At 38.8% G+C, this 213475-nt stretch overlaps 6 protein-coding genes across 13 annotated transcripts; 4 read left to right on the top strand and 2 right to left on the bottom strand.

Moving 5' to 3' along the window:
- Positions 1-480: 480 nt before the first annotated feature.
- LOC127430479 (three-finger toxin MALT0070C) lies at positions 481-1913 on the top strand. The gene is made up of 4 exons (XM_051680281.1): positions 481-586; positions 677-799; positions 984-1106; positions 1586-1913. Exons 1-4 carry the CDS (start codon positions 538-540, stop codon positions 1651-1653), a joined length of 363 nt encoding a protein of 120 aa, XP_051536241.1. The 5' UTR covers positions 481-537; the 3' UTR covers positions 1654-1913.
- Positions 1914-12491: 10578 nt separating this feature from the next.
- Positions 12492-19330, top strand: LOC127430474 (otolith matrix protein OMM-64-like). Its single transcript, XM_051680273.1, has 2 exons — positions 12492-12872; positions 17624-19330. The coding sequence occupies exons 1-2, from the start codon at positions 12629-12631 to the stop codon at positions 19105-19107; spliced, it is 1728 nt and encodes a 575-aa protein (XP_051536233.1). The 5' UTR covers positions 12492-12628; the 3' UTR covers positions 19108-19330.
- A 17375-nt stretch (positions 19331-36705) lies between these two features.
- LOC127430473 (protein Shroom3-like) lies at positions 36706-145520 on the top strand. Of its 3 annotated transcripts, XM_051680271.1 has the most exons (12): positions 36706-37001; positions 37095-37424; positions 52841-52995; positions 94042-94140; positions 115596-115730; positions 124257-127284; positions 129177-129238; positions 129946-130695; positions 134030-134407; positions 136026-136128; positions 136222-136503; positions 142502-145520. In XM_051680271.1, exons 2-12 carry the CDS (start codon positions 37278-37280, stop codon positions 142847-142849), a joined length of 5487 nt encoding a protein of 1828 aa, XP_051536231.1. In that variant the 5' UTR covers positions 36706-37001; positions 37095-37277; the 3' UTR covers positions 142850-145520. The 3 variants fall into 3 exon arrangements, with proteins under 3 accessions (XP_051536231.1, XP_051536230.1, XP_051536232.1); XM_051680270.1 differs by having other exon boundaries at positions 36706-37424; XM_051680272.1 differs by lacking the exons at positions 36706-37001; positions 37095-37424; positions 52841-52995 and adding an exon at positions 85092-85153.
- An 11335-nt stretch (positions 145521-156855) lies between these two features.
- On the bottom strand, positions 156856-171951 carry LOC127430543 (cyclin-I-like). 2 transcript variants are annotated; one of them, XM_051680359.1, is made up of 7 exons: positions 171693-171947; positions 169993-170149; positions 168445-168579; positions 165903-165977; positions 163899-164039; positions 161185-161394; positions 156856-158187 (listed from the first exon to the last, which is right to left on the bottom strand). In XM_051680359.1, exons 2-7 carry the CDS (start codon positions 170104-170106, stop codon positions 157729-157731), a joined length of 1134 nt encoding a protein of 377 aa, XP_051536319.1. In that variant the 5' UTR covers positions 170107-170149; positions 171693-171947; the 3' UTR covers positions 156856-157728. The 2 variants fall into 2 exon arrangements, with proteins under 2 accessions (XP_051536319.1, XP_051536320.1); XM_051680360.1 differs by lacking the exon at positions 169993-170149 and having other exon boundaries at positions 171693-171951.
- Positions 171952-174799: 2848 nt separating this feature from the next.
- LOC127430544 (cyclin-G2-like) lies at positions 174800-181282 on the top strand. Its single transcript, XM_051680361.1, has 8 exons — positions 174800-174953; positions 175691-175831; positions 176696-176833; positions 176918-177168; positions 177908-177986; positions 178086-178184; positions 178566-178768; positions 180228-181282. Exons 2-8 carry the CDS (start codon positions 175727-175729, stop codon positions 180343-180345), a joined length of 993 nt encoding a protein of 330 aa, XP_051536321.1. The 5' UTR covers positions 174800-174953; positions 175691-175726; the 3' UTR covers positions 180346-181282.
- On the bottom strand, positions 178645-210697 carry LOC127430542 (TATA box-binding protein-associated factor RNA polymerase I subunit C-like). 5 transcript variants are annotated; one of them, XM_051680356.1, is made up of 15 exons: positions 210304-210697; positions 207256-207367; positions 206836-206888; positions 203922-204017; positions 203757-203812; positions 202417-202664; positions 200018-200146; positions 197410-197527; positions 193414-193485; positions 192828-192963; positions 191664-191789; positions 186490-186667; positions 184068-184205; positions 182431-183829; positions 178645-178782 (listed from the first exon to the last, which is right to left on the bottom strand). In XM_051680356.1, exons 1-14 carry the CDS (start codon positions 210478-210480, stop codon positions 182463-182465), a joined length of 3006 nt encoding a protein of 1001 aa, XP_051536316.1. In that variant the 5' UTR covers positions 210481-210697; the 3' UTR covers positions 178645-178782; positions 182431-182462. The 5 variants fall into 5 exon arrangements, 3 of the variants coding, with proteins under 3 accessions (XP_051536316.1, XP_051536315.1, XP_051536318.1); XR_007895456.1 differs by having other exon boundaries at positions 178650-178782; positions 182337-183829; XM_051680355.1 differs by lacking the exon at positions 178645-178782 and adding an exon at positions 180407-180538 and having other exon boundaries at positions 182568-183829.
- Positions 210698-213475: the final 2778 nt, after the last annotated feature.

Genomic DNA, 213475 nt, shown 5'->3' with positions numbered 1-213475 from the left:
AAATTAACAGGGATCCACACAGAAGGGAGGAGATCCTATAAGAGAACGATGAAGAAAGTAAATAGTTTAAATGTTGCTTTGAAAAATGCAACAATTATATTTAAAAATTTCAATCATCTTTCATTCAGTTAAATAAAAATTATTCATAATTTCAAAATAAATCAAAAACACCATATGAAAATAAGTGTCTAAAAATGAAAATAAATCTCTCTCATGCTCTTTATTACCTAACTTTTTTTTTCCTTCATTTTTGTTGTCACACCATAGGACACATTTACAGTGCAGTTCAGTGAAAAGGTTTAAAAAACATTAAGTTAGTGACTCCTTATATTTTCTTAAATATCAGACTTTACACTACATAAATAGATGTATTTATTTATTTATTTATTTTTCAAAAATTGTGCTTTACAAAAAAAATAGTTTTTTACTTCATATTTGTCAACTACCCATCTGCATTTTCCTCATTTAACCCTCCCCTTTTGAGTGATCATAAAACGACTCTGAAACCATGTGATTTCATTTCACACTTGAGCAAAGATGAATCCACAAGTCTCTGTTGCGCTTCTTTTTATTTTTCTTACTGGAGGTACAAAAGCACTTCAGCATGTACAGTATCAATGTATTGATGTTAATGAATGTATGAGATGTTAATGAAAGTCTTTTTTTCTTGCTAAAGGACACTCTCTCAAATGTTATGTGTGCAAATTTGATTTAATGACGGGTTCTTGTGACGGAAAACCAATGACATGTCCCAGTGGAGCTTCCAAATGTGCGAGTATAACAGCGGACCAATCCATTGGTAAGTCTGGTCATAAACAACTGAAAGTTAAAGTACACTGGAGTGAAAATGATTATTTGTTGAGCTCTTCACAATAATTATTTTCCAAATTATATCCTGAGGAAATTTGTCTTATGTAAGCTTGGCGTTTCTGGGGAAAATTTCTTCTTCTATCTTAAATTGGGGGTTTCTGTCTTTGTCGTAGGTTCCACTAAGGTGTCTCTCACAACTAAGCTTTGTACTGACCATTGTGAACCTGGAACCCAACAGCTCCCAACTGGAACAATTTCTACCAAGTGCTGTGACACTGATCTCTGCAATGGCACAGGTATTGTCCTTCACTTAACCATGTGCTAATTTACATTCATTAAGCCGACACTTTTATCCAAATCAACTTACAAATGAGGAAATAACACAAACACACGTGATTGATCATAAAAAGCAGACAATATTAAAGTACAGAACAGTAGAGAAAAATAGAATGTTTTGATGAAGAAGAATAAAAAGTGCCTTCATACTGTGCAATGGAGTGAGTCTTATGCCATGGTTTGGAAATTTGTGATGAACTTAGCTGATCAGGTGGAAGTTTGAAGTTCATTTTACCTCAGACTGACAGTGACTGTAACGACTAGCTTTAGTAATTGTCAGAGTTCAGGAATATGATATTAGAATTAGGGTACCGGTTAAAGAATTAAGTATTTGATCACTTTATTGTTGCAATTCAAAAAGTCAAATTCTAATTAAGTGAATCTTTAAATATATTTACTATGTTTTTGTGTATGTAAAAACACCTCTTGTGTTGATTAGATGGAATCTATAAGGGCAGTTTCTTGCTTCTCTTGTTGCCGCTGTTCTTCTACATCCTGTTGCACTGAGTTCAGCAGCACTTCCGATTCTACAACTGCAGTGAAGACCACATACCACCACAACAACAGAATGTAAAGATTTGTATTTAATAACTTTGCATTACTAAATAGAGCTTGTTTGTTGCTTATCCTTGCAATTACAGTGGAAGGAACTCAACTCAAACTATTGTTGTAAAAAAAATCACATTTACTGATCTATGTAAAATGTACAAAATCTTTATTTCCAGAAAAAGTCAAACTAAACTGCTGAAATAAAAGATTTACACACATATATTTTGTGGTTATTTGTATTACCATTTTAGCGACCTCTTGAAATCTTTATCACACAGAATTTCTTGGAAATCGGTTATTTATAAATACAAGTTCTCCTTTCACTTCTGCTTTCACTGTGAATCTTGCAACTGCTTTTGTTTTACAAATGTACAAACGACCGGGAGCATGCAGCTACACACTTCAGTTCAGAGTAAATTAAACTTAGATTTCCTTAAGTTATATCCAATTTTACAACTTCGTGACAATGTGTAACACCGTAAATCCCAAAATGACCATAGTCTGCCTGGATGTTTACATACACTTAGTATAGAATGTGTCACGATTATACATGTATTACTTATAGCTGTCTCTGCATATTGAGGGATAGGACAAAGTATTTCAACATCGAAATAATTACACACATTAGCTTTAAACTTGTTTACTCTTTTCATCATGCAGGGCACTGATTCTTGAGATAAGGGACAAAACATGTTTAAAATCTTAGTTTTTATTTTTTTTAATGAATTCATTTGAAACTGATATATTTGAAGACAAAGGTCTCAGCAAACAAACCATGTAAGGGAAGAAGATTTGTTTTCCCTGAAAATTGACATTTATTTACTTCATAACTTACATCTTACTGTCATTTGTGTCAACTCCATCAGACACACTAAAAGCATGCTATTTTAATTTGATCCGTCCAACAAGAGTGTAAAGTCTTTAATTATCTAATAATGGTGTTCAGTAAAGGAGTTAAGTGAAAATACATTCTATAAAAAAATTTCCCTGTTTTTACACTATTCTTATGGAGTTGACAAAATGGAATATTTTTCCATCTTAACTGTGTGTTGTGCACTGGAGTCTTTTTTTTTTTTTTTTCTTCAGTTAAAGCTGCCTCTAACTAAACTAAAATGCCAAAATGTATCCCACAATTCTTACAGAAATTATCACAATGAGAATGACAGAGTTGACATGTTGAAGCTGTGAGCGCAGAGACTTAAATATTGTTTGTTTTAAATCTGAAAAAATATAAAACTTACTACTACTGTTGCATCCACCATGAGTGGGAGGTGTGAAAGGGGTCCTCAGGGTTATAGCTGACCATGATATCTGATTTATTCAGGATTATAAAAATATCTGACAGAGTTGATGCAAGGTGAGGACACAACTTTGATAAGTCAGTTTTATATGGAAAATATAATTTAATGTTTACTTTATGTATTGTTTGATATCTTACAGATCCTCACCTTTATTTGATATTTATACTTATGAATTTGTTGCATTTGTAAACACTTTGTTTGGCAGTTTAGCATTGTGCTGAGGACAGGTTAAGTTACATGTGCTTCCAAACATAAAGCATGCATTAAAACATTTTTTTTAAATAAAAATAAAAAACATTTAAGTAATAAATGCCCTGAGTATACACATTTCCTTTAGATTTATCTTTTCCAGTATTTATATAATTATGAATTTTTTTATTTTTAACATAAAGATTACTTTTTTATGTAAGACATGTTTTGTTCTTTATCACAAGAATCAGTGATGGACATTTGATGATGAGTCAGAGATTGTAAAAGAATGCGCCTCTAAATATATCTGTGATGGGGCAAAGTTTATTTAAAATGTTGTAAACGTGACATGCTGTCAGGTGAACCTGTGTAACAGTGCTGAGAGCTTCACCCAGAGCTTCTTGCTTCTCTTGGGGCTTCTGATCAACTACATCCTCTTTAAATGAGTTCAACAGCTTCAGATCTACAGCGGCAGAAAAGAGGATTTACAGATTCCTACTGTCACATCAAAATGGGCATATATATTTGTAATGAACTATTATGCTGTACTAAACAAAAATTGCTTTCTGAAATCATTTGCTTACCTTTAGAGTCATGGTGTACTTCAGAATATACAGTACTGTGCAAAAGTCTTCGGCACATAAGATGTTTAACAAAAGCATTTGTCTTAAGATGGTTATTTATATCTTCAGCTTTAGTCTGTCAATAAGAAATATAAATGTAAGACTCACAAACATTACTTTTGCAAATAGAAAAGATTAGAATAGAAGAACAGGGAGCCCTGCAACAGATGTCATGTCCCCCACAAAGCCCCCCTCTGAACATCGTGTCAGTCTGAGATTACATAAAGAGACAGAAGCAATTGAGAGAGCCGAAATATATAGAAGAACTGTGGGGAATTCTCCAAGAATCTTGGAACATCCTATCTGCCAACAGCCAAGAAAACTGTCCAGGTGTACCTAGAAGAATTGCTGCTGTTTTAAAGGCAAAGGTGGTCACACCGAATATTGATTTAGCTTTTTTATGTTTACTTGACTTTGTATGATATTAAGTGATAAATGAAAACTATTTATGTCATCCTCACTATGCGGGGACAAGAAAAAAATCTAGCCTGTTTAGTTTTTCATACATTTGTAACGCAATATTTGCATTAACAAATATTAAAGCTAGTTTTTTCTGTTCACAGTTATAAAACACAAGGGCAAAAGGAGCAATAAGCAGACATGAACATTTGACAAATATACTTTTGTCCCGATCATTTCAATCAATGTTTGTAATCTTTGTGTAACAAACATAAGAGACATATAGTGTAGAAATACATTGTATGTTGCTTAAAAATATGATAAAGGACTATCAAGCGACAAGTGACAGCCATCAGGCCGAAAAGTCTACTTAGGTAAATCAATAATTTAGTGCAATATTAATTCACTTAATACTTGCAACCCAGTTATTTACACTAGTGTCTAAAACTGTATTTGCTTCATTTATGAATTAATATTTTATTGCAATGCTGGATCTTAGTAGATGCAACCTACTGTGCCTAGTTTTGCTTTTTTGATTATTACTAATGTTTGTTTTCCAACCTTTATTCACAATAAAGTGTAAAACTGTATTTCGCATCATTTGTGAATGAATACTTTATTGCAACATTATTTCACTTGCAACATACTGTCCCTAATTCTGTTTAATTTTGTAAATTTTGTGCAAATGCAGGAAAATATTAAAGGAATATTCCGGGTTCAATAGAAGTTCAGCTCATTCGACAGCATTTGTGGCATAATGTTGATTACCACATCAATTTATTTCCACTCATCCCTCCTTTTCTTTAAAAAAGGAAAAATTTAGTTTACAGTGAGGCACTTACAGTGGAAGTGAATGGGGCCAATTTTTGGAGGGTTTAAACACAGAAATTTGAAGCTTATAATTTAAAAAAGCACTAACATTAATCTGTTAAAACTTCTGTATTATTTGAACTGTAAAGTTGTATAAATCGTAATTTTTATGGTCATTTTAGGGATTTAGGATGTACAGCATTACGTCATCATGGCAACAACATTGTAAAATTGGCTATAACTTTACACAGAAATGGTTAGTAAGTGATTTTAACACACTAAATTCATGTTAACATACATATTGTTTACGTCTTGTGGCTAAACTTTTGACACAGTGACCATTTTAATTTTAAAGGCGTCATGCATTGTAATTATTATTATTTTTATTTTTTTTAAATGTTCACTGAGGTCTACTTATAATGTTAGTAAGACTTTTTCATCAGAAATAGTCATAATTTGGAAATAATTTTCCATTTTCTATCCTGTTTTTGGCCCTCTGATTAAAAAGCTCAATTTTCGGGTCTTGACCCCTTTAAGACTTCAGTGTAAATGCCTACTGCTATGATTGGGTAACATCTTTGCATATGAAATAATTGTCAATGATAGTGTCAAATGTATGTTGTTTTAAAGGAGTTTTAGATATTTCTATTGGAAAAAAAGCCAAAACAAAAACAAATCAAAAATGTATTTTGTTGTATAATGGGGCGAAGACCCTCTCTCACCTTTCTGTTCACTTCAATCCGTCTTTAACTCACAAAACAACAAACTCTCTCTTATTAATAATGCACAGTGACACATATATTATGATTCAATAAATCGCGAGCCATCACGTTATAATCTAGCTGCATTAAGCATGTGCGCTCGAGGGACAAGCTTCTCCGTGACAGAGTGTTGCATCAGTCGGGTGCAGTTTCAGTCTCTCCCCCTTAGATCGGGACATTCACACAACTCATAGAAGAGGTGCTGACCGCACAGAGAAATGCCAGTTTCTGAGTTTGTACTTATTTACATGAACTGCTTCCATGTTATTTGAACTTTAATAAAGCTATAACTCATTAAATATAACTGCATTAAAGATGTAACGCTGGGGTGTTTAAAGACACTCGACACGCAAGTTTTGCTTCAGCGGAGCAGCAGTGTACATCTGTATTTACTTATTTTATATTTTTGCATTACAATTCCCTCATACTTTGCGATCTACATCACCTGAAGCTGTTTGGAAAGTTTAGAGTGCATCTGTGAGCGGTGTAATTCTTCCTCTCCTCAATCAGGCACGAGCTGCAGTGTTGCTCTCACGCTTCATCATTAGAGTTTAATGTAATCTCATGTTATGTTAAATGAGATCAAATGACTACTCGACAACGAACATTTTTGACATCTATGACGTTGTTGATAACGTTGACTAATTGTTTCAGCCCTAATATGAAGCAATACAATTAACATGGATACTCACACTTGTCTGTTGCGACATTATTGTCGGGTCCAATATAGTTAGCACTGCATCAACTTTTAATTTAAGTCTCTTTGCAAAGCCTGCATCGAACTGTGTCTTGTTTGAAAAAGAATACACAGTAAAATGAAGCGAACAAACAAACAAACACTGTCTTACTGACGCGATCCAGGACTTCATTAAAAATAAATGTCAGCCACTCATTCCTTTGTTTAGGAAATTTAGGAATATTGGTTTCAATAAACCTTTTTTTGGACTAACGAATACATTTTGAGTTCTGAAACATACAGTATGTTTTTATAGTACTATGACCTCTTATATGGCAAAAGATCAAGGAAAATTTGATTTCTCAATGCATGACACCTTTAAGGAATTGGCCCCCATTCACTTCCATAGTAAGTGCCACACTGTAACCCAGATTTTTGCTTTTTTTTAAAGAAAAGGAGGGACTTATTAGGTAAATTATTATTATTATTTTTTTTTTGGTTAATCAACATTATGCCACAAATGCTGTTGATTGATCTTAACTTGTATTGAACCCGGAATATTCCTTTAAAACTGTTATTTAAAGTGTATAAAGTGTAAAACTGTATTTACGTAATTGACCGGCAGGTGGCAGCAGATAGGCTTGTTTTTGTACGGCAGAAAATCAAGACATTTCAATTTGCTGACATCAAAAGCATTTTAATGCAGTGTAAGTTTTTTGAGCGCTGTAATTGCTTGTAAAACTCAATTACAAGGTTACATTTCAAAATACACCATATCTTAATTTAAGCGCTGTATCAGATAGGTCAGCAGACGGGTTTATCATTAAATAAAGATACCTGTTTATAATGACATGATAGAAAACTTCAGAACAATGACTTCCAAAAATCTGTTAGACTTTGGATCTACTGCTTTCCATTTACTGTATGGTTGAAATTATTTTGATTGATCAACATCACTGATTTCCCAATCAACTTTGTTCCCTAATGTAACAGTTTTCAATTTTGGGGGCAAAGGTCAAATGAGAACATGTTTGTCAGTATACCTTCCAGTCTAATCTTTGTATTTGGACAGTAACATTAACAATTACAATTTACTGTCAAAATGAATAAGGCTTATGAAAATGTCTCCAATAGCAGATCTCTGATTTTAATGCATCACCATTAGTGTCATTTTGTTTTTAAAGATTTCACAAAAGTATTTTTATTTTTTTTAATGAAAGTTCCTTATGACAAACTAACCTTTCTAAACTAAATTTATCTGAAATAGAACATTATAATAATTTTAATGTTTTGTACCTCTCTTATCCTTGGGATTTAATGTTAGAATCTTTCTTATAAAGACCCCACTATCGGGTAAACATACAGAATCTCTAGCACAATCAAAATCAAAACACCCAAAGCAAACAACTGCCAGGGTATCAGATATTTTTGTGCTAGTTTATTCAAGTGAGCATGCCATGTTTAGTCAATAACTGAACTTTGATTGCCTCATTCTGAGGAAAAGACTTGACCATATCAGCATCGCTGAGCGTGACAGAGAGCTGGAGTGTGTGTTTCTGACCTAGTTATACTTTTGGGGACAAAATCGCTGAAAATGGCCCCAGAAATTAGCTAAATCTAGAAAAACAAGATCTATTGGGAGTGTCCTCAAAGGAAAATGCATTTCATAAATAAACAGGCCTATATTTTGATTTTCTAAAAAGCCATTTTATTTCTTTTAAAAGTAGGGTTGTGGTTAAATAATTCACTTAATAGAATTAAATAAAAACACTCTCAATTTTTTATGTAGCTAAACATCTGTGTGTGTGTGTGTGTGTGTGTGTGTGTGTGTGTGTGTATGCATGCATGTGTGTATATACAGTACACAGTTGTGCTCAAAAGTTTGCATACCCTGGCAGAAATTGTGAAATGTTGCCATTGATTTTGAAAATATGACTGATCATGCAAAAACACTGTCTTTTATTTAAGGATAGTGATCATATGAAGCCATTTATTATCACATAGTTGTTTGGCTCCTTTTATATCATAATGAATCACCCAACAGAAATCACCCAAATGGCCCTGATCAAAAGTTTACATACCCTTGAATGTTTGGCCTTGTTATAGACACACAAGGTGACACACACAGGTTTAAATGGCAATTAAAGGTTAATTTCCCACACCTGTGGCTTTTTAAATTGCAATTAGTGTCTGTGTATAAATAGTCAATGAGTTTGTTAGCTCTGACGTGGATGCACTGAGCAGGCTAGATACTGAGCCATGGGGAGCAGAAAAGAACTGTCAAAAGACCTGCGTAACAAGGTAATGGAACTTTATAAAGATGGAAAAGGATATAAAAAGATATCCAAAGCCTTGAAAATGGCAGTCAGTACTGTTCAATCACTTATTAAGAAGTGGAAAATTCGGGGATCTCTTGATACCAAGCCAAGGTCAGGTAGACCAAGAAAGGTTTCAGCCACAACTGCCAGAAGAATTGTTTGGGATACAAAGAAAAACCCACAGGTAACCTCAGGAGAAATACAGGCTGCTCTGGAAAAAGACGGTGTGATTGTTTCAAGGAGCACAAAACGACGATACTTGAACAAAAATTAGCTGCATGGTCGAGTTGCCAGAAAGAAGCAAATGACACAAAAAAGCCCGGTTACAATATGCCCAACAACATTTGGAGTGATGAGAGTAAAATAGAGCTTTATGATCACAACTATAAGCGCTAGGTTTGGAGAGGGGTTAACAAGTATTGCACCTTTTTCCAGAGCAGCCTGTATTTCTCCTGAGGTTACCTGTGGGTTTTTCTTTGTATCCCAAACAATTCTTCTGGCAGTTGTGGCTGAAATCTTTCTTGCTCTACCTGACCTTGGCTTGGTATCAAGAGATCCCCGAATTTTCCACTTCTTAATAAGTGATTGAACAGTACTGACTGCCATTTTCAAGGCTTTGGATATCTTTTTATATCCTTTTCCATCTTTATAAAGTTCCATTACCTTGTTACGCAGGTCTTTTGACTGTTCTTTTCTGCTCCCCATGGCTCAGTATCTAGCCTGCTCAGTGCATCCACGTGAGAGCTAACAAACTCATTGACTATTTATATACAGACACTAATTGCAATTTAAAAAGCCACAAGTGTGGGAAATTAACCTTTAATCGCCATTTAAACCTGTGTGTGTCACCTTGTGTGTCTGTAACAAGGCCAAACATTCAAGGGTATGTAAACTTTTGATCAGGGCCATTTGGGTGATTTCTGTTGGGTGATTCATTATGATATAAAAGGAGCCAAACAACTATGTGATAATAAATGGCTTCATATGATCACTATCCTTAAATAAAAGACAGTTTTTTTGCATAATCTGTCATATTTTCAAAATCAATGCCAAAATTTCACAATTTCTGCCAGGGTATGCTAACTTTTGAGCACAACTGTATGTACATAACTAAGTAACTGAGTCAGATTTATAGGCCTCCTTGCTCGCACACGCTCTTTCAGTTCTGCCCACAAATTTTCTATCGGATTGAGGTACATCTATACATTTACTAATTCATGCGATTATCTAATCAGCCAATCGTGTGGCAGAAGTGTAATGAGCTTCAGTTAATGTTCACATCAACCATCAGAATGGGGAAAAAATGTGATCTCAGTGATTTGGACCGTGGCATGTTTGTTGGTGCCAGATGGGCTGGTTTGAGTATTTCTGTAACTGCTGATCTCCTGGGATTTTCACACACAACAGTCCCTAGAATCAGAGAATGGCCAGACTGGTTTGAGCTGACAGAAAGGCTACGGTAACTCGGATAATCCCTCTGTATAATTGTAGTGAGCAGAATAGCATTTCAGAATGTACATGTTGAACCTTGAGGCGGATGGGTAATAACAGCAGAAGACCACATTGGGTTCCACTTATGTCAGCCAAGAACAGAAAACTGAGGCTGCAGTGGGACTACCATGTGTGTACCTCAGTAGAAGGTACTTGGATTGTTTTTCCAATCGTCTACTGTCCAGTTTTGGTGAGCCTGTGCCCACTGCAGCCTCAGTTTCCTGTTCTTAGCTGACAGCAGTGGTACCCAGAGGTGTCTTCTTCTGCTATAGCCCATCCACCTCGATGTCTGAGATGTTGTACATTCAGAAATGCTTTTCTGCATAGCACTGTTGTAACGTGAGGTTATTTGGGTTTCTGTCACCTTCCTGTCAGCTTGGACCAGTCTGGCCATTCTCCTCTGACCTCTGCCATTAACAAGCCGTTTTCATCCACAGAACTGCCACTCGCTGGATGTTTTTTGTTTTTCGTACCATTCTCTTTACACTCTAGAGACTGTTGTGTGTGAAAATCCCAGGAGATCAGCAGTTACAGAAACACAAAGAGAGCCCGTCTGGCACCAACAATCATGCCACGGTCCAAATCACTGAGATCACATTTTTTCCCCATTCTGATGGTTGATGTGAACATTAACTGAAGCTCCTGACCTGTATCTGCATGATTTTATGCACTGCACTGCTGCCACACGATTGGCTGATAATCACACGGATGATTGTTGGTGCCAGATGGGCTGGTTTGAGCATTTCTGAAACTGCTGATCTTACGGTTGCCGCTGTTTTGGTGGCACGATAGGGACCTACACAATATTAAGCAGGTGGTTTTAATGTTGTGGCTGAACGGTGTATATATAAATATATCAGTAGTTTGAAATTGTAGGGAGACCGACACGACTGCCTCATTCACAGTGCGTCATGGAAGTGGGCGGTCGCTGCAGAGCTCTTTTGGCAAGCTTTGTTGCCCGCGATTCTGATTGGTGGATCGTTTCCTCTATTAAAATATAGGCTATAAAAACCTTAATTTGATAAATAAATAAATAAATAAATGCTTAATAAATACATAAAAACACAACGTCTTAGTGCCGGAATAATTTTTTCAATTCATTTTTACCAAAGAGATTTCGTAAAATCCTTCAACCAGCTCTGAGGTGAATCACAACATTATAAACTTTGATATGAAGCAAAAAAGTATTTGAAAATCAGACAAAAAGACAAAGCTTCGAGACTTTGAGTACTTACTGTATTTAATGAGGGAATGAACTACAATCCCTTTTAGCATTGTGAATGTTGTAATCGGAAAATATAAAACTATGGATTAAAAGTCGTTTATTAGAATAATAGAAACAATGTATTAAAATTTTATTACAAAATATTCATATATACACCGATCAGCCACAACATTAAAACCACCAGCCTGTATTGTGAAGGTCCCCCTCGTGCCACCAAAACAGTGCCAACCCGCATCTCAGAATAACATTTTCAGATGTTATTCTTCTCATCACAATTGTACAGAGCGGTTATCTGAGTTACCGTAGACTTTGTCAGTTCGAACCAGTCTGGCCATTTTCTGTTGACCTCTCTCATCAACAAGGTGTTTCCGTCCACAGGACTGCCGCTCAATGGATATTTTGTTTTTGGCACCATTCGGAGTAAATTCTAGAGACTGTTGTGTGTGAAAATCCCAGAAATACTCAAACCAGCCCGTCTGGCATCAACAATCATGCCACGATCCAAATCACTGAGATCAAATTTTTTCCCCATTCTGATGGTTGATGTGAACATTAACTGAAGCTCCTGACCTGTATCTGCATGATTTTATGCACTGCACTGCTGCCACACGATTAGATAATCGCATGAATAAGTAGATGCACAGGTGTCCCTAATACGTGTGTGTGTGTGTGTGTGAAATGTCTCCATTTACTAAATATTTTAGCCTATTTATATTATGCATTTCAATTTCATAACAAAGTTCCATTAAATTGAATTGTGTAATGAGTTTAAGTTTATTTATACAGGAAAAAGAAACTAATGTTAAAAATAATAATGTTTTCCTGGCCCAATTCAGAAGATACTACAGGCAAAAAGACGAGGGGAAAAAAGAAAAAAGAAAGAAAAGCAGAAAGAATAAGGATCGATAATAAAAAGTAGAGAGAGAGAGAGAGAGAGAGAGAGAGAGAGTGAGTGAGTGAGTGAGTGAGAGTGAGTTCAGCTGATTAGCAGAGTGCTCACCTGATTGCGGGCGCTGCTTTTCATCTGACGCATCAAAGGCTCATTTCGCTCGTGGCGCTGAGAATGGAGTGATCTCGCGCTCTTCTTCACCTGCACATCTGAAGCTGTTTTTTTCTACCCATATCAATCAAACCATTGCCATGAAAAAGAGCAAACCGATTACGCTGGACCGGCGTGATATTAATTCCCTGCTGGATGTTATCGGTCGCTACGGTGCTGTCGTCGCCGCGGGAATCATTGCCATGCTGTCGGTGTGCGCGGCGTTCTTCATTTACCGATCCGTTAGAGGTCAACGCGGGAAGTGTGAAGAGAATAACGGGAAGGAAACGGCCTCAACCACTGAAGAACGGAGCTCAAGGGAAGATCAACCAACCGAGTCAACAGGTAAAACCCGGATAATTGTTGAACCGTTTTCAGAGGGTGATTGAGTAGTAAAGTAAATGTCATTGCGCACGTGTGATGTTTCGGAGTGTCTCTGGATATTTAAAAGTGTACAACCTACAGGACATACTCATTCAGGCGGTGCGTTCCCTCACGAGAGCTAATGTAAGTTTTGTTGTCGTCACATGGTTACATGTGCTTTTACGTTTTGAACGAGTAATTGCATTTAATCAAAAGCACCAGTCATTCACGATAAGAATAAGTCTAATTATCCTTTTAATTAAAATGTACCTGTCTACATATATACTAAGTGACTATAGCACTTCAGAGTTTTTAAGCATAAGTGTTTCCCCACAAGTGACAACAAAGCATATCTATCATATTGAGAACTGCTGACAGGGTCGTTTCTTGCTATAACCTGTATAAAAGCGGACTTGTAGGACTCCCAAGCCACAAGGGGGCCCAAAGCAAAGTTGATTTTTTTAAATATTTGTTTATTTGTTTTTTAAATACCATAAGCTGCAAGTAAGACTCAGTCAGCTGTTATAGCTCATTTAAACAGTTATAGGGGGCCCCCTTGTGGCCGGAGAGGGAAGGGAGAATGTACTGATCGTGGGGATGGGGGGTCTTAAAATAGGATTTTGCTTAGGGCCCCCATATGCTCAGAAACGGCCCTGAATGCTGAGCGCAACTTTATCAAGCTATACAAAAAAGACGACAATACTAGCCTAAATAAATCATTGAGTTTCAGTAATGTCCGTATGCCATTGTAATGTGTGGTCATCACTCACTTTTTATTCAGATTTCATCCGGCCCCTTTTCTTATTGAACAGGATTGACGAACTGCACAAATAGCATGCCGCCGCCTCTCCTTCAGCCAGTCAGCAGATCCTCTAGAGTATATTAGTGCATTCACTTTGATCATGAATGAGACTTCTCATCTTGTTCAGACTCAAAAAACTGACTTGACTGGTACAGTAAAAGGTGTATTCATTCAGCTGGTAAAAACAACAATATGCTCCTTCACATCCTGCACTTGAATGCTATTGGCTCGTGCAAAAGTCAATCTGCACGAAAAGCCACCAAAGCAGTCTTGGGCTTCAAACTAGAGCTCATTGGCTTTGAAAGAGTGAGACATCAGTGAATGAGCATTATGAGTCAGTGTATGGAACGAGAACGATTCGTTCATAAAGACTGATTTGTTCACAAATTAAACATCTCTAGTCTTTGGAGGGGTCTTCATTAAAGTGAAATGACAAAGTGGCTAAAATTGCCCACGGTAGTTTAGCGACTCTTAGAACCAGGGATGGGTGATACCACTTATTTCCTTTTCGATCCGATTCCAAGTACTATCAAGGGCAAAGTCGCCAATACCGATCACAGTACCAATACCTCTATTAAATTGATGTTTTTTTTTTTTTTTTTTTTGTGAATTCTTGGGATAAAATAGGTTATTTTAAAGTATTTTTTTTCTTCTAAGCCAGATTGTTTTACACTTAAAGGCCTAAACGGAAAATTATTAGACTGATCTGTTTCCTTCTGTTTCATTTATTTAATTCCCCTTGCAGCATGTGACCGGGCATGATCCGATCTGGAATGCAAAAAAACAAAGTATACCCGGGCAAAAATGTTAGTATGCTATTCCGAACACTGTGTTATAGTTTTTTGGTTTACGAAATTAAGATTTAAGTTTGAACAATTTACATTGAGTTACTTTGTCAAAATGTTTAACCATTAAAACTCGAAGCATGGGCGAAGTGTGTTTCTGGCCGAAGGCAGTTCTGATTTGGAATTTAATTTGAAATTTTCATAGAACCAAAGACTAAATCCTAAACTCTGGTTAATCTGCAAAATGCAAACACTGGTATTGATTCTGGACATGCAAATCTAGTTGATTAGCTATTAAGTTAGGGAATTTGCAAGCACATGACCTCTGATCCAAGTTGTTTTCAGTCTCCTGTGTTGCTTTGACTTTACAAATGCTGTCATGCTGTTTGGTTACAGCTGATTTGTGGTTGATTTATTAATGGGTGAATAAACATTGGGTTCAGGTCCTTCGTCAAGTAACCTATTTTAGCTGCTGGACATATTTACATATATTATTTTTAGGGTTGGGAATTAAACGCGTTCATTTCAGCATTTAATAGTTGACTATTTAACGTGTTAAATTTACGCAATTAATACAGTATCTGTTTTCTTTTTTTCACATCCTGAAACTTCACTAATGTTTTCCCCCACTTTCTGTTGCTAAAATTGGCATTTGGAGGAACACGCTCGACTGCACATCCTAGACAGAAACTGATTGTGTGGAGCAGTGCATGCACGTTTATTACGTGCAAAGCATGTCTCGGGCATAATAAACACAGAAAATTATTAGGATTTACTGTACGGAGAATGGAGTGTTAAAAATGAAACTGCTTGAGAGAGACAAAAGAGACTGAATGGAGAGATTTTAAACTTCAACAAACTAAACTTTAGTTTTCAGTTTGTTTTATATCTGTATGTGTAGTGTACACGAGTTTATCTTGCCAATAAAACTTGATATAAACTGAATCAGCCCGTTTGATCCTATGAAAAAATGATAGAACTATAGAAAAACATGTCCACTGATTTTATGGCATGTAAAAATCTACTTTATCAAATCTTTATACCTGTAAAAATGTGTCTAACTATTTCCACAAAAAAAAAAAAAAAAAACCTGAACATTTTAAAATGTACATATTTAAATAATTAAAATAAATGACGAACCAATTTCTTGCGAGTTCTTTGAGGCAAAGTATATTTGATTATATTAATGTTTGTTTTAATGTATGATGCACCATGATTGATTCCGATTAATCACAGAAAACTTTGCGATTTTAATTAGTTTTTAAAAATTAATCGATTTAATCGTGTCACTCACTTGTCCCATGTACTGACCATTTTAATGACAGTTTAGATACATTCCTCTTACATAAAGTACTACAATAGTATCAAATGGCGATACCATGGTTTTTTACAGTGTTGGGCAAGCTAAGATACAAACTACTCAACAGAAAATGTTAAGCTAAGCTAAAAGCTACACTTCAGAGAAAGTAGCAAGTTCCACTACAAGCGACTTCATATTTTTTTCAACCGCAGATGCACGGAGCATACCGTCATAGACAGAGGACCTAAAAGATGTATTCACATGACTTTTATCAAAGCCATGGTACAGTATATTACAGTTTAGTGCAATGCGGGCCGGTTTGTGCACGTAAAAAAACAAACATGTAAATTCATATTTAGACATGCTACTTACACAAACCTATGTGTTCAACATTTAAAGTCACTATTTTTACATTTTATTTTTCAGATTTAGACTACTACCTCTACAAACCCATATCCATTTAAACATAATTTCATTTGCACATTCCTGTTTAAAAACTCTGCGTACATACAGTATACTATTCATCTATATATTCATCTATACAATACAGAAATACAGCAGCTAGACACAGACTTACAGGATATATAATAAGAGGCCAAATTTCGTGTGTGAGAGAGAGAGAGAGAGAGAGAGAGAGAGAGAGAGCACATCTGGGCAATAACAATGTGGTTTCTGATGGTATCAGATGGTAATACCATGGTACTTTGATATACAATTACCATATTTATGTACTGTCCTGTATTTGCATGGCGCTTCAAAGAATAACATGTTACTACCATGGTAAATTTATAATGATCACCATATTCATATACTCTTTGTATTTGCATGGTGCTTCAAGGTAATTAAAAAAAATACCATGGTTCTTCGTTATATGATTACCATATTCATATAGCCTACCATTGTATTAACATAGTGCGTCCAGGTAATGGTACATGTCTCAAAAACATGGTAATGTTATGGTTCTTTTTTGTGTTCATGTAGGCTAATACTTGTTTTGATACTCTTGGTTGGAAAATGTATTTACCTGCAGAAGTCATTTACAAGCTGCAAACATGTTGAACTTCATAAAGACAATGGCAAACGATAGGACGCATTTGCAGGTTTCGTTTCCATTGATTGTAGATCCACTGCAACCAGTGTTATCTTTATTTTCCGTATAATATCCCGTGAGCTTATTGGCAAATGAGAGCATGCACAAATGATTCAGCAGCGCAAGCGCAAGCTCTCTGAGTCATTCAAATCGAATCACGAACCGATTCAGACTGCTTTCCTATCACTTGTGACCAATTCATTTTTAAAGAACCTCGTTAGTTTTGATTCAAAACTGGTGATAGTAAACACCAGGTACAAGGCATGATGTAGCGTTTCTCAACGCTATGCCGCTACCTAGTAAAAAATATAGCTTCGCTACTGAAAAGCTCCTTGATTTAAAAACTAGCGAAGCTACCACCTTGCTACTCAGAAATGTAGTTAAGCTTATATCTTCGCTATTTGTCACAAAGCTACTGCCCATCACTGGTTATTTATATATACCATAGTACTGAATAATAGCATATTCTTGTCCTATGGTAGTTAAAAAGTACTGCAAGGTTCTTAAAGGACGCAATGGTATTACCATAGTACACGTCCAAAAAACATGGTAATAACATGGTACTTTTTGTGGCTGTCAGAACAGGGACAGTGAAACAATAAAAACATTATAGGGCAATTAACACTTTTCTTTGACAAAAAATAATATGGAAAGATGTTCTTTGCTAAAAGAATCCCCAACTCCTATCCAATATACTTTTTTATTTATCATTTAAAGTGCATGTGACTCTGCTAATACATTTTCGTTCTTTTGTAGGAGAACATCAGGAGGGAAAACAGAAGTGTTCCAATGAATCCAGAGGCAATATTGACCTCTCAGCCACCAACAGCATTCTCTTTCCTACTGAGGAAGACCTGAATGAAACCGCTCTCAAGGACCTGGAAGAAATTACAGATGAGCTCCTAACAGAATTGGAACCAAAATTGGGAGACAAAACCGATTCTGATCTGCATCAGTGCATGGAAATGGATTCTGACGATAATACTGAATGTGAGGATCATTTTCAACACAAGGATGACGATGACGGATGTGAGGAAGATGCCTATAAGCTTTTGGCTGATGTGAGTTTACGGTCCATCCAATGTGAGGCCAGTGACTCTGTTGAGTATCTTAGAGATCTTGGCGACTCTGAGACAGGGCTGAGTGGAGATGCAGATGAGCCATCTGAAACTGAAAGTGCTCAGGAGATCATTGATCAGAGACATCAAGATGTCCCTACTTGTAAACCAAAGGAAGATTTGCTAGATCAAGCCTTCACTAATCAAAACAATTCTCCTTCAGACCAAGCGGGGGATGCATCGAAGCATAGTAAGAGCCGATTTGAGGCAGACAACAAAACTGTGTCAACGGTGGGGGAGAACTCAATCAAGAAGCATGAAGATCATCATGATTGCCATTTTCCACAGACAAATGACTTTGATTGCTGTTGCTATGATAAGAAGACCAATATGGAGGACAAAATTAAAAACCAGTCATGGTTTCACAGTGGAAGCTACCCCGTAGATGCCATGGGAAATCACCAACAACACCACAGAAACGGGTTAGACTACCACAACGAGCCCTTACACCAGAACTTCCTGGGTTACCACACTGGTACCTTCATCGATGGATCTTCCGCACAGGTTGGCATCTCAAGCGAGTCCAGTGAAAAGAAAGCGGATGAGAAAGGTGCATCAATGGCAAAAAAACATAAGAATGAGATTAGTATCATGGATGCCATTATGGACAATAACGAGTGGCAAAATGTAGGTGGGCCAGAGTTGCGAGATCTTCCTTGGATAACGCCGGCTGCAACTTGTTCTTCATCATCCATTGACGAAAAACTCGCAGAAAAAGAAAATGAGTTGGAAACAACTGTCACACTGGGGCAAGCCGACACCAGTTTAGTCAAAGAAGAAGGCTTGGTAAACAGAAGAGTAGCGACTGTTCCGCACTTGCCACAACCGTTTAACGTCACCTTCAGGATTCACTTCATCACGTATTCTCCGAGCCAGCTGGTCGCTGTTACTGGGAACCTGCAGGAGTTGGGGGCCTGGGAGAGCTTTGTTCCACTCCACAGAGCCAAGGATGGGTTCTGGGCCAACACCATCACCCTCCCCATGGAGAGCCAGCTGGAGTGGAAGTTCGTCCTGGTGGAGGATGGAAAGATCTGCCGCTGGGAGGAGTGTGGAAACCGCCATCTTGTTTTAACAAGCCAAATTAATGAGGTCTATCTTGATAAGTGCTGGGGGTGTACTTGACCTCAGAGGTGACTGTCTCCTTCCACCCGTTATATAGCAATAATAATCCATAGTGCATTATTGAAATCTGGTATGTAAATTTATATTTTAATATTTTTGATTGTTTAAAGAATTATTCCAGAAAGCATGAGGCTGTGGAACTGTTACTATAGCAATAAGATTATACAATTACAAATATGCATTTTTTAACTTTAATAAAGGATGTGCTTATGTGTTGATTGAATCCAGTTGTACTGAAAGTGTCCATTATTGTTGAGACTATAACCCTGTAACAGCAATATGCCAAAATTTTGAAAATCAACAATAAAACGTCTTTGGATATTCCATGTGAAATCAACCAAATGACGAAATGTTCCCGGCTCAAAGTTAATTTTTTGTCAGGAGCATAACATTTTGTGGGAATCAGACCAACAGTGTTCAGAAAATCAAGTTTGGAGAAATGATTCCTTGCAAAAATGGAAATGTGAGAATTTCATTTGGGTGCACTGAATGATTCAGAGGGAAAAAACAATTTTGATTCTACCTCATGCAGTTCCAGAGTTATTAGTGAAAAGGGAAATTTGCTACTTATAGCGCCACTAAGTGACGGATATATGCATGTCTTTTGGGGGGGATGGGGAGAGTTTTGGGAATTTGTACCATCCCACCAACTTTGAGAACATACACTATATTGCCAAAAGTATTCGCTCATCTGCCTTTAGATGCATATGAACTTAAGTGACATCCCATTCTTAATCCATAGGGTTTAATATGATGTCGGCCCACCCTTTGCAGCTATAACAGCTTCAACTCTTCTGGGAAGGCTTTCCACAAGGTTTAGGAGTGTGTTTATGGGAATATTTGACCATTCTTCCAGAAGCACATTTGTGAGGTCAGACACTGATGTTGGACGAGAAGGCCTGGCTCGCAGTCTTCGCTCCAATTCATCCCAAAGGTGCTCTATCGGGTTGAGGTCAGGACTCTGTGCAGGCCAGTCAAGTTCTTCCACACCAAACTCGCTCATCCATGTCTTTATGGACCTTGCTTTGTGCACTGGTGCGCAGTCATGTTGGAACAGGAAGGGGCCATCCCCAAACTGTTCCCACAAAGTTGGGAGCATGGAATTGTCCAAGATCTCTTGGTATGCTGAAGCATTCAGATTTCCTTTCACTGGAACTAAGGGGCCAAGCCCAGTTCCTGAAAAACAACCCCACACCATAATCCCCCCTCCACCAAACTTCACACTTGGCACAATGCAGTCAGACAAGTACCGTTCTCCTGGCAACCGCCAAACCCAGACTCGTCCATCAGATTGCCAGATGGAGAAGCGTGATTAGTCACTCCAGAGAACATGTCTCCACTGCTCTAGAGTCCAGTGGCGGCATGCTTTACACCACTGCATCCGACGCTTTGCATTGCACTTGGTGATGTATGGCTTGGATGCAGCTGCTCGGCCATGGAAACCCATTCCATGAAGCTCTCTATGCACTGTTCTTGAGCTAATCTGAAGGCCACATGAACTTTGGAGGTCTGTAGCGATCGACTCTGCAGAAAGTTGGCGACCTCTGCGCACTATGCGCCTCAGCATCCGCTGACCCCGCTCTGTCATTTTACGTGGCCTACCACTTCGTGGCTGAGTTGCTGTCATTCCCAATCGCTTCCACTTTGTTATAATACCACTGACAGTTGACTGTGGAATATTTAGTAGCGAGGAAATTTCACGACTGGACTTGTTGCACAGGTGGCATCCTATCACAGTACCATGCTGGAATTCACTGAGCTCCTGAGAGCAGCCCATTCTTTCACAAATGTTTGTAGAAGCAGTCTGCATGCCTAGGTGCTTCATTTTATACACCTGTGGCCATGGAAGTGATTAGAACACTTGAATTCAATTATTTGGATGGGTGAGCGAATACTTTTGGCAATATAGTGTATGTACAAATACAGTAGAGTTTTTGCCGCTTTTGTGTTTTTGGACCTCTAATGATGCATTCCAGAGCTTTGCAGATGTACATTTCAGAAATCCAAATACTAGATACTGGTATTGCACTAGCTGATCTGGCCATGTGTGTCACTTATTCTTAATAATAGTGTATTTTTAGACTTAAAAGATTTTGACATTATTGTTTTTATGTAAATAAAAAAGGTACATTTCTAGTTTCAACATAATTTGTACTTCACACCTTTTGTTTGTGGCTCACATTTAGTTTTCGACCTTTTGAAAATGTGTAAATATAACAATTTTTGGATGGAACCACATTGAGAGCCCCATATTTCTGAGATCTAAATGTACAGGGTTTTAAAAATTAATAGACAAAAATAAAAGTTTTTTCTGAACCAGAATCTTAAAGGATATTAAGATATCTTTTATACTTGGAGTTATAGGCACTCCAACTTTGGAAAAATGATTTTTGGACTCACACAAATGGCATAATGCAACACTGGGTACTGAAGTTAACTGGTTTTAGTAATAGACCTACCTATCTCTGTAAAATAATTATGCTGCCACCTTTCTAAGCCACCTCTCTGTAGTTTTGATCAAAATTACAAGCAAAAATTTTAATTTTGACCCCCCTCTACAAAATTGAGTATATATTGATTCATGGTATGTAATATTTTGGCTTTCATCACCCTTTTATGGTTCGTTTTCCAGTAAAAAATTTAATGTAATTGCTCCTACTGACATTAAAAACAATGGGGGAAAGGGTCTTGAAAAGACGGCTCTAAATATATTTAATGAATTGTTTATATAGGAGCTGCTTGTCTCACACTGCACGAGCCAGGGCTTCATCCACAACCTCCTTTTTTTCTTCTTTAAAAACAACGACAGACCTAAAAGCCTTTTGGTGTTTGTTAGAGCAGTAAATGGCAGTTTGCTAGTAGCAGCAGCTAACTGCTTATTGTGAGAATGAGCTTTGACACGTTCAGCTCCCGCCTCTTGAAATAGTATAATTGATAATAGCACAATAGCCGCACTTGGCGGTTGAGAGCTGCTAGTGCACAGTTACAGTGGCAATCACGCCATTAAAAAGGCCATCCTGAACTGTTAACATCTGTAACTAGGGAACTATCATAAGGACTTGGGCTCTTTTGATTTGGGCCAGTAAGTATTAAAGTCTTTCTAGCAAGTCAGTCCACTGTCGGCTATCTTTGTAATGCTCTCAGGAGACTCTTTCCAGTCATGCCAGTGCAGCTACTATCTACTTGAATGGGAAAACACCAAAATCTCCTAAATGGTTGGTCAAGATTACGATCAAATAACATATTTCAAATCAGCAGTAAAATCTGACAACACCGGTATCATAAATTGTGCATCTTTACCTCAGATTACACTAAAAAAAAAAAAAAAAATTCTCGGCTTGTATAGCTAATGTGCATGCGTGTTGTTGAGCTGATTGACAGGCAATGTCTGAATCTAAAAGGTGATTGGCTTTTTACCAGTAAGGCGGGACTTCCTTTCTACATCCATTGACCGCTGGCTGCAGTTCGGCGTTCCAATTTCTCCCATAAGGGTGGGTATCTCAGCAAGTATTGATGCTGACTACCACCCCTGGAGTCGCAAGTTCAAATCCAGGGTGTGCTGAGTGACTCCAGCCAGGTCTCCTAAGCAACCAAATTGGCCCGGTTGCTACAGAGGGTAGAGTCACATGGGGTAACCTCCTTGTGGTCGCGATTAGTGGTTCTCGCTCTCAATGTGGCGTGTGGTAAGTTGTGCGTGGATCACGGAGAGTAGCATGAGCCTCCACATGCTGTGAGTCTCCGCGGTGTCATGCACAACGAGTCACGTGATAAGATGCGCGGATTGACGGTCTCAGAAGTAGAGCAACTGAGACTTGTCCTCCGCCACCCGGATTGAGGTGAGTAACCGCGCCACCACGAGGACCTACTAAGTAGTGGGAATTGGGTATTCCAAATTGGGAGAAAAGGGGATAAAATAAATAAATACATAAATAAAAGAAAATAAAACATAAATAAAGTGGCCCATCTCTACTAAATAATCTTTGGTATTAACCACACACAGAACACCCTAGCCACTGCATAAACACACAAAATCACTCATAACACCTTAGCAACTGCAAATAATCTTAACATCGTGGCAGCCACATCTATATGCACCACTTACAATCTCTTCAGATAATTTAAAAATGTAGTTTTTAATTATGTGTTGAATTTAAACTTTTTTGCAGCTTCTTTTTTATTTATTTTTTTTTACCTTGGATCCCTTACATATCTTTTACAAATGAGAGTAAACGGTGTGTGAAATTCGTAAAATTGTGCAATCAGTGCACACTAATCTTCTTGTTTGATAAAATTGTTTATCCTCCCAGCAAAGGTCAAAAAGATGATTGCACAAACTGTTTTTAACTGTACGAGTCTGAAAAGTATGTTCGTAATTGTCGATACAAACTACAGTCAATGTCACTTTTACACTTGAAAGCCTCTTGAAAGACATTTGGTGTGTGTCCTTGATTTGCAGACCGTATAATAAACTACATTAATCACAAACCCCCCCTGTGTTTCCCTAATAAAATCAAAGAAAGATTAATCATATCCTGTTCACTGGCAGTGTTATATTACAGTGCTTATTGAAGCTACACTTCACTGCAGCACTATTTGCCATTTTACTCCCCAAACAGAGAGTGACTTTGGCCTCTGAGAGGATCATGAAAAATTCAAGGGTTCAAAGGGGATTAGTCTGAAGTTGAATATGATAGATGGAACATTCTATATGTAATGCAAGTTTATACATTCTTGATTGTGACATCATTATATTCATTGTATTCCTTTTACTTTGAGAATTTGCAGTGCATTTGATTTTGTGCATGTGCGGTGTCATGAGTAAATGTGTGTAGGGGATGTTTTAACAGGAACACTGCGGTGCTCCACAGGCCTGTAAATGATTAATTTCACCACAACAACTGGAGCATTTTAAGGTTAGAAAAATAGCATAGAGAATGAGAAAAAGTGGGGTAAGAAAAGAGAGGGAACCCTTCAATGCCTAAAAAAGAAAACAGAGCAGGTTTGCACAATGAAATTCCAGCCACCCACCCATACGTCTGATATATGGTAATGTAAGAACATATTAAATAATTGTTCATATATTTGAACATATATGTACATATTTCCAATGTACTATTTCTACCCCCCAAACCACAAACCCTCTACTAGAAATGTCCAACAATGTGCAGTATGTAAATGCATCACAGTAGATTTATGTCATTTATAGTCATTTATTTCTGGAATTCATGGAAATTCCCACCACAGTGTCATTTCCAACACATCCCGAATTCTGTATTTTTAATAGAATTCTGTGGTGGAAATAATTTTTTATTTTTTAAATAAAATGTCAGACTCTTTTGTCTTGCTAATGCTAATTTCACTGCTAACAATTTATGTATCCTATATACACGCAATTTTGGCAAAATTAGCTTGATTAGAAATGATGGGCAGTAAAAAGATTCTGCTATCAAGTGAGATTTACCTTGATTTTTTGTCATTTTCTTCAAACATCACTTGTCTCACATTTCATCTCAAGCATGTTCTTTACTGACACTTTTGTCCACTTGGCTAACAAGTACACTAACTTTAAAAAAATTTTTTAAAAAAAAACTTTATTAGGGATAAGATTTTTGGTGTGGTGGAAATGATATCTTGAGGGTGAGTAAATGATGAGAGAATTTTCATTTTTGAGTGAACTATCCCTTTAACTCTTTTAGAAGTCTATAATGTTACAGTAACTATCTGCTAACTCAACAGTATCTTGATAAATGTTCCAGACAGACACAAAAGGTGGTTATCTCTGAATATCTCAGGCCTCCTCAGAGAGAACAGACTCATGACTCATGACAGGTTTAGCTCTTACTGGCCTAGTTTATTCCTGCTGAAGAAAACAGCTAAAGCAGCCTAGTCTCCAAAAGAGCACAATGAGATTGGCAACACTGAAGTCTTCAAAAATGTGGTGTTACCGTACCATGTTTTTTTGGTACAGTTGATGGTACAGTTTTATGGTAATACCATGGAATAGTTGATATAATATTATGTTAAAGAGAAAGAGCGCATTTCAGATTTACATCCTTCAGCCTTCACTATATTCTGCTTGAGGGGGTTAGAGGTCTGCACGGGCCTTAAAATGAAATCCAAACCCAACCCGTACCCGAGTCTGTGTGACCCAACCCTACCCGGCATGAACGATACCGTCAGATTTGAAGCCCAAACCCGAAATCACTTACTATCTAATTACATCTTGCAAGTACTGTTGCAATAGGCTATATTTTATGTAAGCATACATCCGTAACAGTACTGAAACAGTAAACATACACAGTTTTAACAAGGCACAGTAGCCCCTTAGTACACTAGAGCAGAAGGGGGGAAAAGTATTGACTTACTGTTTATTTGTTGAAACTTGGTGCAGAACAATCTGGAATAAAATGAAACAATGCAACAGTCCCCTCTATGCAGCCTGAACTTGTTCAGATTATTGAATCTTTGTGACAACTGTGCTAAAAACAATCTGGACGCAGTGCAAAGAATGCAACAGAGCGCAGGTGTCTCAGCAAGGGTTTTTGAAAATTTGAAGTTCTTTTTAAATTGACTAGGTGTTTAAAATGTGCTGGTCCTGCGTGAGACGCTGAAGAAAAAGCGAGACGCAGTGCAAATGTCAAAGACATTCGTCCAGCATGTGTTTATATAGGAAAATAAGGGGAAAACAGAACAGACGCGCGCAAAAACACGTCCCCTAACTCGTCTGTTCGCACATGTCTGTGAGAGCGCATGCGCGAAACAAGTTCGGTAAGCCTGTTTATTTTTTCATTCATACAAACCCGATCCCGACACGAACCAGAAGTCCTAATTGAAAAACTGACCCGAACCCAGCCTGAAACCTGTAGGGTTCTTAGGTCCTGTCGGGCCCGGGTCGGGTTGTAGACCTCTAGAGGGGGGACTTAGTGCTGGTGCTGGATACTCTGATATGTTACAGCCAGGGGCGTTTAATGTATCATATGACAAAGGCTGACATTTTAGATCCATGTGGCAATCCAGTTTGTATTGCAGGGCATGACCTTTGACCTCTCATCCATCTCTCTTGCATAGGGCTTTATCTTCACCTTGAGCCAGAGTTGATTCATGGACTGTGTTTGAGCATGTAAGACACATTTGGGTCTATCACATCATAGGGCTGGTGGTAGTGTAGGGGTTAAAAATCTGGAATTGTAACCCAAAAGTCCTCAGTTCCAACCCTGCAAAAAGATGATTCATGAACTGGAGTTTTCCTCAGTCACCCAATCACCATTGTTCCCTTGAGATCCAGGGGAACTGAATCTGCACTAAATGTACTGGGTGTAGTAGTGGATAAAAGTGTTAAAATGAACAATGCACCCAAAAATGAAAATTCGAACACCTTCATGTCATTCCAAAACCATGAAGTTTCTGACACGAAACACAACCTACAGTAAATCGTTATTTACTGAAAAACTTCCCCTCCATTAGAATGCTCAAATCTCATTTGCATTCACGTATATTCAAATATGGTGCATCAAGACACTTTGTGCCATGCTTGATGTCACTAGCTGGGTTTCCATCCACCTGTTTTTAAGCAAATTTTGCATGAAAAATGCAGGATGGGAAGACCAAAATCTCCAAAATGCACATAAACAAACCATATACACTCGCTTGAGGTGAAGACGTGGATAAACTATGATGGACACACTTATACTGAACATATTCCTGTAGAATTTATGTAGGGATATTGATGTGCATTAAAAAAAACGTCACGTGAATACAGAATTTGCTCAGAGAATATCATCAATTTCATCACTACTATTACCTCCCAAAGCATAACTGCCACATCTGCCGCTAAACGCTAGCAAATATGAAGTTCATTAGAGCTTCCCGCTCTAAACCACAATTACAGTAATTCATTACATTTACTATAAGAGCCACAGTGGCTTCAACTTACATTTTAATTTCTATTTAGCGCCAGTTTCCCCAGAAATGACGGAAACGCTGCTTTATTCGCAAATTGTTTTAGCGATATTCAGATTTTGTGTGCAAATTAAATCCGTAACTTGGATGGAAACTTGACTAATGATGCCAAGCGGCATTTGTTCTCACATGTGTTGCAACCAGTCAATATGGACCAAGTTTTAATATGCAGAAGCACAAATTAGATTTGAGAGCTTCAGCGGATTGGAAGATTTTCAGTGAATAATGACTTAAATTTCTGCGTTTTCCTCACACAAAACTATAATGCATCTTTAGAAGACTTGGAAAATAGTATATAAGTCATATGGACTACTTGTATGGAACTTCTGTTGTCATTTTCAGAGCTCAATAGCAACCATCCCCATTCACTTTCATTGTATGGAAAAGAGCTACGTAAACATTCTACCAAACATATCTAATTTTGCTCCACAGAAAAAAGCAAGTCATACAAGTTTGGAATGACACAATGGTTTTTCTATACTAAACAGTAACACTTTCAATGGAAAGGAGGAGGCGAGATCTGGCTTAACAACATAAATAATATTTAATGATTAACTAAAACAAAAAAAACACATACAGGTCAGCTGCCTGTAATTCTCTCTCTCTCGCACTGCCGTCTCCGTTCGGCCTTATCTCTCTTGGGCTTAATCAGCCTAATTAAGGGCCGGGTGTGCGGAATCACGACCCGGCCCGCCCTCCGCCCTGCCACATAAACCAATTTCATTTCAGAATCAGAATGAGCTTTATTGCCAAGTGTTCTCACGTACACAAGGAATTTTTTTGGGGTGATAGGAGAAACAAGTGCACACAGAACATTACAGTGAGACACAGTATATAAAACATGGTAAGAGTATAAATAGACATACATATTAATAGGACATATAACAGAATGGCGTATGTACATGTGCAAGTGGTAATATATGTGCAAGGTAGGGGAATGTACAGTTATTGAATTAAATATGTGAATTTACATGTGTACATGAGATATGTATTTACATTATTGCACTATAGGGGAGTCCTGAGGCAGTTTAATTGTTCAAGTGGAAAGTGGCCTGAGGATAAAAACTGTTCTTGTGCCTAGATGTCCTGGCACTCAGTGCTCTGTAGCGCCGGCCAGAGGGCAACAGTTCAAAGAGGGAGTGGGCAGGGTGTGTGGGGTCCAGAGTGATTCTACCTGCACGTTTCCTCACTCTGGAGACATACAGGTCTAGGAGGGTTGGCAGGGGGGCACCAATAATCCTCTCAGCAGTCCTGACTGTCCGTTGTAGTTTCCTTCTGTCTGATTTGGTGGCTGAATCAAACAACACAGTTATAGATGAACACAGGACAGACAGGAAAATTTTCATTCATAATTAGAAGACCATAATCACACACACACATACAGTGTTGGTGTGGCTATCCTTATGAGGACTCTCCATAGACATAATAATTTGTATACTGTATGAACTATAGATTCTATCCCCTAAACCTAACCCTCACAAAACACTTTCTGCATTTTTACATAAAAAAATAAGTAAAATAAACAGTTTAGTATGTTTTTTTAAGGTATTTGAATTATGGGTACACTAGAAATGTCCTCATAAACCACATTTATATCATAATACCCTTGTAATTATCAGTTTGTAACCTAAAAAAAACTCCTCGTAAACCACGCAAACCAACCCAAGGATTTGCTTGCATATAGACATTTACAAACTAAAGCATTACTGGCTTTAATGGAAAATTCACTGCTCTTGAGACTATTAATAAAACATACCTCTCTCTCTCTCTCTCATACTGCCATAGCCTCATATCTGCTGTTGCCCTTCAACTAGCTGCGCTATAAAATGATAGAGCGTGTATGAGAGTCCAGACCACAGAAATAGCCTCTCTGGATAACAAGTGCAAACTCACAGCACTGACGGCCTCACACCTGCTCCGTCATGACTTTTTAGTTAGCAGTTTTCACCTACTGTCACTGCTTTGATTTACAAATGCACAAAATATGCAATGTTTTACACTAATTAAGTTTTATTACTGTATTTAATTATTAATGATGGAAGCATCTCCTATCTTGTGTCGTTTAATGTAAACAGGCTAATTAACTATCTGTACCTGAACTGGACATGTATGAGAGTTTATTCAGGTCTACTGTATGTAGAGCAGGCCCGTCATTTTAAAGGAATATTCCAGGTCTAATACAAGTTAGGCTCAATCGACAGCACTTATGGTTTACTGTTGATTACCGTAAACATTTCGACGTGTCCCTCTGGTTAAAAAAAAGAAGCAAACATTAGAGTTACAGTGAGACACTTACAGTGGAAGTGAATGGGGCCAATCTGTAAAAAAATATGTATGTTAACATGATCTTAGTGAGATAAAATCTCTTAATAACCTTTTCTGTGTAAAGTTATAGCCAATTTTGCAACTTCGTTGCCATGACGATATAACATTGTAAACCCTGTAATCCCGCAAAAATGATGTGAACAACTTTACAGCTCAAATAATAAATACATTCTAACTGAAGTATTAATGCAAGTGCTTTTATAACATTAAAAGCTTCAAATTTCTGCCTTTAAACCCTCCAAAATTTGGCCCCATTCACTTCCATTGTAAGTGCCCTCACCTTCCCATAAATTTCTACTTTTTTTTAAAGAAAAGTATGGATGAGTCGAAACTAATTTTTCTGGTAATCAACATTATGAGCTAAACTTGTAATAAACCCAGAATATTCCTTTAATTGTTTTGTATTCACTTATTTAAACTCTGAGATGTATATTTTAAGTGTGTTTGTGTTTGTGTTTGTTATGACACTGAAAGAAGACACTCTCTCTGTGATAGTCCTTCACAAAGAAACATTGATGCTATTTTATTGGCAAACTCTCAGCACCTCTTAGCATGCAAACATTGCATGTGTGTGTTACGCAAATACAAGAATAACAAGTGTTCTGCAGTAGCGCCACTGCTTATTATTTCCGCTCATAAACAGTTCAGTCAAACTAAACATCGAAACCAAATTTAATTAAACACTTTAAACATTTAGAGTTATTGTTTCTATTAAAATGTGACACTAAAAGACCACCCAGACATTTATATGTCAGTTCAGATAAAAAAAATAAAAAATAAAACATTTGAAGTGTGTGTATGACTTTGCAAACATGCTTTTGACAACAGAACTTAAATTATGATGTGCTGACACATGTATAACAGTAAATTATGTAATTATCCTGCAAGTCTCCTGGACAATCTGTAGAGCTGGCAACTTGAATAAATTAGTGTGACACATTTTTGTGTTTTAGCGCCCCCTTATGATCAGAACATGTAACACTCATCGCAATGTTTACCTTATTTCCTACTCTCTTGAGCAAATGCACAGTCATGATGTCTGGGAGACTGTTTTGGTTTCTGATCTGAGATCAAATCTACTTCAACTTCGGCACTAATTAGTGCACACGTATCGGCCCTTGTTAGGACACTTATGGACAGTGCAATAAGAATGCTTTGTTTTTTAAATGTTTTAATCTTGCACAATGTATTTCTGAAAATCCTAATGAAAATTAACAGTCAGATTTGTTCTAAGAGGAACAATAATTCAGCATTTGTCTTTACACAAACTCTCACAAACTGGAATTATAGGAAAATATAACTCGCCTTTAGGCTGTTTACTCTCAAAACACTCTCACTACCATTGGACCTCCTCGTGTAATAACAAAAGAGACCACCATCCAGAGAGGTGATGGAGAGAAAAGATAGGGGGAGAGAAAGAGATGGACAAAGAGAGTAAACAGCCACCAAGTACACCCTAACAACCATTTAGCAACACCTTAGCAACCACCCAGAACACCTGTGAAATGCTGAAGCAAATAACCAGAACACCCTAGCAAACGCATAGCAACCCTACAGAACACCTATCAATTGCATAACAATGCACTAACAACCACTCGGGACACTTTTGCAATCAGAAATCTATGCTCTGGCAAATACTCATAATACCCCGTATGTTATAATTTTTATGAGTTTTGCATGGGTACAAAAAAAAAAAAAAAAAAAGAAAAACAATAATAATAATTTGTCCGAGAATATAAAAATGAGAAATCTTTTAAAAATCTAGTTTAAAACAAATGTATCAATTTCATAGAAATGTAATATTTGTGTTCATGTTGGTTTCAAACTTGGGCTGTCAATCAATACAAATTTGTAATCAAATTAATTACGTGATGTGGCAATTAATTATTCCAATTAATCACATATAAATAATTGCTGAGAAAGGCCCCCAAATAAAGATCAATTAAAATGTAGTTTACATTTAAATAATCATAACTATAATATATAATCATTAAAAAAATAAAAATAAAAAAAAAACATTTATAGCATTTTCTACAGAACAAAATATTTAATGACTTAATAATACATGTAACTATCAAGTACAGCATATTAAAATACTTTCTATGCTCCTTAAAAACATGTGAGTGTATAAAACTTAACCACTGATAAAAAATAATAAGAAGAATAAATTAAAAAAGCATATTTTTCAAGGTTTTTAAGGAATACTCGAAAATGTGCATTTTCATAAATTATCCAAATATTATATATATATATATTTTTTTTAACAAACTTCATGTACAGTCATGAGGGTCTAAAGGGCTTCTCTCTGTTTAATTTATATTTTTAGTTATTTTATTTATATTTTTTGTCACATGACAACAGAATCGTCACGTTGCATGTTGGTTACACCACCTGACTCTGATTTAGTGGACAAATGTTTTTCAAATTTTAATAAAAACATTTTGTAATTTTTTAAATAAATAACATTTTTAAAGAAAATTGTTTCATTGCTTATTTTTTAAAGAAATAATAATGGATTATTCCAAACTACTTATGGCAACTTTTTTTTTTTTTGTTTTTTACTTTTAAAAAATATCAGCTTTTGATTAGACTTTTATTTTATTTTTTACTGTCTCGGGACAGTTACACACACATTTTTTACTTTAAGCCCCAGAAAGAAATAACAAAATTACTTTGAACTAAAACCATGTTCATCACAGTAGAGGTGTATTCAAGTAATTGTTTTGTGTGAATTGCATTTTTTATGTATTTTATTTTATTTTTATTTTTTTTTAGAGTGAGTGTGAATGTGTTTGTGTGTGTTAGCCCTGTGATGGACTGGCCACCTGTCTAGGGTGTTTCCCTGCCTCTGGCCCGAGACAGCTGGGATAGGCTGCAGCACCACCAGTGACCCTACATGGGATAAGCGGCAATAGGAAATGGATGGATGGATGGATGGATTTTTTAATAACGTAATAGATCAGGACAAAAAAAGAAAAAAATTTCCTTCACATCAATGACCCATAAATCAAATGTATCACCTTTCTATCACATAACCATTCTATCATATTACCATGCTATCATGAACAGTATTCATATATTATCCTGGCTTGCATGCAGTATGTCATCATTGATCCCTTGTTCTTTCTCTCTGACCCCACAGGTCTGTCACCAAGACTTCCACCTGTCTGGTACAAGTGCAAGGGGCTCAGACATGCATTAAATGGATATGTCTCAATTATATACACAGAAAGGTCCACTCTTAGAAAAACTCCTCATTATAACTGCATTACATAGTATGCCTTCAGGACTAACCCCTCCCTAACTAGGCGTAGACCCTTACAAACACTTTGGGGTTTTATTTGGGATTCTTATTTAGGTGACATGCTACTGAAAATAGCTATTCTCAGCATTTCATGCATTGTTCTTGACATTATGTTCTTCCTGGGGGACTTTAGGGGATATTTATACTTTTCTCTCTCTCAATCATTGCCATATCAGGAAATGACCTCATAGCTGTGATGTCATCAGTAAACATGTTCAGATGTGTCTTGAAGCTACTGTGCACAGCGGCCACACCTGTTGTACTGCACCGCAGGTGTGCTATTGTAATGATGAAAGGTAACATTGGAGAGGTTTTTTAGGTGTTTGTTAAGACTCATCCGACTAAATGATCATTAAAGGCGTGCAAGAACATGTTTTACAGAGAACCCAAACCAACTGTGTGTTCACATTTACGTACTTTGAAGTAAACTTGGTTTTTCAATGAGAGGGAGAAAAAAAAAAAAAAACATTATTTTCACAATTATAGTTCACCCAAAAATGAAAATAAGTCATCATAAAAGTAAATGGTGACTGAGCCTAGCATTCTGCCTCCTTTTGTGTTACTCGAAAGGAAGACAGGCACACAGGTTTGAAACAATGTAAGGGTGTGCAAATGATGACAGATCTTTCATTTTTGGGTGAATTATGCCTTTAACTAATCATACATTTCAACACTATGGTAAAGAGGCCAAAATAAAGTATGGGTAAACGTGCCCTGGGGAAGTGTTATTTCATTTATAGGAGGTGCTAAGACTTTCTAATGCTGGGAACAACAGGTAAAAACATGTTAAAGTGATGATTAAAAGGACAGGATTTGCCTAAAGTTAACAACATGGCACATTTTAAACCACATTTTCTACTGTTTCTACTTTACACTGTCTATTTCAATCTGAATAAAATTGAGTAGTTCACTAATGTGAAAATCTTTTTCAGTTTGAAAGACAAAGTTAATAAAAGTGACATATACCTTTAACTTTGAAACCATGTTTTAAATCTCCAGCTGTTTTTGCTTAAAAGGAATAGTTCATCCAAAAATTACACTTACCTCATCATTTACTTACCCTCATGCCATCCCAGATGTGTATGACTTTTTTTCTTTTCTTCTGCAGAACACAATTAGAAGAATATCTCAGCTCTGTAGGTCCATATACAATGCAAGTGAATTATGGCCAGAAATTTGAAGGGCCAAAAAGCACAAAGGCAGCATAAAAATTATCCTTATGACTCCCATGGTTAAATCTATGTATTCAGAAATTGTAAGATAAGTGTGGGTGAGAAACAGATCAACATAAGTCCTTTTTTTTTTTTTTTTTACTGTAAATCTCCACTTTCACTTTTACTTCCTTATTCTTCTATTGTTTTTTTGGCAATTCTATTCTTCGTGCAAATCGCAACTTACTGGTTGGGTCTGGTCAAAGATGGAGATTTATAGTAAAAAGGGACTTAAAGAGCCTATATTATGCTAATGTACAGGTTCATAATTTTATTTTGGGGGTCTACTAGAATTGGTTTATATGCTTTAATGTTCAAAAAACACATTATTTTTCTCATACTGTACATTGCTGCTCCCCTCTCTTCATCCTCTGGCTGAAACACTCTGATTTACCTCCTGTCTCTTTAAAGTCCCCCTTTCCGAAAAGCACATTCTGCTCTGATTGGTCAACTGGCCTAATCTGTTATGACTGATCAACCATGTAGAGCCTGTGTCGGAAATGTAACGCCCCTTACCATAACTGAGTTTCAGCTCCCGAGTCCTCCTGAGCAGCTGTAAACACTATTGAAATTATGGTAACAGTGGTGTCAGTTTTTGCCATACCGATAATGAAGGTTTGGAAGAACAAGCTGATCAACCCGAACCACCTTCACAAGCACGAATTGAGTAGGACGTTTCACAGTGGTAAGTTTTAATTTTGTAGCTTTCTTACAAGTACACTGTTGATTATTGTGAACCCAACAAAGCTTCAAGTAAAAGACGTGTAGTGCATCTAAGTTAGTCATCTTTTGCTGGAATGGGTGTTGCCGAACTTTTTTCACCAGAGCTATGAACGGAGAACAGAGGCTTACTCCCGGTTGGACATTACCGGGGGGTATTGGAGAGTTAGTGAGCAAGACTATTTCAACACAATAACATTAAGTAGCAGGTTAGCAAAGGCCTACAGCTGTGCACAGGGTGTACACCGTAGCAACAAAACAAAACTCCGCTTTTGAACTCTCAGTAGCAGATAATCAAGCATACTTACAAGTTGTGATCCTGAAGTGCCAGACTGTCCCAACAAATTGGGAACTGCACCATCTTTCAGGAGTAACCATCTTGAAAATCCGGCATTGGTTGCGGTTGTACTGCTAAATAATTCAAATAAATTTGAACCACTGACACTTCAATTAGTCTGCCTTTGGAAGTCCATACAAAGAGTTTTTGCTTTCACAGTGAAGAAAACAACATCTTCTCGACATGGTGACGACACTACCCCAACTCATCCTGGCCTCGGCTATAACTACCTTTGTTTGAGGGCGGGCCAAAGTAGCCTTAGGTGGGCATTATGCAAATGTGTTACATAGTGACGTAGATACTTTAAGGAAGAAATGTCTGGACTACAAACCAGCTGTTTCATGTAGTTCTTGAGCAGTGTTGTCTGTGGGAGAGTATAACTCCCTTTTGCGTGGACTTTGTGCTTTGTAACTTTACAGACCTTTTACATGCACAAAGAGCTATATTACACACTAAAGGAAAGGTAAAATCCCAAAAAGCATAATAGGGCCTCTTTAAATATTGATCTGTTTCTCTCCCACAACCTATCATATTGCCTTTGAAGACATGCCTTTTACCACTGGAGTCGTATGGATTACTTTTATGCTGCCTTTATATGCTTTTAGGAGCTTCAAAGTTTATTTACACTGCATAGACCTACAGAGCTGAGATATTCTTCTACAAATCTTAACTTGTGTTCTGCAGAAGAAAGAAAGCCATACACATCTGTGATGGCATGAGGGGTGCGTAAATGATGAGAGAATTTTCATTTTTGGGTGAACTATTCCTAAACAATTTCTCTCTACAATACATGGGCACAAATTAGACAACTGTTTTATATTTTTTACTGGATCATCAGCCAACTTTAAACAACTCAAGAACATGTGCGCATAAACTTCGAGTTTAGACTCGATTATAATGTACTTATTCATTCATTTATTTATTCGTTCATAATTTTAAATGTACATCAAGCGATTTATGTTGCTAATTTGAGCCAGACATATGAACTAGACTACCCAAATCCCTTCAACAACACGCCCTCTGTCAAAAACCCCGCCCTCTGAAGACATGGCAGCCAATCCGATGTCGGCAAACCCCAACGTGCAAAATGATTGACTGGTAGAGAACGTTTGTGATTGGCTAAAAAAGCGCGGGCCTCTCCCCTGAGACATTCTTCGTTGTTTACAATGCCTAGGACGGTTACAAATACAGGTGTAATATCTGTCAGGTAATATAGACATTTTATGTGTGGTATTTAATTAAAATCGCCTACAGCACCTTACCTTACAGCACAGAGCTGTGTAACCTAAATAACCGATATTATCTGAGACGAGAAAACACAATATCCGCTCCCTTAAGCTGCCGGTAAGGACTAATTCAGTCAGATCTATTCAGTAAACTCTTTGAGTGAATTTTGATACACCCTAAACCCCACAGAAAGCAAAATGAGCGCATAGTAAAACCAAACGTTTCACTTCGAACTGGAGTTGACCAAGCGTACCTTGTGCCAACTGTGTATGTTTGTGTGGTTTATCCCTGCTTGATGTGGGAGGATAGGGAGCCTGCCAAGGTGGTGATTTGACTACATCATGTCAGCAAGTTTGGGCCACAACGTGATTCGGGAGCTGCACTGAGGTAGAGCGGTTTGGAGGGCTCGCGCATGCGCATTAGGTCACCATTCCAATGAACTGCCTGAAGCTGTTGGGGTGGGGGGCGCGACCGACTACGGACTCCTCATCTATGGCTGCGGAGAGTTTCAGCGCATCAACGAGAAAGCAAAACCTCATTAGCGGGTTCTGTTCATGCTGAACATGAAAGAGGGAGCCAGAAGAAACGAGTCAAATCGGTTTGGACTGCTGAAATGATTTTGGAAACTCGCATAGGAGTTTAAAAGTTTCTTTTCTTTTTGACAGGACTCGCTGAGCGGGGCGGACGCGAGCGCTCGTTCTTTCTGCGGAGGCAGTGAAATGTATCAAATTCTATTGTGATGTAAAAATGAAGTCGGAAGCGTGTACGGGCTGACAAACGGGGTCTAAGTGTGACCTAGCCCGGAAAAGTGGTACACTAAATCAATTTTGCCTGCTTATTTGCAAATGTAAATTTAGCAAAAAGTTGAAAAGCCTGTGGTGTCGTTATTTTATCTGTCTGGCAGGTAGGATGTACGGAAAGGTGCTTGGAAAAGGAAAACGGATTTGTACTGAACGCTGTGATCCCAAATGAAATAATGCGAGGAAATGATCCTGCGAGTGTGCTGATTTGAAGAAGCATCGAGGGAAACATCCAGCCATTTTTTTGGTTTACTGAGTAACTACACTAGTTTTCCCACATTCCAATTATGGATGATAGTATTCCAGGCAGCTGCAGTGCCGTGATCCAAAAGGGAAAGTTTGCATTCATCGAGGCTCAGTTGCAGGGTGGAGCGCCTTGGGGTTTCACGCTCAAAGGTGGACTTGAACACGGCGAGCTGTTAATCATATCGAAGGTAAAGAGATCACCTTACCGACCTGTCTTTCAGAAGAAATATGTCTGTCAGTTCAGCCACCTGGTGCACTTCACCTGAACATAACAGCCCTTAAAAGGGTCAAAATCTTGTCAGTCAACAGGGTTACTCGATACGCCAGAGAGAAACTAGCGTCATGTTTTTGTGCCTGGAAGGCAAAGAAAAATTATGAATGAAAGATGCCTGAGAGTGTAATGAAAGTATTTGGACACACACACACAAAAATATATGAATGTGATGCTTTAGATGGCAAAATATCAAACCAAGTGGGATGCATTTTGAAGATGGCATAAGTTTACTTTTCAAGCAAATCATTTCTCAAAAAGGCACTTTCTAATTCTGATACTGTAGATACCAAGATAGCACACGGACACATCTCTGAGACGTCTGTTTAAGAGCATTTGTTTAACATCTTAAAAAGGTCAGATTAACAAACATTCTAAATCATAAAGGTCTCAAAGACATCTGCTGAATATCTTAATGACATCCGAGAGGAAACGTCTCATAGGCGTATTGCAGATGAGCAAACAACCTAAAAAAATACATCTTACTGATGCAAACACACACATCAAATAGACGTCTGGGTGATTTACATGTGCTATCAAGGTATACTGTTCAAAATGAGGACCCCAGATAGCACACATACATCTCTGAGGTGTCTGTTTTAGATCTTTTCATCTGGAAAGAATCACATTTTAATTAGCATCTGCTAAACATCTTAAAAAATTCAGATTTACAAACATTCATAAAGGTCTCAAAGACATCTGCTGAATGTCTTATTGACATCTGAGAGCAAACGTCTTACAGATGTATTGCAGATGAGCAAACAATTCGTCTTCCAGATGTAAACACAAACATCAAACAGACATCTGGGTGATGTACGTGTGCTTTCAGGGAAAGTATCAAGACACTTTGTCAAACGTTAGTGGAACATCATAGTTAAAGGATTATTCCGGGTTCAATACAAGTTAAGCTCAATGTTGATTACCAAAAAAACAAAAACAAATTACGACTTGATTACAGTGAAGCATTTACAATGGAAGTGAATGGGGCCAATCCGTAAACGTTAAAATAATCACTCTATGCGTGTATAGCCACAAGACGTAAACAATGTGTGTTAACATGATTTTAGTGTGATAAAATCACTTTTGTAGACCTTTATGTCTAAAGTTACATCCACTTGTACAACTTTGTTGCCATGATGACGTTACGTCGTAAACTGAAAGACGATTGTAAAAACTACAATTTAAGCAACTTAACAGCTCAAATAATACACAAGTTTTAACAGAAGAAATAATGTGTTTTTATAAAATCATAAGCTTCAAATTTCTGCCTTAAACCCTCCAAATTTGGCCCCATTCACTTCCATTTGAAGTGTCTCACTGTAACATCAATTTTTGCTGCTGCTTTTTTTTTTTTGTTAAAGTAGAGAAGTCGAAAAAATTTTTTTGTACTAATCAAAATTATGCCAAAGATGCTGTCGATTGAACTCAACTTGTACTGAACCCAGAATATTTCTTTAATACAGGGGTGGGGGAGCTTGGGTAGCTCAGTGGTAAAAGACGATGGCTACCACCCCTGGAATTCGCTAGTTCGAACACCAGGGCGTGCTGAGTGACTCCAGCCAGTTCTCCTAAGCAACCAAATTGTCCTGGTTGCTAGGGAGGGTAGAGTCACATGGGGTAACCTCCTCATGGTCGCTATAATGTGGTTTGTTCTCAGTGGGATGCGTGGTGAGTTGAGCGCAGATGCCACGGTGGATGGTGTGAAGCCTCCACACGCTATGTCTCCGTGGCAATGAGCTCAACAAGCCACGTGATAAGATGCGTGGGTTGATAGTCTCAGACGTGGAGGCAACTGAGATTCGTCCTCCGCCACCCGGATTGAGGCGAATCACTACGCGACCACGAGGACTTAAAAGCGCACTGGGAATTGGGCATTCCAAATTGAGTGAAAAATCCCCGTGAGCACGTAACGGAATGCGTACACTAATTTTAACCCACAATCAGAAATTGCTAGCAATTTTATGGCCCGCAAATAATTTTGAAAATTCTCGAATGGCTCTTAATTGGAAAAAGGTTCCCCACCCCTGCTTTAATAGGACACTTGTAGAAACATAGGGGAACTGACGTCATACAGTACATCCAGTAAAATCACCACAAATAATTGCAAAACCAGCTTAAAAGGGATTGTTCACCCAAAAATGAACAGTCAGTTCTGTCATCATTTTCCTTCTTTGGAACATAAAAGGAGATGTTAGGCGGAATGTTAGCATCAGTCACCATTCGCTTTCATTGCGTTTTTTATACAATGAATGTGAATGGTGACTAAGGATGTCGTTCTGCCTAACATCTCCTTTTGTGTTCCTTTAAACAAACAAAGTCATACGGGTTTGAAACAACTTGAGGTTCGGTAAATGATGACAGAATTTGGTGAACTGTCCCTTTGTTCAAATACTTTTTGGGGACACTGTATTTTCTGTAATCTTTAACATTGGTTATATTAACCTATATCAAACATATTGTCAAAGTATACATAACACATTTATGGAAATACAACTTATGATTATTGATTTCATGTGCTGACATCACACAACCTCTGATGGTGTCACATGTGCTGTACTGTAGACCGTATGGTCCATATGTAACACACACTTCTTAATGAGACAGAGCGTCCTTCAGGCATCTAGACTGTAATTGTTGACTACAGGGTCAGATTCTTGGTGTGACATCCAGACTAGCGTGAGTAACAGATTTTGACCTATTACATTAATAAAACTAGTTTTTCTCATGCTCTTGGGGAATTCTCCCACAACAATGGAGCCAGAGTATTAAGAATAATAGGCTGTGGAATTCTAGAATTCATTGTAGTTCCATAAAGAACTTGATTCTTAGTTGGGAGTCTGGGTAAGTTCTTGAGATAGCAAATGTATTGATTTTAGCTCTCTGCAGTCTTGAAAGGCACTTTGTTGTGGGTTCTGTTGTTTCTAAGGAGACTACCATTTGGAAGTTCATACTGTATATTCTTTTTTTATTATTCTCATAGAATCATGTTACTATATTCAAATTTTTGCAAATTGATTTTTACTACGAATCTCAGTAGTTTCCTGGTGAAATGAACACTAGAAGCACTACAACAACATTTATTTTTATTCACTTTTACACAAATGAAAGCAGCAGATTATCAGTTCATAAACACTTACCTTTTGCCTGTTCCTCACATAATGCTATCTTAAGATATCTTAACACTTTTAGTATAGTACTTGACTTGTAAGGCAATATATTTTAACGTTTACATAACACAACCAACTACTGTACATTTACAAGTTTGTTCGAGTAAGATCAAAGGGGGTAGTTACACTTGGCCACTACATGCGTATTTACTGATCAGATTGCTATACGATTGAATAAGCGCATCCCATTTACACTTGGCCACATCAATATGCCTCTGCCAAACTGATATAAATCCAATCTTGAATTCCCACGCTATATGCAAATAAAATAGAGTTCACCTCTGTGATTATGCTAATGCCAGGCAGTGAATTTAAAAGATGTTATTTACTATTTGATTCCAAGTAACTTTGCCCCATGCATGCGTATGTATGTGCGCACGCACTGTATTTTACCCCTCAGGGCTTAAGGGCTTCTACGTACAGGACGCGTGATGCAAATCTCATCATCAGCAGAGTGCTCGAGCACTAAAGGTGTGTGAGGAGGTCAGGAGATACCTGCATTTGTATAACTCAAGTCTGAAGGAATATAAAGACATTGTTATGGGTCTAAACTCCTGAAGAGAAATAGTTTGGTGTTTTATAGCAGTTGTTGCATGCATGCGCCAACTGCCTGTGTATGCGCTCACAGTCATGTGGAGTATATTTTGACAGGCTCACGTTCGACTATGCAGATGCTAAGCGTTCGCGTCAATATCGAAGTATACTTTGGGCTTAATGTTTAAGGTTTAGGGTTGGGAGGTCACTCCCTTTTCCAAAATTGTTTAACGTGGTTCATAACATGTATCGCGACTGTTAAAAAAAGTATATATTTTCTTTTTATTGTTTTTTTACATTTTTATTTTTTATCCCCTTTTCTCCCAATTTGGAATGCTCAATTCCCACTACTTAGTAGGTCCTCATGGTGGCGCGGTTACTCATCTCAGTCCGGGTGGTGGAGGACTCTGTTGCCTCCGCTTCTGAGGCCATCAGTCCGCGCATTTTATCACGTGGCTCGTTGTGCATGACACCGCGGAGACTTTCAGTATGTGAGAGCCAGAACCACTAATCGCGACCACGAGGAGGTTACCCCATGTGACTCTACCCTCCCTAACAACTGGGCCAATTTGGTTGCTTAGGAGACCTGGCTGGAGTCACTCAGCATGCCCTGGATTCGTACTCACGACTCCAGGGGTGGTAGCCAGCGTCAATACTCACTGAGCTACCCAGGCCCCCATTTATTTTGATTTTAAGGCCATGTCCACTCTAATAAGTTTTTGTTTGAGAAAGCATAAATTTTGCTATGTTTACAGCTCTCATCCACACTGGAACAGCACTGGAAACGTAGACTCGAAAACGCTCTCCATAATCGCATACTTTGGAAAACTGTGACGTTATAAAACTTACAAACTTAAACAGATTAGATTAGTGGATGTGGCCTAATTTAGGATTTGATTCCAGCCATCACTGTGCTTAAAAAATGAGTATTTTTTATGTACCAACAGGTCATCTTTATGATTATAATAATGGAAAATATTCTAGATTATCATGTATCCATTTATTTGTTTCCCTTCGGAAACAGGAAATAGAAACGTATATTTCCTCGCAAATTGCTAATTTCCTACATGGCTAAAAAGTAAACCACAACAAGTAACAAGGCTTATCAACTCTATAGAGTACAACTTACTGTGTTGCAATGAAAGCAGCATTTTAATAAAAATGTGTACGTTTGTTTATGGTGTTTGGTAAGGAATACCATGGGATGACACTTCTTACTTTTATTAATCTAAATAGACTGAGCTCTGATCTCTGATCTTGTGTTCTGAATGAGCTCTTTGCACTGCACTGGATCAGCACTGATCAGTCATGTCGGCTAATCAGTACACCACAGTCTGGGAGACACATGGGAATAAAATAAAAACATTCCATTATGAATGCAGAATTCCTGCTTCCTTGTTTCTTACACAGAAAAACGCACACACACACCCCGTTTTTTGTTTATGACCATGTTTATCCACTTAAATATAGGGAGTAACTCTCTACCGTGGGCCCAGGGAGGATAGGGTTGTATCTTTGGAGAACAGTGGAAACTAATTGTCAGCATCATAGGGGTAAATGCTTTTCCTATGGGATTGATATGAGTTTTATCGCTTAGTTTAGCAGTCCAAGAGATTACAAACTCTCAAGGCATGTTAGTCCAAAGTCAGCACACAGCAGGATTTTGTGGTAGACAGTAAATGATCAATGTGGAAAAAAGGCCTGTATTTTTCGCATTTGTTTCCAGACCATAATTGATCAGATTAGATTTATTAATGAAATTGAAATTCAGTGATCATGAAATTGAACAAAAATCCCAGAGCTGGTCTTTGGAACTGATCAAAGAAGATCTCATGTGGGAATATTAATTTTACAGTTACCCTCCCCAGCCCCAATGTTCCTCACATTTCTGTAATTTATCCCATTTCTACAGCAGCAGAGAGGGACTTCTACATTCATTAGTTTTAGTGTATTTTGCATAGATTCACTCTTAAAAATAAAGGCTCTTTGTAGCATCTTAAGTTAAGCAAAAAAAAAAAAAGAAACCCCTCTTCAAAAATTTTTTTTTTTTGGCTGTATTGAGCCTTTACTTAACTACAGTATATGGCTGTTTTGAGATTAAAAAAGTTTTTGATGTAACATTATAGGTTCTTCAGAACATTTAGGTTGTAGGTATCTGTTTACAGAGTGAAAAGAGAAGCCCTACTAGGTTATTTTAAGCTGAAGTATGCAATTTCTGTGCCACTAGCACCAGCAAACGGAATTGCAAAGATAGGCTAAACTTTGTTATCAAACAGCTTTCCGAATACACCCTCTGTGGCTGTGTCTCGTTTGGAAGGATGCGTCCTCCGGAGGTCGCATTTGTCGGCCGCATTTTTTTTCTTATTTTGTATCTATTGTCAATGACTTTTATGTATATGCACTTACATTTATACAATTGTTAACTTTTTTTGCTTTCCCAGTAAAAAAAATAAAAAAAAATGAAACGAGACAGCCTCGATGACATATGCGGCCGACAAATGCGACCTCCGGAGGACGCATCCTTCCAAACGAGACACAGCCTGTGTCTTCCCTTGGTTGTCCTGCCCCAAATGCGTGCCATTGGTTGAGCCAATGTTGCTGTGTCAGGATGGACGGGTCGCTCAAAACAAACAGTGCGGGGGCCTGGGTAGCTCAGTGGTAAAAGACGCTGGCTACCACCCCTGGAGTTCACTAGTTCGAATCCCAGGGCGTGCTGAGTGACTCCAGCCAGGCTTCCTAAGCAACCAAATTGTCCCGGTTGCTAGGGAGGGTAGAGTCACATGGGGTAACCTCCTCGTGGTCGCTATAATGTGGTTCGTTCTCGGTGAAGCCTCCATATGCGCTATGTCTCCGTGGCAACGCGCCCAACAAGCCACGTGATAAGATGCGCGGCTTGGCGGTCTCAGACACGGAGGCAACTGGGATTCGTCCTCCACCACCCAGATTGAGGCGAATCACTACGCAACCACGAGGACTTAAAAGCGCATTGGGAATTGGGCATTCCAAATTAGAAAAAAAAAAAAAAAAAACAGTGCAATTTTTATAGCACAACAGAGACACAGTGTTTAATGTTTTAGACAAAATTATCCAACAAATGGCTTAATTATACAGAAGCTATCTCTACATAGAAAGTATTTTAACATCGAAAAAGTTACACACTTCAGCAATAAAGCGCCAGAACACCAATTAATGATTTTCTAAAAAACTGGAGACTTAAAAGTATTGAACTTAAGCAGATTCTCCTCTGACATCAGACTGTAAAACCATTTTTGGTTCTAACTGGAACCTTTATTTTTAAGAGTGAATACCGGCATTTTATTGGTTAAGCAAACATCTTTATCTTGCATCCACACTAATGTGTTTTCATTTGAAAATTCATTTTGCTACGTTTACAGCTCTCGACACCGGAATGGCACTGAAAACATAGACGATCCATAACCGCATGCTTTGGAAAAGATTTCGTTCAGAAACCAAAAACTTTTAAACTTAAACAAATTGGTGTTTATCCTTAGATTTACAATGACTTGATTTAAAATGGTCATGTGATTGATATGAATGACTTTGTTTGTTTGGAGGTGTTTTAATAGGGAGTAACTTATGGATGAACTATTATTCTAAAGAGGCTAAAAAGAGGAGATCCCTGTCTCCTTCAGTATTTGGTGTTCTGGATTTGGTCTTGAGTGCCGCCACTCTTCAGTCTCTCAGAAAAACAGAAAATATACAGATAGTTTGTGGATTTGCTGCTGCCAAGACAATGGAATCACAGAGCATGCTTTCTCTTGCATTTGTGTATACAGTACCTGCTATGTTCTCTTGCATAAACAGGAATTGATTACAATGATTTTTCAATTTGGAAACGGATGTTGTGTAAAAAACTAAGCATGTGGATTTAAAAAAAAAAAAAAATCACTGTATACCCAGTTCCACCCAAAAGCTTAATTTCAGTATTGCATGCTCAGTTCATGCCAAAATCAAAGGACTAGATCAGTCAATCCACCTCTAGATTTAATAAACACTTTGGCTGGAACCTAATTCCAAAATTGTTCATCCTAAATAGCATGCAAGATTAGGATTAGTATGTCCCGAATCATAATACAATGCAAATAGTTAATCAAAGGTACCCATTTCGCAGTTTGCATCCATGTGTGCGTTTTGGGCTAACATTTAGTGATTGGCCAATAAATCAGCAGATATTTGTCCATTTTGATGACCAATAACTGTGCCCAATTGACCAATTAACTCAAGTAGTTGCTCCCAATGTCTTTTTCAAAATCTACCATCAGCCTTGTCAGCCTTATTGTTTTCACAATATTTTTTTGTGAATTTTTAGTACATGTTGTGTAAAGTGTTTGTTTAAATGAACTTAATGTACATCTTATTTGCTATCATTAAATTGTAATGTATATTACAAGTATATTGGGATTACTGTATATGGGCCATCATCAGCCACCCTGATTTCTAGATATCAGTATTGGCATCAGCCATAAAAAAGTTACAGTTATAGTTTTACATTGAATTTTAAAGATGCCACAGCAGTTTTTAATGTATGAACCTAAAAGTATAATAATAATGAATTTAAAAGTAATGAATTTACTAGCTAGTTTCTAATACTTAGAAACACAAACAGTATGCGAAAAAGAGGTCCTTGTTATCAAGACACAATGTTATAATATAGTAAAATTGTCATCATACTGTCTTAAAAAGTATGTACTTTTCCATCAACTGCTAAATACAAAGTAAAAGTATTCAAATTAGGATGCAGCTTTTTTTTTTAAGGGTTTGTCAGTTTTATCCTGAAAACCCAACTATTTTAATGTCACAGCCAGACTGAAGAAATCAAGAAAATATATAGTTCATATGTCTCTAGTCTGTGTGGTCCGGGTAATCTATAGTCCTGTGTGAGCTAATATACCGCAGCAGTTTTGTCTTGTGGTTTAGTTCACCCTCTAATGTAGCTCTTTTGTTCAGTAATGTGTGTTGTGCTGAATAGTGTGCTTTCTGTTGTGCAGTGTAGAGCAGTGTCTTGTTTTCAATAGTGAGTAGTGTGTTGTGTGACGTTGTGAGCTGTGAAGTGTGTTGGGTTGAATAGTGAGCAGGACGCAAACAACAGCCGCGGACCTTCACTCCCCCTTTAAGAGTTTGTCACAATTACCACGGCAACAATACCGTCCCGGGGCACGGTTAAGATGCCTGGCCCAAAACGGGAGATAAGACTGAAGGATGAAGAGAGAAGCTATAGGACTTGAGAACCACTCTTATCTGAGAAAAGAAAGACGAGTATACAGAGAGTGAGAGAGAGACAGTGACAAAAGAAAGGGTGAGAGAGAGATTGAAGTCTGGGGGCTTTTGGGTGGTGTAAATGTCACAGAGAGTCTTCTTTCAGCATCTCACACTGTTATTTGCTCTCTCAAGAGATAAAAGTGTGTGTGTGGTAAAGTCAGCACCAGCAACTAGAGGTTGACGGAACAGAATTCTTTGCTGTATCACAATTTGCGTACTGTATTTTGCGTCGTAAATCATAATATGATGTTTATGTATTTGGCAGACACCTGTTTCCAAAGCAATTTACAGTGCACTCAAGGTATAGATTATTGCCAGTATGTGTGATGAGTGAACTGGAAGCAATAGAATGCAACAGTCTGGTTCCGGAAATAAAAATCCCATTTATTTTCCCCATAGGTGAATTGATATTTTTGCGAGAACTTTAAGTTATATCCACCGCAAGCTCCACGTTTGTTAATCGATAGTATATGCTTCTGATGAAGCCATCTGTCTGTTTTTTAAAATGTATGTTTTAAAAATGTATTTTAATAGAGGAAACGATCCACCAATCAGAATCGCGGGCAACAAAGCTCGCCAAAAGAGCTCTGCAGCGACCGCCCACTTCCATGACGCACTGTGAATGAGGCAGTCGTGTCGGTCTCCCTACAATTTCAAACTACTGATATATTTATATATACACCGTTCAGCCACAACATTAAAACCACCTGCTTAATATTGTGTAGGTCCCTCTCTTTCCGCCAAAACAGCGGCAACAGTAAGATCAGAAGTTTCAGAAATGCTCAAACCAGCCCATCTGGCACCAACAATCATCTGTGTGATTATCAGCCAATCGTGTGGCAGCAGTGCAGTGCATAAAATCATGCAGATACAGGTCAGGAGCTTCAGTTAATGTTCACATCAACCATCAGAATGGGGAAAAAATTTGATCTCAGTGATTTGGATCGTGGCATGATTGTTGGTGCCAGATGGGCTCTCTTTGTGTTTCTGTAACTGCTGATCTCCTGGGATTTTCACACACAACAGTCTCTAGAATTTACTCCGAATGGTGCCAAAAACAAAAAACATCCAGTGAGCATCAGTTCTGTGGACGGAAACGCCTTGTTGATGAGAGAGGTCAACAGAAAATGGCCAGATTGGTTCGAACTGACAAAGTCTACGGTAACTCAGATAACCGCTCTGTACAATTGTGATGAGAAGAATAACATCTGAAAATGTTATTCTGAGATGCGGGTTGGCACTGTTTTGGCGGCACAAGGGGAACCTACACAATATTAGGCTGGTGGTTTTAATGTTGTGGTTGATCGGTGTATATATTAATATTTTGTAATAAAATTTTAATACATTGTTTCTATTATTCAAAGAAACGACTTTTAATCCATAGTTTTATATTTTTCGATTACAACATTCACAATGCTAAAAGGGATTGTAGTTCATTCCCTCATTAAATACAGTAAGTACTCAAAGTCTCGAAGCTTTGTCTTTTTGTCTGATTTTCAAATATTTTTTTGTTTCATATCAAAGTTTATAATGTTGTGATTCACCTCAGAGCTGGTTGGTTTGGTTCATGGCTAAGAACTCTTTTATGAAGGATTTTACGAAATCTCTTTGGTAAAAATGAATTGATAAAATTATTCCGGCACTAAGACGTTGCGTTTTTATGTATTTATTAAGCATTTATTTATTTATTTATCAAATTAAGGTTTTTACAGCCTGTATATTTCACCAGATGATGTAATGAGGAATAAGGTTTTTTATTATTCACAAGATATGAAGTTGGAGACATGATGTATGTGCTGATGGAGCACGTTTCCACATACTCACATTTTTCTTTGCATGCTCTTGCTTCAATTTAAAACAGTTGATTATCTAATCAAAATAACAAATATGCATTAAAGTGAGGATAAAAATAACGAAGAATAATGTCAATGATGAAAGATTTAGATCCCAACGAGTAATCAGTGATGACTGTTTTTATTTCACCTCAAGAGGCCTCTGTTATTTTGTAGAACCAAGCCATTTTAACTTTAGAATCATCTAGCCTCAGAGGAACATGGAGTAATAAAAAAAAAAAATCTGCATAAATCTTTGGTGATAACAATAGTTCTAAAAAGCAACTATCGGCACCGAATAATTTGTAAAACCGATATATATCTGCCTACCTCTATAGTATTTATTGTGCATTATTTAGTAAGTTGTATGCTTGTATTACAGTTCAAACATAGCTGACCTAGGTCGAGTGCATTGCATTGTAGCATACAGTATTCAAAATAGTGTGCTCTGGTTGTAAAGGGCACATTATGGCAAATCTGCATACTATGCTCAGTATACATGTTGCATACTAAAAGAATAGTATGGTTGTATGCCATTTGGAACATATCTTTCTCTCTCTCTCTTTTACTGTCTCTTTTTTACCCCCCACACACTGTCCTAACCCCTTCATCTTCTCCTTGAAAGCCGGCAAATACTGGGCAGAATAAAGCCCAGGCCTCTGGCAAAGACCCAGAGAGAGAGCGAGCGGAATGTCAGCTATGGAATTCGCGAGAGCCACGCTAGCCTGAAAAACAACAATAGAACAGAGATGATCAAAAAAGAACGGTGAAAAAAACTACATAGCAATTCCAAGCATACACTTTCTGTTGTTTTGAATACTGATTCAGTCCTTCTGTGAAGCTGCTCTTTAATTTGTCTGTCTCAGAATGTGACGTGTTGTTTACAGTGTGTCGGCAATAGACGACGAGCTAAGAGCGACCTAAACCCCAGAAAGTCGCTGGTTAAAATAAGGTTAAGAGAATTAGACGCTTTGTTCGGTTACATATTAATGAATTCATTGTCACTGTCTTGGCAGCACATCTACAATTAAACACTCCTATTCATGGCCTCGAGGCCAAGTGTTAAGTAAATCTCTGCTCACCATCTTTTCTTTGAGTTGCTGGGCTTTACGCTCAACAACCCATGAAAGGAAAGACATGCTTGCTCCTACGATTATTCTGAATATGTCCTGATTTGAATGCGGTGGCTCTCATCGTGAGGAAGTGGCTCACGGCAGTCCTTTTGAGAGCGAGAGTTGTCACGAACGAGCCAGACGAAGGACAGGTTTTAGCAGGAAATGAAAGACAATTGGGGACACTTCCCAAATGTGTGTCTTTAGAGGGAATATGAAATGCTAGTTTGTTCTCCGTGGGTGTTATCTTGAAAAGACTTCCTGACGGTCTTATTTTCTTTGGCTCAGATCTGTCTGCAGTTAAGGAATGCTAATAATAAACCATTGGTCAAATCTTATTGAAGATAAAGAATGGAATAATTACTCAGTGGAAGAATTTGCTTAGAAATCTGCCTGTATGTTTAATAATTATTGGTAATTACTCATCTAGCAGGCAATTTCCTATCCAAGCAAATGATAATCGCTTACATTGGTTTAGAAGAGCCAACTGAGAGTTGACATATCCGACTGGTTATACATCTTATACATCTTCAGATCATAATCTCTTTGAATTAAAATATTTAAAAGGGAAAACAAGTTTTTTTTACCAACTTAAAGCCTAACCTTTATTGGCAAATAGTTTTTGTTTTTAAGCATAAACCTCTTAATATCTGTTGTTATTTTGCTTCATAAGTAAATATGTCTTGTTTAGAGAATGTTTAGATATTTTTATTGGAAAACAATACTGTAAAAGAAAATGATTTTGTGCAGTGTTAAAACTGCTTCAGCCCAAGTCACAATCAAGATCATGAAACCCAGACCGTTTCTACTGTGCTCACTGAATTGCTATTGTTACATTCATATAAATACATTGGTTTCCAGGGGAAATATTTCAACGTAGCTTTTCATTGGAGTCTTTGGAGATCCATTGTGAGAACAATTAAGAGCTAGACACCCAGGACCTTTTTCCAAGAATTCAGAAAGGAGTGCATTAACAGATCTTATCGAACTAATTCTGTCTTTCTTTATCCACAGTGAGATGCTACTTGGGATTTACAGAGGTTTCTTTGTGGTCGAAATATCTAAACATTGCATTTCCTGTGCATGAATAATGCCTTGGGCTCTTTGTATCGTTCAGTAGCAGTAAAAGAGAATGAATAGATATCTTTCTTGAGCTCTCTCAGGTGTACAATGACATTAACTTTGAAGCTGGCTTAGTAGGCAGCATTTTAAGACATCTAGGCATGCTCACGATGCAACTAACAAAGCCATGACACACTGTGAAGCATTATGCCAGACTGTACGATAGACATCGTAGCCAAGTCTTTGGTCCCAATCTTTCAAATTCACAGCGCTGACTGAAAATTTCTGACACTGCCAGAACTTCGTTGAAGGCTAAGATTCATCACATCGGCCGTCCGTGAAACAAATTGCGGCTGAAGACACGCGGACAGTCAGCGTTTGTGCAAGCGCCTGCCGTTGACTGTAGTAAAGTGTATAACAAAGTGCACTATGTATTTAGCACTATGATGTATGCTTCAAACACATCTGTATGGGATCGAGGTCAAAAGAGTATACTTTGAAAGGCTAGCATGCTCAACAGCGCACCCTCGCCTTGCAGAGAAATCTTGATTATAAATACACTAATAATTTATTCAACACAGAAAAATATCATAAAAAATAGTTAGTTGTTAGCTTAGCAACGTTCTAATTGCAAACTTCATTTCCAATTGTGAGGCGATATTTGTTTGGCACTCAAAGTTGCTCCCTATAGGCGCAGTTGCATTTACCTTTGCAAGGCGAAATTCCGCGGGCAAAATACAGTCATCTTAATGGGAATCCACGCAATCATGAATTCCGGTGGCAAAGAATTTCCCCTCGTGGATTTTGTGTGGAGTTCAAGTTTGGTGAACTTTGACAGGCGAATTCGTTGTCTTGACCAATAGGAAGTTGTTTGACTTCTGTGTGGGCGGTGCTTCGTACACGGTTTTACTGAATATTCACAATGAACAAGGATATCATTTTAGTCTCCCAGAGTATAAAGTACAGCATTAAAAAGAGGCTGCTTCACAGTTTGTTTTTTTGCTGGTTTAACATGTGCTCAACTCCCCGCCGTACATTCGCCCGCAGAATTTGACAGTGCAGAGGTAAATGTGACCACATCTATGTAGAGCGTTCCAAATCGGTCACTTATGAGGTTCCATTTCAGTTAGGATGCTGCCTTTTGAGCTATTCACTTTAAACTCACTTTTTGCATCTGTCCCCCTGATTTTCAATTGTTTTTCTATGAAGATATGCACTAGACGGATGTCTTTGACCATTGCCTCGCATCTCAGTGTTTTTACAGCATCTCACACAGCAGTGCCACATTTTTCAGATGCTGTGTCTAGTTAAATAGAGCTTCAATTGAGAAAACGAGACACCTGCATTCTGCTCTGTTCGTTGCGCTGCGTCTAGCTTTCGCCGTGAATGGGGCCAATTTTTGGAGGGTTTAAAGACAGAAATGTGAAGCTTATAATTTGATAAAAGCACTTACATTAATTGTTATGTTAAAACGCATGTATTATTTGAGCTGTGAATTTGTTTAAATGGTAGTTTTAAGTCATTTTAGGGCTTTAGGGTTTGTTGACATTGCATTGTCATGGCAACAAAGTTGTAAAATTGGCAATAACTTTACACAGAAAATGTTGGTAAGTGATTTTATCACACTAAAATCATGTTTACACACATATTGTTTATGTCTTATAGCTAAACTTTTGAAACTGTAGTTTAACGTTCAAAAATTGCCCTCATTCACATCCATTTTAAGTGTCACCTCGATTTTTGCCTTTTCTAAAGAAAAGGAAGGATAAGTAAAAATGTATTTTTGTGGGAATCAATATTATGCCACAAATGCTGTAGATTGAGCTTAACTTGTATTGCATTCAGAATATTCCTTTAAAATACGCGGACAGTCAGCATCTTCACGTCGTCTGTCCATGTGCCTGCCATTGATTGTAGTAAAGTGTATAACAAAGTGCATAAAAGTCATAGTGCGCTTGCACTTTTTTAGCGCAAGACACGTTTGGTCTGAACAGCCCCTTAGAGGGCAGCTGCCTATGTAGATAATACACAGTAAAGAAGCTCACTAGGTTTAAGAACAGAGCCATTATGTTGACTGGACGCTGCTGTGTACCACAGAGCTTTTGTAACGTGGGACTTTATTCTCCATGTACCAGGGCGAGAGATTATGTGACCAAAATATTAGTGTCTAGAGACTTGACGTGAAGGTCCAAAGAAAACATTCTTTGAATTCTGGGTGGGTTTTATTAGGGGCTCCATGTCTGTGAGCATGCATGTGTTTTAAATTTTGTCCGTAGATCCTTGAAAGCCTTTATCTATTACCAAAAAGAGCACTCATGATCTGTGTGTTTGTATATCTTCCCACAGGTAGAGGAGGGCGGAAAGGCATTTCTATTGCAGCACCCCCTACAGGTGGGAGATGAAGTTGTCATAATTAATGAGGTGGAGTTGAGTGGATGGAGGCAAGAGGCGATATCTCTCATTAAAGGATCTTACAAAACACTGCGGCTTACGGTGCGAAGGTAAGAATTCACGCTTTGTGTTTTGACCCAAAACAACTAGTTCTGACTCTAAAATCTGATTTGAAAACTCAAATGGTGCAACTTGTTGAGGAAAGGTGTGATTTTACTTTCCTAAGTGATCAGGGTTATTTATGGGAAAGCAGTACTTAGTTTTAAATCATTATAGTCATGATTATAAGCATATGACCCTAGGATATACAAGCACTAATTCAATATTAGAACTCTCACGTCAAATGCTTATATTCATCAGTCGCTGAACACGTGCACATGCTGGAACTTACACCTACTATGCTTAAAAAGTCAACAACATGAAAACACTTTAAGCGGTTTTCTTTTATCAGGGTAAGGTCATAAACGGTTTACGTAAAAACCAATCGGCACACATAGATTTTTGCCCATTACCCCTTTTTTGCATTGCATGCAAACACTATTACTGGTGTTCTTACAAGCTTATCCAATGCGTGCAAGTCAGTGACGACCTGTGCATTTTAAGTCTAGGCCTTCAGTGCGATTCTTGCCATTAAGAAAACACCATTTCACAATTAACGAGAATCCCTATGGACATCATACATTATGTCGCAGTAAGTGAAAAGAATATTTGCTGTGATCTCCCATTCACCGCTGTCGAAGATTACCCTGCAATCGTTTACTTCCGCGTTCCAAAAAGAGTGGGAAAAAGGTCTATTGACATTTTAAAAACACGTCCATGCATAAAAGCCAAAAATGTAAAAGATGCTGAATGCTCAAGCCAGCCTAATTTTAACTGCAGCGTGATTGTTTTGTGAAATACATAATTAAATAAGACATTCAAGACATTCAAAAATTATACATTTTCATATGAATCTACCAAGGAGTTCTACAATGCCTGGAAAAAGCTATCTAATAATATTTGTAATTTAAATGTCACTTGCAGTAAAAAAATTTTCGTCAGAGTTCTCGATTACTATTCAAAACTTGAAAGACACTGAATGATCAAGCAGCCTAATTTACACTTAGAAAACTCCTAATGTTGCTATAATAATGTAAAAAGCACTTACCAATTTACTGGAAGTTAAAATCAGCCCTCCTTTCCTGTCTAATAAATTAATCAATCACACGATCATGCAGAATATCTCAGGTTTTTAAATCCATAACAATCTATTTCTCAATGGCGATAGCGGCAGTGATGACAGCCAACTCTTGTCAGCTAGGTCTCACTCTCTTCGCTTTCGAATTATGTCCATCACTTAATGCGTGATTGCGTCACTCAAGGCCAGCTAGAAGCCCTTGACTGAGACATATCAATAAGACCACACCCACAAGAATAAATAAATCAATATGATTGGCTGATGAATCTGAGAATCTGACATTAGATGCCTACTAATTTGCACTGTTGAGGGATTCAGTGGAAATTCTGAAGGCTTAAGGGGGTGGAGCTCAGACTCACGCACGGCTTCGGCCAATGAGCTCGGCTTCGGGCATGTGATTTGTGAAACAGCCGCCACACTTTGCTTGTAAGCGTCGAGGAATAAATTCTGATTGGATAAACTTTATTTTTTCCCTATTCGTTTGTAGATGAATTAGGAGTGGAAAGCGATTAAAAATAAATAGGCAAAAAGGTGAATGAGAATAAAAGGATGAAAACATAATTTTTTATTAGGCATGTTAGGCCAGCAGTGAAGGCTTTGCCGGCCCTGAGAATTCGCCACTGGCGCAAGTGTTGCATGCATGATGTTTTGACGTCAAAAGCAGAGACTAACCTGATGATTTCAAATCTCACGTAAACATGGTTTCTTATGTTGTCTGATTTTTTGCAAAAGCTTATTTTTGGTTTTTATCAGCATATTGGTTTGCATGTGAACATGCTCATTATTGCTCAGTGTGTGTGCACGGTTGGTCATATTTTAGAACCTAGAGTACCAGTCTAAACACAGGATGTGCACAAACACACTTACACTGACACATTGGGGCTGAATTAGCCTGGCACTGCCCTTATCAACATTACCACAGCAGGGCAGACATGTTTAACACTACTGAAAATAGAAAACACTTTCCTTCTGATAAAGAAACTTTTTGGATTTTTTTTGTAAATTTGCTTTGCTGTCAGTGGAGTCCTGGTGTGATAACCTATTAACACCAGATATTTGAATGTATGTGTGTTTTTAGAGTACATGTGAACAGAGCTGGACACATGATACAGGCCGAAGAGTTACTGGTGAAACCAGCGCGTGTGGAGTGTTGTCATGGTGACAGGTGGAAGTGTAGGGAGAGGCCTCTAGGGGTCGGGTTGAGCAGAGTTAATCCCCTGACAGAGATCACACATACTCTGATATAGGTTATAGAGTATGGGCATCACACACAACACAAAGACTGCTGTGTTCTCATAGGAGTGAGAAATGCAGGGTGTTTTACAGTGATGCATGTGTTGTGGTTTGAGTGCTGGTTCACACTGTATTAGTTAAGAAGTGTTTAAAACACACTTATAACACAACATGATAATGCACACTTTAGCACTGATAGAGCTAAAAGTGATGTGCTTCTACTGTTTACATGCAAACATACACATACTATATATTAAAGAAATGTTCCAGGTTTAATACAAGTTAAGCTCAGTCGACAGCATTTGTAGCATAATGTTGATAACCACAAAAAATTATTTTGCCTCGTCTATCGTTTATTTGAGAAACAAAAAAAGCAAAAATCACAGTTACAGTAAGACACTTACAATAGGGCCAGCTCATAATCATAAACATTAAAATACACACTGTTTCAAAAATTTAGCCACACGACGTAATGATTATACGTGTTAACATGATTTTGGTGTGATAAATTCAGAGGTTTACTAGTGTTACATTGTAACATTGAGTAAGTTGTAAAATTGGATATAACGGTCACACTTTATATTAGTTGTCTTTAACTACTGTATACTAACATTAAATGAATTACCTTCTATACAATGCATTTACTGTGTAACTACATGTTGTTCTGCAAAATTCTCACAAGATTTACATTTGCTGCTACTGAGGTTGAGGTACAGGTAGGGATAGGGTTAGGGGTTAGAGTTAGGGTTTAGGGTAAAGGTTGGGTTAGGGTTAGAGTTAGTGTTAGGGGTAAGGTAAACAATGTAACTACAGATGTAATTAAATGCAGGTACTTTAAATGTAAGTACAATGCAACAATGCATATGTACATAATAAGTACATTGTATCAAATGTGTAAGTACATAGTAGTTAAAGACACCTAATATAAGACAGATATAACTTTATACAAATAAGATTATCAAGTAATTGTATCACACTAAAATCATGTCAACACATATAATGTTTACACCTTGAGGCTATACTATGTTTTTGGACTGACCCTATTCGCTTCCATTGTAAGTGTCTTACTGTCACCGCAGTGAACGAGGGACGAGTCAGTTATTTTTGTGGTAATCAAAATTATGCCATAAATGTTGGCAATTGAGCTTAACTTGTATTGAAACTGGAACATTCCTTAAATTCAGGAAAACATTTGAGTTTTTTAAAATATGTTTAACAGTTTGATATTACAACTGTTTCATTCTGTTCTGATTTTCAAAGGCTGCTGTAGGCTGTTGCAAAATCTTCTTTATGTACTATTTTGTTTTCTTTCTGTAACCTTGTGCGACTTTGCATCCTCCTGCGTGGACATTTTGTTTTGTCTTTGCTATATGCTATGTATCATTTAATTTTCATTTAAACCAACTGATCTCAGTTAAGAACAATCTGGGCTGTCAGTAAAGTGTTAAACTTTCAACGCACAGAGTAATGTGACAAAACAGCATGGCGCCGATCACAACAGAGTTTGTCTTTGGGAGAAATGCGAACAAAACTACATTTGGTAAGAAACCTCATTACATTTTTACATTGAAACCTGTTTGAGTCAAAAGATTAGAGTCTGTATTTTCATCAGATATGGCATTTTTAAAATGTAAGCGATTTATCATGAAACGGCACGCTGCTAAACACAATGACTACTTACAAGGACTATAGGCCTTTTTTTTCTTAGAAATCCTATATTTACTGCATTATCAAATTTAGAATCAATGGGTTTATCCAAAAGCTGATCTTGCTTTCAGAGGCTTTATATGGCGTTAGGATGAAAATAAGGTGCATTTCGAACTGCTCTGAGACCAGTACAGACAGACAGCAAACTGGAGGTTAAGTCATTCACTAAATAATGTGCAGCTAAGAGCCGACCAAAAGTTCAGTTTCAGGCTGCAGATGATGTTTGGACCACTAATCATGGTTGGTAGACATGGGCTAGGGTTGCTCCGATACCAAAATTTTGGCATTGGTACGATACCTTGGTATCGATACTAACTCTACTTCGGCAACAAATAAAAATTCCTCCGATTTTTGATGAAATTACACAGAAAATTGCTTGTCTAAAAGAACTGCATAAAGTCTTATAGATACAAATTATGCCTTTTCTGTTTTAATTTTTCTGCATTCCATGTTAAATGTTTTAATTAAATGTTATGATCAAATTGTGTTTAATCAAATACATACTGTACAGCTTTAATCAAATGAAAATATAATACTTTTCAACAATAGATCTTAGGCACATAAGATGTTTCACAAAAGCATTTGTCTTAAGATCTATATCTTCAGCTTTAGTCTGTCAATAGGAAATATACATTTTAGACTCACAAACATTACTTTTGCAAATAGAAAAGATTAGAATAGAAGAACAGGGAGCCCTGCAACAGATGGCATGGCCCCCACAAAGCCCCCCACTGAACATCATGTCAGTCTGAGATTACATAAAGAGACAGAAGCAATTGAGACAGCCGAAATATATAGAAGAACTGTGGGGAATTCTCCAAGAAGCTTGGAACATCCTATCTGCCAACAACCAAGAAAAACTGTGTCCAGGACTACCTAAGAGAATTGGGGCTGTTTTAAAGGCAAAGGTGGTCACACCGAATATTGATTTAGCTTTTTTATGTTTACTGGACTTTGTATGACATTTAAGTGATAAATGAAAACTATTTATGTCATTATTTTTGAAGATATCCTCACTATGCAACATTTTTCACAAGTGCCTAAAACTTTTGCATAGTACTGTATATAATATATAATATTATTTAGGTGAAAAAAAAAAAGAAAAAAAAAGAAGATGCACAACAGAGCGTTACAGTATTAATGAAAACATTAAATGAAAACAATCTGATTACCTGAGGCAAAAGGCTGCCATGGCTGAATCACAACATGCTAATGTTCAGGACACTTGCTTATGTGATATTGCTTACAGATAATAATACTATTAATATAACCATTTAATATTATATTATTGTTACTATGAGTATTATTGTGACTGCTTTGATTGACACTTTTATACAGTAATAATATTTTTCTGTCGCAATGTCTTTAATTTCACACAATCAGTTGAATAAAGCACTCATTTCAGCGGGACTTTTATTTTGAAAGATCTTTGAAGTTCTTCCTGTTTGTGAAGAGTTCGTTAAATCAAGCTTCCCGCGACTCGCAAGCTGTAATCTCTGAGCTGCAATGGAGAAAGAGTTAATTTGAGTTCACAGCCGTTTATACACTCAACACACTGATCTGTGGCTCTGCAGATAGATACTAATAGGGATGTGCGAGACTAGTCGACTAAACGGTTCTGATGCTGCTAGTCAAAACTGGAATTACTAGTCAGTTAATATTTTCCACCATTAAACTGATCATCATTTTTACACATTTACGTTTGGCTTTATATTTTTACAGAGGCTGCGCTTAAATTACTGTCATATTAATGTTACATATCTTAAATAGAATTAATAATACAAATATTATTTTAAAAAGAGGATTTCTGGAGCAGATACAAAGTTTCATTTCACCTCAGGCTGCGCGTGCTTCTTCCCTCTCTCACTCGTGGCGTGCGCAGGAAAATGTCCTCTCGCTAGACAAGCAAACTCAGCGAAGTTGCTGTGAAATCACTTCGGTGGTGCGGGAATCAGATTTCCAAAAGTTTGAAAGTCCCTATGGATGTTTTCACATTTGAGTCTTCTTTACATCTGTGGATACTTGTACATAATTTTTCCGCTGAGCGGGATTTTTCAAGCGCAGGATATCCAACTCAGGTGAGTCAAGTCCCGTCTTTCACTGGACCATGTCGACGTGTTAATTTTGCTCATCAAAAAATTTATGCTTTTGAGTAAGTAGCCTAGAAAATGATTCTTTATTTTCAATGAGGTGCCGACTGCTTAACGGGTTAAACTATCTTTTATTCTGTGTGCACGTCATGTTTAGAATACATTAGGTTTATTGTAGGCTACATCACAGGCATATTATTTCTGTCCTATGGCTACTTTTTTTTTACATCGTAACTGTTATTGGTTAATGTTCTTTACCGAACAGCTGTCACATTAGATCAATGGCTAATGCACGACTGCACATTGTGAAATACGTGCAACTTTTCAGAGCATTTTTTTCTCTCATAGATTTGGCTTAGTCTACCTGTTAATTATTTTTGACTGTTTTAATATGTTAAGTAACTTTTACATGTTGAATTCCATTTAGAACAGGCTGGATTGCTCTATTGGTCCTGCACTATTCATTCAATTTTTTTCAATAAATATGCTTGTTAAATATTCGCTAAGGTTGATTTAGTGAATGTGTGTCATGTTCTATATTTAATGTACAATGATCATAATGCAAGGCAAGCACGTCACAGATACATGCCCCTTTTCAGTGGAATTTAGCTTCGGATTTGGAATTAGGGCTGCAACTAACGATTATTTTGATAATCGATTAATCTAACGATTATTAGAATGATTATTCTGCGATTATTGCAATGATTAATCATTAGTTAAGCGATTATTCAGCTTGTGCCCGGTTGTATTAAACAATAAAGAGGACAAAATCATCTTTTAAAAATAAAATATTTTCTTGCAGTGTATAATGGAGCGAAAACTACCCTCTCTCACCTTTCTGTTCAAACCATCAACTCACAAAAAAACAAACTCTCTCTTATTAATAAAGCTGCATATTGCCAATCTTCTTCATGATAAGAAATGTACAGTGACGCATATATAATGATTCAATAATCTTGCTGCATTAAGCGTGCGCTTGAGGGACAAGCGTCTCCGTGACAGAGTGTGCATCAGCCGGTGCAGTTTCAGTCTCTCCCCCTTAGATCGGGACATTCACACAGCTCATAGAAGAGGTGCTGACCGCACAGAGAAATGCCAGTTTCTGAGTTTGTAGTTATTTACATGACCTGCTTCCATGTTATTTGAACTTTAATAAAGCTATAACGCATTAAATATAACTGCATTAAAGATGTAATGCCAGGGTGTTTCCTTTAAAGACACTCGACACGCAAGTTTTGCTTTAGAAGAGCGGCAGCTCCAACTCCACTTATTTCACAACGAGAGTGCTTCTGTATTTACTTATTTTATATTTTTGCATTATAATTCCCTCATACTTTGCGATCTACATCACCTGAAGCTGTGAAAGTTTAGAGTGCATCTTTGAGCTGTGTAATTCTTCCTCTCCTCAATCAGGCGCTAACTGCAGTGTTGCTCTCACGCTTCATCATTAGAGTTTAATGTAATCTCATGTTATGTTAAATGAGATCAAATGACTATTCGACAACGAAAATTTTTCCGACAGTTTTTTATTGTCGACGTTGTCAATAACGTCGACTAATCGTTTCAGCCCTATTTGGAATATATTAAGTATTTTAAATTTGTTGCATAAACACTTTTTTTTTTTTTTTTTACTGTTTTCTGAACGTTGCTTTCTTTTTAGACTAGTCGACTTCCAGTTAATTTCCAGTTAAACGTTAGTGAAATTAGTCGTTCAGCATATCCCTAGATACTATTGGACACACTGCATGAAAATCAAGCATTTGTAGTGTGTGTGCATTTGTGTGTGTGTGATTGTGCCTGTGTGTGTGTGTGTGTGATTGTGCCTGTGTGTGTGTGTGTGTGTGTGTGTGTGTGTTTTCGTGTGCGTGCCTGTGTGTGTGTGTGAAGGTGATGACTGGGCAGAGAGGCACCTCTTATTCATACTGTGGCACACAGCGCATATGACTGTATATTATTTCATTAAATGACATCCTTCCGCTGTTTAATGATCACACTTGGCCTTTTTTATTATTATTTTCAAATGGTTTTTGATTTCATCTCAAAAACATTACATTTAGCTAAAAGCAGCATACTTTAATATGGTACCGAAATTAACAACAAGATAATATTGTACCATTTTAAATTTTTTGGTATCGTGATATTTCGTTAGTACTGGTATACTGGACAACCCTACATGGGGCAATGGTAATCAGCATATATTTAGAGGCAAATTAAACACAAATTAAAATTTGAGATTAATTGCATTACCTGCAACAAAAATAAATCACAAGACTAATAGTGATAAATAATTTTAGTCGATAATTTGTCCCAGCCCTAATTTTTTTATATTTATATTCATATTTGTACATATATATTGTGTGTACAAATTAAATGCTTTATTACTTTGAGAGTGAGTGTGATTCTTTGGCACAGGGTAATAATGACATCAGATCCAGTGAGGTACACTTACACACACACACACACACACAAGGCCTCTGTCAGCCTGGATAATGCTGTTATAATGGCAGGCATTGTGTCACAACTGGTTGTGTGAGGACCTGTTGGTGTCAGGTTAACTCAGACTGACTCTAGATCAGAGGTGAAAGAACGGGAAATGCGAAAATTGTTGTTCACAGGAGCAGAGATGGAATGGGAATCAGCCTTAGACGGCATGCTCACAAATTGCCCATGAACTGCATAACTGACGGTCTGAACAGTCTTTTGGCAAGAAAAAGAAAACTATAAGAATGCTGCCTTGGCCTAAAAGTAACTTTAAAAAAAGAGAGGTGCAACACTCAAGGCACTCTGTCTCCAACCATGAAAAGCCTTTATTTTAATGGGCCAAATACATAAAAAACCAAAGCATATCGGCAGAAAAACCGCCTTCATAAGGGAATACAAGAAAAACACCAGTGTTTATTTAAGTAATCCCCAGTGTGGCAAGAAGCCATTTGGAAAAGTATCTCACATGTGGTTCAGGTTTGGTTAACTTTGACTCCCAAATTCGCTATATTTAGTGCTTACGAGGAAGAAGCAGTGACAGAATTTGCCAAAGTTTGTGAGATTTGTGCCGGCGAAGCTTTGAAAGATTTTGAAGCATTTTGTTTGATACACGTAGCAAAAAGAAAACAAGATATTCCTGAATATTCCGATTTGCTCTCAGGGTTATATTTTAGATTTCAGAGTGGCCTGCCCCTCAACATCACAATCGAACTGTAGATGGCACTTTAACTGTCATTCATATGGGCCTTCCTGTCTAAGTTGTTGGTTCGGCCAGAATGTGCTACAATGTGGACCCGACTATATGCGGACATTTCTCGAGAAACAGTTCGTTAGTAAATAAAGTGGTGATAAGTTTTCAAGCTGCTACAATTGGTGCTCCCAAGGAAGGACTAGTTGATAGATTAGCGAGATTTGTGGCACTGAAAATCAGAAAGATATTCATTAGTTTGATGCAGTTTAGCGAGTAAACAAAATATTCTTCAGCACAACAGCACACCTCTATATTTTACTTTATTATGTCGTTATGTCGTTTCTGTCTAAGTGGGTGGTTCTTGGCCAGAATATGCTGAAAAGTGGACCAGACTTTATGCTTAATGTTTCTTCAAAAGTCTATGTGATTCTATGGGGGGAAAAAAGAGGTGGAGAAATTTAGAAAGATGTCGAAGGTAAAGGAAAAATGAAATCGTTGAAATATGAGGCGATAGGAAGAAGGATAGAGGGAGAGATACAGTGGATCCCAAAGCAACAACATGAGAAAAACAAGAGTGCTTGAGAATATATACAGAATACACAGAGTGACAGTGAAGAGGAAGGCGTCGTCAGAGTTGCATGTGTGCCGAAGAGCTCAGCGGTGAAACAGTCTGCTGAAGGAGGATGTTGATTTACATATGAGTCCAGAGGTCATCCACTGGTGGGAAAGAGGGAAGGAAAACACAAAAGAAAGTTCAACACCACTCTCTCTCTCTCTCTCTCTCTCTCTCTCTCTCTCTCTCTCTCTCTCTCTCAGGGGATTCTGTCCAGTTCCTCTGCTCCAGGTCATTTGCTGTGTTGACTCCTCTTAAGCCTTGTGTGATATCTCTTGCCTGTCAAAATCAAGTCACAAACACATATCCAACAGCTCGTCTTAGCCTCGGCAAACAGCCCCGCCAGACCCGGCAACGGTCACCGTGTGGCCTATGACATCATTGCCTCACCATTCGGAAGAGTTATACAAGAGAAAGGACTTGGGACTCTGTGTCAACTGAAGGAGGTGTCAGGACAGGCACTTGTGAAGGGAATCAAAAAGGTACTAGATCAGGAGAACGTCAGTAAGGCGGTACTGCGAGGTTCTCATGGGTCTGTAGATGTGAAACTGCTTTAGTTTTCTGAAGATCAAAAGATCAGACTTCTTTTGGGTCCGAATAAGTGGATATTTTTAGTCACATTCTGTGAAGCCTCATTCATAGAACCTGGTGCAGAGCAGATTAGATCTCTCAAGCACATTTGAGTGCTTGGAGAGGTCAGATCACTGTTTGATCAGACTGATCTCAGTCCAGTTTAAATGAAGAACTCTGAGGTACATGATGACACAGACAGGTATGTAAAACATATTCATGTTTGCTGAGTCATTCACGGTGGCAGAAATAACCATTAGTGTCAAATGTGCGCTTTTGTTTCTGCATGCGTGTGGGTTTACATGCAAACAGGTGTTTTTGTGGAATGGCTTTGATGGAGGACACCTGCAGTGTGTGTTGATGTATTTGCAACTTAAAGATTCTGCCTCCTGATAGGATTAAAGTTTGATCATTTGGTGATAGATTTGATTTATGATAGAATGAATTTATGATAGTGATCAAACATGGCGGCTTTTTGGGGTTGGGGATGGGGAGGGGAAAAATGGGGGTTAAAGTTGATTCTGTATATATATAAGAATCAATAAAGTGTTAATAACAAACAAAAAAAACATGGCAGCTTTTGAACTTTATGAGCATAGAGACCTGTAATAATTCACACATGCACAACAGGACTGGAATTTACATATAGTTGGATGCCAACCCGATTTTGGTTACTGAAGTGTGGAACACATAAACATTGGCCCAAAAAGTATTTGGTCACTTAAGCCACACTTAATGTATGAATTTCATTGCAGAGAACAAAATATCAAACCAAGTTGCATCTGGTTGCAAGATCTTTTCTGTCATGAGTACAAATTACCAATTAGAAGGATAGAATTGAACATTTGCAATGTTTGGGGCAACAGTAACCTCTATTGTCGAATTGTGTTAATATCTCCAGGTTTGCGTAAACGACCGAAAGTCAGAGTCTGCATTTCTCTGATGTCAATTATTAGTTGTCCAATCACAATAATCCATAAATGCTACGAATCGTTCATTTTGGACAAGGTCTCTTGATGTTGCATGCGGTAACAGCGCTACTTGGCACGCGGGCCGCATTCATCATAAAAAATATATTTATCAATAACCTGTCAAATGTGCATGAATTCAGTTGAGGTGTTCCTTTATCAGAGGGCTTACGGTAGCTCTCTGAATGGCTGAAGCTCAGCACAGTTAGAGAGGGAAATAAACTGCAATAGGATGTAACAAATGAAACAAACAACAAAGAATATCTGAGCACAGCTGATGTTTAATGAGAGCGGTGGTCTGTCAGCGGGCGCGTTCATAGAAACAGTATGTGTGCACACGTGCAGTCTGTCAGTCAAGAATGCGCGCTCTCAATCTCACCTGAGATTAACTCATCAGCACGAATCTGTCAAACTCGTTTGAATATCTTAACAGAGATATTTGCTTGTCATGAAAACAGTCATAATGGGAAAAAATAATAATAGCGTTGAGACGCCTTCACGCAAATGCTAAGTAGTGATATACGTTACTTCACCGCAAAACACTGAAGAGGGTGAACAAATCTTTATGACTTCTCATTGGAGCAGTTTTTGAATTAATAGTGGATATCTCTCTCTTGTTTTGGAACGTAGTATCTCAAGTGAGTGTGATGTTGAACACTCATGGAGTTATAAGTTGACAGTGTCTTTGACAGTGTCAACAGAACTGATCATACCTGTTTTCTGTATTGCAATGAATGTGGGAGAAAGTGGCTCTTTGAAAAATTAAAACCAAACCATGAAAAATTTAACTGTTACATCCTTAATTTAGGCTTTTATATAGGTGTAAGGGGGTTCAGTGGAAAGGAGGAGGCGAGAACCGGCTTAATAATATAAATAATAATTTAATAAATAACTTAAACAAAACACACAACCAAAAACACACAGTACAGCTGCCTGCAATTCTCTCTCTCTCGAACTGTTGTCCCCGGCCGCCCCATCAGGCTGATTGGGGACCGGGTGTGTCTCATTCCAGCCCGGCCCCACCCTCCTCGGCTCTACACTCCTCCCGGCGTTGCCTCAGGCCGGGGAGCCCCCGGCATGACGTACATCCCCCCACCCTTCCTCTCCGGGGGGGAACATATATGTTATTTTACTTTTTGCATTGCTTTGAGAAGATGTTAAGTTTTTTTTTTAGGAAAGTTATAACAATAATCATAATAATAACAATAACAACAACAATAATAATAATAATAATAAAAAGATGAAGAAAATTGGTGCACATGATTTCATTGGTGAAATGTGGCATTTGTTTTTTTGTTTTTTTTACTTTGACTATGTTTGTCAAGTTGAGAATAAAGAGAAAATTACATAAGATGAAGTTTTTATTTATAAAGTATTTAATTCACTGACTAGATTACTCAAAATTACACATTGCGACATGGCTTAATATATAATAAAAAAAAAAAATGTTTTTTCAGAAAAATGTAACTATATCGTGATATATATTGTTATCGTGATATAAAATTACTCATATCGTGATATAGGATTTTGGTCGTATCGCCCACCCTTAAGACCTACCTATTTTTTTTGTAAAAATAAAATGATGAGGCTGCCACCTTTCTAAGTTTCTGAAATTTAGCGAGATTTGACATGCAAAACCCCTGTAGTTCATCACATTAACTATTGACATGTTCCACTAACATTTAACAACCACAAGTAACAATATAAACTACTTTTTATGAAATGTTCTGTTTGAAAAGTGTGTTTGTACTTTCTTTCTTTAGAAAAAATGTCACTCAGTTTGATTTGTTATGCAGTGACATTCACAATTTTATTGTGTGGCTTAAAGGAATATTCTGGGTTCAGTAGAAGTTAAGCTAAATCAACAGCATTTGTGGCATAATGTTGATTACCACAAAAATTTATTTTGACTCGTTCGTCCTTTTCTGGGTTACATTGAGGCACTTATAATGGAAGTGAATGAGGGCTATCCGTATACGCGAATTTACTGTTTCAAAAGTATAGCCACAAGATGTAAACAATGTGCGTTAACATGATTTTAGTGTGATAAAATCACTTAACCTTTTCTGTGTAAAGTTATATACAATTTTAAAATGTTGTCGCCAAGAAGACATAACGTAAACCCAGTAATCCCGGTAAATGCCAATTATAACAATTTTACAGCTCAAATAATACATGAGTTTTAATAGAAGAAGTAATGTAAGGTTTTTCATGAAATTAAAAGCTTCACATTTCTGACTTTAAACCCTCCAAAAATGTTCCCCATTCACCTCCATTGTAAGTGCCTCTGTAAAAAAAAAAAGGTTAGTTGTTGGGCAAATAAAGGAGGAAGCGGGAGCTGGTTTTCACGATCCACGTGAGTGAGATTTTAATTATCAACAAACAGAAAATGCATTTCAGCTACACACCTTACAACAGAGGGTTGGCTTCTCAGCATATACAGTTGAAGTCAGAAGTTTACATACACCTTAGCCTAATACATCTAAACTCAGTTTTTCACAATTCCTGACATTTAACCATAGAAAACATTCCCTGTTTTAGGTCAGTTAGGATCACTACTTTAGTTTAAGAATGTGAAACGTCAGAATAATAGTAGAGAGAATTATTTATTTCAGCTTTTATTTCTTTTATCACATTCCCAGTGGGTCAGAAGTTTACACACACTTTGTTAGTATTTGGTAGCATTGCCTTTAAATTGTTTAACTTGGGTCAAATGTTTTGGGCAGCCTTCCACAAGCTTCTCACAATAAGTTGCTGGAATTTTGGCCCATTCCTCTAGACAGAGCAGGTGTAACTGTGTTAGGTTTGTAGGCTTCCTTGCTTGCACATGCTTTTTCAGTTCTGCCCACAAATTTTCTGAGGTCAGGGCTTTGTGATGGCCACTCCAATACCTTGACTTTGTTGTCCTTAAGCCATTTTGCCACAACTTTGGAGGTATGCTTGGGATCATTGTCCATTTGTAAGACCCATTTGCAACTGAGCTTTAACTTCCTGGCTGATGTCTTGAGATGTTGCTTCAATATATCCACCAGTCCCTCCTGCAGCAAAGCACCTCCACAGCATGATGCTGCCACCACCATGCTTCACGGTTGGGATGGTGTTCTTTGGCTTGCAAACCTCACCCTTTTTCCTCCAAACATAACGATGGCCATTATGACCAAACAGTAAAATTTTTGTTTCATTGGACCAGAGGACATTTGTCCAAAAAGTAATCTTTGTCCCCATGTGCACTTGCACACTGTAGTCTGGCTTTTTATGGCGGTTTTGGAGCAGTGGGTTCTTCCTTGCTGAGCAGCCTTTCAGGTTATGTCGATATAGGACTCGTTTTACTGTGGATATGGATACAGTTGTGCTCAAAAGTTTGCATACCCTTTCAGAAATTGTGAAATTTTGGCATTGATTTTGAAAATATGATTGATCATGCAAAAAACTGTCTTTTATTTAAGGATAGTGATCATATGAAGCCATTTATTATCACATAGTTGTTTGGCTCCTTTTATATCATAATGAATCACCCAACAGAAATCACCCAAATGGCCCTGATCAAAAGTTTACATACCCTTGAATGTTTGGCCTTGTTACAGACACACAACGTGACACACACAGGTTTAAATGGCAATTAAAGGTTAATTTCCCACACCTGTGGCTTTTTAAATTGCAATTAGTGCCTGTGTATAAATAGTCAATGAGTTTGTTAGCTCTGACGTGGATGCACTGAGCAGGCTAGATACTGAGCCATGGGGAGCAGAAAAGAACTGTCAAAAGACCTGCGTAACAAGGTAATGGAACTTTATAAAGATGGAAAAGGATTTAAAAAGAAATCCAAAGCCTTGAAAAAGCCAGTCGGTACTGTTCAATCATTTATTAAGAAGTGGAAAATTCGGGGATCTCTTGATACCAAGCCAAGGTCAGGTAGACCAAGAAAGATTTCAGCCACAACTGCCAGAAGAATTGTTCGGGATACAAAGAAAAACCCACAGGTAACCTCAGGAAAAATACAGGCTGCTCTGGAAAAAGACGGTGTGGTTGTTTCAAGGAGCACAATACGACGATACACAAAAATGAGCTGCATGGTCGAGTTGCCAGAAAGAAGCCTTTACTGTGCCAATGCCACAAAAAAGCCTGGTTACAATATGCCCGACAACACCTTGACACGCCTCACAGCTTCTGGCACACTATAATTTGGAGTGACGAGACCAAAATAGAGCTTTATGGTCACAAACATAAGCGCTATGTTTGGAGAGGGGTCAATAAGGCCTATAGTGAAAAGAATACCATCCCCACTGTGAAGCATGGTGGTGGCTCACTGATGTTTTGGGGGTGTGTGAGCTCTAAAGGCATGGGGAATCTTGTGAATATTGATGGCAAGATGAATGCAGCATGTTATCAGAAAATACTGGCAGACAATTTGCATTCTTCTGCATGAAAGCTGTGCATGGGACGCTCTTGGACTTTCCAGCATGACAATGACCCTCCATTGGTTACAGTAGAAAAAGGTGAAGGTTCTGGAGTGGCCATCACAGTCTCCTGACCTTAATATCATCGAGCCACTCTGGGGAGATGTCAAACGTGCGGTTCATGCAAGACGACCAAAGACTTTGCATGACCTGGAGGCATTTTTCCAAGACGAATGGGCAGCTATACCACCTGCAAGAATTTGGGGCCTCATAGACAACTATTACAAAAGACTGCACGCTGTCATTGATGCTAAAGGGGGCAATACACAGTATTAAGAACTAAGGGTATGCAGACTTTTGAACAGGGGTCATTTCATTTTTTTCTTTGTTGCCATGTTTTGTTTTATGATTGTGCCATTCTGTTATAACCTACAGTTGAATATGAATCCCATAAGAAATAATAGAAATGTGTTTTACTGTTCACTCATGTTTTCTTTAAAAATGGTACATATATTACCAATTCTCCAAGGGTATGCAAAATTTTGAGCACAACTGCACATGTCTACCTTTTTCCTCCGGCATCTTTACAAGGTCCTTTGCTGTTGTTCTGGAATTGATTTGGACTTTTTGCGCACAACTATGGTCATCTCTAGGAGACAGAATGCGTCTCCTTCCTGAGCGGTATGATGGCTGCGTGGTCCCATGGTGTTTATACTTGCGTACTATTGTTTGTACAGATGATCGTGGTACCTTCAGGTGTTTGCAAATTGCTCCCAAGGATGAACCAGACTTGTGGAGGTCCACAATTGTTTTTCTGAAGTCTTGGCTGATTTCTTTTGATTTTCCTATGATGTCAAGCAATGAGGCACTGAGTTTGAAGGTAGGCCTTAAAATACATCCACAGGTTCACCTCCAATTCAATACATCTCCTATCAGAAGCTAATAAATAAGTTTTAATGACTTCAACCTAAGTGTATGTAAACTTCTGACTTTAACTGTACAAATAAAGATCCGCTTTTCAGCATACATAACACTCAGGTAACAGACATGCAGTCTCTCGGGTGCCCCTCTCCCTCTCTCTGTGCACCGGGCTGTTTTTATCTCCCCCGTCTCTCACTGCAAACACAGAAACAGTAATTACCAGCAAATTAATCTCAGGTAAACCTCCTTATTGCTTCCTCTCTCCCCAGATGGGTGTTAGACCACGCCCTCACCTGCAGAGCCTCACTGTAACCTTGGGTTACGGTTGTAACCTCGGCCCTCTGAGGGAGGTGAGTGAGACATCTCACTATGGGATACGCCTCTTGTGTGGACATTCATGAAGCCCTATGAAATCATGGCTGACAGGCTGCCACCTGAAATCACTCATCTCTTTCAGAGAACCGAGGTAACAACCATAACCCAAAGATCTCTTTTGGGCGACTTGTTCGACGTCTCACTATGGGATATAGAAAATGCCCATATATTCAGTCAGCAGAGTAGGCCTACCATATCTGGTTTATAGAACCTTATGAATGTGTGCAGGGAGGCCCAATCGGCTGCTGCACAGTCATCCTCCATGGAGGTTCCTTTAAATAGAGCCCAAGAAGCAGCCATTCCCCTTGTGGAATAAGTGGGCTCTCACGCCCACTGATAATGACTGTTCCTTTACTGAGTAAACCAATTTAATGGCATCTACTATCCAGAGAGAAAGTCGTTGTTTTGACAGTGCCTTACCCCTCACTGGGTTTACAAAGCAGACAAAGAGATTCTCGGACTATCAAAGCTTTGTTTTACTCACATATGCTTACAATGCCCTAAAAGGACATAAAACATGTATCTTCTCTGGCAAAGCAAAAGGAGGAGGGTAAAAAGCTGGGATTTCCATCTCTTTGCATGAAATAAAAAGGTTTAATCACCTTGAGCACAACCACCTGGTTAGGGCGCAACCTGACCCTGCAGAAATTTTGCGTGAATCTGAGACATGCAGGGTTAACTGAGAGTGCATGCAGTTCGCTGACACACCTCATAGTGGCCAAGGCCAGTAACAACATTGTTTTAGGAGACAATATTTATATCAGCTTTCTCCAAAGGTTCATAACAGAGCTTCCCCGAAAACTTCAGGAACTAGTGATATATCCCATGATGGTAACATGGGTTTAGTGACTGGTTTTAGGCAGCATACGCCTTTCATGACCTACTTATGACAGGATGTGAGAATATCTGGAACTGCGGGAAGTGACTATCTGTTTTCCCTGACTCTATTTTTCAAGCTTTGAATAGTGAAAATCACTAGAGGTCGACCGATATATTGGTTTTGCCAATTAATCGGTATGATAACAGATTTCTGGAACTATCAGTTATCGGCAAAATTCCACACTGATAGTTTTTCCCCATTGCGTCCGGTGCTGGAGTGGCTGGGAAGGGTCCGCTGTCATTATGTAGTATGAGAGCGGCCTCTAGAGGTGAAATAAAAACTATCACTTCACTGATGCCTTGTGGTGTTTGTTTTGACATGTGAGACTACACTCTGCATGGAGCGGAACACTTCAGATACGGATTTGAAACTTCAACAATGAAAAGTTATGTATACAATACACTACAGTACACGTTGTCATATCATTATAAAGTGACTAGATGCTGCATTAGTAGAGAACAACAGTATGTTTGCTGACAAGGCTGAGAGGATGCTAACATTAAAGCTAACCTCAAGCACGTTTACATAGAAAAACAAAAGGAATGGTTGCAAAAGCGTTCGGTGTAAACAGCCCGTTACAGTTGGTGGAGGTCTTTGGCCACTGCATCTTGCTCTCTTATAAGCATTTCTCAGATTAAGCAATGAGTTGCTTAAATGCTTTGTCAGGAAAGATGTTCAACTTGGAAATGTGCGTCTTGAGATCCTCGCGATCGGTTCCAGTCTGTTGTGTTCCATCTGTTTGAACAGCCCCTGGCCTGGGCTCATAGTCTGAGCCGCTTCACCACAGAGTTCAGCTGTTTACCACTGCTATCTGTGTATATTTCTACTCTACATAAAACTGTACTGAATAAAACAGCAATGTGGTATTTCGCTGTTATTATGAAGCTTGAGTCTGGAGTAGTAGGAATCAGTGCAAGTGTAACACCATGTGAACTTTCTATTGAAGCATTTTCCCCCCCTCATTTTACTTTTGACTTAACATTTGAAAATATGGACCAACTAAAACTTTTTTATTTATTTTATGCACATTAGTTGAAAATGAAATGCTCTTTTTTTTAACAGCCAAGACAGGACTGTTCTATGCAATAATATAATGGTGCTGAGTGGTTTATGTATTTATTGTGCCCTCTTGTGGACTAAGGAAACAACGTCAATCTAAAAATCAGCAGAATTTAAAATTTGAATATTAGTTCATATAAATTAATATTTATATATTTATTTCATTTTAAAAAAGTACTATACATTTTCATGGTTCAGCCAGAACTGTTTATTTTTGTAATAATGTTCAGCATTATTTACAGTGCATCCGGAAAATATTCACAGCACTTCACTTTTTCCACATTTTGTTATGTTACAGCCTTATTCCAAAATGGATTAAATTCATTATTTTCCTCAATTCTACAAACAATACCCCGTAATGACAATGTGAAAGAAGTTTGTTTGAAATCTTAGCAAATTTATTAAAAATAAAAAAACGAAACAAAAATCTCATGTACATAAGTATTCACAGCCTTTGCTCAATAATTTGTTGAAGTACCTTTGGCACCAATTACAGCCTCAAGTCTTTTTGAGTATGATGCTACAAGCTTGGCACACCTATTTTTGGGCAGTTTCTCCCATTCTTCTTTGCAGGACCTCTCAAGCTCCATCAAGTTGGATGGGGAGCGTCGGTGCACTGCCATTTTCAGATCTCTCCAGAGATGTTCAATCGGGTTCAAGTCTGGGCTCTGGCTGGGCCACTCAAGGACATTTACAGAGTTGTCCCGTAGCCACTCCTTTGTTATCTTGGCTGTGTGCTTAGGGTCGTTGTCCTGTTGGAAGATGAACCTTCGCCCCAGTCTGAGGTCCAGAGCGCTCTGGAGCAGGTTTTCATCAAGGATGTCTCTGTACATTGCTGCATTCATCTTTCACTTGATCCTGACTAGTCTCCAAGTTCCTGCCACTGAAAAACATACCCACAGCATGATCTGCCACCACCATGCTTCACTGTAGGGATGGTATTGGCCAGGTGATGAGCAGTGCCTGGTTTCCACAAGGCATGATGCTTGCCATTCATGCCAAAGAGTTCAATCTTTGTTTCATCAGACCAGAGAATTGTGTTTCTCATGGTCTGAGGGTCCTTCAGGTGCCTTTTGGCAAACTCCAGGCGGGCTGTCATGTGCCTTTTACTGAGGAGTGGCTTCCGTCTGGCCACTCTACCATACAGGCCTGATTGGTGGAGTGCTGCAGAGATGGTTGTTCTTCTGGAAGGTTCTCCTCTCTCCACAGAGAAACGCTGGAGCTCTGTCAGAATGACCATCGGGTTCTTGGTCACCTCCCTGACTAAGGCCCTTCTCCCCGATCGCTCAGTTTGGCTGGGTGGCCAGCTCTAGGAAGAGTCCTGGAGGTTCCAAACTTCTTCCATTTACGGATGATGGAGGCCACTGTGCTCATTGGGACCTTCAATGCTGCAGAAATTTTTCTGTACCCTTACCCAGATCTGTGCCTCGATACAGTCCTGTCTCGGAGGTCTACAGACAATTCCTTGGACTTCATGGCTTGGTTTGTGCTCTGACATTAACTGTTAACTGTGGGAACTTATATAGACAGGTGTGTGCCTTTCCAAATCATGTCCAATCAACTGAATTTACCACAGGTGGACTCCAATCAAGTTGTAGAAACATCCCAAGGATGATCAGTGGAAACTGGATGCACCTGAGCTAAATTTTGAGTGACATGGCAAAGGCTGTGAATATTTATGTACATGTGATTTTTTTTGGTTTTTATTTTTAATAAATTTGCAAAGATTTCAAACAAACTTCTTTCACATTGTCATTATGGGGTATTGTTTGTAGAATTTTGAGGAAAATAATGAATTTAATCCATTTTGGAATAAGGCTGTAACAACAAAATGTGGAAAAAGTGAAGCGCTGTGAATACTTTCCAGATGCTCTGTACTTTGAGTGTTAATTTTTCATTCAGTATCAATTTTTAAAACTATCGGTTGATTTATTATTTTATCAGCAGGTACTGCCCAACTTAGTTATCGGTATCGGTAAAATCCACTATCGGTCAACCTCTAAAAATCACATTTTGAGCAAGCCGAGAGCACTTAGATTAGACCTCTCACGGGCCAAACCCAGAGGTTCCGTTTCTGTGGATGTGGATGGAATATCGTCCCACCCGCTAGAGAGGGGAGGTCCCTGCACTGGGGTAGGTGCCACAGGCTCGCATACAATAGTTAGAAACATAATTGATAGTGTTGGGGTTAAAAAACTGTTCTTTGGGTTCATTATAAAACCCCGTGAAGTGAACTAATCTCCCCTCTGTACAGAATGAGGCAGGGATTTGTGTGTCAACATGCTGAATTTGTATTTTCTCAGATATTGCCTCTTTGAGGAGAAGATAATTTATTTCTTCTCTCAGAATTTTGGCATTTTTCCTCTGCAGTTTTGATTGCTTTATTCTTGAGAAATGCGAGGGGTTTCTCGCAAATTGCAACCTGTACTTTTCTATTGTGTTCAGAACCCACTGAGAGTCTGTGCACTTTATCAGATGTGTAGATTGGCCTTTAAATTCCCTATCTCACCCTTAGCTGGTCCTACAGTGGCCTCTAGTGGCAATAATAGGCAACACACAGGGATCTCTCTTCTGTGTTTTGGGGGTTATTAATATATTGATGTTTGTTATGGTTTTTACAGGGTGCTTGTGTATAACCATGTTGTGGTTAAGTGAATTTTCTCTTATTGCTTGACTGATCCACACAGGGCATATGTGTGTGTGACAGTGCTCTGCGTTGATTGACCCACACAGGGGATAAGTGTGTGTGACAGTGTTCTGTGTTGACTGATCCACACAGGCGATAAGTGGGTGACAGCACTCTATGCATTTGACTGATCCACACAGGCAATAAGTGTGTGACAGCACTCTGTGCATTTGACTGATCCACACGGGATAAGTGTGTGTGACAGCACTCTATGTATTTGACTGATCCACACAGGGGATAAGTGTGTGTGACAGCACTCTTTGCATTGAATGATCCACACAGGGGTTAAGTGTGTGTGACTGCACACTATTCGTTTGACTGATCAACACGGGATAAGTGTGTGTGAAAGCACTCCATGCGTTTGACTGATCAACACAGGGGATAAGTGTGTGTGACAGTACACTGTGCGATGACTGACTGACCAACACACAGGATAAGTGTGTGTGAAAGAAAGCACTCTATGCATTTGACTGATCAACAAAGATGATAAGTGTGTGTGACAGTGCTCTGTGCGTTGACTGATCAACACAGGGGATGTGAGTGTGCGATCGTGCTTTATACTTCTCATTGACCAAATCCCGGGGTTTGTGCAGGAATTGATTCATAATTTTAAAAAATTGTGGTATTGCTCTCCAGGGAATTTGCAGAGGCAAACTGAGATAGCAAACTTTGTAATGTACTAAGCCGTACTCTTCTTCCTATGACCCCCATCCATGGGGGGAGCCGGAGAGGCTGCTTGAGCGAAAGTTTTTCTCAGCCAAGGAGATCTGTCCTCATCCTGTTGAGGAATCGTTTCCCGAGAAGGTAGGTTCATCCTTCTCGGTCCTTGCCATGATGTCTGTCCTCTTCCCTGCACCCCTTGGGAAAAAGCGGGTTGGTGCAATACTCGAGGCTGCATCGGCACTGGAGCTCTGCAGGGTACAAATGATCTAAAAGCCTCTTGCTATTTTCTCTTCACCTCAAAACGCTGCTGCATCGCCGCCACCGCCAGACAAAACAAGCATTCCGGGTCCATTGGCTGGTCAAGAAAATGTCCTTTATCTTTCTCCACCATTGTGGACAGATTCAACCACAAGCCACTCTGACTCACCACCACAAGACCCAAATTTCTTCCCGTGGACTGAGCCAGGCAACGTGATGAGCATAAGATAAGATTCTTTACTGTGCGAATCTCTGTCCATAGCTCTGTGATATCTTCTTCCAACTTGGCGATGTAGGCCAAAAGCAGAGTGCCTGTGTGGCCCACCCCATCTGTGCTGCAGACTTGTAAAGTTTCTTGAAAATCAAGGCTGAGAAGTGATCCGATTTGTGAGGCAGCTTAGGGGCAACGGAGGATAAACCGAACGCCGATCTCGGATCCAGAAGGCTCGCCAAAGATGCTTCCATCGGCGGCATGTGAGACCAGCCCCATTCCTCCATATCCGCTATGTCAAGCAAGAAGCTGTACACTGGGACCCTTGTTGACAGCAGTTTCTCCCAATACATCATCAGATGCTCCATACAATCCTGGAAATGTGGGAGGGTTTGATGAGCTACCAGGGTGGTGGGGAAGAGGAATTTACCATCAAGTCTTGAGCGTTTAGCAGCAGGGAGAGCCGCCGGCCACTCGACACCCAGTCTAGCCACTGCCCTGGAAACCCGCCCGGACGAACAGCTATCAGCAGAGGGGAATGCAACCCTGCATGAGGCTCATGCAGGGTTGCATTCACCGCTGCTGATGGCTGTTCATCCGACCTGGTAGGGTTTCCAGGTGGCACCGCTTGAGACACAAACGGCTCCTTGATATCGAAATCATTGCCATCATCCGAAAGCCCTCCCGAAGCAGTGATGGAAACCAAGTCCTCGTTCAATGGGACTCCTGGGAACTGTTCGATTTCCATATTGAAGCCAACAGGGTCTTCAAGCTCATCTGAAGGAGTAAGCTTGTCAGCCCAGCTCCGCCTTGGAGGTGAGGTTCCCACAGATGTAGACATGTCATCTCTCTGTAAAGGATCTTGACAGTGCTCCTGGACAAACCGCGCTCTCCTGCGCAGGATTCCTGGAGAGAGTCTACTGCAATCTCTACAAGAGATCGGTGTCATTAATGCTGCCCTGGCATGCTCAATGCCCAGGCAAGCTGGACACATACCGTGCGGATCTCTAGATGAAATAGAAAATCTGCACGCTCCTGGGCAATGGCAAGAGGCAGCTTGGTCTTGCCAGGCCTAGGGGAAGCCATGTTCAACTGGTAAGTCGAACAGACAGTTGTTTTTTTAAATTTCTCAGTATGACTTGGTTCACTTTGGCTCTATGTCCTTAACTGAGTGGTAACTCAGTGCGTAGACAGTTGAATCCAGCCAAATCTATAAACCGTAAGTGCACACTGAAAAGGGCTCGCAGTGGATGCCGCGATTTGTAGATATGTAGGTTGCCATTTTGGGTAAGTGCTAATGATTATATAGGAAAGGGGTCGGGCTTCCCTGGTACACAGGCTAGCAGGGCTTCATGGATGATTATGCAAGAGGCGTGCCCCATAGTGATATGTTGAATGAGTCGACCAAAAGAGAACCTCCTTTTTTGCTTTGGTCTTGTGTGTGTCCAGCACTCAGTATCTTGGGTGAAACCTTTAGCTGTCAGGTTCACACTTTCTTCCAAACAAATTCTCTCTCTCCCTCTTTTTTGATTAAAACACACTCATCTTATCCTTCACCTGCTTTATGATGGGGAGTGAGAGAGAGAGAGCAACTGTTCTTTTGACAAGAACAGATAGTCAGTCCCAACGTGACTTTCTGGAATGCTGTAAATATTTAACAATGTCTTGTTAAATGATGCTTATGTGCCAAGAGCCTCCGCATAACACCTGCCCGTTCCTCTCTCTCTCTCTCTCTCTCTCTCTCTCTCTCTCTCTGTTTTCTTAAGATGAAGTTCAAGGTAACACAATTTGTTCTCTCTCTGAACTCACTGAATAAATGCTTCCTGACTGCCCCAGACACACTGCTGCTCTGTGTGTGTTTGTGACCCGGCCCTGTTCGTTATCTCACCTGTCCAGCGTTGAGTGTCAGGCCGAAGTGAAGTAGGATTTAATTGTGTCCTCTTAGTGTTTAATTAAATATTTGCACATATGGTTATGCTTTAATAAGCGCCTATTTACAGTCTGTCAGGTTAATGTCTCATTGGGTATGCACATTCCATTTACACTTGGCAACATATATGTGTTTCTGCAAAATGGATATTAATCTACTATTCCTGTCCACTTCCATTATGCACTTGATGTGTCTAAAATTTTTAGCATTTTCATTGTCACTTTTGGGCTCCCTAATTCCTATATAGTTCCATTTGGGAGGAATTTACGTGGCCTGTTGCCTGAACAAGATGCATTTACACTTGGCTGAGTCGCATCTTGTAGTCTAAAACCACCTCCTGAGTGATTGGATTGCATTTGAGTGATCTCTTATGCGTCTTGGAGGGCATTTATGTTTGGATAGTGATCTGATCAGTTAAAACGCATGAAGTGACCTAGTGTAAATACCCACAGAGACATAATGCAGTAGTTGAGGGTTCTACCAGACCACAAACATGGATCTGACTGCAGATTTAGATATCTAAACTTTACTGCACACCTGAAACTGATCACACACTTAGATAGACTGGTTTATTATGGGTTGGTTAGATAATTAGATTGCAGGGACACATTTGCTTTGTTTATATCAACACATGAATATGGATCATATTATTATGGCAGTAATACTGGTTGTAATGTTGCATAACATGTTTTGGTGCACTTTGCCAGAACACAAAACAAAGAGAGAGATAGAGGGGGAGCGAGAAAGAGAGAGAGATTGACTTCTGCATTAAACAAACAGTGTTTGCTGTGTAGCCTTTCAGAGAATTTGCAGCTCTAATTGAGTCCAATGGTTGTGGGTTTGCACAAGGCATTGGCTGTTTGTTTGTTTACTTATTGTGTTTTTGTGTGATAATGGTACCACTCTTAGGCCTGATAAAATGTGCTAAATTAGCAGCAGCATGTAAATTTTACAACCTAAAGTATCTTCACTGAAAACGCAACATCAACCTGGTCTCATAATCACATTACTATACCTACAATACATTTTTGCAAATTGATTTTTACGTGGCTTGTTGTACATATCGCGGCAGTTTGCTGGTAAAATGAACACTAGAGATGCTACAACAACAATTCATTTTATTCGCTTTCACACGAATCACCAGTAAAGCAGCAGATTATCAGTTCATAAACACTTGTTCCTCACACAGTGTTATCTTATGACATTTTTACTTGTATGGCTATAGATTTTAATGTTTGCATAACACAACCAACTACATTTACAAACTCATTTAAACATGAATCGTGATCAAATTGCGAGGGAGCTCAACTGATAGACAGTTGCACATGCAATGCAAAGGACTGGGGTATGAGTCAGTGTGATCGCACAATAGATCGGTGTGTTTTTTCCGAGAGTTCCACATTATGGTGACTTACTGACAAGCAGCATCTGCTATCAGACATTTTTGCATCAGCTCCAGTCTTCCCTTGTTGCACAATCGGGAGTGGAAAGACCCGGGTTCGGATTCTACATTGAAACCAGGAAGTAATCACGTTCGCATAATCATTGATGAGTGCGGTTTGGAGGTTACATTTTTCCCTCTAACATTACATTTTTACTCCAGTGATGGTTAGGTTTGGGTTGAGGGATTCAGTTTATAAAATATGCATTTCTCTTCACTGTAATACAGCCTGAACAGCTGAAAACTACTCGCTACACAGCTCTATTTTGGCGCCCCTTCGTGGGGTTTCATCCAGAAAATGCAACTCACAAGTGCCAACACGTCCAACAACACTTACCAATTTGGCCACTGGGGGCATTGTTTTGAATTTTGGTAAGCACAAACCAATTTTAATAAAGAAAAGTCAACTTACTATTTTTTTATTTCACTGTGTGATCAGTCTGTATGATTCCTGAAGAGCATGCAGGTCGACACGTGAGCCGAAAGTGTCATACAAGCACCATAATATGGCATACAGTGCATCCGGAAAGTATTCACAGCGCTTCACTTTTTCCAAATTTTGTTATGTTACAGCCTTATTCCAAAATGGATTAAATTCATTATTTTCCTCAAAATTCTACAAACAATACCCCATAATGACAACGTGGAAGAAGTTTGTTTAAAATCTTTGCAAATTTATTAAAAATAAAAAACGAAAAAAATCACATGTACATCATCCATAAATGGAAGTTTGGAACCACCAGGACTCTTCCTAGAGCTGGCCGCCTGGCCAAACTGAGTGATCGGGGGAGAAGGGCCATAGTCAGGGAGGTGACCAAGAACCCGATGGTCACTCTGACAAAGCTCCAGATTTCTCTGTGGAGAGAGGAGAAACTTCCAGAAGAACAACCATCTCTGCAGCACTCCACCAATCAGGCTTGTATGGTAGAGTGGCCAGACGGAAGCCACTCCTCAGTAAAAGGCACATGACAGCCTGCCTGGAGTTTGCCAAAAGGCACCTGAAGGACACTCAGACCATGAGAAACAAAGATTGAACTCTTTGGCCTGAATGGCAAGCGTCATGTCTGGAGGAAACCAGGCACCGCTCATCACCTGGCCAATACCATCCCTACAGTGAAGCATGGTGGTGGCAGCATCATGCTGTGGGGATGTTTTTCAGTGGCAGGAACTGGGAGACTAATCAGGATCGAGGGAAAGATGAATGCAGCAATGTACAGAGACATCCTTGATGAAAACCTGCTCCAGAGCACTCTGGACCTCAGACTGGGGCGTAGGTTCATCTTCCAACAGCACAACGACCCTAAGCACACAGCCAAGATAACAAAGGAGTGGCTCCGGGACAACTCTGTAAATGTCCTTGAGTGGCCCAGCCAGAGCCCAGACTTGAACCCGATTGAACATCTCTGGAGAGATCTGAAAATGGCAGTGCACCGACGCTCCCCATCCAACTTGATGGAGCTTGAGAGGTCCTGCAAAGAAGAATGGGAGAAACTGCCCAAAAATAGGTGTGCCAAGCTTGTAGCATCATACTCAAAAAGACTTGAGGCTGTAATTGGTGCCAAAGGTGCTTCAACAAAGTATTGAGCAAAGGCTGTGAATACTTATGTACATGTGATTTTTTTTTTTTCTTTTTTTTTCTGTTTTTTATTTTTAATAAATTTGCAAAGATTTCAAACAAATTTCTTTCACATTGTCATTATGGGGTATTGTTTGTAGAATTTTGAGGAAAATAATGAATTTAATCCATTTTGGAATAAGGCTGTAACATAACAAAATGTGGAAAAAGTGAAGTGCTGTGAATACTTTCCGGATGCACTGTAGTTGCTTCAGCAATTGCATTTTACATGTCACATTTTCTTTTTATAACACTATCACTTAAGATTTTGGTTGAAGGTTTAGGGTAAGGAGGTAGGTATTAGAGCCCGACCGATATGGGATTTTTGAGACCGATACCGCTACCGATTTTAGAGAGGGAAAATTCACCGATTACCGATATGGTGGCTGATATAGTTAATTTTTGAGCTGGAATGAAAACAGACCTTTTCTACATGGATTTTTCACCAGTTTTGCACCGATATGACTATGCAAAGGTACTCAGAAGGCTGCTTTCTTAAAGAAATATTTTATCAAAGAATATTTGACATTATAATTATGCATTGTCAACAAATTCTAGAAATGAACACTGAGAAAATAAAGAATAAATAAAAATACAATAAAAAGCTTAATAAATATCAGTACTGTATATTTAGTATAAGTCAATTGCTGACAATCAAAATAAAGAATAAATAAAAAATACAATAAAAAGCTAAATAAACATCAGTACTGTATGTTTAGTATAAGTCAATTGCTGACCATTAAAATAAAGAATAAATAAAAAATACAATAAAAAGCTAAATAAACATCAGAACTGTTTAGTATCAGTCAAATGCTGACCATTTAAATAAAGAATAAATAAAAATAAAAAGCTAAATAAACATCAGTATTACTGTTCAATATCAGTCAAATGCTGATCATTAAAATAAAGAATAAATAAAAATAAAATAAACAGCTAAATAAACATCAGTATTACTGTTTGGTATCAGTCAAATGCTGACCATTAAAATAAAGAATAAATAAAAAAATAAAATAAATAGCTAAATAAACATCAGTACTGTTTAGTATCAGTCAAATGCTGACTATTAAAATAAAGAATAAATAAAAATAAAATAAATAGCTAAATAAACATCAGTACTGTTTAGTATCAGTCAAATGCTGACCATTAAAATAAAGAATAAATAAAAAAATTAATAAATATCTAAATAAACATCAGTACTGTTTAGTATCAGTCAAATGCTGACCATTTAAATAAAGAATAAATACAAATTAAATAAATAGTTAAATAAACATCAGTATTACTGTTTGGTATCAGTCAAATGCTGACCATTAAAATAAAGAATAAATAAAAAAATAAAATAAATAGCTAAATAAACATCAGTACTGTTTAGTATCAGTCAAATGCTGACCATTTAAATAAAGAATAAATAAAAATACAATAAATAGCTAAATAAACATCAGTACTGTTTAGTATCAGTCAAATGCTGACCCTTAAAATAAAGAATAAATAAAAATACAATAAATAGCTAAATAAACACCAGTACTGTTTAGTATCAGTCAAATGCTGACTATATTAAAACTGCCGAGTCAAGAGATAAACAGCAGCAGCGGTGTTTCACCGTATTCTGCTGGGGAAACTTTAAACAGTGGAAAACCAGACTTTTAAATATTAAATTTTATAAATGCAATGACTAGAATTGTTCGGTTGAAGGGGGTACCAAACTGTTAATCCTGAACAAAACAGTTTGGTGAATGCATGTTTACTCATTAGCTTCCTCTCAGCTGACAACAATGAAAGTAGGTATGTGATTAGCTAGTTAGCTATAAGCTCGTTGTCACGGAGAGTAAAAGATGGACGTTGTTTATTTTACTTTCCAGTATTGTGTCTCACCAACTAGGTAATAACATAGTGTGAAATCAACACTCAACAGACATAATCCACCACCGCACCGTTGTCTGCTGAGCTGCAAAAAGATGCTCTGATGTATCTGCTACATTACTGACTGCACTGACAAACTATAGCTGGCTAACATAGCAAACAATAGCAAAGTGACATGGTTGTCAGGGACAGGGTTAACGATATATTAGTAATATTGAAAAGGGAAAATGATGGGTTCATTGTTTATTAACTTTCCAGTATGTATTTCACAAACTAGTTAACAACTTACCTTGAAGACACACAGCTCAACTCCGCCCTGTCTGCAGAACCACCATCAGCTCTGTAAACAATGGAGTCGGAGCATGCTCTGCTGGACAAACTATGCTATGACACCAATTTTAAATCATTGTTTTCTGCATTATATGTTCTGAAAAAAGTTTTCATATCGCCGCATATCGGTAAATATACATATATATAAACCGATATATCGGTCAGGCACTAGTAGGTATGGTTGCTTTAAAACTTAATAGAGCATCAACCTTAAAATCCTCAGCTGTTTGTGAGAGAATTGAACTTGCTTTTTCTTGCTTTTAACTTGCTTTTACATTTTACCTCCGAACTGCTGCACATACGTGTAAGAAGCCATGTAATGTCATATGCAAAAATGATGCCACAGTCAGATAATTTTCCAGACTGATCTCACCGTGAAATCGGAAACAGTGGGTAGACTTTTCTTTAGCTAAAATCAGACTGTGCTTATAGAAATTCGAAACACTGCCCCAGTGGCCAAAGTGATAAGTGTTGTTGGGAGTATGGGCACGTGTGAGCTCCATTTAGCATGCAAAATGTCCATGGAGGGGTGCTGAAATCAAGTTGGGAGTTGTTTTCAGCAGAACAGGCAGTAATACAGTGAAGAGGAATGCATGTTCTATAAATTGTATCCCCCAGCCCAAATCCCAAACCTAAACCTAATCGTCAGTGGATTAAAAATGTAATGTTAGAGGGGAAAATGTAACCTCAGAATCATCCCCAATTATGCAAACATGATTACTTCGTGGTTTCAACGCGGTATCCGAAGCTGGATCTCACACACTGCTTATGTGACATGCTTCCAGTCATGCCACTGGAGAATGTAAACAAGCTGGAGCCGATGCAAACATATTTAATGGGAGACGGCACTTGTCAGTGAGTCGGCATAATGTGGCCAATCTTAGGGTACCGCAAGTATCATAAACAACATGCCGACCTCCTGTGTGATCATGCGATCAGGCTCTATTTTTCATTGTTCATTGCTTATTTTAGCCTTTCCACCAATCCTGCTGAGATCGTTATAGAGTAAAACTGTTTCTTGCCATTTTGTGAAGAGAATACAGAGACTGTAGACACAATCTGTAGATGACCCCATCCCCCTGGTCTGTCTTGAATGCATTGTTGTGTTTGATGTTTCTATGTTTCTATGGTGATGGTCAGATCACACACATGTAGATGCGGGGTGTAGGATTCAAGGCAGGCGTGGAATAGGACCAGAATTCCTTATTTCCACCTGTTAGAGCAATCCAACAGCATTTTCTGCCACACATAAAAATAGACACAAATGAGACAGTTGATGTACGATAAGAGTATAGAGTTCTATAATTTATTAGCTCAGATCGTCTTGAAAGAAGAATTTGATCAGTTTTGAGTTCATATTGACTTTTTGGTATCCTAAGTAATCATAGCAAAGTTAGAGACTGCTCAGAGGCTCTTGTCTTCTGATACTCTAAAGGAAAGATATGAGATAACTTTTTCTCTGCAGAAAAATCTGAGAAGCAGAAGATTTAAGCAGAAGTCTTGGATTTGGTCATCCTGTAATATTGTTTCTTTGTAGGAGAAGAAAAAGAGTCTCTTTTTTTTACTTGTCTGTGAAACTATTATGGTGGGTGAAACCGAGGACATGAACTCTAATGATAAAGTCGCTGAGTCACAGCAGGTAAAAATATTTAAATTGCATTAACCCAAGCATAAATGAAGAAAACAGAAAGAAGAGAAAGCGGCAGAACAAAAGAAGAGAAAGAAAGACCGAGATTTTTTGCCTAAAGTCAGGACAAGAGGAACCTGCTCTGTGACATCATCGCTGTGGCTTCCATTGAGCCCTGCGGCTCCTCTTATTGGCTGAGAGCACGGCAGTAATTTGACCTCTTTTCTTTTTTTTGCATCTGATGTATCGCCAGTTTTTAAGAGCGATTGAGAGACAGAGAGATGTTGGTCTTTCCCTGTCAGTGTGAAGTCAGTCCTTCCTAATGTTGAGTGCGAGTTTGCGCTTTTATATCTAATGAATGAAGTTGGATATATGTCCCAGTGCTTGAATGTTTAACTGCAGGTTTGTTTAATGTTCTGTATGGACTGAGACTTTGGGTTCAAAAAATAAAAAATTCTAGTCACATTGACACCTCATCAACAAGTCAGGTAAGTCCATTCACACACACATATACACACAAACACACACACACCACTAGAGACATTTATAACAGGAAGTTGTTTGCATTCATGCAGTTTTCTGTGTTTGTATGAACTTTCTGCATGTTTGTTTGGAATATAGTATTATATATGTAAACAATAAGACTTATTTGATGTTATATAAATAGGTAGCTGACATGTCTATACATCATCTAAAACTATTTCAAAACAAATTGTTTCAAATTTTTGCAGTTTTCTGACCTAATAGTTGAGAGATTACATGCAATATTTGTAATTTTAAAAATTCATTAGACACAGCAGGACTTTTTAAATAAGCTACATTTTACATTTTAGCTTTTGCCTTTATATGAAATGTAATATAAAATCTTAAAATATTAGAAAAGACAACGTCGATTATTTATCAACTACCTATATGTGTGAATGAGAACATATTCTGATTGGTTTGAGAATGGCAAGTGTGAGATTGTCTAATTTTGCATAGATTTACATATGAACCCCTTGTTTCCATATGCAAATAAAAGGCTTGTTCATGGTTTGTGTTTGAAGTACAGACAGACAGAAAGACAAACAGATAGATAGAACATTTTTATATTTTTAACTTTGTGTATAATGTGTAAATGTGTATTATGTATGTATACATCCCATTAATGGCATAATACAATTATGAGCAGAATATACATAATACATATATTTACACAATATACACATATCTCTTATATTAAAGAAAGGCAAACATTCATATATGTGTGGATCTTATAGACCAATAAGTTTAATTAACACTGATAGCAAGTTTTTATCTAAGCTTCTAGCAACCTGTTTAGACATTCTTTTCCCACAATATACACATCAACATTAGAAATTATTTTACATTTGAATGTTTATATAATTTAGTTTTATTCTCTATCTCCTATATTGCTTTAAATTGCGACTTGTACAAAATTCCACTATCAGTCCTATCAAATGCCACATGTCTCCATACGTGCACTTGGAGCGCATGAGGTAACATATAATAATGTCTGGTTTATCATGCTCAGGTTATCGGTGTGAAATACTTGCGTCGTTTTGGAGTCGATGATATTTCGCACCTCTTTTATTATCTGTTTATTATCTGTTGAGATTTTATGGGCCGTTGCAATGCAATAAACGCATAAATAAACAACACAGTACACACAACAAACACAGTATGATGAAGACAGACTGCTATCTTGCATGAAGGAATGAGAATTGTGTTTATGAATGTATGTTGTTTCAGGCCTTTATGACAAACTGAGACAATGTAAACACATTCACACAGAAACGAGAGAAAGAGAGAGAGAGAGAGAAGGTAAAATAGAAGAATTGAATAGTCTAAAATAAGGAGAGGGGAGGCAGAAAAAAGTTATTTATTCAGAATGCAGAAAAGTCAGGATAGTGTGTTTCAAAAGGTCAGCGTGTTTGGTTGTCACCTAATTTATTAGAAAAGCTTTGTTGTGGTTTTGGTTTGGCATCAAGTGCTATTAAGCATTTTTGTGTAAAGAACAGCTAATCTCCAAATGAAATATTCGACTTAAAAAGAAACATTTCTACTGTTGTTTTTATTATCCCTTATTTTTCCATCTATCTCCCTTTGTTCCCTTCATTAGCCAGAGTATTTTGTCTCATCCTGTTTTCCTCTGATATCAGGTTCCTCTCTTTTGGTTTTTCTTTCTTTTGGGGGTTGTGTTTAGGAACCGAGGCATGCAGAGAGACAAACTTGATATGGTGTCTTTCAGCAGCCCGGAAGATCTTACAAATCCATAATAGATTTTTACATTTTCTGAAGAAAATCTAGTGGTGCTTGCCTATGCAAATCTCGCCATCTGGGAGAGAATATAATGTTTGCCTGTCCGAGACCAAATGAAACATGAACAGCACTAATATAACAAGCATTATTAAAGTAAACAAAAAGCTTATTAAATGCTGGTTTGTCTTTTCTATCGGTCTGATTTACTTACATTCAGTTTTCTCTACATGATGATTTGGCATCTACCAAAACAAATTTTTTTCTCACTGTGGTTCGCTCACAATCTCTGCCATTCCTTTTTTTGGCTGTTAATAGCATTCCAGTAGTGGGCAAAGCTGGTTTAATGTTAAAACACTTTCACTGAATGTCTAAATGCTGGTGAAGGGTGTGTTTAAGAATGGCATTTTTAAAGGGAACGTCCCCTTGATCTCCACAGCTCTGAGAGATATGGAGTAAGCTGGAAGTAAAACTCAAGACACAAACTGTACACACTTGAAATATAGGTTCTTTAATGGTTCTTAGGTTCAATAAAGAACTCTCTTTTTATTAAGAAGAGTTTTTGGCTGTACAGGCTTATATTACAAGGATAATCTAGGGGGGCAATGACCCTAAAGAACCATGGTACTTAAAATGATTCTCCCATCAGGGCTTTTTGGAACCTTTATTTTTAATTACCTCTGATCTTTCTATCTTATGAGAGATGAGCACAAGCATCTGAATTGTTAAAGCACTGGTTGTCTTCTCTGGCTCCTCTCAGTGATCATCCGTCTGGACAGTAATGCATTTATTCATCCTGCTTTCTGTGGAGAGTTCAGCTATACTTGGCATTTGTTATTGCATGGCTGATTGATGTTATGGTTGTGATTGTTTCACTTGAGCTGCAATTAAACAAGAGACAGAGTCAGATCTGTGAATTAAGGGTCAAATCTGTGGGTGGCGTGAAATATTTACATACACATACATGGGACGTCAACAACAGAAACGTAGAGTTTGAGTTTCCCAAAGCATTCACAGACCCGTGAGAGTAATTTTCCCAGTTGAGTTAAACTGTTTATTAAGAATCATCATCGTCGTATACAGAAGAAAAAGTGGACTTTTGCAGGCAAAGCACTCATGAACCAATTTCTACCCGGTAATCTGCCAAACACTTGAAACGAGAATTTTATATTATCTAAAGAAAATAAGAATGGTGTTTACAGAACTCGCTGACACAATGCTAGGGTGTTGTGCGGGTTACCAGGGCATTGTTATGTGGTTGCTAAGATGTTCTGAGTGGTTTTTAGCACTTTAGTTGGTGGTTGCTAGGGTATTCTGGGTAGTTCCTAAGTGGTTGCATACTGGCCCAAGTCTCCATGATATTCTGGTCTCTTGATATGGCTCTGGTCTCTCTTTCATTATAAGTCAATGGGAATGAATCGTCCATTTTATTGTCCACCAGACAAAAATCGTAAGTCTGATCGCTTCTGCCTGATCTCCTAAAAAAATTATGTGAATGTGGCAACATTTTTGCAAAATTATATTACGTGGTTCCTTACATGTATCACGGCAGTTCCGAGGTAAAATGTCCACTGTGTGGCGCGAAATGCGAGTTCAATGTTCTCTCATTTTTAAGGTTTCTGTATTTTCTGGAATATAAGATGCGTTTTTTTTTAATCATCTGAAATGTCCTGCGACTAATAGTCTGAAGCGACTTATATACATAATTTACATGTAACTGATGTCGGCTGGTCAAACACACACGCACCAAAACAGATGAAAACGTCAGTCATAGAAATGGTAGAAGCATTTTAAAGTTGATTCAGAAAATTTTGCCTTTACAAAGTACTTTATGCAACCAGTTTAAATATTTGGTCCATCATAACATTATTGTTCTCACAAACTCTAGACCGCTGTCAAACGCAACTAAATGATGCTTCATCACACTCGTAAAAACATTTAGTCAGTGAACCAGATAATAATACATTGCAAAGAGGGTTGCAAATAGTGGTCGTCGTTTATGGGTTTTTTGATGGCCGATGCCAATAGCCAGAGAGTAGGGTGGCCGATACTCCGATACAATGCTGATATATCACGCAATTTAATATAGTGAATAACAGATATAAAATTGCAAAATAAATAAATAATAAAAATAAAAAAATACTCTTATTTAGCACTATATTTACTCAATTTCATACACAAAAAAAAAATATTTTAAATGGTATATAACAGTTTCTTCAGATTTCTGTTTAGTCATCAAATTTTTGTAAATTATTTGCACATGAAGAAATTGTTCATATATAACAAAGAAGGAAATAACAGTATACACAGTAGTCCAGCAATCATGTATGGCATGTCCACATTAGCAATCGCATTTACTCAAAAAATACCAAATCAAACCAACTATACATACAATGCATAGTGAATAAGACATTTACTCATAGCACACGTAAAGTGCTTTTACTTTAGGCTACATCCGAAAACGTAGGCAGCTGACTTGCTACTTTGCTGCCTGATCAGTTAATGGCCTAACTGACAGCTGTTTTGAATGAATGGAACTCTTAAGGAAACTGGTCTCCGAACAGTTTGAAAAACACCTTATTTTCATCCTACCTCCATATACAGCCTCCGGAGGCAGCATTTTCCTGGTTTCGGACGCAGCCTTGAAGTTGCACTTACGCGCTAGTGCAGATCCAGCGTGAGCAGCAGCAGCAGTCTCCTGACAGTTTAAACTGGATCGCCTGCTTGGATTGTCACAGGCCAGACCGTCATGATTTATCAGAGGAACTTTTGATCCTGAAATTTTTGATTCTGGCTAATAGAATACATGCTTCAGAGGAATATATTTGAGCGCTCGACGGGGAGAAACACTGGATTTTCATGAGGTTCATGAATTACATCTGTTTAAACGTGGTACCTGCATATTTTCAAACGGTATATAATACAAGTTTTATTGATATTTGCCTTTTATCATTAGAAAATAATGTTAAAGGTGACAGGGAACTGCTGAGGAGAGACTGTTAGAATACGTGCTTCAGAGAAAGATTTATGAGTGCTCCACAGGATGCTGCATCTGCTGAAGTTGTGTGAGGTTGGTTTATTACATCTGTTTTAATGAGATATGTGCATATTTGCAGATGGTATATGATATTAGTTTTATAGATATTTGCCTTTTTATCATTAAACAAAAAATGTTTTGATGTCAGAAGATAGCATTGTGAAAGGAACAGGGTGAAAAGTAAGTATGAACTAATAATTTGCCATTTTACTTGTGATTTGTGTAAAATATAATAAAATTCCTTTTAGTTTTGGGTTTTTAATTTAGTTTACATTTTTATTTTGTTTTCAATTTCAAATTATTATTTAGTTTAGTTTCAGTTATTTTACTAACTGTGTTTGTTATACTAATATATATTCGTTTTTATTTTTATTTCTATTTCAGTTAACACAGACGAGTAAATGACTTGGCAGGGGACAACTGTGTGTAATGTTCTTTAAATTAAACTATTCCCTGTCCAGTCCAGATAACACTCAGGTCTACATAGTGTATAGCTATGCTGACATACAACATGGTAAAAACAACCAAGAAAGACTTACAAATGTGGAGATATGTATCCCTTTATTTTTTGAACAGCAATGGATGATGTGATTTAAACAAACTAATCCATTGATCTTGAAACATTGAGCTCATAACCGAATGTGCACACATGTGATACAAATTCTATATCCATTAATTTCTATTTCGTTTTAGTTAGTTTTGAAGCAATGCATGATAGTTTCAGTTTAGTTTTAGTTTTTTGGAAGATTTTAATTTAAGTTTTAATTTAGTTTTTCTAGGTTATTTTTTGGAATTGCATTTCAGTTTTAGTTTCAGTTTCAGTTAACGATAATAACCTTGGTTGCGCCTCTAGTGTTTATTTTACCAGGAAAGTGCTGCAATATGTACAACAAGCCACTTTAAAATAATTTTGCAAATATTTAAGTAAAGTAACATGATTCTATGAGGATCGCTTATAAAAGTAATACAAGCTGCACGATTTGAACAAATATGCACCAAAATTGATACTTAGGGTAAGGGGTTTGTTCATATCCCTAAACCTACTTATAGGACCAGTAGTAATAGTGATGCTTGCCTTAATATACAAGTGTATTAAGTAAAGTCAGCATTCTGCGAGAATCCGATAGCACCGTTGGGGGTTTGGGGTGCAGGGAGGTGGGGTTTATAGGAAATTGCAAGGTGGTCCAGTCTCTATGGTGACCATCAGGGTTCTCCAGGGGGCAGGCATGTGAGGAATGCTTGGGCATTTGAGCAGAAGAGTTCAGCGATATCCACATACATACACACTGGGTTTTAAATTATGGAAATCTAATGCGTTGTTAAAAGAGGATATTTCCAGACTCCATGTTGGATAACTCACTCTAATAAGCACTCGGAGATTTCACAAGACACTTGAGGTGATGAATAATGGATAATATTACAAAAATGTCTTCTCTTTAAAACAGCTCAGACTCGATGTATGCCTAGAGCAGACGGGACTGATTCCACCCTTCTAAAGAAAGAGTGATAAATCACAGCAGCTTTAAAAGAGAAAGAGAGAATTTGCCAAAGAGAGAGGTACATGCAAGTGGCCATTCACTTTCAAGTAAAAGTTTGTTTTCTAATGTTTTTGTGTGTTTTTTTATTAGCTGTGTCACAAAACTTTTAAAAAGGCCTTTAAAAACAGAGTGATGACACATTTCATAACTATTGGAATGCTGTGTCAATATTACAAGCATTTTTCTTTCTCAGTTTGCTATAGAGTAAGTGCTGTTAGCTGTTGTTTTGTCGTCTAAGCTTTTGTACTTGCAGTTTGTGTGGCAATAAAGAAACACAATTACTCTTGTCTGACTTTAAAGGAAAAGTTCACCCGAAAATGAAAATTCTCTCATCATTTACTCACCCTCATGCCATCCCAGATGTGTATGACTTTCTTTCTTCTGCAAAACACAAATTAAAATTGTTAGAACAATATCTCGGCTCTGTAGGTCCATACAATGCAAGTGAATGGTGACCAAAACTTTGAAGTTCCAAAAAGCACATAAAGGCAGCATAAACGTAATCAATATGACTCCAGTGGTTAAATCCATGTCTTTAGAAGCAATGTGATCGGTGTGGGTAAGAAACAGATCAATATTTAAGTCCTTTTTTCTATAAATCTCCACTTTCAAATAGCCCTCCTAAGAGCTTTTCTCTCCTGAGTTGTTGTTCTTTTGTTTTTGGCGATTCACATTTTTCATGCATATCGCCACCTACTGGGCAGGGAGAAGAATTTATAGTTAAAAAGGACTTAAATATTGATCTGTTTCTCACCCACACCCATTATATCGCTTCTGGAGATATGGATTCAACCTCTGGAGTTGTATGGATTACTTTTATGTTTCCTTTGTGTAATTTTTGGAGCTTCAAAATTCTGATCACCATTCACTTGCATTGAATGGACCTACAGAGCTGAAATTTTCTTCTACAAATCTTGGTTTGTTAAGAAAAAAAAATTTATACACATCTGGGATGGCATGAGGGCGAGTAAATGATGAGAGAATTTTTATGTTTGAGTGAACTATCCCTTTAATTGTGACACCAACCAAATATTCCCTAAAATTAGAATATTCTCCAAATATCTACATCAAGTTGACAGAAACAGTGGCCTAAGATACTGTCTTAGGCTTACGTTAGCTACTTTTGTACAAGGAAGAAGGAAATGATTTTTTTGTTATGGTCAAGCAAAAACAAAATGTTGTTGTACGTTCATGTTTCAGTTTCAATAATAAAAATAAAAAAATTCCTGTATATCACACGGGAAGTATATTGTTTTCCGAGAGTTCCAGTACCTAGGATCGGCCACAGTATGCCGACTCACTGACAAACGGCATCTCCCATTAGACATTTTTGCATTGGCTTCTGCATGTTTACATTTCCTTGTGGCATGACCGGATGCACATTGCATCAGCAGCGAGGGAAACCCGGGTTTGGGTCCAATGTCGGATCCCACGTTGAAACCAAGAAATAATCGCGTTCCCTTAATCAGTGACAAATGCGATTTAGAGGTTGCATTTTTCACATTACAATTTTACTCCACTGATGGTTTGGTTTAGGTATAGGTTGGGGGGTACAACTTTTAAAGTATGCATATCCTCTTGGCTGTATTACAGCCTGTTCAGCTGAAAACAACTCGCTTTTGGTGCCCCTCCGTAGACATTTCACCCATACGCCACTCACCGCTTTTGCCATTGGGGGCAGTGTTTTGAATTTCGGTAGGCACAGACTGATTTTAGCTAAAGAAAGTCAACCTACTGTTTCTGATTTCACTGTGAGATCAGTCTGTTTGGGACTCCTTGCTAACTTGCAATCATTCATTAGTAGTGTCTGTGCAGCACAAAGTGTATGGCTCGCAAGCCTTTGAGCTCTGTAGTTTAAAATGAAGCCTGATTTTTGAAGTATTGTAACAAATAGATTTGCGTTTTTTTAAAGGAAACATTAAGCAAAGGCAAAATTGCTTAGTTGGAGTAAAAAGAGAAACAGAGAAACTCCTGCATATGTGCATGTGTGTATGTGTTTTGAATGGACCAGCCGGTGCCTCTTTTGTCAAATACAGCCACAATACCATGGGATTTGAGTTGAGTCATCATACACAAGTATACACACAATCCTCACTCAATCTCACTTCATTTAGTCCCTAAATTCCAAAAAATAGACCATCAAACGACAGACACTTGTTCCACAAGGTAACATTAACCACCCCCACCCCCCCCCCCGCCACTTTATGTAAAAAAAAAAAAAGCTTACTAGTTTCTTCAAGTTTACCCTAATTTAGCAACTTTACTGTACAACCCATCTGCATTGCAGTTTAAAGGGGCTATATTATACAATTTTGTCACATTTTATTTTCAACTATAGTCCACTATAATGTTAGTTAAGGTGTATTGCTCCAAAAAGTCACAATTTATTTCTGTTCTCTTTGTCTCTCTCTCTCTCTCTTTGAAATGTGCAATTAAACTGTTTTTGCTACTGTACATTTTTAATGAGATAGTACTCTTTTCCTTATACAAAGTGTGATTTATATAGTCTAAAATCCTAACTTAGACTTCTGTGTGTTTGTAGGGAGTGTTGTCCTGGTCCTTGCTGTTGTGAATCACATCCTCTCAGCCCTTCCAGAGACAACAGATGCAGTGGAGGAGTGAGGCTACGCATTAAAAACAGGTGTGTGTGTTTGTGTGTGTGGGTGTGTGTGTGTGTGTGTGAAAAGCTCAACTTGCTGTTAATCCATGTGTTTTGCTATGCCTGCTTGCATCTGTATACATAAGATCATTCATCTGAACTGTTTCTCAGGAAACAGAACCTCGTTTTTATTTTTTGTGTTCCGCGAGAAACAGGAAATGAATTAGTCTCTTACAGGAAGAGGAAATGCTGTGGTGGATTCAGGTTTATGGTTTCCTGTTGGTCACATAAGAATGACTGTCAGTGCATCCCGTCTCTGTTATTGAGTTGTTTACGTTACAGGGGACTTTCTGCGGAATAGAGGAAGATTATGCTGTTGTACAAGTTGCCAAGTCTTAAAATGACCTTTACTTTTTTCTTTCTCTCTATTTCGCTTCCTCCTCTCTTGCTCTCACTGTCAGGGAGCATGCTGGCAGCAGTTTGTCCGTAGGAGATGGAGTTGGCCAAAAATGTGTGTTAGCAGCATCAAGAATGGACAATGCAATTTTGTTCTTGAGTAGTGTAGACAAAGCAAATAAATTGGCTAGTTTTTCTTCAGAAAGAATGATCTTTTTAAATACTCTGGGTGCTACATTAGATGAATGCAATAGTGAAGAGTATTTCTGGGTGGGGATTTTAATTGTACAGAAACAAAATATTGACAGAAATCACATTATCATATGCCTTCTCATAGATGGCTTGTTCAGTGAATTGAAACATATGATTTATTTGATATCTGGAGGAATTTTAAGCAGGTTTTAAAGCAATGCACATAGACACGTTCAAGATTATTTCAAGGAATATTGCAGGATAAATACAAGTTAAGCTCAGTGGACAGCATCTGTGGAATAATGTTGATTACCACAAAAATTTATTTTGACTTGCTTCTTCTCTTTAAAAAAAAAAAAAAAAAAAAGCAAAAATCTGGGTTACAGTGGGGCACTTACAATGGAAGTGAAAAAACACAAAACATAAACAATATGCATGTTAACAAGGTTTTAGTGTGATAAAATCACTTACTAACTGTGACAAGGTCTTTAGTTCTCTCTGAAGGAGGAAGTGGGAGCCGGGTGAACAATCCACGTGAGTCTTTATTTTTACACTTTTCAGCGTCAACACACACACTAATGGCTTGTCAGCACACTGATCACATGCATCTCTCTCTCTCCTTTGGAGGTCTGGACACCCATTTTATCCCTCTCCAGCTCTCAATGTAACACAGAACAGCTGTTAGAGATAATTTTCCCACAGGTGTCAATCCTTACCGTTCTTCCTCTCCCGGCCTCACTCTCCACAGACGTCGCTCCGCCACACCCACATCACTACAAACCCCTATTGCCCAACTCAGGCTGGGGAGCCATCCGGCCTGTGACTTACTCCCCCTCCCCATTTCTAGAGGAAACCTGCCACAGCCATCTGCACCCCCAGCCTGTGGACCACCTCAAACTTAAAAGGCTGGAGAGCCAGATAACAATGGGTGATCCGCGCGTCGCATCCTTCATGCGATGGAGCCACTGTAGTGGGGCGTGTTCCGAACAGAGGGTGAAAGCACGCCCCAACAGATAGTACCGGAGGGTGAGGACCGCCCACTTGATGGCCAAACACTCCTTCTCTATCATGCTGTACCTAGTCTCCCTCAGAGAGAGTTTCTGTCTTATGTACAGCACGGGGCACTCCTCCCCCTCCACCATCTGGGACAGTACCGCACCCAACCCCGTCCGACGCGTTCGTCTGCAAGATAAAAAGGAGAGTAAAGTCAGGAGAGTGCAATAACAGCCCACCACAAAGTGCAGCTATCACCCACGTGAATGACTGCTGACATGGCTCCGTCCACTGGACTGGATCTGGTGACCACTTTTTAGTGAGATCAGTCAGCAGGCTGGTGACGGTCGAATAATTAGGCACAAACCTACAATAATAGCCAGCCAGCCCCAGGAACTGTCTCACCTCCTTTTTGGTCTTAGGTCTTGGGCAGGCTGCAATCGCTGCGGTTTTATCAATTTAGGGCCACACCTGCTTGTGCCCCAAGTGGAAGCCTAGATACCGTACTTCCACCTGCCCAATTGCGCACTTCTTTGGGTTTACCGTGAGTCCTGCTTATCTCAACGACCTCAGGACAGCCCTCAGATGCTGCAGGTGCCGCCGCCGGCATAAGCAGCGTGCCGTCTGGGGTTTCGGTCCATGAGCTGAAACGTAGCCGGGGCCCCGAACAAACCGAACGGAAGCGTCACAAATTGGTGTAATCTGAACGGTGTGGAAAATGCCGTCTTTTCACGGGACATGTTAGTTAAGAGGATCTGCCAATATCCCTTCGTTAAATCCAGTGTCAAATAAAAGCAAGCCGCACCTAACTGATCGAGCAGTTCATCAATACGAGGCATTGAGTACACATCAAATTTAGACACAGCATTGACTTTTCTATAATCCACAAAGAACCGGACCGTGCCATCACTCTTCGGAACCAGTACCACCGGGCTGGCCCAGTCACTGTGGGATTCTTCTGTTACCCACATATCAAGCATGGTCTTTAATTGTTCCTGAACCACTTCTTTATTTTTGTGCTCGGGTAATCCATAGGGACGACTGCTTACCATTACCTCTGGGGTCGTTCGAGATGGTGCTCTATTAGATTCGTATGACTGGGAAGAGGCGAGAACACGTTGATGAATTGTCCTTGCAACCTGGCAACCTCTGTGACTTGTGACAGTGAGAGGTGATCTCCGCAAGTGACCGGGGTGACTCGATCGGTAGCTTTTAAGTTCACCTCCAAGCTCCTCCCTCTCTGGAACCACCATTGCCAAAGTCACGGGGACTGCCTCTCTCCACAGTTTTAGGAGTTTGAGGTGGTAAATCTGACATGCTCCACCTCCATCTGTTCATTTAACCTCATAAACGATTTCCCCGACTCGCTGTGTGACCTCGAAGGGTCCTTGCCTTTTGGCAAGTAATTTAGAGCTCGATGTAGGGAGCAATACAAGAACTTTATCTTCCAGTGAAAATTCCCGTAGCCGAGTAAACCCCTATTGTACAGCCGGCTTTGACTTTCTTGAGCCTGGAGCAAATTCTCCTGTGTTAATTACCCCAGTGTGTGGAGTTTTGCTCTCAGGTCAAGAACGTATTGAATTTCGTTTTTGCTGTTTGAAGGTCCCTCCTCCCAATATTCCCGTCGGACGTCGAGCATGCCATGCTGTCAACGCCCGTACAATAATTCGAATGGGGAGAACCTTGTGGAGGCTTGCAGGACCTCTCGTACTGCAAATAATTGGGGCTCAAGCCACTTGTCCCAACTGTGAGCGTCTTTGTGCACGAACTAACGAATCATATTCTTTAATGTCTGATTAAATTGTTCGATGAAGCCGATCGTTTGGGGGTGGTAAACACTGGTCCAAATCGATTTAATCCCCAATAATTCAACAGTTCACGTAGTGTACGTGACATAAGCATCGTGCCCTGATCAGTGAGGATTTATTTCGGAATCCCTACTCAGGAGATTATTCTGAAGAGTGTCTCCGCAACACTTCATGCTGAGATGTTGCGCAGAGGCACTGCTTCCGGATATTGCATTGCATAGTCCACCAGAACCAACACAAAGTGATGCCCGCGTGCCGCCCGCTCTAACGGCCCGACGAGGTCCAGGTCAATTCTTCAAAGGGGACCTCGATCAGTGGAAGGGGCCACAATGGCGCTTTTGGGGTGGCCACAGGATTCACCAGCTGACATACATGGCATGCCACACACCTCCTGCAAACATCCCCACGAATGCCCGGCTAATAGAAACGGGCCATCCCGATGTGGAGCTGAAAGCAGACGGCCCCGGTACCGCCTCCCCTGCCAGCGAATCGCACACTACACCGATACACTGTGATACAGGACCCATCCACACAAATTCCTCTCAATAAAGTTGTAAATTCCGGCCAATTCGCACCCAAAATTAGTGGATGGGAGAAGCGGGGACTAACTGCGGCCTTGACACTATGCTTTTGACCCCGAAATTGTATAGTGACCATCACTACAGGGTCATTTTGAATATCCCCGTGCACACACCTTACCTTCACCCTCCGGCTGGTATCCAAATCCTCGGATTGAACCAAGCTTTGGTGAATGGAGATTTGATTACAACCTGAATCCACCAAGGCTTGATATGTACCCCCATTAATACTCACAGGTATCCGGTAAGCTCCTCGGGGGTGGCCTGTGGCGTGTCAGGGACCCGGACCAATGTCTCCACCTCCATCATGGGGCATTGGTCCTGGAAATGCTCAGTCGATGATGAGTCAAAATTATTTTTTGTGGAAATCAACATTATGCCACAAATGCTGTCAACTGAGCTTAACTTGTATTGAACCTGGAATATTCCTTTAAGCCTGAAACATTCTCTACACAAGTACATGAACACAAATGTGAGTGCTTGGCCACCACATTGCCAATGCGCAATCAAGTTGAAAATGCTTAATATGCATTGTTGCGTTACCTTGGCAGGAACAAACGTCAGTGCTCGTCTGTGCCATTAAACTGTGTGTGTTATTTTTCAGTAAAGATGCTTTAAATATGTTGACTTTAAATTACTTGCTCAGCAATATTCTCTTCAAACTCTTGCTCTGCTATGAAAGTAGTTGACCTGAAAGCGAAAACTTACTGTAAAAGAGGACAATTGACACTAATCTCGCTATAGCGCCCCTTGCGGCAATGTTGACAATGCAATGCGTAGTTGCATGTGGTTATGACTTGCGGTCTGATGCATTTCAGAATGCAATGACGAGTGAAATCGAGCTTGCATTGCAAGATGCGATTGCGTTCACACACTTGCGCAGAGTATGTTTCGGCCCTTAATGTCTTTAGCAAGACTAGAAAGGTTTTAATGTTTTAAGCACCATCTCAATATTTTTAGAAATGGTTTCATATCCCTAGTTTCTCATATCATAATTATTCATTTGCACAGTGATTTTTACATTCTGTCAAGCCAAATAGTGCTTGCTGGCATTTTGACACTGCTTTGTTGAATGATGCACATTTTAAAGAAACTTCAGAAATGAAAAGACTAATTTTAATCTATGCAAACAAGGTGGGATTATGGTAAAGCACAAACTAAACAGTTATGCCCACGATACACTCAAAATGTCACAAAAGAGACAACTCAATGTTTTAGAATCTGACATTTTGAAAGTAAGAGAATTGGCTAGGGATGAGAACATATATTGAATTTCAATATATCGCAAATCATATCGAGGCAAAACTTTGCAAAATTTTTGTCCATGTGATCATAAATTAAATGACTGTCAAACATCATAATCTCTCTAGTGCTTTTTTCCTACACTGTTTACAAGGTTCACACAAGTGAAGTACTTAAAGTGTTTAAATTTAGCTTTTATAAATTTAAGGACTGGATTACCTGTAAAATTGCCTTGTTTTGTTGAAAAATTATTTAAATTATAATGGACCATTTCCGTGTAATGTGTGTCCATTAAAGATGAGATCCCGCACACCACTTTCATTGAATAATGAATGAAGTGTCTTATAAAATTATTTCTGTTCTTTACAGCCAGATTAAAAAGTAAAAAGAAATATTATTTTTAATCTAACAGCACAGATATGACAAACAAATTAGAAACTTCTCTGTCATTAACAAATTGGAACATTGTGAGTCTATGAGATGCTCTTTGAACTCTTAAAGTGACAGTACCATTTTAGGGCTTGTTACAAATGAATGTAAACTCATGTTATTACTTGAGAATTGAACACATTATTTCAAACATTGACAGCTCTTATCATTATTATATAAACAATTTTATGATATAATAATAATAATTGAACAAATGTAGAATTTTATATTTTTTTAAATGCCATTATAATAATGACAAGCAAATTATAATATATATATATATATATATATATATATATATATATATATATTTAGTACTGTGCAAAAGTTTTAGGCACTTGTGAAAAATGTTGCATAGTGAGGATGTCTTCAAAAATAATGACATAAATAGTTTTCATTTATCACTTAATGTCATACAAAGTCCAGTAAACATAAAAAAGCTAAATCAATATTCGGTGTTGACCACCTTTGCCTTTAAAACAGCACCAATTCTCTTAGGTAGTCCTGGACACAGTTTTCTTGGCTGTTGGCAGATAGGATGTTCCAAGCTTCTTGGAGAATTCACCACAGTTCTTCTATATATTTCGGCTGTCTCAATTGCTTCTGTCTTTTTATGTCTCAGACTGACATGATGTTCAGTGGGGGGCTTTGTGGGGGCCATGCCATCTGTTGCAGGGCTCCTTGTTCTTCTATTCTAATCTTTTCTTTTGCAAAAGTAATGTTTGGGAGTCTAAAATTTATATTTCCTATTGACACACTAAAGCTGAAGATATAAATAACCATCTTAAGACAAATGCTTTTGTGAAACATCTTATTTGCCTAAGACTTTTGCACAGTACTGTATATATATGTACACTTTTACATACTTTTTCAGGACATGTTCTGTTCAGTTCTATTGCATGTTCTGAATCTGATCAGTCTGAATGTAGCCCCCTATTTTTGAAGGCTTATTTGTCTGTGATGTTTCCTTATAGAGAAAGGTATATGAAAAACGTATTATTTAAACTAAGGTTAAACCGATCGATCGGCTGATCTTCATCTTAAAGCTGTGATCGGCAATCGACCAATAGTGACTAGACTCAGGGCCAATCTTTTTTTTAATTGCTGCATGCACGAAATCACATATACACTGCCACTCTAATGAATGAGCACTTCTCAGCCCTTGAACTATGACATTGCAGCCTTTGGAGGGTGAGTTATTGGCAAATAATTAAGCATTCGTGAATTTACACTTCAGACATGCTGTAATTTAGATTAATATGCCAGTTTGATTTAAAAATGTGTATGAATATTAAGTTGCTAATTTTTAAGAGTCACTGTAGTAGTAATTCTGACTGGCAGTACAGTGAGCAAAGAGAGGATAAAGAGACCGCAAATGGGTATAAAAACGAATTAAACAACAAATAAACATGCAAATACAAATCTGAGTTATCTTGATGTTGCATGAGTCATGGCATTCAGACAGTGTGTTGAGCGTTAGGAAGAGATTGAGCGATTATGTGTGCTTTCAGTTTTCACTTTTTCACTCCAGGTGCACTCTATCTCTCATCATCACTTATCCCAGTGCTATTTTGAAAGAACCCCAATTTAAATCAGATACAGTATATGTTTGTCTCAGTACCACTAATAACAGTTTAATCATAAATAATGGCACCGTGTTTTCACGCAGTTGCTTAATAGTCTAATTAGTGATTTGTGTTATAACAAAAGGACAAGACTGTAAACAAATCATAGAGTGCATTCCATTCAGAAGTGATCACCCCTTGCTCTATTCCCTTCGAAGACTTTTCCATCCACTGTTAGAGATTTGGAGAGCTAAAAGGTATGTGCTCAAAAATAAGGGTAATTCGGAACTCACTTGTTAAGTCATTTTTATTAGTAATTCAGTTTGAAGCAATCTAACAGCATGATTATCATGAATGTTCTCCCTTCAAAGTGCCCTTTATCCCTTTGGATTGCAGGGATAGATACTAATAATTTCTCACTAAAGCAGTTTATGAGCTTGAAATGGAAATATCTCTCTTATTTATGAATGTATCTCTGCTGTGTGTGATGTTCTCATGGTGTTTACTAGTTGCCAGTATGTCACAATAACATTTGATTGTGACAACAGAACTATTCATAACTGTTTTTAATTCAAATAAATGTTAGCATTTCACAATTAATGTAAATTGAATGTAATTTTACAGTGTGGGGCATAAACATATAACTGCAGCATATAACTTCAAAAATAAAAATGGGTGATTGGATTGATATCGGCCGATCCCAGTGTTTAAAAAATTGGTGATCAGCATCAGCCTCAAATTTCCTGATCGGTGCACCACTAATTTAAACTTTGAGTATTTATATTGTATATTAAAGAATTTTATTGGGTGCCTAGGTAGCTCAGCAAGTATTGACGCTGACTACCACTCCTGGAGTTGCGAGTTTGAATACGAATGAGTGTGCTGAGTGACTCCAGCCATGTCTCCTAAGCAACCAAATTGGCCCGGTTGCTAGGGAAGGTAGAGTCACATGGGGTAACCTCCTCATGGTCGCGATTAGTGGTTCTCGCTCTCAATGGGGTGCGTGGTAAGTTGTGTGTGGATCGCGGAGAGTAGCATGAGCCTCCATATGCGGAGTGTCCGTGGTGTCATGCACAACGAGCCGCATAATAAGATGCACAGATTGACTGTCTCAGAAGTGGATGCAACTGAGACTTGTCCTCCGCCATCCGGATTGAGGTGAGTAACCGCAGTGGGAATTTGGCATTTCAAACTGGGAGAAAAGGGTCACAATTTTTGAGTATAGATCAAATGGATGTCCCATACAAATTCTTCTTCTGAAAATCTCTATGGTTGCGAGCGTAGAGAGGATCTGGTTGTTGAACATTTTTTTCTTGAAGAGTTGCCAAAAGTCTCTGAATATCTGTTTTAGCACTAAAGAGAGCTTACAGGGAGAGCTTTATTAAACTCTTAAAAGCATGGAGAATAGCAAGGTTCCTGGGATAGATGGAATCCCAGTTGAATTTTCTAAGGCTTTTTGGGATATTACAGGGAAGGATTTGCTGGATGTCCTCAATGACAGTTTAGCTAAAGAGCTTCTGCCATTGAGCTGTCAAAGAGCGTTCCTCTTCTGCCCAAGAAAAGTGACCTTAATGATATAAAAAGCTGGCGACCTGTGTCCTTGCTGTGTTGTGACTAAATGTTCTCTAAGGTATTGCCCACTGGACTGGTAAAAGTTTTGGGTAAGGTCATCCATTCCGATGAGTCATTGTGCATGGCTGGTAGGTCAATTTTTGACAACATTTATTTAATTAGAGACCTATTTGATGCCTCTTTAGATTTTTGGTTTAAATATTGGTTTAATTTCCATAGGTCAGGAGAAAGCTTTTTATAGTGTGGGCTTCTAGACTTGGGCCTTTATTTTATATTTTACATCTTTTATTATTATTATTATTATTATTATTGTTGTTTTGATTTAGAGTTTTCTGTACATACTTTTATTCTTGATTTTAAAAATTAGAAGAAGGCAGTATGAATGTCATCTTTGAAACTTCATTTTGGGCAAAGCTAAAATGGCTATATACATAAGCAGGAAAAAATCAAGTTGAACAGAGTTCTGACTGTAATGTTGTAGTAATGTTCATACACTAGCAACAGTAAAATATAGGCTTCTAATTGATTAAAGTTTTTATAAAGCTGTGTTCTTTTTGATCATGTTCTCTATATTTTAATTAGCGTGTTTATTGTCTTGAAGCCTTTACTGACTGTGTAGTGCAATGTGTTTTATTTGTTAATTGTGATAATTGTAACAATTAATTGGAATAATGTGTTTTGTAAAAATCAGATCTCTCTCTCTCTCTCTCTCATACTGTGTGTGTAAATAAAGCTGGAGAACTACAGTATGTACAGATGCTGTGAATAAATAGATGACTTGGTTTTAAATCTCGCTTTCATCCGTATCCAGGGTTGTTTTGGAAAGGTGGCATTAAGGAGATCTGCTTCTGAGTTTATAGAATACTAAAAGCTTTAGTGTTTCTGCAACGGACTACATCAACTTGATCAACTTTCCTTTCATCAGATACATTAATGATTACATTCAATGAGGGGCCTAATCCATCTCTAGGGACCAGAATGTACTGTATTAGGGGTGGGACCTTTTGACTTGGGCCAGTTAGCAGTCACCTGACAACCATTTAGCAATGCTTTAGCAACCACTAGAACACCTTAGCAATCGCATGAGAATGCCCTGGCACCCAGCTGAACAAGCTGTAGATGTGTCCACCTTAGCATTGTGGCTGTGATTTCTGCACTAGTAAGCACAACATATTCTTCACAAAATGTACAAAACTAGGTAGCCTAATACTGTTATTTCAAATATGTAAACGCATAAGAATGGTGATTTATTTTCAGTCTTGCATTTTCCTAAAAATGTAGCATTAGTCCGACAGATGGCGCGCTGACCAATGCAGAGACACACGGACAGAGATAGTGTGCAAAATAATTCCTGTCTCTCTCATGTAAACATACAGATACTGACTGAGATTTTATCTATTTTAAGTTGCCTTACTTAATCCCCCCCCCCCCTTTAGGATCTAAATATAATATGTAGTCGTAGAATTCATAATGCTTAACAAGACTTTAAAGAAATTTGCACGATTGTGTGTTAAGATGGTCTGTTCCTGCATATTTTGGTCAACTCTGTGTTCTCTAAAAAATGTGATTGATTTTTGCAAGAGTGATTGATTTGACTGATTTGATTCGTCTAAATTTGCTTGCGTAATTCATTCATTCATTCATTCATTCATTCATTCATCCATCATTGCTTGCGTAAACATGAACGTATTGCATAAAACACAATCAGTATACAGACAAAACCAAGACAAGAGTTTAGCCATTTGTGTTAGGTCCACCCAACAGTTTAGAGCAGTTCTGTGTTTTTATGTGTGTACATGTTATCATACACATGCATTTAGGTATGCATGTAATAATTACAGAAAATGAGCCTAAAGTGTCATGGGACAAAGATTCAAATCTAAGTGCAAATAGACACGTCTCCCAGCATCATTCATTCCCCTCCCGTCTCTCTTTCTCTCTCTAGTTAGCTCAGTTTCTCTATGATTCTGTAATTGGCTTTTGGAAGAAGCTTATATTAGGATGTTAATAACGTCTAGTTCACATGCAGTTTATCTGTCATCAGTGTTTTCTTCACATTCCTGAATTGGGAACATTCCAAAGTTATTCGTCTCACTCAAAGGTTTATGTGGTGATGGGGGCATGGCCAAGCAGCATTTGCAGAGAGAGAGGCCGGGAGAGACAGAACAGTAAGGATTGACACCAGTGGGAAATCACCACTAACAGCTGTTTTGTGTTTGCAGTGAGAGTGGAGAGGGATAAAAGGGCAATCCAGACCGCCAGAGGGAGAGAGAGCTACGCTTCAAATGCCTGAGTGTGTGTGTGCGTTTAAGTGTGTGTGCTGAAAAGCCACATTTTTTATTGTAAATAAATGGCTTCATTAAGAAAAGAATATCCCGAATCCCGCTTCTGACAGATCCAGTGACTTGCTACAGTGATGCCAAAACCCGGGATTAGGAGGAAGAAAATGCCATCATGGAGTCCTCGCAGCTGGCCGAAGTATTCAAGACCCTCGCCAGCATCCACCAAGTGCAACATCAGTCTCCGGCAGGTGCTGCGGAGCTTGGTACACCAGGAGGGGTCTTCACCCACAACCCCAGACCCACTCATAGCCATGATGCACATCACGCTTTCCAAGATGGGACCACAAAACGACCTGGAGGCTTTCGTTGAGCTCTTCGAGCAGACAGCTGACACATGGAAGTGGCCGAGGTCCCAGTAGGCAGCCCGCCTACTGCCGCTGTTGTCCAGGGAAGCCCAACTTGTGGCCCAACAACTTTTTGCGGCCAGCCTCCTGGTGTACGAGGACTTGAAGAAGGCCCTCCTACAACAGGTCAGCCACAGCCCAGAACAACATCGGCGAGCGCAGCCGCCCGTTTGCATTCGCCCAACAGCTCTGTGACACCTGCCGAAGGTGGCTGCTGGCTGAAGAATGTGACGCCAAGGGAGTGCTCAATCTGGTGTGATGGAGCAGTTCATTGCCGGACTACCGAAAGGAATGGTGGAGTGGGTCCTGTGCCACCGCCCGGTGTCGCTGGATGAGGCGGTCTCTCTCCCTCTTCCGCTCTCTCTCTCTCCTCCATCCCCCTCTCCTTCCCCTGTCCTGTTCCGGTTCCCCGGAAATGGCACCACAGTCTGCCCCGATCGAGCAGGAGCATGTGCTGAAGGGGGGGGGGGGTGTGCATATCAAGCCTTGATGGATTCAGGTTGTAATCAAACCTCCAATCACCAAAGCTTGGTTCAATCCGAGGTTTTGGATACAAGCCGGTGGGTGAAGGTAAGGTGTGTGCACGGGAATATCCAAAATTACCCTGTAGTGATGGTCAATATTCAGTTTTGGGGACAAAAACAAAGTGTCAAGGCTGCGGTTAATTCCTGCCTCACCCATCCACTAATCTTGGGAATGAATTGGCTGGCACTACCTTATTATGGGGAATGTGTGTGGATGGGTCCTGCAACAAAGTGTATCGGTGTGTGGTGTATGACTTGCTGGCTGGGGAGGCGGAGCCAGGGCTGTCTACATCAGCTTCACGTCAGGAGGACGTAAGGGAGGGGGAAGTCTCTGCTTCCCCAGCCTTTAAAGGATTTCTCTCTGGAACAGACGCGAGACGAGACCCTTAGGCATGACCTTGATCAAGTGAAAGTGATTGATGGTCAATGCCTCCAGCTAGACGTTGCACTCGCATATCCGTATTTTTCAGTTATTAAGGATCAGTTGTATCGAGTGACGCAGGATGCTCAGACAAAGGAGGATACAACCCAATTGTTAGTACCGAAGAGTCGTCTGGAAAAGTTATTCCAGATGGCTCATTATAATCCGATGGGGGGTCACTTAGGGCAGGGAAAAACACAAGACCGTCTGATGGCCCATTTCTGTTGGCCAGGCATTTGCAGGATGTTTGCAGGTGGTGTGCGGCATGCCATGAATGTCACTTGGTGAATCCCGCGGCCACCCCAAAAGTGCCATTGCACCCCTTTCCATTGTTCAAGGTCCCTTTCGAAAGAATTTGCATGGACCTCGTCGGGCCATTAGAGTGGACGGCATGCAGACATCGCTTTGTGTTGGTTCTGGTGGATTATGCAATGCGATATCCAGAAGCAGTGCCTCTGCTCAACGTCTTAGCATGTATTGTTGTGGAGGCACCCTTCAGAATAATCTCCTGAGTAGGGATTCTGAAATAAATCCTCACTGATCAGGGCACGATGCTTATGTCACGTACACTACGTGAACTGTACGAATTATTGGGGATTAAATTGATTCGGACCAGTGTTTACCACCCCCAAACGGACGACTTCATCGAACGATTTAATCAGACATTTAAGAATATGATTCATTAGTTCGTGCACAAAGATGCTCACAGTTGGGACAAGTGGCTTGAGCCCCTATTATTTGCAGTATGAGAGGTCCCGCAAGCCTCCACAAGGTTCTCCCTATTCTAATTATTGTACGGGCGCCGACAGCATGGCATGCTCGACGTCCTATGGGAAAATTGGGAGGAGGGACCTTCAAACAGCAAAAACGAAATTCAATATGTTCTTGACCTGAGAGCAAAACTCCACACTCTGGGGCAATTAACACAAGAGAATTTTCTCCAGGCTCAAGAACATCAAAGCCGGCTTCATAATAGGGGTACACGGCTATGGGAATTTACACCAGGAGATAAAGTCCTTGTATTGCTCCCCACATCGAGCTCTAAATTACTCGCCAAGTGGCAAGGGCCCTTTGAGGTCACACGGCGAGTCGGGGAAATCGATAATGAGGTTAAATGAAAGGATAGAGGAGCACGTCAGATTTACCACCTCAGTCTCCTAAAACCGCGGAGAGAGGCGGTCCCTGTGGCTCTGGGGACAGTGGTTCTGGAGAGGGAGGAGCTCGGACCGGAGGTACACTTATAAGCCACCGATCGAGTCATCCTGGTCACTTGCGGAGACCACCTCTCACTGTCACAAGTCACAGAGGTTGCCAGGTTGCAAGGAGAATTCTCTGACATGTTCTCATCTCTTCCCGGTCATAGAAAACTCATAGAGCACCATATTGAAGTGACCCCAGGGGTAGTGGTACGCAGTCGTCCCTACCGATTACCCGAACACAAAAAAAAGTGGTTCGGGAAGAATTAAAGGCCATGCTAGATATGGGAGTAATAGAAGAATCCCACAGTGACTAAGCCAGCCCGGTGGTGCTGGTTCCTAAGAGCGATGGCTCGGTCCGGTTCTGTGTGGATTATAGAAAGGTCAATACGGTGTCTAATTTTGATGCATACTCAATGCCACGGATTGATGAACTGCTTGATCGGTTAGGCACAGCTCGCTTTTATTCGACATGGATTTTAAAAAAGGGATATTGGCAGATCCCCTTAACTCCCATGTCCCGTGAAAAAAATGCATTTTCCACACCGTTTGGCTTACACCAATTTGTCACCCTTCCTTTCGGTGTGTTCGGGGCCCCTTCTACGTTTCAGCGGCTCATGGACAGAACCTTCAGACTGCATGCCGGTTACACCGCTGCCTATCTTGATGATATCAATATTTACAGTAATGACTGGCAGCAGCACCTGCAGCATCTGAGGGCTGTCCTGAAGTCGTTGAGATGGGCAGGACTCATGGCAAACCCTAAGAAGTGTGCAATTGGACGGGTGGAAGTACGTTATCTGGGCTTCCACTTGGGTCACGGACAGGTGCGGCCCCAAATTGATAAGACCGCAGTGATTACAGCCTGCCCGAGACCTAAGACCAAAAAGGAGGTGAGACAGTTCCTGTGGCTGGCTGGCTATTATCTCAGGTTTGTGCCTACTATTCGACTGTCACCAGCCCGCTGACTGATCTTACTAAAAAGGGGGCACCAGATCCGGTCCAGTGGATGAAGCCGTGGCAGCAGGTGTTCACGCAAGTGAAAGCTGCACTCTGCGGCAGGCCGTTATTGCATTCTCAATAACGACTTCTCTCTCCCTTTTGTCTTGCAGACTGACACATCGGACAGGGGGTTGGGAATGGTACTGTCCCAGATGGTGGAGGGGGAGGAGCATCCCATGCTGTACATTAGTCGCAAGCTCAAGTGGGCAGTCCTCACCCTCTGGTACTATCTATTGGGATGAGCTTTCACCCTCTGTTCAGACCATGCCCCCCTCCAGTGGCTCCATTGCTTGAAAGATACTAATGCGGAGATCACCCGTTGATATCTGGCTCTCCAGACCAATAAGTTTGAGGTGGTCCGCAGGCCGGATGGCTCTCCGGCCTGAGTCAGGCAATGGGGGTATGTGGTGATGGGGGCATGGCTGAGCAACGTTTGCAGAGAGTGAGGCCGCGAGAGACAGAATGATAAGGATTGACACCTGTAGGAAATCACCTCTAATGCCTGAGTGTGTGTGTGTGTGTGTGCTGAAAAGCCACGTTGTTTATTGTAAATAAATGGCTTCATTAAGAAAAGAATACGCCAGGGTTCACCTTATGCAATTTAAGATTTTACATAGATTTTATTGGACCCCCTCTAGATTATATAGGCTTGGTCTTAAAGACACACCCACCTGCTGGCAATGGCAATCAGAAGTTGGAGACACAACCCATGTCTTTTGGGGGTGTGTTAAGATCCAAGATTTTTGGTTGAAGGTTCAGAGTTATTTGTGTGACGATTTAGGCACTCAAATTTTACTTTGCCCCAGACTTTGTATTTTGGGCGATGGGGCGGTCATAAATTTGGGGGACAAATATATTAAAAATTGGATTATGACTAGTATTATGATTGACAGACAAATTATTTTAAGGGGTTGGAAGTCGGACGGAGCGCCATCATTTCTGGAGTGGTGTGCAGGGATGGGGAGGGTGGCGGCTTTTGAGGAGGTGGCAGGTAGAAGGCTGGGGTTTGGGGACTTGTTTTACAGAAAGTGGGTAGGGTATTTGGCAGTTTTGGGGGACTCTCGGGGAAGGGATGGGGAGAGAGAAGTTTAGTTTATGTATGTTTATTATATATTTTATTTATTTATTTTATTTTATTTTTGGTTTGTTTGTGTGTATATTATTTTATGTGACCACGGGGGTGTTTGTTGGGGGTTAGAGTGGGGTTGGTGTCTGGGGAGGGATATTAGTGGGGATTAAATGTTAAATGTTGATTCGGTGTGTATGTGTTCTGTATTTCTCTGTTGGGTTTTTTCTTTGAATCAATAAAAACATTTTATTACAAAAAAGAAAAGATTATGCCGAGTCCCGCTTCCTCCTTCCGACAGATCCAGTGACTTGTTACAGTTGGATTTTCCCTAATCCACAGTGACACACATTAATAACATTTCCTCTCCCTCCTGGAAAGATTCAGTCTGAACCATGTCAGATTAAAGATAATGTATGTTTTATTATTATTATTATTATTTATTTATATATATTCAGGACATAAAATGCTCTCCTATCCCAAGTTGATGTGAAGAGACAACTATAAATAAGCCATTCGTAGGTTGATTCCCCTGACAAGTGTACAGGCTAAAGTATGTTTCGATTTTCCACATGCCAGAACATCATGTGCACAGTACGTGTGATGCAAATTTCGTCATCAGCATAGTGTGTGTGGACTGTGCGCATTCAGCCCAGTTTTTCTTGACACATGAACAGTCCATGTCTGCACGTGTTCTCCACACATGCACCTGGAGTTTACTTAAATAGTCAACTCGGTGACAAAGCAGTCTTGCACATGCAGTGAACACGTCCGTACGGACTCGCAGTAAGAGTATACTTTGAAAGGCTACAGTGCTCGTCAGTTCACGAGACGTAACAGCTCACTGAAAAATAAATTACTGTGGCTCTGTCCGCTATCAAAACTATGCTCTGTTGGTTTGAGCATCCCATCCAGCCCAACATAGCAACACTGGCTCAACCAGTGACATGAATTTGGGGTGGGACTATCTGTTGTGCAATTAAATTTGGTGACACTAGTGGTGCAGGAATTTCACAATTCAGCTTTAAGGTATTGAATTTTGCCAGACGCTAACTCTTGTAATGCAAGCAGTACATGACAAAGGACTCTATGGTGTCAAGATGCAATTGTTGTCCCAATACTGCAATAATATATTACTACATATGCAGAAGTATGTACTTTCCCATCACCAGCGAGGTAAATACATCTCTATCTGTAACTACATCTTACCATTTTTCAACAAACACCTCTGTGCTGTGATCGCTAGAATTCATACAGACAACCCCCCATCCCAAAGTCTAACCCAATTCTCTAATTTCAGTTTCCTCTCAGATCAAACAGATTAGTGTAGTTGACGAGCTGCTTTCCCAAGGATCAGATAAGGTTTCTGCAGTGCGACACACCCTTCGCAGTCTGGCCCAGCCAGGGAGGCGACGAACAGACACGAGAGAGACTGTTTTGGGTAGGGTGTTTTTTTGTGTCAGACTCTTTAGATCCCCTTGGGTCAGTTTACCATGAGAGTGTGGCTAGAAGGGAATATCCTGGGGTCTCCTGGGAGATAGGTGGAATGATGTGAAGCCACAGAAATCTGCAGTTATTTTACCCGAGCTGAATGAAGTGTCACCACTCTGTGATGTATTTGTGAAAGAAATCTCCTCGATTTTCAACCAACCTCCGATTCCGACTTGCACACAAGCAATATGTCACCACATTGCTCAAGTCTAGTGGCCTTATTTTGACGACAGGTGAGGACAACTGTCCTATTACACCTGCCCCGATCCCCTTCAGGCCCGGAGACAGCTGTCACCGGCACATGAAAGCGACCCTCCGACATGCCCTGACGAGGGAGCTCTGTGGCTCTCCTGTACACATTATGCCCTCTGGGACTGCAGTGGTTTGTTGACTTGTCTGGGATCACATGTTAAAAGTATAATCATAATGATGAAGAGGGAGAAAAAGAAGGGAAAATAAGATGTAGATAAAGTGAAGTCTTTGTTTTGTATTATGAATGCATGCTATCATGTGTTAACATTTGCTCCCAGTTGTCAGCGGGTAAACCACCCTAAATGAGGCATTGTGTTAAATTACTTTTTATTCGACTTTTCCTTTCCAGCTTTGACATGCAGTTCTCTTGTAATTGTCATGCTTTCCACAATTACCTCTTTCTTCTATCCCTGTTTCTTCTCTCTTCCTCTTGCTCCTCTTGGATACATTTTCTTCCTCTTCTCTTCCTCACTGACTATCTTACAAAATGAAACTATTCTTTGTTTCTGTCTATCTTACACTCCCCTTCACCCTTTTCTCCTTCCTTTGGCTATCTCCATTTCTAAAATATGTTTGTTCTGAATGCCCAGTACTGGGCTGGCAAGGGCAGGATGTTTATTTAAGGCCTTATCGTGTCATTTTAATGACGCTTAATTACGTGCTTTAGCGATCTATGCGTCGTTGTACCATACCCCTCCAACCCTTCCCGCCGCTTCTTATTTGACTCTTGAGTTTATCGGGAGACGGGAGAGACACCATGGAGCTGCTTGGGGCCTTTTACCGCAAAAAGTTGCGGAGGAAGCAGAAATCAAGTCTTGGAAGATCGGATGGGGCGCTGTGCAAGACACCAGCCGAGACCAGCGTCAGTGGTCTGACCACTGGACTAATCACTAAAGTGCTGAGGCTTACTGCAAGGTAACAGTTGCTGGGTGCTCAATATGAGAAGATGTATCACTAGGTACCAAGGAAACAATGGTTTGAGAATGTTGCAGACTTAGTGAGGTCAGTTGATGCTTGCACTGTGCTTTAAGCTTAGAGATATGCAGTGTACAAATGCTACATGCTGTACAAAAGTACAGCATGTAGCCATTGACAGAGTAAAGTGCATTCATAAAGTATTCAGACCCCTTCATTGTTTTCACATTTTGTTATGTTGCAGCTTTATGCTAAAATGCTTTAAATTATACATGTTTTATAATAAATTTATTAAAAATCTGTTTTTTGCGTTGTCATTATGGGGTATGGACTGTAGATTGATGTGAAAAAAATAATTTAAAGCATTATAGCATAAGGCTGCAACATATCAAAATGTGAAAACAATGAAGGGGTCTGAATACTTTATGAATGCACTTTACTCTGTCAATGGCTACATGCTGTACTTTTTACTGGGTGGTATGGCATAGTGACTTAGGGGTTGGGCAGGTAACTGTTACCTACTGGTTTGAGCTCCATGAACTATGACCCTTGTGCCTTGAGCAAGGTGATTAACCCCAGGTTTTACAAGATTGTTCTTGTAATAAGCATACTTTAAGTTGCTCTGGATAAAAGTTGGACTAATGTGAATTACTTAGTTTTTTGCATTTTGCATTAACCTTGGTGTATTAAGTTGTATATTTTTCTTTGTTTTTTTTTCTGTTCTTATCTCTGCATGGCCCTGAAAAGACTTTCATTTTTTTTATTTCAAAAGGAGTGTTTACATTGGCTTTAAAGTATTTTGATTGCAACATTGTATAAATAATCTTGATCCTGCTGATCAGGTATTTGTCTTCCCTTGCTTGATCAGCCATGGCAGGAAACCATAATCTGAACTGTGATTAATGGATACTCCAACTATTCCAGAAATGCAGCATAATTATCCTCCCTAAATGAAATGGCTGCTTACATGTTTTTGTGGATCTAGATAAGTTGTTCTAGATCTGTGTTTCCTGTTTACTCTCTTAGATTAAACTACAGTAGGTTTGGAACTTCATAAGGAGGGCATAAAAGCTATCTGCTGTCTGCATAGTGCTTTGAAGGACCGTGGTGTTAAATGGGTAGTTCACTAAAAAATCTGTCGCCATTCACTAGTAGGAATCAGACAAATTATAACAAATACTGTACAACTCCGACCTGTTGAGAAGGAATGGCCTCTTGGAAGAGGGTGTTTAAAACAATAAGAGAGTTGCTTCCATAGCAACACTTCATGAAAGCCAGATGTTTTGCGGATGCAATGTCTGAGCTGTCTCCATTATGCAAGGTCAAAGTTCAGTTGAGTGGGTTGTTACATCCTTTGTAGAAGCTAAGGTACAGGAATATCAAGGTACAGCTTTGTGGAAGACAAGACCGGTGTACTGCCCCACTATTGTAAGATGTACCACTATTGTAAGATGTACTATCCAACCCTCATCCATGACCATAATGTATCTATGGACCAGAATATCATAGAGACTTGTGCCAGTAAGCAACCACCTAGCAACCACCCAGAAAACCCGAGGGACCACATAGAAACACGCTAACAACCACTCAGAACACCTTAGCAACTCCACAGCAACACCTTGGCAACTATGCAAAATAGAGGTAGACCGATATATCGGTTTTACCGGTTGATTGGTGCCGATAGTTGCTTTATAGAACTACAGTTATCTGCAAAAATCTATGGTGATAGTTGCAGATAGTTTTTTCATCATTTCAAAATAAGAGTCCCCAGTTTGTTTTGGGCTTGTTTATATTTAAAAGTTCCACGTTATGCACCAAATTTTTTTCTGTTTATTTTTGGTATTTTGGTTGAACAATAAACTGCATCTGGTATTTTAATTAAGTTGATTAAACTATCGGTCGATTAATCAGTTATCGGCATTTCCCACCACCTAAGTTATCGGAAAAATTCACTGTCAGTTGACCTCCTAATGCAAAACACCCTAGCATTGTGGTGACGAGCTGTACAAAGGCAAGCAAATGTTCAAAATCGAGTTGAATTGTGTACAGCATTGCGACTCAAATTCTACAAGTTGTATTCCAGAGTTCTAGTACAGCTCTAAAAAAGGTATGTGCTAGATTTGCCCACTCAGCTGAAGGAGTACAATCTTTCTGGGATTGTCTCACTGGCTACTGATCTCACACTATCATTAAGGTCTTATTAGGTCACTTTGGTCAGCAGGCTTAAGGCTGGTTGGGCACAAACTGGCACAGACAATGTCTTTGAGTGGCATTTTACGTGTGTGTGTGCGTTTTTTCAAATGTCTGGAGCAGCAGTAGGTACAGACAGTCTGTTGACCGTTTTATGAGAAACATTCATTATGTTCCACACTGCTTGAAACCAAAAATGTTTTTGTTCCAGACAATGGTGGCATTCTTACCATGTTTCCACAACACACTACAGAACGCTATGTGAAAAACAAAAATAGAAATCTGCTTCCAACCCTGCAAATGTTTTATTTCTTATATTCAGGAATAAATGTTTCCAAAATCACACATCCTAGAGGTTCAGGGCCATTACAGGTTTTTCAAGACTATTCTTGATTTCGTTCATTTTTGTGTATAAAACGCACAATATTGTTTTCTTTCTCAGCCATTCGGAACATTCTAAAATGTGAACCTAAATTCTTATTCCAAATATGGGTTGAGTTGATATGAGTGCATTTGATGGCACAATCTGTCAAAAGTATTTATTTGAGGTTCTGGTTATTAGGCCACATTAGTGCCACATACTTTAGGGATGTTTTGATCCACTTTTCTTTGAAGCATTGACTACATCAGACAATCAGCTTCCAATTTAGGCTTTGTGTTTACTTCAGACTACTTTTACTATTTATTTAACTTTATTTAAAATGAAATAAATACAGATACTGATCTTTATAAGATCTTTGTGAATACATTTGTGTTCACATGAACAGTAAGTTTTTTTAAATTGTATTCTTGAGTATTGTAAAAGACAGGCAAGGATTTTTAAACCTGTTTTTTAAAATGGGGTTAATTATTAAGGGTGTGTTTGTGTATGGCTTTATGTGTGTATCAATGTGAACATGTGTTTGCATATACTGTATGTATGTATTTCACCTGTGTGCTTGCATGTGTTTTGATCTGCCTGTCTGTATCTCTTTCTCAGACAAAGTGAACCTGGCTCTCGACCTCATTCCTGGCACTCTACGAAGCTGGGCGAGGGCCCTCAGGACTCAGACAGCATGATGCAAGTCACCCAGGGTGGTGTGGGAGCCCCCTGGCACCAAAGCTATCATTCCAGGTCAGCACAACTCACACACACATACACTAGCACACCTGCAGACTAGGGATCCTTTAACCTGTTCTGTTTAAGAGCAGGGAGTTCCTTTCTTGTAAAACGTGTAGCCATGTAACTTTTTTTTTAAATAGTCTACTGGATTATGCAGCAGCAAAAAGAACAGTTATTCCAGTGAAAGTCTTCAGTAGAAAAGAATCCAGATCTCTTTGGACATTTTCTCAAGTTGTATTTGGACTAAATGGATTTAGACCTCTTTTTTATTCAGTTGTAAAAGAATATCAGTCCACTTTTCTATATATATATTTTTTTTAACTTAATTTAAAAAATAAAAATATTAAAATAACAATAATAATTATTATTATAATAACAAATAAAAATTATAAATAGTAGAATTTTATTATACATTAGTAATGTATTTCAGTCATAATTTATTAACTTTAAAACCCTGGGGCTTTTATTTTGACAGAACATTTCAGGAAGACGGTGACCATAGAGTGTCTGTTTGTAGGCTAGTTCACAGTAGTTTAATATGCTTTTCATTCAAAATCTGGTTAATTGCTCCTCTGGTTCCAATCTCAATGCATGTTAAAGCCGAACTGAACTATCTAGAAACTACACCTGAGATGTATTTCGTGTGGAGTGCTCACATATTGCGAGCCGCTCGGGGAGCTAAAAACAGTAACGCGTCATCAACCCGCATGTGCTATCTGTGTGTGTGTGACACAACAGCTGCTCATTTACTGAAGCGCGCTGAAATGCAGCCTTTTGAGATTCACAAAGCTATCAGATGTCTTCAAGAGACTTAATAAAAGGCACACATCAATGGACTACTTCAATGGTGCTTTTATGGTTCTTTTATGCCATTTTTGGAGCTTGACGGTAACAACTATGACTAACACCCTGTGTCTGACTTGGATCGGGCTCGTTGGACCAATTCCCAATACGGTCATAAACGTCAGTATGAGGATCGGTGCATCCCTAATTTTATTTTGATAGATCATTCAGACCTACACAATGCAATAGAAAGACGTGTTGTTTGCGTGGTATTTCGTGGCATGCACTTGATTTCAATTCAGACTGCAAGCTCACAACTTGGGCATCATCCTTTTGCCATAGCACTAGAGATTCAGTAGCAGTGGAGTGCCGCTGCTGAGAGGCAGTGCAGGAAACACTACCACCAACACAACTAGTGGATCAGTCAAGCAAGCTTTGCAACAACTCACTGGCAGCAATAAAGTACATTTAGTCCAAGAAAAAGAGAAATTGAGAATGTTACATTATCTTTAGTTTGGGTTGCATTACCTGATTTTGCTTCATGAAGGGTTTTTCTGTATGTTACAACAACTTGATACATCAGTATGCTATCTAGCATGCCAGTGTGTTGTTTGGTCAGTTCATTAAAAGACTTAAGAAGGATTTCTTAGTTATTTATAACATTGCGGGTGGATTTAGGTCTTTATATTTTGACCATATAGCTTTAGTGTAAGAAATGCAAAAAGGACTATTTATATGAGAAGACAGCAACCCTGACTTTTGCCCATTCCCATTGACCGTTCAGCTAAAAGGAAAAAGGTTGTGCATATTGCTGCCTTCACTTTGATCCTATTAAATATGGTCTTTGAGCCTATTAAATTTGAGAAAATATACTCTCATATAAGTAAGCGCGCAGACATGAATGTTTCATATTCTGGATTATTTTAGAAGAGTGTAGTGTCACGATACCAAAATTTCAGTAGTCGGTACCAAAACAAGTGAAATTTCACGGTTATCGATAACAATTTCGATACCACCGAAAATATTTGCTAATATAGTAAATATGTTCTATTGAACACACTCCTTAAGCATATTTACAAATAAATTTAATTGTAAATAATACATTAAAAGATATGCATGTTTCCTTCAATTGTTTCTCAATTAAGCATGCATTGCTTAAAGTGATAGTTCACCCAAAAACTAAAATTTTTTCATTATTTACTCACCCTCATGATATCCCAGGTGTGTATGATTTTCTTTCTTCACCAGAACACATTTGAAGAAAATTAGAAAAATTAGGTTGAGGTTATCTTAGGCTGAGGAGAGTCCCCATATACTATGTAAAGCGCTTTGAGTGCCTAGAAAAGCGCTATATAAATGTAAGGAATTATTATTATTATTATTATAGTAGGTCCTTAAAATGCAAGTGAATGCAAAATTACAGACAGTCAGCATAAACGTCATCCATACAACACCAGCTGTTAAATTAATGTCTTCTAAAGCGACATGATCGCTTCTGGTGTGAAAAAGATATTTCAGTACTTTTTAACTATAATCCAACGCTTCAGAGAGGGTGGACTTCAAGCAGTCTCTCGTGTGACATACTCGCGTTGCCATGATACAGACGTAATCTCACATTCTTCACTCGGTTGGGACATCCAGGATAAGCACACAAATGCACCATTGTGAGTAGAGAAACAGATAAATACAGATCTAAACCAAAACCAACCAAGCTACTGTACAGAGTTCCTCCTTCTCACTTGTAAACAGAGCTGCTCTTCCGGCTGTGACACACGTGCGTCAGTTCTCGCATTTCAAATGCCAATGTGATTACGTCACACGCGCGTACCGCTGCTGATCGGAAGCATGATTTAGAGTTTTAAAAAGTACTTAAATATTTATCTTTTTTGCACCAAAAGCGATCGTGTCGCTTAAGAAGACATTAATTTAACCGCTGGTGTTGTACGGATGACATATATTCTGACTGTCTGTGATTTTTGTAGCTTCAAAAATCAGATCACCGTCCACTTGCATTTTAAGGACCTACTGAGCTAAGATATTTTTCTAATTTTCTTCAAATGCGTTCTAGTGAAGTATTGCTTAATTATTATTATTATTATTATTATTGTCATTATTCATTAATCATTATTTATTATTATTATTAATATTACTACAGTGAGTATTACATCTTACTATACAGTTGTAATATATTTCTGTTGCAATTTCTTCAATTTCAGGCGCTTAGCTTTTATTTTGAAACATGGTTTTATTTTGACGAGCTTTTATTTGGATGCGTGTTTATAACGGAAGCTTAACCTGTTGATGTGCATGCCCCCCCCCAGAACTGATCTCACTTTGCATAAATTAGTTCACATATACTATATAGTCTAGTCAAAAAAGAGTTAATAATGTTGACATATTATAAAGATATATAATTTGTCAATATTATGAACAATTTTGAACAGCACACTATATGGTAAATGTGAACTAATTTAAGCAAAGTAAAGTCAAACCCATGAGTGGGGTCAATGAGCATCAACAGTTTAAAGGTGTACTCAGTAATTTTTTTCCTCATTAAAAATGTTTAACTCCTAAAGACGTGAATTGTAATTTAGCAATATATGTAGAAAATCATGGCCACTCATAGTACAATGAAGACTCCAGTCACATCAGTAACCCTAAAAAAGCTGTTTTATTCTAAATGGAGAGGATACACACATGGGGGCTTCCATGTTAGAATCACATGACCAGCTGAATACTACTCACTTAATCTCAGTAACCGTCCTGTTATTTGACACTTTCACTCATTGATTAAAGTAATCATGGCTGACTGTGAGTACATTTCTATGGCATCTGAAACTGAAAACTATTGATTTTAAATGATGCTGCATCCAAGCCGGTAGGTGTCAGTGTAAGTCCAAGATGACACAAACAGAAAAGTTACTGAGTCCACCTTTAACTTTTTCTGATGGATAAACAGTTTGCTACATGGCCCAGTGTGATTGTTAAAGTGTGAATGCTGAGATTTAATTATATAAATATATAGTCTACATGCAATATGCACTTCACAGTGATTTAGTGCTCTACTTTGTCATCTCATACAACACAAATGATTGTCATTGTCTGTGTAGTTTCCAGTGTGTGTGAGCAGTTTGCTTCACACATTCTTTTAAAGCAAGTAGTTTGAATGCAGACTTGGATTGCAGCCTTTTGCGGTTTAATAATCACACTAGGACATATTGCAATTTTAATTTGATTAACTGTCCATTTCAGCATAAAAAGAATAAAAGTACGTGCTCAAATAAGTGTGTGAGCATTTGAAAGCAGTCATTTGTCAGTCAGACAGTGTGCGGGTACCAAAATAAGTCTCGGAAGGTGCTCGGAACTACCGTTACTGCAGAAACACTGGTATCATTACATCTTTTTTTATTTTAGCAATGACTTGGTACCGAAGTACCGGTAATTTTGATAACACTAGAAGAATGATATCAGAAAACTTGGTCAGATATTGCTCTGTTATCTTTCATTTAACAGTTTACTGTTTTGTAGCATCAGCAATGGACACTCTCATTTATGTAGTTTCCTTTATACTTTTCCCCAAAAACTTTTTAGATATTTTTGCTATAACAGGATATATATGTTGTGTGTGCTTGTTATCTCGGTCATTATCACAGTATTAAGACCAGAACGTTGAAGGACCATCAGTGGTGACACTGAGAGAAAAACATTTAGTGTGTTTGAAGAGGACCAGGGAGCAAAGCACTGACGCACGGCCTAGTAGAAAAAACATTCTTTGGGATGAAACTCTCTCAACAACCCTGCAAAGGTTCTCATGGCGATGGTCACCATGGGCTACACCAATAGAGATCTGATGACCTGGTGGTCATTGTTTCATGGACTGACATGTGATTGGGTGATCCAGTTTTTAAGAAGGGTGACTGCAGAGCTGTTGACAATGGGTCAGTGACATCATGTTAATTATGCCAGCAGAAATACCATCGTCTGATGCCAGCAAACCCAGTCCAGCTCTGGCAACCAAATACCCATGAAAGGACAGTCGCCTAAGCAGACCCAGGGCATCACTGTCACACACACACTCAAAAAAAAAAAAAAATCTAACCTTTTAGCAAATTCCCATATTTGATGAGTAGTGTAATAGATCTAACGGGGGAAAGAAAACCCCAAATTATATTTTTGTCTTTGCATCAGCATAAGCCAGGAAAGAGAGAGCAGAAAGTATAAGGAAAAGTAAACTTTGCTGCAAATTTACTAGGACCCTTGTGATTTCACTGTCAACACTAAATATTACTTATCAAGGTTGTAAATGCACCAGACATCAATACCATGAATTGTATTGAGTTATACTTATCAGATGTAATCTAATCTTTCTGGTAAATGGTTGTGACACAAAGTAAACACAAAGAATGACAATGATCCCCAAGATTATTTCTTTAGATGCAGTAAATCAATGTCTTTGATGTCTATCCAAGTCTATAACAGCTACTGATTAAGCTTAGAACAGGGGTCGGCAACCTTTCTGACATGGTGTGCCATTTTTTTATTTTCCTGGTCAGTGGCTGTGCCGGTTTTTTCAAAATCACGCAAGCAACAGCGAAAGAGGAGCAGGCTTTTTTATTTATATGAAGTTTTTTGCACCTGCATTCCAATCTACATCTTGATGTAATCCTTCCTCATGATCACGTAGCGTGTTTTCATCAGCTGAATACTAATCAGGCTAAACACTATTAAAGTGTGACGAGTACCTGTATGCTGGGTTGGAAATCTCAAGGTTTAATTGTGGTGTTTTCTTTATTACATGACGTGCAAAAAGAAACTAATGAAACACGGAATGTAGGCTGTAGTATTGGGTTCGAATCCACCTTAGTCGAGTCCGAGTCAAGTTCGAGTCTTTAAACAATCTAGTCCGAGTCCAAAAGGGGCTGAGTCGGACTCAAGACCGAATTAATCTGTTCAAGAATCTGAATTAAGGCCTAGGTAGCTCAGTGGTAAAAGACGCTGGCTACCACCCCTGGAGTTCGCTAGTTCAAATCCCAGGGCGTGCTGAGTGACTCCAGCCAGGTCTCCTAAGCAACCAAATTGGCCCGTTTGCTAGGGAGGGTAGAGTCACAGGGGGTAACCTCCTCGTGGTCGCTATAATGTTGTTCATTCTCGGTGGGGCGCGTGGGTAGTTGAGTGCAGATGCCGCAGTGGATGGCGTGAAGCCTCCACACACGCTATGTCTCCGTGGCAACGCGCTCAACAAGCTACGTGATAAGATGCACGGGTTGGCGGTCTCAGACGCGGAGGCAGCTGGGATTCGTCCTCCGCCACCCGGACTGAGGCAAATCACTACGCAACCATGAGGACTTAAAAAGCGCATAGGGAATTGGGCATTCCAAATTGGGTGAAAAAGGAAAAAAATTAATAAAAAAATAATCTGAATTAAAATTGTAACTGTAAACTCAACATCAAGATTTTACGCTTATTTTAACCTTCACAACTAAGAAAAATAATTTGTCAATATAAATGCAAAAAACAAATTAGTATCCTGCTGAACAAATTTCAAAGTGGTTACAGAATTAAAGCAAATATGTTTTAGGTGTATGAACACAAAACTGTCCTTCAACACACTTATTGCTCCACTCAAACATACACCAAAGAAAGTGAAAGCTGCATTAATCATTATAACCAGAATTATTATTTTCAAATTAGTTTTTATTTCTACTTCATTTTCAATTTGTCCATTCAATTTAGTTTAGTTCTGTCTAAAATTATGGGTGAAATACATTTAATGTTATTAATTAAATACATTTAATGTGTTTAATACATTTAATAAATGGTAATATTAAAACATTTAATAATGCCCATAAAATTAAATACAACAACATAAAATAAAAACAGAAAAGATCAGATACCATTAAAAAAAAAATTATATACTACAGTACTACACTTCACACTTTTCAGTCCTCCTGCTGTGTCCAGGTGTAACCTACTTCCCTAAAGTCAAGATCAAACTCACCTTGGGCTGACGTTTCGTTCTTTTCACATTATATTTAGTATGGATAATAGGTGAATAGAGACTTCTCCCCTCACTTTTGTTCTTCATTGTATTTTCGGACTTTTTTGCCATTGAAACGTAAGTGCCAGGTTTAAAGGTAACACACAGAGGTTGCGCTACAAATATGTGACGGACTGAGTTGTGCAATTTCCATCATGGTCTATTCCATCAGTCGTATTAGTTTAAATGTCCCTGATGTGTAGTAAATTTGTACATAAAAATGTTTGTCTCGATATATTCAACATTTTCAGTTAGAAATGACTTTGCGTAATAAGTGTGAGTCTGATAAAACGTGTTCTATTTAATAATTTGCAGAATTGGGGAACATAATTTTTTTTTTTCTCCCTTTTTCTCCCCAATATGGAATGCCCAGTTCCCAATGTGCTCCAAGTCCTCGTGGTAGCGTAGTTACTCACCTCAATCCGAGTGGCGGAGGACGAATCTCAGTTGCCTCTGCCTCTGAGACCGTAAGTCCGTGCATCTTATCACGTGGCTTGTTGAGCGCGTTACCACGTAGACATAGCATGTGTGGAGGCTTCAATGGCGATCTCTTTCCCGCACACACATACAGTACGGGCGCGGGCGAGAGAGTTAAATAAGTACTTTGAAAAAGTGCACGCTGCTGCTCTCAGCCAGAATAATCACAGGTAAGGACATATACACTGTATCAAATACACAGATTATATGATAGTACTAACTATAGAGAGCACATCAATATGAAGACAAAGCCAAATCCCTGACATTTAGAGGCAATTTTGGAATCCCACCCGGGCACTTTTTTCAGGTCTGAAAAAGAGGACATGTCTGGGGACAAGAAGACGTATGGTCACCCTATGTTATGTTATTTTTTTGTTTGTTTGTTTGTTTTTCATTGCATCATGAATGCCATGGACTCGGCCAGAATCTGAAAAAAATCCCAAGTCTGAAAGGCTCGAGTCCGAGAAAAGTCAGAGTAAAAATGCATCTGAGTCCGTGACAAGGACTCAAGTACCCCAACTCTAGTAGGCTGTCATCCGTGCAGCCTGACCGAAGCAAAGCAAGCGCATTTACTCGTGCAATAACCGAAAGTGAAGCGCTGCCGGCTTGTGATGCATGAATGGCTTGCACGCGCTGCACCAGTCTGTTGGGTATACTGCAGTCTCATCACATATTTTAACTATTTGTTTAGCCTCCCATTCAGCTCATAAAAACACTCTGCGTGATCATGAGTAAGGATTACATCAAAATGTAGATTGGAATACAGGTGCAGAATTTATATAAATAAAATAGTCTACTCCTCTCTCGCCGTTGCTGGCGTGCCAGTGATTACCTCTCCACGTGCCAAAGGTTGCTGACCCCTGGCTTAGACTGAGAACACAAAGCACAATAGTATCTTATTTCCCACGTGATATTTTTATCCAATAAAACACTTATTATAAGCATTCTTTGGTCTGTTTTATTTGAGTAATAATATAAATATTAACCATTAATTCCAGAAATAATTAATGGATTATCATGAACATGAATTATATTGTGAATAAACTTCTTGAATTATCTCGCAATATGCAAATATCCTATGATAAATTTAACATAAACTGAGATGGGAAGTTTACAGAATTTCTAGTGTAAGATGTAAGATAAGTACTTTTATTTCAAACAACTTAGAGCTGTAGAACTATTTGTTTCTAATGGTTTACAGTATATTACTTGACTTTCTCTTGGTTTTTCCTTACCTGCAGTGCCTCAACCACAGACCTATCAGGGTATGAGACGGGATTCCTTAGGAAGAGCCCAGATCAATACAGTTCACGCGGCAGCATGGAGAGCCTAGACCACACTCACCCAGTCTATAGCTCCTGCTATCAACTGTCGTCCTCCAAATCCTCCAGCAGCATTGATCACCTGCACAGCAAGCGTGATTCTGCATACAGTTCATTCTCTACCAGCTCTAGTATCCCAGAGTACCTTGCGGCTGCACCATCGTTTAACAAGGAGAGGTCATATTCCATGGAGAATGTTCCACAGAAAGAAGGGATGCAGCAGGCAGATATACGCTACATACGCACTGTCTATGACCCCCAACAGGGTGTGTCTGAAGAGCATGAGGTCACCTCTGCTGCACTGATGAGAACCAATGAAAGCAGAACACAGTCTAGAATTGGGAATGTCCAGGGCATGATCTGCCATCGTGGCAGCAGTAGTAGCGGTAGTAGTGGAAGCAGTGGAGGCACCACCTACTCACAACGCCACAGTGTTGGGCCAGTCTGGGATCCAACACACAACCGGCATTCCTACGAAAACCTAAAGGGGGCACCAGCACCTCCATTACGCAGTGACAGCTTTGCAGCATTTCGCAATCATGAGCGGCCCAACTCTTGGTCGAGTCTTGAGCATGCTCGGTCACAGCGGGCACTTCACAAGGGTTCCTGGAATCAATCAAGTGGTTCTGTGGCCACAGGAAAGTCCTCATTTGGAGCTGAAGGTCAGTTGCACACTGTGATTGAGAAAAGCCCTGAAAGTAGCCCCACCACCAAACCCAAACAGGGTTTTCCTCAGGCCTCACAGCCTGGCCGCCTCATGTTACCCTCCAGCATCTACCCTGTTCCACCACCTGAGACACATTTTGCACAAATTCCAACCAGTAACCCTAGCTCTGGTAGTGTGTACCCAGCACTGGCTAAGGAGAGCAAGCACAACCCTCATTGTGACCTTTTAGGGGGGTCAGAAAGAGAGGACAGGGTCATGGATGAAAATGGATACCAAAGCCATGCTCCAAGCCTAAGCCCTGTCCAACCCCACATTTTGGCACAACTTAAGCTGTCTGATATCATTCAAGATGACACTCAAGTCAAATCTGTTTTTTACCGATCTCACTTGCAGCCGCAAGAGCAGAAGACACAAGCACCATCTGTAGTCCAGGAGAGAAGGGATCCTTACACACCTGTTCAACCAAGAGGAGAAAGACTTAGGCTCTCGCATGGCTTGGAAGTTTATAACAATTACAGGCAACCTAAAGATGAAGAACAAAACAAATATAGTGAACAAAACATTCATCCTGACCCTCTTTACTCAGAAGTTGCACAGGGTCAAGTTGCCCAAATGTACAGAGGAAACTTAGTCCAGACACAAGGATGTGACCACATAGTTAAACCATTAAGGCACTACAGTGACTCTAGTGCTCTCCAACAGAGAGGTCATGACATGGATCACCCTCTGACCAGACTGGAGAATGCACTTGCTGAGGTTCAACGGTGTGCTAGTCCCGAAAGTACAGCTAGCCAATGCAGTGTCCAGAGTGAACGTACCATGTCTGTGTTGGAGAAAGTAAGTCATTTTGAGAGACAGCAAGTTAAACCTCGCAGTCATAGCAGCGTCTCCAATCATAGTTCTATAGCTGGTCCAAGCCAAGCACCAAGACCTTCCAGTGAAAACTGTTCCATCTCTAGCGCGGAAGATTTGCGCAGCATGTTAGAGAGAAGCAACATCTCCGTCCATTATGGGAGAACTCAGAGTGCTTCCAGCATGGCAAGTTATGATGGACACATAGAGGTGCAGCAGGATTCGCGAATGAGACGTGGAAGTAGTGACCATGCCCGTCATCACCATCCACAAGACCCTGCCATCACCCTTCAGAGGAGTAAAAGCACCTTCCAGCTTGGTGAGGAAAATGGCTACCAAGGTAAAGGTGACATTCATAATATCCTGGCCACCATCCAGGATACATATTTTAACAGAGCATATAGAGACAGCATTAAAGATGCTCAGTCTAAAGTGCTGAGGTCTACTTCATTCAGAAGACGTGACCATGGCATTAATCCTCCAGCAGTGCCAGCTAAACACATGTCCCTAGAAAGAAAAGTACCTGATACAAGTCTCAAACCTGCTACATCCCCACACACTCCAAAAGAACGACATGTTGTTCCTGTTGAGGTATCAAATGGAATCACTCCTCCTGATCTCCCCAGTGTCCCAGCTGTGGGACCCCCAGTCATGCGGATTTGTGGACGCAAACGATTTACAGTGGAGAAGAAAAAACGATCTTACTCTGAGCCAGAAAACATGCATGAAGTTGGCGTGTTGACTCAGGAAATCAGTCAGGCTGAGAGGAAGATTCAGCAGCAGTTTTTGTCAAGTGAGACAAGTGTTGCCGACCGGCGCAGGATGTTTGAGCAAGTTGCTAATCGTAACGCTGACCCGAGACTTGTCTCCTCCAGATCGGATTTGAAGCAGATGCAGCAAGATGCCCTTGTTGAGTACATGGAACGCAAAACAGGTAGAAGAATAGATGGACATCCAAACCGCCCACATAGTGCATATCTACAGTCAGCTTCTTCCTCTTCCATTGACTCACGGAGCCTCACCTCAACCCCAAGTGTGTGCTCTTTGCAAGAGCCAGGATACGATGGCTTCTTTGGCAATGTTCATAAAGCATCCACCCTTCCAGCAGGAATGCAAAGCTCCTTTTATCCAACCAGGGCCACCCAAAATCACACACGGTCTGAGTTCTTCCCCATTAGCCATCAGTCACAAGGCATAAGTCCTGAATCTTCAAAACCAGAGACAAAGAAACCCACCACTACACAGATCCCAGGCCCAGCCAGACATCCCCTTCCTCCGCACCTGGAGGCAGTTTTTGAGAAAGCCACCTCAGCCAGAAGTTCAGGGAGGTCAGCTTCAGCAGAGGATCTGCTTGACCATAGTGAAGAACGTCCAGTTCCTCAGCACTTTCGCTCCAGGTCATCTCCATCAGTGGAGAACTTTAATCAGGTAACAAGCATCTTCAGCTCTATGTTATGTGTTTACTGATGTTTTCATCATCCAAAGAGTATTCTCATCCAAAGCACTGCTTTGATTAGGTGGCAAAAAGCCAGGTGAATGTTCCAGAGTCACTGGTTAAATATGTGTGACATGACTTCATACCACACAAACTTAAACAATAACTTTGATCGCAGGGCAGATTTGCTTATTTTATCCTTTGTATATAGTTAAAACTTATTACTCAATGAGTGCATTTGCTTCCCGTAGTTGCACATTTACCAAGACTACTAATACCTCAGTACTGAATAGAGTCAGTTCTTCCCAGAAGGAAAGACATTCTCCACACCCACCCTCAACAAAACTATAATAAAATCCTTTCTTGCAACCCGGTTAAGTTCTGAGAGCTTTGTAGAGGGTTCAGAGGTCTTCTCTTCAGGAGACTTCTGCGTGCAAAGCAATACTGATTATGGGTCAAAACTTTTCTCACAAAGCCACCTCCACTGATCTGTTACTCAAAGGGATAGTTAACCCAAAATGACTCACGCTCATGTTGTTTCAAACCCAAATTACTTTCCTCCGTGTAATGGTGATGTTGACACAGTGTTTGCCTCAGTCACCATTTACTTTGATTAAAGAATTTTAATTTTTGGGTAAGCTATCCCTTTAAGAAATAGTCCAGATCTGTTTATGTTCCTCTGATCATACTCATGAGCAAACTTGAACATGTTTCAGAATGACAATCTTAATGCACAGATTCCTTGCAGGCCTAGCAAACAGTAAGGTGCTTGGTGGTCTGTCTATTGTAGGGCAAAGGAGCAGTCCTGTCCAGAGATGGGCAGATAATCATTTTTGTTCCCACTCCTGGTGCACCACAGGAAGAGACCAGTGCTCCTCACTTCCTGTTTGGTGCCACAGAGCCTGGGCTGCAGAGATCTGACAGATGTACACATATAACTCCACTCCTTCTGTGCCCAAGGGGAGGCGTTGGAGATAATGGACAACCCGTCATGGTGTTAGGTTCGAAAAATTTCGAACGGTTAAGAGGGTCATTTATCTAGGAGAGTAATTAGCCTTAACGTAAACAATAATATCTCTGATACGATGACCATGTACAGTAGACACAGAGGATGTATTTCTGTCCTGTGAAATTCCAGACTATGCCAACATTCCAAAATAGGTATTGGTTCAAGCTGTAGATAAAATTCCAGCATGATGACTTTGTTACTTATAATGTTGTGGTTTTGGATAAATACTTAAATAAAGGCACTTTCCCGGACTTTCAGCTTCAACATACCACGTTGGTGGAATGACCTTCCCAACTCCATCCATGAAGCTGACTCACTCTCTGTCTTCAAAAAATGACTAAAAACACATCTTTTCCATGAGCACAAAAAAAACAAAAAAACTTTATAATATGGCACTTTTCATACCACTGTCTCCTTAAGATGATTTATGTTTTCCTCTTTTGTAAGTCGCTTTGGATAAAAGCGTCTTCCAAATGAATAAATGTAAAAAAATTTAAATGTAAATAAGCAACATAAGCGGACTGACCATGCATAAATCATCAAAGTCAAGAGCACCATTAAGGTCACAGTCTATGTATCTGCTTGCGGATCCTGTCTACCTGAATACAGCATAGATCAGCTATGAGGATATTGTCATTGCCCTGTCTCTTTTTCATTAATGGATATTGGTTTATCAGAAATCATGGCATGCCCTTGAGATTAAAATTAACATGAAAGGACCAACATTCTCTTAACATGCTGTAACCACGAAATAATGATTAACTTCCTCTTCCTGATATTTGAATCATAACCATTTCTGCACCTTCTCTATACAAACGTGTTATGATTTACCACCTCCTGAAAGAAAAATAATCTTCTTTTGTTCTCATTGTCTAGGACCTAATGGCCACAAACCTCCAACAGTTTATAGCTGCCTCCAAGAAATCCTCAGAAAGCAGGTTTGTGTATATAAAAAAAAAAATCTGTTCTGTTGTCCTACAAATAAAGCCCCTTGAGTTCATTATCCCATACACAGCATATATTAGATATTATTTTGTATCTTCCTAAATTAACATTCACATAAATATTTTTTTATCATACTTTATTATGGTCAAGTATGTCATGCTTTACTGTTGAATCTATCCAAACATAACTCCAGTAAATTTAAGTTTAGAAAGGTTTTTAAGATGGTGGAATTGCTTTTTACGTTAAACATTTTTCCTTGGACTATTCATATTTGTGTTACAAAGACTTCAAATGTTTAAGACAAACAGACAAACCAGCATCAAGGGACAGAAAGGCCTGTAAATCAACAGTGCAGATCAGCTCTTTAAAGAGCAATCATTACTTTGTGAGTTTAAAACTATTTGAATATTTTTTTTATGGAAATGTTTAACCATAAAAGGTCTTAAATTAAGGGCTTAACCTTAATTGGTCAATGGCTTTATCAGACACGAGTCCCAATGTAGCTATTTTAGAGTTTGTTTTGACCCATGCAAGAATTCCCACCCGACATTGAAAGATAACTTATTAGTTGGATGTAATGAAATGAACATTTTAGAAATCATAGAGATGGCAGGTATACAAAATCTGTCACAAGGCCACACTGTTGATGGTACCGGATGTTCTCATGTCATGTACATCTCTTATGTATGTTTATGTTTAGTAGGGTGTTGGGGAACACAGCACCCAAACAGTCATGTGCAGAGAGGAGCTACCAGCTGAACCAGGGTTCTGTCCAGCAAAGCACACCTGTGCTGAGGCGGGAGCACCAGAGAAATTCTGACCGGCCCAGGGCACAAAGTGCTTCTGCTCTTGCTGCCTCCGTGGGACTGCCTTGTTCTCTCACCTCTCCAGGAACTGTTGCCAGCCTGGACTGGCATAATGGAGAGAGACTGTGTCAGCCCAACCTGGACTCTATTGCTTTTCCAGAAACTGGCCCTCGAAGTCAAACGAGTCTGTCCGGACTCTTGCGGCAGAAATCCAGCGACACCAGCACTTCTGAAGACACCCTGAAGGACTTTCCATGTCCAGTGGCTTCAAAACCATCAAAGTCCGCCCAGTCACCTCCATACCCAGAGGTCAAAGTCATGGGGTCACATACATCCCTGGATTATCCACCTGAAAGATCATCCGATTCAAGGCCACCCACCCTCCCCTTTCTTCGGATCTCAGAGTCTGGTCTTCATGACGTTCAGAATACTCCTTTGTTACAAGATAATGATGAAGTGTTTTTAGCGCCACTCCCACCACCACCATCTTTCCCCCCACCACCACTACTGCCAATCAGAGAGACAGAGATTATGGATGACTTCCCCCCACCCCCACCTCTTACACTAACTCCTCCTCAACCCCCAGTTGAGGAGGAGTTAGTAACAGAAGCTTTACAGTCGTCAGGATCATTAAGACAAATCAGGTAAACATACTCATGAACGTACACAGATATGATGTGTGGGCACATGAAGATATATGTGTTTAATGTAAACCAAGTAGGACATGTTCCTGGATCAACATCCTTGTTGGCCGTGGAACAACATTCCTATCAACCAATCAGATTTTAGGCATAGGGTTAGGTTTCGGGCTGGGTTAGGGGCTTGAACAAAATTTTTATCATCCAATAACTTCTCTCTGATTTTAGAGGTAAGTTAGGGTTAGGCTTTAGCTTCCTTGCTAAAAAGATCAGCATAGACCAACATGAATTTCTATGCTGGATAAATTTGGTGTATTGATTTGGTGCTGGTCTAGCTGGTGGACCAGTACAGCCATGCAGTTCACCAATAGGATTAAACATTTTTAAAAGTTGTTTTAACTTGACGCAGCATCAGAAATACGTGGCGCTCAAACTCAAGATGCTGCAAAAAATAGTAAAATGTGCCGCAATATTCAAAGACTTCTGTCTAGTGCATGTTTACATACAGGGCTCAACAGTAAGGACTGCCCGATTGCCCGGGGCCAGTGTGAGAGAGATTCGGGCCAGTTGCTAGAACTGTCACTTGCCTGATTGGGCCAGTGCTGCATTTATAACATTAGTGCAAGCAAACAACAAGCGAGAGAGCACAAAAATTACACGGAGCAAACAAAGTCTTTTAATCAAACACTCAGATATGAACGAGTGTGGTTATATTTAGCTCGCAAGGACGCACAAGCGCATAATATACTCGACGCGCAAGGCACAGTCACGTGGGTGCACGAGTGTGCAGATATCGAGCGTGCTCTCCTAGAACTGTCCTCACTCATTTCCAAGTGTCTTAGCAGCAGAAATTACCAATGTGTAGAAAATACACACTTCATGAATTTTGTAATGGGATTACATGTCTTGTGCAACATTTTAAGTATCCCCGCACATACCATGTTCACAGTGCGCGAAATTCCCACATTTTTTGTTTTAACATGTTGGCGAAAATTAGTAATCCACACATTGGAACACAAAAAAATCTACGTTTTCTTTCAATAGGACTGTAAATCTATGTCCCTCCGTGCATCTCTCTCATCTCTCTCCGTGCAGTGTAGATGCTGTTTAATGTGTATGAGCTCTCGTAAAGGCACAGAGCGCTACTATTGTTCGCACAGTAAAAAAAGCAACTTTTCCCAAAAAGCAAAATCACTATGGCTATTATTATCAGAGCTGTTCAGCTGCAGGGTGAAGATGACTATTTAAATCAGTCTACTTCATATCATCTTCATAACACATATTACATTTCTCATTCCTGGACAGTACAGGTATTTTTCTTTCTGTGCTATGTGTATCAGTCAGTGTTGGTCTTGTTTGGGTTATCTAATTTTATGTTTATATCCACATTCTTAATTCACAGTAATATCTATACTGTGTATTACACGTCACAACTGATTTTGTCTTAAAAACTAAATATAATATATATTAAAAAAAATTAGCTTCTGACACATTTTTTTTAAAGTCATGATGGTAAAAACAGCTATTTTAAATATTTGTGTTGGGGCCAGTGAAAATTTTGTCAGAGCAAGTAAAAATCTGAAGCACTGGCCCAACTGGGCCAGTAGAAAAAATCCTTAGCGTTGAGCCCTGACATAGAAAAACATCTAAAAAATATAGCCGCAAGCAGCAATTATCGGAGGCCAAGCACATGGAAAAATGACAAAAATAATCAGATTTGACAGGAAAGATCCTGTGGAACCCTAACTCAAACCCTAATCATAGCGCCCCCTAGCATCACAAATTGATGAAATTTTGCATGTGACCTCAGAATTTTCTGTTAAGTTAAAAATTTTCCTTCACAAGATACAGGCAAATTAGTAATTACAGGCCACACCCAAAAATGTATTCACTTATATTTTGATAACGAATCAAAATTCTTTTGATACATGTTTGTCAGGATGGTCTGTAGATGATGTATGCTAAATTTCATGCGAATCGAGGAAACGGCATAGGATGAGTTTGAAAAAGTACCTTTTTCAAAAAAGTCAAAGTGGTTGAACATTTTTCATGTGAAAATTGAAATCCATGTGACCATATGATTTGGGGGCACTGAAGGATTTGGAAAATTATTCTAGCCTATACAGTTCCAGAGTTATAAGCAAAAACACAAATTAGCTTATTATAGCGCCACCATTTTATAGAGAGCTTCATGTAGAGACCCTTCTTGTGTATAAGTTTCATGACCATCGGCCATTCACAATTTATTAGGTGCGGAAGTTTGATTGGCTGCTGGCGGACATTTTGTTTTTTATTTTTCGAATCGATATGTTATGGATATGTTAGCACTTGGACCAAAGAAGGTGCATATTTCATTTTTACTTTGTTGATCAAATAGCTGTGGAGTTATTACTTACTTTTTTTTTTTTTTGTAGCGCCCCTATGGTCAGAATTGTATGAATTTGCGTGCATCCTCAACAGGGTCTGTTGACCATGTGTACGGGGTTTCGTTACGTTTGGACTTTGTGTTGAGTAGATATTGATCAATGAATCAAAGTGCGTTCAAATGAAGGAATTGTATAGCTAATATCTTGGGAACGATTTGACTTATCAAAATTCTTTTGATACATTTTTGTCAGGAGAGCCTTTAGATTATGTATACACATTTTCATGCGAATCGGACTAACGGCCTAGGAGAAGTTCGAAAAAGTATGTTTTACAGAAAATTCAAAATGCCGGAAATTTTTTCAGGGCGGAAATGAAATCAGAGATATTTTTGAAGGGCTTGACTCAAGGAATCAGAGGAAAAACAGAATTTTGATTCTAGCCCTTACAGTTGAGAAGACTTGAGCAAAAAGGGAAAAGTGTTTATTATAGCGCCACCTATTGTCAGATGGGTATGTGTGTATGTGCCTGAGTGGTGGGGGGGATTTGGGACCATCCTGCCAAGTTTGGTGTCTCTAGGACTTAAAGATTTTGCTGCCCATATATTTTTAGGGAAGAAAAGAATAATAATAAGAAAATCTCAACAAATAAAATAGGGTTCCAGCACCTTCTGTGCTTGGCCCCCTAAAAAAAACCGCAAAGATGGATGCAAAACCACATTCGGTATGAATGGCCCTACACAAGTTTTTCTGGTTAAGCTAGTTAATACACCTGGTGGGGATACCAGCATCCAAAACACAACATATGCTGGTGACTAGCAGTGCTAGTCTTTCCAGCAGGTTTAAGACTGTTAAAAGGAATGTTTTACCAGGAACAACAAACATTTTGATCCAGGAACATGTCCTACATGAATCCTTTTATATGTTAATCTCATTAATAAAAAATGAAGGTTTTCTCAAATAATTTTATGTTCCAGCGATTCTGAGATTCTGGCTGAAACAACAGTCTGTCCAGAGACTGAACGGTCATTAAATGACCCCAAAACTCTATCTGTGAATCCTGACCTACAGTCCAGCCATCTCCCTCAGTCACCCAGCAGTGTCCCTCTAGAGGAAGACACCTCTCAGATTCTGGGATTTGACAACCGTCTGCTCTCTAAAAGAGAGCAAACTCAACCTGAGCTGCTTGTGGAGACTCTTGCCCGCGAGCTGGTGGACAGGGACAAATCCCTCACCTCGCTCCTGGACACCTGGGCAGGTAAAACTACCATAGATCTAATGGAGGACATCTTCCCCTCACACTCATTGTCACCCTGGCAACACAGGAGGAGCAGCAGCGATCGTTTGGTTGACAGGTAAGAGTTGAACAGATGGTGAAGATAAAGTACAGTGTGATTATACAGGCTGGCGGCAGGGTGAGCAGGTAGTTCATTTGTATAGTGTTACTCAGTAATCATGTGGATTTCATGCTCACAGGACTAATAAACACAAAAGCTCTTTGTTTAAAGCTGATTTTATTAGTATTAGAGGTTAACAGAGAATGGCCAGACTGGTTCGAACTGACAAAGTCTACGGTAACTCAGATAACCGCTCTGGACAATTGTGATGAGGAGAATATCATCTGAGCATGCTGTTCTGAGATGCGGGTTGGTGCTGTTTTAGCGGCACGAGGGGGGCCTACACAATATTAGGCAGGTGGTTTTAATGTTGTGGCTGATCGGTGTATATGAAAAATGAAAGTGGCTGGTAAAATTGGGCATTCACCAGCTACTGTGGATGGTGGGTAAAAAAGTTAATTTAATGTCCTGAACAGGGCTATTTTTTTGAACTGCAAAAAAAGTGTTTAAAATGGTTAAATAGTAAAAATGTTATGGGGGGGGGGGTTGCACATGCACATGTTGTGGTGGTACCAAGTGTCAGGTTTTTGGATGGAAATACCATGGTGAGGAATGATTACCATACTAATTTACAGTATTTATGTAATACTTCCAGAAAGTTCAGAAAACACCATGGTTCTACCATGGTACTTTTTTTAGTGTTTGATAGAACACACATTTACCTGTATCTTTAGGACAGAGGTGCCATGTTTTGCAGTGATTTTGTAGGTACAAGTATGTGAAGAAAATGTATCATATTTATATAAGTATATAAACTTGTGTTACTCATAAATACTCACAATACGCACAACTCTGTACATAGGCACATAACATATAGACATAGTACCAGGTAATACCGTGGGTTTAAAAAAAATAAATAAAAATTATTATACATATACAATACTGTGCAAACGTTTTAGGCACTTTTAGGCAAATGTTGCATAGTGAGGATGTCTTCAAAAATAATGGGCTTTGTGGGGGCCATGGCATCTGTTGCAGGGCTCCCTGTTCTTCTATTCTAATCTTTTCTATTTTCAAAAGTAATGTTTGGGAGTCTTACATTTATATTTCCTATTGACACACTAAAGCTGAAGATATAAATAACCATCTTAAGACAAATGTTTTTGTGAAACATCTTATGTGCCTAAGACTTTGCACAGTACAGTATGTATGAATAATAGTAATATGTGGACCATGGTAATGCTTTGTTTAATATGTAATATCATAGTATCATGGTACTGCCACCATCCAAGATTTTTTAAAAGCTTTTTTCATTTATCCTGCACTTATAAACACTTCCCCCCTAAACACCCTAAACACTCATTAATATGTGGGGTGTGTGATTGTTCTATTGTGCTGTGGAAAGTTGAGTGTAATTATGTGTGCTCTGTTTGACAAGGGGAATGTGAATTTTGGACATTCTGTATCTGTGTCTCTCTCCCCCTTTCTTTCAGAAAAATAGGGCACTGAGGTAATAAAACCAGTGAATGCGTGTGTGTGTATGATTAAGATGAACATTCCTCATCATTGGTAGTCCCAGTATTTCCTAATATAATGTCTTTTTTTCCACCCAATTTTGTTTTGTGTGTTTGATTAGGACTCAAGATGGCTCGTGTACCCCAGATACTCGCATTCAGACTGTACCAAGAAAAATGGAGACAGATCTGGATGATGAAGAGGCTTATCTGAATCAAAAGAAGGTTAGATTCACATTCATACTCTTATTCATACTCTAGATATATCCATTCATCAAGTGCATACTTCACATTGCAATGTTTCATCTTGTCCTGCAGGTGGAGCTGTTGCAGGCATTGAACATGAGCATCAGATTGTTGCAACGGGAGAGAGAGAATCTGGTTGAACAGCAGAAGCGTTTCAGCACTCTAGGAGGCAGTTTGGAAGCTTTAGTCCAGGAACGCTGTAAACCCAATGAGAGAGACAAATACTTCATGTTTGTCGGTGACCTGGAGAAGATTGTAAACCTGCTGCTGTCCCTGAGTGCTCGACTCGCTCGCGTGGAGAATGCACTGACTGCTCTCAGAGGAGAAGAGAGCCAGGAGAGTGCAGAAGAAAGGGTGAGAATGCAGAAGAAGCTATAGGATGCTCCCTTGCTCCCTATTTAGTGAATGACTTAACCTCCAGTGTGCTGTCTTTCTACACTGGTCTCAGAACAGTTCAAAATGCACCTTATTTTCATCCTAACTCCATATAAAGCTTCAGCTTTTGGATGAACCTGTTGATTCTAAATGTGATAATGCACAGTGAATATAGGATTTCCTAGAATATTTTTGCTATTGTACACTATAGTGTACATTGTGTTAGGCAGCGTGGCGTTTCGTGATAAATCGCTCAAATTTTAAAAATGTCTTATCGGATGAAACTAGGGAATCTTTTATCTCCAAACAGGTTTCAATGTTATAACTTAATGAGGTTTCTTACCAGATGTAGTTTTGTTGCCGTTTCTCCTAAAGACAAACTCCGCTGTGATCGGCGCCATGCTGTTTTGTCAAATGACTCCGTACGTCTTCTGAACTGAGATTATTCATTTTAAATTAATTTAAATAATGCATTGCTTATAGCTAAGCCAAAATACAATGTACACACGTGTACGCGGGGTTGCACATGGTTAACACACCAGTGCCATACAACAAAAACAGGGATCTGGACACATCTGGGTGTGAGTCTCATGAAACCTGTCAAGAACACATCTGGGTCATATTTCAATTTGAGAATTTGGAGCAGAAATATGCTTAAAGCAATAGTTGTGAAACCCCTAACCCTAAAAAATGAAAATGTATTTACTCACCCTCATTCCATCCCAGATGTGTGTGACTTTCTTTCTTCTGCTGAACACAAATGAAGATTTTTAGAAGAATATTTCAGCTCTGTTGGTCCATTCAGTGCAAGTGAAAGGTGACCAAAACTTCGAAGCTCCAAAAGCACATAAAGGCAGCATAAAAGTAACCAGTAAAACTCCTGTGGTTTAAACCACATCTTCAAAAGTGATGAAATAAGTGTGGGCGAAAAAACAGATCATTATTTAAATCCTTTTTTACTATAAATTTCTACTTTCACTTCCACATTCTTCTTCTTTTGCTTTTGCCAATTAACATTCTTTGTGCATATCGCCACCTACTGGTAGGGGAGGAGAAATTATAGTAAAAAAGGACTTAAATATTTATCTGTTTTTCACACAAACCTATCATATCACTTCTTAAGACATGGATTTAACCACTGGAGTTGTATGGATTACTTTTATGCTGCCTTCATATCCTTTTTGGAGCTTCAAATTTCTGGTCACCATTCATTTACATTGTTTGGACCTACAGAGCTAAGATATTCTACTAAAAATCTTAATTTGTGTTCAGCAGAAGAAAGAAAGTGATGCACATCTGGGATGGCATGAGAGTGAGTAAATGATGAGAGAATTTCATTTTTGGGTGAACTATTCCTTTAATTGTCATGGAAAAGCTATTAAAATGCAAAAAAAAAATAAATTAATGGTCCTAAACTAGGCTTAATTTTCTTTACAGAAAAATAATAATAATAAAAATAATAATTCTTTTGATTTTGGGGTGAAATGTAATCTGGATATGTTTTTGTGAGATTCACCCATTAAGTGCCTTGCAGAACAACCGTTTCGTTTGTGCTGTGCCCATTCTGGTTTAAACATACAAGTACAAAACATTATGATTATGTTAGATAATCTTAGATTACAACATTAGTGACACTTTTGCCTCTAAATAATACTAGTGATGATGACAAATGTATCTCACACAAACACACACACACATACAGTAGAGTACTTCTGTATGTACCTAAAGAAACAGCTCAATCTGTAACCAGACACTCCTAAAACATTTTGTTTCACTAAAAGAAAGGCTGTTCCAAATAATTACTGCACACACACACCCTATGTGCTGAGAGAGATAAAAAAGTGATTTGAAGGATAATACGTTACATAATACAATAAAGCGATTCATTTTTAAAATATCTCTCTATAACAGAGACTAAAAATTAAGATAGATAAAAGATCTGACTTATATTGATGTTTTTATTAATCAGAGATTAAGTACTTGATAATTACACTGTGTTCGAGAAATCTCTGGTTATAATTGTGTTTTAAAATGTAGTCTTGAAAAATCTGTGTTTAGTAGTGATGTGACATTCGAAACAGAAGCTTCAGAGCTTGTGTCGAAAAAAATGACACATTTCACATTGAAGCTTTGTATCGGAGCTTGATTCGTTTTGGGAAAAAACATGTGATCCGTGTCATCCGAAGCTTCATTCAGGTGAAAACCACTTGACTGTTTCGGTATGTGGTTCAAAAGGAGCGCAAATCCCATTACAAGTTTGAACTCTGTGATCACATAAGCACATTTCACTCCCCTGTTAATAAAATGTTACTGTACAGCCCACAGGCATATTTGTTTTCCAATCTACACATTAATAGTCAGTTACTAATTTTCTATCATATTTTTGTTTTTAGGAAAATGCAGTAACTTCTTACCATATATGGAGGCTTTGAGGCTTGAGCCTTCACTTGGTTATTACTTGTTTATGAACACTTTGGCGAACAAAACATGAAAATGACATAATAGCATTGATTATGAATTTTATTGTTTCAAAACTGTGTCCGCCACAGCAGTTTACTAGGTGCGCTTCATTATTTTTGACCACCAGATGGCATTCATTTGAACTGTGTACAGAAGCTTTGAGTAATGAACCCATTTTCCATACATTTGTTTTGAAAGTCTTGTTGCTTCATAAAGCTTCACTTTCCCATCACTAGTGTAAAGATCTGCACAGAATAAGTAAAACTGTAAACACTGTGTCTCCGTGGCACAATAAAATCTCCTCTTTTTGTTTTGAGCGACCCATCTCAAGAGAACAGTGACTCAACCAATGGCGTGAGTTAGGGGGCGGGACTAACATTTTGTATTTTCAAGGGCTAATGTGGGCCGTATTCAATTCCGTTCGTTGGTGCTAATGCCTCAGAAATTACACACAATTTAGCTTTAAAGATACATAAAAATAAATAAATAGTGCAAATGCATGAATATTTCTTTTTGTATTATTTATTTATTTATTTATCCCTTTTTCTCCCAATTTGGAATGCCCAATTCCCACTATTTAGTAGGTCCTCGTGGTGGCGCGAGCCAACCATAAAAACCATAAAATTTCTATGTTTATGTTTGGCTTTAACTGGACCATACTCACCTCAATCCGGGTGGCGGAGGACAAGTCTCAGTTGCCTCCGCTTCTGAGACTGTCAATCCACGCATCTTATCACATGGCTCACTGTGCATGACACCGCGGAGACTCACAGCATGTGGAGGCTCATGCTACTCTCCGCGATCCACGCACAACTTACCACGTGCCCCATTGAGAGCGAGAACCACTAATCGCAACCACGAGGAGGTTACCTCATGTGACTCTACCCTCCCTAGCAACCGGGCCAATTTGGTTGCTTAGGAGACCTGCCTGGAGTCACTCAGCACACCCTGGATTCGAACTTGTGACTCCAGGGGTGGTAGTCAGCATCAATACTCGCTGAGCTACCCAGGCCCCCATGCATGGATATTTCTTGAAATCAGTATTTTAGATTGTCGTTTTTGTGAACACTATAGCTGTGTCCGAAACCAAAGGTAGCTGTCTTCTTTCCTCACTGCTCTATCAGTCAATAGTTATTTCCATCGAAGTTGCGCATTTAATTTATGCGAAAAACCATATTATCGCAAAAACAATATGCGAAAAAAGCCACGTTTCCATCCAAGGGTGTTCAAAATCATCACTTCCACTGTGAGTGTTTTATTAATAAAATACTGCCGGTTTAGAGCACGCAGACAAAACACTGTAAAGAACTTTGTCTCATGTTTGGGAGCAACAGCGCGTCACTCACTTCGGAGCACTATATATGTGCGTTCATCCATCCTTATGACTATACCGTGCGGATCTATAAGATATTCTTCAAAAGTGTCAATAACACTTCTGTTCCGTACAGTTCAAGTTTGTTTTCGACTTATTTGCTTTGCAAACTCTTTGTAGGCTTTGGATTTTCTAGACACCATTATTTCAGGATGACATTGCTGGTTAGTCCAGTAATGAACGAGTTATTCAGTCACATTACCTTTTTGATGCACATCTTTTATTCCTAACAAATTCAATAGGAGTTTACACGGTAAATGTGTTTCCATCATAGTTTATGCACATTTCCTCTTATCGAATAACAAATTTATCCACCTCAATCGAACGTATAATTTTTTAATGCGCATTTTGGAGATTTATTCTCATCTTGGTGTTTCCATCCAGCAGTTTTTATGTGATATCCCAAAATGCGCATTAAAAAAACGTTGATGGAAACATAGCTAACGACTCAACAGACAGCGTTTGTGTATGAAGGTACCTCTAGAAACTGGTTTTGGACAGGCTACTGATGCAGCATGTCACATCGTTGCTAGGATACCAGCTACTGATTATCGCCACCTGATGTCCACTAAAGGTGACGCATCTGCTTCATTCAGTCCAACTGAACCGCAATCGTCTAATAATCTAGAACAAAATCAAGAGAGTTTTGGCGACAACCAAGCATATATTTCATAACTACAATACTACTTTCTCGCTAGAAATGGAATCAAAAGTTGGAAAAAGTTGAAAAGCATACATTTACACAAATTAACCGCCTCTTGGGCCGCCATATTTTTTTCTTCAGCTCAACCATTGTGCATCCGTGTGCACAGGATTATGGGATTTCATAGACAGCGAAGGATACACTGATGGCCAAAAGTTTGGAATAATGTACAGATTTTGCTCTTAAGGAAAGAAATTGGTACTTTCATTCACCAAAGTTGCATTCAACTGATCACAATGTATAGTCAGGACATTAATAACGTGAAAAATTACTATTACAATTTGAAAAAAATGTTCAGAACTTCTTAAACTACTTCAAAGAGTTCTCATCAAAAAAATCCTCCACGTGCAGCAATGACAGCTTTGCAGATCCTTGACATTCTAGCTGTTAGTTTGTCCAGATACTCAGGTGACATTTCACCCCACACTTCCTGTAGCACTTGCCATAGATGTGGCTGTCTTGTCGGGCACTTCTCACGCACCTTCCACTCTAGCTGATCCCACAAAAGCTCAATGGGGTTAAGATCCAGAACACTCTTTTCCAATTATCTGTTGTCCAATGTCTGTGTTTCTTTGCCCACTCGAACCTTTTCAAAAGTGTCTTTTTCTTTGCAATTCTTCCCATAAGGCCTGCACCCCTGAGTCTTCTCTTTACTGTTGTGCATGAAACTGGTGTTGAGCGGGTAGAATTCAATGAAGCTGTCAGCTGAGGACATGTGAGGCGTCTACTTCTCAAACTAGAGACTCTGATGTACTTATCCTCTTGTTTAGTTGTACATGTGGCCTTCCACATCTCTTTCTGTCCTTGTTAGAGCCAGTTGTCCTTTGTCTTTGAAGACTATAGTGTACACCTTTGTATGAAATCTTCAGGTTTTTTTTTTTGTTGCAATTTCAAGCATTGTATAGCCTTCATTCCTCAAAACAATGATTGACTGAGTTTCTAGAGAAAGATGTTACTTTTTTGCCATTTTTGACCTAATATTGACCTTAAGACATGCCAGATCCCTTCCTACCTCCATATACAGCCTCAGAAGGCAGCCTTTTCCTGGTTTCTGATGCAGCCTCTATCACACAGTATCATATAAATTCCCACGGCATATTACTGTCTCCACCTTAAAACAAGGATTCCTTTTAATACTGAGTAATTCGATTGTAATGCATTGTGTTATGATTATAAAATAGGCTAATCCTATTTGAGCAAGAGAGCCGAAATTGTACAAACGTCAGGAAACTCCTGTGCCTTTCCGTTCTTAGTGGGTGTAATGGACAAAAAGGTTTCCAGCATCACTGTGTTTACAATATAATCATTTTTGACTTCCCTACAAACAGTAGACTCCAAAGTTTCTGTTATTTCTAGCATGTAAATAAATATATTTGTAAATATTTAATTGTGGGTGCATATTTTTGCACATTATAAGTTACGATGTTTATGTGTGTCTGTAGGAGTCGCTGCAGTTGAAACGCAAGCAGTTGTGCAGTCAGCAGGAAGACGCCCGTGAGCTGAAAGAAAACCTGGACCGACGTGAGCGAGTGGTTCTGGATATCCTGGCGGGTTACCTGAGCGGCCCGCAACTGCACGACTACCAGCTGTACATCCGCATAAAACCCGCCCTGCTCATACGACAGCGCCACCTGGATGAGCTCATACGGCAGGGGGAGGAGCACGTGCGAAGACTGGAGGAGAACCTCCCCCTTGAGTTCCACCCAAAGAACACTGACCCCGCCCCCAAATCGCCACACTGTTTTAACCCCACCCACTCGCCACGCTCCACCACTGTGACCTCACTCTGACTCCGCCCATCGTAGAATGAAACTACGTACAGCTGCTGAGGAAAGAATCAATGAAACTGATGTAGATATTGAAAGAGACTATGAGACAGTGCACACAGAAAAGTGCCTTAAATGAAGGATTTGACTTTATGACTTTGCAATAGGAGTATCACCAACAGTCAAGAAAACATCCAAGTTCTATTTCACCCCAAAATCTGACAAAAGAAAATATTAAATTATATTTTGCTTATAGAAAATGAAGCTGAGTTTTGGCTCCACTAAGATTTTTTGCATTGTGACATTATTTTTTGTTCAATTAAGCGCATTTTCTCTGCGATTCTCATTATTGTAGTGCGTCCTGATTAGAGCTATACATTTTCCATTTAATCACAATGTTCATTTGAAGAATGCAAATACCAGATCTTACAATCCCAAGATATATCTTTTTCTTTAAAGTTTACTTTGGTTTTGTTTGTGTTTGTGTTAATATACTGTACCTGTTAATAATATAGCAACTAAACTGCATAGTTTGGGCCCTGTTGTTCATTTTTAAAATGAATATTTTTATAATGTATCAAGTTTGAAGGTTCCCTCTGTAATTTGCAGCATTAGCTAATATTTGTATGCAAAATGGACATTATACTGTAACTGAAATATACACAAATTCCATTCAAATTTATTCAAAACGTTTCAAAATATAATTGCATGTGAATCAGAATAAAATCACATTTGGAATTCTGCCCTAGTCCTTCAATTTTATTTTTACTATTCACATTATTTTCAATGGTAATACTAATCATAAAAAAATAAATACTGTAAAATGGTTTACTGTAATAAGGTAAAACTACATTGTTTTAAAAAGATTTTAAAATTAAAATTAGAATAGGTCATACAACAAATCGTACCATAATGTCTAAATACTTTAATACTTATTTATTAATACTTTAATATCATTATTTATTTTACAGTAATAAGAATTGCAGGTATGAGCTTAATTGTCTAGAAAAAATGTCACTATGCAAAAATCCTAATCATCCTAAAAATTGGCTTTTATAGGTTTTTAAAATAGACATTTTCTATATATAAATAAATAGAGAGAGAGAGAGAGAGTACTGTGCAAAAGTCTTAGGCAAAAAGCATTTGTCTTAAGATGGTTATTTATATCTTCAGCTTTAGTCTGTCAATAGGAAATATACATTTTAGACTCACAAACATTTGCAAATAGAAAAGATTAGAATAGAAGAACAGGGAGCCCTGCAACAGATGTCATGGTCCCCACAAAGCCCCCCACTGAACATCATGTCAGTCTGAGATTACATAAAGAGACAGAAGCAATTGAGACAGCCTAAATAGATAGAAGAACTGTGGAGAATTCTCCAAGAAGCTTGGAACATCCTATCTGCCAACAACCAAGAAAACTGTGTCCAGATGTACCTAAGAGAATTGGGGCTGTTTTAAAGGCAAAGGTGGTCACACCGAATATTGATTTAGCTTTTTTATGTTTACTGGACTTTGTATGACATTAAGTGATAAATGAAAACTATTTATGTCATTATTTTTGAAGACATCCTCACTATGCAACATTTTTCACAAGTGCCTAAAACTTTTGCACAGTACTGTGTATGTATATATATGTATGTATATGTGTGTGTGTGTGTGTGTGTGTGTGTGCGAGAAATCTTTTTTTATTTCACACATGCATGGCGCATTTACACAGCAAACTCAAATTAGCACAACACAACTACACAACACTAAAGCACAAGGCACAGCACAATGCAGATTTAATGGTAAAAAAATGCCTCATTGTGATTGGTGAATTCAATAACTGCTGAGCACTTTGGAACAGATGAACCACTTGTTTCACAAAGAGAAGAAAATATTTAAGACACACATTCTATTTGGAATTTTAAAATAATAATTTCCTGTTGTTTATAAAATGCCTTCCTGAAATGCCACCTTTACATCAATAGCATCAGATAATGATTTATAATTTTAGGTTTATAAATGATTTTGTACTCTGTATGTTGCTGTACATACTCTGAGCAATCCCCATGTGATTTTAAAATGAAAACAGTTGATGTATTTTTGTAAGCAAATTACAAAAAAGCAGAACAATTAAGAAGGGTGCTTTTGTGGCTCTTGTTGGCTTTAACTGGTGCTCTTCTAAATCATCACATCTGCAATTTTAAAGGGGGGGGGGGGGATTGGGTCGTCATAGCTGATGTTTAACCAGCACTTGAACGCAATATCAGTACTAAGTTTCAATGGTGATTAGGACACAATTTCCATTAATATTCAGACTTAATGAACATTATTCACAAGTTATGCTATATGCTGAGTTTGATCGCGATGCACACCCCCAAACTATTTTGCCAATATATTTTATTTAAGCTGTTGTTTGGCTGTGTTTTGTTTTATTTGGAGAGCATCCTTACTTACAAAATATCTAAACCCCATACAGCTAAATAAACACAATGGCTAAGGGCCGCAATAGCAGCACATTTTAGATGCATTCGTATTGGACTTACCGTATGTTCCTGTATAAGAGGCAGAACTGCATTGTGATCTGACACGTGATAGTTGATTTTGTTTCGCAGGAGGGTAATCTAAAGGGAAGTTTCTGCCATGCTTTATGATGTTTAAATGCAAAACAAGCACAATTGGAAGTTAAAATAAATCTATTTTTTAAATACATCCTGCTTTTCATTACGTCTTCCTTTCATACTGAGAAAAAGTCAACAATATAAATAGAATGATATGAAGCTGTAGATATTTTTGCATGAAGCCAAACAGAACACATTTTTCTTTACAAAAACAATTAGATCAAATGACTTTGCTCATTCATGGAATGTGTGAATGGTGGAATGCATGAATGATAAAATTCAGTTCATATCTTAATTAATAGCACACCAAATATGTTACACATCTGAAATATTAACCTCTCCTATGCACAAACCGAAACTCACTGAAGTTATGTTGCTGTGGTGAAGCTTTGGGAATGTTCTGAATGTCTTGCATTTGGCAAAACCAGTTGCTCAACCAAATAAAAATCATGCAGGGAGATAAATGCTCAGAGCACTGCTGAAAACAGTTTTGGTCTTTATAAACAAATTATAATTATACCAGGGTTCCAACAACCATGGAAAACTTGGAAATAGAAAGGGTTATATATACACAGATCAGCCACAACATTAAAACCACTGACAAGTGAAGTCTCATTAAATTATCAAATCTCATTAAAATGGCACCTGTCAAGAGGTGGGATATATTAGGCAGCGAGTGAACAGTCAGTTCTTGAATTACATGGAAGCTGGAAAAATGGGCAAGCGTAAGGATCCAAGCGAATTTGACAAGGGCCAGATTGTGATGGCTAGATGACTGAGTCAGAGCATCTCCAAAATGGCAGGTCTTGTGGGGTGGTCCTGGTTTTCAGTGGTTAGTACCTACCAAAAGTGGTCCAAGGACGGACATCCGGTGAACCGGCAACAGGGTCATTGGCGCCCAAGGCTCATTGATGCATGTGGAGAGCGAAGGCTAGCCCATCTGGTCCGATCCCACAGAAGAGCTACTGTAGCACAAATTGCTGAAAAACGTAATGCTGGCCATGATAGAAAGGTGTCAGAACACACAGAGTATCGCAGCTTGCTGCGTATGGGGCTGTGTAGCTGCAGACCAGTCAGTGCTCATGCTGACCCCGTCCACCTCCGAAAGCACCTACAATGGGCATGTGAACATCAGAACTGGAGCAACGGAAGAAGGTGGCCTGGTCTGATGAATCACATTTTCTTTTAGATTATGTGGACGGCTGGGTGCGTGTGCGTCATTTACCTGGGGAAGAGATGGCAGCAGGATGCACTGTGGGAAGAAGGCAGGCCGGCAGAGGCAGTGTGATGCTCTGGGCAATGTTCTGCTGGGAAACTTTGGGTCCTGGCATTCATGTGGATGTTACTTTGACATGTACCACCTACCTAAAGACTGTTGCAGACCACATACACCCCTTCATGTCAATGGTATTCCCTGATGGCAGTGGCCTCTTTCAGCACTGCAAAAATTGTTCAGGAATGGTTTGAGGAACATGACAAAGAGTTCAAGGTGTTGACTTGGCCTCCAAATTCCCCAGATCTCAATCCGATTGAGCATCTATGGGATGTGCTGGACCAACAAGTCCGATCCATGGAGGCCCCACCTCACAACTAACAGGACATGAAGAATCTGCTGCTAACATCTTGGTGCCAGATACCACAGGACACCTTCAGAGGTCTTGTGGAGTCCATGCCTCGAAGGGTCAGAGCTGTTTTGGCGGCACGAGAGGGACCTAAACGATATTAGGCAGGTGGTTTTAATGTTGTGGCTGATCGGTGTGTATGTATGTATAAATTTTGATTTCCAGGCTTGGAAAAGTAATGGGAAAATTCCATGAATATATGTAAATCATCAATGTATAAAATTATTTATATAATATTTTATGTATTAAAAAAATCATTTTCCAGTAAGCATGAAGGACTGGAAAAATCATGGAAATTCATTGGCCAAAAGCTCTGTAATATGTACCTTTACTCTAGAAATGTTGTATAGACATAGATCTGTTTTAGTGAATCAGGTCACTTGATGCCATTAATAATACAGTTAGTGGTACTTTAAAGAATCCTGCAACAGGAAACTTGCACGTGAAATTGAACTGTCAAACCAACAATTCAATGGTAACCACATCCCAAAGAAAGTAATAGCTAAACCATTGTGATATGCTCTACTTCTTTATCACGGTTACATTACCAACCTGAATCATTTAACATGCACCAAGTGGTTTCGTGCAGGTCTCACAAATGTTTTGGTTCTTAACTGGCCTGTAATTTACGACATTTTGGTCAAATCGAATGGGAAAGGATGCTTCCTAAAGCTTGTTCAGAAGTCTAAACATATATATATATTAATATATTCTAGACGTTCTATATATATATATATTAAAGCAGGCAGACAAATATACATGATGTTAAATCAAAGCAGAATTAATTACAAAGTTCAAAGTCTTGTCTTTTATTCATATAATACATATAGTACAAAGGTGCATCACATAGTGTACATATATTATGTAAGACTCAATACAGAGCAGAAATGGAGCCAAGTAAACTAATACCATCCTGCGACGTGTTGAAACATGTTGGCAAACACAATAGTTCATATTCATAGAATTACATTTAATGTTGTAAAAAATAAAATAAAAGACTCAAACATGATAGTGAGAGCTAAAGAAATCAAATCCAACTTCAACCAGTGAGGTCATGCTAAACTCTCCCCCAAAACTAATTTTCTGTTTTTCTCAGGTGGGATACGCAGTTCGACAACAGAACACAAAAGACAGGTTTAGCTCGACATGCAAATCATCAACCTTGACATCCGAACATGAGAACACGTGAACTTTCGTTCCCACATAGAACCACCAAATCACTCCAAAACATGACTGTGAACAAAAACAAAAAGAAAAACAGACAAAGTTGGTGTAACTCGATGTCGCTAAAGCAACACTAAAGGAGGTCTGTGAGTTACGGTTGTTGTGGCATCTCCTTAGCAACAACAGTGCAGGAATGCTCATCTTAAGAGTTGGAATCTAACATTTTTATCTCTCACCTTCTGATTTGAGATAAGGGGGGAAAGAGGGTTAAATATTAAACCGGCTAAACCAGCTAAGATCTTATTAGTTGCATTCATGATGACCACCTAGGGTTGGATAATTGAGAAAACTGATATCTGAAATCATAGGAAGAAAGACAACTGCATTCTCAATACAAAAACAGAATGACTACTGTAAATGAAACGGGTCACATCATCCAACGTGTCTTTCATCACACCTAATTACTAGTTCATGGGATAGTGCATGCATAGTTTCCTAGATTAATTACAGAGATGGAGAGAGGACACAGAACAGCTAATACCTTTGCCTAGGGGAGCTCAAGCGTACAAAATCACAAAGCACCAAACAAAATTTGTCCCGGCAGAGGAAATGAAACGCCGTTCTAATCAGAAAACGTATTTTGAAGATCCCAGTCTGAGATGGCATGATTGGGAATCTAGTTTGTGTGGGTACAAAGCAAAAACACTGTTGCATACAAGACATATTAAAGTAATATTTCAAGTTTAATACAGGTTAAGCTCAATCAGTAACATTTGTGGCAGAGCCAAAAGAAGCAGAAACTGAGGTTACAGTGAGGCATTTACAGTGGAAGTGAATGGGACCAGTCCATAAACACTGAAATACACACCGTTTCAGAAGTATAGCCAGTGGATTGTAGCGTTAAAATCGCTAACAGGGTTTACCAGTATTGCATCACTTTGGCAACGAAGTTGAAATATTGGATAGAACTTCACATGGATTAGGTTAGTAAGGGACTTCATCACACTATAATCATGTTAACACGTATAGGGTTTACATCTTGTGAATACTTTAAAAACAGTTTGTATTTTAGCATTTATGGACTGGCCCCATTCACTTCCATTGTAAGTGCCTTACTATAACCACGATTTTTGCTTAAGTAAACATGGAACGAGATGAAAATATTTCTTGGTAATCAGCATTTTGCTGCAAACACTGTGGATTGAGCTTAACTTGCACTGAACCAAGAACATTCCTTTAACATGCTCTCATATTACAGAAGAGGTATTTAATACAGCCTCATAAGCTTGCTTTTTTGGAAACAGTTTCAAAACACCAAAACATATTAATGACTCTTATAGAAAACAAAAAAATCCAGAGTTAAACATATACAGATTTCCATTATAAAACATAGAAAAGCATTGTACCATTGACTCAAAGTGACAGTATTTTTCAATCATAAAAAAGAAGTGACAAAGTGCATGCTTTTTTTCACCACCAAAAAAAGTGCCACCATCATGAGTAAGAGTCTAACTCCATACAAAACATTCTAGCCAGTTAAAACTACTAAAATGCCTCTGGGCAAGACGAGACCCTTAGGTGAGACTTGTGTTTAAACAGTGCTGCAATAGATGTATGCCTTTTAACATTCACCCTGGCGGTTGCAGGTCTTGCGGGCAGGTTTACTGAAGAGCCTTGCATCCCTGGACTATGACCAATTATTCTCTCTGGAGCACCCAAGATTTCTAAGATATCTCGATTGTCATCTTTACTCAAGTACTGCCATGGTCTTTTCCCACTGCTGTCCCTGATCATCACATCCGCTTTGAACTTTTGCACAAGTAGCCGAATAAGCTTCTTGTGTCCATGAATGGCCGCCAGGTGAAGAGGCGTATATCCACACGATGTCTTTGCGTCAACATCTAGAGTCATTCCAGCCTTGTCAACTCCGTACCCAAGCGTGTTCAGAACGCGATGGTCACCATGCTTTGCGATCCAATGTACAACGGTGAAGCCAGAAATGAAGTCTCTTTTGCTTAGAAGGTTTGGGTCCTCTCGGAAGAGGGAGTAGATGTCAGTCCATGTGCCTGATGCTGCTTTAACAAACCAATCATGTTCTCTGGGATCAAGAGGAACCGAAGAATGTTTGCTGCTGAAGGACCCATCAAACCCGGGAGTCCCCAAACTTCGCGTTGACCCAGCAGGCGAGGAAAGGTTTTGAGAACTTTGTCCTCTGCTTGAAGAGGCGGAAACTAGATAGCCCATGCTGAGAGTCGAAGACAACAACTGGAGACGGTTGTGCCGTGCTGAGTTAGCATCCTCTGGGAACGGCTGATTCAAGTCATCTCCCAGACTCCGACACATCCGACTTCGAAGACGAGAACTGAACCGGCAGGCAATTGGTCCGTAATGGGTCTCTGGTGAAGTGCTCCGTGGAGACCTCCTTGAGTCCTGGTCCTCAAGGTGACCAGTGGAATGGTGCAAAGGCGTGATCTTGTGACTCGGTTGGTGGAGTTGCGACAACAACCTTGCCTCCTGGGAGTGACGTAGGAAGGCACGTACATCGTTACCATTTTGTCCTGCGAGGCCTTGATACTTCACGCCATCATCACCGGGCCAATCTTCCCGCCCAAATCCTTGTGGCCAACCAGTATCAGGCGGAAGAGAGGAAGGAGACGGGATTGAGAGGCTGTCCTGACTTGAGGAAAGACTTGAGGGGGGGCGTAGCTGCAGGTACGCTTCGCTTGCATGTGCAGGAGGGGGGTCTACAGGCAAGCCGTGTATCTGAGGGTTCAAGACACCCATGGATGCAACATACTCACTATAAAACACTCCGTTTGGACTGGGCAGACTATCATTGCTGCAACTCAAACCTGCATGGGAGCATGGAGCTACAGGGCGGTCCAACAGACAAGGCGTAGAGCTGGATATATGCAACTGTCCGTGGGGTGTGTGCGGAGGCCATGCTTTGGCGACGGGCTCCTCTGAATACTTCCTCTGGAAGTGTTTATAAGAGTTAACGTCCAATGTGTTCAAATTTGTCTTTTCAGGTGGAGGCGACACTCTAACTTCATAGTACGCACAAGGCATATGGGCGACAAAGGACTGCTCGCAGCCATCTGCTTCCCTTAACTGTCTCAGTTCGGCAGGGTAAACACTGTTGTGTTCCAGCTCAGTTGCTTTTGTCTCCCATGACTGTTCTAAGCTCTGGCCGCTCCCACTAGAGCGACTGTCAGTGTCAGATGGGGCTGGTTTCAAAGAGCAGGTGTAGTCAAGTTCCTGTTCTGCACTGGAAAGGGATGCAACAGGTTCCCTACCATAAGGTGATGAAGTTTTGACAGCTTTCTCAAAACTGGGAGTAGAACTATTGTTGTTGTTATTGTTGTTAGTTATGGTTCTTACTATACCAGCAGCTGGCAAGATTACAACACCAGTGTCAAGAGTTGGGACAGGCAAAGCAGTTTGTGGTTTACGTTCTTGGTTCGTACTCACCACATGTTTAGGATCTCGGTCTTTCTGTGGCTCGAGCTCCCGATACTTGGCGACGTCTCCGAGGTGTACACGGTATTTTTTCCTTAGCACAACATGAGACACCCCCTCTTCCTGCCTCACCGTCGCCACGGAGTTCACGTACCTCTTAAATAACTCGCGGTTTTGCTCTCTCTGCTCGTCCTCCCTTAGAAACCGCTTGTAGTGTGCCAGTAAATCCGCGTTTCGCACCTGCCCGCCGTTGTTGAGAAGGAAACGCAGAACGGAATCCTGTGTGAAGTCGGTGGCCATGCTCGCGCGTGCTGTTTTAATTGCTCTCCTGGTATCGCTGACTCAAACTGAAGAGACTTGACGAGCAGTTCGCTTGTTGAGATTGTAACTCCGCCCATTCTCTCCTCTGTTGGTCCCACCTGTCTGCATACCTGCATGTTGAGTTTACTGGTGTACCTGACAGACAGCGGTGTTAAATATTCTGTATTTTGGGTATTGCACTAACACAATAATAATATAGCTTAAAACTTTATTACATTCATTCACTTTATTCTGTATTTATAAATACAGAAATATATAACAAAATACTCAATGTAGCCTAATAAAATGCCCCAAATAACGTATGCAACTATATAGAATGTACAAGCTCTTAAATCATTTAGAAAAGGTTTTTAATGATACAGCAATACTGATCAAAGTGAACTGTTCAAATCATATAGTGTATACATTTTCTGGTTGTCAAACGTAGTGGGACGTGTCCATAGTGTGTGAACTTGAGGGGAACTGAGTTATTACATCCACAAAACTCAACTTGAGACCAATTGGTTAAAAAAGTAACTGCATAAATGACTCACAAAAATCTCTAGCACCATTTATAACCTGTCTGATATTTTGTTATGCAGTGGAATTACATTTATACATTTTAAAGTGTGGCTTAAGAATCCAAATACTTTTTGGGGCCACTGTATATTTGAACGTTTATCTCTTGCATCTTTTTAAACTTAACTCATTAAGTAATAATAATAAAAAAAATACTGTTCCAAAATAAAAACATTCTTGATTGATTACATAGATAAACGTCCATTTATATGTCCCTGATCAACTCTATTTCCTTGTATATTTTTCATTTTTGGCTTTTAAGATTTTAGATATTGAATAGAAGCATTTCGTCTATCATCCACTGGCTATAGCACATACTGTATTCTAAATCATACACAAAACACAACAGATGATGTAAAAGTGTATCTTGTTGCATGCACTTATCTCATGAACCCTCAGTTTCTCCCTTGTTAGTAAGTGCATTAAAATAAACACAGGGTTCCCAAACCAAAATAATTTTATAGAGACTGCACTTAGATGCAATTTCTTGTCAATTAATTATATTAGAACTGAGAATAACTACTAATAGGCAGCCAAACGTTTGGAATAATGTATACTGATTTGGCTGTTTCAGAAGAAAATTGGTACTTTAATTCACCAAAGTGGCATTCAACTGATCACAATGTATAGTCAGAACATTACTGATGTAAAAAACAGCACCATCACTATTTGAAAAAAGTAATTTTTGATCAAATCTAGAGAGCAGCCATCACTCCAACACCTTATCCTTGAGTAATCATGCTGAATTGATCATTTGGTACTAGAAAATCACTTGCCATTATATCAAACACAGTTGAAAGATATTTGGTTCATTAAATGAAGCTTAACATTGTGTTTGTGTTTGTTTTTGAGTTGCCACAGTATGCAATAGACTGGCATGTCTTAAGATCAATATTAGGTCAAAAATGGCAACAACAAAAAAAAAAAAAAAAAAAGAAACAGCTTTCTCTAGAAACTCGTCAGTCAATCATTGTTTTGAGTAATGAAGGCTATACAATGCTTGAATTGCCAAAAAAAAAAAAAAAAAAGATTTCATACAAAGGTGTACACTACAGTCTTCAAGGACAAAGGACAACTGACGCTAACAAGGACAGAAAGAGATGTGGAAGATCAGATGTACAACTAAACAAGAGGATAAGTACATCAGAGTCTCTAGTTTGAGAAATAGACGCCTCACATGTCCTCAGCTGACAGCTTCATTGAATTCTACCCGCTCAACACCAGTTTCATGTACAACAGTAAAGAGAAGACTCAGGGGTGCAGGCCTTATGGGAAGAATTGCAAAGAAAAAGCCACTTTTGAAACAGAAAAACAAAAAGAAAAGGTTAGAGTGGGCAAAGAAACACAGACATTGGACAACAGATAATTGGAAAAGAGTGTTCTGGATCTTAACCCCATTGAGCTTTTGTGGGATCAGCTAGACTGTAAGGTGCGTGAGAATCTATGGCAAGTGCTACAGGAAGTGTGGGGTGAAATGTCACCTGAGTATCTGGACAAACTGACAGCTAGAATAACAAGGATCTGCAAAGCTGTCATTGCTGCACATGGAGGATATTTTATGAGAACTCTTTGAAGTAGTTTAAGAAGTTCTAAATTTTTTTTTTTCAAATTGTAATAGTAATTTTTCATGTTATTAATGTCCTGACTATACATTGTGATCAGTTGAATGCCACTTTGGTGAATAAAAGTACCAATTTCTTTCCATAAGAGCAAAATCTGTACATTATTCCAAACTTTTGGCCGCCAGTGTGTGTGTGTGTATATATTCACGGTTGGGAGAGTTACTTTTGAAATGTATTCCACTACAGATTACAGAATACATGCTGTAAAATGTCATTTGTAATGTATTTCGTTAGATTACTCAAGGTCAGTAACGTATTCTAAATACTTTGGATTACTTCTTCAGCACTAGTAGATTTTTTCACTTGTTTTGACTATAAAGACTCTGCCAGTACAGTAAGACAAAATACACGTTAAAAATACATTCTCTGAAAAACCTAAATATCTTATGCAGTGTTGCTTCTAAAACAAGATAAATCTAATTGATCTTAAGGATTTTTAGATATTTTTACAGGAAAACAATACAAAATTATCAAGAATATTATTTTTGCCCTAATATCAAAGGTCTTACCAGAAAAAAGAAATTATGATCCAATGTGAACTTTCTTGATAAAAAAAAAAATAAGATCGTGTCTGCTAACGTGCATGTAAAATGGCTAGAAATAGCATTTTAGCTTAGCGTAAAGCTGACAATTTACACAAGGTTTATTTCTATTTCTTCTGCTCCAAACTTACTTAAAACTTACGTCTCTGTCTGCTCGTATGAATGTAACACATCATAAGAAAGTGTTTCACTGCTGTTCAAATGCACTTTCGATTGCATCATTTATATGTACAAATGTTTCCATCTGAAAGGACTAAATATTAAATGAAACAAATGATAATAAAATGCAAAGTAATCTATTTAGTATTCTAAATACCAGTGATTTAAATTGTAACTGTAGTGGAATACACTTACTTATATTTGTATTTTAAATACGTAATCCCGTTACATGTATTTATCCTGTTACTCCCCAACCCTGAATGTGTGTGTGTATATATATATATATATATACACACAGTTGAAGTCTGAAGTTTACATACACCTTAGCCAAATACTTTAAACTCAGTTTTTCATTATTCCTGACATTTAATCGTAGAAAACATTCCCTATCTTAGGTCAGTTAGGATCACTACTTTATTTTTAAGAATGTAAAATGACAGAATAATAGTAGAGAGAATGATTTATTTCAGCTTTTATTTCTTTCATCACATTCCCAGTGGGTCAGAAGTTTACACACACTTTGTTAGTATTTGGTAGCATTGCCTTTAAATTGTTTAACTTGGGTCAAATGTTTTGGGTATCCTTCCACAAGCTTCTCACAAGAAGTTGCTGGAATTTTGGCCCATTCCTCAACAGAACTGGTGTAACTGAGTCAGGTTTGTAGGCCTCCTTGCTCGCACACGCTTTTTCAGAATCAGATTGACATTTTGCCACAACTTTGGAGGTATGCTTGGGGTCATTATCCATTTGACAGACCGATTTGTGACCGAGCTTTAACTTCATAGCTGATTTCTTGAGATGTTGCTTCAATATTTCCACATAATTTTCCTTCCTCATGATGCCATCTATTTTGTGAAGTGCACCAGTCCCTCCTGCAGCAAAGCACCCCCACAAGATGATGCTGCCACCCCTAAGCTTCACAGCTGGGATGGTGTTCTTCGGCTTGCAAGTTTCACCCTGTTTCCTCCAAACTTAACGATAGTCATTATGGTCAAAAGGTTCCATTTTTTTTCATCAGACCAGAGGACATTTCTCCAAAAAGTAAGATCTTTGTCCCCATGTGCACTTGTAAACTGTAGTCTGTCTTTTTTATGGTGGTTTCGGAGCAGTGGCATCTTCCTTGCTGTGCAGACTTTCAGGTTATGTCGATATAGGACTCGTTTTACTGTGGATATAGATACTTGTCTATCTGTTTCCTCCAGCATCTTCACAAGGTCCTTTGCTGTTGTTCTGGGATTGATTTACACTTTTTGCACCAAAATATGTTCATCTCTGGGAGACAGAATGTGTCTCATTCCTGAGGCTGCGTGGTCCCATGGTGTTTATACTTGCATACTATTGTTTGTACAGATGAACGTGGTACCTTCAGGCCTTTGGAAATTGCTCCCAAGGATGAACCAGATTTGTGGAGGTCCACTATTTTTTTTTTTCTGAGGTCTTGGCTGATTTCTTTTGATTTTCCCATGATGTCAAGCAAAGAGGTACTGAGTTTGAAGGTAGGCCTTAAAATACATCCACAGGTACACATCTAATTCAGTGCACCTGCTATCAGAAGCTAATTGCCTAAAGGCTTGACATAATTTTCTGGAATTTTCCAAGCTGCTTAAAGGCACAGTTAACAGTGTATGTAAACTTCTTACCCACTGGAACTGTGATTGGGTAATCACAATTAAAAGCAATTAAAAGTGAAACAATCTGTCTGTAAACAATTGTTGGAAAAATAACTTGTGTCATGCAAAGTAGATGTCCTAAATGACTTGCCAAAACTATAGTTTGCTAATATGAAATCTGTGGAGTGGTTAAAAAATTTGTTTTAATGACTTCAACCGAAGTGCATGTAAACTTCTGACTTCAACAGTGTGCGTGTATATATATATATAGGAACTGAGAATAACTAATAACACAGTACCATCATATCCCACACAATAAATGCTCACAAAAAAAAAACAACAAAAAAAAAAAACAAGACATCAACAGTTCAGAGTATGTTTTCATTTATTTGAGCATTGGGAGATTTCTCTTCAGCAGCACAGACTGTTATCAGCACCTCAGAACAAGAGAGAGCTTTCAGCAGGAAACAGCACATAAAGGTTATGATCAGCAAAGGAATGGTGAAGATCTAAAGTTGTTGTTTTTTTGTTTTTTTTTTGTAAGTTCACAATGTTATTCTTGTATTTTTATTCTACTCAGTATAACAGTTACATCATTACTATGTTTAAAACAAGCGACAAACAGTTCATCTAGCCATGTCAGGCCAAGTGTGATCTAGTGCCATGGTAACACTAATTCATCCTTAATGCTCAGTATAAGGTAGTGATAGGGAAATTATCACCCTTCAAACACTCACACACACAATCGAATCACAAGCATTTAAACAAAGCCATCAACCAAGAGAATGAGAGTGTACATTTGTACAAAACTAATATACATCTTTATAAATGCCACTCTTTAACCATAGCCTTAAAAGACAATATATTCATCAAAATTGCACATTTCAGTCATGAATTCAGCACTCAAACATGTTGACAAGAAAACTGAAAAAAGGAGATACCGATGAAAAGTTAAAGATTAAGGAGAGGAGAGGAAAATGGTTGGTGAATACACTTAGAGAGACAAACAACAATAATAACAGTCAAAAATTTTCCACAGATAGGGAGAAAAGTATTCCTGCTTTTTTTGCAAAAAAAAATTTCATTTTATATATTGACTTTTATGCTTATGCTCAGTGAATGGTTATGAAATAGCATCATGCACAATGTATTTATGTTAGTATTTTTGGCTCTCTCTTGCTCTGAGGTTGACAGATGAACATGTTTGCTGAGGTTGTGATTGTTTAGGCGTTTTCTTGCTCTAGGTTTCCCTGACAGGTTGGAGAGGTGGGCAGGGTGAGGAGCCAGCATTCTGCCGTACCACAGGCAGTCCGCAGCTCAAACCCGGCCCCCCTCCAACTGTTTCACCACTGCCTTGGAGCGCCCCCTCCTGGGGACTCTCCTCATTGTACAGACGCTTGATCCCATCGAAATACTCGTCCACCTCCATGTGTTCTACCTTCCGCTTGGCCGAGGACTTGCAGTGAAGCCGCAGCTTGGGGCAAGAGTGGGTGTGGGCTGTGTTGGGGTTAGAGGGTCGGTGAGGGTCACAGCCCGATGCGGTCGGAACGAAGGAGTCTTGCCAGCCGGGCAGGGTTCCCCCGTCGTGAGGCAGCAGGGAATGACAGATATACACAGTGTTAGGAGGCAGGGAAGCCATGTGTGTGGACAGGCAACATGCAACTAGCTCTCGACAGCCAATCAGCTGAGAACTGTCCATCTAAAAGAGAAAAGTGAAAAAAAATGTATTAGTTCTAATACAACTAGAAATAACTTTCAATATAATAACGTCAATAACAAATAAACAGATATTGCAAAATTGCTCAAATATCTCATTAATAATACAACATGCCACGAAAAGTGCTGCGTTACAGTGACCCCCCTAACCCTAATTCATGTGTAAAACTTGCTATAGTTTACTTCCATGTAGGGCTGGGAGATAAAACGATCTCTACATTTATCAGGTTTTTTTTCTATATCAATGATAATCTTTTGAGTAAATATTGAGATTTTGTTCTACATCTAGATGATTGGATCAGGTATGTGATGCTAAAAGCACAAGTAGTTTAACATTAGGCAACATTAAACACACAACTAGCCAACTGAATCACATGAATGAAATTAGCCTGTAAGGAAATATTAGCAGGCTTGCGGCTACATAGCATGCTGCCATGAAAACCGACAATGAGGCTAAGTAGCCGCTAGCTATCCGGCTAATAAGATATCGTTATGTACTGAACCAAACAGCAATAAAAATGCAATATACAGCTATTTCATTGAAAAGAGGTCACACAACTTATGTAGGAATAAATCCTGAACAGAGTATACTGTAAAGGTAGCTATGTTAGGTACGTTATTTTAAGAATGTAAAGGTAGTTATGTTTACATTAATTCTTCAGGTCTAAAAAAAAAATTTGCAATGCATTTCCTCCCCCATTCCTTAAAAGGTGGGGGCATAACTCCAAAATTGGATGAGGAACAGGGGGTGGAATGAGGTCCCGGGTCACTAAAGACCAGAGCTAGGTGTTAAAGGGTTAATTTTGTGTATTTAGGACACTTAAAATACTAGCTTTGAAATTAGCCTAAACAAAACAAAGGATTCAGACATTTTATTTCAAAAACGTTCAATATGTCATTTCCACCTCTGACTTCTATTAAACACTATACAGAATTTGAGATGTGCTGGAAATAACAATGTGGTGGGAAACTTCAGGACATTCTGAAAAAAAAAAAAAAAACAAGACTAGTTAGTAATGTAATTGTCAGACAGGTTGACATGAGCTGATCTGAATTTGCTAATAAGAGTGAAGGCCAGCACACTGAAACATCTGCTTCATGATCAGATCTTCTGCTTTGATATACGTGATGTTCTGAGATGTTGACACTTCAGAATTAGCTACTAAATGTGTATGTTTAAAAGGTACATTATGTAACAGTAGAACCCCAGTTTTTACTCTGAATATACTGAATTTAAATAAAGGCCTTCATTTTAGCTCTGCTTTAAGCACAGTGGCAACTAGACTTGAGATAACTGACTTCACTTTGGAGAAGTGAATGACCCTGTTAACAGCCACCTCTTTTGGGTTTACGATAAGGGTTAAAAGCCTACAGGAAATGGAGCATGTGAGACAAATTTTATGCACCAGTAAAGCTCTGACTAAAAGCTTTACCGTTTCCATTCATGTCAACTTTATCTATGAAAAGAGCCTTTGTAAGAAATGAATAATTAGATCACTGGATCATTGCAAACGTGACTGACGCTGATGTCCAAATCCTCAAGTCTTAATTCTGAGGTCAGACGTACAAAATCTAGTTTAGAGTGACCATAGACCATTGTGATCTTTCTGATCAATTAATGCTTTTGTTTAATGGAAATGTTTGCAACTGGTCTCCTGATAACAATGGAAACTGTCACTCTGCACAAGTCATTCAGATCAACCCCTTTGACACTCATCTCTTAATCTACATTATTTAATTTTACAAACATAAAAGCCACAAATCTGCAATAAACATTTGATCTTTTAAAAGGAAGTGATCTTTTAAAACAGCCCTCTATATGTATATACTTCTCCAGACACGTTACGCACATAGTACAAATATACTGTAAAACTTAATAAGAAACAAACAGCTGTTGGTTTCAATGAACCTGTTTACACCTGGTATTAAGATACGTTTCGGGTGACCCAATCAGATGTGGTCAGCGCCAAATACAGGTGTAAACAGAGTCTAAAAAGTTTTGTGATCGGATTACAAAGGTAGTTAAAAATACAGCGGATACATACACAAGCAAGAGAACTTAATGAATCACAATGAACACAGATGAGAAGCACAAATGTCTGAACCTTCATTACAGGTAACACAAAAATAACAGATAATTCTTGAAATGTTGCGTTTGTGCTTTATTTAATTTCAGATGCATCTGGGAATAACAGCACGCAGTGTTTTCATGCTTTGTCTTTTCTGACTTTGTTGTGCTTTAAAGACATGCAGTAACACACTGACATGGTGAATGATATATATGTCATCATGAAATCAGAGACCATCCCCTCGAAATCTGAACACAAGTGGTCACAGGAGACGCATTTAAGCAGCCAGGTGTAAGCAGCGATGTGTCATGCTTGACCACATGTGATCGGACCACCCGAGACACATCTTAATACCAGGTGTAAACAGGGTCAATGTTGTAAATTTATATTCTATCTTTTTGATCACAGATGTGCCACTGTACACAGAATGTGTCATGCGTCATGATATTGTGATGTTTGTTCACAAGATGCGATGAGGACCAATGAGGTTTGATGTTATCGACATAGCTGCCTTATGATTTGATTTTGAGAGTGAATAACAACTTAACTTTCATTCTGCTCAACCTAAAATGTGTATCGATTAGCTTCAGAAGACTTGGAATACAGTCCACAAGTCATATCAACTTCTTTTTTGTCCTTTTTTGAGCTTGACAGACTATTTACTTATATTATATGGCAAATAAACCCTGTGAAGACTTTTTTTTAATTTATATTTTGTGTTCCACGGAAGATATAATTTCATATTAGTTTAAAGCGACATTAGGGTGAGTAAATTGTGACAATTTTTTTGGGGGGGGGTGGTAAAGGGTTAGGTCATTCCTTTAATGACTGATGGCCGATTATTAGGCCTGGCCAACAAGAATCTTTAAACTCCTAAACTTCTTCATCTGTTTGAGATTTTAAGTTTTTACCTGTGCTTTGTGCAGCAAGTCGACAGTGAGAGCGAGCCAATCAGTACAGAGTTTCTCCAGTTCCAGTGTGATGAGGGTGAGGGAGAGCACTGAACCGCGCACCTGCAGCATTGCAGTTTGGGCCAGACAGTGGAAAAGCTGCTGGGTGAGCAGAGCCACATGCTGTGATGGGTTCAGGCCAGACTTACAGCTCAGAACCATTGCATGGAACTACAGAGAGGGTAACAAACATTTTTTTATTAATTATATAATTTTATATATATATATATATATATATATATATATATATATATATATATATATATATATAAATAAAATGAAAGATAAATATATATTTCAATATATTTAGATTAATTATACTTTTATATTTATATATATATATATATATATATATATATATATATATACTATATATAATGCATAAAATCAGGCAGTTACGGGTCAGGAGATTCAGTCAATGTTCACATGAACTATCAGAATGGGTAAATAAAAAATGGACCGTGGCATAATTTTTGGTGCCAGATGGGCTGGTTTGAGCATTTCTGTAACTGCTGATCTCCTGGGATTTTCACACACAACATTCTCGAGAGTGTATCCAGAACAGAGAGCTGAGGCTGCAGTGTAAACAGGCTCACCAAAACTGGACCGTTGAAGAAAGGAAAAACATAGCCTGGTCTGATGAATCTACATATCTGCTGAGGTACACAGATGGTAGGCCTACTGCAGCCTCAGCTTTCTGTTCTGGGTAAATTCTAGAGACTGTTGTGTGTGAAAATCCCAGGAGATCAGCAGTTACAGAAATACTCAAACCAGCCCATTTGGCACCAACAATCATGCCACGGTCCAAATCACTGAGATCACATTTTTTCCCCATTCTGATGGTTGATGTGAACATTGACTGAATCTCCTGACCCGTATCTGCATGATTTTATGCATTGCACTGCTGCCACACAATCAGCTGATTAGATAATTGCATGAATAAGTAGGTGTACAGGTGTACCTAATAAAGTGGTTGGTGAGTGTATATTAGGGCTGTCAACATGATGCGTTAATTTAGTGTGATTCTATAAAAAATAACGCTTAAAAAAATGAACGTAATTAATCATGCCCCCTATCGCGTATGTAAATCCCATAATAAAAGTAAAATTTTTTTCCTACCATACAAGCAATTCAAGCTTGAAGTACATCAGTTTTTACAAGCCGCATCAACAAGTGGCAGCACACCTCAACAAACCTCACAAGCAGCGCAGCCACAGAATGAGAACTGCTCACTGAGGAGGAAGCACAACAGTTGGGCGAAGTACAACAGAACACAGGAATCTTGAGATGCGATTTTCAAAGTTCCCACTACTTTTAACTTGACACATCGTCCTAAAAAATCTGCGTTTATAATGCTAAATACCAGTCAGATGCTTCAAACATATCCGTCTGAGGCACGCACATGTACCTAGAGCGACAATTAAAAATAACTTGGACGGAATGCAAGAACGCATACTGTGAGAACTGGACACATTGACGGACTAAATGCAAAACAGATTGCAGTCAACTTTAGGCTTGTTCAATGATATGAGAATAAAACAATATATTAAGTTCTTAGCCACTTTGTCTAATCAATGCTATTTATTTCAAACTGAATTTCAATCCATATTATATATTTATTTTAGGCCCTATGTATTATATTTAGAAATATTTCAATTATTTTGCATTATTTATTCGGGGGCCTTTCTCAGCAAATAATAATGTATGCGATTAATTTTATTAATTAATCGGCATGTCATGTAATGAATATGATTACAATTTTAAATTGATTGACAGCCCAGTTATATATATATATATATATATATATATATATATATATATATATATATATATATATATATATATATATATGGTGCCAGATGGGCTGGTTTGAGTACTTCTGGGATTTTCACACACAACAGTCTCTAGAATTTACTCTGAATGGTGCCAAAAACAAAAAACATCCAGTGAGCGGCAGTTCTGTGGACGGAAACGCCTTGTTGATGAGAGAGGTCAACAGAGAATGTCAGTTTAAACCAGTCTGCCAAAGTCTACGGTAACTCGGATAACCGCTCTGGACAGTTGTGGTGAGGAGAATATCATCTCAGAATGCTATAATGAGATGCGGGTTGGCGCTGTTTTGGCGGCACGAGGGGGACCTACACAATATTAGGCAGTGGTTTTAATGTTGTGGCTGATCGGTGTATATGCCAACTTCCACATGCCAGCTAAGACAATCTTTCCTCAAAACCCATATGAGAAAGCAGAATCAAGCTACATAATTTCATTTGTTTCAACTAGCAATATCCATCACATTTTCACAGCTTCTGGATGTATTGATATAGATTTTTTGTCATGGACAAAAACTGATATGGTGGTGGACATTATAAATCTATACTGTTTTGCTTGTTTTTAAACAAAAAACTCTGTCCAACTAATTGAAATCAGGTGTCAAAACATTTTAATGTGCAGCAAAATAAATGAATATTTTTTTGAAACATAGGAACAAAAAGGATCCTGTTTGAATTAGAATAATAAGGTCTGATGTTATGCACTTACAATATTATCAGTATCGGTCTGGTCAGGCTAATTATCACCAATGCATTCCTAGTTGACCTGTACTGTATGCAGACCTGCAGAGTTTGGTGGCATCGTGTAGGTCCCTGTGAGTGTGTGTATACTGTATGTGTACTCACAATGTAAAGAAAATCCAGTGCAGAGGTGGAGTGCAGGTCCCAGTTCAGCTTATCCAGAACAATCCTCTCCATCCGCAAGATCTCTGATGGAGAACAGCCACATCTGCTGCTGGAGGCCAGCTCTCTCAGAGACGGGATCCGCTACACAAACACACAGCAAAAGGTTAAACACACAGAAATGTACAAAGCAACACTATAAAAGCATACAGAACTAAAACAAACAGGGTTCCCATACCTTTCGAACAATTTATTTCAATTACTTTTCTAGTCATTTGTGATTACTGAACGAAAGACTTTAAAATAATTTTATAGAGAAACCTGGGATGGATTTAAACCTTAAATTATACTCAAGAGTACAAATGTCTGAAATAAGACAAAAAGCAATTTGACTGCAGCTCAACAGGGAAATTGATCAAAAAGCAATATCTACTGTAGCTAATGAAATATTTTAGAGTGGAGCATAGCTAGAAAAATTCACTATAGCATTTCCCATGACTTTTTCCAAGACTGGAAATCACAGTTTTAGATTCCTTTCTAGGTTTTCCATGACCGTGGGAACTTAGTAAAACACACAAAAACACACACACAGTTTGAAAATACACAATCACTTTCTTTCTAATAGTAAAGTATTAGTTAAACTCACTAATTAGTGTAATAGCTTCCTAAACTAAAGCCAGAAGAAATGGCCACTTTTTCCACAGAAATAACTATTAAAGTAATAGTTCACCCAAAAATGAAAATTCTCTCATCATTTACTCACCCTTATGCCATACCCATTGCATATTTAATACTTAAATACTGATCTGTTTCTCACCCACACCTATCAGATCTCTTCTACAGACATGGATTTAACCACTGGAGTCTTGCTGATCATTTTTATGCTGCCTTCATGTGCTTTTTGGAGCTTCTGGCCACCATTCACTTGCATTGGATGAACCTTACAGAGCTGAAATATTCTTCTAAAAGAAAGTCATACACATTGGGGATGGTATGAAGGTGAGTGAGAGAAATTTCATGTTTGGGTGAACTATTCTTTTAAGAACTGCCAAAAAATAACCAGGTTATCCAATTTTTTTAATTATTTTTTGTCCCCTTTTTCTCCCAATTTGGAATGCCCAATTCCAAGTGCGCTTATAAGTCCTCGTGGTGGCGTAGTGACTCGCCTCAATCCGGGTGGCGGAGGATGAATCCCAGTTGCCTCCGCATCCGGGACCATCAACCCGCGCATCTTATCACGTGGCTTGTTGAGCGCATTGCCACGGAGACATAGCGCGTGTGGAGGCTTCATGTCATCCACCGTGGCATCTGCACTCAACTCATCACGCGCCCCACCAAGAACGAACCACATTATAGTGACCACGAGGAGGTTACCCCATGTCACTCTACCCTCCCTAGCAACCGGGCCAATTTGGTTGCTTAGGAGACCTGGCTGGAATCACTCAGCACACCCTGGATTTGAACTAGCGAACTCCAGGGGTGGTAGCCAGCGTCTTTTACCACTGAGCTACCCAGGCTCCCACCAGGTTATCAAATTAATGAAACCGAATAAATCACCAAATATCAAATTAATTTAGTAGGAAAGAAACAACTTCGAAAATATCAGTCATAACATATCTACAGTTAGTTTCTCTATCTGTGTTTTTATGAAGGAGCTGAAGGAAATGTTTGGTTACTCTTTAGCCTTGGTAAAGTACAAACAGTTCTTACTAAACTACAGTTTGTACGACAAGGGTAAGCTTAATTTTAGACATACTGTATATGGAATGTTAAGGGACCAGCTTCCCTTGTGATGTCACTCAGTCTAGTTCTAATGGTGGGTCAATGTTTCCCACAGCAGAATATAACTTTTACAATATAAGTAGATTGTGTAACATCAAATAAGCCACTGGGACCATGATGACATGCTGACCATGAATCAGCTCAGTAGTTTCATATGATTAAAAAAACATAAGTTTAAGTGGGGACACAACTGATCATAGATCAGCATATTAATATTATGTTCACCTCATCTTCCTCACTGGTCTTAACAGCCAGGAAGAAACAAGAGATGGCGATGCAGCGCAGGTACTTTGGATGGGCCTAAAAGAGATAAAGAGAGAGAGAGAGAGAGAGAGAGAGAGAGAGAGAGACATTGATCAATGACTGAAATGCAATATAGGCCTATTAACACATTGTATTGCATCTTGATCGTTAAGATCCAATCCATCCGATTAGGTATGAACAGTTCATTTACACATGGCAAAATAAATATGTATCCACAAAACTGATATAAAATCCAATCTACTTCTGAAACTATGCTAATGCCAAGCAGCGAGCATTATTTCTGCACTTGAAATTAAAACTAAAAATTCGGTTTTTATGATTGAATAGCTTTCCAGTTATTAAAAATGCACGTGTAAATACTCTGTTCTGTTGTTCTTCTGCATACTGTACTGTGCACACATTGAGTTTGGCACAGTAAAAGGTCAAATGATTCTCTCACACACATACACTTCCTGTGTTTATTTCCAGTTCATCTAAAGTGACTGCCAAATAGTATTGTACTACCTGTGAAAATACAAATCCAACAGTCACAATAATGGCATTCTTTTGCCTCGGCTCTAAAAATACTGTACATTCTACAGCAGTTCCAGTTCTCTAAAGGAACATTCTCGAACTGTCTGCAGCGCTTGAAAATTCAAGAGCATTTTCTTAAAGCTCTAAACGAATATGGCCTGCTGAGGGTAAAAAATACCCAACTGTTAATAACAGCTGAGCTAAACAGTTACCTAACTTTTATCTTTAAAGCTTGTTATTACATAATAAAAGTGCACTGCCTCTAGGGCTGCAACTAATGATTATTTTGATAATCGATTAATCTAACGATTATTCGCCGATTATTCACCGATTATTGCAACAATTAATCATTAGATCTTAAGCGACTATTCAGCTTGTGCACCTACTTAAAAGGTATTAAACATACAAACAATAAAGAGGACAAAATCATCTTTTAAAAATACCTCTAAATGTCATTCACTGAATTAATGGCAAAAAAATACTTTTATAAAGTTTAATTCAGTAAAGAAATTCACTGCAAAAAAATCCTATTGTTATCAAGTGTTTTTGTCTTGTTTTCCATTTAAAATTGTCTTAAAACTTAAAACAAGATACATTTACTTGAGAAGCAGCATATAAGATATTTAGACTTGTTTTAAGAGAATACATCTTAAATATAAATGTATTTTGTATATAAGTGTATTTTTTCACTTGGTTATACTTCTGCGAGTGCAGTAAAGACAAAATATACTTATATTCAAGATCTATTCTCTAAAAGCAAGTCTAAATATCTTCTATGCTGCTGCTCAGGTGAATGCATCTTTTTTAAAAGGATTTTTAGATATTTTAAAATATTTTTATTTTTAATATTATATTCAACATTCTCAGATAACATGTTTTTCTTCTGCAGGAGAGCTGCTGAAGTAAATGTACGTTGTTTTAAAGGAGTTTTAGATATTTATATTGGAAAACAAGCCAAAACAAAAACAAATCAAAAATGCATTTTGTTGCAGTGTATAATGGGGCGAAGACTACCCTCTCTCACCTTTCTGTTCACTTCAATCCATCTTTAACTCACAAACAAACTCTCTCTTATTAATAAAGCTGCGTATTGCCAATTTTCTTCATGATAAGAAATGTACAGTGACGCATATATAATGATTCAATAATCTTGCTGCATTAAGCGTGTGCGCTTGAGGGACAAGCGTTTCCGTGACAGAGTGTTGCATCAGTCGGGTGCAGTTTCAATCTCTCCCCCTTAGATCGGGACATTCACACAACTCATAGAAGAGGTGCTGACCGCACAGAGAAATGCCAGTTTCTGAGTTTGTAGTTATTTACATGACCTGCTTCTGTATTATTTTAACTTTATTGAAGCTATAACGCATTAAATATAACTGCATTAAAGATGTAACGCCAGGGTGTTTCCTTTAAAGACACTCGACACGCAAGTTTTGCTTTAGAGGAGTTACTCCACAACAAGAGTGCTTCTGTATTTACTTATTTTATATTTTTGCATTATAATTCCCTCATACTTTGCGATCTACATCACCTGAAGCTGTGAAAGTTTAGAGTGCATCTGTGAGCGGTGTAATTCTTCCTCTCCTCAATCAGGCACGAGCTGCAGTGTTGCTCTCATGCTTCATCATTAGAGTTTAATGTAATCTCATGTTATGTTAAATGAGATCAAATGACTGTTCGGCAATGAACATTTTTGTCAACAAATTTTTTTTTTTATTGTTGTCGACGTCGTCGATAACGTTGACTAATTGTTTCAGCCCTAACTGCCTCTGTCAAAGTTTTATAATAGGGCCAAACAATGTGTTGCACACAACTCAAAACTTGATTATGTTAATCATGCCAAAATATAATCTATATACTCAACACTATAGCTAATAAATCCAATTCACCTGTCACGAGCATCTGTATATGGAAACACTCAAGACATTGTAAAACCACAATCATTGACTGGGGCAGAAGACCTCGACCGATCAGACGTTTTAAACATTACCTTGATGGTGAACAGAAAGCGGTCCAGGATGTTGATTGCCAGGCAGAGGGTCTCTGGATAGAGTTTGAGCTGGGAATGCACATCCCTCAACCACCGGACAGCCTCATCACGCTTTTCAGGGGAAATATCTGTATCCTTAGGAATAAAAATATGTTAAATTATACACATGGACATGATCTTTACACATACATATAGTGTCACACATATGTGTGTTTCTCCAACTTTGGGCACTTTCATGAACAGATTTAAACTTTTTTTTGTTATACGAAGGACACATTTCAACTTTTTACCAGACATTCATTCATTTTTGGTACTTTTTAAAATGCCTTATAAGTATAGATTTTACCGTTTTAGCCTTGTCCCAGACCCGGACATTCAATATTAAACTATGAAAACAAATCTATTATAAAAATACAAATTATTACATGTTTACGAGAAATAAAAAAAGACTATTTCAATATTTGTTGGGTGAACAACAAAAAAAATCCATTTTTATATATTTTTTTTTAATTACAGCTGTCTCACAGTTGTGGCGTAATTTCCACCACACCAATAAAGTTTTTAAAAGTTAGTGTATTTGTTACCGGTTACATGCATGAGATGAAAAGTGATGTTTGAAAAAAAAAAAAAAAAAACAAATCAAGTTGAATATCTATTGTGAGCAGAATATTTATATTTCCAATCAGGCTGTAATCTTGCAAAATTATGTAAAATGTGCAAAAATGTTATTGTATTTAGGATACGTAAAATATTAGCTATGAAATTACCCTTAGCAAAAAAAAAAAAAAAAAAAAAAAACCCCCAAAAAAAAACACGTTTAAAATGATCATTTCCATCTGCTTCTTTTCCACCCAATAATTCTATTAAACGAAACAAATTTTCAGATTAAACATTTACAATATTTAAAAATTAAATAAAAAAAAGAGTGTGATAAATGTGTTAAGACTTTACTTTTTAGAAATCAAGAGTGGTAAAAGTTGAAGAAAATCCTGTGTATGTGACACAGCAAATATAGTCACAGCAACAGTATAAAAATATATATATATATTATCTATTGAGAAACCGCCTCACAACAGCCTCATAAAAATGCACCAAACCCATTAATTGATGCATCTTATTGATCGTGAAACTGGGCACATCTCTTTTCACAGAAGAGGGTATTTTACCTAAAACCAGGAATCTTAACCTCAGCATGTTTGTGACAGACTGTTGAGCAGTCTTTTAAAACACAAGGTCTTGTATTGACCTTGTGTTGTGCTGTGTAACAACTTGTGTTCTTGTGCATATTTGTGCAGAGCATTCTGTATGTTTTTCCAAATCAGACATAAACTGCTGCTTATCATGAGAACTAGTGAACTAAGGGCCTCCAAAGCATTCAAGTACTTATAATGATGGTACACTGTAACTACCGCATTGTAACGAACTATATTCAAATTTTATTTGGACCTAGAAAGAAACCGAAACTACCATCGTTTACCTGCTTACCACAATATAAACACTGTTTCGTTATACTCAACAAACCATCTGCTCTCTCGCTGACAGACTCACCAGGTTGGTCAGTTTCTTTGGCACGTAAACCTTCCACAATTTGGCTTCCCTAGAAACTGCCTTCTCCAGAAAAGACGACAGCTTCCGGCTCTCCAAGGGCTCGGCAAACTTCATCACGAACCCTGGAAAAGCCTACCTCCCCACTGGATACAGCTACCTGAGCATTAAACACATAAACCAGCTTAGATAATATACTGTATGTTTGGATCTGTCAGGGAAGTATAAGCTGCCTTTGGAACTGTATTTTATTATTCAACTTTGTTCTCATTTATAAACTTGTCAGTTTACTGTAAAGAGAATAAAATACATTTGGGGGGCCTGGGTAGCTCAGCGAGTAAAGACGCTGACTACCACCCCTGGAATCGTGAGTTTGAATCCAGGGTGTGCTGAGTGACTCCAGTCAGGTCTCCTAAGCAACCAAATTGGCCCGGTTGCTAGGGAGGGTAGAGTCACATGGGGTAACCTCCTCGTGGTCGCTATAATGTGGATCGCTCTCAGCGGGGCACGTGGTGAGTTGTGCATGGATAACGTGCTCAACAAGCCACGTGATAAGATGCGCAGATTGACTGTCTCAGGCAACTGAGATTCGTCCTCCGCCACCCGGATTGATGCGAGTCACTACGCCACCATGAGGACTTAGAGCACACTGGGAATTGGGCATTCCAAATAGGGGAGAAAAGGGGTGGTGGCACAGTGGGCTTAAGCACATAACTTGCTGGTTCAATCCCCACAGCCACCACCATTGTGTCCTTGAGCAAGGCACTTAACTCCAGGTTGTTCCGGGGGTACTGTCCCTGTAATAAGTGCACTGTAAGTCGCTTTTAAGTGTCTGCCAAATGCATAAATGTAATGACTCCTTTTGAAAATGTATTGCATTACTTATTACCTTCTAAAACCCTGATCGACCTCAACCAGATGATTGTTTTATATAGAATTGTTCTATAGTCTATACAGTATTTAACACAATTATATCAGAAGTAACTGTAATTAAATTACTGAAAAATTAAAGAGTAATCCCTTTACTTTTTTCAACGAAAAAGTAAATTACAGTAATTGTAATGCATTACACCCAACACTGCCTTTGAGATATATTTTTTGCATGATAGGTGTTCTTAAAAATATATATATATATATTTATAATTATGATAATTTATTTTATATTATTATTATTGATTATTCTGTATTATTATTATTATTATTATGCATATGTACTTTTTATTTATTTAAAATCTACACTCCTAAACTGAATTAAAAGGGTATATTTCAAACGACTAACTATCAAAAATGCTTGTGTGCAATTAAAATAAACATTTCAAATTCACATTTATGATTAATCTGCTCCAGACTGGTGATGGTGGTGTTCATCTGCCATTCAATTTCTGAGGACAATATATAATGAACACACCTGATTCAGCATCACATTAACCCATTCATATTATAGATTCAAGATTGATGTATAACAGTATAATAACACTATTATTTGCTGTGAAGAATGACTGTAAACACTACTACACCCATTACATCAGCTGTGTTACAGTGTTGACGCAGCACTAGGTCCATTTTAAGGGTTTACCAACAGCCAGCTACACCAAGAAAGCCAGTTTAATATTCGTTATGTACACTTGTATCTTTTGTGGCAGATTTACTCCAGCTAAATGATTAAATCTGTTATTAAAGCTCTTAGAAACTGAGGTTATTACCTCCCCTGCAAGGCTGTGGGAAACGCAGATCATCCGGTCCATTAAACGGAGGTAAAATAAAGGAGCAGATCGGATTCCGTCATCTTTTCTAAGCGTCCAGCTTTGCCTCCATGTTCGCCCTGAAATTTGGTGGGGGGGGATTAGAAACTAAAGGGGATCCTTCCAAACTGATTTAAAAAATAAAATGAACGGAATATAGACACTAACGTCTACTTCCGAGTAGGAGACTGAGAAGGGAAGGAGAAGCTTCCGCCTACCTTCTAGCAGCACACGGCTGTCTAGAGGGTAACCCACGAAAGAAAGTCTCGCGAGAGTTTAAGTCGCTGTTGCTAAGGTTAGATTTAGGGTTAGATTTAGTGGTAGGGTTAAGGTTTGTGGTAGCTTTAGGTATATGGTTTCTGTAGGACTCCAAATATACACAATAAACACTGTGTGAGAACGTCGCATGCGGCTCTCGCGAGACTTTAGGTCACCGAGCGGTTACCTTGTAGACACGAGCATCCGGAAAACATTTTCTAGAATAAAAAAAAAAACCCGAACATGATAAATACTAAACGGCAAAAAAAAAAAAAAAAAAAAAAAAAAAAAAAACGGAACAACACTCAAATTATGATCAGATTGGCGGATTCGTTTAAAACTGAGATATGAAGTTGTCGTAAGAGGACTACTTTCTCCGGCGAAGGGGTTTAAGTGTCGATTGTATTATGAGGACTACTTTCATTTACAAGATGCTGCATGAATACGATTAAACCCAACAAATAAAACATATACATATAAGGCATACATTTCCTGCTTGATTATATTAAAAAAAAAAAAAAAAAAAAAAAAAAAAATTTAAACATCTATATATTTCACTTTCATCAGCTTTCATTAGAAATAGTAAGCTTTACAATAAAACGGTGTTGAAACATACATTCCTTGTCTTTTGATTTAGTATTACTGCATTTTTTATTTTTTTATTTATTTTATAAATTGGACAGCACATCATCATGTTCCTAGGACAGTCATATCTCGGACCAAAAGTAATATTCTCTCCTCACACAGGTCAATGTTTTAATGTTTAATTAAACATTTTAACCTGAATTACAGTTGAAGCCAAAAGTTTACATATACTTAAGTTGAAGTCATTAAAACTAATTTTTTAACCACTCCACAGATTTCATATTAGCAAACTATAGTTTTGATAAGTCATTTAGGACATCTACTTTGTGCATGACATAAGTTATTTTTCCAACAATTGTTTACAGACAGATTGTTTCACTTTTAGTTGACTATATCACAATTCCAGTGGGTCGGATGTTTACATACACTAAGTTAACTGTACCTTTAAGCAGCTTGGAAAATTCCAGAAAATGATGTCAAGCCTTTAGACAATTAGCTTCTGATAAGAGGTGTACTGAATTGGTGGTGTACCTGTGGATGTATTTTAAGGCCTACCTTCAAACTCAGTGCCTCTTTGCTTGGCATCATGGGAAAATCAAAAGAAATCAGCCAAGACCTCAGAAAAAAATGTTGTGGACCTCCACATGTCTGGTTCATCCTTGGGAGCAATTTCCAAATGCCTGAAAGAACCACGTTCATCTGTTCAAACAACAGTATGCAAGTATAAACACCATGGGACCATGCAGCCTCAGGAATGAGACACATTCTGACTCCTAGAGATGAACGTAGTTCGATGAGAAAAGTGCAAATAAATCCCAGAACAACAGCAAAGGACCTTGTGAAGATGCTGGAGGAAACAGGTAGACAAGTATCTATATCCACAGTAAAACGAGTCCTATATCAACATAACCTGAAAGTCTGCTCAGCAAGGAAGATGCCACTGCTCCAAAACCGCCATAAAGCCAGACTACAGTTTGCAAGTGCACATGGGGACAAAGATCATACTTTCTGGAGAAATGTCCTCTGGTCTGATGAAACAAAAATTGAGCTGTTTGGCCATAATGGCCATCGTTATGTTTGGAGGAAAAAGGAGAGGCTTGCAAGCCGAAGAACACCATCCCAACCGTGAAGCATGGGGGTGGGCAGCATCATGTTGTGGGGGTACTGTGCTGCAGGAGGGACTGGTGCACTTCACAAAATAGATGGCATCATGAGGAAGGAAAATTATGTGGACCTATTGAAGCAACATCTCAAGACGTCATCCAGGAAGTTAAAGCTTGGTCGCAAATGGGTCTTCCAAATGGACAATGACCCCAAGCATACCTCAAATGTTGTGGCAAAATGGCTTAAGGACAACAAAGTCAAGGTATTGGAGTGGCCATCACAAAGCCATGATCTCAATCTGATAGAAAATTTATGGGCAGAACTGAAAAAGCATGTGCGAGCAAGGAGGCCTACAAACCTGACTCAGTTACACCTGCTCTGTCTGGAGGAATGGGCCAAAAAGCTTGTGGAAGGATACCCAAAACATTTGACCCAAGTTAAACTATTTAAAGGCAATGCTACCAAATACTAACAAAGTGTGTGTAAACTTCTGACCCACTGGGAATGTGATGAAAGAAATAAAAGCTGAAATAAATAATTCTCTCTATTATTATTCTGACATTTTACATTCTTAAAAATAGTGATCCTAAATGACCTAAGACAGGGAATATTTTCTACAATTAAATGTCAGGAATAATGAAAAACTGAGTTTAAATGTATTTGGCTAAGGTCAACTGCAGGTGTATTTCTCATATATTATAGCATTATGCTAATATTAATTTACTCACTGCTCATTTTATAAATATTAATTATGTTAACAAAGGGAGGTGGGGTACACGTGAATTCGTGTGAGGAATGTGTTTATTTTTTACTACATTTTTAACCCCTGGCAACCCTGTCAAAACATGACCCAGTAACAGCCACTCAGAGTACAAGAGAAACTGGAACTAAAAGAGCCAATCGTTGACGACTACATTTTAAGCAGTAGCCAATGAGATTTGTAGATTTTCGGCGGACTATTTGAACGCTTCATCTTCGTGCGATTCTATTGGTCCGTTAGCTTGTCAATCTCGTAGACACCCAAAGCTTCTTAGAACATAAAATAACAGAAACGGATATTGAATATTGATAAACTTATATAAAAAACACTCAACTGAACTTAAATGATAAAAGTAAGCGTTCTAAAACACACATATACATACGCACAGAGTGACTTACGTCACAGATCCAGTGGGCGGGGCCATCTTCAACATCAACAAAAGGAAAGAGAAGCAGAGAAAACAGACGAAAGACATTCGGATACCTATAACAAAATATGCACTTTTAACATCAATGGTAATTCATCTTTATTTATCGTTGCTTAACATATGTCTCTCCCTTTTTAAATACATGTCTAGAATTGTCGCTTTTTAAATGTCCTGGTTGGTTGTATTTCATACTAAAAATGGGCTTGTTCTTTGGTTATGCTAGAGCTAGCTGAGTGATTTAAATTTCTTTGTTATTGTTTTAACAATTTGTGACAATGGATGGATGTTCTCTGTGTCTCATTAAGGAAAAGTACATGTTTATTGAGCTGGAATGCCCGTATTCCTTGTTTGTTGATCGTCTCTGATGTTACCAAGCCAGTATATGTATGTGTGTGTATATATATATATATATATATATATATATATATATATATATATATATATATAGGTTATTTTATCTAACTAGTCTATTATATAAATCCCTAACATTGAACACGGCCTGAATTATTATATGTAATTTTACGTATTTTAAATGTTAAAAAAATAAACCGTACAGTAGTGTAAATATTTAAACCCCTCCCAATCTGGTAGAGGTGTTTTTCCAGTCGAAGGATCCGATTACATTCACTTTCATTCCGGTTATTAACCAATTTGTTTGCAATCAAAGCATTTAAATTTAACATATGTGGCCATCTCTGTCGGAATAAGTCGGATTTGTTTGTTTGGACCAGTGAAACCTGACACCGAGGCTCAGCTGGGCAAAACCTTGACCCACCACCCTGGGTGAACTGAATCTACTAACATTATTTTTTATGATTATTAAAGGTGTTGTTGGAAAACAAACTCAGATAAAGAGAAAACATGGAAGCCTTCAAACTGATGAAGGAGCTGAAGACAAATTTGGAGCAGGAGGTTTATTATCTGCCGAAAGAAACTGGACTCAGTTTGATCGAATCCACCCAAGAGGTACAATTCCTATGGAAACATACAGACATTTATTTTAAAACAAAAATATGTACATAAACATTATTTCTGTGCATTGAAGGCTAAATAGTTGTCAAAACTAAAAAATACTTTTTAATATACTATATATTTCTTACATCATACTTAAAGGAATAGTTCATCATTTACTCACTCCCATGCCATACCAGATGTGTATGACTTTCTTCTGCAGAACACAAATGAAGATTTTTAGAAAAATATCTCAGCTCGGTCACTTCATACATGCAAAGTGAATGGTGATCAAAACTTTGAAGCACCAAAAAGCACATAAAAAGAGCATACAAATAACCCTAAGACACTAGTGGTATAATCAATGTGTTCTGAAGCGATCTAATCGGTTTTGGGATAAGAACAGACCAAAATATAATTTATTTTTTACCAAACACCTTGCCATTGCAGTCTCTAGGCACGATCGTGATTTCAGTGTAATCTTAAAATCATGATTGCCAACGAAACTTGCGATGATGTCAAGATTTGTAGTGTAAAAGGAGTTATGTTTTTGTCTGTTCTCGATTGGATTGTTTCAGAAGACATGGAATTATCCACTGGAGTTTTATGGATTATTTTTATACTGCCTTTGTGCTTTTTTGGGCTTGAAAGCTTTGGTCACCATTTACTTGCAATGAATGGACCTACAGAGCTGAGATATTCTTCTACAAATTGAGGAAAGCCACACACATCTTGGATGGCATGAGGGTGTATAAATGAGATCATTTTCATTTCTGGGTGAACTGTCTTATTTTTGTAAGGCCCAACCGATAACAAAAACTCTGACTGGCTTTATGGCATGTTGTTTCATTTTTAAATGTTATATTCTTTTTCCCACAGAAGGGTAATGGAGTTTCAGCCAAATGTCGAGATGCTCGAGTTGAGGATCTCTGGAGCTTGACCAGTTTCTTTGGTTACAGCACTCAGACCTTTGTACTGGCTGTTAACCTGCTGGACAGATTTCTAGCCATGATGAAGGTAAAAAGTTAACCTTTACAAAGCAATCTATTATCATAATCTGAATAATATGTATTAAAATGATATTTTGGATCCAATTTAAAGGTTCAACCAAAGTATTTGGCCTGCATCAGCATTGGATGCCTTCACATAGCCGCCCGAGTGACCGAGGAAGAGTGCAAAGTTTCGTCCAGTCATGAGCTCATTCGCATCAGTCAGTGCAAATTCACCGTCTCAGACCTCAGCCGAATGGAGAAGATCATTTCAGAGAAACTCAACTTCCAGTTCAAAGCCGTCACAGCCTTAACCTTCCTGCATTTATACCACGCCATCGCACTTTCGCACACATCCAACAGGTGAGGAGCCAGACAGCAAATCGGTGGATCAAACTTCAAACTCAAAGCCAGATAAACTTTCTTAATGTGTGTGGTCTGGTTTTAACATTTTAAACTGTGGCTTAAGGAGGTTGATAAAGCTGGCAACTGTACTTTAAGTATTTTGCTGTATATGGGTCAGAGTACTGTGATAGTCCGATTGTCTTCTGACTTGACGTTACTGCAGATGCCACAGCAACAGCTGATAAATGACCAACAGTGCAGCTTAACAATATAACTACCTATATCACCACTTCTACCACACAAACTCAATTTATTACACATATCATCCTGTTTTGTTTTTTGTTTCTCCCAATTTGGAATGCCCAATTCCCAATGTGCTTTTAAGTCCTCGTGGTCGCATAGCGATTCGCCTCAGTCCAGGTGGCGGAGGTCGAATCCCAGTTGCCTCGTCTGAGACCGTCATCTTTTCACGTGGCTTGTTGATCATGTTGCCATGGAGGCATAGCACGTGTGGAGGCTTCACGCCCCACCGAGAACGAACCACAGTATAGCGATCACGAGGAGGTTACCCCATGCAACTCTACCCTCCCTAGCAACCGGGCCAATTTGGTTGCTTAGGAAACCTGGCTGGAGTCACTCAGCACGCCCTGGGATTCAAACTAGCGAACTCCAGGGGTGGTAGCCAGCGTATTTACCACTGAGCTACCCAGGCCCCCCCATATCATCCTGTTTAAGAAGAAATTTCTCTCTGTTTCAGGAAAAACATCTTGAATCTTGACAAACTGGAAGCCCAGCTCAAAGCCTGCCTATGCAGAATTGTTTTCTCCAAAGCAAAAGTAAGAATTAAATCAATGCAAATAGACACATGGGCATTACAAGTAAGTTCTGTTTAAGTTTAAATTCTAATTATTTTATGTTTGTTTCTATTTATTTAGCCTTCGGTGCTAGCCTTGTCTCTTTTGATGCTTGAGATCGAAGCCTTACAGTTGGCGGACCTGTCAGAGATCGCCCACCGCATACAAACACATTTAAAGGTAAATATTGAAAAGTAAACCATATTTTGTAAATAAGGTATAACCTTTCCAAAAATGATTGGAAAAAATTGTTAATGCAACAGAGTGCTCTGTTTAGTTTAAAGCCATAGTCGTAAGACTACAACTAGTTTAATCAAACCGAAAAGTTACAGCAAACACTAAAAAAATAGACATTTTTCCCAAATACAAAACATGTTTAGTTTTGATAACACTCAAATATCCAACCATGGTGTAGGAAAAATACACATCCCTTGACCTGTCGCCAGCAGACTACTGGTTTACACCTGTCACGTCGGTCCTGTCTGCAATGATTCTGGCTCTGTGCCCCTGGCTTTATGTAAGCTGGTGTCTGATACAACGGTGTCTGTTTGCTCTATGCAGATCTCGAAGGCTGACCTGGCGCACTGGCGAGGCCTGGTAGACCAGTGCATGCAGGAGTATTCCTCTCCAGAATGTTCCAAACCTGACCACAGGAAACTGGTCTGGAAAGTCTCGCGGAGAACAGCACAAAACCTGCACAACAGCTACTGTAGCATCCCAGAGCTGCCCACCATTCCAGAGGGCGGCTGGGACGAGAGCGAAAGGTAAGGAGCGCACCCTGCGAGAAGATATGGGCATTCATGTCACAATCGTATTAAACATAAAACAACAAGCAATTCAAATAAGCAAAAGAATTCAGCATATGAAAACTATTGATAGACCAATATATTTGCTAGACCAATTAATTCAAGTACGATATTTAGCTATTTTTGAGATTATTAGCATCAGACGATAACGGTGTTCACTTGGGCGATTCACAGAAATGTCAGTTCCAAAATATACAGACAGCCATGTCAATAGAAATTAGCGATACACAATTAATTGAATGAATATTCAAGATTACAATTACAGCTGCTACAATTAATCGTGAAGTGTTAATTTTAGCGGTCCATGTAGGTCTATTCTAATTTTGTCCGAATTTACCATGTAATTTTGAATGTATGTTTTTGCAGCGGAAAAGCATTGGAACCAGTCAGACATGTCCGTTGCAAGTTTCTGCATATAAATGATTAAAATTTGAATAACAGCGATGTTTCAATTGTGAAGTCCTCCCAAAATAACAATTTTAATGTAAATTGTATTTGGTGAAATTAATCGCAATGATAATATAAAGGGAAATAATCAACAATTTTGATGTCATAATCATGCAGCCCTAATACATAAACTACTTTTTAATATAAATTTTTGGTGAATTTTGAAGAAATAAATTCAATTTCAGAATTGGTGTGTTTAATTAAATTGTACTATAAATATCTTTTGAAATATCTGAAAAACCCGAATTGGTCAACCACTTATAAAAACTTTAAATTTAGAGACAAAAGAATCTTAAGTATCAGAGTCATAGCAACAAATTATGGTATTATTGAAACAGGTAGGGTAGGATTCTTCAACAGGCAGATAAACATCAACGAAACTTGGGAAAAATGTAGCTGTTTAGGGAGATCTCATGTGCGCAATTTTCCATCACAACTTCTGGTTTCAGTTCTATCTGGTATTGCCCAGGCGCAGTTTTCCCCATTACATGACATTACTTAACCCTGATATTTCACTTACACCTACGTCACAACCTGGGCCCGTCTAGTCAGCACAGGCTGAAGTTCTTTCTGTAAGTTCCACCCAACATCTCGCTATCATATTTCCTAATGGTGTTACATGATAACCACGAATGGTTTGTCATGTCTTAGCAACCAGGGTTTACATAGCTGTTACTCGCCAAGGGTAATAAGTCACCTAGTTACAAGTCATTCCTTAGGCTTACCATCCCAGCTGATTACAGCGACAGAACTTGCCACTCATGCTTGGCTAATAGAAAAAATATGTATACACACCAAACTAGGTGCAGCAATGGAATGCAGGTAGAGAATGTCTATTTACAAACTGACACAGTGGGTCACGGGCTGAGTAGTATCACCTGTGAGTAAGGGAAAGGTGTGTGAGGTGGGGCTAGAAAGACAATGTACCAAATATCCGAGATTGCATCTGACTGTTTTTCCATTACAACAGTGAGGATTCGAGCGAGGACCTGAGCTCTGGAGAAGAAAGTTTGAGCAGCTCGTTGGGCAGCGATGCCGAGGGACCCTACTTCCCCTCTAACTTCCGGGCCCGGGTCCACAGACAATAATACCTCTGAAACCACTTGCCAAGGAGCACAACCACCAATGGAGATGTGGCGTTTCCACATTCTAAAGGGGAGTAACCATAGCAACTGCGGAAGCTTCAGAATGTTGGCTTCCTTGATCTTCCATTATGATGTCATTATAGTCCTCTCCTGGCTGAAAACCTCCTCGAAGTTCTACAGCAAGGTGCCATTGTGCCTGGGTTCAACGAAACAACGAGTCCAAAATATCAGAATTGTATTTTAAACTTCCTAACCCTTTTACGGCTTTACAGAAAGCCAGTTCACATACTGTATACATTTCTCTTAATTACTCGTGTTAAGCTAAAGTGATTTCAGATTCAGCAGTGCACAACACTGGCAGCTAAATTCATAGACGGAAAACACACTTTGTAGCCGTAGTATTTGTAGTAGTTGGTGCATGTTCGGATTTGTCGACATTCCAGGCCACTCAAAAGAACATATTCAAGGTACACTAAACTGTTGAAGAACAACTTAGGACTTGTACTTTGGTGCTTTGCACAGTTTTGTGAAATGATTGTTAAAGTGTGACAACGGAAAGCTACGTGCCTGGAGAACTGCCGCTCTCTGAGGTCATAAAGATTCAGGGATTTACTGTGGTGTGCTTGTTGTTCACAGACAAGCGGGTGTTCATTTGTGTGTGTATGTGTGGTGATGTTCTCGTTGACCTACTTGCCAACTGAGTAGATTCACATTAGCCAATGAATGTGTATGAAGACATTTACTGTATGTTGAAAATGTGCGTGTTGCACAAAAAAAGCCTAAAAAACCTTATAAAATGTAAAAATGTTGATATAAAAAGTGTATATTTGTATAATGTAAAAAAAAAAAAAATGCATATACTCTACGTATAGCATCTTGTAGATATAAAGTTATTTATAATTTTTTTGTCATGGTAATAAAAAAGCTATTTTGAAATTCACTTAATGTCTCTGTTTTGCTATATAAGAACTTTTAAATAGTTGCTTGGTTAAGTTTACACATTTCAGCCTCATCTAATTGGTTCTGTTACTGAGTGCAACAACTATTCACACAGAAAATGGACTTACAACAGACCACAGATGTTGTAAATTGGCGCACTGCCACGAGGCGTTTCACACAGCAAAAACAAGACTAAAAGACAATGACTTCACACTGACTGATTTTCAGGGCAGTGGAAATGGTTTACTCTACTCAAATCCTATTAAAAACGTCAAGTTATAGTGCATTATCAGCTGATTTAAACTTACAAACAACCAGTTCATGATGCAATTCTGGCTCACATGACATACTAGTCACATTTTCACAAAAAGGGGAATTCTGCATTCTGAGAAGCTAAGAAAAACATGTAACATTACTGTTCCCTTTGAGGAACAGGTGGGCAAGATGCCAATAAAATACCACAATATAATAGCAGTAATGTTCAGCACAATACACTACACTAGACATATTGTGATAAATCTCTAAATATACAAACACTAGAGCTTCACAGTGCATTCCACACAACAACTGGCACTACTCTTGGATATATTTAGAAAGATGAAGCAACTGAAAAAGTGAGACGGCGTCCTCAAGTTACGCTGTGATAAAATGCATCTATTTTACTCTATAGCTATTTTATTAGTTATGTAACCTCGTCCACTGGTAGCACTAGGGTTGGGAATAATTTATAATTTGGTAGCAGGCTGTTGAGGGCAGAAAATCGAAAGAATTGCAATTCTTTTTTCCAAATATTTTTTACTTAAAGTATATCAAAAATAAAAAAAACATTAAGGATCCAGAATTGTTTAGGAATCAGAACCAGAAATGTAACTTTCCTTACCAATCTCATCCCTAGCTAGCACACAGTGCCACACTAAAACACAGGGACAGAAACAAAGCAAAAGACCCCAGACTGGTATGCCCTGATCGGACCAAACAGTGAACATTTGTTACCCATTACAAATACACACAAACATTTACGCAATTCCCTCTTACATGCGTGCACATACACTCACTATAGAAACATTGGCTCAAGTTCCTCCTTCCAACACAACCCGCCTCTGTACAGTGTCCCAACATTCGACACCACACAAAAAGTAGGTCACTTGCCTTGCCAGCATTCCTTGTTTGGGTGCTGGTTTTTAAAAGCCCATACGGGACTTTTTCTTTGGTTGGGGGGCCTGTGCGGAGCCTCTGACTTGAGAAATTCTCCGAGATGATAAGGAGAGCTGGGAAGCTGTAGGTACCTGGGAGAAAGAAAATCCACCCTCCTGTTCGGCGTGCTCTTGAGTAGGCTCTTGGGAACCAAATAAAGAATTAAGATAATCCTCATTGTGCAGTTTTGATTGGCTCTTTGGTCTCTGTGTCAAGGTGGCCGATGCAGGACAAAGACCAACGTCCAAAGAACTAGAGCTGCCTAGGGTTGGTTGTTTTGATGAAGAGTCTTGTTCAGGCCCAGATCTTCTCCAAGGACTTCTTGAGGCAGATTCGACCGGTTCTTGCTCAAGGGTCTGATCTTTGAGAAACTGTCTCATAATAACGGGGCTCTTTCTGTGCATCTCAGTTTCCAATGTACCATCTATCACTTCCATTGCTTGCGAGTTCCCCAACGATTCTCCATCCGAATCGAAACCCTGACTAGGTGCAGATGAGTATCCAGAGAGATCATCCTGGTAGCTAACCGATGAGGTAAAGCTTCCAGAAAGCGAGGTGCGACTCCAAGCTCTGGCTTTTTTTTCTCTTCTACGCTTTCTACGAAGAGCCTCCATTTTCTTCTCCCGATTCAGTCCCAGTTTCTCCTCCCACCAGCTCTTCCACTCGCCATCCCACGATGCTGTCAACCGTTGGCTCAGATCATCTGGCCACTCATTGGGATCTACAGGGTAAGGAACAGGGGTCACATTCAGGAGAGGCAGGTGCGTGGCCCCGTGAAGGAGCAACTGCTTTTTCTTCATGACCTCTTGAAGGTCTCTCCTTAAACTCTGCGGGCGATCTTTATTTAGTTTATCTGTCTTGGTCATTTTCAATTTTATTAAACCTCTGGTTTTGATTTGATGATGATGGAGGTGTCGTTTTTTGCCTGCAACCTTTGTAAAAATTGGCTTAAGCCACTTGTTCCAAGCAACCTGAAGATCATGATCTTTCCTTTGGATGGGTTGTCTTTTGGAGCAGGTACCATTGGGTTCCTTGCTAATGTCTTCATTTGTATCAGAAGCAGGTGAGTGACCATTTTCAACATTGTCTATTACTTCCAGTTGACTAAGCGCTCTTTGGCGTATCTCACTCTCAGAGTAACCCTGGTTGTCATTGTCTGTGTTGGACTGCAAGTTCTCACTCAATCCAGGTTCTTTTGTATGTTCTACACTGACAGAGGATGAAGCTGGTTCTGGGAGGTTGTTGTTAGTAGTGGTTTCATCTGTGTGTAGTTTCAGTGTTTGGAAAAAGAGGTCTCCAGTCTCAGTGAGCTGGAAAACAGATAGGTAGTCCTTATTCTGTACAGCTGTGAGACCTGCAGAAGAACAAGAAAGACCACATGTAAGTCCAGTAGTCTGGTAGTTATGGAACTATATAATATTGCTATATTCACCTGCAATAAGCACTTGCATTAGTTGCAATTTATTATGGTGGACTGGACTCTTATCCATTCAATTCACTGTTAGCAACTACTTGAATAATCAAAATTGAAATCAATTCAGATGGATTTGAATGCTGTATTAAATCAGGTCTGAGGTGCAAAGTTCCCCGACCTGCAGCAGGTACGTTCAGTCTCTCCTCAGCAAGGTGTCTCTTGTGGGGTAGCAGAAGATTTAGGTGACTCAGACTCTCTCTAGGACTAAAGAGCTTCTGAATGGGACCACGAGCCTGACAGGCACGCATCCTCCCACCTGTGTGACATCAGATTAGCAAGAGGTCATGAAGTAGCAAGTAATGCTTTAGCAGAGGCTTTTCTAAGGCAAAATAGGGGCTATCCATAAGGAACATGGTATCATCTGTGCCAAAAAAAATAAAATTCTTGTAGGTCTATGTGCATAGTGTAAAATAGATGCAACCCCCTTTTTTCAGGTCACAGTGTATTAAACCATTTCATAATGAATATTGCTGGGGCAACAATGTGTTTGAAAAGAAACAACGGAAGGTTGTTTTTATTACAATATTTACAAAAGGTGGTGAGGGACCTTTTACCCCACACTTGTGGCAAAAGGCCCCCAGGAGGGCAATATTGATATAGGACTATCAACAGGTCTGAAAAACTAAATTCAAATTGTTACCTTGAATACTACCATAATTCAAATTAAATTGTATTTTTAGTCACCAGATTTTTTAATTAACTTTGTTGCACTGTTATATTATTGCAAAGAACATTCCTGGCTGTAACAAAAAGTGCATTGATCCATTTTAAACTAGTGCATAAAATAAATTCAAGATTTAGCTGGTTTATATTCTCAAATGTTAAGTAAAAAGTAAAATGAAGGGGAAAAAAATGCTACAGTTCTGTTAACATGTTGCACTGGTGCCACAGGACTACCCCCGACTCAAGCTTCATAAAAATCGGCGATACCACAGTATTTTTCATTCATTAGTTGTATGTGCAGTGATAATATTCTCAGATAGTGGTGGTAATCACAAAATTGATCTAATACTTCCGAGAAGCTAAGATGCTTTTAAGATAATGCTTATTATAATACTTCAGAAAAAATACATTTCCTGTTCACTTCAAAATCACATTTGGCATGTCATAACATTTAAAGTATTCTATAAACGAATGAATCTCCATTGTGATTGAATCAATGTTGGCTTTAGCCCAAGCAACAACGGTTAGGGTTAGACTGTTTTTAAATGCAAGGATGCATCCTGTGTGAACACCCCTTATAGTAGTGAATGAAAGTTTAAAGTTACATTTATATAGCGCTTTTCTGACACTACTCAAAGCGCTTTACACAGTGAACAGGGAATTCTCCTCAACCACCACCAGTGTGCAGGATCCACCTGGATGATGCGACAGCGGCCATAGTGCGCCAGTACGCTCACCACACACCAGCTATTGGTGGAGAGGAGAGAGTGGAGTGATAGAGCCAATTAATGGATGGGGATTATTAAGAAGCCATGATTGATAAGAGCCAATGGGGGGAATTTGGCCAGGACACCGGGGTTACACCCCCTACACTTTATGAGAAGTGCCCTGGTATTTTGAATGACCACAGAGAGTCAGGACCTCAGTTTAATGTCTCATCCGAAGGACGGTGCCTTTTTACAGGCTGTGTCTCGTTTCGAAGGCTGCGTGCTAGGTAGGACACGTCCTTTGAAGGCTGCAGTATACTGAGCGTCCTCCTTTAAACAAGCCTCATTTAAACGAGACGGCCTTCGTAGGACAAACGGAAACGGAACATGGTTGCTATGACAGCACGGCACTCTTTAACAAACGCAAGCACTTTGAGTGAGAAGGAAACAAAGTCCCTTTATAAGGGAATGTATGAGGTAAAGTTTTGGAGAGTTATAATGATGTAAAGAGAAAAGAAAATAGATTTTACAGGTGTACTTTTAGTCTAATACTTTATTTTAATTATATATTAATATAATTATACATATTATATACTCTGCACCCATCTACTGAGGTACTTCAACTTGGGAATTAACATTATTTGCGTTTGAACATCATATTTACGGGCAAATTGGCGTCAATTTTTTTTTTTTTAGACATTTCCGTTGAAGCAAAGAAATGTGGCTTGTGAGTGCCCACAAAGGATACACCTCATGCATCCTCCGAATTCCCGTGAAGGAAGGTCATATTCGAAGGCTGCATTTGAAGTGTCCTACTTGCTTTTCTGAAACGAGACAGCATCGATGACGTATGCGGCCGACAAATGCGATCTCCGGAGGATGCAGCCTTCCAAACAAGACACAGCCAATGTATAGTGTCCCCATCACTATACTGGGGCATGAGGACCTACACAGTCCACAAGGTGAGCACCCCCCGCTGGACTCCCTAATACCTCTTCCAGCAGCAACCTTAGTTTTCTCAAGAGGTCTCACATGGAGTTATAGATGCAATTCATCTTAAGAAGTTTGGGATTAAGTACGTTTTTTTTTTTTAGTTTAAACAAAAGGTAAAAAAAAAAACCCACATTAACCTAACAAATATGAAAGCCCCTGATACACCAAACACCTCACCTGTGTACTGCAGTAACATGATGTCCTGTGACCTCTGAGAACCAAGAAGCACTTTGCAGTTTTTGCTTTGGGACAGTGCCGGCAGACTGCAGGCAAACACTGGCTCTGATTCCATCATATGATCCCATTTCAGCACGGGCACACAAGGAACGCGCTCGTCCATGATGTAAGCAGACCACTGCACACAAGGAAACAGGAAGTGCTTTATTTCACCTACAAAAATACTGTGACCCTACCATGGTACAGTAACAGTATCAGATACAAGGTTACTGAATGATCACCATATTCTAGTGGTCGACCGAAATGGGTTTTTTTTAATGGCCGATACAGATGCTGATATTCCAGAGAGCAGGCTGGCTGATATATCACACAGTTTAGTATAATAAATAACACATCAAATTGCTAAAAATGAATAAACTCTTTAGCAATATATTTACAATTAAATTTGAACAAAAAACTAACTTTATAAAAAAATAATCTTAAAAAATAAGATTGTGTTTTAAATGGTAGATTCAGTGTCAGTTTCTTCTGTTTAGTCATCCAATTTTAGTAGTTTATTTGTACAAGACCAAATCAAACCAATTGTACATCCAGTACACAGTGAATATGACATTTACTCATAGCACACGTGAATCGTTTTTACTTTGTAGTTGCTCTCACGCGCTCGTGCGGATACAGCAAGCAGCAATACGTTTACACGACCCAGATTGCCTACTTGGATTGTCACGGACTGACCGTCATGTAACATTTGTAAATCAGAGGAACTGAGTTTTGATCCTGGCTGACAGACGCTTTAGAGGAAGATATTAGATGAGCGCGCGACAGGAAGAAAACGCTGGATTTTTGCGAGGCTCGTGAATTACATCTGTTTAAATGAGATATCCGTATATTCGCAGACGGTATATGATATTAGTTATATTGATATTTGCTTTTTTATTATTAGACAAAACAATTAAAAGCTAAAGGGAACTGTTGAGGAGAGAGAGGGAGAGTGAAATACGCAAGCACTTTAACATTATGAGCTCCAGCGTGTCTGTCGTGGCTCTGATACGCAGACCATTTAAATGAGATGTTGCACGGCAGTTTATAATTATAGTAACACGATGGCACATAAAACAAGTGGTAAAGACGCTGGCTACCACCCCTGGAGTTCGCTAGTTCGAATCCCAGGGCGTGCTGAGTGACTCCAGCCAGGTCTCCTAAGCAACCAAATTGGAACGGTTGCTAGGGAAGGTAGAGTCACATGGGGTAACCTCATCGTGATCGCTATAATGTGGTTCGTTCTCGGTGGGGCACGTGGTGAGTTGAGTGTGGTTGCCTATGTCTCCGTGGCAGCGCACTTATCCAGCCACGTGATGAGATGCATAGGTTGATGATCTCAAACGCGGAGGCAACTGGGATTCATCCTCCGCCACCCAGACTGACGCGAATCACTACGTGACCACGAGGACTTAAAAGCACATTGGGAATTGGGCATTCCAAATTGGGTGAAAAAATAAATTTCAGAATATCGGCCGATATATCGTTGACCACTACCATATTCATGTGTTCATGTTGCCAGAGGGTACTTCAAGGAATACCATGGTACTTTGTATAAAAAAATACAAAAAAAATTAAAAAAAGTATGATCATTGTACCTTGTCTAAAAACATGGAATTATCATGGTACCTTGTAAAAAGACATGGTCTTTTCATTGGAACTTGACTAAAAGTATAGTAATACCAATGCCAATAGAAGTCTGCAACCTGACCCGGGCCTGACGGGACCAGAGAACCTGACAGGTTTTGGGCCGGATTCGGGTCAGTTTTTAAAGTATGACTTCGGGTTTGTAACGAATGAAAATTTAAACAGGCCTACCGAACTTTTCGCGCACACACTCCCACTCATAGACGCGCGAACGGACGTGATTTTGCACGCGTCTGTTCTGTTTTCCCCTTGCTTTCCATGCTGGACGAATGTCTTTGACTGTTGCACCATGTCTCGCGCAGGACCGGAACTTTTTAAACACCGTGTCAAGTTAAAAAGAACTTAAAATTGCCAAAAACGCTTGTCAAGACACCTGCGCTCAGTTTCATTCTTTGTACTGCATCTACATTTTGTTTTTAGAGCAAGAGTCAAAGATTCAACATTCTGAACAAGTTCAGGCTGCACAGAGGGGACTGTTGCATTGTTTCATATTATTCCAGATTGTTCTGCACCAAGTGAAGTTTCAGCACATAAATGGTAAGGCAATGCTTTTTTCCCCCTTCTGCTCTAGTGTACTGAGGGGCTGCCATGCCTTGTTAAAATTGTATGTTTACAGTTTCAATATTGTTACAAATGGGGGCCTGGGTAGCTCAGCAAGTATTGACGCTGACTACCACCCCTGGAGTCGTGAGTTCGAATCCAGGGCGTGCTGAGTAACTCCAGCCAGGTCTCCTAAGCATCCAAATTGACCCGGTTGCTAGGGAGGGTAGAGTCACATGGGTTAACCTCCTCGTGGTCGCTTTAATGTGTGGTTCTCGCTCTCAGTGGGGCGTGTGGTGAGTGGATGCCGCAGAGAATAGCGTGAAGCCTCCACACGCGCTAGGTCTCCGCAGTAACGCTCAACAAGCCACGTGATAAGACGCGCAGATTGATAGGCTCAGACTAGGAGGCAACTGAGATTCCTCTTCTGCCACCCAGATTGAAGCGAGTCACTACGCCACCACGAGGATTTAGAGGTCCCAGACATGCTCAATGGGATTGAGATCCGGGCTCTTCGCTGGCCATGGCAGAACACTGACATTCCTGTCTTGCAGGAAATCACGCACAGAACGAGCAGTATGGCTGGAAGCATTGTCATGCTGGAGGGTCATGTCAGGATGACCCTGCAGGAAGGGTACCACATGAGGGAGGAGGATGTCTTCCCTATAACGTACAGCATTGAGATTGCCTGCAGTGACAAGCTCAGTCCGATGATGCTGTGACACACCGCCCCAGACCATGACGGACCCTCCACCTCCAAATTGATCCCGCTCCAGAGTACAGGCCTCGGTGTAATGCTCATTCCTTCGACGATAAACACGAGTCCGACCATCACCCCTGGTGAGACAAAACCGCGAAGAGCACTTTTTGCCAGTCCTGTCTGGCACAGCGAAGGTGGGTTTGTGCCCATAGGCGACATTGTTGCCGGTGATGTCTGGTAAGGACCTGCCTTACAACAGGCCTACAAGCCCTCAGTCCAGCCTCTCTTAGCCTATTCCGGACAGTCTGAGCACTGATGGAGGGATTGTGTGTTCCTGGTGTAACTTGGACATTTGTTGTTGCCATCCTGTACCTGTCCCGCAGGTGTGATATTCGGATGTACCGATCCTGTGCAGGTGTTGTTACAGCGACTGATTGACAAGTAGAACTTTCACCCATGAACTCCTTGGTTTAACCAGACTTGCGCTTGGGGTGTCAAAAATATATAATTTAAAGGGGTCATGAGGAATCAAATTTTCCTCTATATTTTGACATATAAGAGGTCTTTCTACTATAAAAACCTACTGTAAATTTCAGAACTCAAAACTTAATCCCCAATGCAATAAAAGTATTTATTGAAACTAAGCTGCCAAAACGCCTCGTTCTCTACTTCCGCGACTTCCCTACGTCACTAGGGGTACTCATTAATTCATGACCGCCACTACAGCAACCACATCAACGCATGCTCTACATCATCGCACCCTTGGCCCCGCCCACTGGCCCAGGGGCTCAGTTTGTAAACACAGAGAGAGCAGGGGCAAACAGTGTGGTCTAACTATTGGGACCAAATGGGACCCATATGGACAATTTTGAATTATGATTGTTGTCATATCTCGTCATTTTTAAAAGAAGCTGTCAAATTACAACTCAGTTTTAAGCCATTCGGTTACATTCAGCTGCTGCCACTTGTTGTGTGCACAAACTGCTCAACATACTGTTCTTTCGCCCATCTGTGCTATTTTAATTGTTGGTGTATTTAAACAGACACTAAATGGACGTCTTTAACCATTTTGATGTGTTTCTAGCGATGTGCACCTCTGTACAGGATGATACTGGAAACTAAATGTGTGCATCTTCATTGTGCTTGGGACTATCAATGTGCGTCATGTGAATGTGTCTTCAGCATGGATTGCTTGTGAACCGGTCATAAAATGATTCCAGCTTTGCAAACGAATTGGCATTGAAGGATGGGGCAGTTAAACACACTATTGGACCCGAAAAAAACGCAAGTAAACAGTTCCATTCATGAATATTTCAAATGTCATGACTGTTTGACAGTTTATGGTGCTGAAACCTTGTCTACACCGGGCGCGTCCCGTTGACACGACTCAACAGCTTGAGGCTGTCTACACCGGACGCGTCGACGCAAACTTTCTAGACCTTTTATTCATGTTGTTGTTGTGGTTGGCAGTAGTAGTGCCATTGCAAAATAGAACAGGAGATCTGTTTACTGCAATGGACGTTTCCATGGTACACAGCATCACACTGATTATTATGGGTTCTATCGTTTTTGTCGTGACGCTCCTCTCACGTCCAGTTGTGCTTGAGATGAACAATTTAATATATTTGGATGCAATGTATTGGATATGCCTTGTGTAAACCTTGAAATGTAGTTTAATAATATTGTGGGGTTGTTCATTCTCTTCTGATTTAATTTCAAATATGGCTGTATTTGAGGGGCTGCACGATGTTAGCCAATCAGAACAGTGGGCGTTTACGTTGACGTTTAAAGGAGGAACTGAGGCCAAAACTGAGCATTTAGACAGAGATCAAAAATCAGGGTGGAAAATGATCATATATTACTAAATGATGACTGTTTTGGTGAAGAAAAAAAACTTCACTTACATTATCAGTGGACATCAGGGAAGATAATAAAACTATAATAAAAAAGCATTTTATGACCCCTTTAAGCCTATCCATTGTTGCCACTATAATAGATGCTACAACCCTGAATGCAATACATATAAAATGTTGTATGTATTACGCAAGTATGACAGACAAAAATAAACCATGACGGAAATTTTACAACTCAGAGGTGCAGATAAAGACTTTTTTCTAGTGCAACCTTTACTCATAGGGTATCTTCCTCAGTAAAACACACTCCCGACGCAATGCTGCCTCAGGGTTAATGTCTGACACAAAGCCTCAGATGCGTCATGAAACATGTGGCTGTCTGAGATAGTCTTTACCTGGGAAGTGATGAGGTGGTGATGGGCGTGGCTTTCACTCAGGTACTTGGCTAGTAACACTCTCTCTCCCCTCACACAAGCTGCCGTCTTTCCAATCCGGAATAGTGTTTGATAACAATCACGGTTCTGAAGAGAGGAAGTGAGAATGTGATCAATTTGGACCTAACTAATTAACAACCCTGCCCTAAGAACAGAGAAGAATTGGGTTCAATACAAGTTAAGCTCAATCGACAGCATTTGTGGCATAATGTTGATTACAACAAATTAATTTTGACTCATCCCTCCTTTAAAAAAAAGAAAAGGAAAAATTTTGGTCACAGAGAGGCACTTACAATTGAAGTGAATGTGGCCAACTTTTTGAGGGTTTAAGGGAAGAAATGTGAAGCTTATAATTTTATAAAACCACTTACATTCATTCTTTTGTCAAAACTCATGTATTACTTAAGATGTATAGCTGTTAGTATTGACGCTGTCTACCACCCCTGGAGTTCGCTAGTTCGAATCCAGGGTGTGCTGAGTGACTCCAGCCAGGTCTCCTAAGCAACCAAATTGGCCCGGTTGCTAGGGAGGGTAGAGTCACATGGGGTAACCTCCTCATGGTTGCGATTAGCGGTACACGATCTCAATGAGGTGCGTGGTTAAGTTGTGCATGGATGCCGTAGTGGATGGCGCGAAGCCTCCACACACGTTACGTCTCCGTGGAAACGCGCTCAACAAGCCACGTGATAAGATGTGTGGATTGACGGTCTCAGACGTGGAGGCAACTGAGATTCGTCCTCCGCCACTCAGATTGAGGCGAGTCACTACGCCACCACTAAGATTTAGAGAGCATTGGGGAGAAAACGGGGAGGAAATACAAAGCAAAAACAAAAAAAAAATTATTGTCATTTTAGGGTTTACAGCGTTCCGTCATTGTGGCAATGAAGTTGTAAACTGGATATAACTTTACACAGATTTAGTAAGTGATTCATGTTAACACCCATATTGTTTACATCTTGTGGCTATACTTTCAAAACAGTGAGTGTTTTAACGTTTACAGATTGGCCCCATTCACTTCTACAGTAATTTTTGTGGTAATCAACAAATGCTGTCGATTGAGCTTAACTTGTATTGAGCCAAAAAAATTCCTTTAAGGCCACCAATAATGCACAAATGCCACTTCACCCTTGCGTCTGTAATCTCCGCCCCTGTTCTGTCAGCATACACCATTACTCTCGGGTGGCATGTGAACTCACACCATCGCCATGGGGACTTGGCATTGAAATACAGATTAGAATCCTCTTCTCTGAACTTCTGCAATCTGACAAAGAACAGAATGTTATGAACGTCAGGACAGGTTACAACATTCACACAATGTAATGTGGTACAGCATTGCAACAGCTCAGTGGCCAGAACTTGATATTTTCTTACACTAGAGGTTTAGGGTTGGACCAGGTGGGTCAAACAACCAATTAAATTTGGCTTGTTTTATTAGTATGAAAGCCCTCAAAATAACTATACATAAGCTTGTTTGAAAACAGTGTGGGGTTTGGTTTATGCTAATCGCAGTCATACGGTTTTGGAACAACCTGAGTAAGGTTAAAAATATGAAGGTTTGACAACACCATTACGAAAAGCTTGAGTACTGTATGAATTAAACTTAAGAAAACTTTGTAGCCGTAACTGATATGCTGAAGATGTGGTCTTGTACATGGAGCTCAACACATACTAATAACATTGAAGGACATATTGTTCTTAAACATACACGTACCCTTTTTTCACAGTCCAGAGATAGGCAGCTCCATACTCAGTGGCCACAACAAGCTCATCTGGAACATGTGGACTAGATGGACAAAGAGAGGAACACACTTTATTAAAACAGCAGCAAATCGCATCTTTTTTTACATCAAGTTGCAGGTTTGGTCTCTGTTAAGATAATATAAAATGCATTCAAATTACCCCATCTTTCCCAAAGACAACTAGTCAGAAGCTTTCAAAATACTTCCAAAACCTTTATTACTCTGACACTTTTTTTTTTTTTTTACTTCTGCAAAAATTTTAAATTTTTGATGGTTGTGTTTCTAAATTTGCTGGTACACCAATTAAGACCGATAGGTAAAAAATATAGGGTAAAAATATCGATTTTGAACAATCTCGATTCTTAAATCCCAAGATTGATCTTCTACTCTATACACAACCCTCTACAATTCTAGTAATGACTCTTCAATGCAACCAAATTTCACACTATTTGACTAAAAAAATGCCTGTGATTAGCCACTGGTTGGTAAATTTTCATAACGCACTCACCAGTGATTGAATAATAAATATAGTGGAGAAGAAGTTCAGCAGCGAGGTCCTTTCACTGCATGCTGAGAGTAAAAGTTTGGTTTGACTTGTTCGGTGTAATGTATGTCCAAAAACAATCATTTGTCATTGAATAATGCCTCTTCACACCCTTGTTCTTTACAGTCAATTGTTGATCAAACAAGAAAAAGAAGAAACATTTAATTCTAACAACACACAGTACAGATGCGCTAAGGAAGCCGCATGACTCCACTCTCATCAATATATGCTCAACTGAAACACTTCTGTGAAACACACGCTGAACTGCAGCTATTCTTAAAGAGACTACCGTTTAAACACTTGTTCTACATATTTAAATACATGTAAATATTAAAATTTTTGCCTGTAAACAATAAACATGTATTAATAATAACTGTGTATTTATATGTACAGTAGAAGTCTACATACACTTATGTTGAAGTCATTAAAACTCATTTAACCACTCCGCAGATTTCATATTAGCAAACTATAGTTTTGTCAAGTCATTCAGGACATCTACTTTGTGCATGACAAGTTATTTTTCCCATTATTGTTTACAGACAGATTGTTTCACTTTTAATTGACTATCACAATTCCAGTGGGTCAGAAGCTTATATCGTGAACTGTGCCTTTAAGCAGCTTGGAAAATTCCAGAAAATTATGTCAAGCCTATAGACAATTAGCGTCTGATGGGTGTACTGAATTTGAGGTATACCTGTGGATGTACTTTAAGGCCTACCTTCAAACTCAGTGCCTCTTTGCTTGACATCATGGGAAAATCAAAAGAAATCAGCCAAGAACTCAGAAAAAAAAGTGGACCTCCACAAGTCTGGTTCATCCTTAGGAGCAATTTCCAAATGCCTGAAGGTACCACATTCATCTGTACAAACAATTGTACGCAAGTATAACCACCATGGGACCACGCAGCCATCATACCGCTCAGGAAGGAGACACATTCCGTCTCCTAGAGATTAATGTAGTTTGGTGCGAAAAGTGCAAATAAATCCCAGAACAACAGCAAAAGACCTTGTGAAGATACTGGAGGAAACAGATAGACAAGTATCTATATCCACAGTTAAACGAGTCCTATATCGACATAACCTGAAAGCCTGCACACCAAGGAAGCTAACGCTCGAAAACCACCATAAAAAAAGCCAGACTACAGTTTACAAGCGCACATGGGGACAAAGATCGTACATTTTGGAGAAATGTCCTCTGGTCTGATGAAACAAAAATTGAGCTGTTTGGCCATAATGACCATTGTTATGTCTGGAGGAAACAGGGTGAAGATTGCAAGCTGAAGAACACCATCCCAACCCTGAAGCATGGGGGTGGGCAGCATCATGTTGTGGGGGTGCTTTGCTGCAGGAGGGAAACAAATGGGTCTTCCAAATGGTCAATGACCCCAAGCATACATCCAAATTGTGGCAAAATGGCTAAAGGACAACAAAGTCAAGGTATTGGAGTGGCCATCACAAAGCCCTGACCTCAATCTGATGGAAAATTTTAAAAAGCGTGTGCGAGCAAGGAGGCCAACAAGCCTGACTCAGGTACACCAGTTCTGTTGAGGAATGGGACAAAATCCAGCAACTTATTGTGAGAAGCTTGTGGAAGGATACCCAAAACGTTTGACCCAAGTTAAACAATTTAAAGGAAATGCTACCAAATACTAACAAAGTGTATGTAAACTTCTGACCCACTGGGAATGTGATGAAAGAAATAAAAGCTGAAATAAATCATTCTCTCTACTATTATTCTGAAATTTCACATTCCTAAAATAGTGATCCTAACTGACCTAAGACAGGGAATGTTTTCTACGATTAAATGTCAGGAAATGTGAAAAACTGAGTTTAAATGTATCTGGCTAAGGTGCATGTAAACTGTTTATACACACTCACTGGCCACTTTATTAGGTACACCTGTACATCTACTTATTCATTTGAATATCTAATCAGCCAATTGTGTGGCAGCAGTGTAATGTATAAAATCATGCAGATATGGGTCAGGAGCCTCAGTTAATGTTCACATCAACCATCAGAATTGGGGAAAAATGATTTGGACAGTGGCATGATTGTTGGTGCCAGATGGGCTGGTTTGAGTATTTCTGTAACTGCTGATCTCCTGGGATTTTCACACACAACAGTCTCTAGAATTTATTCAGAATGGTGCCAAAAACAAAAAACATCCAGTGATGGGCAGTTCTGTGGACAGTAATGCCTTGTTGATGAGAGAGGTCAACAGAGAATGGCCAGACTGGTTTGAACTGACAAAGTCTAAGGTAACTCAGATAACTGCTCTGTACAACTGTGGTGAGAAGAATATAATCTGAAAATGCTATTCTGAGATGCAGGTTGGCACTGTTTTGGCGGCACGAGGGGGACCTACATAATATTAGGCAGGTGGTATTAATGTTGTGGATGATCGGTGTGTATATGTATATATATATATAAATATATATAGGCAATATAACATCCCATTTCAATACATCATATTTATTGATGGAACAGCCTACATGGACTCAAACATTTTTAAAAGTTACAATGTGACCAAATGATGAAAAACTAATGATCAAGGGAAATTTGTAAAAATCACTATTTAGGTAATGTGCCTAGTTAGAAAGTCACCTGTATAATTAACATCATTATCTGAGAGATATTTTCTTTCATAGATATAGAATATAGCATTACAGTCATGCAAAAATACACAATATAGTAACAGCAATGATGTCAAACACCCATTCACCAGCTATTGTGTATATCGCATATCTCATTACAGACAAACAATGAACCTTAGTTTACATGTCTGGGACAATATCTTCAAGTGAAATGTAAAACTAACCAACTACTGAAAAAACTCCATTCAACCATAAGCACTTGAGACTGCTACAAAACATGGTCAAATTCATGCAAGCCTGTCAAAAAACTGGTCTGACAAGGTCATATTTGACTCCAGACAGCTTTGTCCTGGTAAACAGGTAGAAATGACACAGTAAGGAATGTACTGACATATACTGGAGTAGTAAAATCAAGTAATTTGAATATCAATCTAGTAGAAAAGGCAGATCTGCGTCACTGGCGCTCTGTGATGCTAATTTGAATAACTACAGTGCAATGAAAGTCAGAAGTCAGTTCAGTTACAATGTGGACAATCAGACATGACTGAAGCAGAAATAATAAAACAATTGGACAGTTCACCCAAAAATGAAAATTCAGTTATCATTTACTCACACTTATGTTGTCCCACTTTCTTCCATGGGACACAAATTTAAGATTTTAGGGATTGACAGCTTCAGCTAACATTCACATTTATTTTATGGGAAAAAAGAGCAGTGTCAAGATTCTTCAAAATATCTCCACGTTTTCCACGGAAGACAGGAAGTCATACTGGTTTAGAATGAGTAAATGACGACAGAATACATTTTTTTGGGTAACTCTAAAAGAAATACCTGACAGTGATGCAGGAGTAACGGTCGTTCGACTGGATTACTTCCTGTAGCCGTGGCCTTATCTTGCCACCTAGCACCCATGAGCCACAAAAATAATCCGATCGCACACCCACATTACCTGCATACACAGAAAATCGAGACAAACAGTGGAACGCTTCTAATTTATAATGTAAAAAGCCAAATTCATACACATTTAAAGTAATGCGCCATAATTCGTATTCTCTTGCCCATTAAACACATTTGTACAGCATTATAAAAGCACAAACTTACATAATTTAAACAAACAGGCCGCTCAAAATGATTAAAAAATGTTTTATGTGGCTATCAAAAGCCGTTTTGACATTTAATTACATGCAGGATATAAACTATTAATCAACACTTATATTTCACTGGTTAAAATGCTAATTCTTAATATCAGGAATGGAAACTACTAGTGAAAGTGCTACATTTTTATCAGTAATTACAATTGTTAACATCTGCAATTGCATTTTCACTAGAATTTCACAACTGTCCATTATTTACTGTTGTCCAAAATGCAATTACAAATATTCAATACATTTCTTACTAGTTGAAATTCCAATTTCACATATCAACAATACACTTCTTACTAGTAAACAATAATATATCTGGATATTAATAATTACATTGTTGCCAGTGCAAATGTCCATTCCTGATATCAGCAACTGAATCACAACTAGTAAAAAGGATCCTTTTTGATATCTGTATTTTGGCTTTCACTAACTGCAACTTTCATTTCAGATATCTGTAATGTGATTGTAACTAGTAAGAGAGACTTTTAAGATATTTTTAATCACTCTTCAGTTTACTGAAATCTGAAATCCATTTCCAGATATCTAAGTGTGCTTTCACACTTGGTTCAATTGCTTGGACCGAACTAGAGTTCGTTCCCTCCCCTTCCCCCGCTGGTCTCTGTTCACATCGTATTTTTTGGGTCCGAACCGCGGTCATCAACGTGAGTACAAGCGGCAGCTGTTTACCACTGTAACTACGTAACAACACAAGAAGACGTCACTGTGTTAGGTGAAGTATTAAAGTTTGTCTCTTTGGATTTACCACAAAAACTCGCCATGCATTGAATGTGCAATGATGTGATTAATATTAGCGTTTGTCTGCTGTGAGCCAGCGGATGCATTGCAGGAGATGTGAAGAATGTGAGCTGCTCTCTGAAGGCTGTGTATTTGGACATAAGCAGGTATGAGAAATGCATTACACCATAATTGCGACCGGGAGCCTGCAAAGACGCAAATGAACGTCATCACAAGCGGTTCACTTCCGCAATTTAGTACGATTGTGTTCATATCAGCAGTGAACCGTACTGGAGTTCACATGAACAGTACCCCAGACCACCTTTTCAAGCGGACCCAAGTGGGGTTCGCGGGTGCACACCCAAGTTCAGCATTCAGATTATCTAAATGAATCGAACTTTGAAGTCATTCGACACCGGGTGCGCACCAAATACCAATACCAAATGACACGTTAAAATATATTTAGACAAATCAAAATTTCACATTTTCACTTGTGATTCCATTACTGATATCAGGAATGGACATTTGTACTAGTAACAAATGTCATTATTGAAATAAAAAGATTATAATTTCATCTGGTAAATCGTAGTACATAACTGATATATGTATTAGGAGTTTCAACTAGTAAGAAAGTAATTTCTGGAATTGCGTTTTGAATGGGAGAGTATGACATAATTGTGAAATCCAATTAGTGTAAATGCAATTACAGATATCAAGAATAACGGCTTTTACAAGTTAAAATTCCATTTTTGATTTTAAGAGTGTGTATTTCAGTGAGTAATGACAATTTTTTTTATATCAAGAATGAATGGTTTTACTAGTGCATGTCTAACTAGACAGGTAAAGTTTGTCAAGACAAAATCTGAAGCCTTTTTCTGAAAGTTTTAAAAGATAGATTGATAAAATGAAGGCGATCTTCAGATAAAGCCTTCAAAAAGATACATAGGTTTTAAATTGTAACCTAAAGCCATGATATGGCAGGCCTTGTGTGTGTTTGTTTACATTTGAAATTTCGACATTTCGAGTTTGAATGAACGAGCATTCCGTTGGCTTGTTTGAATACTGGCAATGCAAATCAATGGAATTGTTCTGGATTTCTGATGGTCCACTGTGCGAAAACGGTTAATCAGGTCAGTTAGAAAAGATGCAGCAAAGCGCGTCAGTACAGCCTGAAGGTCTGAGCCAAGTAGGAGTACATTTGATAATTTTGGTCTTCATTTAGGGATTTTGGAAAAACCCTCAAAGTTTGTAGAATAACAGTTTGTCAAGCCAACATAATTACTGATATCAAAAGTATGCACTTTCACTAGAAGTAATTCCATTCCTGATATCAAGAATTGGCATTTTAACTAGTGAAAATTTAACTGTTGATATCTATTCTGCACATGAATATATGTCGAAACAGCTTGCCATAGGGGCCCTCCTTATTTAAGCCCTGCATATTTCTGCAATGACCAAAGTTAGGCTCAGTTATTTTAAGTTTCAGGCGTGACAACAGCACTGCTGTTGCACCGATTGCTGCTGCACACCATTAACTTCACAACCCATATTTTAGATCTCACCTTGATCCTCCATGTTGCCCAAACTGAGCTGTTTGATGGTTCCTTTCAGCTCAAAGGCAAAAGGGCTGGAGTCCATGAGAAAATTGGGAGGCTTGTCATCATTGAACTCAGGAACCACCCTGTGGAAGTCTGAGGAAATTCAGTTAAAGGTACTACTACTTCAAACCAAAAAGTTGACCAATGCTTGCCAATGCAAAGAATGCAAACTCTGGCAACAGCACAGAAAAATATAGTGTATAGACTGAACTTTAAGCTGGTACTTTTTGAATGGTTTCAGATAACTTGGAATCAAGAGCATAGCCACGAAATTACTTTTGGGTGGGCCTAAAAAATGGATGGGATTTTCGATTTTTTCTCTCTCCAAATTTTCCTTAGCAACAGAAAGGCATTTACAGTTGAAGTCACAAGTTTACATACACCTTAGCCAAAAACAATTCCTGACATTTAATCGTAGAAAACATTCCCTGTTTTAGGTCAGTTAGGATCACTACTTTAGTTTAAGAATGTGAAATGTCAGAATAATAGTAGAGAGAATGATTTATTTCAGCTTTTCTTTCTTTCATTACATTCCCAGTGGGTCAGAAGTTTACATAAACTTTGTTAGTATTTGATATCATTGCCTTTCAATTGTTTAACTTGGGTCAAACATTTTGGGTAGCCTTCCACAAGCTTCTCACAAGAAGTTGCTGGAATTTTGGCCCATTCCTCCAGACAGAACTGGTGTAACTGAGTCAGGTTTGTAGGCCTCCTTGCTCGCACAAGCTTTTTCAGTTCAGCCCACAAATTTTCTATCAGATTGAGGTCAGGGCTTTGTGATGGCCACTCCAATACCTTGACTTTGTTGTCCTTAAGCCATTTTGCCACAACATTGGAGATATGCTTGGGGTCATTGTCCATTTGGAAGACCCATTTGCGACCGAGCTTTAAGTTCCTGGCTGATGTCTTGAGATTTTGCTTCAATATTTCCACATAATTTTCCTTCCTCATGATGCCTTCTATTTTGTGAAGTGCACAAGTCCCTCCTGCAGCAAAGCACCCCCACAACATGATGCTGCCACCACATGCTTCATGGTTTGGATGGTGTTCTTCAGCTTGCAAGCCTCACCCTTTTCCCTCCAAACATAACGATGGTCATTATGGCCAAAAAGTTCCATTTTTGTTTCATCAGACCAGAGGACATTTCTCCAAAAAGTAAGATCTTTGTCCCCATGTACACTTGCAAACTGTAGTCTGGCTTTTTTATGGCGGTTTTGGAGCAGTGGCTTCTTCCTTCCTAAGCAGCCTTTCAGGTTATGTCGATATAGGACTCGTTTTACTGTGGATATAGATACTTGTCTACCTGTTTCCTCCAGCATCTTCACAAGGTCCTTTGCTGTTGTTCTGGGATTGATTTACACTTTTTGCACCAAACTACATTTATCTCTAGGAGACAGAATGTGTCTCCTTCCTGAGCAGTACGATGGCTGCTTTGTCCCATGATGTTTATACTTGCATACTATTGTCTGTACAGATGAACGTGGTACCTTCAGGCGTTTGGTAATTGCTCCCAAGGATGAACCAGACTTGCTGAGGTCCACAATTTTTTTTCTGAGGTCTTGGCAGATTTCTTTTGATTTTCCAAAGAATTTCTTTTGATTTTCCATGATGCCAAGCAAAGAGGCACTGAGTTTGAAGGTAGGCCTTAAAATACATCCACAGGTACACCTCCAATTCAGTACACCTATCAGAAGCTAATTGGCTAAAGGCTTGACATAATTTTCTGGAATTTTCCAAGCTACTTAAAGGCACAGTTAACTTAGTGTACGTAAACTTCTGACCCAATGGAATTGTGATGTAGTCAATTAAAAGTGAAACTATCTGTCTGTAAAACAATTGTAGGAAAAATTACTCTTGTCATGCACAAAGTAGATGTCCTAAATGACTTACCAAAACTATAGTTTGCTAATATGAAATCTGTGGAGTGGGTAAACAATTTTTTTTAATGACTTCAGCCTAAGTGTATGTAAACTTCTGACTTCAACTGTATGTATTTATTAACTATTTTATAAATATTTTAAGTTAAAATAATCTCTAATATACTGGGTGGGCCCGGGTGTAACTTGGGTGTAACCCAGGCCCACCCTGCCTACGCCACTGCTTGGAATATAAGAACAAGCCATATGGGCAACTTTTAGGATTCTTTTTTTTTTTTTTTTTTAATCCTTTTTGGAGCTTGACATCCACTGTTAGCAATCTACAAAATTACTTTGTGTTCCACAGAGGAAAGAAAGTCAAGCTTGGAACCAAAATGAAGGTGAGAAAATGAATATAGAATTTTCCTTTTTGGGTGAACTATCCCTTTATTAAAGCCTATCACCATGATGAGTTAAACTATTAGATGGCTCTACAGAAGAGGATACTGAGTTTCTCCAGTGCATCTCCACTGGGATAAATCAGACAGCTCTCAGCACTGCCCTGTGCCTCATATAAAGGCATGTATCCTACAGCACCCCCTGTCAGATCAGAGCAGAACTGCAGCTGTTCCCTCTGTGACGTCAGTTCCTCATGGAGGTGCTCGGCGAGGAGAGATGGAGGAATGTCACTCACAACATCACTGACCAGATAATGAAGCTGACGGACCTTCTGCCAGTAATTTCTAACATGGCATCTAGCAGTTACAACAACACAGAACAAAATGACAAAAGTTACTTATGGAAGGCGGTCATACAGGTGAATAAGCTGAAATGTTATGAATTGGAAGGTTCACAAAAAACAAGACCATTTATTTTCCATATGTTACATTTGCATAAATTAGCATATTACAACAGTGGTAATGTTTTTTGTTTGAATGTGATTAACAACTCATATTACAAGGATACGTTATAAAATATTTGGGTCAATAGCTTGATGTATTTTGTTTTTGTTTGTCCAGATCTATTAAATTATTCAAAAATACATTACAAATTCAATTCACACAAAACAGTTACTTGAATACACCTCTCCTATGACTAACATGTTATCAGTTACTCACTTCCAAGTAATTTTGACATTTTTTGGGGGGGTTAAAGCGATAGTTCACCCAAAAATGAAAAATCTCTCATCATTTACTCACCCTTATGCCATCCCAGATGTGTATGACTTTCTTTCTTCAGTAGAAAACAAACAAAGATTTTTAGAAGAATATTTCAGCTCTGTAGGTCCATACAATGCAAATAAATGGTGACCTGACCTTTGTAGCTACAAAAATCACAAAGGCAGCATAAAAGTAATTTATAAGACTCCAGTGGTTAAATCCATATCTTCAGAAGTGATATGATAGGTGTGGGTGAGATCAATATTTAAGTCCTTTTTTTTACTCTAAATCTCCACTTTAACTTTCACTTTCAAATGTGAACATGAAAATAAACAGGCATCACATATGACGTGAAGATTTTAAGTAAAAAAAAAAAAAAGGACTTGAATTTTGATCCATTTCTCACCAACACCTATAATATCTCTTCTGAAGATATGGATTAAAGCACTGGAGTTATACGGGTTACTTTTATGATGCCTTTATGTGCTTTTTGGAGCATCAACATTTTGGCACCCATTCACTTGCATTGTATGGACCTACAGAACTGAGATTCTTCTAAAAATCTTTGTGTTCTGCTGAAGAAAAAAATAGTCATACACATTTGGGATGGCATGAGGGTGAGTAAATGATGAGAGAAGGACAGAGACATCTATTCATGCATGTATTCACATAAAATAAAAGTCATACCTTTTATAATTCAGGGTTTTCAGGAACTTCTTAGCCCAGAGTATACTCTTCTTACACTGAGTGGCATTAAAAACAAAAGACAACTGCAGGATTACTATAAAAATGAGAAGACATAAACCATCCGACCATTACACCATAAACATGCATGCATAAGGGGTCACTCACCTTTGTATTTTTTTTTTTAAATGTGAAATTATCACATAGTAGATTTCCCATTGTGGAAAAAGCATCCATGCAGTAATGCTGGTAATAATACTGCATCTACAGAAAATAACAGGGTGAAATCAGAACAAGCGCTTCTATGATCTTACAAGATCTTAAAACTAGGACTGTTCCTTTAACGGGTTCATTTAGTGTAATTAATTATATATATATATATAATTTATTTTATTTTATTTTTTTTTTCTCTCCCCAATTTGGAATGCCCAATTCCCAATGCACTCTAAGCCCTCGTGGTGGAGTAGTGACTCGCCTCAATCCGGGTGGCTGAGGACGAATCTCAGTTGCCTCCGCGTCCGAGACGTCAATCCGCGCATCTTATCACGTGGTTTGTTGAGCGCGTTACCGCGGAGACCTAGCGTGTGTGGAAGCTCACACTATTCTCCACAGCATCTACGCACAACTCACCACGCGCCCCACCGAGAGCGAGAACCACATTATAGCGACCACAAGGAGGTTAAACTAACGTGACTCCACCCACCCTAGCAACCGGGCCAATTGGTTGCGTAGGAAGCCTGACTGGAGTCACTCAGCACACCCTGGATTTGAACTTGCGACTCAAGGTGTGGTAGTCAGCGTCTTTACTTGCTGAGCTACCAACAATTATATGTATTTTTTTTTTTAAATCACACGTTAACAATATTAATGCAATTAATTATGCCCTCTGATCCGTATACAAATTCCATAATAAAAGTCTGTATTTTCCTACAACCGGAGCAATTCAAGCTAGAAGTACATGTAATATTGTCTTTATGAGGCACGTCGGCAGGGGGCAATCAGCGTGCCTCATCGAACCTCACAAGTTGCACAGAATGAGAATCGGTCACAAAGGATACATTCTTGACAGAATTCAAGAACGCATCCTGTGACAACAGGACAGATTGACAAACTCAATTGCACAATGTATTGCAGTTGACTGTAATAATAATGTTGACTTTTGTATTGTCTAATCAATGATTTAATGATCTGTCACAATAATGCAATATATTTGACAGATCTGACTTTCAATCCAATTTCAATCGTTATTATTTATTATAACATTTGATTTAGAATTATTTGAATTGATTTATGCAATTAATTGATTAATTAATTGTAGGGCCTTGTGAGTTCCGCGTTGCGGAATTAACTATAAAACGCGGAATGTCACGAAATGACACATTTGGGATAAAATGGATGTATAAATGCACAATTAATCAAATTAAAATAGTAATATATCCTAGTGTGACAATTAAACCATAAAGGCTGAGATTTAATTAAACAAATAATGGTTTGCATGAGCTGCCCTTCAACAGATAGTTAATGGGAGAAGCCGGACGCTCATACACTAACTGCATCATTAACATCACGTGCATTCTGTTTGTGTATAAATTACAAAGAGATCGCTTTAGTCACTGTGATGTGCAACACATGCATACTATAGATTAATATAATTAAATCATAGCCTTTAGCCATGGTGAGAAGTGAAGTTGTCAAACTAGACGCCTGAAATTTAAAAAATGCGACAAATATTACTTCTGTATAGTAAAATGCAATAGTCTATGTAGTAGTAGTGATAATGACAATAATAATAATAAATTATTATTAATAAATAAATCAATAATAATTATATTTAAGCAATATCTCACAAGCAAGAGTTTCATTGCTTTTATTAATACTGCAATGCACTACAGTGAAAAAAAATCTAATTTGGGGTTTTAGATTGCTTTGAGGATCAGTATAGAAGCTCTTCATTTGATAAAAATAATGCAATGGATTCAGAGTCTGGGGGACGGAGCTTTAACTTCTATCAAGAGATTATGGGAGAAAGATTTAAACTTGGTATTGGAGAAGGGAGTGTGGGCTAGGATTCTAAAAAGCATCAAGTCTGCATCTAGGAGATGCAAGGGTGCGCCTTATGCAATTTAAGATTTTATATATATATTCTATCACACCCCCTCTATATTGTATAGGCTTGGTCTTAAAGACACACCCACCTGCTGGTGATGCCAATCAGAGGATGGAGACACAACCTATGTTTTTTGGTGGTGTGTTGAGATCCAGGAATTCTGGTTGAAGGTTCAGAGTTGTGTGTGTGACGTGTTGGGCACTCAGGTTTTGTTTTGCCCCAGACTCAGCAATGGGGCGGTCATCGATGTGGGGAGTAGACACAGAGAGTTGGGTTCTGACCAGCGTGATGATCACCAGGCAGATTATTTTGAGGGGTTGGAGGTCAGCTGGAGCACCCCCATTTCAGGAGTGGTGCACGGAGATGGGGAGGGTGGTGGCTTTTGAGGTGGTGTCATTTGGAAGACGGGGTAACTTGGATTTGTTTGTTGGGAAATGGGGCAACTATTTGGAGTTTTTGGAGGGCTCTCGGGGTGGGGCGGTGGAGAGAGCAGTATAGTTTTAAATGTGTATGATTATTATATATATTTTTTTGTTTGTTTGCTTTTTGTGTGTGTGTGTATATACTCATGTGTGACCACAGGGATATTTGTTGGGGGTCAGGGTGGGGTTGGGGATTGGGAGGGGTGGTTGTGGGGTTTAAATGTTGATTCTATGTATATATGTTTTGCTTTTCTTTATTTACTGTAAGAATCAATAACGAATGTTAATTATAAAAATAATAATGCAATGGTATGTTGAAAAGTAATTGTTCTGTTCTCATTTGTTTAAAATTCTATTAATTCATTTGATTAGACAGGTTTTTTTTTTTTTTTTTGTGATAAAATGTAATTAAACTTTAAAACCAGGAATTCAGAGAAAATAATTCAGATTTCATTGGGCCCTATAATTGGCATGTCATGCAATTGATTCAATTATAAAAATTAATTGATTGACAGCCCTACTAAAAAGACCTAATTTGTTAGCTCTAACTTACGTGCTCTGGAAAATCCATTGGATCTGGTGGAGGACCAAATAAGACTTTGGCATCTTGGAGAGATTAAAAAAATAATAAGAATTTTAATATTATCTATATGACAGATTTCAAATGCAGTGCACCACCCAAAGACGAGAAATCTAAGAGTGGAAACAGTTTATCTTCTGCAGTCCTAAGCAAATGTACCAATTAAAAAAAGTAATTTTAAAAAGCCTTTTTAAACATTCTGTTAGGATCTGAGCACATTAAATGTCTCTCAAATTCAGACCATAAAATAATCATAATCAGAATGAGCTTTATTGCCAAGTGTTCTCATGTACACAAGGAATTTTTTTTGGTGATAGGAGAAACAAGTGCACACAGAACATTACAGTGAGACACAGTATATAAAACATGAGAAATTAAACGAGAAACTTTTACCTTTGCATGGTGGAATTAAAGGGGTTACAGCTGGTTTAACTGGTACCCATTCTTCTCCTTTCACAGTGTGCTGAGAAACAAACTCACGCTGGGCAGACTGTCCTGCATCACACTGTGAATTTAAAGAAAAATACATAGGAGAAACCATGGCACAGAATCACTTACAAGAATATTTTCAGAAGAACACAAACACTGTGAACACAAATTCTGCAGATATTAATATTATCTGTATAAAGACATGTTATTTGGTATGTATAACACACAGGACAAAAAGTAAAAATCTCATTAAAAGCTGAAAAAAAAAATATCTTTAAAAACAAAATGCTGGCATGAGTAGTGCAAAACAATCTTTCATTATTATTTTAAATAAACAGAATTGTTATTTATTTATTAATATTTGAAAAAAAAAAAAAAAAGTCCAAGTTACCCCGTCTTCCAAATGACGCCACCTCAAAAGCCACCACCCTCCCCATCTCCGTGCACCACTCCTGAAATGGGGTGCTCCAGCTGACCTCCAACCCCTCAAAATAATCTGCCTGGTGATCATCACGCTGGTCAGAACCCCCAACTCACTATGTGTCTATTCCCCACATCAATGCAAAATTAGTTTCTCTGGATTTTTATTAATAGGTATGTGTTTGAGTAAAATGAACATTTTACTTTTATTCTATAAAGTACTGACAACATTTCTCCCAAATTCCAAATAAAAATATTGTCATTTAGAGCATTTATTTGCAGAAAATGACAACCGGTCAAAATAACAAAAAAGATGCCGTGTTTTCAGGCCTTCATTAATGCAAAGAAAACAAGTTCATATTCATTTTTAAACAGCACAATACTAATGTTTTAACTTAGGAAGAGTTCAGAAATCAATATTTGGTGGAATAACCCTGATTTTCAATCACAGCTTTCATGAGTCTTGGCATGCTCTCTACCAGTCTTTCACATTACTGTTGGGAGGTTTTCAGTGGGGTTCAGGTCTGGAGATTGGGCCGGCCATGACAGGGTCTTGATCCGGTGGTCCTCCATCCACACCTTGATTGACCTGGCTGTGTGGCATGGAGCATTGTCCTGCTGGAAAAACCAATCCTCAGAGTTGGGGAACATTGTCAGAGCAGAAGAAAACAAGTTTTCTTCCATGATGACCTTGTACGTGGCTTGATTCATGCGTCCTTCACAAAGACGAATCTGCCCGATTCCAGCCTTGCTGAAGAACCCCCAGATCATCACTGATCCTCCACCTGGTCTTCTAACAGAGACCTGGAGAGGCCTACAAGACACAGTGTCTCGCAACCACTGTGAAATCTGATGGAGGATCAGTGATGATCTGGGGGTGCTTCAGCAACTTTTGACAATATTTTTATTTGGAATTTAAAATTAAAACAAAAATTTTCATTTTACTCAAACACATACCTAAAAATAGTAAATCCAGAGAAACTGATAATTTTGCAGTGGTCTCAATTTTTTTCCAGAGCTATACATACATACATACATAATTACATACATATATATATACACACACACACTGGCGGCCAAAACTTTGGAATAATGTACATATTTTGCTGTTTCAGAAGGACATTGGTACTTTAATTCACCAAAGTATAGTCAGGATATTACTGATTTAAAAAAACATCATCACTATTTGAATAAAGTAATTTGATCAAATCTAGACAGGCCCCATTTCCAGCAGCCATCACTCCAACACCTTATCCTTGAGTAATCATGCTAAATTGCTAATTTGGTACTAGAAAATCATTTGCCATTATATCAAACACAGTTGAAAGTTATTTGGGTCCTTAAATGAAGCTTAACATTGTCTTTGTGTTTGTTTTTGAGTTGCCACAGTATGCAATAGACTGGCATGTCTTAAGGTCAATATTAGGTCATAAATGGCAAAAAAGAAACAGCTTTCTCTAGAAACTCATCAGTCAATCATTGTTGAGGAATGAAGGCTATACAATGCTTGAGATTTCATACAAAGGTGTACACTACAGTCTTCAAACACAAAGGACAACTGGCTCTAACAATGACAGAAAGAGATGTGGAAGACCAGATGTTCAACTAAACAAGAGGATAAGTACATCAGAGTCTCTAGTTTGAGAAATAGATGCCTCACATGTCCTCAGCTGACAGCTTCATTGAATTCTACCCGCTCAACACCAGTTTCATGTACAACAGTAAAGAGAAGACTCAGGGGTGCAGGCCTTATGGGAAGAACTGCAAAGAAAAAGCCACTTTTGAAACAGAAAAACAAAAAGAAAAGGTTAGAGTGGGCAAAGAAACACAGACATTGGACAACAGATAATTGGAAAAGAGTGTTATGGATCTTAACCCCATTGAGCTTTTGTGGGATCAGCTAGACTGTAAGGTGCATGAGAAGTGCCCGACAAGACAGCCACATCTATGGCAAGTGCTACAGGAAGTGTGGGGTGAAATGTCACCTGAGTATCTGGACAAACTGACAGCTAGAATGTCAAGGATCTGCAAAGCTGTCATTGCTGCACATGGAGGATTTTTTGATGAGAACTCTTTGAAGAAGTTTAAGAAGTTCTGAATATATATTTTTTTAAACTGTAATAGTAATTTTTCACGTTATTAATGTCCTGACTATACATTGTGATCATTTGATTGCCACTTTGGTGAATAAAAGTAACAATTTATTTCCATAAAAGCAAAATCTGTACATTATTCCAAACTTTTGGCCATCAGTGTATCTATCTATCTATATATATATATATATATATATGTATATAACAAATCTGGGCGTGCATCACGGACACAGCATTACCATAAGCATTTACAATACTACATTTCTAATCTAACCTACATCAGGGCTGTGTACCTGCAATAATAGGTGAAAAGCAACCTCAATAACAAAACAAACTTCCAAGTTGCACATATAAATTCTGCTAATATACATATAAACTTACGCAAACATTTAACATGCACTTGGGTAAGAGCCAGCATTTGCAAAACAGGAAACAGAAACTGCAAATCAGGAGCAGGGTGGCGCTGTCATTATTATCATAATGCTGTTTATAGTCTTACCTGACCAACCCTTATTTCAAACACTCGATCATATGAACCCCAGCCTCCAAGACTGTGCCTCGGCATGTTTTCAGGCGGTCCGTCCAAATAAAAATGTGGGAAATGCTGATCTGGAAACCTGCTGTCCATGTTGCTCGAGGTGAAGTCGACGCGGCCTGAATGATTAGACAAGTCCATGCATGTTCATACGTGTATATTACCCCTCAAATAGGCTCTGATGTGCGCCTTTATTGAATCCATTTATAACGTAAAACACTAATCTGCTGAGAATGTCATTTGTAAATAGACATAAGTAGAATATAATAACAAATATTAGCAAGTGTCGTGTGTACGAAAAGCGTGGCAGGAAAGCGTTCGCGTGCGCTCTAAACAAAACGCGTCTGAGCCAATCACGTCTCAGCTGATCAACTGTGAGGGAAGCCAGACACCACAACAAATGCTTCATAGAGCCCGCCACTGTAGAACGTTTCAAAATAAGAGCTAAAAATGTAGAACTCCTTCAATTTTACAAAATAAAAGTCCCATTATTTCTGAAGGAACGTCACGGAAAAAATTATATACACTTTTATTTAATTTATATTATTCAACCCGCTCAAGACAGTAAGGATTTACAAAGGTAAGCTTTTCTGATTACCCAGAATTTTTTTACTTTATATCTATATCAGTTGAGTCATAGTGTGAATATACAGGTGCATCTCAATAAATTAGAATGTCGTGGAAAAGTTCATTTATTTCAGTAATTCAACTCAAATTGTGAAACTCGTGTATTAAATAAATTCAATGCACACAGACTGAAGTAGTTTAAGTCTTTGGTTCTTTTAATTGTGATGATTTTGGCTCACATTTAACAAAAACCCACCAATTCACTATCTCAAAAAATTAGAATATGGTGACATGCCAATCAGCTAATCAACTCAAAACACCTGCAAAGGTTTCCTGAGCCTTCAAAATGGTCTCTCAGTTTGGTTCACTAGGCTACACAATCATGGGGAAGACTGCTGATCTGACAGTTGTCCAGAAGACAATCACTGACACCCTTCACAAGGAGGGTAAGCCACAAACATTCATTGCCAAAGAAGCTGGCTGTTCACAGAGTGCTGTATCCAAGCATGTTAACAGAAAGTTGAGTGGAAGGAAAAAGTGTGGAAGAAAAAGATGCACAACCAACCGAGAGAACCGCAGCCTTACGATTGTCAAGCAAAATCGATTCAAGAATTTGGGTGAACTTCACAAGGAATGGACTGAGGCTGGGGTCAAGGCATCAAGAGCCACCACACACAGACACTACAGTTGTCGTATTCCTCTTGTTAAGCCACTCCTGAACCACAGACAATGTCAGAGGCGTCTTACCTGGGCTAAGGAGAAGAAGAACTGGACTGTTGCCCAGTGTTCCAAAGTCCTCTTTTCAGATGAGAGCAAGTTTTGTATTTCATTTGGAAACCAAGGTCCTGGAGTCTGGAGGAAGGGTGGAGAAGCTCAGTCCAAGTTGCTTGAAGTCCAGTGTTAAGTTTCCACAGTCTGTGATGATTTGGGGTGCAATGTCATCTGTTGGTGTTGGTCCATTGTGTTTTTTGAAAACCAAAGTCACTGCACCTATTTACCAAGAAATTTTGGAGCACTTCATGCTTCCTTCTGCTGACCAGCTTTTTAAAGATGCTGATTTCATTTTCCAGCAGGATTTGGCACCTGCCCACACTGCCAAAAGCACCAAAAGTTGGTTAAATGACCATGGTGTTGGTGTGCTTGACTGGCCAGCAAACTCACCAGACCTGAACCCCATAGAGAATCTATGGGGTATTGTCAAGAGGAAAATGAGAAACAAGAGACCAAAAAATGCAGATGAGCTGAAGGCCACTGTCAAAGAAACCTGGGCTTCCATACCACCTCAGCATTGCCACAAACTGATCACCTCCATGCCACGCCGAATTGAGGCAGTAATTAAAGCAAAAAGGAGCCCCTACCAAGTATTGAGTACATATACATTAAATGAACATACTTTCCAGAAGGCCAACAATTCACTAAAAATGTTTTTTTTTTTATTGGTCTTATGATGTATTCTAATTTTTTGAGATAGTGAATTGGTGGGTTTTTGTTAAATGTGAGCCAAAATCATCACAATTAAAAGAACCAAAGACTTAAACTACTTCAGTCTGTGTGCATTGAATTTATTTAATACCCGAGTTTCACAATTTGAGTTGAATTACTGAAATAAATGAACTTTTCCACGACATTCTAATTTATTGAGATGCACCTGTATAACCTAATATTTCTACAGCCATGTCATAATTATTCAACCCCTATTGCATGTAGCTGTTTCTTAAATATGTAAGGTACACAAGTAATTGTTTTAAAACAAAATTGTCATCAATCTGCAATGGCACTTATTTAAGTTTAACATTGTGAGCAAAAATGTATTTCTATGCAAAAAATGCAATTAAAAATAAGCTGTCTCAAAAGCTAATAGAGGAGATTATTTCATTACACAAGAAAGGTCATGGCTAAAAGTACATTTCCAAAGCACTTCAATTTCTAATAGACAAAGTTGGCAGCACCATTCATACATTTTTAAAATAAGGTACAACAGCAACCTTCTTGGGGTGTGGAAGAAAGCAAAACTTCACCAAGGGAAATGTTGATGTGAATATTCAAGAAGTAATTAGGAAAGACCTGTGGAGTCCTGGAAGAAGGTTTTATAGACGTATGACACTAAACTGAAAATGAGTTTTAGACCCATGGGTCAGCAGTATGTCTGGAGTAAGATGACAAGATGATGACAAGAACGACACCATCCCCACAGTCAAGCATGGAGGTGGGTCAGTCCTGTTATGGGGGTGTTTTGCGGCTGCAGGAAACGGCTATCCTGACTATGTGACTGACAGCTTGGATTCTTTCAGGTATCAGGCCAGCAAAAATGTGATGCCTTCAGTGTGTAAATTGAAGCTCGGTGATCACTAGACTTTCCAGCAAGACAATAACACCAAGGATACATCCAAGTTGTCCAAAATCTGGTTCAGGGATAAGTTGTGGAATGTCCTTAAATGGCCCTTTCAGTCCATCATTAAAAATCCCATTGCAAACCTTTGTTGGGATTTCAAGGAAGCAGTGGCAGCACAGAAACCAAAGAATGTCAATGAGCTGGAAGCTTTTGCTCATGAGAAATGTGTAAAAATTC

The sequence above is a fragment of the Myxocyprinus asiaticus genome, chromosome 40 (genome assembly GCF_019703515.2).
Source record: "Myxocyprinus asiaticus isolate MX2 ecotype Aquarium Trade chromosome 40, UBuf_Myxa_2, whole genome shotgun sequence".
Classification (NCBI taxonomy): Eukaryota; Metazoa; Chordata; class Actinopteri; order Cypriniformes; family Catostomidae; genus Myxocyprinus; species Myxocyprinus asiaticus.
Note: the sequence above shows the minus strand (reverse complement) of the source record. Positions and strands in the feature narration are given on the sequence as shown.

What these genes read in the sequence shown, in the direction of transcription:
- LOC127430473 (XM_051680271.1), top strand. Translation starts at nt 37,278, where the DNA reads ATGGATGATAGTATTCCAGGCAGCTGCAGTGCCGTGATCCAAAAGGGA. An exon ending in AGGCTACGCATTAAAAACAG is followed by an intron (nt 94,141 to 115,595) that starts GTGTGTGTGTTT and finishes TCTCTTTCTCAG; the next exon opens with ACAAAGTGAACCTGGCTCTC. An exon ending in AGGAGAGTGCAGAAGAAAGG is followed by an intron (nt 136,504 to 142,501) that starts GTGAGAATGCAG and finishes GTGTGTCTGTAG; the next exon opens with GAGTCGCTGCAGTTGAAACG.
- LOC127430542 (XM_051680355.1), bottom strand. Translation starts at nt 210,480, where the DNA reads ATGGACTTGTCTAATCATTCAGGCCGCGTCGACTTCACCTCGAGCAAC. An exon ending in CAATGGATTTTCCAGAGCAC is followed by an intron (nt 204,018 to 206,835) that starts GTAAGTTAGAGC and finishes TATTTTCTGTAG; the next exon opens with ATGCAGTATTATTACCAGCA. An exon ending in TACTCCTGCATCACTGTCAG is followed by an intron (nt 193,486 to 197,409) that starts GTATTTCTTTTA and finishes TTGTCCATCTAG; the next exon opens with TCCACATGTTCCAGATGAGC.
- LOC127430544 (XM_051680361.1), top strand. Translation starts at nt 175,727, where the DNA reads ATGGAAGCCTTCAAACTGATGAAGGAGCTGAAGACAAATTTGGAGCAG. An exon ending in TGATCGAATCCACCCAAGAG is followed by an intron (nt 175,832 to 176,695) that starts GTACAATTCCTA and finishes TTTTTCCCACAG; the next exon opens with AAGGGTAATGGAGTTTCAGC. An exon ending in GGCTGGGACGAGAGCGAAAG is followed by an intron (nt 178,769 to 180,227) that starts GTAAGGAGCGCA and finishes CCATTACAACAG; the next exon opens with TGAGGATTCGAGCGAGGACC.
- LOC127430479 (XM_051680281.1), top strand. Translation starts at nt 538, where the DNA reads ATGAATCCACAAGTCTCTGTTGCGCTTCTTTTTATTTTTCTTACTGGA. An exon ending in AACAGCGGACCAATCCATTG is followed by an intron (nt 800 to 983) that starts GTAAGTCTGGTC and finishes TCTTTGTCGTAG; the next exon opens with GTTCCACTAAGGTGTCTCTC. An exon ending in TGATCTCTGCAATGGCACAG is followed by an intron (nt 1,107 to 1,585) that starts GTATTGTCCTTC and finishes TGTGTTGATTAG; the next exon opens with ATGGAATCTATAAGGGCAGT.
- LOC127430543 (XM_051680359.1), bottom strand. Translation starts at nt 170,106, where the DNA reads ATGAAGTTTGCCGAGCCCTTGGAGAGCCGGAAGCTGTCGTCTTTTCTG. An exon ending in CAAAGAAACTGACCAACCTG is followed by an intron (nt 168,580 to 169,992) that starts GTGAGTCTGTCA and finishes TTTATTCCTAAG; the next exon opens with GATACAGATATTTCCCCTGA. An exon ending in ACTTGCTGCACAAAGCACAG is followed by an intron (nt 158,188 to 161,184) that starts GTAAAAACTTAA and finishes TTTCTCTTTTAG; the next exon opens with ATGGACAGTTCTCAGCTGAT.
- LOC127430474 (XM_051680273.1), top strand. Translation starts at nt 12,629, where the DNA reads ATGAAAAAGAGCAAACCGATTACGCTGGACCGGCGTGATATTAATTCC. An exon ending in TCAACCAACCGAGTCAACAG is followed by an intron (nt 12,873 to 17,623) that starts GTAAAACCCGGA and finishes GTTCTTTTGTAG; the next exon opens with GAGAACATCAGGAGGGAAAA.